This window comes from Pinus tabuliformis, chromosome 3_2 (genome assembly GCF_031772625.1).
Source record: "Pinus tabuliformis cultivar Carrire ecotype Pingquan chromosome 3_2, CPIR1, whole genome shotgun sequence".
NCBI classification, from domain to species: Eukaryota; Viridiplantae; Streptophyta; class Pinopsida; order Pinales; family Pinaceae; genus Pinus; species Pinus tabuliformis.
Window position 1 is genome coordinate 165596123 of NC_142302.1, and position 288358 is coordinate 165884480.

The window sequence follows — 288358 nt, forward strand, 5'->3', positions numbered from 1 at the left end:
TTTGTTTTGGGGTTACCTAGAACTCAAAGAGGGAATGATTCCATTTATGTTGTGGTAGATAGATTTTCCAAGATGGCACATTTCATTGCATGTAAAAAGACTAGTGATGCAACACATATTGCTAATCTTTTTTTCAGAAGTTGTAAGGTTACATGGATTGCCTATAAGTATTGTGTCTAATAGGGATACAAAGTTTGTTGGGTATTTGTGGAGAACTCTTTGGAAGAGACTAGGTGCTAACCTTAGTTTCAGTTCAGCATACCATCCTGAAATAGATGGACAGACCGAAGTGGTAAACAGAATCTTGGAAAACATATTGAGAAGTTTAGTGTATAACAATTCTAAGCAGTGGGATTTAGCACTTGCTCAAGCTGAGTTTGCTTATAATGACACTCCAAACCAAAGCACTGGGATGAGTCCATTTCAGATTTTTTTTGGAATGAATCCAAGAGGTGTATATGAACTCAGAAATTTGGGTAAACATGAGACAAGAAGTGCAAAAGTTGAAGAGTTTGCAGAGACTACAAGAAGATATCAAAGACAAATTGTAGGAAAGCAATGGAAAATACAAACAGAGAGCTTATATGAAGCGAAGAGAAAAAGAATTCGAAGTGGGAGATCTAGTGATGGTATACTTGAGAAAAGAAAGATTTTCTGTTAGGACTTACAATAAACTAAAGATGAAAAAGATAGTTAGGACTTACAATAAACTAAAGATGAAAAAGATAGGGCTGTGTAGAATTGTGAGGAAGTTTTCAACTAATGCTTATGAAATTGAGTTGTCGGAAGGAATTGAAATATCACTTATCTTCAATGTTGCAGATTTGTATCCATACAAAGAGACAGAGACAGAGCTACTGAAGGAACCCGCAGGAGATGAAGAACATACCGTACTTTGGGAAGAACAAATGCCAAAGACAATTAAGAAAGAGGTGGACGTTGTTTTAGAGAAAAGACTATCCAAAAAAAATAGAGGACAGTTTTATTTTCAGTATCTAGTCAAATGGAAGGGACAACCAGTGGAGGATGCTAGTTGGTTGACAACAATAGAGTTATAGAAGTATGGAGTAAATCCTGAAAGTTTGATGAAGAATTCTTTTCTTCCCGGGAGTCTGATGCAGAGCATCTGGACTTAGCCAGCAATGTGATTGTATGTTCACATGTTTTGGCTAACATGAGATGAATTTCATTGACCTGAGTGGTCAAAATCAATTTTAGTAAAGGTTGGATCTCTCGAAAATGATCTTTACTTAATTATTGTAATAATTAGAATATTGTATGTGATATTCCTAATTAGCGATGGCTAATTGGAATTTGGAATATTCGATTTTGTTCAATTTTTGCCTTCTATAGTTACTTGTAAATAAAAAAAGTGAGGAAGGGGGACATAACTCACTTTAGAATAAAAAGTCACTTCCTAGGTAGCACAACGTTGTGACTTAAAGGGGAGCCAAGGGGGCCAAGGGGGGATGCAAAAATGGAGCCCATGCAGACATATGGAGAGACTGCGTAGGAGGGAAGAACACGTGGCAAGAGGAGAAGCACGTAGGAGGAGGTGAGCTTAGGGATTGTGAGAGGCAGAGGCTATAAAATAGAGAGGAGCCCCTCATTTTAGATCATTCAGTTATGTGCATTTTGAGCTAGTCGTTTCGACTTCTGAGCACGCTGGCTGTTTAGCTGGTCTGCAACACTGTTTAGTGCATTGAGTGTCTCCGTTCGGAGATCTCACCCTTAGCCCTGGGGGACTTCGAGTGCCTACTCGGGCAAGGTATTTCCATCGGTATTTCAGCAGTAGTTTTATCAGCATTTCAGCAGCAGTTTCATCAGCATTTTGGAGGACTGCGCAACACTTGGAGAGGGACGCAGTTCTTTTTGGTTGTAGTGCTGGATTGGGGTTTTGCAGGTGGATTTATGCTGGGAGATTGAGCAGGGGTCCAACTCTTGTCTCATTGGAGGATTTTTGGCAGGGTTTCAGGCAGAGTTTAGAGGGGTTTTCTTCAGTGGCAGCGCAGGGCATTGAGGAACTGCGCAGAACCCCAAGAGGGTGTTTTTCGGGGGTCGGCCATTCCAGGAAAGCTTCCTGGGCTTTTCTGGGTTTCTTGAGTAGAGCCCGAATCCATAGTCTCAACTTTTTTCAAGGAGGGGAGCAGCCCCAAATCATCATTTGTTTCCTAGCAGCAGCAGCAGCATGCACGCAGAGAGGCCATTCTTGTCATTCTGAGAGTATTTCTTCACTTGCCTTGTGCAAGTCGAGGTGCCAACTATCTAATCACCTCTTGTACTCATTTTATTGCTCAGTATAATAAAATGGCTTAGTATTTCTCGCTGCATTTCTTGTGTATCTGCTTATATTTCCGGTTTACATTATTATATGTTGTTCCACTGTTATTTTATCACTTCTGGGTTATTATATCATTTGTATATATTTGGTTGGAGTTTTTGCTGGGGTTTGAGGAATATTCTGGGTTAGGAATATTACAGTGGTATAAAAGCATAGATCTGGCTCAGCCTGTGGAGCTAGCAATCTATGACACCAGGGGAAAAACCCTACATTTGTTACAGAGTTAGGAGGTACAGAGACACTGGATGTAGGTTGGAGAATACCTACGGCGAGGGAGACTGTATTCTTGTGGTGGACGCAGAACAAGTGGAGCCTGTGTTAGATGCAGAACAGAGAGAGCCAGTAGTGGACACAGAACAGATGGCCGACAAGGACGGGAAGAGATTTGCAGATATGCTCCTCAAATCAGTGCAGGATCTGTCGAGGCAGATTGAGGTGATGGGGCAGAGATTCACCGCAGTAGAGGCCAGACAGCGTGAGAGCCCACAAGTTTTTCAGATTGGTGAGGGATCAAGTGCATCCCATCACTTGCCAGAGCAGCGTGATATTGCGCAGCAGGTGGCCTCACAGGCCCTTACACACTCTACCATGCCCACTTTCTTAGGACCAAACATGGGGGTCGTAGCCCAGCAGGAGGCAGAGCCCGGACATATGGGAGATTATTTTGCAGAGTACCAGGCCTATGGGCAGGAGTTCAGGGAAGCCCTCTCATTCAGAGATTTTGTTAAGCTCCTGCGGGATAGCAGACCCCGCGACCATCATAGAGGGTACCAGCATTACCATGATGGCAACACCCACCGTGCAGCGAGTAGATTCCACTTGCCTATGTTTGATGGCTCATCAAACAGTTCGGTAAAGTCTTGGGTGGAGAAGCTGGACATTTATTTCTAGCTTAACCAAATGTCGGAGGCAGAGGCCATCAAGGTGGCAACATTGCATTTGGATGGCGAGGCCCGGGATTGGTGGTTTCATGGGATGGTTACACTGGGGCACTCCACAGTGACGACATATGCTAAGTTTACTAGGAGACTGATGGAGCGATTTGATCGGAGGGATCCAGAGCAGCATTTTGTTGAGCTGACGAGGCTCAAACAGATGGGAGCCCAGAGACCTACATTGTAGATTTCTTGAGGGTCTCCGTGATGGTGCCAAACCTATCCACGGCACGAAGGGTCTATATGTATGTTGAGGGGTTAGCAGAGCCACTTCGGGGTCTAGTCCAATCCACTTGACCAGCCACACTCCAGGACACTATCAACAGGACCCGGGACTTACAGGATGTCTTACCCAGGACCCGGACACCTTACCCCCAGAGACAGAGTTTCCAGTCTAAGGGGAAGGATGTGAGGATTCCACCTCCAAAGGGGAATCCAGGACGAGTACAGCTTGATGATGATGCCAGGAGGGAGCTGAAGAAGAAGCGGTTGTGCTTCACATTTCAGGAGCTGTGGGCACTAGGACATAGATGTGCTACTGGTAAAGCACATTTTATTGAGGTCTTCTCCAAGAGCAGTGGAGAAGAGGATGACGAGGATGATGGGGAGGCAGGAGATAGCCATGCCATCCAGGGACCTTTACCACCTCCACCACCACCAGCAGGAGGTGCATCATTTGCACCTACCGGAGGAGCCCTTGCAGCATTGCGAGGAGTACCCAAATATTTGACGCTACACGTACGGGGGACAGTACGTGGCCAGCGAGTATCAGTTTTGGTGGACAGTGGGGCGACCCACAACTTCATCGATGCCCAGATGGTTGAGCGGAGAGGTATACCGACAGAGAGCTTCGATGGGTTTTCAGTCTTGGTCCCAGGAGATCAGACCATGACGTGTGCTCGATATGTTCCAGAGCTTTCAGTGATGATGGGCACCTACACGTTGACTGACCACTTTTTCATGGTCGATATTCCGGACACCAACATGATATTGGGTGTTTAGTGGCTTATCACTCTAGGGAAGGTCACGACAGATTGGAAAACCCTAGAGATGGAGTGGGATGATGAGAAGACAGGGAGGCATGAGAAGATATGGGGATAGCACACATATCCGCCTCAGACTGTTTCGGCTCATCGGATGGAGGTAGTCTTCTGAAAGGGGGACATAGAGAGGGCAGTGGAGTTGTGTCCATCAGAGGCAGAGACTTCAGGGCAAACGGTACATCCAAAGATACAGTCTATCCTTGATTGGTATGCTATAGTGTTTGGGGAGATTCCACCAGGACAGCCGCCGGATCGGGGGTTTGAGCACACCATCAAGCTTGCGCAGGGCATATAGGCCGTGATCACCACCCCCTATAGGCACCCCAAGGCCTATCGGGATGAGATTGAGCAGACTATCCAGGAGTTGCCTGCTCTTGGGCATATCCGACCAAGCACGAGTCCTTTTGCTTCTTCTATGGTGTTGGTGAAGAAGAAGGACAGTACATTGAGGATGTGCATTGACTACAGGGCCTTGAACAAGAAGACCCTAAAGAACAGATACCCCATACCCAGGATCGATGAGTTGATGGACGAGCTGAGAGGGGCAAGTTTCTTCTCAAAGATTGATTTGAGATCTGGGTACCATCAGATTTGCGTGAGGGAGCAGGACATTCCCAAGACCGCCTTCAGGTGTCATTATGGGCACTTTGAGTTCTTGGTGATGCCTTTTGGGCTAACCAATGCTACAGCTACATTTCAGTCCTGCATGAATCACATCTTCCGTAGTCACTTGAGGAATTTTGTGTTGGTATTCTTTGATGACATTCTCATTTACAGCAGGACTTGGGAGGAGCATCTCCAGCACATTGAGACAGTATTGCATATCTTACAGGAGCAGCAATTCTATGCCAAACTCTCCAAGTGTGAGTTTAGGTTGACAGAGATGTTGTATCTGGGACACATCATAGGGGTGGATGGAGTGAGGGTCCACGAGGAGAAGATCAGGGCCATTAGAGAATGGCCGGAGCCGAGAAATGTGACGGAACTTCAAGGATTCCTTGGCATTTGTACTTACTACCAGAAGTTCGTCAAAGGTTTCTCGCAGCTTGCTGCACCCCTGACATATTTGACGAGGAAGGGGGCATTCAGTTGGTCAGATACAGTGCAGCGAGCCTTTGACAAGCTCAAGGAGGTTATGAGCAGCTGCCCAGTGCTTGCGTTGCCAGATTTTACGCAACCTTTTGTTTTGCAGTGTGATGCATCGGGAGAGGGGATCAATGCAGTATTGATGCAAGGAGGTCACCCTATAGCCTTCGAGAGCCGGAAACTCCTTCCGCACGAGAGGTTGTATTCTATATACAACAAGCAGATGCTGGCCATCATGCATGCATTGGCTAAGTACTAGCAGTATCTGGTGGGTAACAGATTCAGGGTGAGCACTGATCACAACAACCTCAAGTTCTTTTTGGAGCAGAAGCAGCTACAGGAGAGGCAACAGAAGTGGATCAGCAAGATCCAAGCATATGACTTTGACATTGAGTATGTCAAGGGTAAGAACAACGTGGTAGCAGATGCCCTTTCACGTAGACCAGCCACGTTGTCTCTTATGAGCTTGGATACAGACTGGAGGGCTCGACTCTTAATAGAGTACTCCAAGGACAGGTTTGCATGTGAGATTCTGGACGGATAGGTGGCAAATGACAAGTACAGGGTGATCGATGAGATCATCTATTACATGGATCGGATCTTCTTGACTGAGGGTTCTTAGCTCAAGAAGAAGATACTCCAGGCATCACATGAATCACCATTGGCAGCCCATCAGGGGTTTACCAAAACTTATAGGGCCATTAGAGAGAGGTTCTCATGGAAGGGCCTCAAGGAGGACGTACTCCAGCATGTCAGGGAGTGCGATGTTTGCCAGAGGAACAAGGGGGAGATGAGCCATCCCGTAGGATTATTGCAGCCTCTTCCCATTTCGAAGGGGAAATGGGAGAGTATTTCGATGGACTTCATCACAGGGTTGCCCATGGTACAGGGCAAGGATTGTATCTTTGTCGTCGTTGATCAGTTGACGAAGTACGCACATTTCTTTGCCATATCTACACATTATACAGCAGCACAGGTGGCCGAGCTATTCTTTAGAGAGATCTTCAGGCTACATGGTCTTCCTAAGACCATCGTCGGTGATAGGGACAGCCGTTTCATGGGTGGGTTTTGGCAGGAGCTTTTTCGGTTGGTGGGGATGGAGTTGACACTGAGTACCAGTTATCACCCACAGACGGATGGGCAGACAGAGATAGTTAACGAGTGGCTAGAGGGCTACTTGCATAACTATGTTAGTGGGCAGCAGCGAGCATGGTTGAGGTGGCTACATCTAGGGGATTACTACTACAATACTTCACATCACATGTCCATTGGTATGTCACCATTCTATGCCTTATATGGGTATCATCCTTTATCTTTTGCTGACGTGATGTTTGGTGATAGCAAGGCTCCCAGGGCCAAGATTTGGATCCAGGAGAGTCAGGATATTCTCTAAGCTCTCAAGGATAACATGGCTACAGCACAGAATCAGCAGAAGTTGTATGTCGACAGGGGTCGGGTGGAGAGACAGTTTGAGGTAGGGGACATGGTCTATCTACGGTTACAGCCATACTGACAGTCGTCACTAAAGCAGAAGGGGGCTAAGAAGCTCAAGCCCCGCTTTTATGGGCCGTACAGGGTGATACACAGGGTTGGACAGGTCGCATATGAGTTGGAGCTGCCCCAGGCCCCCAAGGCAACAAGATTCATAATGTTTTTCATGTATCATGTCTGAAAAAGGCATTGGGGTAGTAGGTGACAGTGACAGATGAGCTACCATCCATGGATGACAAGGGGCATTTGGTATTGCAGCCGGAGGCTATCATTGATACCAGGGAGAGGTAGCTGCGGAGCAGGACGGTCCGGGAATTCTTGGTGAGGTGGAAGAATTTGCCAGATGAGGATGCCACTTGGGAGAATGAGAGGATCTTGTAGCATCCATCACTTCAGTTGCTTGAGGACAAGCAACATTTTGCCGGGGGAGACTATGATATTCCTAATTAGCTATGGCTAATTGGAATATTCAATTTTGTTCAATTTTTGCCTTCTATAATTATTTGTAAATAAAAAAAGTGAGGAAGGGGGGCATAGCTCACTTTAGAATAAAAATTCACTTCCTAGGTAGCACAACGTTGCGACTTAAAGGGGAGTCAAGGGGGCCAAAGGGGGACGCAGAAATGGAGCCCACGCAGACACATGGAGAGACTGCACAAGAGGGAAGAACACGTGACAAGAGGAGAAGCACGCAGGAGGAGGTGAGCCTAGGGATTGTGAGAGGCAGAGGCTATAAAATAGAGAGGAGCCCCTCATTTTGGATCATTCAATTATGTGCATTTTGAGCTAGTCATTTCGACTTGTGAGCACACTCGCTGTTTAGCTGGTCTGCAACACTGTTTAGTGCATTGAGTGTCTCCGTTCGGAGATCTCACCCTTAGCCCCGAGGGACTTCGAGTGCCTGCTCGGGCAAGGTATTTCCATCGGTATTTCAGTAGTAGTTTTATCAGCGTTTCAGCAACAATTTCATCAGCATTTTGGAGGATTGCACAGCGCTTGGAAAGGGACGCAGTTCTTTTTGGTTATAGTGCTGGATTGGGGTTTTGTAGGTGGATTTATCCTGGGAGATTGAGCAGGGGTCCAACGCTTGTCTCATTGGAGGATTTTTGGCAAGGTTTCAGGCAGAGTTTAGAGGGGTTTTCTTCAGTGGCAGCGCAGGGCATTGAGGAACTGTGCAGAATCCCAAGAGAGTGTTCTACAAGGGTCGGCCATTCTAGGAAAGCTTCCTGGGTTTTTCTGGGTTTCTTGAGTAGAGCTCGAATTAGAGTTTCAACTTTTTCCGAGGACGGGAGCAGCCCCAAATCATCATTTGTTTCCTACCAGCAACAGTAGCATAGCAGCAACATCCATGCAGAGAAGCCATTCTTGTCATTTTGAGAGTATTTCTTCACTTGCCTTATGCAAGTCGAGGGGCCAACTGTCTAATCACCTCTTGTACTCGTTTTATTGCTCAGTATAATAAAATGGCTTAGCATTTCTCGCGGCATTTCTTGTGTATCTGCTTATATTTCCGGTTTACATTATTATATGCTGTTCCACTGTTATTTTATCACTTCTAGGTTATTATGTCATTTGCATATATTTGGTTGCTGTTTTTGTTGGGGTTTGAGGAATATTCTGGGTTAGGAATATTACATTGTATTATTTTTAGTATAGGAAGTAAGTTGTTAGTATAGGTGTGTAACAAAGCTTAAGAATAGAGATTTAATTGTTAGATTGATTAAAATAGAGATCGAGTTGTCAATGCAGTTAGGATAGGATTTGATTCATAAAAGAGGAAAGAATGTAATGACTAGGAGATTAGATTGGATGATCGAGAATTGAGTGAGTAAGCGAGTGGTGTGACAAAAGATAGTTTGAGGTTGAAACAAAGGTCAGACAAACTGTTGTAATCGAGCCGAGAGGGCCAAGACTTTGTAATTTCTATATTATTGGATAATTGATTGAATGTGGTGTTGTGTGTTAATCCTAGTGCGAAATTTCATTGTATCTGTGCATCGGCTTTCTGGACTCTAATCAGGTATTTTCTTTGTTTATAACACTTTATTTATAAATTACAGTCGAATATTGTTAAAGGTTAATATTGTGGTTAAGCGCTAAACCTTTCCCTTAAGTGCCTTTATTAAAGTTATGCATTAAGCATGTTGGTTGTATTTGATAAATGGTAAACAATATCTCATGCGCTTAAGAAGAGGTAAATGGTATTGTTCCAAGTTCATGCAATTACCCTTAGCAACCGACACATAGCAGAGGAAAACCACTTTTCTCGCGCGCTCTCGATTTGATATCGATCGTGCAAGAATTCGCGCGAGATTGCGCGACAGCTATTCGATTGGATGGGTCACATCAATGGTGGAGATCGCTTGTGCTAGTTGGTGAGCGGACAATGTGACATTCGTTGGATCTCGAGAAGTGAGATCAATGGTGTAGATTGAAGCGCTTGGTCTTAGGAAAAGTCAAAGTGGGACCGGCGGTGATTGGTCAGGTTAGCGGGACCCTCAGGGGGAAAATCCACCTACAGAACCGTGTTTAAGCGCAACTGATTGGTTATAAAGTTAACCTGTAGTCTAATTCCAAACTACCACCTCATTTCGTCAACCTCCTGCATCATTTATTTATTTATTTTATTATATATATATATATATATATATTTTTGAATAGTTTTATTTTCTAACCCTTGTTTTTTGCTGGGGTTTTGGGTTCTTTTTTGATTTTTTGTATATATTGGGGTTTTGGGCACTTGTAAATTTATTTGTGCAGGTGATTTCTCAAGAAGATTTGTTGGATTAGAGCTAGATCTAGGCCCTTGAGGGTAAGATCTAGTTTCCAAACATTTTGCAGGGCCAACAACTGAAGAAATTTGCAGTAACATTGAATATTCGAAGCAAAATAATTTTCTGGCGAGGGTTTCGAAATATTTTAGGGCCTTGAGGCCCAATGTTCTCCTCTAGCCAAGTCGTCCGACCTCCAGGGCCCAGCGTCAGCCTTTTCTAGCCTCCAAGGCCTAGCTGCAGGCCTGTAGAGGCCTCAGCTTGCCCTTTTTCCCTTAGTTGTGGTCATTTAAGGCCTTTCTAGGCTGGTCGTAAGCCTCTAAGGATTCAGCCTCCCCTCCTACACCTAGACAACAACCATTAAGGCTTGTTGTGGGCCAGTCTAGGCCTCTAAGGCCTGGCCACAGGCCTTTCCAAGCCTTCTCCTTGCCTCAGCCTCCCCTCCTCCTCGTCGACTCTACTTTAGGCTTGTCACTGCCCTAACCAAACCTCGATCTCCTCTCCTCCCCTCTTCATCCTCCTCTCTTGGCCTTTCTGCCCCTGCTTCCTTCCCTTCAGCCTTCCTTTCCTCAACGCTAGCCCTCTAGGGCCTAGCGTTCCCTCATCTTGACCCTCATTTGCCCTCTTTCCATCTCTGTTTGGTCATTCAATTTCTGAAGCTAATTCATTGGTGCGTTTTGCAGAGAAATTGGAAAAAATCTTGTGTTTTCGGGTGGCACATCCATTGGGAAAATTTGGGAGAAGTTGGGCTAATTTCTTCTAGGCCTAAAGGCCAAGGGTTTGATCTCTAAACCGTATCTTGTCTCACAGTTTTCTTCAGCTCTTTGAATACATTCATAACAGTGGTAAAAACACACATAAGTGGCATAAAAATCATATCTAAGATATCTAACATATTGTCAAGTCATTTAAGCAGTTTGGGCACTAATCTCTTGGCATAAATCTAATTGTTTAATGACTGCTATCTCTGCATAAATAGGTGTAATCAGATCTGATATAACACTGAAAAATACAACATAAGAAGGTTGGTTAGCTTATATTTTCATTTGGCAAGTGATTGGATGTCTCATTGCTCATATTTGGTTCATACATGCTTTTCATTTTGGAGCAAAAGTCATTTTATTTACTATTGTCCTAAATCTATCTTAACATTGGACTACAAGGTACATAAGTGGTTTTCATTGTTTCATGCTCTAATAAGTTCATCGTGGAGATGATTTATTTCATTGTGCTATTGTGAAGAGGATTATTGGAAGGGATAAGAGCACTAACTAACTTGTTTGCTGTGAGTTGCCTAAAGTGTCAAGTTTTGCACATAAAATCACTGTCTAAAATCACTTGACATGCTTGATATCATAATCCAATAATCTTGTTCTCTATCTTGAGTAATTAATATCTTGTGTTGGCTAATTGGATTAACATTGGACTTATAGATCATATTTCAAGTGGGTATCATTGTGAAGAGCATCTATTTCATTCTTGAGGAATTGTATCTTAGGATTTCTCTTGTTTCTTGTTGGCATTTTGTCTTGTTTAAGATTGTCTTTTAATTCCTTAATAAGTACTTTTTGTCATAACTCAAGATCAAATCTTAATTAAGTACTTAAATTATCAAACAATCTTAATTCAAGAGCCACTCAATCTATCTCGCATTGCATTTTAAGTTTAGTTGCACTAATAATTTACCTCCAAACATAAGCTTGGCTGATTGATATTTAGGGCCACCCTTTCTCAATTTAGCTTGAGGAACTTAGACCCTCTTTAGTTGTTAACACAGTGACCTTGCAGTTGTCAGAGCCACGGTCTTTGCAGCGCCGGAGGCATCGGATGATTGGAACATGGGGGGGTATCGTTAATCAAGCCTTTTCTTGCTTCCTGTTGGTTTCCATCTCACAACCTACTCTAGAGACTAGTTCCAAAATAGTTAAGAGGAAGGTTACACCTAGAATAGGCATATAACTTAAAATTAACCAAGATTTTGCATTTTCACGGAGTTGGTTGGATTTGCATTTCATTTAGGTTAGTGAAGCATTTAAGTAATGATTGTCCATCCGACTACTTGAAATATAATTGATAATAAGCAAGAAGTTGACTCCATAAGACACTAGTCTCACAATTCAATCTAATCTAATATTTTAATCGTGCTAAATTCAACCAAGTAGCTAGGCCACTCAATCGTGTCTCCCGGACTTGTTGATTGCCAACTTGTTTTTCACCTTCACATTCCCATAGGGACTACTCCCCATAGCCTGTTGTTGGGAGATAGCTAGAATGGAGAGGTCGGGGATCAGAGTGACAACCCCCAACCTGAGCCATTGTCGCAGTGACTATACAATCTGAGCGACAACAAGTTCAAGGCATAGAAGTGGTCCAAAGTGACTGAACATCTATCTTAAAACCTCCCCACCTCCATGATCTTGGATCTCAAATTTTTTGAGTACTTTTGGGTGACCTATAAAGGGGATTTCGTTGTTGTTTTTTGCAATTTTTTGCAGATTTTGTAAATTTCTATAATCTAACAACAAGCTAAACTACACAACCCCTCTAGCCAAGGTACTAATCATAGAATATTTTGATATGGGGTTAGCATATTATTTGTACCCTCTTTTGACTACTCGTGTGATCTATATTTATACTATATAGACTTGGGTGTCTTTTCTTGTTGGTTTAGTATACTTTTCTATAGATTTTACACATTGAACCAGCAGGGAAGCAATATAACTCCTTCACTTCAGCCATTTGACTCAATACAATGCACTAATCTTGTGTTGGTTGGTTGAAGTCGTTCAAGGAAAGCCTCCCATAGCCATTCTGGAGGTAGTTGGGTTAAAAGAGTGGGGACCTGGGTTGTGGTGATAGTGGGTCCTTGTCCTGTGTGTTAGTTTTAGCAAGTTGCAAGAATTTTCAACTACATGCTTATAGGAGTGGTAACAAATTGCATATGTTCTTGTTGGTATTAGGTAGTTACCTATTAGATGTAAGCAAATCCTAGCTACTAGATGTGAGTGAGGATAGATATATGTTGACTCATAAACATTTTAGAAAGATACACTATTAGTGTGTGAAACATACAAATTTATTACTGGAAATCATTAATGTCCTAAAATGACAAGAAATCGGATCTCGTATCCAAAGAATAAATGCTATGATCCATCTTAGGTTTCAAGATATTAACTAGCATGACTAAACTTCAAGAGATCATGGTTATTGAAATACGTGTGGAGGAGCAAGCACTCAATTGATGACATCCTAATACCTAGATGACGATCTCTGCAAACAAAAAAGTTATCAATGAATGGCATGATTTTTATTCAAAAGAGGCTCTGTTACTCACCACTAGTGGGTGACACCCATAGGAGAAATTTTTTCTCCTAGATTGTCTTCGGCTGACAACCAACAACCCCTTGCAACCACTAGATAGCTTGATGTGCCACCATCTCTGCCACCTGAGCTAATCATTATGTGCCCTCGCCCATCTGTTATGAATGTATTTTTGAAGGTGGGCCTTCCAACCCTGAAGGTATGACATTCATTATATAATTGTGTATTTTTGCTTACTTATTATGGACACATCTAGACATGAATTAGTGGAGGGATACGACGGAAAATGGGCTTGGTCTTGTTGTCGCCCAAACTATATAGGCACTACGTGAGAATGCTTAGGACAGGGGTTGTCATTTTGATCCCTACCCTCTCCATTCTAGCTACCTCCTACAACAGGCTATGGGGGCTAGTCCCTATGAAATGTGAAGATGAGAGAGACTTGTTGGCAACCAACAAGTCCGAGAGACACAACTGAGTGGATTAGCAACTTGGTTGAATTGGCAAGTTAAATGATTTGATTTGATTATCGTGGGAGATTAGTGCCTTAAATGGAGTCAATTACTTGTTTAAAAAAAATTATTTACGAAGTTACCAGATGAACAATTGTTTCTTAAGGATGCTTCACTATCCTACATGAGATGCAAACCTTATAATCTAGGTGAGATGCAAAATCTTGGTTTATTTTAAGTTATATGTCTGTCTACGTATATCCTTCATTTTAATTGTTTTGAAGCTAGTCTGTAGAGTAGGTTGTGAGAAATAAGCCAAGGGGAAGCAAGCTAGGGCTTGATTAATGATCCCTCCTCTTGGGTTCTAACCACCCAATGCTTACGACATTGTAGAGATTGTGGCTCTGACCACTGCAAGGTCACCGTGTTAACCACTAAATAGGTTCTAGACTCCTCAAGCTAGATGAGAAAGGTGGGCCTATCTCTCTATCAACCAAGCTTATGCTTGGAAGTTAATTAATTAATGCAAAAGGCTAGTCCTAAAATGAAAATGCAAGATGCAAGTGCTCTTAAGGTGAGATTATTTAAGTTTCTTAAGTACTTAATTACAATGATCTTCAATTATGAACAATGAAGTACTTAAACAATAGATGAATGACAATCTCCACCACAAGAGAAAGTGCTCAAATTAAACGGTGCCAGAAAATGCTGCCGATAATACCAATAGACAACTGCTCAAAAGACAGGATTGATGCTACTTGACACAATTAGCAGGCCTCAAGATTATAACAATGAATCACCAATATGCCAACTGGATACACAAGAGAGAAAATTTAGATCTCTTATCACAACTATGATTAAACTTGATTATAAAATCCTCAAGAGATACCCAATTCAACAATGAGCAATGTATAGCAATAAGAAACAAGATCTTTAATCACAATGTCACTTAGAGCAGTTAGCCAATCTCATTAAACACTTGTCAACTTGATTAGAGCACTTATGTGTGTTAATGCAAGAGTGCAAATAGATGCCAATGGTGCAGAAAAGAAATATGGATCAGCCAATAAACATATGATTGCAGCAATAAGAAAATCACCCAATTACTTAATTAAACACTTATCCACGATCCACAAGATGTGAGAGACAAGAGAGAAGTGTGATTAGATGACTTTTAACACTTTATCCAACCACTGTAGTTTTTATATTAAACTTTATGCAATAAATTTCAGACCTTAAATTATTATTTCAACCTGCAAAAATGATCAAGTATGCCAAGAAATATAAGCCCAATGAGTGCAAGTGACAATATAATGATGAAATATGATTACCAATGAGTTATTATGCCATTGTTATGAAATTAAGCACTGCTGGAAGTGTTTTTTATGTGGCTGTAGCAAACATATCATATCTGAAATAAACCAAATAGTCCACAAGAAACTCACTTATATGCACTTAAATTGATTTGGGCTCACTTCTTAATGTATTAGGTGAATTATTAATGAATTTAGGCTTATTAAAAATATGTTAGGCCCTTAAATATACTACTGTCATAAAATGCTTCAGAATTTAAATTTAGGACAATGATGAAACTAGAAGGTTAAACAGAAAACTGAGAGGCCTTGTGGCATCATAGGTGTCTAGGGAAGCTTACAATGGACTTGAGAACCTGCAACCACCAAGTTAGCTCAAAAATCACTGCAAAACCAAATGTTAGAGATAAAAAATAAAACCAATGACTGAATGAGGGGCTAGGGTTTAGGAAAAATCCCCAAACCAAGGCAAGAGATAGCAAGCAAAGGCAGCAAAGCAGGGGAGGAGGCCTAAGGAGGCCACGACAGGGAAGAGGAAGCCCCTTAGGGCTGACATCAAGCTTAGAAAGGCTGACATAGGGCAAGGGAAGGCCATAGAGGGCCTGCGATTAAGCAAAAAGGGGGGCCGAGGACCTCTAGAGGGAGCCCAAGGTTGCGGCCAAGTAAGGAGGAGGGGATCGAGGCCCCTAGAAGGCTAGACGTTTTCCTTAGAGGGGGTCTGAGGCCCCTGGAAGGCTAGACAACTGCCTTAGAAAGGGGGCCGAGGGCCTTAAGTGGCCACAAACAACCCTAAAATGGTTGTGTCCAAGAGAAAAGTTAGGGGTGAGGGCCCTAGGAGGCCACTAGGCCTCACATCTAGGCCAAAGTGGAGGATAGCTAGGCCCAAAGGCCTTAAAAAAAAATTCAATCCCCTGCAATCACAAAAAATTGCCACAAATCATTGCAAAATGTTGGACGACTTCCCTTCTTAGGCTGGACGTTGAGCTTCGAGGATGATTGGAAGCTAGATCTTGCCTTCCTAGGACTAGATCTCCCTGAAAAAGCCCAACGAATTTTTTTGAGCAATTTTGAGATCCACCTGCACAAATGAATCAAAGAATGCCAAACCCCAAATATATATACAAAAATATAAAACCCCCAAAAATAAAACCCCAAGCGCTGCAAAACAAATGGGTTAGAAATAATTTACAAAATTATTTACAAATGTACAATATTTACAAAATAATAATTTTTTGGAGAAACTTTTTTTTTAAATAAGTAACAATGGATGAATTAATTTCAAAAAATAGATATTGGCCAAAACCCTCTTGCAAAATTTATTACCAAAATGAAATCTCAGAGCCCAAGCATAGTCGACTCTTCCCCATAGTTTGTGAACTTGGAGTCCAAGGGCTAGCGTACCTGTAAATCTCTATATTTTTTCTCAAAGTAAAACTATTAGATCATAAAGTGAATCAGATCACCTAGCATAGCATGTATGAATAGAATGTTTTTATCGCTGACAAATGCAATTATAATTATTTAAAATATTCAGCACAATATAGGATTACACATAACTAACAAATACCATAGACCAACAGAAGAAGAATACCATGAAGTGAACCCCCAAAATCTTTCTATTATGATAAAAAATGTTCCTAGAAGAGCAATAACTCAATACCAACGTTCAAGAATTACATCATCCAAAGATAGAAAATAGAAGCTCAATAGCTTCTTTATATAGAAAAACCCCTCCAAATGGAAAATAAGAACTAGTTGGCTTGATTCTCGTCAAAAGTATCTCAACCGTTGAAAATAATTTGATCATCTTTTAATCTCCACCGTCGAGTTTTTAATTTTGAGCATAAATTTGATTTTTTCTTAAAAGTTAAAACTCACTTTTAATTAATCCAAAAATTAATAATTTGGATTAATTTCCTCAAAATATGACTTTGACATAACAACAAAGGTCCAATGGCTAAAAATTTCGTAAAATATCCATTTTTCCTTTGGTGGGGGGCCTCAAAAAATTGACTTCTCTTTGACCCATGATTTTTTTATTATTTTCCACCTGGAGAGAAGTTAATTTCTCTATAATTATTTTTTGACTCCAAATTAATTAATTTTCTAGCTTAGGATTTTTATTTAATTTAGCCAAAAAAATTAATTAATTAACACCAGAGAGGATTTAATGACTTTTCCACCCTCAAATATTTTAACCATGGTGTCTACGTATGAGGGACCATGCACCAAAATATTTTTTTACATCAAATTATTACAATATCAACCCTTGAAACGAATACATTTAGACTCATACCTTCAATAATTTACCCAATTCTGCGACACAATATGATTTAGTATAGACTGAGTGTGTTTGTAATAAAATAATTAAGCCAAATGTGCTTAAATTATTCTCAAACACACTTTTACAAAGACTCGATATAACACTAGGACTCAGCTAAGACCTTGTCAATGAATTCCACACTAGCATTGGGGTTTAAGCTGGAAGAAAAGCTTTGCCGATTATCCGTATTTAGAAACACATATAATTCAGTGAGGTTAAAAAACTTCAAAGGATGAAATGCTTTGCCAAAATTAGAGGCTTACCTAGGTGTTGTTAAATATTTTAAACGGTCATACTAACATCATTTACATTACAACTTGCAGAAATTGGGTTTACAATGATACAATAGTGTTGGTTGATGACTTTGAACTTTGAAAAAAAATTCTTCACGTCTTTGCATCCTACTTCCTTAAATTGTTGACAAAGTGTGGCCAACAGGGTTGTACTCTTGTCCAACTTGGTGGTTAGTCTTGTATCCTAGTTCCGTGGGATCTCCTTTATTGGCTACTAGCTTAAGGAGTGGCACTACATGGGAAACCCCGATTTTGGCTACGTGGTTTGCTTCTCAACACCACATACATCACTTCTCTCTGCTCATTATAATCCCTTTTCACAAAATTCCCATCTGGGTCCACATTTGCCCATTGGGTCCACAATGAGTTAGTCTTCCCTCCTCTTGTCCTCAGTTTGGGTCGGGCATGGAATGATGCCTCGAAGGTCGATGCAGCCAAAAGGAAAGTTAAAAGCATAATTTGGCCACTTACAATAGGAAATCTACCATAAAATGCAAAAGATGGTCGGGACATAAAATCTAGCACGTGGGCAAAATCCAAACATGAGCTCTACCCCTATCATTATGGCCATCATCCTAGTTCTTAGGGCCCCTTATGTGAGCCCCTTGCATCATTAAGGAACCCATGATTGTTCCAACCCTTGGTGGGCGATGAACTGCCCTACCGTATGGGGGTATCTACTGCTATATCATTCACATCATGTTATCATTCCTTGGAGCCCCATGTATTTAAAAGAAAGAAAATTCAATAAAAAGAAAAAGGCATATGAAGAAGGGTGGAAAAACAAAAGTTGGGGTAACTCATGTACTATGATTGCTCCCTCCTACATCTATACACCCATGTGTGGGTTTCCTTCATAATAGCTACCCTTGTACCATGGCACATGGCTTGGAGCCCTCCCTATTGCCCCACCTCGTTCCATCATTATTTCACATGACACCTCCCATTTGATGGATGTACCATGGACCTGTCATTCCCTTAGAAGTTGAAACCACGTAATCGGGTCCTTGATTAACCTCCTCTTGAGTCTGGGGACACCTGTACATTCTAAATCCCATTATGAAAAGGCATGCCACTATGAAGTGTGCACTTGTGCCCTTGATTTGTAAGCTCATTTACACAATTGCACTAATGAATTGTTGTACTGGAAGGTGAGGAGACACATTGGATCTTATACAGGATTGTAGGTGGGTCTTTATCTTGGGATTTGGCTTCCCTATATGGGATCCAAGCCCTCCAGAGTGTCATTATGGCACTTTTAGAGTGGGCGTTGAGAACCATGGGCCTCCACTGTAGCAGAGGGCGTTGAGAGCCATGGGCCTCCACCATGGGATCCTTCAGCACCACATATTGCTTGCTCATGTCCCAATTATTTGATGATGATGATGCACTTGGACCACCTTGCCCAGTCGGCTACACACTTGCACCACACACTTGGCAGTTGATGCACGGCCCAAATGGGGTTTGTCTCACCTAGGGAGACAAGGGAGGGCTTGCATCATCATTCCAGCCCTTATAGATGGAGCACAGGGAAATTCCATTCCTATAAAAGGATATTGATAAAAGTAATTGATTTCATGGAAGCTATACTCTGTTAATAATATGACACTTCTACCACAGGTCCTGCAATTATTCTTCCATAAACATATCAAGGTATCCTTCATGATGGAAGAAGATGAAGGCAGCTGAACCACTGTAAAGTCCAGCATCAAATAAAGTGAGGCTAATAACTAGGAGAAAAAATTATTGTTTTGTGCAGGATGTGTCAAATTAATTGAAGTGATTGCAGGTTTTCCTAACCATATAAGGGATGCTTGATGACATCTTTTTTCAGGAAACCCACAAATAGAGACTTCTGTAAGCATTCCTATTAAACATGTGATCCATGACTGGTGCCTCCTTTTCAGGATTTTGCCTATGCTTGTGTATTTTGCTCAATTTAATTTGGATTAACCCATCATGATTTACTACTGAAGTTGTTGAATTTTTATATCTAAGGAAATGAAACACTTGATGTACTACTGATGGGCCTCTCCATCGTATTCTATGGCCTCTAAATAGAGAGGAATTTTCTGGTAAAAGTTGAGTGCTCCTAAAATTTATTTTGTCCCATCAAGATGAAAGAAATGGATGCTAAAACCAGGCATTCAGATCAATAATTTCAAATATAATGTTGACCTAAGTCTTTCCAACGTTATCTGTTTCTCCTCTATTTCTTTCTCAGATTGCTTGGTTGCCTTCTGTCATGTTCAAAGAACAACAAAATTTACAGCTAGTAGTTTAAGTCTCAGTTCAATATTGTCAACTTTACATGTTTTTCATCTTTTTTCAGGCAGCTTGTATTGCATGCACCAACTTAATAATATCTATTTAAAGAATTTTCTTCTTATATATTTTACATTGGAAACATGATTTCCGTTCCAATCATATTTGCTGTCATTTTGAGTTAGTGAAACAGTGTGATCTATCATTTTCTATGCAGCATGGTTTTGTAACTTTATAGCATGGCAGTTTTACCTGAAGAGATTCTATAAAAGTATTTGTCACAAAAGGTGGCTATAATTTATTACAGATCAATAAACATAATTTTTTTATTTTTATTTTTAAAGCTAGCTGAGCAATCATTATAAAGTGGAAGGAATAAAATATATCCTTCTGATTTATGATTTTTCATATTAACTTATATATGGCTCTTAGTACTGTTCAGGAGCTTGTTCTACCATTTGCAGTCATTGCTATCAATTTCAGAAAGCTTATATGTTGGGAGAAACCGCTGTTAACAATTTCATTTCTTGGAGTTGCATATACACTCATTTACAAGTAATTCTCTTTATCCTTACCAGCTTTTTTAATGTTCTTTTTGATGGCACAGATCAACAAATTCCTTAGCAAATATTTTGCTCTGACTACTGGGGCTTCTTTAGTATCCTTAACACATTATTTAGGGAGCATGCTTCTTAAATTCCCATCCTTGGTATGACCACTTGTTATTGGACCAGCTGGATTGTCTAACATGAGCACCTTTCAATCTTCTCTGGTTTAATCTGGACTAAATATGTAGTTTTAAATTTGGTTGAAGATTGTCCAGGTAGAAGCAGAACTTTCTGAGACAAAAGTATCTGTTTTATATCATCTCTCTGATTACAGTTTAGTGTCATGCAGTTTTGTGTGGTTTTTCTCTCACAAGAATGTGGAAACCTCAAATTATTCTCATGGAAATTAAGTGTATCATCTTAAGTATTAAGGTTCCATTTAAAAAGTTATTGGTAAGAGTGAAAAAAGGGCAGATATTATATGAAAATTTTGATGAAAATACATAAATGAATCCCATTAAAGATAATAGAAGTTTCCTGTTGACCCTGCCACCTACACCTACCTACAAGTCAGTGAGAAAAGCCTTCAAATGAATCCCATTAAAGATAATAGAAGGTTCTTGTTGACCCTGCCGCCTACACCTACCTACAAGTCAGTGAGAAAAGCCTTCAACCCCACAAGGTGTCGTTGGTGGCAGGGAACTCAGAGAAGGGGCTGTCGCACTAAATACCTCTCTGTTTAAGCTATCTCCTACGTTAGCTAAGGGGGGGTGGTCCCTAATGAAAAGTTAAGTTAAAAAGAAATGTGAGTTTCTAGGAGAATTGTTAGAGTTAAATAAATTATTTCTTTAAGATTTATAAGCAAAAAACTGATTTGAGCAATAACCATCATAAGATAAGCATGAAATACATAAACAACCAGTGCATTCCAAGTATTTGCTCTTTAAGAAATGAAATTGTATTTTGCTTAAAATGAATTGAAATGCTTTCAAATGGAATGCCAAAATAACCTTGGACTTGAGTTTTCAAATGGAGAAGGGTTACTTAGCTTATGCTTTAGCTCCCTTTCTTCAAACTTGAATTGCCTCCAAGAACACATATAGGAAAGCAAGCAAAAGAGTTAGCATGCAAAAGAAATAGTGCTGAAATATGTGAGATGAAATCACATGCATGAGAAGGAAAGAGTTAGAAACCCAATGCAAGTATAAAATACACTTTATATTACAAATTCTCTCATTAAGATTAGCTTAAAAGAGCTGATTTTAGTGAGTGAGAGTTAGGATTTAAATCCAACAACTTAGCCTCAAATGCTAGATAAAATCAATATGCACACAAATGAGAGAAGAAAATATATGATATTTTTCAAGATGGAAAAGAAGCAAAGGGCTCATAAAACCCCCTTTTAAATAAATCTCTTGATGTCTTATGAGATTGTTGGCTTAAACAACTTGTGGTATCTTTGATATCCTTGGAGGTGACTATTCTAACCGAAGAAGCCCTCACACTCCAATAGACTTGGCAACCTATCCTTTGAACACACAAGTGCCTGCAAACCAATTGTTAGTGCAAAAGAGACTTGGCATATAGAGGCCAAGTTTAGTTTGCCATTCAACCGAAAATAACAAGCTACAACAAGAACACAAAATATACCAAGCCGAAAGGAGATTTGAGATAGCTGCAAGTCTCTCCTCCCTAGACAATAGTGCCCTCAGGCAATTGCACAAAAAAAAAAACTAGATAGCAATGTAAAATCAAATGAATAATAGCATCAAATGAAATAGGTATACCTCATCAACCAAAGAATGCACCACAAGATAAACTAATAACCCCAAAGTCTTTCACTTTATTTAGCTCAATAACAATTTCAGTATAGTAACAATAAGTTCAAGCTTCACAAACTCTTTTACAATGAGAGCTGTGTTACATTTATAAGAACCTGGGAGAAAATCCCAATGAAGAACCAAATGCCAAGTGGTGAGAGAGAGGAGATCACAAGGAAAATTCGAATTTGCTTAGTGGCTGTGATATTTGACCAAGTGTCCAATGAATCTCTGAGTGTAGTAGTGAAAATATCGTCTCTGGCTGAGCATAGATCCCTGTGGAGCAGCTGTGTAACAAGTGTGAAGAAACTAAAGTAAATTGGAGACAAATCATCCACCAAGTCTGGAAATAACAGCCACTTCAAATTTGTGAGTAAACTGTTGTGCATGTTCCTTCCTCCTTGCTGTATGTATCTCTTTAACTGCTGGTGACTGTGTGTAGGCTGATCTAATTGTGTGTTGACTGTTGTAGACGCTGGCTGCTTGGTACGTGTCAAGTTTGGTGGCTGATTTTTTCTTGCTGCGTGGAGCTTTGAGTGACTGTGCAGTTTGTTATGCGTAGAGGCTGATATAACACGCTGAGTGGACAAGTCTGATTTGGCAGCCAATCACGTGGAAAAATTCCCTCAAACTAGAATGCTCACACCCAAATCGATCTTCAATTCTCTGCTGGCAGTTTCGTTGACCATTGAGGGGCCTACGTGGAGTTACAATTGGTCATGTGCGTAGAGTTCTTTTAATGAGCATGTGCATAATTGTTGTTTAGATTGCCTCATACGTAGACCATGGAGAGTGAGGTGGGGTCCAGTCCCCACTCACTAAACTTATCATATTTAATTTCTCAACATTTGAATTAAATCAAAGTTATAACTTCAAAAATTCCATTGCCTCATGAACTCAACGTGGTGTTTGTTGACTGCCTTTTGACTTGCTTTGACTTGAATTTTTGACTTGAGCCTATTGTAGTCCACTGTTTTAAAAAACGACCGAATCGAATCCGAAACGGCCGAGTTGATCCGAGGCATTGGGGTTTTTTGTGACCTAGCAGAAAAAATGGAACGGGAGCCTGAGTCATGACTAACACGGCCGAGTTATTGCATGACTCGGCCGAGTCAGTCATGACTCGGTCAACACGACCGGTTCTGCAATAACTCGGCCGAGTCAATGAATGCGGCCTGTAACCCAAAAAAATGCGATTTTTCATATATTTTTTTTAACTTTTTAAATATTAGCTGAGTGTTAGGGACTCCAAGGTGTTTTCTAAATTAGTTAAATGCTATTTGGGGTCCATTTCTCTCTCCTAGTATTGATATGCTATTCAAATTTCATGGTAATGTTAAATTCTTAAAGTAAAAGTGACATTCTCCTTAATGTTCATTTTCATCCTTTTACTTAAATTTTTAACATTACCATGAAATGACTCAAGATGTTTGAGAGTGGTTCCGACCTCATTGGATTTCATATGAAGAAAGTAGAATTTTAGATTTCATTCAAAATCTAGCAGACTTATCTGTTTTTCAAGATTCCAGGATTGGAGGATTGCAATGTTTCCATTGAATTTTGCCATGTATTAGGGTATGGAACTCTTATTTAATCAAGAGCACCAATCCCTCTATGTACCTTGATGTTAGTGACATTGGTTGTCAAACTCCTCTGGGATTCGCTCCCAAACCAGGAGCTTCTGAAAATGTCACTCCCGCTCCCTTTTTCACTTTCGCCCCCACTCCCAAGTAACACTGAGCCAGATGATGTTGGAAACTCTAGCAGTAGCCAGTAGTACTGGTCATTGACTTTTGTTGTAGAGGCCATTTATAGCCTTCTTGGTTATGTGTTTTTGTTTTGATCTCAATATTATCATCGTGTATGTATTGGACAGTGCACTGGGTGCCATTTTGATATAATGGATATATTCATAAGACTACTTTGATCATATGTTGTCTTCTATCTATATTCTAACGCTGTGTGTTTGGAAACATGAATGAAAATGTTTAAAATTATGTGCTTTTATAAAAAATAAATATTTAATGTATTTTTTACAACGACCAAGTCATTGAAATCGAGTCGGCAGAGTTAATATCGAGTCGGAGTCGGAGTCGGAGTCAACCCTCGGCAGAGTCGAAGTCGGAGTCAGAGTTTTAAAACATTGTTTTGTACTTTATGAGGTGGGCCCCACATGCTTGCCACATCACCATTGACTCCACATAATTTCCATGTCAAAATTTGACTTATTTTGACTTTGGAAAAAATTATAAATTTTTCCAATTATTCATATTTTTTGAATTTTTTCCTCATTTTTGCTACTGTCATTTCAAAAATCTGTGTCGTTTTCCTCCCTCGCAGCTGCTCCTGGCATTTCCCTCTGTCATTGCCTTTCATCTACTCTCTCTTCCCTGCGTTCCCTTTCTTCCCTTCGTTGCTCACTTTTTCTTTTGTCCGAGCCCCCTTCTCTGTGTCATTTTTGTTTCTTGTGGTCTCCTCTTCTTCGTTCTCTCTTGCTGCCTTTCCTTACTCGTGCAGCTTTCTTTGCTTTTTGTCTCTTCCTCCTTCCGCATCCCTTGTCTGAGCAACTTTCCCCTCGTTTCCTCCTCAGCCAGTATCCTCCCTCGACTTGCAAGCTCCACCATCGACCTGCTCTCCCTCTCCATTAATCTGCAAACATTCAATTTCCCTTTCTTTAATTTTTTTAATGTTTTAATAATTCGTTAGGGTTAGTTTTTGTTTTTTATAACATCAAATTCGATTTTTTTTAGTTGCTTTCATTTTATTTTTGTTTTGATTTTTTTTGGTTTAAAATCAAATAAAAGAAAACTTTAAATTTTTTTATTTTGTAAAATGTGACTTTGATTTTTCCTTTTATTAGAAATTGAATTTTTTTATTTTTTGCTTTGCTTTTCTTTTTGGTTTTGATTTTGATTTTTTTTAATGATATTTTAATTTTGTTTGAAACAAAAAAAAAAAATTAAAAAATTCTCGATTTCCATTTTTTTTTTAATGTGGCTTTGATGTTTCTAAAGAATTAAATTAAAAGAGAACTTTGTGCTTTCAAATTTAAATTTTAAATTTTTATGTGGCCTTTGGCCCATTAAAAATTTAATTCATTAAGCCTTTTGATTTTACATTTGTCACATTAAAAACTTAATTAATCATTTGCCACATTAAATTTGTTTCATAAAACTTAGTACAATAAATTTGCCTAAGGAATAATTAAATTTTTAAAGTTCCTTCTTGGGGTTTTTAATTCTAGAATTGTTTGAATTGTGTAGCATTTGAATTTCATGGTTCTTCATGGTATTTAAATTTTCAAAATTTAATTGCTTAAGTATTTTGCATGTTAAGGTTTTGAACATTTTATGCTCGACATTTATTGAAATTGCTTGTCGTTAATTAACTTTAAACGTGGTGTTAATTGCTTGAATTATTGGATATTTCTTAGCGAATTTTTCAAGTAATTGTTAAGTACTCTTTCATGGAATTGTGATAAATTGCATATCCTTTGTTTCCTAGATTGAGTAGTTTAGCATCTATCTGTTGGCATTGATATTAAATTGTGAAGAATGTTTTGTTCTCTTTGTGATATAATTGTATTAAAAAAAATTGAAGTAAGCTTGTGGTTTAATTGTGATACTGCTAAGAAGTTTATCTTTCAATCTTTGTCTAGTCAAGTGAACATTTCATTTTGGTGATTGAGAGCTTTGATAGATCATGACATAAGCACTTTTCATCCTCAAATCTAATCTTCTTATCATAGTGTGCATTTTCATATTAAGTTAGTTCTGAATAAATAAATTTACTTCCAAGCATAAGCTTGGTCGATAGAGAGATGGGTACCCATCCATCTTTGCTTGAGAAGCCTGCTTTTAATAGTAATTAAAACAATGACCTTTCAATCATCAAAGCCACAACTCTCTGTAGTGCCCGAGGCACCGGGTATGTTAGATTTTCAGGAGAGGTATCGTTAATCTCACCTTAGTGTGTTTCACCTTATCTTCTCTCTGTCAATTACTATGGAATCAGGCTCAATATAGAAAGGATCGAAGGGTTAAAACTTAGATAGGAATTTAACTAAAATTAACCAAGTTTCCTGCTTCTCACATTAGTTTTAAGATCTTCATTTCATATAAGATAGTTATTCGTCCAAGCAGCAGTTGCTAATCAATTACTTGACCCTAAATTTGCTAGCAAGATTGTTGACTCCATAAGGCACCGGTATCAATCATTTAAATCTAATCAAATCCTATAAATCTTGCTAAATCTTAATCAAGTACATAGTCACTTCAGTGTGTCTCCCGAACTGGTTGGTTCCCAACTAGTTCTCCTTCATTCCATTTTCGTAGGGTCTACCCCCCTTAACTTGCTGTAGGGAGACAACTTAAACAAAGAGATTGGGGATCAGGGTGACAACCCCCGATCTGAGCCGTTGTCGTGGTACCTAGACATTCTGTGCAACAACATTTTTTGGCGTCGTTGTTGGGGACCAATTTATTGGACCTTGGATTTACGACAGTCATCTTCATCTTTTCAGTCTTTTATCATTTCTTATCCCATCAACGCCACATTTTCTGGTGTCATTATATTTCTTCATCTTTTCATCACCTTATCTTTTTGCCACCTCACTAATCCTTTCCTCTTCTCTATCCGCACATTTAGCACCTGGACATTTCGGTTAATTTCCTATTTGGATGGTGACTCCACTAATTCATCCATTAATCCTCACACAAAAAACTCTCCCTGGTATCCATTTGCTTTCTCCTTGACTAACCTTTCGGTTTGCCTTTTGGATCTTAGAGCCAGATTCATGCTCAAGTGGCGAATCCATTTCTTTCATTTCTTTCAAGAATTTCTGCTAGAAGCTTGCTTCTTGGGGATCTCTTGATTTTCTTGAGCAAGGGTCTCTTTCTAGCTTCCATTTGGTCCTTCCTTTTCCCTTTAAACAAGTCATCCATGATGACTTGTTTGCCCCATGTCATTTTATTAACTTTCTTCAGGATAGGCTGGAAGAGGCCATTCATAAATTGCCTTTGTTCTTGGGAGGTGATTTAGCCACTACTAGAAATCATCTCTCTGTGGTTGCTCATATAATAACCAGATATTGTCTTCTTTCACAATATAATCATGAAGATGTTAAGATGCGTCTCTTTTCCTTCTCTTTAGAAGGTGATGCTTTGGATTGGTTTCGTAATTGTCTTGAGGATTCTTTCACTTCTTTACAATACATCATCAATGCTTTTAAAGATAGATATGGAGATCAAGATGGCTCGCCTTGTGCCCCTAGTACTATGCAAAAAGATGAAAGTGATCTTGTAAAGAACCCACCTACCAACGAAATATTTCGAGACAATTCTCCATATCAAAATATGCCATGTTGCAGGCATTGTGAATGTTCTCACGATGAATCCAATTGTACTGTTGGAAGACAAATCCATGATAGTGGAAAAGCAGGAACAAGTTGTCAAATTAGTATCAACAATGAAAGGGAAAATGATAAGCGTCTTATTAAAGCACTAAAGCAGTTGGTAAAAAACATGGAGCCCAATCAAGAAAAATTGATAGCTGATTATGCCAAGGATATGAGAACATTGTACACCCAACTAGAAAAACATGATGAGGAGAAAAAAATCATGAAAATTAAACACTTCGATCACATAGCCACCATAGTAGAAAAATGTGCTCAGAAAATGGAGGCTATGAGTACTGACATGCAGAGCCATCATGAGAAAGAAATGAGTACTATTCAAGTAAATCATAACACAATGATGAAGAACATGGAAGCTGGACAATTTTCTCTTCAGAACAAATTGTTAGCCATGGAGGAAAGCCATGCCAAGGAAATCAATGCTATGAAGGTTGAACATTCTAACCAGATTGATGCCATTAGAATCGAAAAGACCACTCTTCAGGATAAGCTGCAAATGATGAGAAATGCACAAGTTTCGAGACTTCAGGTTAGATCAAAGCACAAATGGTTTGTCACGACTCACAGATCTCCCAGTCCACCGAAGCATTTCCCATCTCATCGCAAGGAGGTTATTTTTCCCATTAAGGACAAGTCGACTTTGGTTAAGGAAGACTGAGCTTATGTATCACCATTAACAGAGTATATTCAGAATAGGATTGGGCATACTTCAGATTCTTCAGATCTTTCGTCCAAACATCTTCAAGATCAAGACAGGAAATCTATAGTGGTCTCATTGTTGACATCACAACCTACCCAAAAGAAGAGCAAAAAGCAGAAAAGCAAAAGGAAGCAATTTGATGCATCTAATGGCCGAGAGCAACTCGATTTTCGGATAAGACAATGTCCTACGATATGCAAGATTGGGCATGGCACATCTGAAAAACAAACCACAAATTTGCCAGAAAGTAGGCAAATGCTCAATATGCACTATATTGAACACATCTAATGCCACATGGCATCCTTTGTATTGTATCTCTAACCGTACACTCTATTAATTCAACATTTCATATTCTAGTTAGATTAGATTTACATTTCATGTTAGTAGAATAGTTGATAAATGAAGAGCTTCTATTTTCATGTGCTAAATATTATATGATGAATTTTGGATGGACGCTACTTATATGATCTTGCGTATTGCTTGGATGCAGATTCTGGATTCTCACATTCCTATAATGAAACAACGTGTCCCCAAGTAGAGCTAGATTTTGACCATTCTGTGTCAACGACCCCATAGCTGTACACCCATTTTTTCGCAAAAGGGAATTATCATGTTCGAGCATTCGCACCTTTCAGATTTCATCATCAGTCGATAATTTTGTAAAGATGTAAACCCACTCTGCATGGTTATAATGTAAATGATCTTAGTAAGATCATCATTATGTAACAGCCTAGGTAAGCATACTATTTTGATGATGATTTCTACCTTAGGAGGTTTTTTGTCTTACTGATTCATCTGTGTTCCTAGATACAAATGATTTGCAGAGTTTTTCCCTCCAACTTTACCCCAAAGCTAGGGTGGATTTTTTCATCAAGATATTAAGTAAGTCCTAGTGTTTTTTATCAAGTCTTTATAAAAGTAATTTGGGAATAATCCTAAATAATTGGCTAGATTATTTTATTACAGATTACTTGGTCTAGTAGATCATATTTTGTGTCGCAGATGTGGGTAAATGTCGAGGGTCTATAACGAATGGATATTCCCCCTTCATGTATTAAATTGTAAAATCTTCATGTAAAAAACTATTTAGTGCATCGTCCCTCATAATTAGACACCATGGTTAAGTATTACATGGTTGGAAAATTAACTAATCCCCTCATAAGTCAATTAATTAAATTTTCTGGCAAAATTAAATTAAAATCCTAAACCAGAAATTTAATTAATTTTGTGTCTTAGGTAAAATTAAATTTTCTAATAGTGAAATTTGTGGGTTTTAAAGAAGTTAACTTTTTGGAGGTCCTTAGCCAAGGGAATATTGAGGAAATCAAGAAATCTTGGACCATAGGGCCTTGGTGGTTAAGTCAAAGTCAAATTTTTGAGGAAATTAACTCAAAAATAATTAATTTTGAATTAATTAAAAATCAATTAAATAATAAATTCGATTTTCCTCAAAAATTAAATAATTTTGATGGTGATGATTGAAGATTAATTAAATCTTTATGAATGGTCGAGATTAATTTGACAGGGATCAAGCCAACTAGCCGTTAGGGATTTTTACCTATAAAATAGAGGTCAATGTCAGTCTGTCTTTTCATCCGATCTTTGAATCGTGACTAAGCTCTCAAGCTCTCTTGCATATTTTTTGAACTTAATGCAAAAGCTTTTGGGGTTTCAACGTGTGGTGGTGTTCCTCTTCATGAATTTATGGTAACATTGTTTTAATTCTTGCTTAATGTTATGTGAAAACTATCAATCAATAGCTCTCTTAGAATAATCTAAATACAAGTATCTTATTCAGTTTGTTGGATCTAGGATAACATTTTTAATTTTAATCGAAGTAGCAGGTATCTCTATTTGTTCATAAATTCATTGTTGTTCTATTTATCTACTTGGTCTGATGGTTGATCTAGTGTTTGCATGAGATCTCTATGGTGTTTTTGTTGAGTGTTTGGGGATAGTCATTAGTTGAACCAGCCAACTCTCAACATATATTTGTTGAAGAGCCTACCTCATATAGGCTCTAGGATTTATCTAATAGTAAATTATTTTTCTATAGTGTGTTTTTGGGCTTGTACCTCTCTAAAATTTCAAAATCTTTTAAATATTTCTGGAAAAATTATAGATCTTGTTGTTGAGAGAAGGATTATCGGATCTGGGAGCGAAGTTGGATTCATACTCCTCAGATTTGATAGATCTACAACCTTTGTGTATAAATCTATAAAAATTTTATATAGATATGGAATTTTTCAATTTTTCTAATTTGGGTTTTTGGGGTTTTATTTATTTTTGTATATTTGGGTTCTAGGTATTTTGTTTTCGTTTTTGCAAGTGCAGATCTGAAAGAGAAGTTTAATTTGAACCCAGATCTAAACCCTGGAGGGCAAGATCTAGCCTCAATATCATTATGCAGGGACATTATTTAAAATTACTTTCAGTCTGAGGGTTTCAAAATTTAGATCTGGGGATTTCATGAGTTTTCCTGACAGGAAATTTGGAGCACGAATATATCATTTTAAAATATAAATTTCTGGAAAATTTTTTAAGGGATTTTGGGCTACCATTCATTATTAAGCCCTTTGCTTTTTTTCTCTTTTCTGCTTGAAATCGCTTTTTTTATTTGCTGCATTTTCTCTAATTTCATTTCTCCCTTTATGTCAAATCACAGTCTTCTTCTTGACTGCGTTTTTCCTCCCAGCTCTCAAATCTGCTTCGTTTTCCTCCCTCACAGCTACTCCTCACATTTCCCTCTGTTGTTGCATTTCATCTGCTCTCTCTTCCCTGCGTTCCCTTTCTTCCCTTCATTGCTCACATTTTCTTCTATCTAAGCCCCCTTCTCTACATTGTTTTCCTTTCCCGCACCGTCCTCTTCTTTGTTCTCTCCTGCTGCCTTTCCTTACCCATTCGGCTTTCTCTCCTTTCTGTCTCTTCCTCCTCCTTCTGCATCCCTTGTCCGAGCTCCTTTCCCCTCATTGCCTCCTCAGCCAATATCCTCCCTCCACCTGCAAGCTCCGTCGTCGACTTGCTCTACCGCTCCATTTACCTGCAAACATTTGATTTCCCTCTCTTTACTTTTTTTTTTTAATGTTTTTATAATTCGTTAGGGTTATAATTTTTTTTATAACATCAAATTATATTTTTTTAAGTTTCTTTTCATTTTTTTTTGTTGTTTAAAATTAAAAAAAGAAAACTTAAATTTTTTTTAATTTGTAAAGTGTGACTTTGATTTTATTTTTTTTAGAAATCGATTTTTTTTTTACTTGCTTTTCTTTTTGGTTTTGATTTTGAATTTTTTTAATGATATTTTGATTTTGTTTGAGATAAAAAATAAAAATTTAAAAAATTCTCATTTCCATTTTTGTAATATGACTTTGATGTTTCTAAATAATTAAATCAAAAGAGAACTTTGTGCTTGCACATTAAAATTTTGAAATTTTATGTGGCCTTTGGCCCATTAAAAATTTAATTCATTAAGGCTTTTGGATTTTACACTTGTCAGATTAAAAACTTAATTAATCATTTACCACATTAAATTTGCCTAAGGAATAATTAAATTTTTAAAGTTCATTCTTGGGGTTTTTTGTGTTAGGGGTTTGAGACATTAAAAATTGAAGGGAAAAATTTTGTGGTATTAAAATTTTTAATTTCTCTATAGTCAAACATGATTAAATAATTTTTAAATCGTTTCTAAAGATTGTCTATAGAAAAGCAAGAATTTTTTTTGGATTGGGTCACTTAAGAAAAATCATTTTAATTCTGGAATTGTTTGAATTGTGTAGCACTTGAATTTCATGGTTCTTCATGGTATTTAAATTTTTGAAATTTAATTGCTTAAGTATTTGGCATGTTAAGGTTTTGAACATTTTATGCTTGACATTTATTGAAATTGCTCGTCATTAATTAACTTTAAACACGGTGTTAATTGCTTGAGTTGTTGGTTATTTCTTGGCAAATTTTTCAAGTAACTATTAAGTCGTCTTTCATGGAATTGTGATAAATTGCATATCTTTTGTTTCCTAGATTGATTAGTTTAGCATCTATCTATTGGCATTGATATTAAATTGTGAAGAAGCTTTTCTTCTCTTTGAGCTATAATTGTATTAAAAAGATTTGAAATAAGCTTGTGGTTTAATTTTGATACTACTAAGAAGTTTATCTTTCAATCTTTGTCTAGCGAAGTGAACATTTCATTTCGGTGATTGAGAGTTTTGATATATCACGACATAAGTGCTTTCCATCCTCAAATCTAATCTTCTAATCATATCACACATTTGTATATTAAGTTAGTTCTGCATAATTAAAATTTACTTCCAAGCATAAGCTTGGTCGATAGAGAGATATGTACCCATCCATCTTTGCTTGAGAAGTCTGCTTTTAATAGTACTTAAAATGGTGACCTTGCAGTCGTTAGAGCCACAGCGCCTGAGGCACCAAGTATGTTAGATTTTAAGGAGAGGTATCGTTAATCACACCTTAGTTTGCTTCACCTTATCTTCTCTTTGCTAATTACTACGAAATCAAGCTCAATATAGAAAGGATTGAAGGGTTAAAAATTAGATAGGCATTTAACTAAAATTAACTAAGTTTTCTGCATCTCACGTTAGTTTTAGGATCTGCATTTCATATAGGATAGTTATTCATCCAAGCAACGGTTGCTAATCAATTACTTGGTCCTAAATTTCCTAGCAAGATGGTTGACTTCATAAGGCACTGGTATCAATCATTTAATTCTAATCAAATCCTATAAATCTTGCTAAATCTTAATCAAGTACTTAGTAGCTTCAATGTGTCTCCCGAATTGGTTGGTTCCCATCTAGTTCTCCTTCATTCAATTTTTGTAGGGTCTACCCCCTTAGCATGTTGTAGGGAGACAACTTAAACAGAGAGATTGAGGATCAGGGTGATAGGCCCCAATCTGAATCTTTGTCGCGGTGCCTAGACATTTTGTGCGACCCCAAGATCCTAAAGACGTTACCCAATTTTGCAACACAATATGATCTAGTATGAAACCAATTATGTTTGTAATAAAATAATTTAGCCATGGTGTCTGACTGCAAGGGACCAGGCTCTAAAATTATTACCAAACACACTTTTATAATAGACTCGATAAACACTAGGACTAACCTAAGACCTTGTCAACGAATTCCACCCTAGCTTTGGGGTTATAACTGGAAGAAAAACTCTATTGATTAGGCGTGTTTACAAACACACATAATTCGGGGAGGTTAAAAGACTTCCTAGGATGAAATCCTTTGCCAAAATTAGAGGCTTAGTTAGGTGTTATTACATAATTAAATGGTCATACTAGCATCATTTACAATAGACATCACAAAAATTGGGTTTACAATGATAAATTTATGCTAGCAGATGACTTTGATCGCTGAAAATTTCTCTCCACTTCTTTGTACTTTGCTTTCTTGGATTGTTGACGAAGTGTGGTCAACAGGGTGTTATCTTCAAGTTCTTCTAGGGTTTGCATGTGGACTATTGGACTTTCTTTTGTGCAGATTCAAGAGGTAACAATACCATTTTATTTATACATCTGATCCCTCATATTGGCTAGAGGGACCACACTAGGTTCTAGTACGGTGCAAAAGTGAATACTTCTATTAATGATATTTAGCAAGAAGAAGAGGCTTGTAGTCAAACTAGTGATGCGGTTTGGATTTGTATGCTTAAAAGCTATTCTCCTAGATGCAAGCTCTTGACAAAGAGACTTTAGAAGGTGTTTATCAATATGCAACTCTTTCTAGGTTATTTATACTTTCAATATTAGGGTGATAACAACTTGATGGAGCACCAATGGTTGGTTCCAGATCTATTGGAAGATAAATGATGTGAATGGAGTTTTTTTCGTTGTACGATAAATGTTGAAGATAAAACATCTATTCATGTGGCTTTCCTAGAGAACTAGTGAGCATCGCCATTGCTTAACTATATGCCTTAAAGGATGGAGGCATGCCAATATGCCATGTTCATATAGTTGAGACGTGAATGGTATTTTGTTCATTGTACGATAAACACTGATGATATGACATCTATTCATGTGGCTTTCCTATAGAACTAGTGAGCATTGCCATTGCTTAACTATATGCCTTAATGGGAGGCATGCATGTTCATATAGTTGTAGTCATCTCGTCATTTTTATAGTTTTTAGTTGTAAAATATAAGTTTCATATCACAGGGGGGATGGGATTTAGAATAAGTATTATTTATGTGTTGATGGGTGGGAGTGTTGGACTATTAACACTCTAAAATATTAAATGTAATAATGTTTCATAAAAGTTAGTATTGACTGATATTTAATTTAATTGTTAGTAGTTAGAAGAGTTTGGTAGACCAATTATAAAAGATAGAAATACAAGTGTATCAAATGTAATGTGTCTATGACTCCAATTAATAAAAGTTTATCTTTTGGATCTTTCACATCGTTTGTGTTCATCATCAAGTTTTTACATTAACTTGATAGCAGATTTATTGTGTTTTTGTTTTTCATTTTTTTTCACTTAATGATTTGCTTGATCAACAACTGAAACAAATATTCTAACGCTAACATTATTTCTATGATTATAATTTTGTTGGTGTCTGGTTTCAAAGTGGGATTTGTAGCCTAGATTTTGAATTTTTCATTTTGGCTCATAGTCATATTATTTTCTTAGTATTGAATCTTGACCTGAACTATTCGTTCAACAAGATTAATGCATCTTCATTTATCTGTTCTTGCACAGTAGTTTGATTTGCTTATGTTGTAAGAAAGAATTGAGCTTTTTGTACGTTGTGGTTAATTTGTTACTTACATTGAGTTTAATAATCTGTGACAGGAATTGGCTTCGATATATCTTTCCTTTCCTTTTGATTGTTGTGGCAGTGACCATGCTTGTAATGAAAGCACTTAAAGCACAGGGACGATTAGGAAGGAACTTTGGTAGAGTAACAATACAAGAAAAACCACCTGCAAACACCATTCAAAAGATTATTGCATTAAAGGAGGCAATGAATGAGATGGAAGATCACCTTCAAAAGTTAAATGTTGCACTGTTGAAACTTCGGACAATTTTTGTATCTGGTCAAACCCAGGTTTGTTTATTTCCCTCTGGAAAGAAACCAATATTAATGATGGTGTCGTTTTATTGTCATGGTAAATATAGCTCTATTAATTCTTCTTTGCAACTTGCCCACGTCCTCATCTGTTAATATTCTATGAAATTTACACAGACAGGGAAGCATGTGAAATTACAGAGGCGTGTTTTGTGTATTGATATTCCAATAATGAGAAGATTTGCATATGTCATCAAAAGTCTCATGGAAGAGACGACCCACTAAGAGAACTACCACATTAGGTTGAGACACTAATGATGTCTTTTATTACATAATATCTATTCTTTTTTATTACTATAAATAACTTGTTTATTACTAACACTAAAGATATGAAATTTAGATAATCAAGTAGAAATTGTAATCTGACTATTAAACTAATATTTACAGTCCGTTACCCTCCCTTACTGATCATTTAAGAAGGCATACCGACTTTGTGCCTAAACTTTACAAACATATCTAGACCAAGAGAATAGTTGAAGTTTTTTGTGGTCTACAGTCTGTAACTGGTTTGTACCGTATTACAGCTTGATTTCAATTTCACTATTATCTACTAGCTATCAAACGCAATGTTATCATGTTTGAGACTGAATCAGAATCACTTTGCCCCAAAATTATGAATTGGCTTGGAACCAAATTGCAATCGGCCATTAAATCGGTAAACAACTTGGTTGATGTAATATCCCGGAATTAATTTTGCCTTTAATTTTGGGATAATTTCTTAAAAAATTATGCCATAAATTTCTTCAATTGAAAGTCGTTCAATTTGCAGAATTTACGCCACAAAATTAAATAAATTTTACGACATAATAAACCCAGAAAATACTACAACTCAAAATAGACAAGAAACACATGCAGGAAATCACAGCGTTATTGATAATAAAAACTGATTTTACAAATAACTGAAGGATAGCTGAGATGGGATCCTCCAAACCGAATCTAGCCTCAAGATATATCTGTTGCAACATTGGATCTGGCCTCCCAAAATGGAACTACAACCAATAAGCACTCCTTTGAATTCTGAATGAATTCAACAAGGGATGAGACAGGTATTTGTCCAATCTCACCGAATAACCTGTCACTGCTCAAACTAGTAGGGGTCCCAGAGGAGCACTTACTAGGTCAAGGGCAACAATGAAGCTAAAGCCCACTATCACCACAGCTAAAGCTTCCTACTCTTTATGGACTTTCACCGATGGGAGGAGACCCGATATATAGAGAATCACTTATGAAGGATAGATCAACTAAGATGGATGTGAAGTGATTTCGATGACCCTTTCCTAGGAGAGACTCAAGAGTGAGACTTGCTTGCTTCTTAAGCAAGGTGTAAGGCTCTCTAGGATAGGGGAATAGGGATTTGAGGTCTTGACTTAGGGAATGTAACTTATAAAGGAGCTTCCTAAACCCTAAAATATTTATGGAACTTGGTTTTCCAAGTGGTTTTTGAAGAGTTGACTTTGATAAGATATGGGACCACACAAGACCAAGTCGACCCAAGTTTCAAGAGGGAATTTAGCAACCAATGATGAGCTTGACCTAAACAAGGGAAAGAAGGGGATGAAAGAAAGGATATTCACTTCGATGTGCTAAATGATCCCTATGAGGTACTAGCCTTGGGAAACCTAGAGCAAAAATTGGTCTAAAGGATAGGGCTTGGGATATCTCACAATCCCACTGTCGGAATCTCCTCAAATTTGGAGGGGACCTAGGAGACACACCGATGTAGAGGAGGCCAAGAGATCGACATTTTTCTATGGGTGGTTTGTCGGGAAAGTGATGTCCTAGGAGGCCTAATGTGGCTAGACCTAGAATAAAGAAGTAAAGGTGAAGAAAAATGGTTCTTAAAGTGATCACCTTATGGTAGACCAATGCCTAATCCTTTGGGAGGTTGGAGTAAAGAAGAATAATGAGAATGGACTTCGTTCCTAGGTCAAGGATGCTTCCAGGACTACTTCGCTTAGCATTAGGGCAAAAGAGAGTGACCTTAAAGCTTTATACTTTGTTTTGCAAGATGAGATGGCTTATCAATATGAATTCAATCATAGAATTATCCCTAGGAAAATTCATTCAACATACATGGCCCATACATAGAGAGATGCTATCTAGAAACAATAATCCCACTATTTCGCAATAATGCATGCAACAATTAGCCCTAGTATAGCGAAAATCCCATTATCAATGCATGTGACAAAGTAAAAGAAAGAATAGCATTAAATTTTGTACTTACATGTAAGAGAATATATCCAGCCATCAAAAAATTGCCAATCAAGAAGCTCCAAGACAAGAAGAGATGATTCAAACATCAAAATTCATTCCATGCTCCAAAATTTCGTCCACCAATAAGGAATAGCGAAAATCTCCAGAGAGATACAAGTCAAAATCAAGTGATGATTCAAAATGAATTCATATCACTTGTATTTATACACTTCAAATGAGTTTGATTTAGCTAATTAGGCCTACATTAGCCCCTAAAATAGAATGTGCAAAATAACTAACTTTTGGTGACAAGCCCACCAAACTAGCTCATAAACAAACGAATAAGACTCTCAAGAGGTCGAATGATCAATAGTAGATGTCGTTGGGCCTTCTAAGGGGCCTGATGAAGTCCATAAGTGCCATATTGATGAATAGGACACCCAAAAGTAGTGGACAAGGGGTTGGCCCCTTGTTCTCCAAATAATAAACATGTGGTGCTCCCAATGGGTGCGAGGGCACACAATTGACCTCATGGGTCTCCAAGTAGGTCAAAGATGCTTGTAGACCATCTACAAGGGCTCAGATGATGGTGTAAGTGATGCCACATCAACATACAAGTCTTGGGTCATCTGCCAAGTGCAAGGTACAACTGTGGGGCTGGCTGGGCATGGTGAACCAGGTTCATCTTCCTCGTCCAATATGTGAATCTCGAGCAATCTCTGAATTTCTCTTGGGATCCATGGAGTGTTGTCTACTGCTTTGGAGGGCCATGGCTCTCAACGCACACCTTACATGTGCCAATGTAGCCCTCTGGAGGGTTCAGACCTTGTATAGGGAGACCAAACCCAAAACGAAGACCACCTGTAATCTTTCATAAGATCCAATGCGTCCCCTAGCCTTCCAGTCAATGTTTTAAAACTCCGACACCGACTCGGAAACAGCTGAGGGTCTACTCCAACTCCGACTCAGTATCGACTCGGCCGATTTGATTTCAATGACTTGGTCGTTGTAAAAAATACATTAAATATTTATTTTTTTATAAAAAACATATTTTTAAAGATTTTCATTCATTTTTCCAAACACAAAGCTTTAGAAGATAGAGAGAAAACAACATATGATCAAAGTGGGCTCATGAATATATGCATTATATCAAAATGGCACCTAGTGCACTGTCCAATACAAAGTTCATCCTTAGCCACCAATGCCAGGATTCTTTTCTGCCTCAACCTAAGGACAATCACTAGACTACAACAACAATAATACCAATTCTCTGCCCCTAATGAAGTCTCAAAACCCTTGATTTAATTCTAGTCAATCTCCAGAACAATTAGAGGTAAATATGTATTTATTAGTCCATCGCCAGAATGTTTGCCTTTTTAAAAACATTGTATGGCTCAATGCATTGTTTCATTTTTCTAATTCATGCCACTAGGATAACCATACTTCGGCCTTGTAATTTTCAAAACTTTTTCACAGTGATAGATTACTTTAGGGCTATAAATATGCAATAAATAACAACCCAACCATTGATATGTAGGAGGCGGAACAACTTTTGACAAATGTGCTTCAGGATTTTTGTCAAAGAGCAGAGTTGGCCGAGTTATTACCGACCTGGCTGAGACATTACCAAGTCGGCTGAGTTGTTATCGAGTCGATCGAGTCAATGACTGGCTCAGTAACAACCCGGCCAGTCACTCTGTTTCGGCCACCGAGCCGACCCGGCCAGGCATTGGCTCGGTCTGACTCGACCGATTCGGAGTCAACTCGGCCATTTTTTAAAACAACGCTTCCAGTACAACAAGTCATCAAAGGAAATCAAGTAAAAGAGCTTACAAACCATGGACATTAGGTGGGAACTTCATAATGGCATGCCCTTCCATAGTGGGCTTTGGAATGTGCTAATGTCTCTAAGCTCCAAATGGGGTTAACCAAGTATCCCATTAGGTGGTTTCTACTTTTAAAGGGGATAGTATGTCCAAGGTACATCCTTTAAAGGGTTGTGGCATGTGATAAAGAGATGAATGGAGTAGGGAATGAAAGGGTGTAATGTTCCTTTTTCTGGTATTCCTTATGGTATGGATAGGATGGACTTTCAGAGTTGGGGGCAGACAGGCCATAGGTGCAGGTTGGCATTCTCAGCGGGCTCATGGGATTTTGGAGGGGTTTTGAGGTTTTTTTATGAGGTCTGATGGCATTCACTTGGTATATTCCATCATCCGCGCAATTTGCATTTCGTTCCATGGAATTCCGACAACTTGCAAAAAACAAAGTTATTAATGGGCCCGACTCAATTAATTGTGCTTAAGATGGCATTTCAGGAGGAATAATTGGCAGAACACCTTAGTGTAATAGCTCATTGGAACCAGAACGAGAAGATCTACAGGACGGGATAGTTAAAAGTGATTTTGAGCCACCTAAGGAGGCTTGGTGGCGAATTTACCCTTTTTCCCACATTAAAAAGAATATTTTAATTGAAATAAAAGAGGGAAAAGTTCTCCATGATTAAAATAATAATAAAATAGGAGGTTCTAGAGGGGTCCATCAGATTTATAAAAGAGGAGGAGGAGGCCATTAGAGGACATCTTGGATTTGGTATTTCTTCTTGTATGAGAGGTTGAAAACCCGGTTCTCCACTTCAATAGTAGCCCCAGGACGGAAACCCTCAGGTGATTCAACGAGATTGGGCGAGTACCTATTTCCCCTTGGTGAATTCATCCAGAATTTACAGGAGAGCTTAGCAGTGGAAGTTAAGTTCAGTTTTATCTCAGTTATTTTGTCATTTCAGCATGTAAAACCCCAGTTTATGTAGTAATCAAAAACTTGAAAATAGGAACTGTAAAAAAATTTGATTTGTACTTACCTGAACTGCTATCTGATCCCGTGAAGCTGATGACGCTGGCGCTGTTTTGCTCCAATTACCTAGGGAGACCAATTCCACCCAGCCTGACTGAGCAGAGACTGGCTGCTCAATCTAGTAAGCTTCTCACAGAAGCTCACTATCCCTCGTGCCCAAAACCTCAGATGGATTAAAGCTCTTCCAATGGCAGACCTCTCTCACTGCTGAATTTCCTCCTCCTGGTTTCTAACTCCATTGTTACAGCCCCCTCTCCCGGTTCAGACCTCCGGTTTTTATCTGCGGGCCTGGCGGTGGCCGCCCTCCTACTTGCAACCACCGCCTTCCCTCCTCCCGACACGCCTTCCATGTTGTTGCGGCTCTCAGATATTTTCCCTGCTGTCATATGCGCTTTGTTATAAATATCCTGCTGGTTTATGCGTCCCCTTTTACATAAGGGTGCTTCTTTTGATTTTATTTTTATTATATAGTTTAGTTTTATAAAGTTTAATTTATATATTTTATAAAGTTTAAAATTTATATTTATAAAACTTAATCATATTTATTTTAAAGTTCATCATATCTGTTTTAATATAAAGATTAAAATTTATATTTATAAAGCTTCATCATATTTATTTTAAAGTTCATCATATCTGTTTTATTATAAAGTTTAAAACTTTATATAGTGGATTAGTTTAGATGGGTCGTTACATACACTCCCCCTTCTGAAAACTTCGTCCCGAAGTTAGAGTTTTAGGTTTAAGGTTTTAATGGACATGACTTTTTCTATCCAGGTTCCCAAGCTATTCTAAAATCATCGTATCCTTCCTAATCTCTTCTGCTCCCATCCTATCCGTCCTCTACCGGAGTATGCCATGGCGTCAGTTTTACTGACCTGACCATTCATAAACTCTAAGGTGACAGCGTCGGCTATACCGACCTGATCCCCAGTAGGCATCCTGCAGTCATCATCACACGTCTAGGTGAGCGTGATCCGCACAGTCCTCCCATGACTCCAGGGTTCGAAAGATAAACGGTGGGCAACACCTCCACCCCTCCCAGTAGAATTTAGGGTTAATACCCTATCATAGAATCACTTGGAGCTTTAATTGTTCTGAGGTTCTGTCATCACGTGGTCATCCCGGTAACTGTCTATTACCTGCAATCATACACTTATCCATGCATCCGTAAAATTTGCATTAGCATATTCAAAATAACTCACATATTATTCCATTATCAATTCATCTATGATACTACAGTACAACATATTTTGCCATATTCCATGCATGTCCTTTGACTTTCATCTAGAATGTATTCACTTCCTGATTTCTATCCCATTGATCATATTGACATGTATAAATAAATCAGATCTATAATATCTTAATTTCTATCAGAAGAAAAATTATTCAACTGTCTTAACTTTACTTCGACAACTATAATTTAGTAAAATGAACCACATATATTGTTTTGGTATCCATGTACCAGCAGGAATTAAACATATATTATGCCACAAAATTTCATGTTTATCCATAATCATTCAAAATGTTTCTGAGTCTCTGATTGTAGTGAAGTAAATATATACAAAACATAGTGTAAAGTTCTTCAAAATGGACATAAATTAGGGTATCTCTGACATATGTCCTCTGTATTTTCCCAAGTTGCTGATCCAGGACTATACTTGTCCCATTGGACCTTAACTTGGTCCACCAGGCGGTTCCTCAGCTGTCGAACTCTATGTTCCAGTATACGTAACGGTTCGACCATTATGACTCCCTCGTCCGATACCTGCAATTCTTTCCACTGGAGGTTATGAGATAGATCAGCTATATAATGTTTTAATATAGAAACATGAAATACATTATGAATTCTATGCAGGTGAGGTGGCAGGGCAAGACGATAGGCAACATGTCCCACTCTTTCCACGACTTTAAATGGCCCAATAAATCGGGGTGATAACTTTGTCCCTTTTCCAAATCGAATAGTACTTTTATTTGGCTTGATGCGGATGAAAACCTGATCCCCTACTTCATACCTCCTATCAGTTCTATGAGCATCAGCATAACTCTTCTGTCTATCCTGGGCTTCCTTTAATCGTTGTCTAATTTGTCTTACCTGCGCTTCCATTTCATGGATTAATTCTGGTCCTATTATCACTCGATCTTCTAACCTGTCCCAACTTAACGGTGTTCTACAAGGTCTGCCATATAAAGCTTCAAATGGAGGCATCCCAATCGAACCGTGGTAACTGTTGTTGTATGTGAATTCGACTAAGGGTAAATACTTTTCCCAGTGCGATTGTTGATCCATCACATACATTCGCAACATGTCTTCAAGTACTTGATTTACTCTTTCAGTCTGCCCATCAGTCTCAGGATGGTAAGCAGTGCTTAAATTTAGCTGAGTACCTAAGGCTATTTGCATGCAAGTCCAAAATCTAGAAGTGAATCGCGAATCTCTATCGGATATAATCTTTTTAGGTACTCCATGAAATCTGATAATTTCATTTATGAATACTCGAGCTATGTCAGCAACATCGAAAGTATCTCTTACGGGAATGAAATGGGCACTTTTTGTTAATTTATCCACCACTACCAAAATGGCATTGTGTCTTTGAGAAGTAAGAGGGAGTCCAGTGATAAAATCCATAGAAATGGTCTCCCATTTAGACATAGGAATGTCGTGGGGTTGTAAGAGGCCCGCTGGGTGACAATGATCTGCCTTTACTTGCTGACATTCCAAACATTTTGCAACAAATTGAGTGATATCCCGTTTCATACCTGACCAAAAGAAGAGTTTCTTGGTGTCCGCATACATTTTCCCTACTCCAGGGTGAGCACAATATACTGCTCTGTGGGCTTCCCCAAGGATGGTATCTCGAAGATTTTTATCATCAGGAATATACATCCTTCCATGGAATCGTAAGATTCCATCGTTTGCTAATTCATATCCCTCAAATTTAGATTCTTTTGCCCTTTTACCCTCAAGACTTGCTCTCACTTTTAAATACCAGCTGTCTTTTATAAGATGATCTAGTACTCATTGTCTTAAGTCCACTTTAATGGGTATGAGAGAAAATATCCGAGGTCTCTTGCTTAAGGCATCGGCTACTACATTTTCTTTTCCCTTAATGTATGATATTCTGAAGTCATATTCACTTAGGAATTCACTCCATCACCTTTGCCTGGCATTTAAGTCTCTTTGGGTGAACAAATATTGTAGACTTTGATGGTCACTTTTAAGTGTAAAACTTCGTCCCATTAGATAGTGTCTCCAAATCTTTAAAGCTAGCACTACAGCGGCTAATTCTAAATCGTGAATAGCGTAGAGTTCTTCATGAGGTTTTAACTTTCTGGAAGCATATGCTATCACTCCCCTATCCTGCATCAACATTGCACCCAACCCTTGCTTGGATGCATCAGTACATACCGTAAAGTCTTTGCCCATATCAGGGACTCTTAGGATTGGTGCACTAGTGAGTAGTCTTTTGAGTTCAGAAAATGCTTTATTACATTCCTCGGTCCATTCATACTTAACACCTTTACGCTGAAGGGTTGTGATTGGCTTTGCGATTTTGGAGAATCCCTCCACAATCTCCGGTAATAACCGGCTAAACCCATAAAGCTTCATATCTCATGTGCATTTTTCGGTATTGGCCATTCCATGATCGCTTTTACCTTCTCAGGATCTACTGAAATCCCTTCACCTGATATGATGTGACCCAAATAATGAATCTTTTCCTGAAAGAAGGAACACTTGGATAGTTTTCCATATAACTGACGTTCTCTAAGGCAGGACAATACTATCCGCAAATGATCTTCATGCTCTTTCTCATTCTTGGAATAGATGAGAATATCATCTAAAAAGACTTGCACAAATTGATCAAGATATTCACGGAAAACACTATTCATAAGATTCATGAACACGGCTGGCGCATTTGTTAATCCAAATGGTACCACAGTAAATTCATAATGTCCAAAATGTGTTCGGAATGCAGTCTTAGAAATATCAATTTCAGAAATCCTTAGCTGATGATATCCTGATCGAAGATCAATTTTTAAAAAGACAGCAACTCCTTTCATTTGATCGAAAAGATCATCGATTCGAGGCGTAGGGTATTGATTCTTTACTGTAGCTCGATTCAAGTCTCGATAATCTATGCATAATCTTAAGGATCCATCTTTCTTCTTCACAAAAATTACAGGAGCGCCCCAAGGTGATGTACTGGGCCGAATATGCCCTATATCGAGTAGTTCCTTCAATTGGATTTGCAATTCCTGAAGTCCTGGAGCTGTCATTCTATAAGGCGTTTTAGAGATCGGTTGGGTACCTGGTTTTAATTCAATAGTGAGATCCAGTTCTCTTACCGGGGGTAATCCCGGTAGTTCCTTTGGAAACACATCTGGGAATTCGGCTAACATCGGATATTGTTCTAAGGAGGGCCCTTTTTCTTGGCTTACTTCTTGAATTGCATAAGCCTGACAACCTTTTCTTAAACAACGCTTCACCTGCATTGCTGAAATGTAGCGTAAAGAAACTTCCCTCTTGATTCCTTGAATTTGGATTACTTCTCCCTCATCATTTATGCCCAGAATCCTTTTCCCATAACAGTCCACCCAAGCTTGGTGAGCTTCTAGCCAATCCATACCTATGATAAGATCATACGTTCCTAAGGCTGTGACATAAACTTTCAGTTTAGTCGAACAGACCCCTAGGTCAATTTTGCATTGATCCACACTTAAGCCCACGGTTTGGAGTTCTCCTGAGGCCATTTCCACTTGGTGGAAATCATTTTGTCTACGAGCTGCCAACCCACATTTGTTTAATGCATATGACGAAATGAAACTATCTGTGGCACCTGTATCAAATAAAATTTTGAGTTTTATACCGTTGATAATACCTGAAGATTCCACTACAGTGGATTGATGGGCTGCTTGGTCATGGTTGACTACTGCATGAATTCTATGATTACCTCGATTGGTTGATATCGGCTCCTTTCCAGTCCTATGCAATATATTCGATGAAGCTTCTGGGCAGTCGCGCTGAAAATGCGGTCCCCCACATCCCCAACAATTGAGCTGCGTTGATCCTCTTGAATCAAGGTGTGAATTTCTAGAGAACGAGCTTTGTCCTCTCATGTTGATTCCTCTCGCACTTCTTCCTCTACCGGCAGTCCCTCGCGATGCCCATGGTCTGGTGTTTGATGATTCCACGGCTATAGTGTTTACTGCCATGGGAGCTCTTGTCCCCACATTCGGGGTAAACCTGTTACCGTAAGGTGGCCTCAAGCTACCTCCTCTGTTAAAATTGGCAACCAGGGCAAAACTTCATGTGGGTCATCTTATTCATGGCTAATAATATTTTTATTAGATTCCTCTCGTTGAGAGGTGTAGGATTGATATAAAGATCATCCAATTCCGATAAGTATTCATGGAGATATGAATTTATTTTGATTATGGAATTATTATCAAGCCGACCTACAACTCATGTAGGCTCATAAGCCCAACAGTCGCATCTATTCACCCACCAACGTTGTGTATAAATATAAGAGGACTTTTCTTCATTTGGACTCACTCATCTCATCACATCTCTCTCTCTCTACTGCGCAGATATGAGTCTCTTCTCTACTGTGCTAAAATGGGTCTCTCTCTCTCACACATGTGAAGCCGGAAGCTGTTGAATTTGAAGCTGCAACTGCAGAAGTAAAGATTGACTTGCGTGACCTAGAAGCAGTGTTTTTAAAATCGCGATTTTATCGGAAAATCGCGATTTTTTCCCTTTCCCGCTTAAATCGCGATTTTTATACCAAAAAATCGCGGCTTTTTTTTATACCGATTTTTTCGGAAAAAATCGCGTTTTTTTGAAAAAATCGCGATTTTTTCGAAAAAATCGCGATTTTTAAGGTAAAAATCGCAGATGGTCGGGGCAGCGGGCTTTTAATAGGCAAAAAACGATTTTTTTTATGTCATTTTGCTGTCTGCGCGCGGAGGAGGAGGAGAAGAGGTGAGGGAGAGGAGCTGAAGGGTTTCCGTCGAATTTGGGAGCGAATCCAAGTGGTTTTAGGAGAAATCCAAGACAAGATCACCAATTTGTCCATAAAAAAGGTATGTAGATTAATTTTTTTTTGTTTTGCTTCTATAAAAACTTTGTTTTTCATTGTTTTTAAAGAATTTTTTGTAATTTTTCATTGATTTGGGATGGGTAATTTGTTATGACTATGAGAACCAATTTTTTATTTTTATTTTCTCATTTTTTTTAAACATTGTTTATTTTTTTTGAATTTTCATTGTTTTTTGGCATTTGCCATTGGCATTTGGTTGGGTAACTTGGGTTTGGAAATTGGGATTTTGGAAATAATTAACTTGTAATTTTGTAAATGCTAAATTGTAATTTGTAATTTTGTATTATGTAATCCTAAATTCCTATTTCCTAATCCTTATTTTTCCATAGGTTTGCAAATTCAAAATTCAAAAACAAACATGCCAAGGAAATTGGATCCTTTCTGGGAATATGGTGAACCTAAAACTCCGAATGATAGACAAAACTTGTATTGCAAGTTGTGTGGAAAGGAGATATTCGGGGGGGTGTACAGGTTGAAGTTCCACCTTGCACAAATCCCTGGACGTGATGTGGGGCCCTGTCTAAATACAAATGCTGAAATTATCCAAAGAGCCATGAGAGCATTGGGAGAATTAGAGCACACTAGAGAGACCAAAGAAGAACTCAAAAGGCAACTAAAAAGGTCAGCTGAAGGAAGTGGGCCAAGTGGCACTGGTTCTACTGCAGCGTCAATCAATCCGGTAGCTGCATCATCATATTTTGTTCCTCGAACCACACCTGGTTCACAACCAACTATCGGTTCAATGCTAAAAAGAATTGAAAAAGAACAAGCTGACAAGTTGATGACAAAATTTCTCCTCTGGAGTGATATTCCTTTCAGCATTATAAGGAATAATCCATTTTTCCAACCTACTGTTGATGCTATTGCCAGTGTTGGCCCGGGGTACAAAATCCCTTCTCTTCATGATTTCAGAGGCCGGCTTCTTCAAGATGAAAAGCGTGACTGCACCCAAAGATTGGAGGATTTTAGGGCATCATGGGCACAAACAGGATGCACTGTTATGTCAGATGGTTGGACTGACCAAAAGGGGAGAACCCTTATAAACTTCTTGGTTAGTTGTCCCAAGGGGACTATGTTTATCAAATCTGTTGATGCAACTCATCAAATCAAAGATGCAAGAACTTTATGTGATTTGCTGGATGTGTTTATTTTGGAGGTGGGTGCAGAAAATGTTGTCCAAGTCATAACGGACAATGCTGCAAATTATGTTGCTGCTGGTAGAATGCTTATGGACAGGCATCCTACTTTATTTTGGACACCTTGTGCTGCCCATTGTATTGATTTGATGTTAGAGGACATAGGGAAAATTCCCTTTGTCAAAGAGACTGTTGACTCATCAAAAAGCATCACAAAATTTATTTACAATCACACATCTGTGCTTAGCTTGATGAGAAAATGCACCAACAACAAAGAGTTGGTGCGCCCCGCCATTACACGGTTTGCGACGAGTTTCATATCTCTTCAATCCCTCTTGAATTTTATGTGGGATTTGAAGAGAATGTTTCTTTCAGAGGAGTGGCGTGCTTCGCCAATGAGCCGCAAACCAGAAGGAGAGGCCGTGTGCAGACTAGTTTCATACCAGGAAGACTTCTGGGCAGGAGTGCAGGAGGTGTGCGCTGTTACTGAACCTTTGGTAAAGGTTCTTCGGTTGGTTGATGGTGAGAAGCCCGCAATGGGCTATTTGTATGAAGCCATGGACAGGGCCAAAGAAGCCATTCGGTCCTACTATGATGATAAGGGAGATGATGGGTTTCAGAGACAACTCCTTCTATGGGAAGTCATTGATGAGCGATGGAACAACACACTCCATCGTCCCATTCACGCTGCTGGGCTTTTCCTGAACCCTGCATTTTCTTATGCATGTGGGTTTCATTTTGATGGTGAGGTCGTGGAAGGATTATTAACCTGTGTCCAGAAGCTGGTGAGATCTCCAGAAGAACGTATAGAGATCTCTAGACAAATTGAGACATATAAGATGTCAGGTGGCACATTTGGCTTTGAGATGGCTATCACTGATAGGACGATTAAAATGCCAGGTATTTTTTAGTTTGTACTTTGTAACTTTGTTTCAAATTTCATTGTCTCTTCAAATTCCATTTTTTTCTTATGTTTATTTAAAATTTTATTTGTAATTTTGTTGTAGACGCATGGTGGAAGATGTATGGTGTCAGAGTACCCCTTTTGCAAAAGCTTGCCGTACGCATCCTCAGCCAAACATGCAGCTCCTCGGGATGTGAGCGCAATTGGAGTGTATTTGAAAAAATACACAACAAGAAGCGCAATAGGTTAACACTTAAACATTTAAAATATTGCAAATTTCCAAATAAATTTTTGAATTCATTAAAGTTTTAAACAATATTTTTTTTATAATATTAATTATTAATTATTAATTTATTATTTCATGAACTTTGTACAGGTTGGAGTCCCATAGACTTAATGACATGGTCTATGTCTACTACAATCTTCGATTGTGGGTGAGACAACTAGAGAAGACACCTGATACGGAAGCCATCTCATTGGATGGGATTGACACCACTGCTGAATGGAGGGTTGAGACCGAGAGGCCTCTCATGGATCCCACTGATGATTGGTTACTGCAGGATGAGGGGGGGGAGGAGGGGGAGGAGGAGGAGGAGCAGGAGCAGGAGCAGGTGGAGGAGGAGGAGCAGGAGGAGGAGGTGACACCGCCTACCCGGGCTACCCGGGCTACCACTACCACCAGTAGAGGACGTGGTCTCCGTCCACCTCAGCCTCCTGTAGCTGCTACTACTAGTTCTTCAGCTTCTAGAGCACGTCAGACTCCACTGCCATTTCCACCAGCACAGGCACCAGCTTCTACATCTAGAGGGAAAGAGAAAGCTGTGCCATTTTCTCGCAAGAGGGGCAGAGGAAATCAATAGGATTAGACTTTCATTTTATTGTATATGACATTATGACATGATGAGATACATTATCATATTTTTTGTTGATATTTTGAGGCTGAGTTGGGACTCAGGACTTACTATTCAGGACATGATTCAATGTTATGTGTGATTTTAGCGCTAGAAATGATATTAAACATCTTATATATTAGTTTTTTTATCATATTTATGTGTCAATGTATTTATTTTATGTTGTAGATGGTTTAGATATTAAAAAAATTGAAAAAAAATGAATATTTTTGTGCCAAACGCTTTTTTCCCGCTTTTTTCCCGCTTTTGTCGATTTTTTCCGCTTTTTTCCCGGCGCCGATTAAATCCCGATCGCGCTTTGTGCAACATTGCCTAGAAGATCTCCTCTTTGGAACTGCGTTGTAGGTTCATCTAAACCTCCTTTGAAAGCCGCAACTTTTGGTGGTGGAATGAAGTCAATCCGACAAACGGTTTGCAAGATATCGACTACCCTAGTTTGAAGCCGGAAACTGCTGAAACTGAAGCTGCAACTGTAGAAGTAAAGATTGACTTGCGTGGCCTAGAAGATCTCCTCTTTGGAACTGCGCTGTAGGTTCATCTGAACCTCCTTTGAAAGCCGCAACTTTTGGTGGTGGAATGAAGTCAATCCGACGAACGGTTTGCAAGATATCGACTGCCCTAGTTTGAAGCCAGAAACTGCTGAAACTGAAGCTGCAACTGCAGAAGTAAAGATTGACTTGCGTGGCCTAGAAAATCTCCTCATCTGAACTGCGTTGTAGGTTCATTTGAACCTCCTCTGGAAGCCGAAACTTTTGGTGGTGGAATGAAGTCAATCCGACTGTCGGTTTGTGAGATATCGTCTGCCCTAGTTTGATAATGAAGCTGCTAATGCGGATGCTACTGATCTAGGGTTTGCTACTGCTGATATGAATCAGATTTATTGTACTATTTCTCTCTGCTGAATTATTGAAGATAAAAGAAGATTTGATCAAAGGGTTTCCCCACACATTGTGGGGTTTGTCCCTGGCTAGCCGCCACATCTTGTGTCTCTTGTCTTGGCTTGTTTTCTGTCGATCGTTTAATGTTCTATCTGCACTTTACTTTATGTACATGTGATTGCTAATCGGTGGAATATAATAAGAAAAAGAAGTAAACTGTTATAAGCATAGAACATACCATAACTTAACATGGTATTAGCGCTGAGGTGAAGACAAAGCCCGAGCAAGAGCAAGAGCAATCATTGAAGAGAAGATTGGCAAGGCTATCCTAAAAGAACTATGGGGTCCTCAACACTCTTTCCTGCCGAAGACAAGCTCCGTGAGAAAGCTGACTATCACGGATGGAAGATGTCTATCGATCTAACCCTTGAAGATCAAGGAGTGCTGGACCATGTAAGAGGCAATATTGTTGAGCCTTCATCAAATGCATCTGCTGCTGCCTGGAACAAATGGAAGATCGGAGAAATGAAAGCGAAAAAGATCATCTGGGACTCTATCGACAAGCACTTGGTGGCCTACATCTCTGATCTAGACACCTCCGAGGAAATCTACGATAGACTGAGAAATGGCACTCACAACTCTCGGAGGATTATATTTGCGATAAAGCAAGTCACTATGTATGAGATCATGAGCATCATGATGAATGAGATCATGGACATAAAGGGCAACATGAGATCATGGACATATAGGATAGCATGATGATGATGCACACTAGTTTGAGCAGCATTATGATGGATAAAATCATGGACATAGGCAGCATGATGATAATCATGATTAGAGAAGCATGGTACAGTATGCAGTGGTGCAACTCGAAATCCCTCTGATGGCAATCAAAGGTGTTGTCACGCGGATTGACACGACAACCCTCAGACCGGGGGCTGTCACTCTGATCCCCGATCCCTCCGTTTAAGCCTGTCTCCCACGGCTAAGGGGGGTAGACCCTGTGAAATGATGAAGGCCAACTGCCAAACAGTTGGGCTGGGAGACGAGATGCACTAAAATGATTTTATTAATTTGATAGACCAGTGCCTTAAAAGATGATTACTTGTTAAATGATATAAAAATATAGACCATGAACAGTAATCATTTGTCATCAGCTAAATCACAATGCTCTTAAAATGACCAAAACGATATCCAAACTGAAAATTTCGAAAAGATGAATACTTTAAAACCACCACAAGAATCATAAATCATTAACTAGATATCGTATTCGTATCTCGACTTGAAAATTCAGCATGAAAGATATAACATGATAAACAATTGAAACTGGCAAAAATAATTTTCCACAAATTTTTTTATACTTTTTCAATTTTTTTTTATTTTTTTATTTTTATATTAAAGATTAATTGAAAATTAAACTAAAACAAATTAAAACCCTAAAAGAAAAATGAAATTTAAATTACATATGAAAAATTCTAAATTAAAATGAAACCCCTTTTTTTTTTTTTTGTTATTTTTTTTTTGGATTTATATATATATCATAAAACCAAAATCAAAGGGTTATGAAACAAATCTAATTAAAACAAAACAAAATTAAATTCTAACTAAAACTACGCTCAACCCTTCTCTGATTTTACAATCAAAGATAAAGGAAAAACTATAGTCGTGACCCTAGCCTAAAACGTAACTGCACAAAAATGGCTACCAGAAGTCGACAAGACCGAGCCGTTAAAACAAATACGCAACGTTTAGTTTTGCCCTACGTTTAATATACCCTGCCATACACATTTCTATCAATTTTGAATGCAGAACTCAAGTCAGAAGGAAAAACGACGAGCTGAGAAATGATTAACGCTGACATTCAAGCTAAAGACGTGAGTTGGTTTTCAAGCGTTAGGGAAAGTGAAAGCGTACCTGGCTATTGGAGATTTAGACGCACTGCAACCACTGATGAATTTACGAATGCCAAAGTCCCAAAGTCGTATCCCGTTTGTAAATCGATGGATTTTATGCTGAGCGTTTTGAACACGATTTGGAACGGGCTCCTCACCTTCCGCTTGATGCGAATCACCTGTTGGCGGTTTAGGTGAATCGTAACATTGCAAAGTTTCAATGCCTGATAGCGTAGACACGATGAAACTGACTGTGGCTCTTTCTGCGGCAACGTTTAAGATGGAAAGCTTATACCGGGTTTATAACTGTGTTGAATGCTTTTAAAACCGTAGATTAACTATATTATTGCTGCCGCTGCAGAGTACACGGTGATCTGAAGGAGTTGAAGCGGGCTTCTATTGTATGGAAACTGAAGGTGCTGGGCAATTTGATCTTCGCTCAGTCCCAAAGGATCAATCGATTTTGGCCTAACGCGCGAGGATACTGAGACTGCAGGCGTTGAGTTTTGTTGCCAGAGATGGATACAATGCACTGAGATATTTTTTTTCTCTGATGCCTGCAACCTGAAATGATGAAATCACCCAAAAGGATAATATGTACATAAAACCAAAAACCAAACCCTAATGAAAAATTTGTGTAAAGAAAGATTTGAAATTTGAAACCCTAGAACAGCTGATTAACATACAGATTTGGCCCCTTAACAGCCAGATTTAGCAATGAGCATAGGAATATTTTAAAGAAATAAAGATTTCAGATTTTCACTGTGAAGAACTTCAGAAAATCTCATGCAAATTAGAAAAATAAACCGAATGATAGACCCAGGATCAAATCCAACTGGGCTCAGCAAAAAATGCTTGCGGGAGTTGGCTGGTTCAGCCGAGAACTTCCCTGAACGCCCACAAAATTTCTTCAGAAAATGTTTTCTGCACAGCTCAAAACAACCGTCAATAAAGAGGGCAAAAATGCTGCTAGATCTCAAACAGTAATGGAGATACCGGCCATTACTTCAGAAACCCTAACAGCACTCAAACCCTAGCAAGTGGACAAGATACCTGTGCCCACAATACTCTACAAAAAAGCTATTATTAATGGCTGAAAAGAAAATATGCAGAAAATTAAACAATCTCACAGCATTTCAAAAGAGTAACACCAGCAAGATATGGACCCCAAAGTCTTCTTTTATTAACCAGAAACTGATTTACAAGAGAGCTTCTTCAGTCTTAGACTCACAGATCCGATGATCTGAAAATGACCCCTAGCACCCTATTTAAAGGAAATGATCCCAACGGCTAGTTCGAGTGATCCATGTAGAAATGATCTCGATCGTTGATGAGGATCAAGACATCTCTTGATCTCATCCGTCGATTTATTCACTTAAAATATTATTATTTTATTAGTTAGGGTTTTTGCTTTATTTTTTTAATTTTTTTATTATTTTTTATTTATTTCATTTTTTAATTTTTATTTATTTTATTTTATTATTTTTATTCATTTTTTAATTTCTTAATTCATTTTAAAATGGATCATCGAACTAAGCCTTCGGAAACATCACCTAGGACCTAGGACTTAGGACTCGTGAGGGGATTTAAAACATTTTTCGACCCTCAAGACACATTACATCATGACTTTTACAATTTACATCTTAAGGGAGAAAACCCCTTTAACATAGACCCTCACAAATCACCCAGTTCTGCGATACAACTATAATCTAGCAGATCAACACACTAGGATTCTCCTAAATTCCAATGACAAAATCCATCCCGGCTTTGGGGTCAGGTTTGAAGGAAAACTCTGTCGATCCATGGATCGGTGAGACGAAAAACCTTCCGGGACGTAGATTACCACTAGAAAGTTAGGTCCACCTAGGCAATTCCCATACACGACTCATATCTGCTAAGATTATTTACAATTAATACATGCAGACTAGGTTTACAATTAGATTGATCAAGCTGCTGGATGGCACGGACACGATGATCAGGTGCTGCCCCTTTCTTGCAAAGAAAAAGGGGGTGTACTGCATGGGTAGTTGACCGGTAGAGGTCAACATCTGGCTCTACTTGGGGACACGTTGCTGCTTGCAGGAATGTGAGAATCCAGAATCTGCATCCATACAACACAAAAATAAGTAGCGTCCATCCAAAAATCAGCATATACATTAAGCACAGGAAAGAAAAAAGCTCTTCATTTATTAACTATCTAAAGCAGAAATGAAAATGCGAAAAAACAAAGAGTAGGGTTAGAAATACGATACAAAAGATGCCCCATGGCATCAGATGTGTTCAATAAAGTGCATACTGAGCATTTGCCTGCTTTCAGGCAAATCTGTTGGCTGCTTGTCGGATGTGCCATGTCCAATTTTGCATATGGTAGGACTTTTTCCTATCCGAAAATCAAGCTGCTCGCGGCCGTCTGATGAGTCAAATCTTCTTCTTATTTTCTTTCTCTTGCGCTTTTTCTTTCTGGCAAGTCGAATTACTGATGACCTGGAACTTTCTGTTTCGAAACTATCAGATGAAATGTGTAAGATATGCATGCTAAGTCTTTTTGTGTCTTGCATCTGATTTTTATCGTTTTTAAGCTTATCTGGATCACCTTCAATTAACCACCTAATGACCTCCTCATAATAAGATGGAACTTGTTGCGGCAAATGAGAAGGCTCCTGGTTTCTCTTATCATCTGACCATTGTTGAATCTTTTGAACTTGTATTCTAATGGCATCCACCTGACTAGAGCATTCATCCCTTATAGTACTGATTTGTATGGCATGGTGTTCTTGCGTGTGTTTTATTACTTTATCATTCTTTTCCTTTATGTCCATCAAGCAATGTTGCATGAAATTTATTTCTTCTTTATGATTCGCTTGCATGTCAACCAACTGATTGTTATGATTGAACGTCATAGAGTCAAGTTCCCTATCATGATCAGCTTTCATGGTCACCATATTTTCCTCTAAGACTGACATCTTGCTTTGCATGCTTCTAATTTCTGTTTCATATTTAATTTTCATGGCCTCAATTTCCTTAGCATGCTGATTTTGCGTGACCTCCAACTCCCTATTACGTTTTTCCAGGTGGGTGCATAAAGTTTTAACATCATTGATAAGACTAGTTTGATTGCTTTCCATATTTCTTACCAGCATCATTAGATCTTGTATAATTTGCTTTTGTTCTTCCCTTTCACTATTATTTGTCCCTGATTTTTCACTATCATGAACTTGGTCTGCGATATTTCCGTTGGATGACACATTCTGATCTTGAAAACTTTCTTCAACAGCTGGATTTTTTATAAGATTACTTTCTTTCTTTTGCACATTTTTAGAGGTAGAAGGCAAGCTGTTTGGACTATCATATCTATCTTTAAAAGCATTGAGAATGTCTTGTAAAGAAGTGAAAAAATCATTAGGAAAATTATTAAACCAATTCAAGGCATCACCCTCTAAAGAATGGACAAATAGACGCATCTTGAAATCTTCATGATTATATTGAGGAAATCTACAATATAAGATCATTACACAAGTAAACATGTTTAAATGCTTTCCAACAGCGACCGAATCACCACCCGAGAACTTAAATAATTTAGAAATGGCCTCTTTCGGAAGATCATGGAGATTATCAGTAAAATGACATGGTTTAAATGAATAATCCATGATGAACAATAAGGGATCAAATGGATGATAGAAAGAGATTTCCGCTCAAGAAAATTAAGAGATGAAAGAAGTGGAGTCGCCACTTGAACAATGAATCTGATTCTAGGATCCAAAAAGTAACCACAAGCAGATATGAGGAAAGCTTCTTGTCTGGGAAAAATGAGAAAGTGGAGTCGCCACCCAAACAAGAAACAAACCGAAGAGATGCTACTGATATGGCGAAAAATAAAGCAATAAAAGATCCAAATGATAACCCAAAAGGTTGAATTTGCCAGCTCAAAATGAGAGATGAGAAAGATGAGAAGGTGAATGTCGATGAAACCTCCAGGAACAGAAAAACTCTATCCCCGGCAACGGCGCCAAAAAATGTTGGCGTTGCCGGCTCAAACGAATGATAGAAAGATGCACGATGAATGATAAAAAGTCGTTGAAACACCAAGGACAGAAAAACTCTATCCCTGGAAACAGCGCCAAAAAATGTTGTCGCGCGGTTTGACACGACAACCCTCAGACTGGGGGCTGTCACTCTGATCCCCGATCCCTCCGTTTAAGCCTGTCTCCCACGGCTAAGGGGGGTAGACCCTGTGAAATGATGAAGGCCAACTGCCAAACAGTTGGGCTGGGAGACGAGATGCACTAAAATGATTTTATTAATTTGATAGACCAGTGCCTTAAAAGATGATTACTTGTTAAATGATATAAAAATATAGACCATGAACAGCGATCATTTGTCATCAGCTAAATCACAATGCTCTTAAAATGACCAAAACGATATCCAAACTGAAAATTTCGAAAAGATGAATACTTTAAAACCACCACAAGAATCATAAATCATTAACTAGATATCGTATTCATATCTCGACTTGAAAATTCAGCATAAAAGATATAACATGATAAACAACTGAAACTGGCAAAAATAATTTTCCACAAAATTTTTTATATTTTTTCAATTTTTTTTTTTTTTTTTTTTTTTTTTTTTTTTTTTTTTTTTTTTTTATATTAAAGATTAATTGAAAATTAAACTAAAACAAATTAAAACCCTAAAAAGAAAAATGAAATTTAAATTACATATGAAAAATTCTAAATTAAAATGAAACCCCTTTTTCTTCTTTTTTTTTGTTATTTTTTTTTTGGATTTATATATATATATCATAAAACCAAAATCAAAGGGTTATGAAACAAATCTAATTAAAACAAAACAAAATTAAATTCTAACTAAAACTACGCTCAACCCTTCTCTGATTTTACAATCAAAGATAAAGGAAAAACTATAGTCGTGACCCTAGCCTAAAACGTAACTGCGCAAAAATGGCTACCAGAAGTCGACAAGACCGAGCCGTTAAAACAAATACGCAGCGTTTAGTTTTGCCCTACGTTTAATATACCCTGCCATACACATTTCTATCAATTTTGAATGCAGAACTCAAGTCAGAAGGAAAAACGACGGGCTGAGAAATGATTAACGCTGACATTCAAGCTAAAGACGTGAGTTGGTTTTCAAGCGTTAGGGAAAGTGAAAGCGTACCTGGCTATTGGAGATTTAGACGCACTGCAACCACTGATGAATTTACAAATGCCAAAGTCCCAAAGTCGTATCCCGTTTGTAAATCGATGGATTTTATGCTGAGCGTTTTGAACACGATTTGGAACGGGCTCCTCACCTTTCGCTTGATGCGAATCACCTGTTGGCGGTTTAGGTGAATCGTAACATTGCAAAGTTTCAATCCCTGATAGCGTAGACACGATGAAACTGACTGTGGATCTTTCTGCGGCAACGTTTAAGATGGAAAGCTTATACCGGGTTTATAACTGTGTTGAATGCTTTTAAAACCGTAGATTAACTATATTATTGCTGTCGCTGCAGAGTACACGGTGATCTGAAGGAGTTGAAGCGGGCTTCTATTGTATGGAAACTGAAGGTGCTGGGCAATTTGATCTTCGCTCAGTCCCAAAGGATCAATCGATTTTGGCCTAACGCGTGAAGATACTGAGACTGCAGGCGTTGAGTTTTGTTGCCAGAGATGGATACAATGCACTGAGATATTTTTTTTTCTCTGATGCCTGCAACCTGAAATGATGAAATCACCCAAAAGGATAATATGTACATAAAACCAAAAACCAAACCCTAATGAAAAATTTGTGTAAAGAAAGATTTGAAATTTGAAACCCTAGAACAGCTAATTAACATACAGATTTGGCCCCTTAACAGCCAGATTTAGCAATGAGCACAGGAATATTTTAAAGAAATAAAGATTTCAGATTTTCACTGTGAAGAACTTCAAAAAATCTCATGCAAATTAGAAAAATAAATCGAATGATAGACCCAGGATCAAATCCAACTGGGCTCAGCAAAAAATGCTTGCGGGAGTTGGCTGGTTCAGCCGAGAACTTCCCCGAACGCCCACAAAATTTCTTCAGAAAATGTTTTCTGCACAGCTCAAAACAACCGTCAATAAAGAGGGCAAAAATGCTGCTAGATCTCAAACAGTAATGGAGATACCTGCCATTACTTCAGAAACCCTAACAGCACTCAAACCCTAGCAAGTGGACAAGATACCTGTGCCCACAATACTCTACAAAAAAGCTATTATTAATGGCTGAAAAGAAAATATGCAGAAAATTAAACAATCTCACAGCATTTCAAGAGAGTAACACCAGCAAGATATGGACCCCAAAGTCTTCTTTTATTAACCAGAAACAGATTTACAAGAGAGCTTCTTCAGTCTTAGACTCACAGATCCGATGATCTGAAAATGACCCCTAGCACCCTATTTAAAGGAAATGATCCCAACGGCTAGTTCGAGTGATCCATGTAGAAATGATCTCGACCGTTGATGAGGATCAAGACATCTCTTGATCTCATCCATCGATTTATTCACTTAAAATATTATTATTTTATTAGTTAGGGTTTTTGCTTTATTTTTTTAATTTTTTTATTATTTTTTATTTATTTCATTTTTTAATTTTTATTTATTTTATTATTTTATTATTTTTATTCATTTTTTAATTTCTTAATTCATTTTAAAATGGATCATCGAACTAAGCCTTCGGAAACATCACCTAGGACCTAGGACTTAGGACTCATGAGGGGATTTAAAACATTTTTCGACCCTCAGGACACATTAAATCATGACTTTTACAATTTACATCTTAAGGGAGAAAACCCCTTTAACATAGACCCTCACAAATCACCCAGTTCTGCGACACAACTATAATCTAGCAGATCAACACTAGGATTCTCCTAAAATTCCAATGACAAAATCCATCCCGGCTTTGAGGTCAGGTTTGAAGGAAAACTCTGCCGATCCATGGATCGGTGAGACGAAAAACCTTCCGGGACGTAGATTACCACTAGAAAGTTAGGTCCACCTAGGCAATTCACATACACGACTCATATCTGCTAAGATTATTTACAATTAATACATGCAGACTGGGTTTACAATTAGATTGATCAAGCTGCTGATGACTGCTGGATGGCATGGACACGCTGATCAGGTGCTGCCCCTTTCTTGCAAAGAAAAAGGGGGTGTACTGCATGGGTAGTTGACCGGTAGAGGTCAACAAAAGGAATGGCAAATTCAACAGCAAAGGTAAGAGGAGAGCTGGGAATCAAGGAAGAGGGCAAGCATTCAAGAAGGCTAGAAATTCTAGGATGTATTAAATGCACCTGACCTCAAAAGGAACCTAGTGTCCATCTTGGCAATGGAAGGCAGAGGCTACAAGGTAACCTTCAGCAATGGCAAGGTATGTATATGGAAAAATAACGTTAAAGATGCCTTTACTCTTGGGTTTAGTGTTGATTCACTATATCAGGTCGATGGAAGTCCTCTAGGTGTCATGTCTTGTGACACAACTCTTTAGTCCGAACTTTGGCATTGGAGGTTTGCCCACCTTCATTACAAAGCTCTACCCGATGTAAGACAGATGGTAACAGGGATGCCCGAATTCCAAGTAGAGAAAGAAGGTGTATGTCCAGGATGTGCCAAAGGAAAGCTCAAAAGGGGACCATTCCCCTCAAGCCAAAGCAAGACCTCTGATATATTACAATTGGTTTACTCAGGCATACCTGAGGTTGGCATTAAGAGGGAGACTACTACACCACATACTCCTGAGCAGAATGGTGTGGTGGGAAGGAAGAACCACACGATGATGGAAGTTGTCCGGGCCATGCTACATGATCAAAGACTTCCAAAGTTTCTATGGGCTGAAACTACAATCACCGCCGTATATGTACAAAATCGATGCCCTCATCAAGCATTGAGTTCCTAAACTCCTGAAGAAATGTTCACCACCGGTCAAAAGGGAAGTCGTGATTAGTCATGATGTCACCTTTGACAAAGATATGGCTCTCAGCAAGGTGGACAATCTGTTGACTTTGAGTAGCTCTCAAGAAGCCGACACCAGGGAACCGAAAGAAAAGGATGATGAATCATTGCCTGATGTAGAAGAACCCATGGATCCGATTGATCCTCATCTACATGAGCCTTCCTCTTCTAGGAAGAGGCCTTCATGGCTTAGGGGGATACTTGATGATGCTGAAGGACATGCTGCACCCTGAGGAACCTTCCATCAAAGTAAGAAACTTAACAGGTATCAGGGATACCTGACCATCATGAGCACAATCATACAAAATGAACCTTCATCATTCTCAGATGTCATCAAGCATTAACTATGGAAGGATGTTATGACCATAGAATATGAGTCTATTATGGAGAATGATGTCTGGGAAGTAGTTCCCAGACCCTGGAAAAGACAATTGTTACTTCAAAATGGCTTTACAAGATAAAGCATGCAACAAATGGAAGTATGGAAAAGTATAAGGTTCATTTTGTTGCTCGTGGTTTATCTCAGAAGGGAGGTATAGACTATGATATTTGCACCTGTTGCCAGATATACGACCATCCGCTTGATCATAGCCCTTGTGGCTTCACAAGGATGGAACCTACATCAGATGGATGTCAAGACTGCGTTCTTGCACGGCTCGATCAAAGAAGAGGTCTATGTGGAGCAACCCAAAGGATTTGAGATTTATGATCGAAAATCTCATGTATGCAGGTTGAAGAAAGCTCTCTATGGGCTGAAGCAAGCACCCCAGGCATGGTATGAGAGGATCGATTGCTACTTGATGAAGCTGGGATTCACTAGGAGTGAAGCTGATCCTAACCTTTACTTTAAGGTTGAAGATGACAAGCCTCTCATACTGGTGTTGTATGTGGATGACCTCTTTCTAACAGATGCAAACCCTCTCATTCACAAATGTAAGAGGGAGATGGCTTCTGAATTTGAAATGAAGGACCAAGGACTTGAAGTGTGGCAAAAGCCAAGGGAAATTTTCCTATCTCAAGGAAAATATGTGGTAAATATATTGGAAAAATTCGGTATGATGGACTGCAAGCCTGTGACTACCTCGAGGATCTCAACTTTTAGAAGTTATATGGTAGTGATGTCGGACCAGACTTGGGAAATGCCTCTGAGTTTCAAAAACTCATTCGCATTGATGTTCTTGGTGAACCTCCGTCCGAACATATGTTTTGCAGTTAGCATTGTGAGCTCATATTTGGTTGAGCCTCACTGGATTGATGCCAGGAATCTTCTAAGATGTCTTCAGGACACAATCTCTCGTGGATTAAGATACACTGCCGGAGATGTGAGACTACTTGGATATACTGATGTTGATTGGGCAGGCAGTGTGGTGGATTGTAAGAGCACTTCCGGGTACTGTTTCACCTTGGGATCTGCTTCGATATCCTGGATAAGCAGGAAGCAGAAGTCGGTGGCTTTGAGCACCGCCGGAGCAGGATATATTGTTGCTAGCATAACCTCGTGTGAGGCAATATGGTTGTGAAAGCTCTTCAGTGAGCTGTTTGGATTTACATTAGATACCACTGTGATTCTCTGTAACAACCAGAGGTGGGATTCGATTATTAAGGAATCCCATATTCGTCAATTGCTCCAGCAGATAGACATCATCTGAGATATGGTAAGTCGATGAGCAAGGAAGCTCCATCACATTAAGATGATGTACAGGTTGATACACCTTGTCAAAGCCCCGAGGAAAGATCTAATCTGTGATTTTCCCAAATGACTTGGAGTCGGCAAGAAACCCCTGTACAAGGGTCTTGCATGTTGCATACATTGAGCTCTGGGAGCTTTGAGGGCTTGCGGTTCCTACTGGAGCAACATATGACCACAGGGTGACTCACCCTCCCCTGGTGGTGCACACTGGAACAAGATGATTCGCTCTCTTGTGGGACAAGATGATTCGCTCTCTTGTGGAACAGGATGATTCGCTCTCCTGTGTAGCAGGATGATTAGTTCTCCTGTGAGGCCTGGATTGATGTGTTCTCCATGGCAGCGTGGATTGATGTGTTCTCCATGGCAATTGTAGTAGGATTGATGTGTTCTCCTGTGAGGCCTGGATTGATGTGTTCTCCATGGCAATTGTAGCAGGATTGATGTGTTCTCTTGTGAGGCCTGGATTGATGTGTTCTCCATGGCAATTGTAGCAGGATTGATGTGTTCTCCTGTGAGGCCTGGATTGATGTGTTCTCCATGGCAATTGTAGTAGGCTTGATGTGTTCTCCTGTGAGGACAGGATTGATTAGTTCTCCTGTCGAGGCATCCTACCCATGCAGTCTGGGACTCATGGGAAGTACCTCTCATCTGATCAATGAGCAGGGAAATGAAGTTAGGGACCATAGTAGTACCGATGGACGCATCGTTGTAACTACCGTACTCCCTACGCTAGGATGACCTCCATTGATCTGGGATCAATAATACTGGTCTGGGACCAGTGGTAGGAGTTGTACCATACTATGACGCTGACTTCGGGTCGGTTGAGACTGGTCTGGGATCAGTGGTACATACTCTGAGACTGACTTTGCGTCAGTGAAGGATGATATTGGTCTGGGACCATTGGAGTTGTACTCACTATGACGCTGACTTTGGGTTGGTTGAGACTGGTCTGGGACCAGTGGTACATACTCTGAGACTGACTTTGAGTCAGTATGATACATCCTCGATCATTTCTTCTTCTTCATAATTCAGACAAAAGCAGAGCAGAACAGAACAATGCAAGAGCAGAGCAGAACAGAGCAAAACAGTACAGATCAGTGCAGGGCAGAACAGGACAAAGCAGAACAGGCAGAATAGAGCAGAGCAGGGCAAGGGTCAGGCTGTACAAGGCAGTGCATTTGATGGATGAATAGTAACGACCGATAGACAGATTGCAGATGAAGTTCTCCATGGTTGAGAGGGAGTGTTAAAATTGGCAACCAGGGCAAAACTTCATGTGGGTCATCTTATTCATGGCTAATAATATTTTTATTAGATTCCTCTCGTCGAGAGGTGTAGGATTGATATAAAGATCATCCAATTCCGATAAGTATTCATGGAGATATGAATTTATTTTGATTATGGAATTATTATCAAGCCGACCTACAACTCATGTAGGCTCAGAAGCCCAACAGTCGCATCTATTCACCCACCAACGTTGTGTATAAATATAAGAGGACTTTTCCTCATTTGGACTCACTCATCTCATCACATCTCTTTCTCTCTACTGCGCAGATATGAGTCTCTTCTCTACTGCGCTGAAATGGGTCTCTCTCTCTCACACATGTGAAGCCGGAAGCTGTTGAATTTGAAGCTGCAACTGCAGAAGTAAAGATTGACTTGCGTGACCTAGAAGATCTCCTCTTTGGAACTGCGTTGTAGGTTCATCTGAACCTCCTTTAAAAGCCGCAACTTTTGGTGGTGGAATGAAGTCAATCCGACAAACGGTTTGCAAGATATCGATTGCCCTAGTTTGAAGCCGGAAACTGCTGAAACTGAAGCTGCAACTGTAGAAGTAAAGATTGACTTGCGTGGCCTAGAAGATCTCCTCTTTGGAACTGCGCTGTAGGTTCATCTGAACCTCCTTTGAAAGCCGCAACTTTTGGTGGTGGAATGAAGTCAATCCGACGAACGGTTTGCAAGATATCGGCTGCCCTAGTTTGAAGCCGGAAACTGCTGAAACTGAAGCTGCAACTGCAGAAGTAAAGATTGACTTGCGTGGCCTAGAAGATCTCCTCATCTGAACTGTGCTGTAGGTTCATCTGAACCTCCTCTGGAAGCCGAAACTTTTGGTGGTGGAATGAAGTCAATCCGACTGTCGATTTGTGAGATATGGTCTGCCCTAGTTTGATAATGAAGCCGCTAATGCTGATGCTACTGATCTAGGGTTTGCTACTGCTGATATGAATCAGATTTATTGTACTATTTCTCTCTGCTGAATTATTGAAGATAAAAGAAGATTTGATCAAAGGGTTTCCCCACACATTGTGGGGTTTGTCCCTAGCTAGCCGCCACATCTTGTGTCTCTTGTCTTGGCTTGTTTTCTGTCGATCGTTTAATGTTCTATCTGCACTTTACTTTATGTACATGTGATTGCTAATCGGTGGAATATAATAAGAAAAAAAAGTAAACTGTTATAAGCATAGAACATACCATAACTTAACATCCTCTGAAGAAGTTCCGGGGAGCCTTCCCTAGAAATCCTGATTGTAAAGGCCTTGCTGGCCCCATATCTTTTTTGATTCCAAGGTGCTCTTCTGCATAACGACCACATTCGACTGCCTCGGCTACTGATGATGGTTTCCACATGCTTACCAAGGCTCTGATGCGAGGATTTAACCCAAATATGAAGCGTTCAGCTTGACGTTCATCAGAATCTAAGTAGTGAATGTATTTTACAATCTCCATAAACCTTATCTCGTACTCTTCCACCGTTTTATTTCCCTGAATTAATGTATGAAAGGCTCTGGCTTGTTGTTGTTGAAAGTATGGAGGTAAATACTTTGCGCGGAACCTTGCCTCAAATAGTTCCCAAGGGACATTATCTAATGTAAGGTGCAGTTTCTTTTCCAGATTTCCCCACCAAATCAAGGCACTTTCCTTTAGTTGAAACATGACAATTTTTGTTTTTGCTGAAGACGAATATTCTCTTAACCTAAAGCATCGGTTCATTCCTTCCAACCATGCTTCAGCGCGTTCACCTGCTCGACCTCCTGAGAATTCTGGGAGTCTAATTTTCTGAAGCTCCCTAGAAATGTCTTCTCTCGATCTTCTGGGATCAAAATTATTTGGTTCCGCTGAACTGGTGGCTACATGTTGAAATTCCCCTTTGGTTTTGGCCTTAATTGATTCTTTTAATGTTTCCAATAAGGCTTCCAAAGAATTCATTATCACAGTCAACTCTGGCGCTGGGGCGATTAATGTTGATGATGGTCTTGGCGGTGATGATGGTGATGGGGATGATGATGGCGACGGTGGCAGCATTAATGGTGGTGATGCTGCCTGATCACGTCGTCGTCGCTCATACGTCCTTACCATTGTAATGGTTCCTGAACACATAATAAAATTCCGTAAAAATTTTGAGGTGGACAACCGAATTTAACACACAATTTTCTTTTGCAACTTCACATTCATAAACGGGTATAGTTTTGCTATTTTTACCCGCTAGGCGGATGTTATTGGTACCGAGGTCAAGGAGGGTGGTCTCGCGACCTCCTTGTCCTAATGTAGGGCATTCTATCCTAATATGAATAATGCAGAAGTGTATGGTTATTAGCTCCTAAGGTAAGACATCTAAAGTTTATTTACCTAATAACATCCACAAAATGAAAATGTTAGATGTCTCGTTACAATGTACATCGGTAACATACCTGTCATACCTCAATCTGACTATTACATTTAAAGAAGGTCATACATAATTATTTTATTAAATAACCCTGAGTATGTTGACAACGATGGTAAAAATGAGAATCCAACAAAGAAATCATGTTTTAATTTATTATTTCTAGTCGTGGTAAATTATCTGATGCGAATGATTGAGTAGATTCTTTTATCTTCACCAATTAAGAGGTCTACTGTCTATGTGACTAAATAATGTATGGGTACTTTTGTAATTTTCTTAATATCATATATATTTTACTTATTAATTCCTTCTATGACATGGTTTAGTATTTAGTATTTACTAAGTCCTCCAAAGGAAGGATGGGGAGGTGTTCTTGTACTCCAGGAGATGAATTAATAATACCCGGGTACTTTATGCATGGTTCTTCAAAAGTTGCAGACTGAGAGAAACACCAAAGGAAGAAACTGTAAAATAGGTGTTTTGGGAACTGTATTGCTTCTTGAACCTATTGGGTATGGGTCTCTCAAATTACACCCCTCTTAGCTGTTCCTTTCAACTGGAAACTGGCAATTCTAGGAGACTATGAATGATCAAACAACATAACAGGGAACCTATCAAGTTAGATTTGTTTATTGTTAAGAAACATAAAAGGAACTTGTTAGAAGGGTTCACTTTCCCTTGGGAGAGGTGTACAACAACTTGCAATGATAACTAGTCTAATGCTTGTCTTGGACAGTTGACTGTATTTAAAATTGGTTTGGCAGAACAGATAACAACCATAATATATGCGCATAGAAAGATGTAGACTCTGTCCAGACTGGTGCTAAGATGAATGCATTGGCTCTGCTCACGAAAGTTGGGAGGGAGAGTTAATTGCAGTATTATACAAGGCAACTGATGGTCTTGCAGTTTGCTGATGTAATCATTCTTTTTACTATAATATAAGATAGCTTTCCAGACAGAAGTTGTATAGCTAAGGCAGACACACTTGCTCTCCTCCCCTATGATAGTAGAGGGAACAATAGCAATATTGTCTATTTATCGGATGGCTTGCTGATGTAATGCTATTTTTACCTGTAATATAAGTGGTTCATAAAGGCTGCATGCTAGATTATTTCAAGGGCTTATTAATTTACTTTAACTAATTGTAATGTTAGGCTTAGTGAAAACAATATACTCCCGAGTCCTTGCATGCATATATTGTTGAACCAGGATAACACTATGTTCATGTGGTTGGATAGATAAATACCACAGTGGATGGAGGTTTTTATCTCTAACCGGGAAATTGCCATTATAGCTCTTTCCATTGTTCCTCTATTCAAACAGAACTCAGTTTACAGACTTGCAAGAATCTTTTAGTAGCAATTCCTAGATTCAGTGGACAGATTTACATCACTGTTGAGAGATTTCATTGCAAGCACAATGAATTTGTCTTCACTTGGTTAAGAACTTGATGTCACACATGCTGAGATGACAATCAGTGCAATCATAACTGTGAGCAATCATGCTATATTGCTGTTATAATAATGCCGAGACATGTGAATACTAATTTCATACATGGCATAGTGATGTGATCAATATAAGAGATCCCCCTAGGAATATCTCAGTTTTCCTACTAAAATTTCTGCGTTTGCTTAGTTTTGTCAAACAGTTTGCATGCACATGACTGAAGGTGCATTTTTGTATATTTTTCAAATAAAATATACACAGTACAAAATAAACAGACTGAAAATACTTCAAAACAGCAGTAACCTCGGCGCTGTCTAATGGTAACTATCGATGGAGTTAGGATTTGTTTCTAGCGGAGACGCATGGTTAAGTCCATCCTGTGCCATGTCAAAATAGAACGATCACGAGCAGCACGGATGATAAATAGGCGTTATCACCGGCATAGGCAACTTCTACACAAAGAGGACATTGATTTAGGCCATTCAATCTCTAAGGTGCCCACAGCTTGTCCAAACTGGCCGGATGTATAGAATTAGGAACGATATTTGCCTTGACAGGGTTGATGGCAAGGTGATAAGCGATAGGTGATCGCATTTAAGCCAAAGATACGGGAAAACTAAGGAAAATAGCAGTTCTATCCATTAATTTGACAGCTGATTGCTTGCCCTTTTAATGTTTCGGGCCACTAATTATTTTGCGGTAACAAATTTGTTCACTAAATGTGAAGCCGGCAGCCTTACTGTTCTGAATAACTTACTGAGAAGACACCTCGAATATGTCGCGTATTCTGTTTCTCTACCCCATCCCCGACATTGGGGTCAAATCTAACACAGTAAAGAATGCTGAGGCAAGCTTGGTAAAATGGTGATATTATATGGTTATTGTTACGCGTATTCATCCCATCCGCGGTTCAAAACCCATGGCGAACAATTTTAACACGAGAAATAACTTCGGACACTGTATCTTCGAATTTTCTTATAATAACCCGCACTTTACATGCAGATCGCCAACCATTGATGTCGTAACCCGTTGCTTCTTGACAGATTGATCCGTCTTCTAACAACCAATCGAAAAGCCCCCGTTCATGAGAGTGTTGAATCGTATTTGGCAGCGTCTGGCGATGAATTTCACTACAGGTGTCCCTCAAAATGAAATTTGCCGGTGAATCTGCAAACTGCTAGGGTTTATACTATTAATATTGGTAGAAGTTGAAACCGAATCGGTAAATCGGTCTGAATTTACTAATTTAGGCTGGCCAATCTTCTCTGATGTGAATAGCTGGGTAGGGTTTTACATCATCTTACACACAAAATAACCGTGGGTCGGATTTTGTTTAAAGAACACTCGGCTTGATGTGAGGAGTCTCAGAGTGATGATGCAGCCATGATGGATGCAAATCCCGCACTGGTGGTATGCAAAACCCTCGGTACAAGATGCTTAACCTGTACCAACAGTGTTGCGGAAGCTTTTAAAAATGCCAAAGCGAAATGGGTAAGGCAGCAACACAGCCTTGTTATGATGAAGTGAAGCTTACACAGACCACAACGCAGGCCCTATGAGGTCGAAAGGGTTTGAACCAACGCTCTGATACCATGTGTAGTAATCAAAAACTTGAAAACAGGAACCATAAAAAAATTTGATTTGTACTTACCTGAACTGCTATCTGATCCCGTGAAGTTGATGACGCTATTGCTGTTTTGCTCCAATTACCCAGGGAGACCAATTCCACCCAGCCTGACTGAGCAGAGATTGGCTGCTCAATCCAGTAAGCTTCTCACAGAAGCTCACTGTCCCCCGTGCCCAGAACCTCAGACGGATTAAAGCTCTTCCAATGGCAGACCTCTCTCACTGCTGAATTTCCTCCTCCTGGTTTCTAACTCCGTTGTTACAGCCCCCTCTCTCGGTTCAGACCTCCGGTTTTTATCTGCGGGCCTGGCGGTGGCCGCCCTCCTACCTGCAGCCACCGCCTTCCCTCCTCCCGACACGCCTTCCATGCAATTGCGGCTCTCAGATATTTTCCCTGCTGTCATATGCGCTTTGTTATAAATATCCTGCTGGTTTATGCGTCCCCTTTTACGTAAGGGTGCTTCTTTTGATTTTATTTTTATTATAGAGTTTAGTTTTATAAAGTTTAATTTATATATTTTATAAAGTTTAAAATTTATATTTATAAAACTTAATAATATTTATTTTAAAGTTCATCATATCTGTTTTAATATAAAGATTAAAATTTATATTTATAAAGCTTCATCATATTTATTTTAAAGTTCATCATATCTGTTTTATTATATAGTTTAAAACTTTATATAGTGGATTAGTTTAGATGGGTCGTTACAGTTTATATATTATAATAAAAACTGAGATTATTTCTGCTCGTATGATCGGATTGCATGCATTCCCTTGTTCTATTTTACATGGCATTCCTCTATAAATTGAATGGTAATTTTATGAGAAATTTTGGTTGAATTAGTTTTCTGCAAAATCTGCAAAATATCCCATTTGGGACATTATAGTGGTATCAGAGCTAGTGTTCCTGCCAGCTTGAGGGTTTTAATTAGAGATTGCTCGAGGGTTTATATTGGAGGTGCCGAAAGAAAATTATTGTCGAAGAAGCCGAAACCCAATTCATGCTACAGAATGAAGATTTAGTAAAAAGGGCTCAACAATTTTTTTTATTAAGTGTGCAACAAAATCTTTGACAAATTGTTACAAGCATAATGAAAATTTGGCAAATTGGCTGAATTCTATAAAGTCCGTGAGCGAATATTGATTAAAGGCCAAATATTTATTTTGTGCAAAATCATGGTGCCAATTTCTTTTTTCTTTTTTTTTGGGCTAGATGAATTAAGTGGCCATTCTTATTTTGGTGGATATCGTGATGAAGAGTTGAATTTGTAATTTTAGTGAGGAAAAACGCCAACCCAGACTCCCTATAGCCACTTCATTGGAGGGCCACATGTATTGAGGGGCCGACTCAACGCTTGTTTAAAGCCGACTAGGAGTGATTAGCAACTGAGAGCAGAGTTAAATTGCTAGATTGAGTTTCACGCCAGGACTACCCAAGGTAGAATTCGTTGTTGATCGAATTATTCAGCAACAGAGCCCACGTCAAACATTGTCAATAGAGAACCGCGTTCGTCTAAGACCGATATGATCATGTTTTTTCACACAGAGCTAGTCTCAGTGGAGTGAAGCAGCAAACAAGATCCAGGTGATCATTATTTCCGGAGGGCCCGTCCACAATCGTACGAGTGCAATGTGGAATTGACAGTGTTCAACAAGGGGTTAATCCACAAGTCACTCCGAGCGTTGTCTAAGATTGCTACAATGTGCAAGAAGAAAAAAAATGACACGCCAAGGCTACCTGTGCATAGACTAATCCTACTATCCATTGTGCCAGAGACATTTATTTTACATTTTGTGAGAGCCGCCATTTTCAAATCCAAGTGTGTTTGTTGAGCGAGTGCCAAAGTTCGGTGCGATTGGCAAGCATTGCTTCTTCTGAACGAATTCTGGGTAGAGTCAAATCAAGGGGCGTGCATTCTTTTCAATATGCTAGGGTAGTCGTGTTAAACGAGAGCAAGGTGTTTTGTGGCTACATTGGAATATGATTTCAGTAATGTCTAGTAGCAGAGATCAAATTGCAGCATGCATAAGCTTTTTCTTGTAAGCTGCCAAGCCACTAAGATGTGATCATGAAACCCCCAAATCCGAGCCAAGTCACGGAGATTGTACTACTCATCCACATAAGAGAATGCGTAGTTATCATGTTGTCGGACGAGGAACTTCTACGGAGCATAGCAGTGTAGGAACTCATGAAAATTTGATATATCACTGAATGAACATGAGTTGAGCTATGAATATAGCCAATGGCTCGCTGAGTTAAAGATCTAAAGTTGTATGTTGTTGCAGATCGAGTCAAGTGGAATCCACTTAGATTCTAGATTTGGTCAGCAAATTTGTATTCACTCTGTGCTTCAATATCAGTGATGGCAATTACATGCGTCCTATGTAGTGAATTATGGGCAGTTGAACCAACTTACACTGACGAAGAGATACCTTATGCATTAATCAGCTCAAATTTTGTCTGATGAATTGACCTCTGGAATAGAAGTATAGTGTGACAAATTTTCTGGGTGCAAATGTTCCAGAGTGTGCAAGCTTGCCAAGAAAACAGTGTTGTCAGAGGGTTTGTTTTTAGCCTTGTTTATGTCTGCAGGGGTTGAATGTGTAACCAAATCTCTATTCTTTAAGAATTTCTTTTGTGGCTGGTGAAGAGAAGAAATTTGTTGCATATGTTTGGGATCGATTCCTTGCAGTTTGTTGACCACTACGTGTCAACGACCCATAGCAGTACACCCCCTTTTTTCGCAAAAGGGATAGCGCCTGATCGATGTGTCCATGTCGTCTAGCTATCATCCTTTTTTTGTGTAAATCAGCTTGTTATATTAGAAATGTACATAGATTACAAAAACTCTGCTCGTGCAAACACCGGGCTACCAAACCGCATTGCAAGACCCCACAATATTACCAAAAGAGTCCACCATACGACCTATTGCACACCACGCAGGGTGGCAGAGCAAAAAGGGGTTTGACTCAGACCATTTAACTAAACAAACACCTAACTGAAGCAGCAGACAGAGATCACTATCGACATACCAACTAAACCAGGTAGAGAGCACCAATGACCACCCAAAAAACCAACCAAGGCAGAAGCCAAGCCAATTACTTCTTGAGCACAGTATGTTTCTTGGAAGCTTCCGGAGCTGATTCAGTCATCGAATTGCCTGCCTGCTCAGGCGTGGGATGATTGCTCTGAAAGTTGCCTGCGTGATCGTCCCTTCTGTTCTCAGCCAGCCTAGCATCCTGCTCAATGGTTTGCCTTAAGAGCTTAATTAGAACCGTGAGCTTCTTCGTGATGGTTTCAACCTCTTGTTCCAGGGCACTTATCTTGAAATCCAGGCTCTCTAGGATAGCCATGTGTTCCTTAGACATCGCCTCAATATTATGCTGGATTTGACGCAGTTGGTCCTCATAGCTTCCCTGCATATTTAGGGCTTTGGCTAACAGAGTTTTCATCCTCCAACTTTCAGCTTGCGTTCTTACAAATTGGGTGGCGCGTGTGGTTACAGAGCCTGGATCCTGGATCCAGTCCACCTCCTTCTCCAGTTCTTGCTCTTTCAGTTTCCTTTCCTCTTCAGTGACCTTAGCCTCCAGGTCTTCAATCTTCCGCTTGTCCTTCCGCGAAGTGCAGGACTCATATGCCTCCCTGGCTTTCTTTAGGTCCCTATTGGCAGAGGCATTTCGGCTTCCTTCCCCTGCCATGATCTTACTAACACACACAAGATTGCTCTGAGTTTTGCCGGTGAAAGAGACGGGTTCAAGCTTACAACACGATAAAACAATACTTTTTCCCCTGCCTGTTGCTGTGACTATATAGATGTCGAAGGAGGAGTTACCGGCAGAAGACCGTTCCTTCCCCTTTAGCTTGCACGTCTTGTCATCATTACTTCTGTGCGGTGACAATTTGTTTTGGTTATGTCTCGAATTCTTTCCCTTGCTATCACCTCCTCTCTCCTCCTCCGGATCATGCCAAGTGTCCCATTGCTTGACGGGGCATCGACGGCGCAAATCCTTTGTAATCATATCTGGGATGAGCCTCCCTTCCTCCTGCTTGAGCATTGAATGCTCCTGATCTACTTGTCCTTCCTTAATAGTGCCTGCGGTACGCACAAATCTTTTCATGGAATGACAAGGTTTTAGATTACCAACCCAACAGCCTCATATTTTGTTGGCCAAATCCTGCCTTGAGAGCAAGGTACACTTTTCTTTCAATTCGGGGCATGCGACGTCCTGCCAACAGCTGTCCCACATGCTAGTTGGGTGCTCAATTCCATAATTCGCCAGATGGTCCGCAAACATATTGGCTTTACGTCGCACAGCCTGAAAAATCAAGCCTTTCAGCTCCCCCAGATGTTCTACTATGTTTTCATTCACCTTGGCAAGTCTCCAGTGTTTTGTTACCTTGCTTGCTTTTGTTCCCGCATATAACTTTCTTTCCGCTGTTATCGCCAGTTGAGAATCTCCCTCAACCACTGCTGCACCACCCTGAATCTTTCTGAGAATTCTGAGACCTTGCTCCATGGCAGCGAACTCCATCTCGTTGTTTGTTCCTTCTCCTAAGGCTCTGCTGTAGATATGTTGAATCTCGCCTGCACTGTTCCTAATGATGCCCCCGATACCTGCTAGACCTGGATTGCCTCTTGACGCTCCATCGAAGTTTAGCTTGAGAAAGCCTGCAGGAGGTCGTTTCCAGAAAGTTGACGTGGTGTTCGGCTCCTGTTGACAGTTCGTTGTGACCATGCTTCTTCCATCATCCAGTTTGAAAGCTTTTAAAATACGTAAGTCTCTAACCGAAACTTGGTTATCTTTGTCTGCTTTGCATCTGACCAGAATTAATTGTCTCACATTTTGGGTTATTGTTTCTAGCGAATGATTTATGTCTCTATGTTCGCTTAGAAAAATTCTTCTATTCCGTTCCTTCCAAATTGTCCAGGTAATAAATCCTGGCAGTGTTCTCCATATACTGTTGATTCTCGAATTGCTGGAATAAATGCTTCGCCAATTCATAATGGAGTCCTGGATAGAGTCTTCGGTTATGTCTGTCTGTTGCATTATGTTTTCCGCCCAGTTCCATAGGTGACAAGCCCAAGCGCATGTGTTGAAGAGATGATTCATCGATTCTTCAGCCAAGTTGCACATGGGGCACCTAGATGGGCCGTGAAACCCTTTCTTACGGAGATTTTCCCAGGTGAGTGTTTTTCTACGCATCAGGAGCCAGAGGAAAGTTTTAATCTTGGGCCAAAACAAAGAATCCCAGACTTTGCTGCTCCATTGAACCTCCTCAATTTGCTCTGAGTTTTCGAGATTATCTCTGGCTTCTTTGAGCGTGAAGTTGCCACTTCCTTTCTTGCCCCATCTTAGTTGGTCTTTGTCCTCAGCTTTCCTGATTTTCCTTTTGTTTAGAAGGTTAAGCAGGTCCCTGACATTGTTGTTCACCTCAGTTGTGTTTTCTGTTTCGTTAATCATCCATTCTCTCCATTCCTGGTCCCTGCTACTGTGGTTCCAGTATTGATTTACTTTGGTTTTCCCCATCCCCTGACATTGTCTTTGAAGGTTTGCAAACTCGGGTCCTCCCAGCTTCGGGAATTGTTGCCAGGCATCCTCCCAGAATAAAGTTGTCTCCCCATTGCAAATTTCCCAGAAGCTCTGTTCCTAAACAATTCCTCGATTTCTTCTGGCAAGGTTCCAAATTGGAGAACCATCTGGACTTTCCTGCATTCTGATTAAATCTTGATTGCTGTACCTTGGAACATACTTTTCCTTCCAGTGTTTTGCCCACGGAAGATTGGGTTCCTTCAGCCATCTCCACCAAAGCTTGGCACCACGAGCTCTGTTGATCGTAGACGGGTCTAACAAATTTAAGCCTCCCTGCAAAATTGAGAGCTTTGTGGGTCCAATGTTGACATCTCTTCTCCATATTAGCTAGAATTTTCTCCCAATGCTTTTTTTGCCAGGGTTTATCTGTAAGTGAAGAACCTAGGTACTTTGAGGGGAGATTTCCCCTGCGAAAGCCTAAAATTCTAGACATATTTTTTTGAACAGCTAAATGCGTATTGAAGAAAAATATGGTAGATTTAGAAAGATTAATTTCCATACCTGAGGCTTCACTGAACAGATTGAGAATCTTCTTAAAACCCAGGGCTTCTTTAACAGTAGGCGACTCGTGCAGCATTGTATCATCAACAAACTACTGGTGAGTAGTCGCTGGAATTGATGGTAAAGGCTGTAATCCATTGATCTTTCCTTCTTCCTTAGCTCTGCAAATGAGTCTGCTCAGACCTTCCATCAGGATGACAAAGAGGAAAGGAGACAGTGGATCTTCTTGTCTAATGCCTCAGGAGGGGGAGAAGGGATTGACAGGGGAGCCGTTGACAAGGATAGAAAACTTAATGGATTTAATCAGTGCCAAGATCCATTTAATCCATTGATTGTCAAAACCTAAAGCTTTCAAGATGGCTTCAAGGTAGTTCCAGTTGACCTTATCATAAGCCTTAGATAAGTCCAATTGCATCATCATCCCTGCTGTTTTCCTGGTTTGAAGAGTATGAATCATCTCCTAGGCCAGTAATATATTGTCCATAATCTGTCTTCCTTCAACATACCCAGATTGCTATTCAGAGATTAGGCCAAGAAGAATGGGTTTCAATCTATTGGCAATAACTTTAGAGATGATTTTATAGATTACATTACATAGAGCGATAGGCCTAAATTTCGCTGGGGTGTTGGCTTCTGCTTCTTTGGGAATCAGGGCGAGGAAGGTAGAATTTAACGATTTGAGAATCGAGCTAGATCGCCAAGAGTCTTCCACCACTTCCCAGACATCCGTTTTAAAAACTTCCCAGCATGCTTTATAAAAGTTGATGGTGAAGCCATCAGGCCCAGGTGCCTTGTCATTGGGCATGCTCTTAACAGCTTCTTCCACTTCCTCCAACGAGATTTCCCTAGTTAGAGCCAGGTTTTGCTCATTGGTGATTGTTTTAGGAATGGACTTGGTAAGCTCATCAATTGCTTTTGTTCTATCTACTTCAGGCTCCTGAGCTATATTATTGAAATGATTTGTGAGCAGAGTAGCCACTTCTTGATGATTTTGAAGAGTTTCTCCTCTTTCTTTGTTGAGACTGAGGATTTTGTTGGCCCCTCTATAATCCAGAGCAGACCTATGAAAGAACTTGGTGTTCTGTTCCCCTTCCTTGAGCCATTGTATCCGGGACTTTTGTTTCCATAGTGTTTCTTCATGTTGACAGCGGAGTTGCCATTGTTGCATTAGGATTTTTTCTTGGTCTGTTGAGTCTTGGTCACTGTCCCCATTCGTCCAACCTTTGTGAATTTGTTCTAATTTCTCCTCAATTATGGCTTTCTCCTTCAATATGTTCCCAAAGACTGTAATATTCCACTCCTTGATTCTGTTTTTGATGTATCTTAATCTGCTTTGTAGTTTGTACATTTTGGTTCCTCTTAAGTCCGTCGATTCCTGCCACCACTTCTCCACAAGTTGAATGAAATTTGGGTGATTAAGCCAAAATTTCTCGAATCTAAATGGCTTGTTTCTAGGAGTCCCCTGAATAGCAGCCACAAGAGAGATGGGCCAATGATCTGACCCCCCAGTTAGAAGAATCTCTGATTCCACCGTTACTCCCTCCAACAGTATGCTTTCAGAAACAAGAAACCTGTCAAGTCGAGAGGCTATATGTTTCTCACCTCCTCTCCTATTATTCCAGGTGAAGGCTCCACTTTTTGGTAGGATGTCCACTAGTTTGGCTGAACCAATGAAATCATTGAAAACTTCCGAGTCCTTGTAGAGTTTTCTAATCCCTCCTTTCTTTTCCAAAAGCAAAGTTATCATATTTAAATCTCCACCCATGATTGTCTTCGTACTGGGATATCTGAGCTTTAAATTTTTAAGAGAACGTAGGAATATGAATTTTTCTTCTAGGTTTTGAGGTCCATAAACGTTGGTGCATAGAAATGTCTCAGAATTGCCAATCGGTTGAGTTTCTATAGCTATAAAGGATCTGGTCGCTTCTGCTGAGAGAATGTTGATCACCCGGGTGTCCCATAGGGTAACTAGACCTCCCTCCCAGCCATGACTGGCTATTTCCATATATTTTATATGTTTACCAAGCCTTTTGCTGATAGTCTCCAGGTGTTGCTTGCACATTTGGTTTCTTGTACAAACATGATATCCGGTTTCTCTTTTTGGATCTTCCTTTTCAGGAGTCTTTGTTTCGCTTGGCTATTGGGCCCTCTAGCATTCCACGAGATGACCTTTATTTAAAACTAAAAAGATTATTGGTAAGGAGGGAAAGCTTCTAGAGCTTTCATCTTACCAGATTTTATCATTAATACTCCCAGGTCCTGCAGTGTCTCACTGTTTGTTCTGCGACCTCTCCTTTTCCTTTGTATCGAGCTGGTTGATGAATAAAGTGGGCTTTTTGTGTGGATTCCCAGTCCTTTCGCTATACCCAATTTCTTATTCTGCCTATCCAGCTCTGCCTTCTGCCTTGCAATAAATATATTATTGATTTTTCTAATCTCCTCTTCCGGGACGTTTTCCATTCCTTGCGTTTTCCAGTTTTCTGCCATTACTGGTAGGTTAACACCTTCCTATTCCAAAACCTCATTCAGCTCCATTTCCTCACTTCCAACATCACTAATCATCATTTCTGCATCTTCATTTGGCCCTTCTGTTATTCCTTGCATATGAACTTCTGCGCTGTTAAGATGCTCCTCCACTCTTTTGGTTGTATGATCTGTTGTTTCTTTATTTCCTTCATCAGTGATTGGTTCCTTATTTTGCTCTTCTGATTCTATTTCCGTATCTAATATTTCAAAGGCATTATAGGTGTTGCCTTGTGCTGTTCCTGTTCTATTTGGTCTTTTTCTGTTTGCTCTTTGTCTTGCTTTGGGTCTTATGAAGGTATTCCTGTTCTTTCCTACTTGCTCTCCTCTAGATTCTTCCTCTTTCTTGTTTAATGGACATTCTCTTATTAAATGTCCATGTTCATGACATTTTCTACAGCGAAAAGGGATCTGCTCATAGTCAATAGCTTGGAAATAGTCCTCATCCCTGTATTCCAACCACAGTCCCTCATGTAAAGTTCCTGAAACATTCATCTCCACACATATTCTAGCACAGGAAGTGTACCTTCTCTGCAGCGTGGCTTCCGAAGCTTTTATGAAAGTTCCTAGCTGATCTCCTATCTGCTTTAGAGCTGCATAGCCCCAATAGTCTATTGGTAGGGAGAAAAGGCGTATCCAGACTGGGACCTGAGTGAAGGTTTCTCTCTCTGGCACAAAGTTGGGTTTCCAAGGTCTCATATAGAGACCTGTCGAAGCAAAGAAGAAAAGTCCCCTATCAAATATTCTATCCTTATCTTCTAGATTCGAAAAAACAACAGTAAAAAAACCTTTAGCTCCTAGGTGTAATCTAACATCACCTTTGGATTTCCATTGCTGTTTGATCCATTGACATAGTGCTCTTTCTGTTGGCCAGAGTCCCATGAACTTGAAAATCACCGCATATTCAGCCATATGTTCTCTGTAGGCTTGAATTTCCGGATCTGTAATCACCACCCTCAGGGCCTCTGCTTTTTTGGGTTTGCATGTTCCCCGCATTGTTTTATCATTGCTGGTGTTTGGTTCATTCCTTTCCTCCTCTCCTTATTTTGTCCAATTTTCCTCCTCTCCCTTCTTCTCCTTCTCTATTTGTTTAGTCTCATGGATAGTATGATCCTGCCCTGCTTTTCCTTCCTTCCTGTTGTTCGCCTTTTCGGTGCTCTCTTTTCCTTTCATCTTTGAGTTGCTGGTTTCCTCCTTGTTCTCTTTTTGTTTCCTCTCCTTGCCTGTGCCATCTTCTTTCTGTTGTTTTCCATTCCCTATTATCTTCACACCTTCCTGCGCTGCGTGTTTCTGCATGACTATTTGTCTGAAAGTTGGGGTCCCTATGGACCCCTCGTTTACCATCTGTCGGGTCAATCCCTGTCCCCTCCTATGAAGTTCCGCTATTCTGATCATATGCGCCGCCAGTTCTGCTCCTGGTTCAGTAAGCTCTGAAAACTGAAACCCTAAGCTTCGACCCAGCTCCCCGCCTCTTCTCTCCTCTCCTAACTCTGTAACCGAATTCGTTATCCTTTTTTATATAAATTAAGAAATAGTCGAATCTATCTATTTCTCTCGTCTAGCTATCATCATCAGCCTAATTGTCATATTATAATGTAAACCCATTATGCATGTATACGATGTAAATAATCTCAGCAAATCTGTGTCATGTATGTAATTGCATAGGTAAACCTATTTTTCTGGTAACGATCTACATTCCGGGAGGTTTTGTCTCACCGATCTATTCTCTGATGGTCGACAGAGTTTTCCTTCAATCTTACCCCAAAGCCGGAATGAATTTTGTCACCGGGATCTTAGGCGAGTCTTAGTGTTATAGATCAAGTCTATGTAAAAGTGATTTGGGAATAATCTTAACTATTTGATTAGGTTATTTTATTACAATTTTCTTAGTCTATTGGATTATATTTGTGTTGCAGAAATGGGTAGTCTATGAGGGTCTATTTCATATGGGTTTTCCCGCTTGTGATGTAAAAGATATGAAAATAATGATGTAAAGTGTCTTGAGGGGTGGAAAAAAAATTTATCCCCTAATAGGTTAATTAAATTTTCTGGCCAAAAATTAATTAAAATCCTAAGCCAAAAATTTAATTAATTATAGGTCCTAGGTAAATTTAAATTTTCCAAAAGAAAAATTCGTGGGTCCTTAAAATTCAAATTTTAAAAGGTCCCAGGACTATGGTAAATTAATTATTTTGCTAAATTTAAAGCCTTTGGTCCCTGGGGTCTAAGTCAAAGTCAAATTTTTGAGGAAATTAACTCAAAAAATTTATTTTTGAGTTAATTAAAATGCATTTAATTAAAAAATTCGAATTTCCTCAAGAATTTAATATTTCGACAGATGAGATTAAAAGAAATTTTAATTCTCATCGACAGTCGAGATTTCTTTGACAAGGATCACTCAAACTAGCCGTTGGAATATTTATTTTTAAATAAGAGGTCATTTTTTAGTTGAGATCATCCGATCTCTAAGTCGTGTGCTAAGTGAAAGCTCTCTTGTAATCTTTTTATGAGCAATAAAGAAAGACTTTGGGGTTAATTTTTGCTGGTGTTACTCTTCGTGGAAAACCTGTGAAATGTGTCATTTTCATGCATAGATTTCCTTTTAGCCATTGATAATAGCTTTCTGAAGAGTGATTTGAGCACAGGTATCTTGTTCAGTCGCTGGGGTTTGAATGGTATTTTAAGTTTTGAATATAATAGCAGGTATCTCTATTAAATCTGAATTTTATTATCGTTTTCTCGCTCTATGTTGATGGCTGAATTGAGTTTTGCAGGAAATTATTGATTTTTAGATCATCAGGCATTCGAGAAAGTTTTCAGTTGGACCAAACAACTCCTGATTCATTTTTTCTAGAAGAGCCGAGCTTGATTGGATCCTGGCCTAATCATCAAAAACTTTATTGGTGATGCATGAAGGGCTTTGGGCAAAGCACCTCTATTTAAAAATAAATTTTCCAAATTTTCCTTGCTAAATTGATAAATCTCGCTTTTAAGAGCCTTAGATTATCATATTTGGGAGCGGAGTTGGACTCACACTCGCCAGATCTGATAAATTTGTTGTTCCTGTTCATAGATCTGTAATTTTTTTAAATTTTTCTGACTTGGGTTTTCAAGGTTTCATTTATTTTTGCATATCCAAGTTCTAGATGTTTGTGTTTTTAGGTACAGCTTGCAAATATGAAGGTTAAGTTTGATTTTGAAGCAAGATCTAGGCCCTGGAGGGTAAGATCTGGCCTCAAAACCAGCTTTTGCAGGGGCATTAATTTTGCAGTCCAAGGGTTTTCAAATATCTTAAATCTGGAAATAATGTTACGAGGGTTTCATTGATAAACCTGAAGTACAAGTCTGAAATTCATTTTTTCTGGGTTATTTGGAGTTTGGGCTGCTTTCCTGAGATTCTTGAAATCATTTTGCAGGGATACTGTCCAAATTTGTTGCAGTCTAAGGGTTTAATTTTTTTTATTTCAAATCTGGAAAAAATCTAATAAGGGTTTCATATTTTTCTCAAAGAAGAATTCTTCAGATCTGGAAAGAAAATTTCAAGCATAATTTTTTTTTGGAAATTTCTGGGTATTTTGTTGTTGCTCGCGGTTTAGGTTTCGCATCTTGCTAAAGAAGTTTCAAGTATTTGTGGGAGAAAAAGCTGCTATAGATCCACTGCCCTCTGCTCTCCCATCGCTGCCCATCTGCATATCCAAAATCCGTCCATCCTCCTGCAGTCCTCTTACTGCCTGTCCACAAACCTTTGCTGCCCTCTCCTTAATCCTCACGCAGCTCCATCTTCCCTTCTCATTTTTGCAGTCTCCTTCAACGCTGCTCTTTTCCTTCTGCATCCTCGAAAATCCTTTTTCCGTTGCCCATCGCTACCTTCAAACTGCAAACAATTTGTAACTTTCTCCATACCCTTGCTTTGTCCATGCCTTCAAACCCTCACCTGCGTGCTTCCAAAAGCATTTCTCCACCATCCATCTACCCATCGTTGCATGCTCTCCTTTGTTGCGTATCCATTCCTTGTTGCAGCCCTTCTTCGATCTGCAATTCCTTCTCTATTCCGCCGCAACCCCCTTTCCTTCTCTGCCACCCCATTCCTTCATTTTCTGCGTCCATTCCAGCTCCCTCCATCTAACCCTCAGCTGCTCCGTCCAGTCTTCCGTTAGCTCCTTGTTGCCATCGAGTTCCTCAAACCTGCAAACAAAACAACAAGCTCATATTCGTTTAGCTTATATGCATATAGTGTTTAGTTCAGGGTTTTATATAGGTTTAGTATTTTCGATTTATTAAGTTAGGTTTGATATATTTTAGTCTATGATTTTGGTTTGTTCATAAACCTTTTTTTAACTTTGTTTGTTAATCTAAAAATAAATTGGAAAAAAGGGGAATTAGATTTGGGTCTTGTTTTATTTTTGTTTCTTTTATTTTGTTTTATTTTTATTTTAATTAAAAAATCTAAAAACTATAAAATCTAAAATCTAAAAATTTTAAAAACTCTAAAAAATCCTAAAAATAAAAAAAAGGGCTTCACTTTTTCATGTGACTTTGAGACAATCAATTTTATTTTTTTTAATCAAAGGTAAAATTTTCACATTTAAAGGTTTTAGATTTTTTATGTGGCCTCTGGCCCATCAAAAAATTTAAAAATTATTAAATCTTATTTTATTTCTTTTGGTACATTTTTTCTATTTTACCACATTAAGTCTAGCATCATAAAACTTAGCACCTCGAGAAATTCACCTAAGGAAAAATTAAGTTATCAATTTAAAATTTCTTCTTGGTGTCCTTTTGTGCTAAGACTAAGATCTAAAAGAAAAACTTGTGTGGTATCAAAATTTTTCCTTAGTTAAATGTGCTTAAATTTTTATATCTAAAGGTTAACTATAGGAAATTTTTTCTAGATTTGGGTCACTAAGCATAAATCTTTCAATTCTAGGATCTAAATTGGTTAGCGTTTAAATTTCGTGGTTGTTTAAAGTATTTGTATCTCTTGAAATTTAATTGCTAGAACATTGTGCATCTGTTGAATATCTTGCATCATTACTTGAATTATTTGATGTGTACTACATGTTAGATATATTGTGAATATTTTCAAGTAATTGTTAAAGTGCTATGTCGTGGAATTACAATAGATTGTGTATCTTTATTTCCTAAGCTAAGCATACTTTGAGCATTTGTTGACATTGATATCGAATTGCAAAGTAGTTTTTGTTCTCTTTGAGCTAAATTGTATCAAGAAGATTTGAAATAAGCTGGTGTTTTAATTATAATATCTTCAAGAGTTTATCTTCTAAGTCTTCATCTAATAAAGCGAGCATTTCATTTGGGTAATTGAGGGCTTTTGCGACATAAGTGTTTTCCCATCCTCGAGTCTAACTCACCTCATCTTCTAGTGCATTTACATATAAATTAACTTTGCATAGATAAAATTTACTTCCAAGCATAAGCTTGGTTGATAGACAGATAGATCTCCATCTGTCTTTTCTTGAGAAGCTTGTTTTAATAGTACTTTAAATGGTGACCTTGCAGCCGTCAGAGCCACAGCTCTCTGTAGCGCTGGAGGCACTGGATATGTTAGAAGTTCAGGAGGGGTATTATTAATCACACCTTAGTGTGCTTCTCCTGACCTTCTCTCTGCCAATTACAACGAAATCAGGCTCAACATAGAAAGGATTGAAGGATTCACAATCTAAGTAGGCCTTTAACTAAAATCAACCAAGATTCCTGCATCTCACATTAATTTTTAGGATCTGCATTTCATATAAGATAATCATTCACCTAAGCAGTAATTGCTAATCGATTACTTGGACTTCATTTCCCTAGCAAGATCGTTGACTTCATAAGGCACTAGTAGTAATTGTTTAAAATCTAATCAAATCCTAAGTCTTGCTAAATCTTAATCAAGTACTTGATCGCTTCGATGTGTCTCCCAAACTGGTTGATTCCCAACTAGTTCTTCTTCATTCCATTTTTCCATAGGGTTTACCCCCCTTCACCTGTTGTAGGGAGACAACTTAAATGGAGAAATTGGGGATCAGGGTGAATCCCCAATCTGAGCGTTGTCGCGGTGCCTAGACATTATGTGCGACAACACAGTGTATAGTCACATATTGGAAGCCATGTAGCTTTGCTGAGATCTTGGTACATTACAGAGACCGTGGGGATCCTCAAGGTGATAGACATGTTGATCAAAGAGCCATCTCTGCTAGCACTCATTATAAACCAGGTTCATAAATCTCAGTGTATTATATTCTAGATTTAGTGTTGATGTTTAACATGTGTTATGGCAGTTTGGCATAATGAATACTTAGGTAATTGTTTCAAGTTCGATACTGTCATGTGTCTCTTATACATAAATTCTAAGTAAATAAATTCTGAGTAAATGACATATCAGTTGGGACTCTTTAGAGGTCTAGTGTCTACTGTATTTGTTGAAGTTATAACTATAGGAACACACCTACATCTGCATGCAACCAAACTGTCCACAATAGCCTCATTAGTATCACAGTAAAGGAGTTTTGCAAGGGAGAGTAGCATATTGCTAGTCTCACTAAGCCATACATTGTTGAGTAGAGTATTGTGATTGATGTAAGGAGGTGTGTGCATTGAGTGAAGTATTATTGAACTACTGTCAGAGCCAATCTTCAGTGAAAATATGGATCAACCCCTCATAAATTCCTTTAATAAACTAGCAGCTACAACCAACAGAACCTTCTCCAAAGAAATACTCACTTTGCCATAGCAACAACAGTCACAAAAGGAGCATGAGTTGGGACACAAAATCTTTAAACTAGGGATAGATTTGATGTGAAAATTCCTGAATCTAACACATCAAAATGCCTACTACATTTTCTAGTTTACTATCTCCTACTTGTTCTTTGCATTAACAAGTTATTTAAATGCATAAATATTGAAGTAAACACAAATGCAGCCTCAACAAATATACAGATCAACAACTGAAATAAACTGAGACAACACAAGGGACACCGTTATTTTTGGACAATCGTCCCCGGAAAATACCAATGCGGGAAAGTCAGTGCAGCATATAGAGGGTTTTATTATTAAGCAGATTTTGAATACAACTAGGGTGCCAAAAATGGCTCACCCTTCAGAGAATTTCCTCGGAAGTAGTACCTCTTTCTGGAGATAGATATTCCGGAAAATCAGCAACCGGATGAACAAATCCACAGTGACTCTGACTGTTCCTTGTGCTAGACAACAAAAGCTTCTCCAAGCACTCCTTTGGAACTACGTCACCCTTCAATCTGCCCCAAAGACTTTCCTAGTGCAGCCTATTCAACCCAGCTTCAGCCTCTACAGCCTTCTGCACTGTTTGCGTCAGCCTCTGCAGCTTTCTACGTCTGCCTCTGCGTTCCTAGGCTCTGCGCTGCCTCTTTCAGCTCTTTGTTGCCTCTCTGATATGTATTCTTCGGCCTCTTGCCAAAATGCCCCTCATTGCAACTGATCACTTGTTCGATTTCCTCAACAAACCTCGCCCAAGAAAATCGAACTGACTGATCTCTCTTGGTGTGTCTCCAACTGACCCTCAAGCCTCCTCTTATACTTTTCCTGTTGATGATTCAACGGCCAAGATTAAGTCCCTAATCAATGGCTAAGATTAGATCTGGCTTGATCCTCGTTATTTAGAACTTTCTCACCCATTTTATATTAATACACATTAATATTTTAATTTTCCTAAGTTTAGACTTAGGAACCCCATTAAATATTAATTATTTTAATCTCTCCATCCTAGTGGAATTTCCCCGAATGATTTATGGGTCTTGGAGATCTCATGTGCCTTAGCCTCTCCACCAATTTTCATGGCTAGAGCACATCCGATGCTACCAAAAATCAACACTCCCTCTTAGCGAGGAATGTGCTCTAGTAATGCCTCACCATAGAAGCATCACACTGATCCTCCACATCGGTACCTGTGTTGATGCTTGGCCTGCTGCCTCACATCCCCTGCACTGCTGCTTCCTGTACTGCTGCCCATGAAACTGCCACATCTGTACTATAGCTCCCTCTCAACATGTTGCATCATGCTGCCCATAGCACTGCCACTACTAACTGCTGCACTTTGACTCAGTTACCGAGAAGTAAGTAACTGACTTCACCCAAATACTAACATCCCGGTCAGTGTGGAAGCCTCGTGATGCTGAAGCTACCTTAGCTGCTACCCTGTGCTCCTTCTGTTGCCACTGCACTGCTACAAACACCTATGTGCCTCTCACACTGTTGCAACCTCTATTGCGCTGCTACAGACCTTTTCACTCTAGCCTTGCTTTGGCGCTCCATCACACTTTGCTCCACCCGAAACCTGTCATCATGCTACTGTCATTAAGGCCTCCCACAACCGGATGTGATCCAAGAGTTTGGGCACCTCAAGAATCACACCCCTGCATGTAGTCCTCTCAACTACAACTCTTATCTCCCCACCTCTTCTCTAAAAGCGCATGAGCACTCATGGCACAATTTTCATCAGTGTCGACATCCTTCTCCGCCTTTGCTAGAGCTGCCTTTGAATCAGAAGCTTCTCCCTTGCCTTTCTTCCTGGGGCACTGAGATGCATAATGTCCCAGCTCCCCACAGTTGAAGCACTTGACCTTGGAGATGTCCTTCTTCTTCCTCTTCCCTTGTTGTCCCGCAGATGCTAGAGCCACATCCTCCTCCTCTTTCTTGACTCGAACTCCCTTACCACTACTCCCCGCCTTGGTCAACCTCTTGATCTCTTCCTGTCGAAGAGCTTCCCACATCTCTTCCCAACTGGGAAGAGTTGCTCTGCCCAAAATGCTTTGGACAAATGTCTCCCAGTCCTCGGAGACTACATTCAAAGCTGTCCTGACCATAAATTCTGGATCTAGTGTAGACCCCACAGAAGTAAGTTGGTCGTGAATTCCTTGCAACCTGAGGAGGAAGTGATCTATCTCCTCTTCTTTCTGCATCTAATATGACCTCAATTGACTCTTCAGTAACATCTTTCGCTGCACAGAAGAGCCCTGGTATAAGGTGGTCAACATCTGCGACATCTCACTTGTGTTCTTCTCAACAATATGTGGTATGACATGATCTTTGATCCTGTCTAGTATCATGCATTTCGCCTTCGCCATGGCCTCGTACTTCTCATTTGCATCAGTGTCAACTAGGACAGCTACGATTTTCAAGGTATAGTCCCTGATTTGATGTTTATCCAGGATTGCCAGGATCCTGGCCTTCCAGATGACAAAATTGGAAGCCTCATCCAATCTGTCCTGATCCCTCAATCCATTCACTGCCATCTCTGCTCCTCTTCTACAATCCCTCTGAATCTCGACTTCCCTCCTGGAAATCCTCTTGCCAACTGTCAAATCACTCCTCTCCAATCCCCCTTTGCTGCTCCAACTCAGATCTAGATTTCTTGTCTAGAAATCCATCAAGGTAGTGCTTCCCTCTACCTTGGTTCTGTCTCCTTAGACACTGTTTTGCACAGACAGAAACAATGTCCCACCAGCTCATCAAATCACAATCTGCACAACTCCCTTAGCCCCGACAACTGAAGAATCAGAGCCCTTCTGGCTCTACGCAATCACAAAGTGAGCTAGATTAGCTCCTCCTGGCCACAGCGTCAACCCTTCTTAGCTGAGAAAGATGATTGGGCACTGTGTAGGCCTAATATGCCCCCTTCTTCCTCTACGTTGCCCTGGGCTGTTGACGCAGCTACTGCATCTTCCCTTCCTGGCTCAGAATGCAGATGCAGGCACTATGTGAGCCTTGGCGTCACTTTCTTTGCACTACATCTCTCTTCCTTCTACATCTCTGGCTCTAGAACAACACTGTCTCTCGGGACATCTGCTTCTCTATTGCAAATCCTCAGATTTCTTCTGTTGGTGTCTTTAGTCCTCCTTGATCTGCAATCGCTCTGCTACCATGTGAAAATTCCTAAATCTAACACATAAGAAACCCTACTGCATTTTCTGGTTTATTATCTCCTACTTGTTCTTTGCATTAACAAGTTATTTAAATGCATAATCTTGAAGTAAACACAAATGCAGCATTCACAAATATATGGATCAACAACTGAAATAAACTGAGACAACAAAAGGGGCACCGTTATTTTTGGACAATCGTCCCCAGAAAAATCCAATGCGAGAAAGTCGGTGCAACATATAGAGGGTTTTATTATTAAGCAGATTCTGAATACAACTAGGGTGCCAGAAATGGCTCACCCTTCAGAGAATTTCCTTGGCAGTAATACCTCTCTTCGGAGACAGGTATTCCGACAAATTAGCAACCGGATGAACAACCCCATAGTGACTCTGACTGTTCCTTGTGCTAGATAGCAAAAGCTGCTCCAAGCACTCCTCTGGAACTGCGTCACCCTCTCCTGGCTAATCTGCTCTCAGTCTGCCCCACAGACTTCCTCAGTGCAGCATCTTCAGCCCAGCGTCAGCCTCTACAGCCTTCTGTGTTGTTTGCGTCAGTCTCTGCGTCTACCTCTGCGGCTTCTGCGTCCTCTGCGTTGGCCTCCTTAGCCTCTGCGTCAGCCCTCCTAGGCTCTGCGCTGCCTCTTCCAGCTCTTTGATGCCTCTCTGATATGTATTCTTCGGCCTCCTACTAAACTGCCCCTCACTGCAATTGATCACTTGTTTGATTTCCTCAACAAACCTCGCCCCAGAAAATCAACCTGACTGACCTCTCTTGTTGTGTCTCCAACTGACCCTCAAGCCTCATTTTATACTTTTCCTGTTGATGATTCAACGACCGAGATTAAGTCCCTAATCAATGGCTAAGATTAGATCTGGCTTGATCCTAATTATTTAAAACTTTCTCACCCATTTTATATTAATACACATTAATATTTTAATTTTCCTAATTTTAGACTTAGGAATCCCATTAAAATATTAATTATTTTAATATCTTTTCATCCGGGTGGAATTTCCCCAAACAACTTATGGGTCTTGGAGATCTCATGTGCCTTAGCCTCTCCACCAACTTTCATGACTAGAGCACATTCAATGCTACCAAAAATCAACATTTGAAACACATGAAGGTCACATGGAAAGTCCTTTTCAAATTAGATGAACTGGATGCACTCATTTCGAAAGTGAGCCAGTTAGAAGGGAAGAAACTAATCTGGGCTCTAAAACGAGCTAGGCTTTCTCTCATACAACCCAAGTTCTTGGAGGAACTTTGTGAAGGGGTTAGATCTTAGTTGCATCTTGTCTTAGTAACATCATGAGACTAATCGCTCCTATAGTTCCCTACAATGATGATGTTATGAGGAGATTCTTCACGTTAATGGCAGACACCTTATGAGACTTAGATAATTCCATGCATTCTACATTTGAGAGGAGGCTTCAGGTTTTAGAAATTATGGCCATGACTAGGACTTGTGAAGTCATATTGATGATCTTATCCTACAAGTGTTCCAATGCTTCTTCAACATTAGGAAACGTCATCCTGACATAGGCATAGCACACATGCAGTCCATCTTGTCATCATGTATGAGAAGTCGTGATGCCATTTGTCAGGAGTTACAATCTCAATTGTTGTTCGTTTGGAGAAGAGAACAGTTGGTGTCACCTGCTTCTTATGAACTAGCCGAGAGGTTGGTTGAGCAGAACATTGGGTTGTTCAGGAGATAGTTGACCAGGGAGGTGCTGCTCAGGTTTGGGGGATCTGCATCAAGAATGAGCTGAGGAGGAAGGGACTTTTCTTTGTCTACAAGGGACCTTAGGGACTTGGCCACTCATGCTTGAGTGACACTGAGGAGATGACAGAGGTAGAGCATGAGAAGATTCCTTCTAACTTTCAGGGTGAGGATTCTTCTTTGGACGAGTCCATGGGTTCATACAATGATACCTCTGAGGAGCTTGAGTCATGTGGATTTGTTGACATTAGGCGAGATTTATATTCGGGTGTGTATGGTGAGGAGTGAGTGGACCCTATGGGAGACATTCAAGATGATGAGTCATTAGTGATGATTCAGCATGAGCAGCATTTCGTGGAGCATGAGTCCACTAAGGAGGTGGATGTGCACAGTATGCATGATGAGCCTTTTGGGGAGAGCTAGTTGGAGGTTCATATTAAGCCCCTGATGGAGGAGGATGAGCAGCCACCCCTGGGGCCAACCATTAATGAGGAGTAGACAAATGTACAGAAACCTAGTAGGGTGGCAGTATTTGCAGACACTTGTCCTCAGGAGTTGTTGGAGATAGTGGTGCTTCCATCTTTAAGCCTACCCATTGATGCAATGCAGATAGGTGCAGTGGCAGCCAACAGAGTCGCAGTGTTTCCAGGCAACATACCTCTCCAGGAGTACATAGACAGGACGTGCAACACAGTTTTGCCACTCGTACCCATTGTATGGAGAGAGGCAGGGTTCTCTTAGTGGATGTTTTCGATTGACTAGATAGAGCAGGATGAGTTGAGCATGGACCAACATCAGCATAGCAGATTTGTTTTATACACAAGTGTCCATTCTTCTCACGAGCTAGATCGGTGGGAGATCATGAGTTGGTACCCTCCTGATGGGGTGATAGTTCTAATCATGGACATAGTGCAGCAGGAACCCGTAGATGTGAGGGATACCGCATGTTTTAGTTGGCAGTGGGATGCAAGCCAACAACTCTTCAACATTCCAACCCAACATTAACAGAGTAGGATTGGCATTGGTTTGTGTCAGGGGTGGATTGGAGAGAAGTGATGAGTTGGTATTCCACTGATGGAGCAAACACTACAACCAGAGATAGGGCTCAGTTGCAGCCATGGGATACGAGTGTTGATGATGGCCATGCTGGCACTAGGTTCCAGGGGGATCTGTTGATGGTAGGACGAGTCAGAGTTTATCCTGGGATCTAGGGATTAAGGTATCCATTCATGGTTGGGTGTCATGGAGGCATGGTATCACGCAGTGGTTTGTATGGGATCTAGGTATTGGTTCTCAACTGCACAGGACCACCAGGTTGGTCTACAGATATGGATTGCTTGAGGGCAAGCAATCTTGGGGCGAGAGGATTTGTAATGTTCCTTTTTCTGGTATTCCTTATGGCATGGATAGGATGGACTTTCAGAGTTGGGGGCAGATAGGTCATAGGTGCAAGTTGGCGTCCTCAACGAGCCCAGGGGCTTTTGGACGGATTTTGAGGAGTTTTTATGAGGTTTGATGGCATTCACTTGCTATATTCCATCATCCGCACAGTTTGCCTTCCATTACGTGGCATTCCAACAACTTTCAAAAAACAGAGATTAATCGGCCGAACTCAATTAATTACGCTTAAGATGGCATTTCAAGAGGAATAATTAGCAGAACACCTTAATGTAATAGCTCGTTGGAATCGAAATAAGAAAATCTACAGGACAGGATGGTTAAAAGTTATTTTCAGCAACCTGAGGAGGCATGGAGGCGAATTTACCCTTTTCCAACATTAAAAAGAATATTTTAATTGAAATAAAAGAGAGAAAAGCGCTCCATGATTAAAATAATAATAAAATAGGAGGTTCTAGAGGGGTCCATCAAATTTATAAAAGAGGAGGCCATTAGAGGATATCTTGGATTTTGTATTTATTCTTGTATGAGAGGTTGAGAACCTGGTCTCCACTTCAGCAGTAGCCTCAGGACGAAAACCCTTGGGTGATTCAGCGAGATTGGGCGAGTACCCATCTCCCCTTGGTGAATTCATCCAGAATTCACAGGAGAGGTTAGCAGTGGTAGTTCAGTGCAATTTTTGTGGATGGCCAGTGTAACATTAAACCCCAGTTTATATATTATAATAAAAGTTGAGATTATTTCTGCTCATTGTATGATCAAATTGCATGCATTCCCTTGTTCCATTTTACATGGCAATCTTCTGTAAATTGAATGTTAATTTTACGATTAATTTTGGTTGAATTAGTTTTATGCAAAATCTGCAAAATATCCCATTTAGGACATTACAAAGGGGGATCCCTGGGCCACATGTTGGTATACAAGGGTAGTTAATAAAAGGGAAGCCCATACTTGCGTATATAATGTATTGGATGGGTGCAATCGTGGTACATGAGGTGCCCGACCTTGATTTTTCCACCATTCTTTATATTCCTTTTGCCTTTTATGATTTGTTTCTTTAGTTGACTACTCGGGGCTCAAGGAATAAGAGCATGATGTGTAAGATATAGCCGTGGATACCCCTTTTAAGGTAGGGCGTTTTATTGCCTACCAAGGGTTGGGACAATCATGGGTTCCTGAATGATAAAGGAGGCTCATCTAGGGCTTGTAGGAAACAAGGGTGATGGCCATGATGATGGGGTAGATCTCATGTATTGGCTTTTGCCCACGTGCTAAATGTGTTTATCTCGACCATCTTTGCATTTTGTGGTACATTTTCCTGTTGAATGCGGCCAATTATGCTTTTGCTTTTCTTTTTAGCTGCATCAACCTTCGGGGCATTATTCCAGGCTTAGCCCAAGGTGTGGGTAAGGGAAGGGGAAGGCTAACCCTATGTGGACCCAAATGGAGGAATGTGGACCCAAGTGGGAGAAATGATGAATGGGGTTATAATGAGTGGAAGAGGAGTGATATATGTTGATGAGGAAGCAGGACCACGCAACTAAAATCAAAGTTTCCCATGTAGTACCATCCCTAAAGCCTAAAGGTCAGTAAAAGATATCTCATGGGACTAGGGTCCAAGATTAACATCCAAAGTGGTCAAAGGAAGAAGAGCACAAACCTAGCGCATTGTTTCTTCCGAATCCCTCCATTAATCAATGCCCAGAAGTATCCATGATAATCAGACTACAATACCCAATTACCAAATGACGGGACATACCTTTTAGTTCAGGAGACCCACCTTCAAACATACGATCATGCCAAATGGGTGAGGGACCACATGTCTGGCTCAGGTGGGGAAGAAATGGTACAATGAGCTAGTTGGTGGCTGCAAGGGGCTGCTGGCTGAGGACCATCTTGGAGAAAAAAATTCTTCTAATGATATCACCCATAAAATGGTGGGTAACATAACCCAAGGGTTTCCTTCATGGGGCTAAATGAAGCTGAGAACTAGGTTCTCAAAACCTCTCACAGACAAATACACAAATTCAAGATGTCCAAAATGATTTGCTTTCCTTCCTTTTAAAGACTTGATGGATGGCTCTCCAACCTTCTAGAAGTATTTATTTTATTATTTTATTTCAATTCTAAAAGATTCTCCCCTTTATTTAAGTGACTTTCAATTTATTTTTATTTAAGTCACTTTCCCCCCTCTAGCCTTTTTCCCTAATTAGACACTTTTCCCCTTTTTTAATTAATTGACTAATTAAAGTCACTTTTTAATCCTGGGAAATGATTAATTGGCCACCATACTTTCTCTGGCCACTGGTAACTGCTTCTCACCATCTTATCTTGTAGATCTCTTCGTTCAAGTTCTAACGAGCTATTACACTAAGGTGTTTCTCCAAATAATCCCCTCCACACAACACCTTTATTGTTCTTTAATTAAATTACGCTGATAATAACCCTGTTTTACTACATTCATCAGAATGCAACGGAACGAAGAACGAACTGTGCAGAACTGCACACGATGGTGAAATACAAGCGAAGTCCATCGGACCCATAAAATCTCCTCCAAAACCCTATGGGCCCTTTGATGACGTAATCTCACTCCTATAAACTGGTTGCCACCAACTGTGGAAGTCCATCCTAACTGCATCATAAGAGAAACTGAAAATGGGGACATTACAAATCCTCCCACCGCAAGATTGTTTGCCCTAAATCAACCTGTATATGTCGATTGTAAAGGCATCTATACATTGATTCGAAGGTCCCATACAAACCATTGTACTACATCATGTCTGCGTGCCATCCAATCATGAGCGGACCCCTCGATACTTAGATCCCAAACTCACCTCTAACTAAACCCACCATCAATAGATCCGTCTGGATCCCAATGCCACCTTGGCCATCCATCGATGCTCATGCTCCATCGCTCCAACTACGCTATGCCCCTGGCTAAGAATATCCTCTCAAGAATCATCTGTCAATAGAATACCTACTCATAATCTCTCGCTAATCCATCCCATGGGAAGGATCGAATGCATGAACATGTCTACACATGGCACAAGTCTACTATGCTGATGTTACTCCATGCTCAACTCATCTTGATCTGCCCAGTCAACCAACATGATCCACATAGAAAACTCTACCCTTCTCACTCCAATATACAAAGGTGGGTTGATAGTGTTGCAAGCCCTATCAATGTACTCCTAAATAGTGCTGCTCTGAAACTCCCAAGTATACTCGTGCTGCCTCGCTAGGAACCTCAGTCGTCCCTCAACGCTAAACAAATTTTCACTGACTCGACCCACTTCATTCTAAGCTCAATTTCACTGTTCTGCTAGAAGATGGTGCCTCAGACTATTTGGATTTTCTGCTTCAACGCCATAAGATCTGCCCTGACATGCTTAATCTTCTCCTAGCAACTACTATCTAAAAGTGCTACAGCCCTGTTTGTTGCCTCTACATCTATCTCATCGATGGGTGGACCCAAAGATGGATGCTCAACCACTTTGTAATATTCCTAGGGAAAATTTACAATAAATATACAAAGCAAACATAGACAAAAACACCATAAAATAGTGAACACGCAATCAGACCGTGAACTGCACCAAAACCTATGTTGCTGATCTCTTTTATTGATAAATAAAGGATGTACAATATGGTGCTGGAAGGAATGCACATGGGCTTGCTCAAGGCAAGCTAGCAAGGCCCCAAATGATAGATAAGTCACCCTTCTCTGATCTGTTGTTGTGTTGCTCTAGCTTTGTGCTGAAGATGCCCAGAAATATGTTGTTGGATGAATGGAACTGCGGCTAGGGCCCTCTCTAGTGCTCAGAAAATTCTGGGAAATTAATCTCGGCCTCTCCACCAAATACCCAAAGTAACCCACGAAGGATTGGCCCAATGATTGACTTCGGAAATTCGGCCCTATTTTCCCTCAATGGCCCAACTGGTGGGTGATTCATCCCGCCTATAAATCCTGCTGCAAATGGCTTCCAAAATAGTTGCAATCCTCACCAAAATACTTCCCCAAACTTCTCTCCAAGTTCATCCTCAACCACACCTCACTCCTCAACCTCCCGAGTGCCTCCACCATGAACTGCACAATTCCTGCGCTGTTGTAGCTGACTCTCTCCTTGGAATCGGACCTCTTGTTGCTGGTATGAAATGAAAAAGTTAGAACTCCCTCGTTGGGCTAGCACTCGAAGTCCACTGAAGCAAGGGTTGACATCTCCGCTCGGAGACACTCGTGTGCTAAAAAACACTTACAGACTTGGCTTCAGCTCAAGCGTGCTCTTGTCAAAAGACAATTTTGCAAATGATGAATGAATGAGCAATTGAGTGTCTCTTCCTCCTTTTGTCAAAATGCCTCCAAAATTCCCATGTGGATCCAACTCAAACTTCCCATACCAAATCTGCTCCAATGAGAGCGTACTCCTCATGTGGGCCAAAATTCTCATGAGGTGGCCCCCATGCTCCACTAAGGCTGCAGCATTTCCTCCAGCTCTAAGGTTTGGGAGTGCTCTAAGCCAAAAATCATGTGTGGGACCTTTAAACCCACATTTCCTAAGTGCAGTCGTGCAATATAACAAAAATTATCAAAATTGATATTTCACATAGCAAATTGCTAAGTGGGAATATCACACACCTCCACAACATCTCCAACTTGAGCCTTCAATTGGCTTTCCAAAGATGTCTCATCATTCACATTATGCATATCATCCTCCTCATGCTCTTGCACCTCTAAGTGCTCTCCATGTTGGTGTTGATTTTGGGTAGCATCGGATGTGCTCTAGCCATGAAATTTGGTGGAGAGGCTAAGGCACATGAGATCTCCAAGGCCCAAAAATCGTTTGGAGAAATTCCACCTAGATGAAGAGATATTAAAATAACTAATATTTTTAATGAGTTCCTAGGTCTAAACTTAGGAAAGAATAAATATTAATGTGTATTGATATAAAATGGGTGAGAAAGTTCTAAGTGGCGAGGATCAAGCTAGTTCTAATCTTTTAGCCGTTGATTAGGGATCGACCGTTGAAGACTCAACAGAAAAAGTATAAGAGGAGGCTTGAGGGTCAGTTGGAGACACACCAAGAGAGCAAGAATTCGATTTCCTGGGGCGAGGTTTCCTGAGGAAATCGAGTTAGTGATTAGAGTTGCAATGAGGGGCAATTCAACAAGGGATTTTCATCTAAGGCTGAAGAATACATAGCAGAGAGGCAGCGCAGTACCGAGAGAGACAACACAGGCCCTAGAAGGGCTGATGCAGAGGCCGAAGCGCTGACACATAGGATGCAGAAGGCTGACGCAGGTGACGCAAAGGCTGAAGCGCTGACACGTAGGATGCAGAAGGCTGACGCAGGTGACATAGAGGCTGTAGATGCTGACGCTGGGCCTTAGAGACAGCGCTGGGGAGATTTTGTGGGGTAGACTGGGAGCAAATCAGCAGATCCTGAGCCGGGAGAGGATGACGCAGCTCCTGGAGGAGTGACATAGTTCTAGAGTAGTGCTTGGAGTAGCTTTCACTATCAAGAATAAGGAACAACCAGAGTCGTTGTGGGGTTTGATCATCTGGTTGCTGATTTGCCAGAATATCTGTCTCCGGATAGAAGTACTACTGCCGAGGATATTCTCTGTTGGGTGAGCCATTTCTGGCACCCTAGTTGTATTCACGAAATCTGCTTAATAATACAAACCCTCTATATGCTTCACCGGTTTTTCCAAGGACGATTGTCCAAAAAAAAGGTGTCCCTTGTGTTATTGTATCAATTTATTTCAGTGCATGATCTATATATTTGTGAAGGTTGCAATAGTGTTTACTTCGATGTTTATGAAATTAAATAACTTGTTAATGTAAAGAACAAGCAGGAGATTGTAAACCAATATTTGTAGTTGGGGTTTTTGATGTGCTAGATTTAGGAATGGTATCAAAGGGATTGCAAATCATAAGCGACTGAAGGCACCAGCGAAGAAATACGGAGAATTTGCAGCAGAAAGCAGTTGTCTCGGGTGACAACGTTGTTCCAAAGCCAGAGACGCAGAAGAGAAGTGACACAGTGCAGAGAAGGTGACGTAGAGGCTCACGCAGTGCCTGCGTTAGCACTCTGATCCAGGTAAAGGTGACGCAATAGCGGGGAGGAGGCCACACAATACTTGCGTCCGCTGTCCAGGCCAACGCAAAGGCAGAGGGGAGCATATCAGGGTTACGCAGTGCCAAGTCATCTTTCTGAGCCAGGAAGGATTGACGCAGTGGCCAGGAGGAGTTGATCCAATTCTCACTGTGATTGCGCAAAGCCAGAAGGGCTCAGATTCTTCAGTTGCTGGGGCTAAGGGAGCTTAGTAGAATTCGATTTGAGGAGCTAGTGGGACACTGTGCCTGTCAGTGCATAATAATGTCTAAGGAGACTGAACCAAGGTGGAGGGAAGCACTGCCTCGATAGATTTCCAGCCAAGAAATCTAGATCCAGATTGCAGTGACAAGGGAGGATTGGAGAGTAGTGATTCGATAGTTGGCTGGAGGATTTCCGAGAGGGAAATCAGGACTCAGAGGGAGTCTAGAGAAGAGGAGCAGAGATGGCAATGAACGGATTGAGGGATCAAGATAGATTGGACAGGGCTTCAAATTTTGTCATCTAGAAGGACAGGATCTTGGAATCCTAGATAAACATCGCATCAAGGACTATGCCTTGGAAACAGTAGCTGTCCTAATTGACCCTAATGCAAATGAGAAGTATGAGGAGGCCGAGGCGAAGGCGAAATGCATGATCCTAGACGGGGTCAAGGATCATGTCATACCACATATTGCTGAAAAGAACACATCAAGGGAGATGTGGCAGACGCTGACCATCTTATATGAGGGCTCTTTAGTGCAGCAGAAGATGTTATTGGAGAATCAGCTGAGGTCACACCAGATGCAGAAAGGGGAGGATATAGATCCCTTCCTTCTCAAGTTGCAAGCGATTCACAACCAGCTTACTTCCGTGGGGTCTACACCAGATCTAGAGTTTATGGTCAGGACTGCCCTGAATGCAGTCTCTAAAGAGTGGGAGACATTTGTCCAAAGCATTTTGGGTAGAGCAACTCTCCCCAGTTGGGAGGAGATGTAGGCAACTCTTTGACAGGAAGAGCTCAGGAGATTGACCAAGGTAGGGAGTAGTAATAAGGGAGTTCGAATCAAGGAGGAGGAGGCATCAACAGGACAACAGGGGCTACAAAAGAGGAAGAAGAAAGACATCTCCAAGGTCAAGTGATTCAACTGTGGGGAGCTGGGACATTATGCTTCTCAGTGCCCTAGGAAGAAAAGCAAGGGAGAAACTTCTGACTAAAAGGTTGCTCTAGCAAAGGTGAAGAATGATGTCGAAACTGATGACGATTGTGCCATGAGTGCTCATGCGCCTCTAGAGAAGAGGTGGGGAGACATGGAGCTGTAGTCGAGAGGACTACAGAAGCAGAGGCAGGATCGTTGAGGTGCCCAAACTCTTGGATCACATCCGACTACAAAAGCCCTTAACGACAGTAGCATGATGGCAGGTGTTGAGTGGAGCAAGGTGTGATGGAGCAGTAAGGCAGTGCTAGAGTGCAAAAGTCTGTAGTAGCGCAGTGGAGGTTGCAGCAGTGCGATAGGCACAGAAGAGGTTGCAGCAACGCAGTGGCAGCAGAGGGAGCATAGGATAGCAGCAGAGGTGGCTTCAGCATCACAAGGCTTCCAGTTTGACCAGGATGTCAGTGTTTGGGTGAAGTCACTTACTTCTCAGTAACTGAGTTGCAATGCAGCGGGTAGCAGCGGCAGTGCTATGGGCAACATGATGCAACATGTTGAGAGGGAGTTGCAGTACAGATGTAGCGGTGGCAATGGAAATGACATAGGCAACAGTACAGGAAGCAGCAGTGCAGTGGATGTGGGACAACAGGCCAAACATCTGCACAGAGGACTAATGTGAAGGATCAATGTGATGCTTCTATGGTGAAGCATTGCAAGAGCACATTCCTCGCTAAGAGGAAGTGTTGATTTTGGGTAGCATTGGATGTGCTCTAGCCATGAAATTTGGTGGAGAGGCTAAGGCACATGAGATCTCCAAGACCCAGAAATTGTTTGGAGAAATTCCACCTAGATGAAGAGATATTAAAATAATTAATATTTTTAATGGGTTCCTAAGTCTAAACTTAGGAAAATAAAAATATTAATGTGTATTAATATAAAATGGGTGAGAAAGTTCTAAGTGGCGAGGATCAAGCTAGTTCTAATCCTTAGCCTTTGATTAGGGACTTAATCTTAGCCGTTGAAGACTCAACAGGAAAAGTATAAGAGGAGGCTTGAGGGTCAGTTGGAGATACACCAAGAGAGATCAAGAATTCGATTTTCTGGGGCGAGGTTTGCTGAGGAAATCGAGTTAGTGATCAGAGTTGCAATGAGGGGTAGTTCAGCAAGGGATTTTCATTCGAGGTTGAAGAATACATAGCAGAGAGCCAACGCAGTACCGAGAGAGACAGCGCAGGCCCTAAAAGGGCTGACGCAGAGGCCGAAGAGCTGACACAAGGACACAAAGGCCATAGAGGCTGACGCTGGGCCTTAGAGACAGCGTTGGGGAGATTTTGTGGGGCAGACTGGGAACAGATCAGCAGATCTTGAGTCGGGAGAGGGTGACGCAACTCCTGGAGGAGTGATGCAGTTCTAGAGCAGTGTTTGGAGCAGCTTACGCTATCCAGCATAAGGAACAGTTAGAGTCGTTGTGGGGTTTGATCATCCGGTTGCTGATTTGTCGGAATATCTGTCTCCGGATAGAGGTACTACTGTTGAGGATATTCTCTGTTGGGTGAGCCATTTCTGGCACCCTAGTTGTATTCACGAAATCTGCTTAATAATACAAACCCTCTATATGCTGCACCGACTTTCCCGAATTGGGTTTTTCGGGGACAATTGTCAAAAAATAACGGTGTCCCTTGTGTTATTGTCTCAGTTAATTTCAGTGCATGATTTGTATATTTGTAAAGGCTGCAGTAGTGTTTACTTCGATGTTTATGAAATTAAGTAACCTGTTAATGTAAAGAACAAGTAGGAGATTGTCAACCAGTATTTGTAGTAGGGGTTTCTGATGTGTTAGATTTAGGAATTTTCACAGTTGGACCATCAATAGTGACTCATTCCTCAAGTTCTCTTGAGTGCCTTTTTCTTGGCCCTCATCGCTCATGGAATCGATCTGCTGCTCATCATTTCCTGCCATCAAATATGAATGCGCAGGTAAAGATTGCTCATGCTCCCCAGAGGAATCCTCATGAAAGTCAAAGGACTCAACTATAGAAGAAGAATCCTCATCAAAATTGTCAGAAGGAATCTCCTCCGTCATCTCCTCCTTATCACTTAAGCATGAGTGATTAGGCCCTCGAGGTCCTTTGCAGATAAAGTAAAGACCTTTCCTCCTTAGCTTATTCTTGTTGTCAGTTTGAATCTTTGCATCCTTGTTGTCTTCACTACAAACTCACATCCTCCTTAGCTCCTCCTTGGTCAATTTCCCTTTGAATAGTTTCATATTTCGCTCAACTAACCTTTTTATTAATTCATGAGCAAAAAGTGAGATGGTTTGCTCCTTCCTCCCAATGGCCAACAACCTGAATTGCAACGGGTTGTAGATGGCCACATAATCGCCCCAAACTCCAATCATGATCTCTAAAATCTTGAGTCTCTTTCCAAATGTAGGGCTCACAATATCATGCAATCCCTGAAACTTTCTTCTATCAGCTAGAAAACATCCCTCATAATGTCATCATTGTAAGGGAGCAATGGTGAAGTTATTCTGATACTCTCGTTGAGACAAGAGGTAACTGTAAGTCTAACCCTTTTGCAAGTGTTATCCAAGAATCTCTACTAGATCAAGGCAAGCATTGTTGGTTTGAGTTCCCAATTTAGAACCCTCAAATCCAACTGGCTCACCTTAGAAAGATGTGAATCCAATTTCTCCAAATGAAATTGGGTTTTCACAGTCATCTTCATGTTCTTCAAATTTACCCCAAGTGCATAGAGCCAATTTCCTAGCTCCAGTTCTTTCTACAAATCCCTTATTTGTTCCCAATGTAGGATAACATGTACCCCTTTTGAAAAGGGTTTGTTGTTTTGCTTTTTCCCTTCAGCCAAGGAAGTACTGCGGCCCAAAAATCCAACTGCTGCTAAGTTGTTAAGGGAATTTGTGAAGGCTTTGTCCCAATCATCCATAGTGACCAAACTCTACTTATGACAAATATATCAAGTTGGCAATGGGCTAAGACTGATAACCCCTCATGACTATGATAAATACATGCTCAGCCATGACCCTTGACCTCACAAATTTACAAGGCTTCATATGTGATACAAGGCAATTTTTATTATTTTTAACTTCATTCTCAACCTTTCAAACAACTCAGTCAGCGCACCCTTTGACTATTAATTTCACCAACAGTATAACATTCAACTCAATAAACCTTTGTTGACTCATGACATGGACCAAACACACTCAGCAATAATTACATAGCCCAACAACATAAATCATGTATTCTAACCCCACATACAAGATTCAATCCAAAAATTTCAGACTAGCAACTTGCATTCAATTTCAATAACAGTTGAACATTATCCAAACCTCACATCAGCGTACAAACCCTATCCTCACACTTTAAGCTACTGCAAGGCATAAGTTATTAGTCCATAGCAGCCCCTGCGTCAAAATTATGTCAGCATACACATAGCCCTGCAACAAATTTAGTTATTTAAACTCTGATATATGCCAACTCTAGCTTTGCAGCCTCCAATTAATCGCAAGAGGCTCGGCCTCCTATTGGTGAAAACAATCATGAACTGTTAAATTATGGTATGTTTTATGCTTAGAGCAGTTTACTTATTTTTCTTCTTATTAGCCACAGATTAGCAATCACATATACATTAAGTAAAGTGCAGATAGAACATTAAATGATCAACAGAAAACAAGCCAAGACAAGAGACACAAGATGTGGCGGATAGCCAGGGACAAACCCAATGTAGGGAAACCCTTTGATCAAATCTTCTTTTATCTTCAATAGTTCAGCAGAGAGAAATAGTACAAAATTTGAATTGTGTAATTTTATATCAGCAGCAGCAAACCCTAGATCAGTAAAGTCAAACTTGGTCAAACTCGCTGAAATTGACCTCTAAAATGCTTAGTCAATTTCCGGTCAACTTGTCCTTGAACAGCCTGAAGAAACAGCCCTTGAACAACCCCAAAAGTACAGTCAATTTGCAGATTTCTGAAGTCAACTGCAGCCGTAAACTAGGGCAATCAATATCGGTCAAACTAGAGGTTAAATCACCTCGATTTTCGTGCCAAAATTTGTGGCCTGCCTAGGAGAGGCAGCGACACCCAATCCGCACCCCTAGATGGTCAACACTAGCGAAAGAGATGACCTGCTGCCCTAGCGTCCTTCTTTCTGCGTCTTCCTTGCCCTAGAACATCTTCCTTTCAGCCACATGTGTGAGAGAGAGAGAGAGGCTCCTTTTATGCGTAGGGGAGAGAGAGAGAAGATGAGTGAATGAATCAGTTCCAAATGACTCAACCTCTCTTCTATTTATATGAAACATTGGGCATGTGTGCCACACACTTAGCTGTTGGCCGACCTTGACAATTTGTTAAGTAATTATAAATAAATTCATATCTCCACAAATACTTGTCGGAATCGGATGATCTTTAGATCAATCCTACGCTTCTCGATGAGAGGAATCTAGGAAAAATATCAGCAGCGATAAATAAGGTGACCCACATGGATTTTGGCCCTAGTTGCCAATTTTAACACTCCCTCTCAACTAGGGAGAACTCCATTTGTAATCCGTCAGATCGTTGCTGCTATCCATCCATCAAATGCACTGTCTTGTACAGCTACACCCCACTCTGCTCTGCTCTGCTCGAACTATGAAGAAGAAGAAATGATCGAGGATGTATCATACCATCCTCCACTGACCCGAAGTCAGTCTCAGAGTGTGAACCACTCTCATTGATCCCAGATCAGTATCATTGATCCCAGATCAATGGAGGTCATCCTAGCATAGGGAGTATGGTAGATACAACGATGCGTCCATCGATAGTACTACTAAGGTCCCTATCCTCATTTCTCTGCTCATTGATCAAATGAGAGGTACTTCCCATGAGTCTTAGACTACATGGGTAGGATGCCTCGGTAGGAGAACTAATCATCCTGTCCACAGGAGAACGAATCATCCTGTCCAGTGGACGCCACAGAGAACTAATCATCCTGGTCTACAAGAGAACTAATCATCCTCTTCCACAGTTGCCACGGAGAACAAATCATCCTGGCCCACAGGAGAACTAATCATCTTGTTCCACAGTTGCCACGGGGTGTCACAGGGGAAGGTTGAACCTTTTACCCTATACATAGTGCACCACCAAGGGACAGTGAGTCACCCTGTGGTCACATGTCGCTCCAAGAAGTACCCCGCACCCCCCTGGAGCTCCCAGAGCTCAATACATCATACTCGACCCTCATAAGGGGGCCTCTAGATGACACCAAGTCGTTCTCGGAAATTCAGGAATTTGACCTTTCCCAGGGGCTTTGTCAAAATGTCGGCGACCTGTTCATCTGTACCGATATGTTGGAGCCTTATTGCTCTCCGCTGCACCATATCTCGAATATAGTGGTACTTGATATCGATATGCTTGGACCGATCATGAAATATGGGATTCTCTGATAAACGGATCCCGCTCTGGTTGTCACACAGAATCACGGTGGTATCCAATGTAAATCCAAATAGCTCACTAAAGAGCTTTCGCAACCAGACTGCCTCACAGGAGGCCATGCTAGTAGCAATGTACTCTGCCTTAGCGGTGCTCAAAGCCACCGACTTCTGCTTCCTACTCATCTAGGATATTGAGGCAGATCCCAAAGAGAAACAACACCCGGAAATGCTCTTTCGATCCACCACACTGCCTGCCCAATCAGCATCAGTATACCCAAGTAGTCTCACATCTCTAGTAGTGTATCTCAACCCATGAGTGATTTTGCCACGAAGATATCTCAATAGATTCTTGGCACCAATCCAATGTGAGTGGTGAGGCTTAACCATATGTTGACTCAATGTGTTGACTGCAAAGCATATATCCAGACGGGAGTTCACCAAGAATATTAATGCTCCGACAAGTTGACGATACTCGGTAGAATTTTGTAAAACAGGTCCGGTAGCACTACTGCTTAACTTCTTGAAGTCAAGCTCCATCAGGGTAGTTACGGGCTTGTAGTCCACCATGCTGAATCCCTCCAATATCTTCACCACATATTTTCCTTGAGATAGGAAAATCTCCCCTGGTTTCTGCCAGACTTCCAGTCCTAGGAAATAGTGCATAAGTCCTAGGTCTTTCATCTCAAACTCAAAAGCCAGCTCCCTCTTACATTCATGAATGAGAGGGTCTGCACCTGTTAGAAAGACGTCGTCAACATATAGCACCAATATGAGAGGCTTGTCATCTATAACCTTAAAGTAAAGGTTAGGGTCGGCTTCACTCCTAGTGAATCCCAGCTTCATCAAGTAGCTATTGATCCTCTCATACCATGCTCGAGGTGCTTGCTTTAGCCCATAGAGGGCCTTCTTCAACCTGCACACATGATATTCTTGATCATAAATCTCAAATCCTTCGGGTTGCTCCACTTAGACCTCCTCTTTGATTGAACCATGTAAGAACGCAATCTTGACATCCATCTGATGTAGGTTCCATCCTTGCGAAGCAACAAGGGCTATGATCGAGCGGATGGTGGTATATTGGGAAACAGGTGCAAATATCTCGTCATAGTCTATACCTTCCTTCTGAGAGAAGCCACGAGTGACAAAAAAAGCCTTATACTTTTCAATACTTCCATCAAATGCATGCTTTATCTTGAAAATCCATTTTGAAGTGACAACGGCTTTTTCCTGGGGTCTGGGGACCACATCCCAAACATCGTTTTTCATGATGGACTCATATTCCTCAGTCATAGCATCCTTCCATACTTGATGCTTGACAGCTTCTGTGAATGACGAAGGCTCATTTTGGATGATCGTGCTCATGATGATCAGGTATCCCTAATACCTATTCGGCCTCTTACTTTCACGGAAGGTTCCTCAAGGTGCAATGTGTCCTTCAGCATCATCAAGTGTCCCCCTAAGCCATGAAGGTCTTTTCCTAGAAGAGGAAGGCTCTTGCGGAGGAGGATCAATATGATCCATAGGTTCTTCCACATCGGGCATCGTCTCATCTTCCTTTTCCTTCAGTTCCCCGGTGTCAGCTTCTTTAGATCCCCTTAAAGTAGGAAGATTGTCTACTTTGCTAAGAGCCATATCTTCGTCAAAGGTGACATCATGACTAATCTCGACTTCCCTTTGACCAGCTACATAGATTCTATAGCCCTTAGTATTTTCGCTATAGCCCACGAAGATTCCTTTCTTTCCAGATGCACCCAATTTATTCCTTTTCTCTTTAGGCACATGAAAATATACAGGGCTTCCAAAAATTCTAAAATGAGATACGTCAGGTTTCTTACCGGTGAACATTTCTTCGGGAGTCTTGGAACCCAATGCTTGATGAGGGCATCAATTTTGTACATATACGGCGGTATTTGCAGCTTTAGCCCATAGAAACTTTGGAAGTCTTTGATCATGGAGCATAGCACAGACAACTTCCACAATTGTACGATTCTTCCTTTCCGCCACACCATTCTGCGCAGGAGTATATGGTGTAGTAGTCTCCCTTTTAATGCCAGCCTCTTTGCAAAAGTCATGAAACTCATTGGATTCATATTTAGTTCCATTATCAATCCTTAAGGTCTTGATCTTATTTTCGGTTTGATTCTCGATCAAGGCTTTGAAGTGTCGAAACCAGGAGAACACTCCATCCTTCTTTTTCAAGAAGTATATCCAAGTCATGCAAGAATAATCATCTGTAAAAGTGAGGTAATATAAATATCCTCCCAAGGAGTTCACAGGCATCATACCGAATATGTCTGAGTGAACCAATTGCAATATATCGGAGGTCTTGCTTTGGCTTGAGGGGAATGGTCCCCTTTTGAGCTTTCCTTCAGCACATCCTGGACATACACCTTCTTGCTCTAATCTGAACTCGGGCATCCTAGTCACCATTTTTCTTACATCGGGTAGAGCTTTATAATGAAGGTGAGCAAACCTTCGATGCCATAGTTCGGACTAAAGAGATGTGTCACAAGACATGACACCTAGCAGACTTTCTCCGACCTGATATAATGGATCAACTCAAAACCCAAAAGTAAAAGTATCTTTAAAGTTCTTTTTCCATACACATACCTGCCATTGCTGAAAGCCACCTTTAGCCTTTGTCTTCCATTGCCGAAATGGACACCAAGTTCTTTTTGAGATCAGGTACATATAATACATCTTGTAAGTGGATGGTATTACCCTAATTCAATTGAAGAGTGACATTTCCTACACCTTTCATAGGATATTTTGAATTATCTCCAAGAACAATTTCTAGGTTGGTTTCCTTCTCTATCAATTTATAGAGAGCTTCTTTGTAACCAGTGAAGTGCCTTGATGCACCACTATCAATAAGCCAATTTCCCAGCGAGTCTAGGGGAGCAGTGGTAGATAGAGCAGCTGGTAGATAATATTCATCTTGCTTATTGTTAATAGTGTTAGATTCATACCTAGAATTTCTTGCCTTCTTGAATGATTGTCCTCTTCCTTGATTTTCAGCACTTCTTTTAACTTTGCCATTTGACCTGCTATTCTTTTGATTGCCTTGAGAGTGATTTTGATCATCGTCCCTGTGTGAGTCCCTTTTATCAAGGCATTCCCTTGCATAGTGGCCTGTTTTATTGTAATTGTAACATCGTCCTTTTCTTCCACCCTTTGGTCCAGCCTTTCCTTTGGATTTAGCCCCGGAATTGTTTCTTCTTTTAGCATGAGAAGAAAAAGTAGAGGGATGGCCTTTAAGTGGGGGCATTTCTTGTTCTTCCATCCTTATTTCTTCTTGAATGCATCTAGCCATCAATTCCTCAAATCCAAGAATTATGTTATTGTTGAGAAGAGTAGTCCTGAATATATACCATTCAAATGGCAGTCTTCTAAGAGTTGTGAGTGTCATTTCCTTGTCAAGGATTACTTCCCCAATAGATAGGAGATCGTTCTTGATCTCGGTGATCCTTAAGAAATATGCTTGCATACTCTCATCTTTGCCCTTCTTAATTTCCTTCAACTTATTTCTAAGGAACAAAAATTGATTTGCATCATTAACTTTAAATAAACTCACCAGTCTATCGTAGATTTCCTTAGAGGTGTTCAACTCGGAAACATAGGCCACCAAGCGCTTGTCGATAGAGTCCCGGATGATCTTCCTTGCTTTGACTTCTCCCTTGGTCCATTTGTTCCTAGCAGCAGCGGATGCATTTGATGGAGGCTCAACAATCCCGCCTCTCACATGGTCCAACACTTCCTGCTCTTCTAATGTTAGATCGAGAGACATCTTCCATCCGTGATAGTCAGACTTCTCAGGGTGTTTGTATTTAGCAGGGAAGTGTGTTGAGGACCCCATGATTTCTTTAAGATAGCCTTGCCAACCTTCTCTTCGGTGATTGCTCTTGCTCTTGCTCTTGCTTGGGCTTTGTTTTCACCTCAGCTCTGATACCATGTTAAATTATGGTATGTTCTATGCTTAGAGCAATTTACTTATTTTTCTTCTTATTAGCCACAGATTAGCAATCACATATACATTAAGTAAAGCGCAGATAGAACATTAAATGATCAACAAAAAACAAGCCAAGACAAGAGACACAAGATGTGGCAGATAGCTAGGGACAAACCCCAATGCGGGGAAACCCTTTGATCAAATCTTCTTTTATCTTCAATAGTTCAGCAGAGAGAAATAGTACAAAATTTGAATTATGTAATTTTATATCAGCAGCAGCAAACCCTAGATCAGTAAAGTCAAACTTGGTCAAACTCACTAAAATTGACCTCTAAAATGCTTGGTCAATTTCCAGTCAACTTGCCCTTGAACAACTTGAAGAAACAACCCTTGAAAAGCCCCAAAAGTATAGTCAATTTGCAGATTTCTGAAGTCAACTATAGCCCTAAACTAGGGCAGTCAATATCGGTCAAACCAAAGGTTAGATCAACTTGGTTTTCGTGCCAAAATTTGCGGCCTACCTAGGAGAGGCAGCCACACCCAATCCGAACCCCTAGATAGTCAACGCTTTGTCAACGCCTGTCAAAGAGATGACATGCTGCCCTAGCATCCTTCTTTCTGCGTCTTCGTTGCCCTAGAACGTCTTCCTTTCAGCCACACGTGTGAGAGAAAGAGAGGCTCCTTTTATGCGTAGGAGGGAGAGAGAAAAGATGAGTGAATGAATGAGTTCCAAATGACTCAACCTCTCTTCTATTTATATGAAACATTGGGCATGTGTGCCACACACTTCGCTGCCGGCGGACCTTGACAATTTGTTAAGTAATTATAAATAAATTCATATCTCCATAAATACTTGTCAGAATCGGATGATCTTTAGATCAATCCTACACCTCTCGATGAGAGGAATCTAGGAAAAATATCAGCAGCCACATGGAGTTTGGCCCTAGTTTCCAATTTTAACATGAACACAGTGGATATCCTTGGCCTAAAGATGACAGACTTAAGCTCCTAGAAGTGAGTAACTCCAGATTCCAATGGCCTCCTGAAATATGAAATACTGGCCACTTGTGACAACAGTAATTCTGGGCAATAATAGTCTTCGAATTCACGCAAAACAACTTCCAAATAATGCACAGTACTTGACTTCTGAATGAATTATCAATTCAGGCTCCTGGAAAGGCAATAGAACTTGACTCCTCTAAGGTAATAATAATACACAACTCTTTAGTAGGAAATGACCTTTGTCTCTTTCAACAAAGTGCACCTGCAGAGGGAGGATACTCTCGGCTTTAATCAATTGTCTTATCTCACTGAGAAGGGCGCTTGATCCACTGCCATGTATATTGAGAACAAAATCAGGTGGCTGATCTCCTTTCAAAACAAGGGTGCAATGTTCCATCAGGGAAGATCCTCTACTCAGTTTTTGAAAATGGAACTCTCTACAGCTCTGGAGGTATTCATTTCTAATGGTCTGCCTTTGTCCATCTATAGTATTATTTATCAGGTCCCTTTTTTTGTTTTAGTTGTAATAGTCATGTATAACAATTGTTTGAGGAAGGTTTTGCATCCACTAGCAGAATCTGAAATACACAAGCCAGAATCAATGAATTGCTTACAAAAAGATGTTTTAGTATTTCAGAAAGAACCGACGAAACAATTTGCTCTCTAAATTTACAGTTTATCACTTTTTTTGAGTCATGATGAATCTCTCTACGAGACACAATGATGTAAAGACAATGTATCTACTTTTTCCATAAATGAAAGTGTGACTTTTTTTTTTTCTTTTTGAAAAAAAAAGGCTCTTTTGTAATGTTCCAAATTGAATTTTACAACTAATAATAGACACATGAACTAGGCTATAGCAAATAGAATCACAAATATGCATGCACCATCAAAAACACCAAGAAACTGGGCAAATAAGCTGAGCCATTTTATTATATTATGAACTATAAGGAGTACATATAGCGCGGAACAAGTGAACCTGCGATTGCATAACCAAGCTGGGGAAACCCAGGTGGAAGAGATGAACCCCAAGAGCTAGTAAACTTCGACCCAATATCATTCTGCACAGACCCAAAGATTGGCAACTACTGTTGCACTGGAAATGCTGAGAATGACCCTTTGTGGTTGCCCGAAATCGCCTGAAAATGCAATTGTAGCTTCTCCCAAAAATACTCAACCAAACCCAGAAAGGAACCTGCCCCAGACCAATCACTCGGAAAACCCACAAAATGGTGCAGTTATTGGCTGAGTAATAAAACGCACTGCTGAACAAAAAGGGGATTTCTGGCCTGAATACTACCCGGAAAATTCTACAAATTTAATCGGGACCTCTTGTTGGAAATACTAAGAGGGGGGGTGAATCAATATTCCTTTTCAATTGCTATTTTTACCAGTTAAATCATTTATATTTAGAACACAAAATGAACAATAGGAATAAATGCTTTTATTAATATAATCTTTACAATAAATCAGGTACAATATATATAGGGCTCCAACCCTTGATGAAGACACCGATCTTCAATCTCCCAGGCTCCAACCTGTTGCCAAGCACCAACTTGGTCTTTTGTGAGGCTCCAACCTCTAGGGCACCAACCCTATCTTCTCAAGGCACCAACCTTATGCTTAGGAGCACCAACTCCAAGGACACTAATCCTTCCAATTCTGAGGCACCAACCCCAAGGGCTCTGACCCTATAGTTTTGCTTTGTCAAGAAATGTTTTGATTGTATTACACTGCTCTCAAAATCTTCTTCACTATGTTCTATTAATCTAAAGCTTCACTGTAGTCTCCATGCTACATCATCAATGACAACCTGTCTTCATACGAAGGAGTCTTCACAACTCTTCATATTGCCCAAACAGAGTCTACAAAGTTACCTCTTGATGATTTCAAATAGCCATCATGATCTCCAATAATTTCTCCAAGATCTGTTGATGCTTTTCAACGGGATATCTTTGATAAGTTGCATTAAGCCCTCAATGTCTACACAAAAACAATTCTTTGTTTTCAACCTTCTGTTCTTACGGTTGTGGTAGTTGTTTCAAGAGTGACTGCTTCTCACTGCTCTTACTATCGCAATATCTTACTTCCAAGAAACAAAATGACAAACACTTCAATGTTGGTGATGTCTACTACTCCCTTCAAACAATGACAGATGAAACTTTATTTCCTTTCATGAAACTATTCTTCAGGTTGCGTTTTGTACTTCTTCCATAGATTAATTTATCACAGGTCTAAGCCTTTCAAAGATTAACCCAATCAACAGAATTGCTTCATCCTTCGGCTTCCTTCTGTCTTGTTGGACCTTCGGCTTCCTTCCTTCTCGCTCGATCTTCGGCTTCCTCTGTTCCTTCAAGTTCACGAGTTGTGAACTGTTACTTCTTCTCTCTATAATCGATACCCGAGATCCACACCTTGAAGTGAAGCGTTTTAACTTGTTTTTATACGAGTTTCACCAATGACCAAAGGACACGTCTATTGGAGGGAGGCCGACTTGTATATTAAAAATATATATCGGAGAGTCTTTTATCCATAGACTTGATTATTCACGGAAACCATATAAGAGCTGCTATACCCACATGGAGGTCCCACATGCCACATCATCACCTTTAATCCCGCAATCGCAATTTCATGAGAATCGAAGTCATTCCTTTAATCCCGCAATTGCAACTTCATAAAAATCGGAGGTTTTACAAGTGTGCACATGCTCTGTCTTCCGATGGAGTGGATGCGATATTCAATGAATTGTTTTTAATGAATCCATCGGGTCCACAATATTATCGCAATCAGCGGTCCGGGGTCCACCACTCTATCGCAATCGGTGGTCCATAATACTATCGCAATCGGCGTTTTACCGTGACATCCCGTTAAGACTTGTGATATGAAAGTTCCGATACGCGGATGTGATATTACATTGAGTCATATTATAGTGGTGCAGTCGGGTCTGCAATAATATCGCAATCAGTGTTTTAACGTGACATCCTTTAAGACTTTGCGATATGACAATTCTAATAGGTGGATGCAATGTTTCTTTAAGGTGAATTGTAATGGTCCCGCAGGTCCATATATATACCGCAATCGCATATTTTGAGTGTGACATTCCTTTGCGTTACATAACTTCTGATGCGGCAGTTCTGGTATGGCGGATGTGATATAACAATAGAGCATATTGTTATGGAACCATTGGGTCCGTAATACATATCGTATTCGAGGGATTCAATGTGACACATAATAAAGCGATAAAGCCGCCGATATTGATTTCTTCGATGCGCTATGATATTTAAAGAGTTCTTACAATTTATTACTGTTAACTCCTCTGTTATGGCTCTTGCTCTTGGGTATATGCGATAACCTGCTTCTCTTGCTTCGATAACCTACTTCTTTGATGGCTTCCATTGAACTCTTCCTCTTACTCTTTGACTTCACGATGGCTTCTCCTCTTTGGCTTCTTGCTCCTGTTTCTTCACAGATCTACTGCTTCTATTATATATATATATATATTCAATCGACTTGGATCCTCCATCTCATCATATCATCATATATCAAACTTTCATCACTATGAGCATTATGATCAATCGGAAACCATGTATCAAAGAATTTTCCATCACAAACACTTCCATATTGACATCAATGACAACCTAGATTAACAATCTCCCCCTTTGTCATTGATGGCAATATTCTTTCCCTTTCAATAGTCTCTCCCCCTTTGACATCAATGGCAAACGGGGTGCTCAGGGACTCCCCTTGTCGAACTGCTCCCCCTATCAAACTGCTTCTGTTCTTTATGAATAGTAGATCTTCATGGGTATGTTACTCCCCCTGTCGTGGTGCTCTTCTTTTTACTCAAGATAGAAGGATTGTTGTCTCATAACTTACTGAGCTATATTCAATTGTGCAACATTCTTCTTTCTATAGTCCTTTTGATGAGCCATTTTTCCTTGTGTTCTAGTAAAAGTTTCTGGAAGTTATCTCTACTGATTGACAACTTTTTGCAAAGCTTCAATTATGTTTGATGTTGCCAACTGCTCTTGCTTCAAGCTTCATTCCCATATGTATCTGTTTGTTTGAAGGTTGCCTCTATTTGTGTCCATAATTTACCTGTTCTCACATTAAATCCCTGAGTCGAGACATAAACTTCTGTAATAACAACAACATAGTTATTTGCCCTATTTCTCTAGTATTAGATGACCTTCTCTGCTGCTCCAATTTCTACTTAGTGATCAAGTGGAAAACATCTTCAACAATAGTCCAAAGAATAGTTAAGAGATCATGTTCTTCAATGGAGTGCTCCTGAGAAATGATCTTTATCAAAGAATGATTGTTAATATAGCTCATCAAGGATTTCATAAGGACCTTTCCAAGGATAGATTCTGCAATAATGATCAAGAATAACAAGCTCCTCCTAACTGTATGTATGGTCTCCTTTTGGCAAAATCCCATCATCAAATACTCGGAATATCAAGGATATCTTCATCAAGTCAACAACATCTGTTGTTGGTTGGAGAGTTCAGGAGATTTTCGGATTGTATTTGCTTCCTTCTCCATACTTGTGTAACTTTCTTCTTTTTCATGGTTCTAGCTTGTGTAGGAACCCAAGTCAAGTTACACTCACGTGCCATATGACCAATGTTATGACATTTGAAGCATTCTATGTTGTTCATGAATAAGAATTCATGATTTCTTGTAGAATTGCTTCTCAAAGATTGACGGGGACCATTATAATTATCTTTGTGATATGCCCTACAATCTTTTGCCATGTACCCAAAGTTTGTACAAGAATAGAAATAACCAAGAAATATACTTTGGTACCTGGGAGATGGATATTTCCTTGATGTACTTCTAAAGTCTTTCTGCCTTGAGATCCTTTGATGATAACCATTGCTTCTTGCATCCTTGATACCATCTGCATTTCTTCTTGGAGTAGGACTTTCTTCATTGTTGCCTTGACTCTTATCCTTGCCTTTGCTGGAACTGGGAGCATCAATATTTATTTCTGTCTTTCTCACATCCTTCTTGTTTGAAGCATTATCATTCTTGCTTGAGGATTCTCCTTCATAGCCAAGACTTGATTTATCAAATGGGGACCTTTGATGGTTGAGCATGTCATCCAAGGCTTGGGAGCTCTGCAAAAATTTGTTCATCCCTTCTACCTTTTTCTTGAGGGAGACAATCTCTTCTTCCAATCTTTCGCAATCATTATTCTTCTTAGCAAGTTGTTTCTCAATCTCTTCCTTGATACAAGTTGCTTCATTTGCTTCTATTTTAAGGGAGATGATATCTGACTTCATTTTGAATATTTCTTCATTTTCTTTTGCTAGACTGCTCTCCATTTCTTCCTTAATTCTTGTATCTTTACATGTTTCAGCCTTGAGAAGGTTGAGGTCGGATTTTAGTTTGAATATCTCTTCGTCCTTTGCTTTTAGTTGGCATATCATGGTGTTTCTTTCCTTTTCTGCTTCATCAACCTATCCTTCTATGTTTATCAATGCTTCCATTGTCTTCTCTGCTCCTTGTCCTAGCTTTCTTGCTTCTTCTAGTTGAGATTTAAGAGAGGAGACCTCTTCCTTGTATTGACCAATCTTTGCTTCAAGTTTGTTCAAGCTTTTATGCCTTTGTTCAAGGTGGCTTGACAATGTATCTTCCTGTTTCTTTGCCTTATCCAATTGATTTGTCATGGATATGACTTCTTCATGATGCTTTCTTTTGTTTTGATGAAATTCCTCCTTAAGCTTGGCAAGCTCTTCATCTCTTTCTTGCACTTGAAGCTTGACAAGGTCAACTTCCTTCCTTGTTTGGTCTTGGTCACCAGCTAGTGCTTTCTTCTTAAGTTCTTCGTTTTCCTTTTTCAAACTGATAATTTCTTCCATGGTAGCCATAAGTTTAGTGAGGAGATCTTCTTCGAAATCTTTTTCATTCTCTTCATCTTCTAGATCTTCTTTGTCCTTGATGTCATCATTCTTATTTTCAGCTTCCATGATGGGTTCTGGATTTCCTTCTTGCTTTCCATCATCTTCTTGATTAGTGGTCATGGTCAATGCTCCTTTTGAGTGAAGATCATGAAGTTTATCCCATATGCCTTTTGTTGACGAACAATTCTCAAAATTGGCCTTCATAGAATCAGGTAGCCCATTCAAGATTGCCTTCATTTCTTTTGAATTGTACTCCTTGGATACTCCATTCAAGATTGCCTTCATTTCTTTTGAATTGTACTCCTTGGATACTCCATTCATCATGCTATCAGTAATCACCGATTTCCAAACTTCAATGCCTTCAGTCTTTAAGAAATTCCTCATTCTTGCTTCCCATATATCAAAGTTTCCATTGAAAATGGAGCCTTCACAAATTGATCGATTTCAATTTCGGTGGTTGAGGGAGACACATCTTGAGGATTGGAGACTTTCTTCCTTGGCTTTGCCATTTGTGTTCTAATGATCAACCTTCATGCTGTTAGGCTTTGAGTGAACGTACTAGCTCCGATACCAATTGTTGGAAATACTGAAGGGGGGGTGAATCAGTATTCCTTTTCAATTGTTATTTTTACTAGTTAAATCATTTATATTTAGAACACAAAATGAACAATAGGAATAAATGATTTCATTAATATAATCTTTACAATAAATAAGGTACAATATATATAGGGCTCCAACCCTTGATGAAGACACCGATCTTCAATCTCCTAGGCTGCAACCTGTTGCTAAGCACCAACTTGGTATTTTGTGAGGCTCCAACCTCTAGGGCACCAACCCTATCTTCTCAAGGCACCAACCTTGTGTTTAGGAGCACCAACTCCAAGGACACCAATCCTTCCAATTCTGAGGCACCAACCCCAAGGGCTCTGACCCTATAGTTTTGCTTTGTCAAAAAATGTTTTGATTGTATTACACTGCTCTCAAAATCTTCTTCACTATGTTTTGTTAATCTAAAGCTTCATTGTAGTCTCCATGCTACATCATCAATGACAACTTGTCTTCATATGAAGGAGTCTTCACAACTCTTCATATTGCCCAAACAGAGTTTGCAAAGTTACCTCATGATGATTTCAAATAGCCATCATGATCTCCAATAATGTCTCCAAGATCTGTTGATGCTTTTCAACAGGATATCTTTGATAAGTTGTGCTAAGCCCTCAATGTCTACAGAAAAACAATTCTCTGTTTTCAACCTTCTGTTCTTACGGTTATGGTAGTTGTTTCAAGAGTGACTGCTTCTCACTGCTCTTACTGTCGCGATATCTTACTTCCAAGAAACAAACTCACAAACACTTCAATGTTGGTGCTGTCTACTACTCCCTTCAAACAATGACAGATGAAACTTTATTTCCTTTCACATAATTGTTCTTCAGGTTGCGTTTTGCACTTCTTCCATAGATTAATTTATCACAAGTCTGAGCCTTTCAAAGATTAACCCAATCAATAGAATTGCTTCGTCCTTCGGCTTCCTTCTATCCTGTTGGACCTTCGGCTTCCTTCCTTCTCGCTCGATCTTCAGCTTCCTTTGTTCCTTCAAGTTCACAAGTTGTGAATTGTTACTTCTTCTCTCTATAATCGATACCCGAGATCCACACCTTGAAGTGAAGCTTTTTAACTTGTTTTTATGAGTTTCACCAATGACCAAAGGACACGTCTATTGGAAGCAGGCCGACTTGTATATTAAAAATATATATCGGAGAGTCTTTTATCCACAGACTTAATTATTCATGGAAACCATATAAGAGTTGCTATACCCACATGGAGGTCCCACATGCCACGTCATCACCTTTAATCCTACAATCACAATTTCATGAGAATCAGAGCCATTCTTTTAATCCCGCAATCGCAACTTCATAAAAATCAGAGGTTTTACAAGTGTGCACATGCTTTGTCTTCCGATGGAGCAGATGCGATATTCAATGAATTGTTTTTAATGAATCCATCGAGTCCACAATATTATCGTAATCAACGGTCTAGGGTCCACCTCTCTATCGCAATCGACGTTTTATCGTGACATCCCATTAAGACTTGTGATATGAAAGTTCTGATACGCAGATGCGATATTACATTGAGTCATATTATAGTGGTGCTGTCAGGTCCGCAGTAATATCGCAATCGGTGTTTTAACGTGACATCCTTTAAGACTTTGCGATATGACAATTTCGATAAGCGGATGCAATGTTTCTTTAAAGTGAATTGTAATGGTCCTGCAAGTCCGTATATATACCACAATCGCATATTTTGAGTGTGACATTCCTTTGCGTTACATAACTTCTGATGCGGCAGTTCCGATATGGTGGATGCAATATATCAATAGAGCATATTGTTATGGAACCATTGGGTCTGTAATACATATCGCAGTCAAGGGATTGAATGTGATAATAAAGCGATAAAGCCGCCGATATTGATTTCTCTGATGCGCTATGATCTTTAAAGAGTTTTCACGGTTTATTACTATTAACTCCTCTATTATGGCTCTTACTCTTGGGTATATGCGATAATCTGCTTCTCTTGCTTCGATAACCTGCTTCTTTGATGGCTTCCAATGAACTCTTCCTCTTACTCTTTGACTTCACGATGGCTTCTCCTCTTTGGCTTCTTGCTCCTGTTGCTTCACAGATCTACTGCTTCTATTTTGTCTGTATATATATATATATTCAATCCACTTGGGTCCTCCATCTCATCATATCGTCATATATCAAACTTTCATTACTATGAGCATTATGATCAATGGGCAATCATGTATCAAAGAATTTTCCATCACAAACACTTCCATATTGACATCAATGAAAACATAGATTAACACCTCTCCTCCAAATACCCATAAAAACCTAGGAAAGAATTTGGCTAATTTCGACCTCCCAGAATTTCTCTATTTTGGCACTATGCCCTCCAAAACAAGAACTGCATCCCCCATTGTTGGAATCTGCTGAAATCGTTCTTATTTCTCCTCAATCTACTAATGAAGGGCTTTAGGAAATTCCTTCTGAGGTAAGAGAGATGGTCTACCATAAGTCCTGGCACCAAAGAGCTAAGGCAAACTCTACAAACGTTGTCTAGTGTCCCCTCTAAGTAGGCTCAGGAAAGAGTGATTCGTGCCTCTCAAAGGTAGCAGTCTCCAAGCCCGAAATTCTCCACGAAGCTTAGTCTTCCCCTGGATCAGCGTCTCTAAATTTCTCCCGACCAAAACCCCCTGGGAAGTAGCTGAAACAAGTGGCACCAGATCCTCTACCGCGTCCGCCTTGGAGAGCGAATTAGTTGAGGGGAGTGGCTGAAAGATGCTCCCAAAATTCCACAAGCCTCCCTTCAAATGTAGCAGTGAATTTACCTCACTAAGGTGGCACTCGAAGTTCACCGAAAGAAGGGTGAGTTCTCCCCTTGGAAAACTTTGTGCTAAACAACACTTGTGACTGAACTGAACAGATCGAGCAACAATGTGTAAATAACGAATTATCAAAAGGTGCCAATTGTTGCCCCCAACCTTCTATTTATAATTGTTACCTTACTTTTCCTTGTGGGTCCCTCCAAATATTTCGACCTCCCTTTACAAAATCGATTTTTCTCCCAAGAGGTGCATATTCCTTAAGGGGTGGCCCCCACATTCCACCAACTTTAATATTTGAACCACTTTCCCTAAGTTGGTACCCCAAAAATGTGTTAGCTCCAAAATGGAAAAAATGGTAGATCTCTTCTAGCAGAAATTTATTGAGAAGGGACATTACAGTCCTCCCCACCAAAAATTGCTTGTCCTCAAGCAATGTTCGAACAAGCTCTCTCCTAGCTGACCCAACTATCAGTGCAAGCAATACCGAGGTCCCAATTGTGCCACTGAGCCACTCTCGATCCATGCGTTGACCTGTCATAAAGGAGTCCCCAGATACTATGGACCCAAGCCATCACGCTCAACGTGAAGCACCCCTCGCTCCATGCGCAGTCCCAAGGTGTAGGAGCGTGAGAGTCCTCCCACCTCCTGTCGATAAGCAGAGCACCTCGATGCTTGTAAACTCCTTGGAAGGTTGTCCCACCGAAAAATCAATCCTGGGTACCTCAAGAGGGAACTCCCAAAGATACAACCCAAGTCCCCTAAAGTAGATCCCTCGTCTCGGTGTGTCAATCACGACCACCTCCTACGGGTCATATAGCCACCCAAGTGAGGCTCTATCCCGTCTCAACTGGTCCTTGGGAAGTGAAGTGCCTGCTATCAAACAGGGTCCCAATGGCATAGTCAGGTGACCTCCCCCTGTGAGAACCCACTCTCCCCAATTTGTAACACAACTGCTCAGCCTTGTAGCTCCCGGGTCCCAAACTAATCTCAAAGTGAGTCCACCAAGTGGATGTTGCATCAACCTAACCATAACTGGGAACCTCTCATGCTCCTGCAGGGTCATCCACTCTGGTGAATCTCCGCCACAAATCCAATAAAGGGAAACTCCACTGCGCGCAGGTCTATCCTGCCAGGGCACCCTGCCAAGGTCTCCATCTACCAATCCACGCCCAATCTCTTGTCGAAACAATAGGGAGAAGGGCCTTCCTCGACCCGTAGTGATCATCGTAATGGTCTCCGACCTATCATTTGAAAGAGGTGACAATCCTGTCTTTGTCATCCCCATCCCCATGATCCCCCCAAAACAAAGTAGTCCTCTAACCCAATGGATCCCTGGATCCCACAGCCAGATTAGAGGTCCATTGCTCCCAATTCCTGCTGCCTGCCAGTGAGTAGTGCCAATGACCGCCAAGAACTTCACATACCAATCATCCTGCCATACTAGCACAGTGCCCCAAGTCATTAGCGAATTTCTACGGTGCGAACTGCTCTTCATGCAACTGAAACCCAATGGAAGATCTATATGATCTTCCCTTGCAAAAACTAACGCATCCCTGAATGTGGTTGAACTGCTGAGCCTTGAGATGCCGAGATCTCGTGCTAATCACAAAAAGAAGCTACCATGCTGACGCTGTGTCTCTCTAGTCATAACCGGTTGTCCAACATGATCATGTTGGGCCCTCCTCTCCTATAATTCTCGGCCACCATACAGGTAATGATCGAAGCTATGCCAAACCGACAAGGACAACTCAGCAATGCCTGAACCTCCCACCCCATCGCTAGCCCCGATCTTGGGTAACAGTAGTGAATACCTGCCCCACCACATGGTGAAAGGTTTAGTGATCCCCCATGTATTAATCTAGGAATGAGCTAGATCACTCTTTATCAGGATCCTACTCATCTCGAAGTAGAGTGATCCACTCATCAACCGAACCCCTAGCTCCCAAGTTTGTGGTCACATAATGCTGACAACTATTGGAATCCATCCACGCCTCACCTCTGATCCTGACGGGTATAGGCTCCATATATCAAGGGACAATCTGGTATATACCCCATGGCCCTACTCCTACCTAGTCACACGGCAAACTCTACGATCCTGTCTTTGGATAGTGTACCCAAAAACTGGCAAAAGCCTACACGCCCTCCTGTAGAAAAGATCTATCATCCCCTGTGCTGCATGCCCCTACAATGCTTGGTAATGCCTTGCCGAAGGTTTTCCATACAAATCCCCACAGAAGGATACCCTCAAGTTGGGACTCGGGAGCAAAGCATATGCTACCTCTGCAACAGAGCATGTTACCCCTGCGCCTCCATGTGTCAACACGCACATAGTTTGTTTCCCCCCACGGAAAAGCTCCTCTCCTATCCATGATGCTTTGGGTCACATCCAACCGCCTCAGGTGAGTCTCTGGTGCCCACCTACACATGGTGAGGGCATGAAGGGGCAACAACCAGTGCCTCTGTGACTGTGTGCAAGTCCCTATGGATATACTCAAGAGGTGCTCATCGCTACATATCTCTATACACCACAGAATGCCACGGTCGAGGACTGAGTCAGTGTGCAGCAACCTGCATCCTGTCAGAATCGCCATCTCTACTACCACACCTCCATGTCCTCGGATGAGTGGACCTCCCCTCCTGATCCTCTCGGAGAGATCTGACAAGAAAACCTCCCTACGTGCCAGTGGCGGTGTCACTAAGGTGTTGTTGCCTAGTGTCCCTTGCACCCTACATATCCGTGAAAACTCCTCATCCTTGTACAGTGCTCTGTCTGGTGGTCTGTTGAAAATTCGAGAATCCCCGAATCACTACTGCAGCAACTAATTATATTTCTTCTACTTAATCAATTTATTTACAGTATTATACGGTAAACATCAAAATAAATACAACTGTAACCTTCACAACTTAAATAATATCCGAAAACAAGAATCTGAGCAAGAAAGAAATAACACACACAAGTGACATTGTTGTTTTTGGACCAATGTCCCCGGAAAAACCCAATGTGGGAAAATCGATGTAGCAGCTAAGGGTTTGTATTATTAAGCAATAATTTTTTAATACAATCTTTGGATGCCTTGCTGGCTATCCAATATAGGGAATCTGACTGACAGAGAGATGAGTGAGATATACCTCACACTATCACTGGCAAGCCAACACTGATCCAACCATTGAATGGCTAGCCCCTAGCTACCTCTGCGCAATAACTACGCTGCTCTGTGTCACAGCTTTTGGTTCATGCGTCACTCCTTTGGCTGATCGATTTGCCTTTGTAACTTCGACTTTCTACCCTCCCAGTCTCACACCCCGGCTTTTGGCTTTGGAACTCGATTATCCAACAAATTTTGGATCTCCTCTCAGGCTCTATGCTGCCTCTGTGTGGCCTTGCGCTATCTAGCGTGGCTCTGCACTACCTCTTCTAGATCTCTCTCTGCCTTCTCTGTGATGTATCGCCGGATTAGGAAACTCTCCAAGCGGAAACTATCTTTGCCCCTCACTACAAGAAATCATTTCGATCACTTCTCCGACAACTGTTGTGTTGCACTCTTCAGAAATCGATCTCTTGATCTCTTATTCGATTGGTTTCCCAAATGCCCATCAAGCCTCTTCCTATAATCTTCTCATTGAGAACCAACGGCCCAGATTAGATTCTAGTCAATGGCTCAGATCATTTTGGTTTGATTCTCGTCTTCTTCTAGAAGTTTCACTCCTAGTTTAATTAATACCCTTTAGTTATTTTAATTTCCTAAGTTTGGACTTAGGCATCCATTAAAAATAACTTATTATTTTAATAAAACCTTCTCCGGTTGGAATTTCCCAAAACGATTTATGGGTTTTCTGGAATACATGTGTCCTAGCCTCCCTGCAAATTTTGAGGCTTAGAGCACATCTAATGCTACCATCAATCAACACTCCCTCTTAGCGAGGAATGTGCTCTAGTAATATAACCTGCTGAAGCATTACCCTTCTCTATAACATCTCCCTCTGCGCTACTAATGTCTGACATCACTGCCCACCAACGACTGTGCAAATGTTGCATCCATGCTGTTGCTGGCCTAGCCACTGCCAACACTGCGTCTACAATGCAACCCTCGCAAATGCTACATCTGTGCTACTACTGGCCCTGCCACTACCAATGCTGCATCTGCACTGCAACCCTCTCCAACTGTTGCTGTTAATACAATAGCGACAGAAAAACATCCAAAATACTGAACAGGTGTTCAGCATGATGCATCTACTGCTGGAGTTCTTACTGCCGCTAGTCTCTACACTGTCACTGAAGCTACTATGTTATTTTTGACTCTACTCTGTGCCAACTGCACTGCTGCCAACACTAGCTCTGCGTTGTTCAGACTCTATCCCTCCTAGCCACTACAACTGTCACTCCGACATTACGCTGCGTCAACTAACCCGGTCCATCTTGCTACTTCAGATATGGGCTCCTGTAGCAAGGTATTGATCCATGAGGTGGACTCCTCAATGGATCCTGCCCATCTACAGTTCTTTCAAACTATAGTTTTAGATCACCCCACCTCTCCCTAGGAGGTATTTGGGCAATCATGGCAAACTTCTCTTCTTCGATCTTTGTGATTGCAACCTGTGGAACTTGTTTCTTGTCCTTGTCCTTCTTCTTGAGAGGACACTGCGTAGTGTAGTGACCAAATTCACCACACCAAAAACATTTGATCTTTGAAGCATCTTTCTTCTTCTTTCGCTGCTCTTGCTGCCCCTTAGATGCAAGCATTGCATTCTCTTCCTCCTCCTTGGGCTTCATCCCACTGTTGTTGCTACCATCAAGTTTGCACTTGACTAAGTCTTGCCTCATTTCTTTTTGTTGAAGAGTGACCCACATTCCTTCCCAATCAAGCAATTTCTCTCTGCCCAGGATACTCTGGACAAACACTCGCCATTCTTCTGGAACTGAATTCAGGGCCAACCTCACCATATATGTAGGTTGAGGTGTTGATCCTACAACTGCCAACTGATCTCAGACTCCCTGAAGCTTTGATAGAAATGTATCAATGTTTTCCCCTTTCTCCATCATAGTTGATCTTAGCTTCTCCTCCAAGGTGCATCTTCCGCTGCTCGGAAGATCCTTGATATAGGATAGCCAAAGCATCCCACATCTCTTTGGTTGTCCCTTTGCGAGCAATGTGACATACAACGTGATCCGTCACTGCATCGAGGATCAACCGCTTGGCCTTCGCCATCTCGGCCTTGTACTTTTTGAGTGGATCTGCATCCCCAGGTACAGCTACCACACTATCGACGTACATTTTGAGATCAGGCTCATCCAGAAGACATGAGATCCTAGCCTTCCAAATCACATAGTTGAATTCTCCATCCAACCGATCTTGATCTCTCAGCGCGTTGGCTACTATCTCTACCAACAAAATGTCGAACTGCCTCCTCTCTCCTCTGCTGCTGCTGGGCTGGCCTACACGCTCCCTGCTAGAGCTAGTATATCTGCTCCTCTCTACTGCTGCTCAACAAATGAGAATTCAGACTTCTAGGTTGGAAGTCTTCTGAGGAAGAATTTCCTCAAAATAGTGTCTCCTCTCTTCTGATGTTTTTTCTGCCCCAACAACTGCTGCAGAAAACTGCGTGTCACCAGAAACTGCTTTACGCTAAAGCTTTTGTTGCGCTGCTCCCTCTATCGCTGACAAATGTCAATCTGAAAATCTTACCTCTTTGTCGACTCACTCAGAGAGAGATCTTCCATGAAAATCTTACCCTCTTGGCTTGGATTGCGCAATCCCTCTGGGGATTCAATTTGCTGCCTATGCAACACTTCAATCTCCCTCCTCTTCAACACTGGCTTTTCCAGTTTGCTCCCTTGCTTCACCTATGCTCTGTGACCATGTGAAAATTCGAGAATCCTCGAATCACTATTGCAGTAACTGATTATATTTCTCCTACTTAATCAAGTTATTTACAGTATTATACGGTAAACATCGAAATAAACACAACTGCAACTTTCACGAATAATATGTGGAAACAAGAATCTGAGCAAGAAAGAAATAACATACACAAGTGACATCGTTGTTTTTGGACCAATGTCCCCGAAAAACTCAATGTGGGAACACCGATGCAGCAGCTGAAGGTTTGTATTATTAAGCAGTAATTTCTTAATACAATCTTAGGATGCCTTGTTGGCTATCCAATATAGAGAATCTGACTGACAGAGAGATGAGTGAGATATACCTCACACTATCACTAGCGATCCAGCACTGATCCAGCCATTGAATCGCTAGCCCCTAACTACCTCTGTGCAATCACTTCACTGCTCTGCGTCACAGCTTCTAGGGACTGCGTCACTCCTTTGGTTGATCGATTTGCCTCTGGAACTTCGACTTTCTGCCCTCCCAGTCTCATACCCCAGCTTCTGGCTCTGGAACTCGGTTCTCCAACAAATTTTGGATCTCTTCTCAGGCTCTGCGTAGCCCTGCGCTACCCAGCGTGGCTCTGCGATGTCTCTTTTGGACCTCTCTCTACCTTCTCTGCGATGTATCTCCGGATCAGGAAACTCTCCAACCAGAAACGATCTCTACCCCTCACTACTAGAAATGACTTTGATCACTTCTCCAACAACTGTTGCGTTGCTCTCTTCAGAAATCGATCTCTTGATCTCTTACTCGATGTGTTTTCCAAATGCCATCAAACCTCTTCTTACAATCTTCTCCTTGAGAACCAATGGCCCAGATTAGATTGTAATCAATGGCTCAGATCATTTTGGCTTGATCATGTTGAAGAATCAAGGGTAATTAGGTGTAGTGTGATTCTTCTTGACTTGATAACAATTTGTGAAATCTTTTACTTTTCTTGTTGGCTTAATCTTCTTCTTCTTATTATTAATGCACGTGTGTGTACTTCATCAAACTGCTACCAAAAACATAAGAACAAGAACACAAGATGTTGTCTCTCTGCGAGGGCCAAAACCTCTCTTCTCTTGAGAGGAAAACCCTTTAGTAAGTTTCTCTTATTGAAGCTTCTTATTGACCAATGCCAAATGCTAGACCCTTGACAAGAATATCCTCCAAGCACAAGTCAAGCCCTTTCAAGATTACTTCGTCCTCCTCCTTCCAGCACTTTGTCTTTCTTCCTTCGGCACTTCTTCCGGCAACTGTAGAGACCTTCGATTGTATACTTTAGAGTGACCCTTGATCTTTTCTTCCTTTGCTTGTGATGGAGCCTTTCAAATTTAAGGAGATGATCTTGTTGCCTCCCAACCGAGCCTTCTTCTCTTTCACAAATATTGCAGACTTAGAGTAGCAGTAATGCAGCCCTAGTTCTTCGCACGTGTGAGGGAATACCCTCACAAGAATTATGTTAGACTTCTCCTTCTCCCTTCGCTTGTATAGCCTTCTTCCATGCTTGAGAGAGAGGCCTTATAGGCCTAATGATCTAGCCCAACCAACGAGATTATATGACTGTTATAGTGGTGTTGTTCTGACCGCAAGTAGGGCTTCCTTTCTTCACACGTGTGATTGTAATAGCCCTTTAACACTTCGGTTTTTCTTCTTCCTTTCTTCGTTTCCTTGGAGACCCTTTACTTGCATTCCACCTTCGCTGGGTTCAAAGGTTATAGCTTGACATTATAGTGGAGTGGACAGCCTCTATATATAGAGGAATGTCCCTCCTTTTAGGCTGACTAGAAGGTCGACGTGAAGACTGTTTGTAGGTCGACTTATTATCTTAGCTTCGATGGCTTCTTTTGATGGTGTCTTTGCATTGGAGGAGACTCTTTGATGGTGCCTTTGCTTTGAGGAGTATTCTTTGACTCTTATACAAGCATCTACATGTTGCAACATGCCCTTAAGGTCTTCAACATTTTCTTTTGACCATTTGACTCACCTATAGCACTTTAACATGTGCTAGACCTATTTCAGGGAGAAAGAAACTCATTGACATAAATTATAAGAATAATATTTCTTTTCTTGAATAAATACAAATATCAAAAGTACATTTATGAAGATCAAACCTAATTATGTTTCCTTCAGCCTAAGTTGCACGAAACGGGGAAACGAGTACGAGTTTCTGTAAAGGGCACAGGTACGAAATGTGACCCCCCCAAATCTTGGAAACGGAGAAATGCGATATACATATATATATATATATATATAGAGAGAGAGAGAGAGAGAGAGAGAGAGAGATTTGAATTTAAGACATTTAAGAAATGTTATGTGCAATCATAAAGCATACATGATACATTATAATTTATTACATTTAAAGTTAAAACATTATGATTAAATTTACATCACATTTACTCATGAATGATCACATAATGAAAATAGCAATATCGGAATATCCAAAATCAACCTTTATTAGATAGCCAAATCTCAAAATTAACCTTTATTATATATATAAGGCTGCAAGTACAATAAAGACAAAAGACCACTGCTCTCTTCCTCTTTTCTCTTTTTCTAAAATCATCCGTCTCCAAGAGAAACGACTTGCTCAATTGTGTGATGAGGGAATGAGGCATCTAGAAGCATCCACAAGATATTTTATTCGCCCAATAAAAAATTACAACTAAAAAAAAAAAATATAAATAAATAAATATAATAATAATAATAAAATAAAAATAAAAATAAAATTAAAAATAAAAAAAAAAATTTAAAAAAATAAATAAAATTAAAAAATTAAAAATTAAATAAATAAAAAAATAAAAATTAAAAAATTAAAAATTAAAAAAATTAAAAAAATAAATAAAAAATTAAAAAAAAAAAATATACATATATATATAGATATATATATAAATAAATAAATAAAAGAAAAATCTTAATATGAAGTGGAAACTCCGTCGTACGGCCTGGAAACTCGTTTCCGACCATACTGGCCACGTTTCCCAAGCCGGAAACTCGTTTCCAGGCCGTACGGTATGCGTTTCCATTTTGTTTTCTAGTTGAAACAGACCTGGGGGCAACATTTCCTGCAACATAGCCTTCAATACTCCCTCTTAACTAGGGAGGTGTTGTCGCGCGGATTGACACGACAACGCTCAGACCGAGGGCTGTCACCCTGATCCCCGGTCTCTCCGTTTAAGCCTGTCTCCCACGGCTAAGGGGGGTAGACCCTGCGAGATGGTGAATGCCAACTGTCAAACAGTTGGACTGGGAGACGAGATGCACGATTGAGATAAGCACTAAGATGATTTGATTTGGCGGACCAGTGCCTTTAAAACGATTACTTGTTAGATGATATAGAATGTAAAACCATGAACAACAATCACTTACCATCAAATAGCCTGAACAACGCTTAAATATTCAGTAAAACCACAAAGATCAAGGAAATCAATAACGATATCAGGTAATTAGGAGAAAGATAACTCAGTTATAAACCATCAATTGTTAACCAGATACCACGTCAAGATAATCATTCATGTAAAGCATTCATTCCACATCAAAAATAACTTAAAATCTCAGCATAAAAATTTCTTCAAATGACTGAATTTTGACCAAAAGACATTTCCACAATATTTTCAGGCAAAAAGATTTAAGGCCAAATTTTCCAGCTAAAAGCCAATCCTAAATTTTTTTATTTTTTTATTTTATTTTTTATTTTTTTTATATTTGAAAACTGAGAAAAGAATTCTAAATCTAAACTAAACCTAATATTAAAAAAAAAAATCTAAACAAACCAAAATTTTTGGATTATTATTAAATTTATAATCTAACAAAATGAAACTATTTTAAAGGGGATTAAAATCCTAAAAAAATAAAAAAAGAACGTAACTAAAATAAAGCTCTAAACTAACAGAACTTAAATCTAATTAAAATCTACGAAAAATACTAAAGCTAAGAACCAGAACGCACTACATAAGTAACAACAGGCCGGATAAATGTAAGTCGAAAGGGGCTGAGCTATGGCAGACGTAACCCTACGTTTGCTGAAAAATAAATCGAAATCCAACTGCGTTAAAGGGAATCTGGAGGGTGAACCTCCTGGTTACCGGGTGCAAAAGCCCCGAAGTGCTGATTGATGCTATGGATGCATTTCCACATTTCACTAGTTTCAATCCCACTTCTCACCCCTAGCATCCCCGATGCAATGAGTGCTAAGTGAACTATTCAAAAATCATGAGAAATTCGTCGTTACGATTAGTTTATCCTGGAATGGTCTTACTTAAATGCTTACGCGCAGTTAATTAAAAATATCAATATAATGCACTGAAATTTCAATACTTAATTCAAAAAAAAGGATCTCTACTTGAATGGTTCATGAGGCACAATACTTGCTAAGGTTTTGCAAATGGGGTAGCAAGTTAAGTGGGCTTGATTGTGGAAAAACTCCACAGTTAAGCGCTTGAGCCAGAGTTCTGGGATGGGTAACCTCCTGGGAAGTCCTGGTTACCGGGTGCAAGCAAAAGTGATGATTGATGCTATGTGATTCGTTCTCCACATTTCACTAGTTTCAATCCCACTTCTTCACCCCTGTGAGCATCACCCGATGCAATGAGTGCTAAGTGAACTATTCAAAAACCCCAGAAAACCCCAGAAGACTATCGAAATATGCGTTCTTTTGGAAATCAAGCACCGACACTAAAACCCTTTTTTGAGAATACAGGATGCGTTTGCTTTTTTTTTTTTTTTTTTTTAAATTATCAGGGAAATGCACAGAGTCGAATCACTTCAATTGAATGAGACTTTCGTACCTGGCGTCTGAGAGACGGATTTGCTGAAATTTTACCTGAGCGTTTTATGCTACTGAGACCAAATCTGAAGAATCCCTCAGAGAATGATTTCGTTTTGCCTGATTGAAGCATGAAGTCAATGCATTTCTGCTGTGAACAGGGAAAATGGCGGATAGAGCAGCGTAATGATAACCCTGGAAAACAGAAAGCAAGAGCCCGACAGATAATATGCAAAACTTCAAAGTGAAACTCTTCAAAATTTACCAAAAGTTACAGAAATTTATAGCTCTGGCACAGCCAAATTTAGCAATAATTGCAGTAATATTTTTTCGAATTTTATCAGAAATTTGAACTTTACTGCGAACATAAAGAAAATCTCTCAATGTAAAACACGCAATAATATTTAAAAGTTTAACCCAGGGCACAATCGGCTGGGCTCTGCACAGAAAAGCCTGTGGGAGTCGGCTGGTTCAGCCCAGAACTTCCCCAAACGCCCACAAATACCCTTCACCTAAAGATTTCCTGCACACCTCCAGCAAACATCAGTAAAGAGGGCAAGAAATGCTGCTAGATTTCAAGAAATAATGGAGATACCTGCCATTATTCCAGAAACCCTACAACATTCAAACCCTAGCACGTGAGCAAGATACCTGTACTCACAATACTCTGAAAACCAGCTATTATTAACTGCTGAAAACTGAAATATGCAGAAAAATGAAAATCTCACAGCAATTCCAGAGAGTAACACCAGCCAGTTTTGAACCCCAAAGTCTTTTTTATTAATCAGAAAATCAGATTACAAGAGAGCTTTCTCAGTACAGACTCAGATCAGATAAACCTCTAAAATGACCCCCTAAGACCCTATATAAAGGAAATGATCCCAACGGCTAGTTTTGGGTGATCCATGTTGAAGCAATCTCGACCGTCGATGAGGGTTAAGGCATCCCTTAATCTCATCCGTCGATTTTATTTAAAAAAAGCTATTTTTGCATGCATTCACAAAAATATTATTATTTTATTGCTTAGGGTTTTTGCTTTATGTTTTTTTAATTTTTTTATTTTTTTTTATTTTTTTAATTTTTTATTTATTTTTTAATTTTATTATTTTTATTCATTTTTTTAAATTTTTAATTCATTTTAAGATGGATCATCAAACTAAGCCGTTGGAAACATCACCTAGGACCTAGGACCTAGGACTCATGAGGGGATTTACAACATTTTCAACCCTCAAGACACATTTCATCATGATTTTTACAATTTACATCTCAAAGGGATGAACCCACTTAATACAGACCCTCATAAAACACCCAGTTCTGCGACACAACTATAATCTAGCAGATTAACATATAAGATTCTCCTAAAGTTCTGATGACGAAATCCATCCCGGCTTTGGAGTCAGGTTTGAAGGAAAACTCTGCCGATCGTAGATCGGTGAGACGAAAAACCTCCCGGGACGCAGATCATCATTAGAAAGTTAGGTCCACCTAGGCAACTTTACATACATGACTCTGATCTGCTTAGATTATTTACAACTTATACATGCAGACTGGGTTTACAACAAAAATGATCAAGCTGCTGATGATGGCAGGATGGCACGGACATGCTGATCAGGTGCTGCTTCTTTCTGTCAAGAAAAACGGGGTGCACTGCATGGGTAGTTGACCAATAGAGGTCAACAGGAGGTATTCATACAACATTACAAGGTGTTTGACTATGTTTCAATCTTGAAGAATTCACATAAGAGAGACTGGATTTGCAATCCATTTGTTATAGCATCATAATAATCAACATTGTTTCCACAGCAAGGCCTTGACTGACAACTCTATCTCTCAATAGATCAGGGCACAATGTTGGCAAGACCAATGACTTATAAACACCTTAGTCATTGTCTCTCAAGGTACATACCCACCCTGGTGTTCATTAAGTATGATCTTCTAGGACTATTCTTAATTTGGGTTCCCAGCCCTCAAAGAATATCGGTCCTCTTGTCTTAGATGCCCTACACATCCTCAAAGAGTATCGGATGCCAGATGATTACCCAATCCTCCTATTCATTCTTCCCAAGTGAAGACAAGAATGTTGTGTCTATCACTTCCCCTCAATTGAGGAAGACATGCCCAAGTATCCTCTGACAAGGTACTTGTCCAAGTTCCTTTGTAATTGGGAACATGTTATAACTCCCTCTTAGCTAGGGACTTGTCCATTCATAAGCAACTTCTTCTTCGTGGGTCTTTCAGCTGCTTGATCTCCTTCTTTCCTTTGATGTCATGAAGTCTTTGCTCGAACTTCTTCCTAGTAGGGCACCATCCATCGATCACTTTCCTTCCTGGTTAGTCATGCCATTGCTTCCTTCGTGCAAAGTGGCCTTCTTGTCATATATCAGGTTCTCTTGTCATCTAGTCAATCTTTGTCATCTTGTCTATGCTTCGGACCAATGTTGCACGAAGCGGGGACGTTTTTTGGAAGCAGGGATGCGGAAGTGTCATTTTCCAAAAATATAGGAAGTGAAGTGTCTGCTATATATATATATATATATATATATATATATATATATATATATATATATATATGCATTTATATTCAAAATAAACATCCCAAATACCAAATTAGTTGTAGAAGACATGAAAACATGCATATTTGTGCATAAATCAAGATAGATATGGCACCCATGATTCCATTGTAGTTACTAGTATGTACATCAATGATTAATTATTCAAGCATCAACCATCTATATTCTAGCAATTACAAACATACATCAAATTTTTAAGCATATTATAAAACATAAAACATTTAAGCATATTATGAAACATAAGACATAGAGCATATTATGATTTATCTAGCAAGTGAGCAACTGTCAACATTTGTCATGTCCAAAATTCAAATAATAATGTTTACAAAATAGGTCACTTGGTCACTGCCAAGACAAAAGGGTTCAAATTCACAAGCCTACAAGTCTAATGATTAATCTATGACAAAAGTAGTAAATTGTGAATATATCTACTAATCTCTCCTCCTTCCACCACGAAGAGAACGTGGTGGCGGGCCTCCATGTGGTGGCAATGAAGAAGATGGTGCCTGTGGAAGTTGTGGCACTGAAACTGATGAAGACAAACCCCCTACTGTTGGTGTTGAACCATGGAACCTAGGAACCAAGGGACCAGATGGGCGTGGCATCTCAACTCGATCATCATCATCCTGGAATCGCTAATTGCATGCATGCTCCCAAATGGACTAGTGCTAAGCATATAGTTGCTCAATTATCTCCGTATGAAACGTGTTTTGGAAAAAACCGAAACGCGTTTCCAAAAAACCAAAACACGGATCCAAAAAACCGAAACGCGGATCAGGAAACACCAAAACGCGTTTCGGAAAAAACCGAAACATGGATTGCGCTGTAAGGTTCCAAAATGGCAGGAACCGCATTTTCAGCCCGATCCGCGTTTCGGTTTTTCTGAAACAAGTTTCAAAGGGCGGATCCGTACGGATCGCAGATCGGGCTTTTGATCCATGGGGGGGACGTTTCCTGCAACACTGCTTCGGACTACTCTTTACATGGATGCTTCTTTGTACTTGCTTGTTCCCATGCTTTGATCTAGTATCCCTTCATGACTTCATCCTGATATTGCTTTAGCATTAAATGGTGCTTTTGTTGGATGGCTTCTTCATCATGACATCTTCGTAGAGTGGAATCAGTTATCTGCACCTTTCATATCTCCAAGGCCTTCATAGGTGTCAAGGGTCCTTTAATCTTTTCCTTTCTTAGTCAGAGTCGTCCTACCTTCTTTCCGGAGATGTCTTCAATGGATCTTTGTCAGATAGTGATTCTTTGTGATCTTGGTGTTCTTCACATGCTTGATCTCTTCCTTCATTTGCTTCTTCTTGGATAGATAGGTCAACCACCTTTTGCTCCTTGTGAGAGCACTTCTTTATTGCTCGCTTCGAGGACTAGTCAGCGTTTCTTCTTGCTTCTTAGTCAGCGATCTTATACTCCTAATGTGAGTATTTTCTTTTGTTGACCTTCATTCCATTGTAGTACATGCCTTCGAGCATGTCATTGGTGAAAGAGATTCTTTCCTACTTGATCATGTTATAGAACTATTCCCATGACTCAACAATATACAAATGATAACATGACTAAACTTTGATGCATACATACCTCATATTGATTCTCCTTTGATCATCTTAGCTTCATTTGTTTGTCCTTGGTGTGGCCCTTCTTGCTCCATCTTAGCTGGCCTGCATATCATCCTTTTCTTGAACCGTATGAATGGGATTCCCAATGAGACATCTTCTTTTGTTTATGAATCTTCTTTTGAAGATTCCATCATAGGATCTTAAAGATCCTTACCCTGCAAATGTTTCTTTCCTTTTGATGATGGAGGTCTTCTAAGATTCTTAATCATGATCAATTTTCATTGTGGATGAGGTCCTACTCTAGGTATGCTTCTTCTACATGAATATCTTGAACTATATCTACCATGCTCCTATATTCTAGAAGATATTTCTAGCCATGCATTTTGTTCTATTTATATATGCTCTTTCTACATGAGTATCTAGAACTCTATGTACTTCATGCTTCTAGATTCTAGAAGATGTTTCTAGCCATGCAATTTTATTCTATTCTTACATGACCCTTTGTGGTGCCCAAAATCCCCTGAAAATACAGTTGTAGCTTCTCCCAAAAATACTCAACCAAACCCAAAAAGGACCCTGCCTCAGACCAATCACCTGGAAAACCCACAAAATGGTGCAATTACCGGTTGAGTAATAAAACACACTGTTGAACAAAAAGGGGATTTTTGGCTTGAATACTACCCAGAAAATTCTGCAAATTTAACGGGGACCTCTCCTCTAAATACCCATAAAAAACCAAGAAGGAATTTGGCTAATTCTGGCCTCCTAGAATTGCCCTATTTTGGCACTATGCCCTCCTGAACAGGAATTGCATCCCCCAGTGCTGGAATCTGCTGAAATCCTTCTTATTCCTCCTCAATCTGCTAATGAAGGGCTTTAGGAAATTCCTTCTGAGGTAAGAGACATGATCTATGGTGAGTCCCGGCACTAAAGCACCAAGCCTATCTCTACAAACGTTGTCCAGTGTCCCCTAATAGGAGGGCCTCAAACTCAGCTATGTTATTGGTGCAAGTAAATTGGAGCCTTAAAGAGAATAACAAGTACTCCTCAGAAGGGGATATGATGACAATGTCAGCCCCTGATCCAGCCTTAGAGTGAGCCCCATCAAAATACAATAGCCCAAGGAGAGGGGAAGTCTTGATATGCTCACTTTGGAAAAATCTCCATTCCCCAAGTTTATTATCTTCTTCTTCTAAGTCATTATCAGAGTCTTGAGAGGTGGCAATCATTGGGGCAAAGAACTCTTGCTAAGGATGGACACATAGGAGTTTTATTTCCAAGGGAGGTATATAGTGGAGCTATCCTTACTGATGGATAAGTTAAGGTCTTCAATGAATTGATTTGATAGAATCATACCCCATTTTGGATTATTTTTTATAATGATAATGTTTATGGAGAACTCTTTCTTGGGGTATGTATGGAAAAAGACCTTTCTACCTTCTACTAGCCCACACACCTTGAATTCTTCACAATTTAGAATCACCTTGCCCCGACATTTCTTTGATAAAGTAATCCCAAGCTTTTTCATAATACTCAAGGGCATGATATGGATAGGGCTCCCAGAGTTTAGGATGCAATTTTTCAAAGTATGCCTGTTTATTCCCAGAGTTACATAGAAAGGGTCAGTCATGCTTAAAATTAATCTTAGGGAATTCTTGTAGTGGGGTCAGGAGGTTCCTTTGCCTTGTTGCTGATTTCTTGCAACATAATTTCTTCATGATGGGGTATACTTTCACTTGAGAGGGGAGGCTCATCTTTGATTTGTAGCATGTTGATGGAATTATGCCTCATGGCTTCATCAAGGTCAATCATCATGTTTTGAGCTTGGAAGAGACTAGAGGGGTTTTTGTTTCAGACATCGAAGACCAACTTCCCTTTGAAGGCATTGAGGTAAGCAACCATGGCTACATCCTTTGGGGGAGACATTTCTTGAGGGATAGAATGGATAACCATATTGAATCGTTGGTTGAACTCGGCAATGGTCTCATCCTCTCTTCTTTCACTAGACAAGAGCCCTTTGTATATTTGGACCACGTCCTTTTTGGGGAACCACCTTCTTCTAAAAGTTTGGACAAATCCTTCCCATGTAGAGATGGAAGATGATGGAAGGTTAAAATACCAATCTTGGGTGTTTCCTATCATGGTTGTAGCAAAGGAAATCATTCGGCTATACTCACTATATAGTTTATCACATGTCCGGTATTCAAATTTTAGGAGATGTTCTTGGGGGTCTTCTTCCCCTGTGAACATAGGCCTTTTGGGGTCTTCAGGTACTGCACAAAAGAGGGCCCTGATCATGGAGGAAAGGTCTAAAGGTCTAAAGCTCTTGTGTTTCCTTCTCAATTGATTGACCTTTTTGTTAAAGAAAGGAATATGGGGTTCATCATCTCTCCTTCGATGATAAGTCATAACCTCATGATTATCCATCTAGGAAAGAGAATGTGGAGTCGCCAGAGGAATGCTTTATAGATATTGTTAATGAATCAATTCCTCAGTTATTCACTAGGGAGGTAGACCTTCTTCCTCCCCGGCAACGACGCCAAATGTTACTGCTCAAACTAGCAGAGGACCTAAAGGGGATCCCTAAAGGGAAAATGCTAGACCAAGGGCAACAAATGGAGACTTAGCCCACTATCACCTCAGCTAAGGCTCCCTACTATTTACAAACTTTCACCGATGGGAGGAGACCTGGTATATTATGGAGTCACCAATGAAGGATAAATCAATGAGTGGATGTGGAGTGACCCAAATGATCCCTTTCTAGAAGAGGTTGAAGGATAGAGCTTGCTTGCTTTCTAAGCAAGGTACAATGTCTTCTAGGAGAAGGATGGGAGGATTTGAGGGTTAGGTTTAGGGAATATGACTTGTGAAAGAGTTTCCCAATCCCTAAAATCCTTATTGAAATTGGTATCTTGGATGGTTCTTGAAGAATTGTCTTTTCAAAGGAATGGGACCACATAGGACCAAGTGGACCCAACCTAGGTTAGGAGGTAAGAGTTTAGCAACCAATGATGTTCTTAACCCAGACAAGGAGGGGGAAAGGATCAAAGAAAGAATATTCACTTAAAGGTGTTGAATTGATCATATGAGGCACTAACCTTGGAGATACCACAGCAAAGTTTGATCTCAGAGCTAGGGCTTCGCTTTTCTCACAACTCCACCGTCGGAATGGCTTCAAAATTGGAGGAGGCCTTGGGGAGACACCGGTGCAAGAGAGGTTAGGAGATTGAACCTTTTAGAGGGATATCTTGTCGAGAAAATGATGCCCTAGGTGAACCAACTTGGCTAGACCTAAGAAAAGGTGAAAAGGAAGTGGTTTTTAGGTGACCACCTCTTGGTAGATCAGTGCCTTAGTCTTGGGAGAATGGATTCTATGATAAATATGAATGAGGACCTTTGGTTCTTAGTCAAGGAGGCCTCAAGACTACTTCGCTAGCCTTCTAGGTCAAAGAGAAGCAATCTTGCAGCTTTTATACTTCGATGTGCAAAAGGTGATGGCTTATCAAGATGAATTCGTTGATAGAATTACCCCTAGGAGATTTCATTCAAATTACATGGCCCATACATTGAGAGATGCTATATAGAGACAAAATTCCACAATTTAAGCAGTAAATGCATGCAACAATTAGCCCTAAAAATAGCGAAAATCCCAATCCAATGTATATGACAAAGTAAAACAAGAATAGAATTAAAAGCATGTACTTACATGTAATAGAACATATCCAACCATCCACAATTTGACAATAGAGAAGCTCCAAGATAAGATAAACCAAATCCACACATCAAAATTCATCCATAAAGCTCCAATTCATCCTCCAAGAAAAAGTGTGAAATTCTCAAGAGAGAGAAGAGATCCAATCCAAAGTGATGATGAGAAAATGAACTCATCTCACTTGTATTTATACACTAATGAGGAGTTCGAATTAGTCTCCTTGGCCTACATAAGCCCCAAAAATAAAATAATGTGCTAATATTCTAACTTTTGGTGACAAACCCACCAAACTAGCTCACAAATGAAAGAATATGCCTCTTAAGAGGTCAAATGATGAATAATACATGTCATAGAGCCCTCTAAGAGGCTTGATGAGGTCCATGGGTGCCATAATGAAGAGTAGGACCCTCAAAAGTGATGGACAAGGGTTGGCCCCTTGTTCTCCAAACAATAAACCTGTGGTGCTCCCAATGGGTGTGGGGGCACAATAATAACCTCATGGGTCTCCAAATGGGTCGCAAATGCCTATAGATCGTCTGCAAAGGATCTGATGATGGTGCAGGGGATGCCATATCATCCTACAAGTCTTGGGTCAGCTGCCAAGTGCATGGTACATTTGTGGGGCCAGCTGGGCAAAGGTGAACCAGGTGCATCTTCCTCGTCCAATGGGAGTATCTCGAGCATCTCTGACCATCCTCATGGATCTATGGAGTGTTTTTTACTGTTGTGGAGGCCCATGGCTCTCAACACATACCCTACATGTGCCAATCTAGCCCTCTAGAGGATTAGGACCCCGTATAGAGAGACCAAACCCAAGACAGAGACCATCTGCAATCCTTCATAAGATTCAATGTGTCCCCTAGCCTTCCAGTACAACAAGTCATTAGAGAAATCGAGTAAATGAGCTTACCAACCATGGACCACAGATGAGGACTTCATAAGGACCTGCCCTTCCATAATGGGCTTTGGGATGTGCCAATGTCTCCTAACTCCAAATGGGGTTAACCAAGTATCCTATTAGGTGGTTTCTACTTCTAAAGGGGATAATATGTTCAAGGTATGTCCTTCAAAAGGTTGTGGCATGTGACAGATATGTGAATGAAATAGGGGATGAGAAGGGGCTTCCTTGAGACACATGCTAGGGTACAAGGGTAGCTAATAAAAGGGAAGCCCACACTCGGGTTTATAATGTATAGGAGAGAGCAATCGTGGTAGATGAGGTGTCTCGGCCTTGATTTTTCCACCCTTCTTTATATGTCTTTTGCCTTTCTATGATTTTCTTTGATTAATTGCTCGAGGCTCAAGGGGTAAGAGCATGATGCATAAGAAATAGTAGTGAAAACCCCCTTTTAAGGTAGGGCGGTTCATTGCCCACCAAGGGTTGGGACAATCATGGGGTCCTATATGATGAAGGAGACTCATAGAACATGTAGGAACTAGGGTGATGGCCATGATGATGGGGTAGAGCTCAAGTATTGGCTTTTGCCCATGTGCTAAATGTGTTTGTCCTAGCCATCTTTTGCATTTTGTGGTACATTTTCCTCTTGAATGTGGCCAAATATGCTCTTATCTTCCTTTTTAGCTGCATAAACCTTCGGGCATCATTCTAGGTCTGACCCAAGGTGTGGGCAATGGGAAGGGGTGAGCTAACCCTATGTGGACCCAGTGGGGGAATGTGAACCCAAGTGGGAGAAATGATGAATGGGGTATAATGCCTGGAAAGGGGGTAATATAAGCGGATAAGGGAGTGGGACCACGCAACCAAAATCGAGGTTTACCGTGAAATACCATCCCTAAAGCCAAATGGTCAGTAAAAGATATCCGACGAGACTAAAATCCAAAGTTAATATCCAAAAGGGGTCTAGGGGACAAGAGCATAGACCTAATCCATTTTTTCTGCTGAACACCCCCGTTAATCCATACCCAAAAGTGTCCATGATAAGCAAACTACAATACTCAATTACCAAACAAGGCATGCCTTTAGGTTCGAGAGGCCCACCTTCAAACATACAATCATGGCAGATGGGCGAGGGACCACATGGCTAGCTCAGGTGGCGGAGAAATGGCACAGTGAGCTAGCTAGTGGCTACAAGAGGTTGATGGCTGCCGGCTGAGGACCATCTTGGATAAAAAATTTCTCCTAGGGATATCACCCAAAAAATGGTGGGTAACAAGCTTGAAGGATGGAGCAGCTAATGAGCATGAAGACCCTATGTGTTGGTTCTAGATGAACTTATGATTAGTTAGAGGGCAGATTGGAAAGTTGAGTTTAGTGGCCTAAAGGAATTGGTGCATTGATAGAGGTAGGCGTTGCAGAATGGAAGCGAAGGACCCATAGTGTACAGGATACGACAAAGAAGTTGTGATTGCATGCTACATCAGCTAGACCATTAGTGTATCTTGTATCTTGTATCTTGTATTCTTGTACTAATGGATGTATGAGGGCCATTATCCTGCTATAGGAGCCCTAGACTGTTGTATTATCAATTTGATTAATATAATGAAGTTGGGGTGTTACATAAATTTGTAAAAAGTTGTATATATTTTGTGCACTAGTAGATTTACTGTGGTATATTATTCCATTGTGCAAAGTAGTCTTGTTGTGATACTTGGACTGCTAGTGTTAATGATTTAAGATTTTATCCTAGACTCCAGTATCATGGAAAAATAATATTTCACCCTCGCTGTGAGCTTTTGAGAGGGCTGCATACCTTCTGATCTGAAGCATATCTATTTAGAAGGGTTTTTTCACATAAATTTGAAGAGTTTGAAGGCTTGAAATCACATATAATTCATCATATAAATTTTATAATTTTTCTAGCCTTTTCTCTTGGTAAGTCATGGGATTTTGTGGATTGATTCATCAAGGCCGTGGGGTCTCTTGAGGTCTGGTGCAAATCATTCATCATTGAAGTCTGTCATCTATTTGCTTGCGATCTCATCTTTGACATTTGGTGACTTGAGGAGTGGTTATTTGTTGTAGAAGTGCTCATCATCTTTGTAATCTCCTCAAGGTTTTGGAAGATCCTTTCTCATTGTCTAAAGGGCTTCTTCTTCATTGTGAAGTTAATAATAAAATTGATCATCTTGCTTGAAGGGAGCTTGGGATTCAATCCCATGGTATCCCCCTCTTTATTTAAAAGGGAGGAGCCTATATCTTCTTAGTTAGTTTCTTTTGTTCTAGTTTTAGATTTGGATACTAACCTTTTCTATTGCTCTCATTGATTAAATAGGCTTTCATTGATATCATAAGTTAGATCTAATCTTTGAATTGCATCTTTTCATATCATCTTGTTAGCAATCTCATTTTCCATTATCTATTTGTTATTGCACCATTTAATTCTCACTTATCTCTATTGTTAAATCATACAAGTGAAGAACATCCTAATAAGCACTAAATAAAGGCATTTGATATTGTTGTTATTGTTTCATTGGGTTATCTTAAAAGTGCTTTATTGGTTTACTATTGGAAATCTTATAATCTTGTGTTTTAAGTGATATTCATAAGCTTGGTTTTACATTCCTTACATTGAAGCATTTTTCCATAATTATATCTCATTGAAACTATCTAATCTCATCTGCATTATCATTTGGAGTCTAGTTTTGCATTTCTAAAATTTTGCCTCCAAGCATAAGCTTGGTTGATAGAGAGTTAGGACCACCTTCTTTATATTCAATTTGGGAAGCTTGACCCTTATTGAACGGTTAAAACAGGTGACCTTGCATTTCTCTTGTGGGCAATCCCTTGAGCACTTGGCTCATTGGAACTCCTAGGTAGGTATCGTTAATGAGGCCTTAGCCTCCTTCCCCAACAATCCTCTCTACAATCTTGTTTAAGACTTGCTTCAAAACAATTGAGAAGAAGGCTTTCACCTTAGCATGGGAATTTAATTAAAATAAACCAAGATCTTGCATCTCACATTAGGTAGATCTTGCATTCATTCTTCATCCATCATTTGTTCATTGTAATTGGAATTGTCAACTCAGTCTCTAATTGCAAGTTTTACAGTGTTGTACTTGTCATTTCAATCTTATTGTTCTTTGAATATCATATTTACTTGGAAGAACAACTCTCTTTTCCTTGCAATTGTTCTCTAAGTTTATTGATCATATATTTGTGTAGTGTTCCAAAATAGGAAAAATAGTGATACGCAAGCAAATAGAAAATTTACACCACAGAAAATTTTAAAACAATTTGGTAAACACCCAAAACAATCAGAAATGTGGAAGCAGTTGAGCTATTTTATTATAATTAGTGCAAGAGTACATATATATGGAAGGAATACACCTGGGATTGCCTTTTTTGGCAAGTGGAGCAATGCCCAGGTGAAGCAATGATAACCCAGAAACTGTCCAACTAATGCTCCGCGCTGCCCCAGCAAATATGCACTGTCTGCTGCAAAGATATGGCTAGAAACCCCACTTCTGGTGCTCTTCAAATTTATTTTTGAGGTCCTTGTTAAAAACCCATAAATGGTTTGGCCAGGTTTTGACCTTCCAAAATCGACCCCCATAAAGGCACTGCGCAATCCCCAACAATTTTACACTGTCTGCTGCAAAGATATAGCTGAAAACTCCACCTTCGACCCTCAAAAAATTCTGCAAATTTATATCTGGGGTCCTTGTCAAAAACCCAGGAAAAACTACAAATGGCTTGGCCTAGTTTTGAACTTCCAAAATTCCAAAAGGCCCTATGCCCTCCAAATCTGCTGAAACGCACTGCCTGCCAATAGACTAGCAAAAGGGCACTGCACAGTCCCCAACAATTTTGCATTGTCTGCTGCAAAGATACAGCTAAAAACTCCACCTCCGACCCTCAGAAAATTTTGCAAATTTATTTCTGGGGTCCTTGTCAAAAACCCAGAAAAAGCTAGAAATGGTTTGGCCTGGTTTTGAACTTCCAAAATCCCAAAAGGCCCTATGCCCTCCAAATCTGCTGAAACGCACTGCCTGCCAATAGACCAACAAAATCCTCCCCATACACTCCTGAAATGTAGAAATCACCTCCACCAATACTTCCCTTATTTCTCCCGACAAGCAATCGCCCCAATGGTTGAAACTCTATCTCCCAAGTATGCCCAATTTCTCTCTTCTGCGCTGGCCACAAAGTCTGCAAAATCATTCCTGAATATTTCTACCACTTCCAACCCTCAAACTCACCCAATAGCCAAAAAATCTATTGAGCCTTCTTGTCCTAATTTCTCCCGGCAATAGCCCTCTAGAAGAATGTTGTAATGGCCACACTAGATCCACTACTGCGTCTTCTAGAAATATGCACTGATGGGGCAAACTGAATACAAATGCTGGAAATCTCTCTACAAATCTTCGCCGGATGATAATGGATGAACCTCTATAGGGTGGCCCTCGAAGTCCCCCGAAGAAAGGGTGAGTTCTTCGCTTGGAAAACTCTTGCTAAATAGCAAGTGACCCAGCTAAATAGCTTGATCAACAGAATCAAAGTCGATAAGCCAAAAATGCCAAATGAAGTTTGATGCCTTCCTTTTATAACTTTTGTGGAGCCTTTCTTCTCGCCTTTTCTTCCCTCTCATTTGGAATCATTGGCTTAGGGAGTGCGTATTTCTTATGTGGGTGCTCCCCACATATCATTAACAAAACAAAATAATATAAATTAACTTGCCTCTAACTCCTAAGTCTTCTATCAAAAATCAAATGGACCTCGTCTTCACCAAAATTGGCCCCCCAAAATGTAGAAATAAATCTTGTTCCAAAATAATTTAGGAAGGAACATTATAGTCCTCCCCGCCAAAAATTGCTTGTCCTCAAGCAATGCCTGAACAAGTGCCCTCTCTGACTGTTGATCACCACTGTAACCACCAATAATACCAGGGTCCCAAATGTACCATTGAGTCATCCTTAATCTCAGCACTGTCTCGACATGAAGGAATCCCTCGATACCAAGATCCCAAGCCATCCTAATCAATGTGAAGCACACCTTGCTCCACTCGCTATCCAACCAGATGCAAATACCAGAAGCGCTCTGCATATTAGCAATAAGTAGAGCATCATGATAATGTAGAACTCTGCCTCACTCCTCATGAAATTTCCCTGCTGAGTAGTCCATCTCATGCACTACAAGAGTAAACTTCTGAAGATGCAATCCAATCCTGGTGGAATTGAACCCTCATCTACTCGGACCTCCCCTTGTCTCCTCCTATCGATCACCTTGCCACACCGGTGAAGTTCCCCACACCATCAACAAATCACTAAAACCAAATGGAAGATCTGGACACCCTCCCCTGTAGAAACCAGCTCACCTCAATGGGTAGCTGAACTGCTCATCCCTGTTATGCCAAAATCCCCTGCCTGTCGCAAAAGGAACCTATCTTGCTCACATTGTGACATTCTCGTCATGACTGACTGCCTAGCATGCTCGTACTAGAGCCTCCTCTTCCATAACTCTTGGCCATAATCTATGCGATGATCGAGGCTATGCATATCTTTCCAAAGTGACTTGACAGTGCCAACGCCTATGACTCCATGGCTAGCTCCAATCCTGAGCAACAATCTGCCTCATCCTATGGTGAGGGCTTCGGTGATCCCCCATGTCATGTGCCTACCTGTGAATGAATCAGTCCGCCTGTTATCCTAACCATGCTTACTGAGGAATGGAGTATCCCACTAATCCACTAGATCCCTGGATCCCATAACTATAATAGAGGTCCACAACCCCCATTCGTCTCTGCCTACCATTGTGATATGCTGCTAGTTATTGGGACCCCTTTGTGCCCCATCTCTACCTCCTGTAGGTAGGCACCGAGCATCAAGAACTTGTATCGCGAATATCCAGCTGCTTTGTGCTTGCCAAATCACACAGCGATATCTGCTATCCTAGCTCCTGATGATGTGCCCGGGTACTGCCGAAAGCCTAGGCATCATCCTGCCAACAAGGACTACCATCCTCCGCACCTAATGCTCACCTAACGCCTCGAGTTGTCCAGCTGAAAAGGCACCATATAACTCCCTCGTGGTCACCTCCCCAAGTGTGAGCCTAGGGGTGGAACATATGCTACCTTGACAATCAACCATCCTGTCCCTAAGCCTATAACTATCAACTCGTGCACCTACCAAGTGTCTCAACTAGAGAGTCTCCTCTCAGCCCATGACACGTGATGTCTCATCCAACTGCCTAGGGTAAGCCTCCCATGCCCTGCTTCCTGAATGGAGAGTGTCAATGGGCAACAGTGAAACCCTCTACGACTGTAAGCAACACTGGAGGATGATGGGTGGGTATGACCCAAAGAGTATGATCAAGAGTCTATTGGAATGCTCAAGAGTAATCTTATGGAAGACCCTCTCTCCGCCTCAAATCTATTGATAACCTCCTCGAGGCCCTACCTCCACTAGACATGGTGTCACTAGATGCTCAACAATGTCCTCATTGATCTTAGGTGAATTGCGTCCAATGGTACACCTACTGTCCTTGTCCATAAGTCTCCCTGGAGGCAATGTTGCAAGAGCCCGTTGCACTACATCATGTGTCACTGCATAGCACCAAGTACCGCCACACTGCTCGACATGCCACTATACGCCGCAACCTATCCCTGTACACCACTGGATACCCCCTGCTACGACTATACCATCTTGTGTCACTACACTTGTTACTCCCCGCATGTCGTCAATGCGATGTGAGTCACTCCGCCTACCCCACAATGTAAATCGGCATGATGTGGTATACCACCATGCATCTCCATGCTCCTCTGCAAGCCACTGCTCCTCGCTACATAGCCTTGCACACCACTGGGTGCTATGTCCTAGAATTGGGTTTGTATGCATCAGGCCACATCCCTCTATATAACACTGGACGCTACAACTTGACTCTGTGGAGTATTGTGTACCATTGCCTACTGTCATACCACCTTGTAACATATGGTATCCGACATGCACCAAAGTGTCTGCCACTCTACTAGTGACCCCACCATGACACGCGTCATGTCCCCTCATCCATCTTGGTAGACCTAAGCACCCTAACTCCACTCCTACTAGAGGGGATATCTCTGTTGTGTCGATCCTCTGTGACCCTTGAGTCCTAAACCTCAATGGGAGAACATCGTCTCCATACAATATCTGGTCTGGTGGCCTACCCATGCCACCTCCTCCAACCAACTCTTGCCAGAGAACGCTAATCATATTTCGACCCCATGTGCAACCAACATGCCAATATAATCCTTGGAGCCTGCTCACAAACTGCTTGTTTGCTAATGTCGACTGGAATTCCCCTAAGGAATGTATGTGCTCAGTCACTAGGTCGAATACCTCAGCAATGCCATAGCCATCTTGTATGTCTAATATCAGATAGGGAGCTCCACCTGGATCCCAATGCCAACCTAGGCCTCCAATGCTCTCGGTGTCTAAGAGCTCCCACTGAGCCTTACTCCAGACTATGACTATCTCCATGAGTCCAGTCCACTCCACCCGATACCAACTCAGAATCTCTTGCCATCCAACCCCAAGAGAGGGATTGAATGCACGAACTCCCGCACATAGAACAACCTCGACATGCAGATGTTGCACCTTGTGCAACTCCAATCGTCTCATCCCGCAATCCAAGTCAACACATGAGATCTTACTAGGTAGCTTTGTCTCCTTCTCTCCAAAGGGAAAAGGTGACCTATTAGTGCTGCTAACTTGGTCATCACCTCTGGTATGTCTAGACAACTCTGCCTCCCTCAACCCAATGCATAAGGGTGGGCTAACAATGTTGTAGATCCCATCAGTGTGCCTCTTAAGCAAATTGTGTTGAAATCCCAATGTGTGGTCTCTATGCTGCCCCTCATCAATGGCTAGCCCAAAGGATGGTTGCACATCCTCATCCATCATGGACTCTACACGAGCCTCCAACTGCTCCTCTATAGACAACCCAACATGTAAGACATGCTCACCAGTCAGCTGTAGGTGACTGTCGTCCGACAACTCTGTCATAGATCTGGATGCCTCTGTACCTATTGGCTCCTCATCAACAGTGGGGATGTCTCTCGGCACCTCATCACCCTGTGGTGTGCTACTATCACCTGAGAACTCAATCACAACCCGGGATACCTCATCAATGGATACCTCAACAATGGATGACATCTCATCAACGAGTGTATGCTCAACTGTCTCCTTGCCAACCATGGCCCCTTGAACTACTCTCTCGTATTTTTTCTTAATCCTCTCCTTCATCCCAACATAATTCCACTAAATCCTCATTGGTTTGCGCTTGCCTCTTAGTTCACAGAACTCCCAAAAAGAGAGGGATGCTTTAATGTCATGACCCAACAATTGGTATGCCCTCCAATTTGCTTCCAATAACTCCACATCAATTGCAATCATGTCTTGCCATCTTGATGCATTACCCATAATTTTGGGCATATGAGATTTATTGTATAATTGAGAATGGCCTTGATTCCCAATTGTGGAATGTATCAACTTTTCGCCCACATCGATCATCATTTGTTGCATGCTAATCACCTCATTCAATGTTATTGGCATGTCGTTTGATTCTAATCTTTATTTGGATCCCATGATTTCTTAGCTTTTTATTTTGGTCTTGTCATAGAACGAAGGGTTTCCCACAGGCTGAGCCAAGATTATGGCTCTAATGCCATTGTAGTGTTCCAAAATAGGCAAAACAATGATATGCAAGCAAATAGCAAATTTACACCATAGAAAATTTTAAAACAATTTAGTAAACACTCAAAACAATCAGAAATATGGAAGCAACTGAGACATTTTATTATAACTGGTGCAAGAGTACAAATATATGGAAGGAATGCACCTGAGCTTGCCTTTTTTGGCAAGCAGAGCAATACCCAGGTGAAGCAATGATAACCCAAAAACTATCCAACTACTACTCTGTGCTGCCCTAGCAAATATGCATTGTCGGCTGCAAAGATATGGTTGGAAACCCCACCTCCGGTGCTCAGAAAAGCCTGCAAATTTATTTCGAAGGTCCTTATCAAAAACCCAAAAATGGTTTGGCTTGGTTTTGACCTAGTTTTGACCTTCCAAAATCACCCCCAAAAGGGCATTGTGCACCCAACTATTCTGCACTGTTTGCTGCAAAGATAAGACTGAAAACCCCACCTCCGATGCTTAGAATATTCTGCAAATTTATATCTTGGGTCCTTGCCAAAAACCCAAAAATGGTTTGGCCTGGTTTTGAACTTCCAAAATCGACGCCCAAAAGGCCCTACGCCTTCCAAATTTGCTGAAGCACACTACCTGCAAAATCCTCCCAGATGCCCCTAAAATGTAGCAATCAACTCCACCAATACTTCCCTTATTTCTCTCGGCAAGCAATAACTCCAATGGCTGAAACTCTATCTCCCACGTATGCCCAATTTCTCTCTTCTGCACTAGCCACAAAGTCTGCAAAATCATTTCTGAATATTGTTGCCACTTCCAGCCCTCAAACTCACCCAATAACCTACAAATCTATTGAGCCTTCTTCTCCTAATTTCCCCTTCAGAAGAATGCTACAATGGCCACACTAGATCCACTACTATGTCCTCCAGAAATACGTATTGTTGGGGCGAATTGAATACAAATGCTGGAAATCTCTCTACAAATCTCCTCTGAATGATAATGGATGAACCTCTCTAGGGTGACACTCGAAGTCCCCCAAAGAAAGGGTGAGTTCTCCGCTTGGAAAACTCTTGCTAAATAGCAAGTGACCTGGCTAAATAACTCGAGCAACATAATCAAATTCGATAAGCCAAGAATGCCAAATGAAGTGTGTTGCCTTCCATTTGTAACTTTTGTGGAGCCTTTCTTCCTGCCTTTTCTTCCCTATCATGCATTTCAAATCATTGGCTTAGAGAGTGTGTATTTCTTATGTGGGTGGTCCCCACATATCATTAACAAAACAAAATAATATAAAATTAACTTGCCTCTAACTCCTAAGTCTTATATCAAAAATCAAGTGGGCCCCCAAAATGTAGAAATAAATCCTGTTCCAAAATAATTTAGGAAGGAAAATTTCAATCTGGTTATCTTGATCTATTGATTTCTCATTCTAACATTTTCTTTGCAGCATTGTTGATCTTGTAGCTTGAAACATCATTTCTTATCATGCAAGTACTTGAATTTTGCTTGAGCATTATATTAAGGCATTGGTCTCTCACTACTTAATTTTAAGTGTCATATTGATCTAATTAAATCTATCTTCCTCAAATTGCTCAATTTAGCAATATAACTTGCCATCTAGTCCTTAATTCAAGTTACTAAGAGAGGTGATTGCCTTGCCTTTTGATCTCCTAGACTTGTTGTTTCAACAAGTTTTTCCTTAGTTTTCCATCTTTAAGGGACTACCCTCCTTAGCTTGCCTAGGAAAGAGCTTAAACAGAGTGAGTAGGGAATAGGTGGTAGTACCTACTCTAAGTGTTGCGCCATAAAGACTATACCTTGTGGGGTTGGAAACTTTTCCCACATTTAGGTGTACATCTTAGGCGACAACATGTTGGAATTTCTAAGTCTGACACGTTAGAAACCCTTCATGCACTTTACTGATTTATTCCTACCTACTTGTTTTGTTAATTAACAAGTTATTTACCATGTAAATACTGGAAATAAATACAAATGCATGCTCAACACATTACAGATCATCAACTGAAGGAAATAGAAACAAGCACACAAGTGACACCGTTCTTTTTAGACTAATGTCCTCAGAAAAACCCAATGCGGGAAAATTGGTGCAGCTATCTGAGGGTTTGATTTATTAAGCAGTTTCAGAATACAATCTAGGTGCCAAATCCGGCTCACCCAATAGAGAAAAATCTCGGCAGTGGTACCTCTCTACTCGGAAGCAGATATTCCAGCTGAAACCCCAGATAAACACTCCGGCAACTCCACAACTCTAATCTACCCCAGGAAACCCCAGCGTCAGCCTCTCTCTGGCCCAACGTTAGCCCGACGTCACTCCGTCTTGGCCTGCGTCAGCCTCTGGAGGCACTACGTCAACTCTCTGGCCCTCTACGTCACCCATGTTGGCCCTCTGAAGCATTGCGCAGCTCCTAGCTGGCTTTGCGTGAGCCCTGGCTGGCTCTGCATGAACCCTTGGCTGCTTCTGCGTCCCTCTCTCTGGCTACTGCGCTGATCCTCCCGATGCTATCTCTACCTCTCTTCTTCTATATTCATTGCCCCTCAGCTGCAACTCTGATCACTCTCTCAACTTTCTCAGCAAACCCAACCCCAGAAAGTCGAAATCTTGATCTCTTGGTGTGTTCTCCAAGTGACCCTCAAGCGTCCTCTTATACTTTTCTTGTTGACAAATCAACGGCCGAGATTAAGTTCCTAATCAACAACTAAGATTAGATCTGGATTGATCCATGACTTTTGGACCATTCTAACACAACTTTATATTAATTCACATTAATATTTTATTTTCCCTAAGTTTAGACTTGGGGGCTCCATTAAAAATATTAATTATTTTAATATCTCCCAAACTATTTAGAATCTGCCCAAACCCTGTCTAGGTATTGGAGATCTCATGTGCCTTAGCCTCTCCACCAATTTTTGTGATTAGAGCACATGCGATGCTACCCCAAATCAACACTCCCTCTTAGCGAGGACTATGCTCTAGTAATACTCCTCACTGAGCATCACTCTGATCATCCGGCATCGGTCCTTGTGCTGATGCTAGGCCTGTTGCCCAACATCCTCTGCACTGCTACCCATGGCCATGCCACTGCCACTGCTGCATCCGTACTGCAACTCCCCCTCATCATGCTGCATCGTGCTGCCCATAGCACTACCACTGCTAAGTGCTGCACTGCAACTCAGTTACTGAGAAGTAACTGATCTCCCAACTCTGACATCTCAGTCAGGCTAGAAACACTCCTGATGCTGAAGCTCCCTCTGTCACTGGCAAGTGCTCCCTCTCTGACCTCTGTGTTGTTGCAACAACTCCATGCATCTCGCACCGTTGCACACCTCTTTGTGCCATCTTGCACTGGTGCAACACTCCCGTGCCTCTCGCACTGTTGCAGCCTGTTAGCCTCGCGTTGTCCTGGGAATCCTACACTATAGCTCCCTCTGTCACTCCATCCGCATCTGTCTCTACTGACATCGCCAGTATTGCTACTCCTCTTTGGGGCTTCCGTAGCAAGGTCTAATCCAAGAGGTTGGGTACCTCGAGGATCGTGCCCCTCATCACCTGTAGTCTGCCTAACTACAACTCGATGTCTCCCCACTTCTTCTGAAGCGGCACATGAGCACTTATGGCACAATCATCGTCTATCTCCACTTCCTTCTCTGCCCTTGCTGGTGCTGCCTTGGTCTCAGAGGCCTCTCGCTTACTCTTCTCCTTGGACACTGGGTCACATAATGACCCAGCTCCCCACAATGGAAGCATTTGATCTTGGAGAGGTCCTTCTTCTTCCGTTTCTCCTGCTTTCCCTCAGATGTTAGGGCAACATCCTCTTCCTCCTCCTTCTTGGTTCTCATCCCCTTGCTGCTGCTTCCTGCCTTGCTCAGCCTTTTGATCTTTTCTTGGCGAAGAGTAGCCCACATTTCCTCCCAATCTGAAAGGGTCGCCCTGCCCAGTATGCTCTAGAAAAACACCTCCCAGTCTTTTGAGCCTGCATTCAGGGCTGTTCTCACCATCAATTCTGGATCCGGCGTTGCCCCTATGGAAGTCAGCTGATCGCGAATCTCCTTCAATCGACCGAGGAATGGGTCGATCTATTCTCCCTTATACATCTGGTATGATCGTATTTGATTTTCTAGTAGCATCTTCCTCTGCACAGAAGTATGCTAATACGACTTGGTCAGGGCCTCCCACATCTCCTGTGTCGTGCTCTTCTCAGCAATATGTGGTACTATATGATCCTTGACCCCGTCAAGGATGATACTCGTAGCCCTCGCGATTGCATCCTCGTACTTGTCGTTATCAGCCGGGTCAACTGGGATAGCTATCGTCCTCAAGGCGAAGTGCTTGACATGATTCTTGTCTAGTACGTAAAAGATTCTGGCCTTTTAGACTACGAAGTTTGAGGCTTCGTCTAGTCTGTCCTGGTCTCTTACTCCGTGTAGTGCCATTTTGCTGCTCCTCTACTTCCCTCCTGGAAGTTCTCAGTATGACTCCTCTAAGCCTCGATTTCCCTCCTGGAAACCCTTCTGCCAATGTCGAGATACCCCTCTCCAATCTTTTGTGCAACTGCAACACTAATCTGGATCCCTTGGCTAGAAATCCACCTCTACAGCAACTCCCTCTACCTTGGTCTTGCCCTGTTAGGTACTGTTCTGACTACAGTACCCCAACAGCTCCACTCTGCAACTTACCCATAGCCTCCTAAACCCCAGCAACCTAAAGGTTAGAGCTCCCAAGCTCTGCGCAATCCCGGCACCAGCAAATCAACCTCCTCAACCAACTGTGTTAGCCCTCCTGAGTCTTGACCTTTGTGTGGCTTTGCTTGAGCCTACCTTTGCCTTCCTCAGCCTCTGCGCTACCTCTTCCTGGCTCAATCTTGATGATGCAAGCACTGCGTCACCTATTCCTTGCTGCTAGGAACATCTTTTGTCACTCGAGACAGCTGTTTTATACTCCTACTGCTCTGTTCGTTTGATGTCCTCAGTTCTCCTGTGATCTGCAACCACGCTCTGATACCATGTTGGAATTTCTAAGTTTGACACGTTAGAAACCCTTCGTGCACTTTACTGATTTATTCCTACCTACTTGTTCTGTTAATTAACAAGTTATTTACCATGTAAATACTGGAAATAAATACAAATGCATGCTCAACACATTACAGATCATCAACTGAAGGAAATAGAAACAAGCACACAAGTGACACCGTTGTTTTTGGACTAATGTCCCCGGAAAAACCCAATGCGAGAAAACCGATGCAGCTATCTGAGGGTTTGATTTATTAAGCAGTTTCATAATACAATTTAGGTGCCAAATTCAGCTCACCCAACAGAGAAAAATCTTGGTAGTAGTACCTCTCTACTCGGAAGCAGATATTCTAGCTGAAACCCTGGATAAACACTCCGGCAGCTCCACAGCTCCAATTTGCCCCACGAAACCCCAGCGCCAGCCTCTAGGGACTGCGTCAACCTCTCTCTGGCCCAGCATGAGCCCAACGTCACTCTGGCTTGGCCTGCGTCAGCCTCTGGAGGCATTGCGTCAACCCTCTTGCCCTCTGTGTCACCCACGCTGGCCCTCTGAAGCACTACGTAGCTCCTGGCTGCCTCTGTGTGAGCCTAGGTTGGCTCTGCATGAACCCTTGGCTGCTTCTGTGTCCCTCTCTCCAGCTACTGCGCTGATCCTCCCCCGGCTACTACGCTAATCATTCCGGTGCTATCTCTGCCTCTCTGCTTCTGTATTCACTGCCCCTCAGCTGCAACTCTGATCACTGTCTCAACTTTCTCAGCGAACCTGGCCCTAGAAAGTCGAAATCTTGATCTCATGGTGTGTTCTCCAAGTGACCCTCAAGCCTCCTCTTATACTTTTCTCGTTGAAAAATCAACGACCGAGATTAAGTCCCTAATCAACGACTAAGATTAGATTTGGCTTGATCCATGACTTTTGGACCATTCTAACATAGATTTATATTAATTCACATTAATATTTTATTTTCCCTAAGTTTAGACTTAGGGACTCCATTAAAAATATTAATTATTTTAGTATCTCCCAAACTGTTTAGAATCTGCCCAAATCTTTTCTGGGTATTGGAGATCTCACGTGCCTTAGCCTTTTCACCAATTTTCATGGCTAAGGAACATCCAATGCTACCCCAAATCAACACAACAGGCCTCATTAGTCCAAGTCGGCCCTCCTAGTTCATGTCGGTTTGCCCAAGAGACACATCTTTTCGCATGGATGAGTAACTATAAATAGAGCCTATTTTCTCTCCTCCAAGAAATAATTCGAATCTCTTATCTAAGGCAAGAGAGCTCACTAATCTGAGGCAAGGAAACAAGAAAACTCGCAACCTGAGGCATTATTTCTCTGTGGATATACGCTGGTCTATGGCATTATTTCTCTATGGATATGCTCTGGTCTATGGCATTGTTTCTTTGTGTTATGTGTGAGTTCTGAGGCAATGCATCTCTGTAATATGTGTGCATTCTGAGGCATTATTTCTCTGTGTTACGTGTGAGTTCTGAGGCAATACATCTCTATAATATCTGTGAGTTCTGAGGCATTACATTTTTGTAACATGTGTGAGTTTTGTGGCATATATATTAGTGGAATGATGCAAGCTTTGAGGCTTATATCTCTGTTGTATGTGGCACTATCTTCTATGGCTTATGCAAAGGACTGAGGCATTATGTTTCTGTAGCGTCATCCTTATTCAGAGGCTGAGGGAAAGGCTGAAATTTGGCCCTCTTGGAAACCTATGACAGACCTCATTGTGGACATAATTGAAGGATCCTTGTATTGGATATTGGAGGGTTGGCATAGCACTTGTGGGAGGTTATCATGTTGGTCAGTTCTTGTCTATAGGTATTTCTAAAGATATGCTATTCTGATTGATGTACAAATTGGATTGAATTTGAACTCACTCTCATAAGGAAGGATTTATGTGTTTTCCCCTTGTGGGTTTTTCCCTGTCCATTGGTCTAAACTTTGGTGTCTCTTGTCTTATTGTTTACTGTGATTTCTATTGTTTCTCTATTGTTAATGGTTGAAATTTTTCATGTATAACTGCTTGATGATTGGAATGGTCTAAAGAAGTAATATTGTATCATTGGAAGTAGTTATCAGTTTGAAATATTGTACTAGTCTTGCTTGCACTAGTAAACTCAACATCTTTGAGGGTTTCGCGAGCCTTGGATTAGTTGATTATCATCATAAGAAACCATTACCCTCAAGAATTGACCTCGAGAACACGTATTATCATCGAAAACCTGAAAACCCTAGCTCTTGAGCCTTGTTTTCTAGGGCTTTTCTTTGAAGCCTTGAACCATTATTGTGCCTCTCTCTTGAATGAGCTCTAGCAAGGTCACTCTGCAACTTATCATTAGCATATCTACATTAAGTGATTCCTCCTTTACTGAGACTCCTCCCATCGGTGAAAATCCATAAAGAGCAGGGGGTTTTGGCTGAGGTGGCATTGGGCCTCGACCCCATTGTTGCCCCATTTCCTAGTTTACACCTTGTAGAGTTTCCCTCTCCAAGGCTTGCTAGATTTTGTGGCAACAAGGCCGTCCATTGGTAATGGGAGACGGTTCAAATTATCACTAGAAGTTAGTAACAAACCAGGTGAGTATTAGTCTTCTAAAGAACAGGAATTGGTCAAGTATTAAGAATGGCATAAAGGGCTTAGAAAGGGAAATGCAACAATTACTTGAATGCTCAGACATAAAGGAGAGACTTGAGCTAATTGATTCTTTGAGGAAAGTAATGGATTCATTACCAGAAGAATGTACACCAGCATGTATAGAAAATAGTTCAATATATGTGCCCAGGGAATGGTGCAATAATTGTTTTTTAAGCGTTAAGGGACTTTCCATGGCTTGGTCACCCAAACATGACCCAATTGTGGATATACAGCAGCAGATAGGTCAACAAGATTGTATCGTGGGTGACAGAAAGGGTAAATTTGTGGATTTGGATAATACTTTATGGATCAAAAGCCATTATAGAAGCCCTCTCCAAATCTGGATAGATGAAGTGTGTGATAGCCCGAGGCAACACTTAAGTCCTCTAAATGATATCCTTGCAAACATTTTGTTTTCACAGATGCTTAGATTTTCCTTTGACCCAACACTCGTGCAGAGACCAGCCTATGGATATTTAATTTTCAGTATTTCACTATTTTGTAGCATGATTAAGCACAAGGGTGTGTCTTAAAGATAAAAATCTTGAATATCAAAGAGTTTGACCTTCTATCAAGGGAGCTCAAAATTGTATCTAAGACTCTGGAGCATTCTTATGCTGATTCTATTCTAAAGAATGCTGTGCTTGGAATCTTTAATGACGAAGGGAATTTTGATTCTAATATGAATGGTTGGCAGCATACATTGACAATTGATTGTGTATGTTAAGTTATGTTCAATACAATTTCATTCAAGGAAAGTGTATGGTGCCTAAACTTCAGCTTCCATAAGACATTGGATTATTGCAATGTAAAGCTTTCGTTCCTGGCATAAAGAGCACTTTGTGCATATCAAGGTTGATATTCTTCCAAATCCATGCCTAGAGATTGTTAGTTTTCTAGAGCGACCTTTGGATGATGGAACAATTTGTCATGCTTACGATGAGAGCATAAGTCAATCACAAATAAATAATCAAATTATGGTGAATGAAGTAAAGCTGTACATTGAGACTATGAGTGAGACAACGAAATGGGAGGATGAATTGAAACAACTTGGAATCCTCCCTGAAGGATACATGAGGTATGTTGTAAATATGATAAAATTGGATCATGAGAGGTTATGCCCTGCAATTTCACTAGGGGTTTGTTGAATTTTGTAGCTATGGTCGGTCTTCATAAATATTATTTTAGCCCTCTGAATATATATGTGAAAATAAATACATGACATGTTTTTCATGTCAATTGCACAAGAAAGAACTTGAATTTTTAAAATTTGAATATTTTGGCTCCAAGCAGGTCAAGTCAGCCCTCCACATGATCAAGTCGGCCCAGCTTTTTGTGACACCCATTCGGCCTTACAAGAAGTCTATATATAGATGACATTCGACCTCCTCCTCTTGGCACCATTCGACCACACACACAAGACATGGTATCTTCTGATCTAAGCGAAGGAGAAAAGGCCAAGAAGGACGAAGACTAATCCAGCATCTTGACCTCGCACGTGTGGCCGTGTTTCTGGGCATATCTAAGCAACAGGTCCAAGTTTTACTAGGTATAGAAGGAGGCTGAAATCTGGCCCTAGCAGAGCAGATCAGGCCAAGTTGTTTGGGCATATGTGTGACTTGATAAGAGGGTAGTTTGACCAGGTTTTACCAGGGCTTTCTTGTCAGTTTGACTAGAAGCATAAGATGTATCTCTTGTTGAATTGAATAATTTCTCTAAGGAAAAGCTTGTTGGGTATTTCCCCCAAGTGGGTTTTCCCAGGATAAAATTCTTGTGTCTCTTGTTTGGCTATCTCTTTGTGATCCTACTGGCATTTTTGTTTCTATTGTTGAGATCTCTGTAATTGCTTTACGATAAATGTGAACTCAAGAAAGATTAACACAAAAAATCATAAGAATTAATTATCATATTAGAAGACCTTTGAAAAATCAACATGATATCAGAGGATGGTTTGAAAGAGCAATCCTAAAGAAGATCAAACTACTTAATAAGGAGAGTTAATTCTTCTACATCAGTAATCTGAATTACTCAGTGAGATTTCAAAGTTGAAAACAAATTTATCTCCTCAATAGGCCTACTCTGTTTAGAAGGTCGAGATCCATTAGGAGTTGACTACATCAATGATCGGGAGGTCAAGAAAACTTACTTGGAAATCAATGGCAACATTTTGGAAGGCACACTCTGAAGGTCGAAATCCTTTTATGAAGGACGAATCATTTCAGAAATGAAGTTAACATTGTAAAGGACAAATTGTTCATCTGTTACAATGATTTTGAGGAGGCTTGTCTGCTTGGTTTGGAAGCGTTAAAGCCCTAGATTAGAACCAAATGGCCTCATCCCTACTTCATGGGACCAAAAAGGCCTCAATTCCCAAATCAGGAAGGTCGAGGATGTCTGATGAAATTTTCTTATTGAAGATTGAGTCAGAGTTTTAAAACATTGATCCATCCTAGTTGATCAAGATTGGTTTCGGTGGTGACACACATCCACCCTAGCTATTCAAGGAGGAATCATCCGTATTCTTCACAGGTGCTCATATTTTTCCTGAGATCATGGGAGCTTGAAGAATAATTGGTTCATCTAGTTTGCAGCAGCTTTGGTTCCTTTGGAAGCCGAATTTTAGTGAGGAGGCCGAGATTATTCACAACAGCTCACATTTTTGTGGAGGCCGAATTTAATTGCAGTAGTCAAGTTCATGATTTGAAGGCTGAGTTTATCATTGAGCTACTCACAGGTTTTAGAAATTGATGTTTGCTTGTAATTTCATGATTAAATTTAATAAAAAATCGGCTAAGTTATTGCTGCTCATTTGGGAATATTATTAAGGGTTTCATATTTAATTGTAAAAATGTTTGAAGAAATGTCTCTACTTTAAAATTTAAATGCTTTATTTTATTCATGTACAAAGTGTTTGAAGAAATGTTGGCATGCAATGTCTTTGTCAAAATGCATGAAAGAGAATTTTAAAAATTTAGCAAGTTGATTTGGAATATTTGAGCAAAGGACATTACACATTGTGACCTCAATTGAGTGTAAGGGTTCTTACATGCTAGGAGGCACCACAACACCTTGAACTATGAGGAGTGCCTTGGAGGGAGTAGATGGTCTAGGTTTATTGTGAGGTTCCTCCCTGTTGCCTTTATAGGGCCACGATCAATGTAATAGTCCACATTCTCTTGGGTTTAATAGAGCTTTCCACAACCATCGAAATGACCTCCTCTTCAACCACACTAGAACCAAATTATAGGATCTGCTTGTATAGAGTGACAATCTCCATGGGTGCTTCCTATTGTACTTCTGCATCCACTGAAAAGAGCCAAGCATGATCTGCCAAAGCTCCCATTGAGAGAACAAACTGCAAATATCCTGGACTTTGAATCATCAAGTGGGATAAAATTCTAGATATGCTATGATCTTGGGATTTATCGTGCTTGGAGTACACTTACCACTCATATAGAGGGTTAACTAAGGATAACCCTCTTTCAAACTTGATACCCTCTACCCAAGGTGATTTGGGAGAGGGATCTCTCAAACCACTTTGGCTTACATTCATTTCAGGATCTCCTACAACAGAAATGGCTTCAACAGCAACCATACAGCTGCCATCTGCATGTATGCCATCCATACAGCCACTGTACACTAACTTTACTCCTCCAGCATGGCTGTGATCTCACTCCAAGGTTGCACGTGGCAATGTATTCTCCCCCTCTGGCCCTCTTCCTCCTTGGTGGGGTGCGGTATTCTCTATTGGCAGCTCTCTGCACATTCCCATCATTTCTCTGAAAATCATTTTATCCAGAATTTGTATAGTGGTTCTGTTTTTGTTTTCCACTGGTTGTAATTTACAGCAGTGTGTGTTTGTAGATTAATGTATTCAGAGATTGCTGTTTTGATTGAGTTTTTTGGTTTTTAAGCAACCTAGATGTAGGTTCTTTCTGATGCAGAATCCGCTTACCCTGGTCTGAAATTTAACACAAGATAGGATGCAAAGTGTACTTTTCAACTTTTTAAGTTAATGTTAGTTAACAGCTGCAATCTTGTAGCCTGCAAACTTCAATTGAAAGTTTCCAAAATAGCATGCACAATTCACAATAATGAATCACTGTTCCTCACATATTCTACAAGAAGTGCATTGCAAATCTTCGGTAGCATTTTATGTCCAAGCATAATTACAGCTACAAAATCAAATAAAAGAGTTATTTGTGATGGTTTTGGTAGAAACCTCTAATTTCAGTTGCAATTTTATATTTGAAGTAGTTGAAACTTGAAAGGTGTACATTCTTTCTCTCTCTCTCTCTTATATATATATATATATATATATATATATATATATGTTGGCGGGGTTAGGGGGGAACTTTTTTGCACAATGTTGAAACCACAGAACCTTTTGATTAAAGTCTAACTAGAGTTGTCTTTGCAGGTTACCAATGAAGTTGTATTGTCACTTTTGGGAATGGCGACAGTGCTGATAATATTCCCGTTCAGATATGTGTCTGCTTTCATTCTGCTGGATGTGTTCACACGGAAACTTAAGTTTCGTCAAAAGATGATTATCCAGTTCGAAACATTTCTGAAAGAGTGGTGGGCAACCATACCTGCTGCACCAGTGGTGGTGCTTCCTTTCCGTGCCAGCAGTGAGATGATAATGCAGTCACAGTCACATACACATACACTTGAGGAGGATGGTCGTGTAGATAATAAGACCTTACCTGCTCAAAGCAATGACGATGAGGGGGAGAGTTCCTGCATAGGTTCAAAGGCTGTGTGATATGTCTCAATTCTTCCACCACTTCTTAGTTGTCACATCCAACATTCCAAGAAATGTAATGGATATTAATGGTAAATATATTTTGTACATGATAAATCCTGTACAGAAAAATTGAAAAGTCAAGCATACTAAATACAGAATGTGCATTTGTCTCCTATTATAAATTTGTCTTTTGTAGCATAAGATTTGTTTGTTGCACATTCTCACATCTGTCAATCAGCTTTTTACATGATAAATCATGTACAGAAAAATTGAAAAGTCAAGCATACTAAATACAGAATGTGCATTTGTCTCCTATTATAAATTTGTCTTTTGTAGCATAAGATTTGTTTGTTGCACATTCTCACATCTGTCAATCAGCTTTTATTTCTAACTTTGTCTAATTTAGTCTGCTCATCCATTTCTTTTAGTAATTTTTATCAATTTGTTTTACTAGAACCATCTCATCATTTTCACTTTGAACTTTACTACATAAGCTCTAATTTTCCTAGTATAGGGAAGCCCCCTTTGAGCTGGAGGAGCACTGACCTGCAATGTGAAAAGGGTTGGTGAGGTGATATTGGCCTCCCTTTTAGTTTGCCCAAGGCCTCACTTGAGTTTTAGGAATTTATTTCAAAAAGTAAGGTTTTGAAAGGTAACATTTTTGGTACATTGTCGGGGATAAAGTCCATTTTCTAAATTAAGTAGATTTACTACATTGATGTTATGAGTACTTGATTTGAAACTCTCTTGATCATATGGCAACTTCATTGAAGGAACAAAGCCTTTGTTCCTGGAAGAATTTTGAAGACATTATTGTGTGTTTTGGTAAGCAGAATCAATGATCTTGACAGTAATGAAGGCTTACCTATGCAACTCCACATCCTTGGTACGAGGTATCATCTTGTATGCTCAAATTTCATATCACTGGTATGTTCAAGTAAAGATATATGGCACCATGTTCTTTTTATGTGTTGTATCATTCTTTTGATGAGAAAAATCCTAAATACCCAAATGAGCTCTCTCCAAAATGGGAGTACAGACCCAAATTTAATGGTGATATTCATTTTGATATTCAACATGTAACATCATTCTCGGATTTTGTTTCAAGGCTCAATCTAATGGATAAAGATGTTCCAACAATACTGTTTTCATATTCCTTTGGAAGGAGATCCAAGAACTTGGATCTAAAGTTGTTGTAAGCTAAATGAAACATCTCTTGTTTGTTTGATCCAAGTATATTTTAAGAATTGAGACCCTATTTAGGAAGAAGGTCAAGATGATGAGATTAAAGAAGATTTTGATAGAACAACTCAGTGCTCCATAGAAGACCATGCACATGAGGAACATGTTGATGAAGAAAACACTCAAGCCTCTGTGCCATCATTTTATGAAGACTAGGGTTTGGTTTCATAAGCCGTAATTCTCAGCAAATTTTTAAATTTGATGTACATGTTGCTGATTTGGAGAGGGATATTTTGAAGATGAACCTTTGAAGCATGATATATTTTTAAATGTATTTGTTTCCTTATGTAATGAGAAAGAGGATAGCCAAGGGGATGAGGATGTAGATGTTGATTTTTATATTAGTTGTCATAATTTAGATATCAAAAAAAAATGTACAAAGTAATAATCAAGTGTTGAGGTGGTATCTATATCTATAAGCAAAACTCCTCCTTAAATACTTGCAAATGTAAATGATGAAGATTCTTAGCTCTAGAAAACTAGTTGGACCAGTGAAAATACATTTTTCCTAAACACATATGACTTTGAGAATCAATACATGAGGTTCCCCTTCATTTTCTATAAGATATCCATCATTTTTACCTATCTCTAACATAGTGATCTAGGAAATACTTTTTGTCTAAGGAATTGTCATACGTAATAAAGGTAACGTTTCCCCATCATGCTAAACTTAGCCAAATTATATAATTAAGTTATGTTATGATCTTGTTAGAAGAGATTATAGGAAATACTTTTTGTCTTAGGAATTGTCATACGTAATAAAGGTAACGTTGCCCCCTCATGGTAAACTTAGCAAAATTACAAAATTAAGTTATGTTATGATATTGTTAGAAGAGATTATTTAATGTGTGTTGTTTAATGACTTGTGCCAAGACTTATATGGTTTCCCACATTGGAGTTTTTGCACTATGCCTTGGGATCCACGTACCCACATTGAAATTTTTGATATTGCCTTGGGACATTGGAATTTGTGCACTATGCCTCGGGTTCCATGTACCCATATTGAGATTTTTTATATTGCCCCTGGAATTGTGTGTCAACAAAAAGTAGATGTATATATATATATGGTATAAATGTCACTTCCTGGGGATCCTTGACCGTGCATTGACATCATGACAAAGGTATTGACATTAACTTGTTTTCATATGGAGCACACCTAAGTTAGTTTTGAGGGTGATTAATTTATATTTCTTGCACTCACAAGGAGTGCACCCCTTTTGGACCCCATTCTTTCACATGTGTGGATGATTTCTAAACACTTGGAGTGCATATTTGCTAAGCATATGTGTGAATGTAGAACCTTGATTGTGCAATTTAACCAAATAGTAAATTTGAGCTGGAATTTAAAAATTAAATGTAGAAGAATACTTAGAAATCAGTTTGGAGACGTTTCTTATTTTTTGTTGCTCCCACTCCTGCTATTAAATTCACTGTTTCCTCCCAGCCTATCTGGGATCAATTTGTCTGGTTCTCAGACCCAGAAGACTTCGAATTAGAGGTCTTATGGCCCTATGCCAAAACTTCAAGAACAATTGCTCAACTTTCTCTTTGTGTGAGACTCTATTGGTGTTTCCTCCTTCGATTGTGAGATTAGAAAATCAAAACTCTTGCTCCCAAAGAATTCCCCCCCCCCCCCCCCCCCCCCACCTTTGGGCTCCCTTCTGCCTCTCTATATTCACTCTTGTGGCCGTCACCACTTCTTTACCAATTGAATCTGCCGCTACCCTATATGGTGACACCTTAAATCCCTTTTGCTAACGTGTTATGACACTTGTTTAAGGGATTGGTAGGTTGACATGTGCGTTAGGTTTTTTTTTAGAATTAGTATTTATTAATATATAACCTTACTATGTATTACATGAATTGACATTATTTCAATTTATTTAATTATACATTAACTAAATTACTTCATTTAATAAGTTAAGTAAATAAATTTATTTATAAATTAAATAAAGTACCTTATTTATATATTAAATAAATTACTTTATTTATTTTATTTAAATTAAATTATAAATTTAATTCATAATTCATTGTATTTGTTATTTTATTTCGAATAATATGTTAATTATATAGTATCATGGTGGTATACATAGCAAGTAATCCACCACAATATGTTTATTATATTCTGGCGATTTTAGATATTTACTTAGTATGTCAATAATTCGTTCATTGGACTTTTCATAATTAGTTAGCACATATATTAGTGCAGTGCAGTGCATGTGATGCATGCATATGTAGTTATCATATGCATGTTTTGTATGCATGCTAATAATCATATTCTATGTGTAATTTGAAATGGGTCATTACATACATCTCTCCTTCAAAAAACTTCTTCCTAAAGTTAGGGTTTATATAGTATATTAGTAATTATTTAGCGATTAGTAAAATCAGTAAGGATTACGTATCGTGATTAAATTTTCATTTAATATGAGAACACTTTAAAATTTTGAGTTTTGAACATTTATAGGTTTACAACTTTAATAGACATGTTTTGCCCGAGTTATTCTAAAATCACCCTATCCTTCCTAATTTCTTCTGCTCCCATCCTATCTGTCCTCTACTGGGATATGTCATGGTGTCAACTATGTTGATCTAACCATTTATAAATCTCAAGGGTGACAACATCGACTATATTGACCTAATTTCTCAGTAGGCATCCAACGATTATTATCACACATCTAAGGGAGCGTGACTCACAAAGTCCTCCCATGACTCTAAGTTTTGAAGGATAAATGGTGGGCAACACATCCACTCCTTACTAGGACTAGGATCAACACCGTATCATGGTACCTCATTGAGCCTCAATTTTTCTTGGAGTTTTGTCATCATAAGGTCGGTTTGGTAACGATATTATTTGTAATGTAAACACTTGTTCACATATTATAACATATGCTTCAATATATTCAAAACAAATTGTATTTAAATAACAATTTGTGTGAGCCCACGGGGTTTTGGATTGACAGTGAATGGGTGCACTGTTAAGGCACTCCTTGTGATAGGTCACTGGTTCAAATTCCATGTGAGTACTTACCCACCAAAAAAAAATAACAATTTATGTGCATTCCAAATATATTGTTATCTACGATATTGATTTTTGTGTTCATATAACATACTTGGCCATGTCTAGCCCATATATCTGTAAGTTAGCTTTCATATTAAGTATTTAAATGTAATCATTATTTTATTTCCATCTCATCAATCATGTTGATATGAAAAAATAAAAATAAAAATTATAGATATCTCATCCATAACATAATTCATAATTCAGATTTCATAGCAATGTTAATCAAACACTAAAGTTCATATTGGTATCCATGTATTAGCAATGTTAAGCAAATAACATATTTTATATTGGTATCCATGTACCAATAGAGTTGAGAAAATAACATATTTCTTATTGGTATTCATGTAATAGAAATGTTAAGCAAATAATATACGTCATATAGGTATCCATGTACCAATAATTTTTAAGCAAATAATTTAAAATCATTCTTACAGGTAACAGTTCAAATGATAGTTTTAAGTATCTAGCGAAAATAAAGTAAAGATATATAAAGTAAGGTTTTAAGTTATTCAAAATCAACACATGTTGGGGTATTTCTAACATATGGTCTTTGTATTTTCCCAGGTAGCCGATCCAAGACTATACTTGTTCCACTGGACTTTAACTTGGTCTACCAAGTGTTTCTTGATTTGTGAAACCTTATATTCTAGTATACATATGGTTCGACCGAAATGGTCCCCTTGTTTGATACTTGCAGTTCCTTCCATTGAAGGTTATGTGGTGTGTCATCTATATAATTGTTGAAAATGGCAACAAGAAATGCTAAAAATAGAAGTGCTAAAAATAGCACTGCTATAAATAACAATTTGGGTACCAGTGTTGGACATAGCAACAAGGAATGAAAAATGGAAGTGCTAAAAATAACATTGCCATAAATAATATTTTGGGTTAGATTCCAATTTTAGTTAGTCCCTAAACTAAAATAGAGAAGTAAAAATTCGAATTTGATCTTAGCAGTTGTTTGTAAAATAATTAATCAATTCACCATGAGTTAATTAGTTGTAAAAAATCAAACATGAAGTCTATGTGGGGACATGCAACAGCGTCTCCATTAATTGAGGAATTTATCCATCATTTAAAGAGATAAAGATGAGCTGTAATATTGAGTTGTAATTAGTTGGCTCAGTTAACTGAGTCAAGTCCAGTGATATTAATTTAGACAGTTTGTTGAATTAATTGTGAGTTTAGTTAGTTAATGTTTTCATGCATGTAACTACTGCTCTCCAGATAACTGAATATTCCCTCATAAATAACTCATGCATACCAATTCAGTCAGAGACCCAGTTGTGATTAGAAGAAGGGACAGTGTACTATCAATTGGAGGATTTTTCCTATAAAGGAAACTCATCCATGCAGAAGGAATTATCTCCTTCAGGTTTGTGCAGTTAATTGTGAGCCAAGTGAGCAGTGTGAGGTGGGAATTCACACAGGTGGAAGCACTAGACCCCAGGAAAAACCGCGCAAGGAAATAGAAGGCTTGGAGAGCAGAGGAGAAGGTTTGTGAGAAGCCTTTGGCTGTCTATCAACAACATTGTTTGATTGCAAAGAGAGCAAGATAGCATGTGAGTTGATTCTTTTTGTAATATTGAACATATTTCCACTTGTATGATAATACAGAGATTGGGGTTTTAGGCTGAGGCTTTCCCCGTGTTATTTCTTCTGTGTTATGTGTGATTGATTTCTCATTCTCAGTTATATGTGTTCTGATTGATCTAGCTCAAATTGATTAAGCTTCTGCAAAGTTAGATTGTAGAAGTAGATCTAGTATTTTGCTTTAGTATATTGCATAATTTGTTGATCTATAGTGGGAATTTCTACATGGTATCAGAGCAAAGGTGATCAAAGGAGAGAACAGTATACAAGAAGGGAGAAGTTCGAAGTTTGAGGTTCCTGAATATAGAAATCGAGTTCTTATCACATCTCAATTTCACCAATGGCATTCAACAGTTTAAGACTCGAGTATGCCCTTGATGGCAGCTTGAATTATATAGCCTGGAAGGATTGCATGGAAGTAGTATTAGAGGATAACGGTCTAAAGGACTTCATTGATCAAGAAGTCCCCAAGCCGACTGATGCTACAGAATTGGTGGAATGGAAGAAATGTGTGGCTAGAGAAAGCAGAATCCTTCTGGAGGGAGTTCGAGACCACATAGTCTCAAGTCTCCATGGGAAGGAGACATTGTTTTCGATGTGGAAAACATTGAAAGATCTATATCAGAATAGCAGCGATCAGAGGAAGCTATCAGTCTCAGGATGATAAGTTGTACTTAAATTTAGTTAAGTTCCTAAAGATAACTGCATACAAATCCAGAACCTTGAAGTGAATCGTGGAATCCCTATCTGATATGATTTTCTTAGGAACTCCATGAAATCTAATAATTTCATTTATAAATATTTGAGCTACGTCAGCAACTTCATAGATATCTCTTACAGGAATAAAATGAGTGTTTTTCATTAATTTATCCACCACAACCAAAATGGCATTATGCCCTTATGGGGTAAGAGGTAGTATGGCGATAAAATCCATATAAATCACTTCCCATTTGGTCATAGAGATGTTGTGAGGTTGCAGGAGACCCGCTGGGTGACAATGATCAGTGTTCACTTATTGACATTCAAAAAATTTTGCAACGAATTTCACAATATTGCGCTTCATGTCTGCCCAACAAATGAGTTTCTTTGTATCAACATACATTTTTCTTACACTTGGATGCACACAATATAATACTTTGTGAGTTTTAAGGATGGTGTTTCGGAGGTCCCCACTATCATGGATGTACATCATTCCATGAAATCGCAAAATTCCATCATCATCTAGTTCATGCCCCTCAAACTTAGGTCCTTTTAGGTTTTTAGTATCAAGTTCGGATATCACTTTTAAATACCAACTGTCTTCCAAGAGATTTTTTAGCACTCGCTTTCTCAACTCTACATTGATATGTATGAGGGAAAAAAATCGTGGTCTTCTACTTAGATCATTTGCCACTACATTCTCTTTCCCTTTAATGTATGAAATTTCAAAGTCATACTCATTTAAGAATTCACTCCATCATCTTTGTCTCACATTCAAATCTCTTCAGGCAAATAAGTATTGCAAACTCTGGTGGTCGCCTTTGAGCATAAAACTTCTCCCTACAAGGTAGTGTCTCCATATCTTTAAAGTTAGTACTACAACAACTAACTCTAAATCGTGTTTGGCGTAGAGTTCTTCACGAGGCTTTAATTTCATTGAGGCATACGTTTTTACTCCTTTGTCTTGCATTAATATTGCACCTAATCATTGCTTTGATGCATCGTTACATATGGTAAATTCTTTGTCCATATCAGTTACTCACAAAATTGGTGCACTGGTCAACAATCTTTTAAGTTCATAGAATGCCATTTGACATTCATCAATACATTCATACCTAACTCCTTTATGTTGGATGGTTGTGATAGGCTTCGCAATTTTTGAGAACCCTTTTATAAACCTTCAATAGTATCTGGCTAAACCCATAAAACTTCGTACTTCTTGCACATTTTTCGATATCGGCCAATCCATGATTGCTTTTACCTTCTCGGGATCTACTGAGGTCCCTTCACCAAATATAATATGACCTAGATAATGAATCTTCATTTGAAATAAGGAACACTTGGATAACTTTCCATATAACTGGTGTTCCCTGAGACAAGATAATACTTGCTCCACAAATGTTCTTCGTGCTCCTTTTCATTTTGGAGTAGATGATAATATCATCTAAGAAGACCTATATAAAATGGTCAAGATACTTGCAGAAAACACTATTCATAATATTCATGAACACTGCTAGTGCATTGGTCAACCCAAATGGTACTACTGTGAACTCATAATGTTTGAAGTGTGTTCAAAATGCAGTCTTAGAAATATCATTGTTCTTAATTCTTAATTGATGATAACCTAACCGTAAATCAATTTTTGAAAAGATAGAAGCGTGTTCCATTTCGTCGAAGAGGTCATTAATTTGGAGCATTGGATACCTATTCTTCATTGTAGCTCGATTTAAGTCTCGATAATCTATGCATAGTCGCAAGGAACCATCCTTCTTCTTGACAAAAATTACAAGTGCACCCCAAGGCGAGGCACTAGGTTGGATGTGTCCTATATCTAGTAGCTCCTTTAGCTGGATTTGTAACTCTTGAAGTTCTGAAACCGTCATTCTATAGGGTTTTTCAAAGATTGGTTTTGTACCAAGTTTTAGTTCTATTGTGAGATCAAGCTCCCTTTTAGGAAGTAATCTTGGTAGTTATTTTAGAAATACATCTGGAACTTCATATAACCCCGGATATTTCTCTAGGGATGGTCCTTTTTCTTTTCTTACATCCTGAACTACATATAATCAACATCCTTTTTTTAAGCATTACTTCATTTGCATTGTTGAGATGAAGTGTAAAGATATCTTCCTCTTAATACCCCGGAATTGGGTTGTCTCTCCTTCGTTGTTTATACAAAGAATTATTTTTCCACAACAATCTACCCAAGCTCGATGAGCTTCTAACCAATTCATCCTTATGACCAGATCATAAGTTCATAGGGTTGTGACATATATTTTTAACTTAGTCGAACAGATCACTGGATCAACTTTACATTCCTCAACACTTAAGTCTACGGACTGAAATTCTCTTGAAGCCATTTCTACCTGTCTAAAATCGTTTTTCTTGTGCCCTGGCAAACCACATTTATTTAATGCATATGACGAAATGAAACTATCAGTAGCACAAGTATCAAATAATATTTTGAGTTTTATGTCTTTAACAATACCTGAAGACTCCACTACAGTGGATTGATATTCTACCTGGTTTTTTTTTCTACTACATGAATTCTATGATTGTTTTGGGTATTTGATTATGGCTCTTTTCATGTTCTATGCATTACAATTGACGAGAATTCTGAACAATCATGTTGAAAATGTGGTCCTCCACACCCCCAACAATTAACCTAGGGTGATCCCCTTATGTCAGATTGTGAGTTTCTAGAAAAGGAGCTCCATCCTCTTGTGTTTCAACCTCTATTAATAGTTCCCTAAGAGTTCCATTGACCTGTGTTAGATCTTGATGATTCTCTAGATATAGCATTAGCTGCCATGGGAGCCCTTGATCCTACTCCTCTTGGAGTAAATCTATTACCATAAGGAGGTGGTCTTGAACTACTACCCTTAAAGAAGTTTTGGGGAGTCTTCCCTAGAAATTCTAGTTGTGGGGGTCCTACTAGTTTGACATCCCTTTTAATCCCTAAATGCTCCTCTACATAGTGAGCACATTCAACAGCCTCTGCTACTGATAATGGCTTCCACATTCTAACCATGGCCCTGATTCGAAGATTTATTCCATACGCAAAATGTTCAACTTGATGTTCATCAGTATCTAGATAAGGAACGTATTTTACAAGTTCCATAAACCTCATTTCATATTCTTCTATTGTTTTGTTACCTCGGACTAACATGTGAAAAGTTCCAGCTTGTTTCTCTTGAAAGTAAGGTGATAAATACTTTGCACAAAATATTTCCTCGAACAACTCCCAGGGAACGTTGTTTGTTGTGAGATGCAATTGTTTTTCTAAATTTCCCCACCAAATCAAAGCACTTTCCCTTAGCTGAAATATGGAAATCTTTGTCTTCAAGGTAGAATAATATTCTCTTTGTGTGAAACACCTTTTCGTTCCTTCCAGCCATGCTTCAACATGCTCTTTGGCTTGCCCTCTTGAAAATTCTGGAAGCTTAATCTTTTGTAGCTCCCTAGAAATATCCTCCTACGGTTGTCTATCATCTAAACCTTTGGGCCCCTCTAGATTCCCTTCCTCAAGGTGAGGTCATTCTTCCTTGGCACTGGATGTCGACAACCCTTTTAGTGTTTCCAAGATGGCTTCCAACAAGCACATTATAATGGTTAGCCCAGGCGCCAAAGCCGTTGGTGTTGATGACAATATTGGTGGTGACAATGGCGATGGTGATGGTGATGGTGACGCTGCTAGACAATGTGGTCGTTGATATCTCTTTACCATTGCAGATTTTCCTAGACACAAAATATGGCTATAAGTATTTGACGTACGATTTAAATTAATAAATTCAATTTTGTAAGTCAAACTCATATGCGGGTATCGATTTTCTGCTATTATTACCTGCAAGCAAGTATTACTGATACTAAGGTCAAGGAGAGTGGTATTGCTATTTCCTTGTCCTAATGCATGGTAATTTATTTTGATGCATAATAATGCTTAAATAGATCTTCTTGCTTCATATTATCACTTTGTAAAACTACCTAGCATTTTCTAACTCTATTATGCCCATGAAAGGACCTGACTATTACAAATCCCTAACGCTGAGCTAGAAAACAATAGAACAAGATAGCATCTGAAAGGAAAAATCTACAACAATTGTTACAGAGACCTCCTGGACCATGAAGATCGATGATAATGTGAAAATGATATAGGATCATAGCTTGCATGCCATCTAAATCCATAAAGCTAGATAATTACCATTTCCCACTTAAAATAACATCCTTTTTTTTTTAAATAAAGATAATTATTTATTAATCACAGTGACTACCCAAAAAGATATGTACTATCAATAAAATGATAATCATGGAATAAAATTACCTTTAAGTAGAAATCCATAAAGTTATAGTTTCTTTTTAATGCCTCTCACAACCACAACATTCTACACATTAAGCAAGTTAAACTTCTATTTATAGAAGTATCTGCCAAATTAGGGAGAAAGAGCAAGTCATCTATGGTAAAAATGAATACATATTCTTTAGAAAAAAACTTATGAGTTTTTATTTTTTATTTTAATAATATAATAAGAATTCTGTTCCTAAATTATTTAGGGGATATATATATATATATAACAATACCTCTTCATAGGAAAAGTTACATTAGATATTTATTTAATTTTCACAGCATTAAATATTACTATGAATAATATAATATATTTTTTTAACTCTTCTATATATCTCTTTCTATATATATATATATATATATATATATTAAGACTATAACAAGGAATGTTACCCCTAAAAGTACTTTAGAGAATTGTTGCAGCTCCACTATATTCCGCTATCCATGCTCATATCCGCAGGACCCAAAATTAATTAATTACAAGGACGTGTTGGGTGAGACTGCTCGCTTTAGAAAGAAAGAAAGAAATTATTTTAACGTCCACGAGGCTAAAGATAACCTATGAAACAGATTGATTCTTCATCTGTTTGATGTATTTGGCCCTTTTAGCCACTACAAGTTTCTGACGATCGATCCAAGTCAACATAGCTATTCCGTTGTCTCATACGGAGAAAAACCTCCGCCTATAAACGCACCACTCCCTAATTTCATCCAATAGGAAAAGAAAAAATATATACATGCATTGACTCCACGTTGTGTGTTCAACGGTAAGGTGGACAATGGTATTCCTCGCGTCTTGTGGTTGGAATTATTTGTATGTAACCTGGAACATGGTCGACTCATGTTGTTGGCATTCGACTTCACATTTACTATATACGTAAGTTATTGACATACCAGTGTAAATTTTTATTGACATATTTGGATAATAATTATATAAGATATAATGCCCAAAATATATATTAATATATTATTAATTAATAGGCACACGTATATAGGTAACGATTATAGATAACAACCAATTGTGAGTATTACCTATGAATATTAGTATTGTTTATGATATATTTGATATAATTAAATTAACAAAATATAGTATAAGAAGGAAAGAAAGAAAATTATTTTAACATCCACAAGGCTAAAGATAATTTATGAGACAGATTTCTTCTTCATCTGGTTGATGTATTTTGGCCATTTTCCTGTGATGCCTCACAATAAGCGCTCCCATCTTTTCGACAAACCCCTCACTAAATAGATTATCCCAAGAGCTAGCTACCAGAATATCTGCATAACTTTCCCTGTTGTCTTTCAAGGCCTCACATTCTAAAATGAAATGTTTTTTTGTTTCCACTTTTCCAGAAGAACAAAAAATACATACTCTTTCCACCCACACTTCTTTTGGCCTTTTCCAGCGCACTGTTTCACAACGGAGTTTATGATAATTAGTCCTTAACTAAGCAATAAGAGTTTTGGCTCTCTAAGAAATATTGGTCTTTATGTATGCTTTTTGTTGATGACTGTGAGTGGGATTAAACACTTCAATATAGTACTTTTTCTTTCTCCCTAGCTCCTTATCCCAAGTACGCTTGTGGAACCTAGCCATAACAAAATCTTTTACCTCTTTATTGCTTATGGGACACGTGTTCAAGAAAATACCCCATATACTAAAGCATTTGTTATTTTGCTGCATCCAAGCCTTTTTTCTTTTGCACAATGTCATTAAAGACAACCTTAGGCCATCTGCCCTCTTCCATTTGCTCAATTTTTTTTAAATACCTTATGACTCGCACCATAGCAATCGCTTCAATAGGAGCAACCTTTGTTTCACTTAACAAGATAGCATAAGGAACTTCACTTTCAATTTTGAATTTGTTTGTAATCAAACACTTCTGAATCTTCTCAATTTGTTTCCACTGCATGTCGGATGTATTGCTAGCCCACAGTTCACAACCATAGAGAACCATTGGAATCACTAGAAGCCCAAAAAGAGTTTGAGTGGTTTTCCAATCCCATAACTCTGCCTCTCTACACCTATTTTGAAAAGCATAAAATGCTTTCCAACCCCCCAAAGTTCTTTTCTTTCTACAACCATCCCAGCTTAGATATTTTTGAAGTCAATTCCAAGGTATTTGTAATCCACAACTTCTTCCAGAATGTTGCCTTCAAAGTAGAACGTATGTTGGTTATTTTTTCTTTTTTAAGAGAAAACTACTACTTTCGTTTTGTTAATATTTACTTGCATCCCCACCCTTCTACAAAAATTCTCAGGGGATAGTAAGTTCTCTTGCAAACCAAGAGCATATTAGCAATCAGAATAAGGTCATCTCCATACGATAGAATCCTTACAACAAACTTGTCGAAACAGATACCATCACCCCCTTGAAAATTTAACCACTCCTCAAGCTTGTCGATATATAAACCAAAAAGAATAGGAGACAGTGGGCAACCTTGCTTAACCCTGATATCGCTTCTGAAACTTTCAAAAACGCTTGCTGAAGTTATAATTTTGACTTTCACCTCTTCATACAACCTATACACAGCTACTCTCAAATGTTTAGGAACCCTGAGTTCCTCCATTTTGTGTCAAATCTTATCCCTAGGAACCGTGTCAAACGCTTTTCTGAAATCAACAAAACAACAAAATCCTTCTTCCTTTTTCTCCCAACATTTTCAATAATGTGCCTTAAAGTTATACAATGATCAATTGTGGAATGTTTAGGTCTAAAACTTGCTTTCCCTTTAGCATGTTTCTCTCTTTCTTCTGCGCACTTGCTGATTTTATTTTCTAGAAAGCTTTGAAATAACTTTGCAAACAAAGGGTTTATCATTATGGTCCTATAATTGGAGGGATTATTGACGTCACTGCTCTTGAAAAGAGGTATTGCCAGACTAGTTCTCCAATCTGTGGGGAACCCCTTGTTGTATGATGTTGTTGAAAATTTTTGTAATATGGGGTGCAAGAATCTCTAAGCCCCACTTTAGATACTCTGCTTGGAGTTCAACTTAGTCTTTTGTTTTTCCAACACCCGACTTCTTGATACCTATCTCTACCTCTTGCACGGTGAAGAGTGTTGAATAATCTAGGGCATTTATTTCATGAGATTCTTCTTAGCATGATAACTATTAATGTTTAGTGTGTCTTCTTTAGCTCATTAAATAGTCATCATAACAAGGAGACAAGAACACAAAATGTTGGCTCCAAGCCAAGTTAAAACCTCTCCTCCTGAGAGTAAAACCCTTGAATCTCTTCTTATATATGTTTAGATGATGAATACCAAGACCTTGACAAAATAGACACAATATTACCTCCAAGATGTTTGTCACTATCCACTGCTCTGTTTGTTCCACAATTCACTGTACTCCTTCTCCTTATGTCTTCATTGTCCAGTCACTATTTTGAATTCCTTCTTTTCTCGAATGCCACAATTCTTTGTTTATGTTATTGTCCTAAGAGAATCCTTCATGCTCTTTGCTGGTTATGACACTGATAATACATGCCACCATCGAGAGTTGAACGTTGTCGTTGTATATATCTTATATGGTCCACCACCAAAAGCAGAATGTAGACACTGTGTATATATACACAATCCTTTGATGACTTTCGAGAGCTATCACAACGTATAGATACAGACTTTTGAGAGACTTTCGAGACCTTTACACGATATATGTATAGTAGGCAGACTTCCTGAGATATTACCCGAGCTTACTGTGTATGTGTATATTTTCTTCGCTGACTGTATGAAGAATGATCTGAAGACTTGTTTCATTTGACTCAACGTCACTCCTTTATATATATGGGTCAATGATGGTGCATTGAGCCGACGTGAGTGCCTTAAGGTTGGCCGACATATCATCAAGGATATCACTGTCTTTTTGTAGAGCCGACTTGCACAAGGATAGTGACATTGTTCTTGGAGCGTAAACCTTTGACCTTATGACTTTTATAATATTTATAATGAAACATAAATCCTAAAGACATCAAAAATAAGTTTTTGACCTATGGTAAATACATCTTGTTCATGAAACCCATGATGCAAGGAATAATAATTTGTTTTTCTTCTTTTACATAAAATTATAATTACAAGGCATAATGAAAACCGAACCTAGTTGCATTTTTTTCAACACACTCTCTTAACTAGGGAGGTATTCATTAAATGGTACAAGGTTATTCAACACTAAAGAGATCTCATAAAAAAAATCGGATTAGTAATCCATCTGTATAGCATCATTATAACCAACATTGTCACATAGCAAGGCCTTGACTAACAATTCTATGTCTTCATAGATTATAGCACAATGTTGGCGAGACCAATGATTTATAGACACCTTTATCATTATCTCTCAAGGTACATACCCACCCGCGTGTTCACTGAGTATGACCTTCTAGGACTATTCTTGTCTTGGGTTCCCAGCCATCAAAGAATATCGGTCCTCTTGCCTACTCTTGTCTTGGATGCCCTACACATCCTAAAAGAGTATCAGATTCCAGATGATTACCCAATCCTCCCATTCTTTCTTCCCAAGTGAGGACAAGAATGTTTTTTCTATCTCTTCCTCTTAATTTAGGAAGACCTGCCCAAGTTTCCTCTGACAAGAAACTTGTCCAAGCTCCTTTGTAATTGGGAACTTGTTATAACTCCCTCTTAGCTAGGGACTTGTCCATTCATCAAAAAATTCTTCTTCGTGGGTCCTTCAGTTGCTTGATCTCCTTCTTTCCTTTGATGTCATGATGTCTTTGTTTTAACTTCTTCTTGGTAGGGCACTGGTCATCGATCACTTTCCTTCCTGGCTTGTCATGTCATTGCTCCTTTGTGGAAAGTAGCCTTCTTGATGTATGCTAGGTTCTTTTGTCATCTAGCTACTCCTTTTTCTTTTTTCAATGCTTCATAATACTTATCACATAGATGCTTAGTTGTACTTGCTTGTTCCCATTCTTCGATTTAGTAGCCCTTGGCGACTTCATCCTTACATTTCTCCAACATTAAACAATGCTTTTGTTGGATGGCTTCTTCATCATGACATCTTTGTAAATTTGATTCAGTCATCTGCACCTTAATATCTCCAAGGCCTTCATAGGTGTCAAGGTTCCTTTGATCTTTTTCTTCCTTTGTCAGAGTTGTCATGCCTTCTTTCGGGAGATTTCTTTAATGGATCTTGTCAGATAGTGATTCTTTATGACCATGGTGTTCTTCACATGCTTCTTGGACTAGCCAACAACCTTATACTCCTTATGTGAGCTTTTCTTCTTGTTGATCTTTATTAGATGTAGTACATGCTCTTGAGTATGTCTTCGACAAAGAGATCCTTTTGTATTTGTGAGAGATTTTTCGGCGAAAATCACATGGAATACCATTTGTCGACGCGTTTCGAACCAACTAGTGTGGTTCATCGTCAGGACAAGTTGAAGAAACAGATCCAGCCTAGCAAGTTAAATAGTCTGAGCAGAGCCTCCAACGGCTAACTTGACCAACGGCTAGTTTGACTCTAGGACCGGGGTCAAAATTATTTTATTAATTTAATTAGTAATCTCTGGGATCAATATATAAATATATAAAATTTTAATGGGTATTTAGTTAAAAAATATTACAAAAATTATAAGTTAATTAGTATTTAAAGGAAATCTAGTTAAATAAAGGACTTTATAATATATGAATAAATTGAATAAATATAAAATAATTTTACTTAAAAGAATTATTAAAAATTATAAGTTAATTAGTTATATAAAGGGCATTATAATATCAGAATAAAATAAAGTAATATCAAAAGCATGCTAGGTTAGTTAGAAAAATATTTAAAAAGTAAAAGTTGATTAAAATTTAATTGGAAAATTAGTTATGTAAAGGACCTTATAATAAATTATATGCATAAATAAAATATATATATAAATAATTGAAAAGGGGGGGAATATTTATAAAATTAAAAGAAAGTTAGTACCAAAGGACCTTATAAGTTAAAACAAATGAGAAAATTAACACTCTAATAAAATAAAAAAATCAAAATAAATCAAAATCAAAATAAAAATAAAATAAAAGTAAAATAAACTAAATAAACAAATAAATAAATAATAATAATAATAAAATAAATAAATAAAGAAATAAATGAGTAAAATATATATATATATATATATAAATAATAATAATAATAATAATAATAATAAAATAAAAAACAACCAAGGAGGAGGGCGGAAAAACGACTACGAAGGGAGTGCTGGGACCCAACACCTACTGATTTTTCAGCCATCCTCTCTATTGAGATTGCTTGGCCTCTTTTCAATCTCAAACGCTTCCCTAAATTTACGATGATGGAAATGCGAAACCTTAGCAATAACACTAGCCTCCTCAATACAAACATGATGATTGGTTTTCTCAGCATGTTCAGCTAAAGCGGAAGACTTATCTCTCCTATGCTTAAGGTCCGCTGCATGCTCGCTAATCCTTTGATTAATGGAGCGACCAGTCTCCCCAATATAGGGGGTCCCACAGGAACAAGGGATCATATAAACACCTTTCATATCCTTAGGGTCGATAGGATCCTTCACCGATCTGAGGGACATACGAATGGTGTTCAGGGGCCTAAAAGTCACAGGGATACTATGCTTCCTGAGAATCCTTCCAATTCTATCAGTGACCCCCTGAACATACGGAATATGGACACCTGGAATTTGTTCCTTTGGTTCCCTTTTAGTCAAAGAATTCTTGGAAGCTTTAAGGAAAGCCTTCTCACCCATGTATCTACTATAACCATTCTCAACAAAGACATCAAGCAGATGGGATTTTTCTTTCTCAAAGCTCTTCTTGTCTGAGATCCTTAGGGCCCGAGTAGCAAGGGTATTGAGAACACCCATCTTTTGAGCCAGGAAATGGTGGGAACTGGCATGAAGATACTGCTCCGTTGAGTTTTCTTCCGAAAAAGTTGATGGGCGAGGGAACCATCACTATTCTTAGAAATAAGAATATCAAGGAATGGAAGGCATCCATCAACTTCCTGCTCCTTAGTGAACTTAATGGCTGAGGATTGATTGTTGAGATGATCAAAGAAGAGATCAAGCTCAACCTGGCCATGAGACCAGATGACATTGGTGTCATCCACATACCTTTTCCACAACTTTGGCAAAAGCCAGGAAGAGTTCAGAGCCTTGGACTCAAAATCCTCCATAAACAGATTAGCAACGACAGGGGAAAGGGGGGAGCCCATCGCAACCCCACAGGTTTTCTCGAAGAACTCTCCCTCAAAACTAAAGAAGGTGGAGGTGAGACAGATCTCAACCAACCTGGCCATGTCAGGATCTGTTAGGCGGTTGATCACCTCCATGGCCTCATTAATAGGGATGCAAGTGAACAGGGATACAACATCAAAACTAACAAGAATGTCCCCAGGTTCAAGCTTAATGTCCTTGAGTTCTTCAATAAAGGAAGCAGAGTCCTTTACGAAGGACTCCGTATGACCGACTAAGGGCTTAAGCTTTAACGCAAGGAACTTCGCCAGAAGGTAGGTAGGACCTCCAATGGTGTTGACGATGGGCCTTAAGGGGGCTCCTTCCTTGTGAATCTTGGGGAGACCATAGATTTTAGGAGTAATAGGGTTGCTTTCAATGAGTTTTTGGTGCAAGGAACTTATTGAGCCAATGGATTTAATGGCCAAAGCCACATTCCTAGCAACCTTCTTCAACAGATTTTTGGGGAGCTTTTTGTAGCTACCACTATTATGAAGGTGATCCAACATCTTGCTGCGGTAATCAACCTTATTAAGAATGACGGCAGCACCACCCTTGTCTGCTTTAAGAACAACGATATCCTTGTTCTGGTTTAAGGATCTGAGAGCTAAAGATTCCTCCTTGCTAAGGTTGCTCTTAGGCGGCCTAGCCTTTCTCAAGGCAAAAGCACAATCCTGCCTAATAGTATCCTTGATCCTATCAGGCAAACCTCTGATCCCAAACTCAATATCACAAATAATATCCTCCACGGGGATTTTTCTAGGGGCTAAGGCAAAATTTAATCTTTTGCCCAGAACATTAAAAACAGAAGGGGGAAAATCGAAACTGGAAAGATTTATAACCTTGTTACTAGAATGAGAAGAAAGGGAAAGATTATTAATACCAGAGGTCCTCCCATTCTTATTATTTTTCATGTTAGAGGCGTTGGTGTTAATCTTGTCCATACAGTTATTATTATAATTATTAATATTATTATTATTATTAATACCATAAATATTGTTATTACTATCATAATTAATAATGTCATTATTATTATTCATAATATTATTATTATTCTTATTCATGTTACTATTATTATCATTATTCATGTTATTAATGAATTTATTATTATTATAAGTAGTGTTATTATTATTATTAATAAAATTATTATTATAAATCATATTAATGTTATTATTACTGTTTATATTATTATTATAATCCTTATTAATAATGCTGATGCGATTATTCATAATACTATTATTAAAAATCATATCAACCGTATCAATACCAACCTGAGGCATTGCACAACCAGCGGGATCTCCAACACAGAACGAAGAACCGGGATCATGAACCAAACCCGCGCTAATCTCTCCAAACCGGCCAGCCACCTTACTACCGGGGATCACGGTCTTGCTCAGCACCGGGGACGAGGTGCTATCATTCAGCGACGGCGAATTCAGGAACTCCACGCTGTCTATATCACACCGGCTTGCCAGATCAACATTTAATATCCTGCCATACGCTGAGGAATCAGAGCCATCAGCAGGAGAACGCAGATTTAGAACCACGGGATCGGAACCCTCGATGCCCGGGGAGGCAGAGCATTCACTCGACGACAGCGCAGATGGATCAACACCTCGGCTGCTGTCAATTGAAGACCGTCTAACGCCTGGAGACAAAATACGATCAGGCTTACTGGCGATCGGATGGGAGCATTCGCTGACCTTAGAGTGATTTCCTACAACGCAGGAACCAGGACGAACGCTCCCCTGAGAAGCAGGCTCCATATTGCAGGAAGCAAGGGGCCCTTGGCCTTCCTCAGCGCAGAGATGACCCTGGTTACTACCTTCAGGTAAAACAGAACCCACTATAGATGAAAGCAGGTCTGAAGAGACAGAATCGGCTCCATCAGAGTGAGCTGAGTTATCCAGTGACGGGAAACCAGAGACCCCACCTGAGCAGCGAGATAACCAATCATTCAGCGCAGAGATTTGCTCAGATGAGACATGGCTGCGGGAAGCTGCTCCTAAGGTTCTATCAAGAAATGCTGAATTCCCAGCTAGCCTTAGAAACTTAGAAGCTTGATTCTGCTTCCGAATCTCCTCTAACCGAAGAGACTTCAGAGCAGAACAGGCATCTATTCTGGCCCAAAGGGAGGCCGAAAATAAGTTACCAAGAACTAGATGCAAATCTAAAAGAACCCGAGAAAGCTGATTCAAGGATTTTCTAACCTTACTGATTTCCGCCCTTATTAACGCCAAACTCGCCTTAAGGAAAACCTGATGGTTTTGGGGATTGTGAAGGCGGTGCTTAATCCGGGCAAAGACAGGAATGACGGAGGAGTCTCTGCATCGTTTAAGAAAAGCTAGATCTGTCTTCAACCTTGAAACCTGCAAGCGAGCCCGTTCAAAATGGTGAACCTTGGTTGCAATGGCTTTTCCGTGCAGGGATTCAATTATAGAGTTCAGGCTTCTGTGATCCATATCAAGTTTGTGAGAGATTTTTCGGCGAAAATCACATGGAATACCATTTGTCGACGCGTTTCGAACCAACTAGTGTGGTTCATCATTAGGACAAGTTGAAGAAACAGATCCAGCCTAGCAAGTTAAATTGTCTGAGCAGAGCCTCCAATGGCTAACTTGACCAATGGCTAGTTTGACTCTAGGACTGGGGTCATAGAAGCCTGAACTCTATAGATCCTTTTGTATTTGATCATGTTTTTCAAGATAGAAGTATTGATCTACAACCATACGACATGACATAATAAAACTTAAATCCAAGTATACATATCTCATTTTACCTTTAGGTTGTACAGACTTCATTCAATAGCTTCCTTGATTGAAAATAATTTTAACTCCTTGAACTGCTCTTACGTCATCATATTCATGAACTCCACAAGTTGGATTATCTCTTGAAACACTTGCTTCATCCCTGGGTCAGTGAATCTTCTAGTGAAGATTCCATCATAGAATCTTGAGGATCTTAAAGATCCCTATTCAACAGATGTTTCCCTTTTGCATGATGAGCCTTCTTCAAATGTTTGAGTTTTGCAAAGTTGTAATCTACAGCTTGCCTTCTTTCATAGAAACCGTAAGTTGTTGAGGTATTGTCTAGTCAATTTAACGTCTTAAATTGCTCTACATAAATTATCAATCTGGGTATCGTAAACTGATGAAGTGTGGTGCACCATATGTGCTTAGTTAACCTTTTTCTTACTTCGTTGTTTTATAGTTTATGTTGTTTTGGAGGTTTTGTTTTTGTTGGTTTCCTAAAGTGACTAATGCAAATGGAAATCCTATTTTAAGGTCTTAAGAATACTTTTAAAGGTATAGTATGGATAGAGATTTCAAGACAAGGCCTATGTCCCTAATGGTAACTTCCAAAACTTAGCACCTCAAAAGATCTCAAAACATGTTATTGATGGAATTAGTACTTAAACAAAAGTGTAAATATGCAGCTACTTCAATCAAAATAGAATGCAACAACCAATCAATGAGCTAGTGACTATGAAACCCAGTATCCTTGCTGTTGTATAAAAATAAAACTGAACTTAAAGCAATTCAAAAACTGTAAGCAAAGTAAGCTAAATCATATTACATCAACTCATATTCTGACCCATCACCATTTGACTCGCTCTGGCTATAGGAGGTAATCATAAAAAAATTGAGCAATCTGATATCTAATTTGCATAAAATGAAACTAATATTAAACTACACATCCATACTTCAATCCCTCACCATTCGACTCGCTCTGGTTGTAGGAGGTAACTGAAAATGACATGAGCAATTCAATAACTAACTTGCAGAAAAATAAACTAATATCAAACTACGCATTCATACTTCAATCTCTCACCATTTGAGTCACTCTGGCTATAGGAGATGAGCAATTCAATAACTAACTTGCAGAAAAATAAACTAATATCAAACTACGCATTCATACTTCAATCCCTCACCATTTGAGTCGCTCTGGCTATAGGAGTTAACTGAAAATGACATGAGCAGTATAATATCTATCTTGCAGAAAATTAAATGAACAAAACAAAAATGAAAGAAATAAACAATGCTGGAATTAGAACTCAGAAAATAAATCAGCAGAAGGACAAGATGATTCCATCATGTCATTAGTCATTAAAAAGCTATGTGCATTACTAATCTACAATCAACCGGTTGAACACACTTGCATGAATTAAAATTGCATGAATGAAAAATATAATCTATCAAACTTGAAAGCAATTAAATGACATAATGAAATCAAAGCAAAATTTACAAAATGAAATCTACTCTACTTTACATTCTAATATGCTCCATGAAATCTACTTCACATCTCCTTCCATGTTAAGAACATCAAAGCTTTATTCAAATTCTTCAAAATCACAAAGTACAACAAAGTTCTCAAAAGCTTTCAAAAGCCATCAAGGAAGAACTACAAACTCCAAGCTAAAGAACTCACAAACTAAAAGACTAACAAGCTTAAGAACTAACAAATGAAGGAGAGAGATCTCCTATTTATACAAAAATATGAGAGCCATCTCATTAATGAGAGTCCATGAATCTCTCCCTCTACCTCTAGAGTCCTAATCAAAATAGGAACTGATAAGACACATGTCTTCTTAGAGTTACAATAGAATTAGGAGATGTGACACATATTCTCATGATCCCATGATTCTTTCCACTCAAATTCGAATTTGGCCTTAGAGTGCCACATAAGGGTCTTTTAGAAGCCTCCTTTCAACCTACACATGTCAACAATCTCAACCCATTTGTTAGGTATAAGCATATGCACATTATTTTCTAATTTTTAACCACAAATTCACTTGAAAGGCTTAGAATTAATAAATATTGGAAAAACATAAATGTGGCCTAATGATAATGAAAGTGGCATGAATGTGGTGACATAGTAGTGAAATGGAGGTGATATAATGGACATAATAGTGAAAGTGTAATGGAAATGAATGACATTTTCAAGACTCAACATACCCCCCAACTGAAGTTATTGCATGTCTCATGCCATATATATTACATTAACTCTTTTGATCCTTGAGCTTTGGCTTAACTTTGCATGATATCATTTGATAACTTCATATTTCTGCAAAGTGTTCCACTTGAATTGCAACATGGTTGGTTCTTGTGTTACAACCATTTTTTCTTTGTTGCCTTCTATTTTGATCTTTGAACTTTGCATAATGATATTTTGATTATTATTTCAAAGTATATCTTTATTGGATTGCATGATGGTTGGTTCTTGTGTAACAACCATGATTTTGTTTGTATCCAATTTATCCTTTAAGCACTTTTTTAAAAGCCATTGTATGCTCATAATAGCAATGTAATAATTAATATATGTTGGAAGTATGTGGGCTCCTGAATATGATATGGACATGACAAGATATGAATATGAATGTATTCCCCCCCCCCCCAACTGATGGTATTGGCAATTTTACGAAATGAGGAAGAGAAATGTTTTTCCAACAATTATCATTCTAGCTTTTTATGGAATTCTATGGTCAAAAGTTAGAAAATGGCGTACCTTCACTTACCCTTTGGAATGGATGAGTTGTATGTGTAGTAGCTGAAAATTTCTGATTATATTCTTCTTCAAGTGGCTGAATAAGAGGAGTCATGGATAGAGAGATAAGATGACTTTGTATTGCTTCCATTAAAACTTGTTGAATCTGCTCCAAAATGCTGAAAATAATAGTCTTCATGTCTTCAAAACTCACAGGCACAATTCCTACTATGTGAAAAGATGTTCTGATGTTGAACATGGTAGGAAATTATTGGCTTAGTGGCCATTAATGGATGCCACTAGTCAACACGAGAACTCTCACCATTGATGACAATGAGAGTCAAGATGCCCAAACACATCTTGCTAGGTACGAATGAATTTTCGATGTCGAATCACCTAGAAGATCTAACGAACAAGGGACATTAATGTATTCCCATTGTTTGTCAGCATGAGGACTTTCCATTAAGGCATGCAAGCCTCAAGGTGTTTTTACAAAGAACTTTGACTCAATAATTTGCATTGAAGCATGGCTTATTTGTGGAATGAAAATGACAGGAAATGGAAGATGAAAATCGAAAATGGAAATGGAGAGTAGAAATGGCAATGGGCAATAAGCATGTGAATAAGCCTCTTGCTTTTATTTGTGGTTTATGAATGGACAAAAAGAGATGGAAAGTGTATGTGAATGTAAATGGAAAATATGGAGTGAATGGTTTATTATGAAGTATGGATGTGATGGAGACAATAGTATCTGAAAGTTTTTCAAGTGTTTGGATCTGATTTTGCATCAACATATTTCCTCTTTGTTGTTGATTATCCTTTTATGAAACAAATTAGTCTCTTAGAGAGACACCATTCTCTTGTAGTCATTTGTCCTTCTTCATGAAACCTGCAAAAAAACTAATACTTCTTCTGCAATGGAATGTAAGATTATCAAAGGAGAGAGGTGATCAATTTCTCTAGTTATGATATTTACACACAAAACAAAGAATTTGTATTAATGAAACAAGTTCTCAAAGGAAAAATCAAAAGAATTTATACCTGCTTTGGAATTGGTGCCCCAAGTTGAATGTTGCTTCTTTTCAGCAATTTATTTCATTATTTTCCATTTCAAACTCTAATGATAGATTTCTCATTGTGTAGATATTGTTGAGATATTTCCAACGATACTTAAATCATCAAAATCTGATTTTGTATGAGAAAGATAGGCTGATTTGAACAATGAGGTTTTTTTGGCTGCGGAATTGGACTTTAACTGCGGAATGTGCACAATTTCTGTAGCTAAAAATTTTGAATAAAAAGTTAGTCATTCATCTTTCATCATCAGTCCAAAATTAATCAATACCTTCAGAAAAGTGAGCAAATAACTTATTCATTTCATTGATTCAAATTTTTTTTTCTTGACATGCAGTGACTTAGTGTGGCGACTTATTGATAACACACAATTTGACTTCCTTTTGACTGGGGTCTTTTTCATCAAATTGGATCAAATGAATAGAACACCATCCATGTATTGACATTCCCCCAGCGACCCATGTGGCTTGTTTTTCTTGATGACACCTGCAACCTAGAGTTTAACAAAACAGTTGTGGAAATTGGCTTGTTTCCACAGCTAATGAAAACAGAGTGTAGAAAATACTGTGAAACGGAGTGGCTGTGTGCGTGGAAAAGAAAAAAAATGTGGAGGAGTGAAGGCTTATGTGAGCATAGTGGAAATGAAACCGTAGTCAAATTAACCACGATCCATAATCACAAATGGAGTGTGAGAATATTTCCAAACTTGAGTTAAACGTGGAGGAAAGAGGATCCATGCATTCCACCCAAAGCGATGCATGCATTCCACCCAAGTACAACACATGGAAAGTTGAATGCGATAATTACTCCGACTATGCCAAGAGAATTCCAAACCTCCATCATCATATGATTGGACCGTTCTGAAGGTATGATGGAGCCATTCAATTGTCGACTTAAGCCAACCGCATAATCACACATGTCAATAGATTCTTGAACCTCTCCTATAAGCTATCTTCGTATTCTTCAATAGAAGCTTCAACTACCGTTGCTATTGGCTGGTTATTAGAAGGATTTACTGATGTCACAGTATTGCCACTTCCTTTCCATATTCCGTTGCCGAAACATCCCAGGTTATGGGAATGTAAGCTAAGCCCCTTCAAAACTGATATTCATTCTTTACAAAGTCCACTCCCATGGTTCCAAGCTCAAACTTCAATGGATTAGACCAAAGTCTGCAGATTCTGCCTGTACACAGAAATAAGACTAAGACCTAGTTGAACACCTGAGATTTTCTAACTTGAATGCCCTTCTCAAAGTTCATCTTTGAGGCACGAGTATGCAGTGGTCCTAACAGCATATCTTTATCAACAGGGTCTCCCAATTTAACTTGCTTATATGCATCAATCAACTGCTCAATAATGTGTTGATATATCCGTCGGGTCTATAAGAGCCGTACCCAACCAGATCACATAATGGAGAGTTGTTTTGAATTGGAACTGTTGTTTAATAGGTGTTAATGATTTGCAAACGGGTGGCATAAGGGCAGAAGATGTGGTGGCAAAGGGTGGAAGACGTGGTAGAAGTAGAGTAGGTGCCAACATAGAACCAAATTAGAATTCCCCTTTCTCAGGCACGCCGAATTAAATCACTGTCTGCTCATTTAATTGAAAATTCCGTTTTTTTACACGCGGCAGGCAAAAATGGGCTCCAAAGAACCGAGGATTTCTCCCAGACCACCACAAATTTCTTCAAACGGTTTCTGGGTTATCTAACTGACCCAGCTGGCGAAAAAACCCATGTTTTCTTTTCTTCAAATTTGTCTCTGTTTGGGCAAATCGTGCATTTGAAGTTTGACATTTTTTCAGCTGTTTACGTTTTTCTGAGTTTTATCGTTCTGCATTCGGCCTGTAAAATTTTTGAATTAGTGGTTGGATGATATGACTTTGTGCATTCTCTGCATTTACCATACATGTTAAAAAGTCCTTGCTTCAATCCAATTTTTTTTTCAATGCAGCCATGGAGAGTTTTTCCTTCTCTGTCCTCTCTAGAGCCAAATCGATTTTTTTCATTCAACTACGAGTTCAAGTGAAATCAAAGTCAGTCAGGTTTGACTTGCATGTGTTAAGCATCAGACTCGCATGTAATTCTTTCTAGCTGGCTCGGCTCGAGAGATCAAGGTCTTGAGATTTTGATGCTTTACTTCAAGAAATACAGAGATTGTTTTATTGTATGAAACGTAATTTTTTTTTATTTTTTATTTTTTAACAAATGTTCTTGCAGGTTTGTTTCAGGCCAAAGCTTGAACAGTGAGGAAGATTTTCTTATTGAAGCCACAGTGAAAGCTAGGATTCAAGATAGCCATAGATTGTTTTTCTTTTTTTTTTCTTCTCTGAAATTGTATAATTTTATAAAAAGGATTAATGATTTTCAATTTCAGGTAGCAAAGACTTCAAGAAAAACATGCTAAAAACAGGACTTTGATTGAGGTCTTAGGCTGGTTTTTTTTATCGATTTGAGCTGAGTGAATAGGATAGGATCCATGTCGGGACAATCTGGAGATGCCCATGTGGTCGGTTTCTTCACTGGACGTCTGTAACCTGCTAAACCTTGAAACAGCTGCGGAATCAGGGCACTTTCCGCAGCTAAGTTGCAAAACCTTATTAAAACAGGATACAATGTTTTGAGGACCACTACAAACCATAACCAGTCAATTTTGGACAATTTGAACCTATCAAATCAGTTGAGTTTCATTTTTTTTTTTTGAATCAATTGAAATGATGAAGTTTATTCTATCTCCTTTTTTTCTTTTTCTTTTTTACATAACAATCCTTTTTCTGATCTTCCAATTCACACAAAGTGCAGGAGGAGAGCATACTCAAGTATTATTATTTTTTTAGATGTAAGAAATAAGGTCTTCTAATTACATTTCCCCGGCAACGATGCCAAAATGTCTAGTCAATTTAACGTCTTAAATTGCTCTACATAAATTATCAATCCGGGTATCGTAAACTGATGAAGTGTGGTGCACCATATGTGCTTAGTTAACCTTTTTTTACTTCGTTGTTTTATAGTTTATGTTGTTTTGGGGGTTTTGTTCTTGTTGGTTTCCTAAAGTGTCTAATGCAAATGGAAATCATATTCTAAGGTCTTAAGAATACTTTTAAATGACAAGTATGGATAGAGATTTCAAGACAAGGCTTATGTCCCTAATGGGAACTTCCAAAACTTAGCACTTCAAAAGATCTCAAAACATGTTATTGATGGAATTAGTACTTAAACAAAAGTGTAAATATGCAGCTACTTCAATCAAAATAGATTGCAACAACCAATCAATGAGCTAGTGACTATGAAACCCAGTATCCTTGCTACTGTATAAAAAGAAAATTGAACTTAAAGCAATGCAAAAACTGTAAGCAAAGTAAACTAAATCATATTACATCAACTCATATTCTAACCCCTCACCATTCGACTCGCTCTGGCTATAGGAGGTAATCATAAACAAATTGAGCAATCTGATATCTAATTTGCATAAAATGAAACTAATATTAAACTACACATCCATACTTCAATCTCTCACCATTCGACTCGCTCTGGCTGTAGGAGGTAACTGAAAATGACATGAGCAATTCAATAACTAACTTGCAGAAAAATAAACTAATATCAAACTACGCATTCATACTTCAATCCCTCACCATTTGAGTCGCTCTGGCTATAGAAGATGAGCAATTCAATAACTAACTTGCAGAAAAATAAATTAATATCAAACTACGCATTCATACTTCAATCCCTCACCATTTGAGTCGCTCTGGCTATAGGAGGTAACTGAAAATAACATGAGCAGTATAATATCTATTTTGCAGAAAAGTAAATGAACAAAACAAAACTGAAAGAAATAAACAATGTTGGAATTAGAAGTCAAAAAATAAATCAGCAGAAGGACAAGATGATTCCATCATGTCATTAGTCATTAAAAAGCTATGTGCATTACTAATCTACAATCAACCGGTTGAACACACTTGCATGAATGAAAAATCTAATCTATCAAACTTGAAAGCAATTAAATGACATAATGAAATCAAAGCAAAATTTACAAAATGAAATCTACTCTACCTTACATTCTAATATGCTTCATGACATCTACTTCACATTTCCTTCCATGTTGAGAACATCAAAGCTTTATTCAAATTCTTCAAAATCACAAAGTACAACAAAGTTCTCAAAAGCTTTCAAAAGCCATCAAGGAAGAACTACAAACTCCAAGCTAAAGAACTCACAAGCTAAAAGACTAACAAGCTTAAGAACTAACAAATGAAGGAGAGAGATCTCCTATTTATACAAAAAGATGAGAGCCATCTCATTAATGAGAGTCCATGAATCTCTCCCTCTACCTCTAGAGTCCTAATCAAAATAGGAACTGATAAGACACATGTCTTCTTAGAGTTACAATACAATTAGGAGATGTGACACATATCCTCATGATCCCATGATTCTTTCCACTCAAATTGGAATTTGGCCTTAGAGTGCCACATAAGGGTCTTCTAGAAGCCTCCTTTCAACATACACATGTCAACAATCTCAACCCATTTGTTAGGTATAAGCATATGCACATTATTTTCTAATTTTTAACCACAAATTCACTTGAAAGGCTTAGAATTAATAAATATTGGAAAAACATAAATGTGGCCCAATGATAATGAAAGTGGGATGAATGTGGTGACATAGTAGTGAAATGGAGGTGATATAGTGGACATAATAGTGAAAGTGTAATGGAAATGAATGACATTTTCAAGACTCAACAGGTATCTAACTTATCCTTCACGATGTTTCTAACACTTCCATGATGTTACACCACATCCTATAATATATTGTAGTCACATTCTATGTAGGATCTAGGAGCCCAAAAAGAGACTTATAGAGAGACTAATTCAATGAATTCTACTCCCTCTTACCATGGGCTTTCATCCTATCTGGTGACATGAATTTTTGTATAATGTTCGTAGTTTCTCTACCAGCTTTCCTAATGTCTACCTTTATGACTTCAAAGGAGACCTTGTTCAATGACTTCACTCATCTTTGAGGACCATAACTATCGTCCTTATTTCATGCAAGGACCTTTTCATGAGGATTATGACTATCCTCTAGCATTTCCATTACCTTGCAAACCGAAGACATTAAACCAAAAATTGATTAAACATGAGAGATACTTACTTGGCCTGTGAAGAGGAGATCTTCACCTTGATGTTTACTTTGATTGAGCTGCTAATCACGAACCATATCCTTTTACCAAAACTTCTTTGGAGACCTTCTAGCATCATGACATTTGTGATATTGTCATCATCGAAACTGCTTTGTGATCTTGATATCATCTTGGCTTCTAATTCATCTTCAAGGTGTTTTTGACTCCTATATTTGACATGCTAGTGATATTGCCATCCCACAAGTGGACCTTATTACACTCAACATCAACAAATTCATTCTTTGATCCGAACATCATGCTATTGAGATCATGTTTATAGACCAGCTTTGAAACTGTGACAAGTATATTGATACTGTACCGAGACAATGATGTACATGAGTGTTGCTCATTCGAATTGTGCATTGTGTTGTGAGCCCGAACTTATCACTAAATCCATCACTGTGTTTTAATTGAGATATGTATTGGAGACGTGCCTTTTGATCTATCGAGATCATGGTTGCCTCTTCATAGTTTTTATTGAGATCATAACTTATTCACCTTGACTGAGAATGTAAGTTATGTTTATCATGATTGCACAAAAATATTTACCGAGGATGTGACTATGATCACCGAACCTGCCTTCTTTTCCTGAGTTTTTGAGCACCAACAATACTTTGTTTACCTGAGATTATAATTTATATCGAGACAGAAATGTCTCCTTGTATCGAGGACTTGTATGGAATTACTCAAACGATTGCTTTTTACCCAAGATCCTTAATAATTAAGCATCATAAGTAGAATTGGGATCACCATGATTCTTTCCATCAAAACTAAGTGGTGTTGTAGGATGTTTGAGACCATCATTCTTATGCCAAGAGATTACCGAAACAGAGATGTGTTAAGACTTGTTAGTGTATCTCTCCATCATGAGCATGTAGTGACAACGTTTCATATGTTAAGGACAGTGATTATGAGACAATGATTGTATTGATGCCAAGATAGTACATAAATAATAAGAGTGGCAGGACAATGTATTCTCCTCTTTTACCGAAACATAGTATCCACCGAGTTCATATACTAAGGTATTATACTTTGTTTTTCTCATCAATACTGATGAGGAGTTTGAACATGTCATTGTTTTATGTCACCGAGACCCTGTACCATCCGATTAGAGTGATCTGAAGTTCTAGTTGTACATTTCTTGTTGTAGACTTGTTCTTTCAATGTCTCCTTTTTTCCCTTCCTTAGACTATAACCATACCTTTGGTACCATGTTGAAGAATCTAGGGCATTGATTTCATAGGATTATTCTTAGCATGATAACTATTAATTTTTAGTTTATTAGCATATACTTTAACGCTAGTGTGTCTTCTTTAGCTCATTAAATAGTTATCATAACAAAGAGACAAGAACACAAGATGTTGGCTCCAACCCAAGGGAAAACCTCTCCTCCTAACATTAAAACCCTTGAATCTCTTCTTATAGATGTTTAGATGATGAATAACAAGAACTTGACCAAATAAACAAAATATTACCTCCAAGATGTTTGTCAATATCCTCTGCTATATTTGGTCCACAATTCACTATACTCCTCCTTATGTCTTCATTGTCGAGTCAATATTTTCGATTCTTTCTTTTCTTTAATGCCATAGTTATTCGTTTATGTTGTTTTCCTGAGACAATCCTTCATGCTCTTTGTTGGTTATGACACTAATAAGACATGCCACCACCGAGAGTTGAACGTTGTCATTGTATATATATTATATGGTCCACCACCGAAAGCATAACGTAGACACTGTGTATATATACACAATCCTTTGATGACTTCCAAGAGCTATCACATCGTATAGATACAGACTTCTGATACCTTTACACGATATATGTATAGTAGGCAGACTTCCTGAGATATTACCTGAGCTTACAGTGTATGTGTATCTTTTCTTCATTGACTGCATGAGGAATTATCCGAAGACTTGCTTCATTTGACTCAATGTCACTCCTTTATATATATGGGTCAATGATGGTGCATTGAGCCAACGTGAGTTCCTTAAAGCTGGGCCGATATATCATCAAGGATATCACTGTCTTTTTGTAGAGCCGACTTGCATGAGGATAGTGACACTATTCTTAGAGCGTAAACCTTTGACCTTATGACTTTTATAATACTTATAACGGAACATAAATCCTAAAGACATAAAAAAGAAGTCTTTGACCTATGGTAAACACATCTTTCTCATGAAACCCATGATGCAAGGAATAATAATTTGTTTTTCTTCTTTTACATAACATTATAATTACAAGTCAAAATGAAAACCAAACCTAGTTACATTTTCTTCAACAAAGAGTTCAGTACCAGTGTTGACCAAGGGGGGAGGGTCAACCTTGGGATCTTGCTCATAGAGTTGTCTTGCATAGTCAAACCATTTAGAAGTTGTAATACTATTTTCAGTTTGCATATTTCTCAGTTGGAGCTCCTTCCAAAATAATTTGGGATTATTTTTCCCAAGGAAGATTAGTTCTTCCCTCCTTGAAACCATGAAATCAACATTTTTCTTTCTTAATATATGCTTGTAAGCTTTGAGCATTATGTTATCCTTGTTTGACTCTTTCCACATTCTCCTTGCCTTTTTGCATTCCTCGTCAAAACAAGCATTTACCAGAAAGCAATTTGTTTCAGACTTCTTAATTTTTGCTCTTTTGCACTTTGCAAGAGCGAATTGAATTAAATGTGTTAATTCGTGACTATGAAGGTTGTGAATTGGGATTTTCTCTTTCTCGAAGAGCCTCTCTAGCGTCATTTTGAAGGTCTTAAAATTTTCTGGAGTCAAAATAATTCTACCCTTTGGGAGATTTTATTGAACACAATAAGATTTTTACTCTAATCGCTTCTTTCTAGTCTAAGAGAAACTTAAATAAATTGGCTTGTGATATGATTTTAAGTCCCAAATCTGATCTCCAATAAAAAATTCCTCCATTTGCTCACACAAACCATGTGAGAAAATTACATAATCTACTACACTTGCTCCATTGTGAATATTGCAAGTGAAATTACTAGACTTTTCCCATCTAGTCAAGACAATACAAATGAGTAAATCAAAGGCCCCACATAGAGTAAGCAATTGTTCACTAAAGAGATTGCATCCCTTGTCCTATGAAATTATTTCCCACTAATGATTACTCCCTTCTAAGCCAAATAGGGTCACAGTCTTCTTTACAACAAAGAATGCTAGCTTTCTCACTTGTAGTCCTAGCTTTGAAATCACCCTCTATAAGGATTTCACCTAGCTAAGAATATGTTACAATATCTGCTTTTAAGGCTGCAAAGGGATCTTTGTGGTTAAGCCCTCTACTTTTGTAGATTTTTGAAACTTTTGGCGCAAAGTAGCATGCTGCAATTCTGATGTATTTTCATTTCCTGATATTTTAAACCAAATGAATTGTTTATTTGATTCTTCTTTTTCTAACTGAATGAGACGACCTTCTTTTTCCCTCAATAATACCATGATACCCCCGTGTCCTTTGCCATTCCCTGTTGCCTTGTTCCACACTGCCATCTTCCAGTACCCTTCAAACAAATGTGTCTTGCACCCTTCATGCCGATGTGTTTCTATGAAGAAAATTATGTTTTTATCTTTTACAATAGGCCCTAACCCAGGTCCTCGTCTCCATGGGTAACCTCTATAGTTCCAACAAACTAATCTTAAGGAAAGCTAGGTATGACTTGATTGCTATTTATTTTGACATGCAAGACTCGCATTTGAGTCTTTGTCCCTGCTTTCTCATACTGACCTTGCTTCCTGATTTCCTGTTGAAGAATTTGATGTCTCTTCTTTATTACCATCTTGCTGCTCTGTTTTGAAAGGAAGTCCAAATAGCGCTATCATAGCTTTACCTTTATAAATCCATGCTCTCTTGCCTTCATCTCTTGTTGCCCTAACTTTTAACATTTCCTCCCTCCTTTCCTCCTATTGTCTTATAGTTAAATATTCTAGAAAAAAGTGAGCACCCCTCAAGAGATGCTTCTTTCTTATAATGATATATTTATCACGCAAGATAGGCATGATGAATTTTATGGGTCTGGATCTCTCGTTTAACTTACCCACTCTCCATGTTTGGCATATTTTACCTTGCCATAGCAACTTGTCTTTCAAGAAGTCACTTGCAAGGTCAAGATTACATTCATTTTTCCCATAGTCTTTCAGCCCTTTAATAATTATGTTTGCTACTCTATTTGGTCTTTCCTTGCTTTCTCTATCTTGCTTGTTGCCAACCGAATGTTTGTTTCTCCTTCCTTATTAGCAGAATTGTTAATAGCTTCAGCCCAAGTTTTGGAAACTTTTGTGGAATCTCCCTTCATTTCTTCTCTTGCTTTCTCTTCATGGTTGTCTATTTGGGGAACTACTGTCCCTTTATTCTGGGATGGTTTCACATTCACCACCTTTGTACTTTCCACTACAGATTTATTTATTTTTTGCACATCACCTTCATGCGTTGCCATTCTATCTTCCCTATCAAGAGAGCTTCTTGTAGCAATGCGACTTGTTCTTTCAAAACTTTATTGATTTCTACTAAAGCCTTGTTCTCAGCTGTTATTATATGAATTATTTGATATCTTTCCTTCTCTTTAGCTTCTAAAACCTCCAACCTCTATTTTGCATTTAACAATTCTTTCACATAAAGATCAGATGACCATGTGAGAGGAGTGGATGTGGGACTATAGAAGGTAGAATCATCAATGACTTTTCTTGTGGACTTCTTGTTGCCATATGCTTGTAGAGGGGACTTGTTCAAGTGCTTATTGCAAAGGGCTCGAGTACTTTCCGTTTGAGACTGTTTTTTCCTTGTCTGCTCCCATTTTAGACAGGTTAGTCTTCATTTTTAAATGCCCCAATACTATTTGGCAGTACCCAAACCCACTTCTCAGCTTTGGCGGAGGAGGCAATTTTCACTTGTCCTAAATTATTTGTTTCCACAGGTTCTAAAATTTCTTGTCTCGTTGTCATGTTTGAATACATTTCTTCAGTTCTCTTGTGCTTGAAGCAATGAGTTTTAAAATTTTCCCCAAAATCATAGTTACATGTAGTCTGAGATCCATGATTCCATATTTAAAAAATTCAGTCAATTAAATGTTTCAAAACCCCAAATAGAAAAATATGATGAATGCCAATCCTCAGCGTGTGATGTTCACACAAATCCAGTTGTGATTACACAATCTTCTGCCTCGAAATCAAACCCCATTCAACGAATTTAGAAGTCATGAAGGAGCGTTGATGCCGATCTGTTCGCTTCAAAGGTACCGAGTGGATTTCACAGGTTACATGTCAAAAGAGGAATGCATGGATACAATCCAGTTGGGTTTATCAGAGCATAAAACCATCCAAAGAAATGGCCCCACATCTTTGTTCACCACGACATCGCTTCTCAATTCGGACAGAAAAAAGGCTTGGCCAAATTTGTAATCATGCTTCTATAAAAATGCGTCTTTCCTCCAGATAAATAACTATTACCCTCTGGTATTTCCACACGCCACTTAGAAACGTTGAATTCTATTCTTCATTTGTTTCGCTACAATTGGAATTACAGTAGGGGAGGGGGAGGTAAAAAACCTATTTTGAATTTATCCAGTGATAATTTGAAACGTACATATTCCACTATTTGGCTCAAACTCGAGTCCAAATAACTTCGAAGCTGACTTTTAGTATCGTGGGAAGTTTCAATTTTAAATTGTGTTTGCCAGTTTTTTGAGGTCATGGTTCCCCAGTTAGCCTAATAGAACACCTGTCGGATTCTATAGATGCACAGTTATAGCGATTTCCACAACAATATCAGTAGGAGATGAATGAAATAATCTCACACTTAAAATCTTCCAAGGTTTGTTGGATGGCTATTAAATTTCTCTCAATTTGGCGATTCTACATTACACTGCGAATGTAAAAAAATAATACATTTGTTGACTCCATGACGTGGGCTCTATGGCCCAATGGATAAGGCACTGATCTGTGGAACCAAATTTCCTGGGTTCGATCCCTAGTGGAGTCTTGACGGGTTTGAAAGAATGGGCAGGCTCCTCAGTTGATGCTAAGGGCTTGTTGGATTGTGTAGTGTCACAATGTTGTGAAGTTGTGTCGCGGCACACTTTGGAATTTTAAAAGCATGGGGAAGGAAGCCTGATCAACAGAGTGGTCAATTTTCCAACTAAAAGAATCATATCCTACTATTACAGAGCTTCGAATTCAATGGTTTTCATTGCTAGAAATGGAATTGATAAATTGATGAGACAGATTCTCAATTATAGCTGAATTAATTATAGAAGAGTTACAACTTTATACGGTTGAAAATATGAAACAAATATATTTACTGGAAGACAAAGTCAATTCGGGAGTAGTAAAACTTCGAATTCAATGGTTTTCATTGCTAGAAATGGAATTGATAAATTGATGAGACAGATTCTCAATTATAGCTGAATTAATTATAGAAGAGTTACAACTTTATACGGTTGAAAATATGAAACAAATATATTTACTGGAAGACAAAGTCAATTCGGTAGTAAAATTTTAAGGTTACTTTCATGAGCGGTGGAGGCAATACAAGCCCAAATATATTTACTGGAAAACAAAGTCAATTAGGGAGTAGTAAAATTTTAAGGTTACTTTCATGAGCGGTGGAGGCAATACAAGCCCAAAAATCACATGATGATTAAAGAAAAACCCGTCAGGTCCAATAGAGTTTGAAGCTCTGATACCATAATGTAGAAGCTTAATTGTCCAATTTAACCAGACAGTAAATTTGAATTGGAATTTAAAAATTAAATGCGGAAGAATGCCTGTAAATCACTTTGGAGATGTTTCTTACATGTTTTCTCTCGCTCCTACTACCAAACTGATTGTTTTCTCTCAACCTATCTAAGATCAACCTCTTTAATTCCCAGACCTAGAAGACTTCAAACTATAGGCCTTCTAGCCCATGCCCAAAACCCAAGAACAATTTCTCAATCTCTCTGTGTAAGACTCTATCGCTGTTTCCTCCTTTGACTATGAGATTAGAAAATCAAAACTCCTCCCAAAGAATTTTTCTCCCCCCACCCCCTTCATGCTCCCTTCGCCTCTCTATATTCACTCATGTGGTGGTCACCGCTTCTTTACCAGTTGAATTTGTTGTTACCCTATACTGTGACACCTTAAATCCGTTTTGTTAACATGTTATGACATTTGTTCAAGATATTTTTAGGTTGACATGTGTGTTAGGTTTTTTTTCTAAAATTAATATTTATTATATATAACCTTACTATGTATTACATGAATTGACATTATTTCAATTTTTTTTAAATTATACTTTAACTAAATTACTTCATTTATAAGTTAATCACTTTATTTATAAATTAAATAAGATACATAAATAAAGTACCTTATTTGTATATTAAATAAATAACTTTATTTATTTTATTTAAATTAAATTATAAATTAAATAAATTTAATTCATAATTCATTGTATTTTTTATTTTTATTTTGATATAATATGTTAATTATATATTATCATGATGGTATAGATAGCAAGTAATCCACCTCAATATGTTTATTATATTCTGGTGATTTTAGGTATTTACTCCGTATGTCAATAATTCGTTCATTCGACTTTTCATAATTAGTTAGCACATATACTAGTGTAGTGTATGTGATGCATGCATATGTAGCGATCATATGCATGCTAATAATCATATTCTATGTGTAGTTCGAAATGGGTCATTACAGTGAACCACTTCGGTGCTCTTTCTCTCTCTTAACACGTGTGGATGTTTCTAGAAGCTACTAATGGGGAGCATTTACATTAGCCCCTGTTTTTTCACACTTGTGGTGGTTTAGAAGGAAGTCTTGGTTTTTCCAATGGTATGAAGAGGGTTCTTATGATTTTCATAGTGTGTAAGCCTACACATGGTTTTTGACCCACTGTTTTACGACTCATTTTGAAGTGTTTTTTACCCATGATATGAGGGTGCTTATGGTATTGAGCTCGTGGTTTCACTTGAGCACATAGCATGAGGACATTGTAATGTATTGGCTCATCATATGTGATGTATGGTTTAGAGAGTGTCTTATCATATGAGGGTGCCTTGCCCGTTTCCATTGGTTGGAAATTAATTGGAAGAGCTAGCTTGTTTTACAATGCTTTGTGTGAATCCTTTTTTTTATCTAAAGTATATATCGCAATGCTATAATGAGGATATCTTGAGATTGCAGGTTTTAGGAAGAAAAAAAGCTACTACAACTTAAGCAAATGCGTATTAGATAATGGAATTATTTTTATTCCATTTCTTTTTTCATATTATATGCTTAAATCATTGTTTGATTAAGTGATCCCATTGCCTAAGTGGGACAAGGCATTGATCTTCTTTCCTTTTTCTAGCCATCTCATTTGTTGTTCTATTTAATTTTTTGTTTATTAGCAATCTAGGGTTTATAATTGTTATGGACATACTATCTAAGTAATAATTAATAAATAATTAGCATATTGAAGATACATGTCCTAAAGGACATGAATATTCGTGAAGGGGAACCTTGCCCAATATATAATGTAATGTCCCCTTTTCTAAGAATTAGGAACGCAGACCTACTTGGTAGCCCAGTCATTCCCATACGTTACATATTAAAAATAATAATGAAATATTGGGGAATTAATTAATTAAAAAGTGACTAAGGAACAAGAATAATATATATCACTTTATTTAAAGAAGAAAAGGACCCATGGTATTCGGATAGCCATCTCAATAAAAGGGAAGGAGGAGGTCATTCAAGGGCATGATTGAGAGTTGATATTTTGATAATTTTTCCAAGAGATCTAGTAGGTTGTGGTGTCAGGGAGAAACCTTCAATATATTTCCCGGTTTCAGTGTTAATACACACCCTAACTAGTGGCAATCGGTTCTAGTGGTTGTAAAGCAACCCTAGTTGATAATTTCCTTTTGCTTGAGAGGTTGAATTGATTCTTCAAGGAGGCCAAATTTTAATATACTCAAAGGGATGAATTGGCTTATTCAGAAGGGCTAGAGCACATTGCCAATTTGCTAAAGACCAAATTACAGAAGTCCGAGAACCAAAAATCCAGTGTATCTTCCAAGTTTTTTATGTAATCTCCTCCTTTAAATTATTAATAAAAATAAAAATTGGGATTTCTTGCATTTATTATTATCTGTAATTTTGTGGTTATGTGTTGCGTTTTATTAATGTTTTTGGAAAAAAATTATGCTATAATTGTTTCCAGGTTTTTTTAGCCAAATAAATATAAAGGAATATTACATTGGTATCAGAGTTGGCTTTCCCACCAGCCTGAAGGGCTTTATTTGAGGAATATTGCAGTGATATCATGCCAAAGATTAATTCGGGCACATACACAAAGCTTTGCAGGGTTGAGTTTATTTGTAGAGGATGAATTTATTTTACTAGGATGAATTTATCTTATTGGATAGAATTTGTCTTGTTGGGCCGAATTTCTCTTGTTAAGCCAAATTTATTGTGTTGGGATGAATTTATCTTGTTAGGCCAAATTCATTTTACTGGGTTGAATTTATCTTGATGGGACAAATTTATTTTACTAAGCCAAATTTATCTTCCTAGGCCGAATTTATTTTACTGGCCTGAATTTATATTATTGGGCCAAATTTATTTTTTGGAGCATTTGGTTTCCATTGCATGAATTTACTAAGAAAAAATAATTATCAGTGGTTTCATAATTTTATTGTGCTAGACCTCTTTATTTGCATGATAGTTTCTTGCAAAAATGTTTGTTTGAATCCATGGAAGAAAATTTGAAAAAAAAATGTAAAGAAAAGAAGAGATCGTGTTAAGCTTCTTAGGGGCCAAGCTTGCTTGCTAGGACCAAACGAGATTTCCTTGGCCAAGCTTGATTGCTAGGACCAAATGGGATTTCCTTAGCCAACTCGCAGTAGGGTGACCGATTAATTAAGGAAGGCCAAATTATTTTGGGCGTCGAGTTCCCCTCAAAGGTTGAGTTAACCTTGTAGCTACAAAACCATTTCATGAAGGTCATGTCTTTCTTCTATGGGGCCAAGTTTATTTGGGTCAAATCAATCATTTGATTGAATGTCATCTATGGAACAAATCAGAGAGGGATTTAGTGTACTTAAAATCTCTTGAAATTTAATGTGGGGAAAAATGCTAGAAGATGAAGTTTTTAATTTAGGAGATAAGTTGGGTTATGGATCTCCATCAAAAGATATCCATCTTAGCTCTGTGGAGGAGGTGACATAATGTTTGCACAAGGTAGATCAAACACCTTCCCAACTGAAGCAAGTAACTATGGTCCCAATAGTGACTTACTTGGGTAAGTGCAGATTGTTAAAACATGAAGATGAGGAGGTAAGGATTGTTGTTGCACATTTTTTGAGTGAACTTCTTAGGGTTATAGCTCCTAAATTTCCTTATAAATATGATAAAATGGAGGATATATTGTAGCTAATCATGAGAAGTTTTTGTGGGTTAAATGACATCGGATGCCCTTCATTCAGTATAACTAAGACTCTGGAGTTGATGGCTAATGTAAAATCATATGTCATTATGCTTGATTTAGATTGTGATGATCTTATTCTGCAGATGTTTCATCACTTACTTGATGCTATCAGTCAAGACCATGACACAACCATCCAAGATCAGATAAAAGAAATCATGGTTACCATTGTTGATGAAAGTGACGAGATTTCCCAGCCCATTTTTTCTCTGTTAGTGTTTGTTATGAAACAACAACATATTATTTCTACATATGCTTACAACTCGATATGCATTGTTGCCAAACAATATGAAGGGAAGCTGAAAATTCACTTGTTTGACGAGGAGCTGGTGCGATCAGAGAAAATGGATGAGGAGCTTTGTATGATGCCATTGCAAAGAGGATGATAATATTGTTTCAAAAATCTCCTTTGTAGGTATCCAAGTAACAATCAAGCTCAGGAAAAAAATGAAAAGCTTACAAAAGGCCTTTTAGCAATGAAAAAGAAAACCAAGTTGCTAAAGGAGGCTATGTTACAACAAGACAATGAGCTTGAAACTTTGGGGGCCAGGTGTGCTAGTACAACTAGAAATATTTCCAGTATGAAGAACCAGTTAGAGTTTCTAATGGAGTGGCAAAAGAACTCCAATTTTGAGCCGTGGAGTAGTCCTCTTCGGCAGTACATAGACAAGGCTTGCAGTGCCAAATTCCCATATGAGCAATTTCCCAGCCCTCATGAGGATGAAGGGATGACAATTAATATCAAGACCAAAGAGGGAGAAAGAACTCATTCTTTCAGGTGGTTTCAAGAGGTGCGTCAATATACTTGGATGCAAGGATCAGGAGGTAGAACTTTTGCATAGTAGCATCCCACTTATAATCAGAGTAATGCAACATTAACATGGTGGTGTTCTTCAGAGATTGTTGATGGCTAGTGGAAGAGACATTCTTTAGGAAATCATGGACCTCAGAGGTGTTAGTTTTACAGTTGACATTTCCCATGACAGAGCTCCAGGGCAGTGAGATTGGTACCCTACCGAGTGGGGAATTTATGGGGGGGGAATTTCCAGCCAGGACTACAACGCAACAAGAACTTTTCAGTATTTGGGATGAAAAACTCACTATTTGGAAGTGGGATCCGAGTGTATCATCCCATCATATGGCAAGGAGTTACCAAGAAAGAAATCACAACTGGGAGGAAGAAGAAGGTGTCATGGCATAAACTCTTATCAAGGTACCAACATCATATAATTTTTTTGGGAGTATGTCCCACGTGTTAAGGAGATTCTCCAAATTCTATTTTATGGAATCATTAACATGAGAACTCAACTTCCTGATAACAAACTTCTAGTTGGCACCCATGTCATATTGAAGCTTCATGGAAGAACATTTATGGGATTGTTAGTAGGTCTACCAATAGTGCATGGCAGAAGAGAGGTTGACCAAGTGCCAAAGCTTATGCATTTCCTTACGATTCCTTGGGATTATAGGGCTACATCATACAACAACAAACATAATGACATTCTGATATAATCAGGTCGAGGGGGAAATAAGAAAATGAGCATGGGAAAATTTTCTCAATGTTGCTCCATCCTTGATAGAATAATAGTAGCAGCAATCTCACTAGAGGATATGTACTCCAGGAAATTGTGTGAAGCAAAACAAGGGAGCTACTTATAGTCCAAAGATAGGAGTAAGTAGCAGGCATGGGGTGAGCCAATAGGGGTAGAGCTTCCAACATGGGGTAATTCATGTAGATAATATTGGGTCGCAAATAGAACATGGAGTTTCCTTATTCGTCATCACATTATCAATTGGTGGGTGAGGCCTTTTCCTATGATTTCATCTCCTGAAAGTAACCTCATATCAGACATGCATCAACAATTAGATCAATAGTATTATCTCATACGAGGTAAAAGGGAGAAATTTGGAGCCTATATTGATGATTTTAGAGTCATGGTACATGATAGAAGTCCTCTCCAGATTGATATATATGGAGCATATGGTAGCACATAGCAACATGTACGTCCCTTGGATGATGATCTAGCTAGTGTATTGTGCCCATAGGAATTCTCATTGGTTAACAGTCCCTTATGAAGTAGCATGATATATTGTATCAAAGGAGGCCTTTTAGTTGCATCTAGGATATCAAAGCATCCTTTCTTAATTATGAGGGATGGTTTAGAGTATGTTGGACAGGGGGCTCATGAGTAGCTATACTCTCTAATTTTAGCAATATTTTTTTACGAGCATGGCCTACAACTTTATGTGGCAGAGTGTGGCAGGATTGAGATGATACAACAATTGCATAAGGAAACATTATGCAAACTTGTGCCAAATCATGGTACTAATGTTGGAATTTCTTGGGGTCAAGCAATTTCGAGAAGGGAGAATTGTAATGTCCCTTTTTTTGGGCATTGGGAATGGAGTAGACCTACTCAGTAACCTAGTCATTTCCAAGTTCAACCCTTCAATGGTGGCATTTCCAATGTCAACCCTTCAATCCATAGGTATTAGTGTAAGTAGGTGGCAATGGGGGGAAAGGACTTCATGGCTAAGTGCCATGGCCAGGGGACCCACTAATGGGAGTCCACATCTCGAGTGTATAGATGTAACGGAGGGAGAAATCGTGGAGGCATGATTTACCCTTCTTGGCCTAGTTTTTCCACCACTCTGATGCATATTTTACTTCTTTTTTATAATTATTTTGATTTTGGTGCATAGCTCAAGGATCAAATATTACTCTTTATGATGTAGCATTATTTTAACCCATTAACATGAGACAATTTCTCACTCATCAAGGTCGGTACTTGTAAGGGTTCCTTTTGATGAAATGGAGTACCAAGTGCTAAAGAACCGAGTGATGGCTAATGAGGAGGGTAGAGCTCATGCTAGGCTTTTTCCCATTTTCTAACTTATGTCCTCGCCATCTTTGGAATTTTAACTCTTATTTTTCTTTCATTATGGCCATCTTATGTGTTTTCATTCTTTTAGTTAAATGAACCTCCAGGGAAATGTTTTTTGGCCCAACTGGATGATGTCGATAAGAGTATCAAATCCCAATATACCAATGATAGTTTACCCGAAGAATGGAGATGATATCAAAGGAGATACTGTGACATGGAAAATATTAAGTATGATAAAGGAGAATGAACATGCTATTTCAATCCAAGTTTTCCAAGTAGCATCCCTCCTATAACCCTGAGGCCTTAAGGGAGGTCCAAATGGACTGGGGATCAATATTAATCCCCTAATAAGGTGATAGAATAGGTTTACAGTCAATATTAGTCACTCATGCAAATCACCCCTTTATCCGTACTAAATACCTAAAACATTAACTAAAAGCACCCGATTTCAAAATGGCCATAGTACCTGTTGACGTAGCCCACCTTTGTCCAAGAGGAATGTCTGATGGTCAGAGGTGTACGACTAATGTAGATGGCGGAGGAACTATCATACCATCATTAATGAGAACATGTGTAGGGTTGCTAATTGATTGGATATCCAAGATAGGAAAAAAGTTTTCTCCTATTGGATTATCCATTTTGGTTGGTAACATATGTTTTACATATTGCCTTATTATGTGTTTGTTTATTGTTCCTTAATATTTTACTATGCAAATCCCGGAAAATGTGAAATTGTTTAAATGCATCTAATTAGTATTTTTTTTAAGCACTAATTACATATCAATTTGGTATCAATGCTTAAGACCAAGGACCAAATTTGAAAATAATAAATGCTCAAACACTATATTTGTTATTTTCAATGGGTCAATGCAAATATATTCTTAATCACAAGGGAAATTATTAAAGCAATGCTATGTGAACCTCTTAGTGAGACAACACAACTTGCTATTTTTAGGAAATGTTGTGCCAAGTAGTGACCTTGTGACATAGAGTGTTTGAATTGTTTGGGAATCTCACAAAAAGTATAAGAGAAATTGATCAATGTTGTCTATTTTCTATCCATTAATGTTGTCAAGAAGGAAATTTCAGGTGCCTTGAGTTTCCAAGGGTTGTGCCCTATTGTCGCCTAAGATGTACACCTAAGTGCGGGAAAAGTTTCTAACCCCACAAGATATCATATTTAAGGCACAACCCTCAGAGTAGGGGTTGTCACATAATCCCTACTCACTCTGTTTAAGCTCTCTCCTAGATAAGCTAAGGGGGGTAGTCCCTAAAGATGGTTAGAAAGGGAAAAATTGGTGCAACAAGAAGTCTAGGAGACTAAGGGTAAGGCAATTACTTATTTAAGCAACTTAATAAAAACAAAAATTACCAAGTTTGATTACCAAAAGAGAAATGTAAATATATAAGAGACAATCTCAATAAGATCAATAAGACAATTACTAGATTAACAATGATAAATCAGAGCCTTATAAAAACGCTCAATAGAGATTCAACACTTGCAAAATATCATAATATTTCACGTCACAAGATAAATAATGCTGCAATACAATGTATTAGTACAAGAAATGACACAATATTAAAAGATGAGTAGAGAATATAAGTTGCGAGAATGAAAGAAACTTGTACTTTTCTTTTAAAGAGATGATAAACTAAATATGACAGTATTAATGGACAATGAGCAAGGAAATTAAATGACAATATAAGAGCAGTAATATAGTATTTCGAGTAAAGATAGAGTGCTCACAAAATAACAATATGCCAAGTTAGAGAAAGCCATATAGATGAATGCGAACTAAGCTAGGTGGACTGAAATATCTTGGTTAATTTTAGTTAAAATGCCTAATCTATATGAGATCCCTTTCCCTCAGCTATTTTGAGGCTAGTCTCTAGAGTAGGTTGTGGAGAGAAAGCAAGGGGAAGAAAGCTATGGCTTGTCCAACGATCCCTCCTCCTGGGATCTAACCACCCAATGCCTTCGGCGCTGCAGAGATTGTGGCTCTGACGGTTGCAAGGTCATTGTGTTAACTACTGAGAGGGTATATCCTTCGCAAGCTACAAAGAAAGGTGGTCCTAACTTTCTTTCAACCAAGATTAGGCTTGGAGATAAATTTTAAGGATGCAATCTAACTAGAATGCAAATGATGATAATGAGATACAAAGATATCAATATTGCTTCAAGGAAGGTAAAATGTCAATATAGTTGTAACCACAAAGTAGATAAATACTTCAAAGCACAAGATTACTCGTTAATGACAATGATCAATGAAACAACATAGACAATGTTGATCAGAATGTATTAGAACAAATCTCATAATGTTTTTAAGATGTGTTAGTTAAAGATGTTCTTCACTTAGCTTAGACAATGGAACAAGTGAAAAATTATATGATGCAAACACAAGTAAATGATGGCATATGAGATTGCTAACAATAAATTAAATAAATTACTACTTATATCTACAATTGCAACTAAAATAGAGATAGGAAATATTCCAAACACTTAGATCAAGTAGACAAAAATAAAATGCAAATAGTGTAGTTAGACCTAGAATGAAAAAGAGATGAGATGTAGGAGCAAATTAATTGATTACAAAACCAACCACAAGATCTCCCTTTTAAATAAAGAGAAACAGGATGCCAAGGGATCAAAGTCCCAAGCTCCCAAAAGAAAGATTATATTTTTATTAATAGAGGCTATAAGAGAGACCCTTTGTCAAAGAGAAGGGCTCTAAAAATTTCAAGGTATTACAAGGGTGATTAGATATTTACAATATAAATTTCTCCTTAAGGAAATATGACTAATCCACTTATAGTTGCAAACAAAAACACTTTATAATAGTCATATTAAGATCATTATAGCTCACTGTCTTCAATCATAAATGAGTTGATAGTCAAATATGTTCATTATGTAAAAGACAATAACCTTTGAAAATATGTCCTTCAAACTTAGAAAATGGATGTTGAATCCCTCCAAAGAACCCTAGGCCAGATCTGAAAATTTCTCTGAAAATGCTTACAGCTTAAGCCTGAAATAATACCTCAAAACCCTCACGACATGAGAGAAAATTTGTTTAAAATCTAGATTTAAATTTGTAATTTTTTTGGGGGTAAATTCTTTAAGTTTCAAAGGGTTATTTTCTTTCAAATTCTTGAAAAAAAATAATCTGAACAGTCCCCTTTTAAGAGTTCTTTTCACCGGGCAAAATAAAGGCTCTCTAGGAGCTTTCAGTCTTGACAAAAATGCTCAAACGATAGTGTGATTTCCTCCAAATCTTGTAGTGAAGGACCACCTTCAAAACTTGAAAATTTTTGCTTCAAAAAAATATGTGATATAACCCTTAAAATTTTTGAATAACCTTTGCAAATCATTCATATGAGTGACAAAAATTAAAGGTTTTGAGAAATCAAATTTGATGCCAAAAAATTATGAAGAAACCTTCCAAGACAATTTGTTGGAGCACCTGTAATGACAAGGGTTTGCAAACAAAATATGGCAGTGAATTAATACTCTAAGGACCTATATCTTAGGGAAATATGACTTAGGAAACCTGTTAGGGTCCTATAATAATAGGATTCATAATTTTGAATTCGCTATGATCAGTCTTGTAATATTGTACATACTTTTTCTTTCTGCAAAATGTTTTCCCATATTAAAAATAAAAATGTAAAGAGGGTAAGTCATAAAAGAAAAATCAAAGGACTATATATATATATATATATGAACCCCACCCAAAAAGAGATAAAAAATAGATTTTGAAAGTGATGCAAATTCAAATGCCACTACTTTTCACTTTGCCTTGCAAAATAAGATTGTGTGTAGCTTGTCAAAAAAATCACAATCCATGATGGTCAAATAGTTTAATCTTGACTCATTCATGCTTTAAATTTCATGCTGATAGATAGAGAATAAAGATCTAGCCACACTGTTTAATCTTGGCAGATCAGTAGTTAGGTAGAGAATAAATAATGAGCTCAACAGTTTAATTTGAGCCATTAGAAGTTATAAGATTAGAATTAGATAGTTTTCTTATCAAAGAAAAAGAAATAAAGAGTCAGCAAGCTCAAATGCACCCAATAAATGAAGAGAAAATCCTAGGGTAAATAAAGGGTAGGTAGAAGAGGTTTTAGAATTCACAAGGTTGATAGCTCAAATGCACCTTCATCATGCTTAATCCTATGTTTCATGTGCAGGAGGAATTACCAAATAAAGAGGACATTCACAAAAGTTATATATTACTTTGGGTATTTACCCTAAAAAGTTATATATAATTTTGGGCCTAAATACTAAAGCTTATTCACTAATTTCCCCTCATTTCATTAAATCCATACATGTCTAGTTTATTAATTTCCCTTCATTACCCCTTTATTACTTTTCATTCCCTAATGTTTTTCCCCTTCTTGATTTCTAAGGACCCTTCCCTTTTCATTTCCCTTATTCTAACACATTTCAATTGTAAAAAACCCTTTCCCTTCATTTTAGCCCTTTCTCCCTTTACTTCGCACTTTTCCCTAGACATTACCCTTTAAAAATAATTCTCCCCTTATTAATTTCCCTTTTCCATTTAAACCCGCTAAAACCCCCTTATCCTAAGTTTAAAAAGTTAAATGTATTGGGGCCCATTGAAAAACCCTCCCCAATAGCCTTTTAACTCAACCCTTACATTATTCTAACCTATAGTCCCGCTTTATATGTAGAAATTTTGAATAATATGACACATATTCACAGAGATTATCCAGATTATACACTTATAAGCGGAACATGCATAATACATAACCTCCTCTACATTGATCATCAATGTACAAAAGCAAAAACATTCACAGACGTACATAGAAGCATCAATCACACATATCAACACAGTATTTTCCCGGGGAAAGCATCTCGCTAAAAACCCCAACTATCTGTATATTATAGTGATTGAATCATGTAATAATACATAGTACAATACTCCTCACAAGTACTCAGTACTATCTCCACATGCTACTCACAATACAGCTAAGATCTGATCTCCAAATCTATTCCACTGCTTGCCTGCCTCTCCAGCTCAATACTTGCTCAAGAACTGATGAGAATGGTTTACCAAACTCGTATTTCACCTGCAAAGAATCACTCACACTGTGTTGGACGTGAGCACAGGCTACAATTATTGGTATTGGCCAATTCATTGGCATACTCAATCCCTCTGATTGTGCAAATCATCATGCACAGCTATAGTCACAACTGATAGCAATCTGATCCTCTAACACCTATCCCTGCTGAACTGAACATGCACTGACATGCAACTAAGTTAACTGATGTATTCTATAGTTGCATTATGAGTTAATAACTTGTGAATTAATTAATAACTAATTCACCTAACTCATCTCTAGTCTATTTGCCAGTTAGACTAAATACAACCAGTTTAACAAAGCTAAACTGAGCACAACTCCATCAACTGCACCTCCAGTCCACTAAACTCAACTCACTTGAGTTCTAACTGAAGTCCTACATGCAAATATTAGTCATCCCATAGGTAACCACGTATTTCCTTCTGGGATCTGCATGTACCACATCCATAGCTCATCCTGAAGTGCTTCAAGAGAATAAGATCAAGTTTATAGTCCAAATATTATTATGAGACAATAATATTTGACTTTTCTATTTTTGACAGCCAGTCTAAAAATAGACTTTGATCACTCATACTGTGATCACTCATACTGTGGTCACCCATACTGTGGTCACCCATACTGTGGTCACCCATACTGTGATCACTCATACTGTGATCATCCCTGTTGGGATCAAAAATAGAACTTGCGCAATAATTTGTCTGCGGGCCCACTTAGTGAAGGCGACTCTTTTCACTAAGCTCCATCATCTTGTTGCATTCTCAACAAGCATTTCTTGTTGCACACTTTTCAACACTCCCTCTCAACAAGAAAGGCTTCCTCTCAAACCCGATCCTGTAACTCTGGAATGTTCTCCATGCAACACATCTGGCCGGTCCACTTGCTATGTCATCAAAGTCTTTGACTGCTATTGCCTCTGTCGACTGAAAACTCTGCATCTCTGTGCTCTTCAGTATCTGACTGCTCTAGCCTCTGTCACTTTGATCTCTGACTGCATCTGTGTTGCTGCTAGTTCTATCTCCCAGCATTGCATCTGCACTGCACCTCCCAACTGACCTCCCTGTTGGGCTAGAAACATCCTCTGATGCTGAAGCTCTACCTGCTGCTGACAAGTGCTCCCTCTCTGACATCTGCGCTACTGCAACATCTCCATGCATCTCGCACCATTGCACACCTCTCTGTGCCACCTAGCACTGTGCAAAACACTTGTGCCTCTCGCATTGCTGCAGCCTGCTAGCTATGCGCTGTCCTGGGATTCCCTGCACTGTCATTCTCTATGCCGCTCCATCCGCATCTGTCTCTACCTAATCAGTCAGTTCCTGCTACTACACATCGGGGCTCCCATAGCAAGGTCTCATCCAAGAGGTTGGGTACCTCAAGGATCTTGCCCCTCCTCCTTGGGACGATCAATCCACATCACCCCACCTCCTACCTGGAGGTATGGCTGCATGCGATCCCTCATCCCACCTGGCTCGAAGTTTCCCCCTACTGGAGGTCTCTGGATGAGTAGATGTCTCTACTCAATCTCCTCTCAGCTTCCCCTGTTGTGGCTCCTCCATAACCTCCTGAAGCTGCTGCACCAACCGTGGCTCCTCCACAATCGTCTGAGACTTATTCTGGCTCTGCATGTTGAAAGGTAACATACCTTCCCTCTCAACCACCAAGTCTCCATCAATTGCCTCGCTGCTCAAGGCTTTGCATGCATCTTGAACCTCAAGAGCATACAGGTTCTTGACCCGTGAACCCTCCTCATGATAACGAAAGCACCACACTTTTGATTTGTCAACCTTCTTCCCACCACTGGAAGAACTGGATTCGGAAAGAGAACCCTTCTCCTTCCCCTTCTTCACCTTACTCGCTAAGGCATAGTTCTCCTCATCCTGCATGGATGAAGAACCGTCTCTGGTGCTCCATCTAATCTCCTCCTACATCAAATCCAACCATAGTCGTTCCCAATTTGGCAGTTTCTCCCTTCCATTCACCGAGTCCTGGTAGCTATGCCAACTCTTAGGAAGGTCAAGGAGTGCTAGACTCACCATCCTCATCCGACAGTCACCCCCACACTTCCCAGCTCATCCCTGCATTGGGTGAACTTCGTGAGAGACTGGGGCATACTGTCTCCATTCTCACACTTAATGTTTCTGAGTTTTATCTCTTGCTTTGGAATTAAATTCGAATTCCACCAGCTCAAAAACTCAACCGCCTCTGATCTAGAATTCGTGAGAACACAATATTTCTTGTACAGAGATTGACTATCTGGGCATGCACCGGATATCTCACCTTCAAAAAGAAGGATGAATCCAGAGGCTACCTGACCCGATTACAGACTCTGCCTAAAGAAATAAAATGTAAACACTTTCTGAATAATAGATCCGATGATCAATCCTCGCTTGATATCCTGTAAAAATCTCTTCTACAAATCAAGCAGCTCTGATACCATGTAGAAATTTTGAATAATATGACACATATTCACAGAGATTATCCTGATTATACACTTATAAGCGGAACATGCATAATACATAACCTCCTCTACATTGATCATCAATGTACAGAAGCAGAAACATTCATAGGCGTACATAGAAGCATCAATCACACATATCAACACAGTATTTTCCCGGGGAAAGCATCTCGCTAAAAACCCCAACTATCTGTATATTATAGTGATTGAATCATGTAACAATACATAGTACAATACTCCTCACAAGTACTTAGTACTATCTCCACATGCTACACACAATACAACTAAGATCTGATCTCCAAATCTATTCCACTGCTTGCCTGCCTCTCCAGCTCAATACTTGCTCAAGAACTGATGAGAATGGTTTACAAAACTCGTATTTCACCTGCAAAGAATCACTCACACTGTGTTGGACGTGAGCACAGGCTACAATTCTTGGTATTGGCCAATTCATTGGCATACTCAATCCCTCTGATTGTGCAAATCATCATGCACAGCTATAGTCACAACTGATAGCAATCTGATCCTCTAACACCTGTCCTTGCTGAACTGAACATGCACTGACATGCAACTAAGTTAACTGATGTATTCTATAGTTTCATTATGAGTTAATAACTTGTGAATTAATTAATAACTAATTCACCCAACTCATCTCTAGTCTATTTGCCAGTTAGACTAAATACAACCAGTTTAACAAAGCTAAACTGAACACAACTCCATCAACTGCACCTCCAGTCCACTAAACTCAACTCACTTGAGTTCTAACTGAAGTCCTGCATGCAAATATTAGTCATCCCATAGGTAACCATGTATTTCCTTCTGGGATTTGCATGTACCACATCCGTAGCTCATCTGAAGTGCTCCAAGAGAATAAGATCAAGTTTATAGTCCAAATATTATTATGAGACAATAATATTTGACTTTTCTATTTTTGACAGCCAGTCTAAAAATAGACTTTGATCACTCATACTGTGGTCACCCATCCTGTGGTCACCCATACTGTGGTCACCCATACTGTGATCACTCATACTGTGATCACCCATACTATGATCATCCCTGCTGGGATCAAAAATAGAACTTGCGCCATAATTTGCCTGCGGGCCCACTTAATGAAGGCGACTCTTTTCACTAAGCTCCATCATCTTGTTTCATTCTCAACAAGCATTTCTTGTTGCACACTTTTCAACATTATATATTTCAAAGCCCCCACTTTATAATTCCCCGACCCTCACAAAACCTTTGTATATATTTAACCTGTCGCACCATTTATCCCTGGGCCCCACCAATCAATCCCTGACTTATCCCTCGCAACTTCACCAAGCAATAGCCCTCCGATCACCTACCTCCAGATTCAATGGCCCTTACCCATATCACATGCTCCCATCATCCGACTGTTAAGATCTCAAAAGCACACGAGATTCACGGTTTTGCCCGATCACCTTTTTGCTGCCTGTCAGCCCCACGTTATATCACGTGCTCTGAAAAAATACCACCCTACACTCAAAAGCAGTGTGATAAGCCATAATACCGCCTCCCCACATAAAAGGAAACCGCCTACTATTCAAACATTAATTCTGCTCCCAAATGTTAATCACTGTTGGTTAAAAACCAAAAAGCCACCCTTTTTACCCTTTTCACTGTTATTTTGTTACCAAGCAACCTCTGCCAACCAATTCTAAACCCCGAAGCTCTGCTCAACCGTTTTAACCCCACTTACAACCAGAAGACGTTGCAGACTTCAATTTGAAGTAACACAAAGACAATTGAAGCCTCTGCTGCTCCCACAGAACCCTGTCTGCACACCTAGTCATCGTTTTTCCGGGTATTCTTGGAAGAACCAGAACGACCCTATACTTAAGCTATGCATAGTGTTTATAAAAGGTTAATTAATTGAATTAATTATAAAAACCTTTCCAAACTAAAAGATCCCCACTATGCATCCAAAAGCCCTTTCCTGTAGACTGTATTCACCTTTTGCACTATTCCAGAAGTCTTGAGCATACTCCTTAAGCCAGATAAAGATTAATTCAATAAAATAAGCAAAATTATGGCTTCACAAAGCATTCTAAATGAAAAACCCATGCAAACCCCTCACCTAGATATCGGCCACCTCCCATTAGCTGACAGAGATTTTCAAATCAAAGACACAGTTTCCCCTAGCCATATATTGAAACTCCACTTCTGGAGTAAAGATAAATTCCTAAACCAAAATGATGACATTCATCTATGGGAATCAAATTTGCCCAAATACTTGTTCCCACAAGTATATCAGTTCCCTGAAATCATCCACCTATGTCAACTCTGCTATATCCCAAGCCAAAGAGCCATAGTCTCTCTTAACCAGTAGATTTTGTTTACAATCACTGTAGAGTAAATAAACCAAATGTTGTAGATCTGGACAAAGGCAAATGAAACCCCATTTTCCATTGAAAACCTACTTCAACTATATTTAAAGCTGGACCTACCTAAGAGGTCTCAAATATTTCAGACTTTCATCCTAGAAGAGGCTCATATTCGTATAGATAGACCTCCATACTCTACCACCATTTTCTCTAAGAGGGCCGGACAAATTGTAGCCATGCTCTCTTGTATTCTAGGATATAACACTTGTTGATTTTGGGTAGCATCAGATGTGCTCTAGCCAAAAAAATTGGTGGAGAGGTTGGGGCACATGAGATCTCCAATACCCAGAAAGGGTTTGCGTAGATTCTAAACAGATTAGGAGATATTAAAATAATTAATACTTTTAATGGAGTCCCTAAGTCTAAACTTAGGGAAAATAAAATATTAATGTGTATTAATATGAATCCGTGTTAGAGTGAAATACATGGATCAAGCCAGATCTAATCTTAGCCATTGATTAGGGACTTAATCTCGTATGTTGATATTTCAATAGGAAAAGTATAAGAGGAGGCTTGAGGGTCACTTGGAGAATGCACTAGAGTGATCAACCATTCTATTCTCTAAAGCGGGGTTTGCTAAGAGAGATAGAACCAATGATCGGGAGAGCAGCTGAGGGGCATTGATTACAGAGAGACAAACAGGTAGAGATAGTGCCAGGATAGCAACAAAACAGCCAGAGAGAGAGACGCAGGAGTAGCCAGTGCTCACACAGGGCCACGCAGAGGTAGCTAAGTGCTGCGAAGAGCACCAGAGGGGCCAGTGTAGCTAACGTAGAGGCTCAGAGAGCTGACACAGGGCCAAGATAAGCTGACGTAGTCCAAGATAGGCTAACGTAGTGCCAGCGCTGGGCTAGGAGAGGTTGACGCAATCCAGATTGGGCAGACGGTGGGGTTTCTGGGGCAGATTGGTCCTAAGTAGCTACCGAAAGGATTATCAGGGGTTTCAACTAGTAGATTTGTCAGAAACTGAGACGTATTACTGCTAAGGAAATTTTCTATTGGGTAGGCTAGTTTTGGCACCCAGATTGTACTCTGATATTACTTAATAAGAAAACCCTCAGATAGTTGCACCATTTTTCCCACATTAGGTTTTTCCGGGGACATTAGTCCAAAAATAAAGGTGTCATGTGGTGTGTTTGTTCTTGTTTCTTTTAGTTTTTGATCTGTAATATGTTGAGCATGCACTAGTGTTTATTTTCAGTATTTACATTGTAAATAACTTGTTAAGGAAAAATAACAAGTAGGTAGGAATAAATAAGATAAAGTGCATGGAGGGTTTCTAACTAAGTAAAATTAGAAACTTCCACATGGTATCAGAGCATGATTGCAGATAACAGACGGACTAAGAGATATCAGCTTAGTGGAGCAATAATAGTAGAAAACAACTGTCCCGAGGTGACAAAAGTTGTTAATAGCAGCATAGAAGCCAAGAAGTGTGACGCAGAGCTAGCCAGAGCCAAGCAGAGGAATCCAGGAGATGCGTAGAGCCTCATAGAGGCTAGCGTTGCTGACATAGAGGGCCAGAGGGCTTACGCAAGGCATCCGAGAGCTGACGCAGACCCATCTGGGGTGACGCAGACTGGCGTGAGGCAGAGAGGGGCTGACGCAATTCACAAAGAGGCAGTTGCTGGGGTCTAGAAGGCTGCAGAAATATTACAGAGTGGAGTTGGTGAGGTACTGTAGTCAGAACAGTACCTGAAAGAGTCGGGCAAGAGGAATTGTTACCGAGGGTTTCTAGCTGATGAACCTAGATCAGAAGTGCAGCTGCATAAGTCGATCGGAGTAAGGGGCATCTCGACAAGTGGCAAAAGGATTTCTAGGAGGGAAATTAGGACTCAGAGGGAGTCCAGAAGAGAACTTCCATACAGGAAGTAGAGACTCAGAGGAGTTGAACAGAGAACTCCCAGGAGGGAAGTAGAGGAGCATCATGGCACTATGTTATGTAAAAAATTATTTAGTATTTAATTTTAGGTTAATTAGACGAAAGGGCATGATCATAAGATCATGCCCTTTCCCCAAAAGGTGCCCATGGTGGTATATAAGCTAGGAGCCCCCATTGTAAAAAATCATCATCTATCAATTAATTATATATATATATATATATATATATATATATATATATATATATATATCTCTGCGCATCTAGAAGTTTTCACTTCATTGGTATCATAGCGGTCGAATCCTCTCGCCTGTGCTGGTTTCACGCATCCATCCACTGCTATCACTGTACTTACCTTCTGCTGCCATACTCACTACTGACACCCTGTCTACGCACTTCCCGCCTGGACTGCTCTCGCTGCAACTATCCAGCACCAACACAACTGCCTTCGCAATTGTTTCTTCTTTGGAAAACAGTCGCCATAACCTCTGCCGCTATTTCTCATCTTACTGTTGCTTGGCTGAAACAAAATTCGTCATCCAACAACACTATCACAACCTCTAGAATAGCCATTTGACAGCAATTGTAGCCGCCACAATCCGCATATCCATAAAAGTCATTGATTTATCCCTGCCTGTTCAGCGTTGCATCCGCTCCCGCCGTCTACCTCTGTTTCCGCTACCACCGTTTCACAACCATCTCCATCGAAGAATTGGTAATCTAGGTTGCAAAATTCATATAAGACAAGAATAGTTGTAAGTAGTCATAAGTTGTGACGTTTCTGGTCCAAGTATTAGATTTAAATGTTTTAATATCTTGAAGAACCTCAAGTCGTGGGATACAAATCAACCTTTGGTTATTACTAGAATTAATGAAAAAAAAATCATTAAATCAAATTTTCTTGAGTTATCAAAGGGTTCCATCAGTCAACGTGACGATTCGGGATAGTAATGTATAATATATATTTATATCATTAATTTTTTATATATATATATATATATATATATATATAATGTCAATTTAATTAATTAATTTTTTAATTAATTAATTAAAAAAATTAAAATTTTAAGCTGGCAGATAAATACACGCCCCCACAAACTCGCTCAATGTTGACAATGACAATGGCGGATTTCCAAAAAAAATTGGTTGACCCGGAGCATAAGATAAATAACAACAATGATGAGGTCAACAAAATATTAGATGATTTCCAGATCCATCTTAAGGGGCAGGCTGACAATATCAAAAATCTTCAAGATACGGCAAATCGAATAGAAATAAAGATGCAAAATCACCGTGTCCAAATAGAAGTAGATCTCAAAGAGACCTTAACATTGCTAAAACTTCTGTGTAAAAAGATGAATTATACAACCGCACAACTACAACAAGAAGATGAAGAAAATCAAGAGCACAACTCATCAAATTCGACTAAATCAACAGACTCTCATGAAAAAGCTGAATCCCCAAAAAAATCAGTGACACCCCACCAAGAAATGAGTAACGTGACTCTTACGAACAAACAACTATAGGATACCTTTACCAATCAACACCCCTTTTTCGCTCAACCATTAGCGACATACCAGGAAAGGGCAAAAGTCGAGATGCCTAAATTCGATGGAAATGAAAAAAACAATGTTGCATGGATAAATAAAGCAGAAGAATACTTTGAGATATATGACATCAATGATGATGACGAAAAGCTTAGGCACACATCCATGAAAATGGAATGGGAAGCATATAATTTGTATATGTGGTGGAAAAAGACAACACACGTCATTAGTTGGAAAAAATTTAAGGATGCATTCTTTAAAAGATTACAAGGTGTAAAGGAAGAAGAGTTCTTTTCAAAACTCATCAAATTACGACAAAAAGGAAGTGTGGACGAATACACTCAAGAATGGGAGACCTTAGTAACACGAGTACCTGGGTTATTAGAATCTCGTCTAATTCAATCATACGTCTCGGGACTCAAAACCCATTTACAAGTAGAACTTGAGATGCATGACATTACATCAATATAAGTAGCAAGACGAAAAGAAAAAACAGTGGAAAAGAAATTCGAACAAATATTTTGGTCAAAATCGAAAAAAACATATTCAAGACGAAGAATACCCTAGTATGCGGACTCAAACAATACAAGATATGTTCCACCACATTATCGTGAAGATGAAAAATATAATGTGGAAATGCAAAGGATAAAAGAGGGTAAATGCAAACACTGTGGTGAGAAGTGGGACCCCAAACATAGATGTGCTAAAGGAAAAGAACTAAAGAACATATATAATTGTGAAGCAGCCAATCATTGAAATAGTGAAGATTCTGACATAGAAGAAACAGAAGATGCCCCAGAATTCTCACCAAAATTAGATGACGAAAGTATTCCGCAAGTGTCCTTATCAGCTATGACAGGTATATCACAACCTCAGACCTTAAAGTTGAAAGGACGCATAAAGAAGAACAAAGTATTGGTTCTCATCGACTTTGGTAGCACACACAATTTTTTAGATGCAACCGTGGCAAAGAGACTCAATATTTTTTCATTTCCCTTACCAAACATGAAAGTGATGGTAGCTGATGGTAAGAAGATTGAAAAGGTGGGGAAATGCCATAAGGTCAATTTGCAGATTCAAGACTTTAATTTAGAGTCTCGGTTCTTCACGGTACCATTGGGAGGAGTAGATGTAGTCTTAGGTATCCAATTGCTACGAACTTTAGGTACTTATGCCACCAACCATCAAGTACAACTTATAAAATTCAAATGGGGAGGTCAAAAGTACAAATTACACGGATTCCAAGCACCAGAGAATCAAATTGTATCATCATCTCAGATGATGAACATGATTCGAAGAGGAGCACCCGCTTATGTAGTACAATGTCACCAATTAGAAATGTTATCTGCAAATATGACCAATGAAGAGTCACCAGAGATACAAGATCTAATTCAGAAGCATGAAAAAGTATTTAAAGACCTACCTATGAAGATGTCGCCTAATAGGAAAATTTAGCATACAATAGAAGTCAAGGCAGGGACCCCGTCAACATCAAGCCATACCGATATCCACATCACCAAAAAACAGAAATTGAGAGATTAATCCTAGACCTTTTAAAGTGTGGGATCATCTCGAAAAGTAAAATTCCTTACGCTGCTTCAGTGGTATTGGTAAGAAAGAAGGATGGTTCATTCAGGCTACGCATTGATTATAGAGGATTAAACAAAATAACAATCAAAAACAAGTTCCCAATTCCCTTTATCGACAAAATGTTGGATGAGCTACATGGTGCAAGGTACTTCTCAAAATTGGACTTAAGATCAGGCTACTATCAAATTAGAATCAGATTGGAAGACATACCAAAAACGACATTCCGAACACATGAAGGTCACTATGAATTTAAAGTAATGCCGTTTGGATTAACTAATGCACCATCAACATTTCAAGCAACTATGAACGAATTATTTCATCCACATCTTAGGAAGTTTGTATTAGTATTCTTTGATGATATTCTAATTTACAACAAAACTTGGAAAGAGCACTTGCAACATCTAGACAAAGTTCTTACACTACTTAAAGAACATCAATTTTATGCAAAAAAATCAAAATGCACCTTCAGAAAGGAAGAAGTAGAATACCTTGGACACATTATATCCCATGAAGGCATAAAGGTGGACCCTAATAAAATCAAAGATATAAAAGAATGGACCAAACCTGTCAATATATCCAAGCTAAGAGGGTTCTCAGGTTTGACTGGATATTACTGAAGGTTTATTAAAAACTATACACATATAACTACACCTCTGAAAAATCTTTTAAAGAAGAATTTGTTTCTATGGGATGAGGAAGCAGGAAGGTGTTTTGAAAAATTAAAGGAAATTATGTCTAATGCTCCCGTATTAGCAACACCATATTTTTCTAAACCATTTATCATTGAGTTTGATGCTTCCGAATTTGGTATAGGTGTAGTATTAATGCAACAAGGACATCCCATAGCTTTTGAAAGTAGGAAGCTCAACAAAAGAGAACGCCTCAAATCCACATACAACAAAGAAATGCTCACTATAATGCATGCACTAGCTAAGTGGAGGCAATATCTTTTGGGAAGTAAGTTTTCCGTTCGAACAGACCACAACAGTCTCCAGCATCTCCTTCAACAAAAAACACTTTCCGAAGAACAAAAAAAATGGATTGAAAAATTTTCCGCTTTTGACTTGGAAATACTACATAAAAGATGTAAAGACAATGTAGTAGCAGATGCCCTATCCAGGAAAGATGAAGAACCAACACTACTTGCAATTTCGGTTGTTGTTCCTGAGTGGCTTAACGAAATTTAGAGTGAGTATGCCAAGGATCCAGAAATAATGGCAATAATCAATAACCTTCGCAACAACTCAAAATTTGAGTGGAAGAATGATATCCTATGGTACAAGGGAAGAATCTATCTAAATAAAATTTCCAAGTTTAAATTTAAGATACTCAAGGAATCACATGACTCATCGTCAGCTGGACATGTAGGATTATTTAAGGCTTACTACAATTCACGTCAATCCTTCTTTTGGAAGGGAATGAATCGTGATATTCAAAAGTATGTAGTAGAACGTGACACATGTAAAGGGAATAAAGGTGAAAATATTACGACATAGGGATTACTTCACCCTTTAAACATTCCAAATCAGAAATGGGAAGAATTCTCGATGGACTTTATCGAAGGATTACCAGTATCTGAAGGCAAGGACAAGATTTTCGTAGTAGTCAACAGATTCACCAAATATGCTCACTTTATGGCAATAAAGAAACATACTCAGCAAAAGAAATCGCTGAAATATTTTGCAAAAATATATATAAGTTACACGGTTTTCCGAAAGTCATTGTGAGTGATAGAGATACCAAGTTCAAGGGTAATTTCTAGAAGGAATTGTTCAACCATATAGGAACCTACCTAAATATGAGTTCTGCTTATCACCCTCAAATAGATGGCCAAACAGAGGTTGTCAATAAATGTTTGGAGGCCTACCTACGTTGCTACACTACATAAAAAACAAAATAAGTGGGCTCAATGGTTACATCTTGCTGAGTGGTGGTATAATTCCACTTATCATACGTTAGCAAAAATGATGCCATTTCAAGCTTTATATGGGTAAGAACCCCCAAAATGGAAGGATCTAGTTGTTGTCCAAACAAATCTACATGTTGTTAAAGATCAACTAGAAGAAACCCTAAAAATCGTCCAAATATTAAAAGAAAACTTGAATAATGCAAGGAATCGTATGAAGCAACAAGCAAACCGAAACAGAACTGAAAGAGAGTTTGAAGTCCGAGAATAGGTGTTTGTCAAGCTCCAACCATGCAAACAATTATCCTTAAAACAGAAAGGAAAAAACAAGTTGGCACCAAAGTTCTATGGACCTTATCAGATCAATAAAAAGATTAGCCAAGTTGCGTATGGTTTAAGCCTTCTAGAGACAAGTCGTGTTCACAACGTCTTCCATGTATCCTGCCTTAAAAGGGCACTAGGCAACAATCAATCAGCGCAAACAACGCTTCCATCCATGGATGATGAGGGAAGGGTCATTCTAGAACCATAGGGTATTTTATCTACTAGAGAAAGAAAGCTTTGACATCGTACAATCAAGGAATATCTAATCAAGTGGAAGGACTTACCTGAAGAAGACGCTTCTTAGGAGAATGAATCATTTTGTCAACAACATCCATCGTTACGTATGCTTTAAGGACAAAGCATTCTTTCGAAAGGAAGGCAATGTTATGTAAAAAATTATTTAGTATTTAATTTTAGGTTAATTAGATGAAAGGGCACGATCATAAGATCATGCCCTTTCCCCAAAGGGTGCCCATGGTGGTATATAAGCCAGGAGCCCCCATTGTAAACAATCATCATCTGTCAATTAATTATTACTATATATATATATATATTTATTTCTCTACGCATCTAGAAGTTTTCACTTCACACTACACGGGGTAAGAGACCAGGATAGACTGGACTAAGCATCGATATTTGCAGTCTGGAAGGCCAGAATCTTATCATTGCTTGACAGGAATCATGTCAAGAACTTTTCCTTGAAGGTAATAGTTGTTCCAGTTGACCCCAATGATAATGACAGGTACGAAGAGGTGATGGCGAGGGCCAAGTGCATTATCCTTGATGGGGTAAAGGATCGTGTACTACCACATATAGCCGAGAAGGAAACAACATTTGAGATGTCGGAGGCTCTCACAAAGTTGTACCAGCATACTTCTATGCAGATAAGAATGCTGCTCGAGAACTAGATGAGGTCGTATCAAATGAAGAAGGGTCAATCGATTGACACCTTCCTCAGAGGACTGAATGAGATTCGAGATCAGTTGACTACTATAGGAGTGACACCGAATTAGGAGCTTATGATGAGGAAAACCTTGAATGTTGTCTAAGAAGATTGGAAAATATTTGTCCAGAGTATCCTGCGCAGAGGGACTCTCCCACCTTGGGATGAGATGTGGGCAGCTCTTCGCCAGGAAGAGATCAAAAGACAGTCGAAGACAGGCAGCAACAACAAAGGGATCAAGGTCAAGCAGCAGGAGGAGGATGTTGCCCTAGCATCTGAGGGAAAGCAAGAAAAATTAAAGAAGAAAGATCTCTCCAAGATCAAGTGCTTCCACTGTGGGGAGCTGGGTCATTATGCGACCCAGTTTCCAAGGAAGAAGAGTAAGGGAGAGTCTTCTAAGACTAAGGCACCACCAGCATGGGCAGAGAAGGAAGTTTTGACAGACAATGATTGTGCCATGAGTGCACATGCACCACTTGAGTGGAAGTGGGGAGACATCGATATGTATTCAGGTGGACTACAGGCGATGAGGGGCAAGATCCTTGAGGTACCCAGCCTCTTGGATTAGACCTTTGCTATGGGAGTCCCGATGAGGAGTAGCAAGACTGGTTGAGTCGGGTAGAGACAGATGCGGATGGAGCGGCATAGAGAGCTATAGTGCAGGAGTCCCGAGATAGCTCGAGGCTAGCAGGCTGTAGTAGTGCGAGAGGCACATGAGTGTTGCACTATTGTAGGATGACATAGAGAGGTGTGCAATGGTGCGAGATGCAGGGAGTTGTTGTAGCATCGCAAAGGTCAGAGAGGGAGCACTTGTCAGCGGTAGAGGGAGTTTCAGCATCAGTGGGTGTCTCTAGCCCAACATAGAGGTTAGTTGGGAGTTTAGTTACTTACTTCTCAATAACTGAGTTGCAGTACAATAATGGGTAGCACGATGCAGCTTGATGAGAAGAGGTGCAGTGCGGATTCAGTGTTGGGAGAAAGGACCAACAGTAGCACAGATGCAGAGGGAGTTGTCGTACAGATGCAACAGTGGAAGTGATAGAACCATGGGCAGTAGTACAGGAGGCAGTAGTGCAGAGAATGTTGGGTAGGAAGGCCTAGCATCAGCACAGGTGCCGATGCCGGATGATCAGAGTAGTACTCAGTGAGGAGTATTGCTAGAGCACAATCCTTGCTAAGAGGTAGTGTTGATTTTGGGTAGCAGCGGATGTGCTCTAGCCACGAAATTTGGTGGAGAGGTTGGGGCACATGAGATATCCAATACCCAGAAAGGTTTGGGAAGACTCTAAACAGATAAGGAGATATTAAAATAATTAATATTTTTTAAGGAGTCCCTAAGTCTGAACTTAGGGAAAATAAAATATTAATGTGTATTAATATGAATCTATGTTAGAGTGATCCAAAAGACATGGATCAAGCCAGATCTAATCTTAGCCATTGATTAGGGACTTAATCTCGACCATTGATATGTCAACAGGAAAAGTATAAGAGGAGGCTTGAGGGTCACTTGAGAATACACCAGAATGATCAGTCATTCTATTCTCTAGAGCAGGGTTTGCTAAGAGAGATAGAATCAGCGATCGGGAGAGTAGCTGAGGGGCATTGAGTACAGAGAGAGAGAGGCAAAGATAGTGCTGGGATAATACCAGAGCAGTCAAAGAGAGAGACACGGGAGCAGCCAGTGCTCACACACGGCCACGTAGAGGCAGCTAAGTGCTGCGCAAAGCACCAGAGGGGCCAACGTAGCTGATGCAGATTCTTAGAGAGCTGACGCAGGGCCAAGATAGGATGACGCAGGTCAAGATAGGCTGACACAATGCCAGTGCTAGGCTAGGAGAGGCTGACGCAGTCCAGATTGGGCAGACGGTGGGGTTTTTGGGGCAGATTGGTGCTGAGTAGCTACCGAAAGTATTATACGGGGTTTCAACTAGTAGATTTGTTAGAAACCGAGAGGTATTACTGCTAAGGAAATTCTTTGTTGGGTAGGCCAGTTTCAGCACCCAGATTATACTCTGATGTTGCTTAATAAGAAAACCCTCAGATAGCTGCATCGGTTTTCCCACATTGGGTTTTTCTAGGGACATTAGTGCAAAAATAATGGTCTCATGTGGTGTGTTTGTTCTTGTTTCTTTTAGTTGTTGATCTATAATATGTTGAGCATGCACTAGTGTTTATTTTTAGTATTTACATTGTAAATAACTTGTTAAGGAAAAATAACAAGTAGGTAGGAATAAATTAGATAAAGTGCATAGAGGGTTTATAACTAAGTAAACTTAGATACTTCAACACCACTGATGAGCATGTAGATGAGCCTATACCTGTTATCCTCTCTATTTTTTTCCCAGGCAAGCCTCCAACTGCAGTTTTCAATTTTTCCCAGTTCTTAGTAGGCGGAATCCATGATCAATTGATCATATTGCCAAATGAAAGAGTATGCAAATACTCTTCAATATTGTTCCACATGTTCCTATATTGCCAATCAGACAGGTTTCCAGTCAACATCCAAAAGTTGGACACTAAGGGCCATCCTAGATCTGTCATCTTTTGGACACCCTTAATCCAAAAATATTCCATTATTTTCAGCTACAAGGAGTTCAATGATTCCTTTGTTCATCTAGTTGTAAATATGCTAAGAAGTAGCAATCAAACCAGGATCAGTGATGAGATAAAGAGGGTTTTGCAGTTGTCTAAGAACAGTAGAATAGGACACTGGTATTTATACCATGACCACACTGAAATTAGGGTGTATGGATGCCAACTCACTCCCTATAAGCTGCCCAAATATCTCCCCATGAGAATATTTGCATTAGAGTATATTAGGTAGATTATAAATTTGGATGATCTAAATTTTCTATCAGCCAGGAAGAAAACACAGTTCAAAATAAAAAACCAGCTTGGTCCTTTTATCTGCAATAATAAGGAGGCTGGAGAAGAGGCAGAATTTTTTTTTACAGGAAATGAAGTTCAGTAGCAGTTTCAAATGGCAGTATGACCCTTTAGGAGTCATAAACAAACTAAGACTCAAGTTTAAATTGAGCCCTTTCATGCATGAGTTCGGGCTAGACATTGAAAAATATGCCAACTAGTCAGAGTGGTTGGAAAATACCTTAATAGATATGGAGAAATGGATGGATACTAGTTCCATTCTGCATACTCCAGCCCTGTAGGACAGAAATGCAAAAAGGATTGAGGAAGAAGGTTTTTGCTCACATATAGATACAACACGTGACAGATTTGAAATCATGTACAGGAAGAAGCCTAAGCTAAATCATGTAAATGAGCAAGAAGAGATAGTTGAGACACTTCAAATCATTGATACATGTACAATGCTTAGAGAGAACACAACTCCAGCAGTTTTAGAGGAAACTCATCAGCCATCAACCTCTAATACTCAGAGTATTCAGAAGTAGCTTAGTATTGAAGTCTCTTCATCCAGCAAACCAGTGGATAAAGACAAAGATATAAAGGAGAAGTATAAGGAAATCAAGTTGAGAAATGAGGTATTGAAAGCTGAAACCTATGCCCGGTATTTCAAAGAGACTCCTAGAAATCGGATAGGTTACTTTCATCTTTTGACATTAAAACAGGTAAAATGCAAATGATCTTTTTGCAGCCCACAGTACAGCAGGCTAAGTCATCAGCAGATTATAGAAAGGTAGAATTTGAAGTTTTGGCTAGGGATGTTCACCCTATAGATCAAATTGAATTTCATAAGCAGGCAGGAGAAATGATATAATCAACAATGACCAACAAAGCTATGAGTGTACAAAAGATTCAAAATTCTCTAGACAATATCACATCACAGTTTAAGCTAGAGAAAGCATCTTCACAAGCAAAGGATAATAGAATCAAATCACTAGAAGACTTGGTTATTGAGATTGGCTACAATCTAAATGACATCAAGGCAGCAGAAAAGCTCATAAAGAAGAAAAATGAAGACATTGCTGCTTTGAAGAATAAGCTAAAATTGCCTCCTTCTGAACATCCATAGATCAAGGAAGTCCTAGAGAATCAAAGCCAAAAGGATAAGATGATGGACCTCATTCTTCAGCTAAATACTCAATTGAAAGAAATGGAGAATGAAATGGATAAGTTAGTACAGGAAGAAGCTATTGCTACTTCTATTTCTACAATTACTACAACAGTTCCTTCTACTTTGGCAGCTTTATTGGCCCCAGTAGCTCCACTAGCTACAACACTTCCAACTACATCAGCAACAGGTTCAACAATAGCAATAGCTCATCCTAGTGATGAAGCAAGTAAACTGGTCAAAGCCATGGAGGATATGTCCATCCAAACCACTGAAATAAATAGACTTAAGGAACAAATAAAAAGTCTAGAGGATGGAAAGAAACTGGCTCAAATCATGCATAAGAATGAAGCTCAAAAGTCAAACAGATTGAATGAAACGATACAGAAATTAGAGAAAGAGTTGACATTAAAAGAGCCACTAGCCCAAGAAAAACAACTTTTATGGGACAATATCATTGACTGAGTCAATGATATTTAGCCATCTATGCAGGTGATATTTGAAAAAAATGATTTGGTCAAAGAGGCTGGTGAGGCAATTCAAAGGGTTAGAGTTGAACTTGGAAATATGCCAGAAGAAGCCTCAAGAATAATCCAGTTCCTTAACTCAAAGAAAAAGTATGAATTGAAGGAGCTTGGAATAGATGACAGAACTGACACCATACTAGAGGTGAAGAAGGTAATCACCAAGAGAAACCTAAGGATATAGCTTGAGGAGAAGTGCCAAACAATGGAGCTAGCAATAGCCAGGTTCATGGTCAAATTTGATGCTTTGAGGCAGAAAGGTCTACCTAACCCACTGGTGATTAATGACAGGTTGATGCCACATGAAGACTATGATCAGAGAATCAGGGAAGTGGCAAAGGAACAAGCCAATAGTTCCTCCATGAAAAGGATTCCTATAGAAAAATTCCTTTACCAAAATTTTGAGAACCTCTTTTACCTCCAGCATGAGGTAAAACATCTTTTTATAAACAAGTCCACCTTTGAAAAATATTGAGAAACTGATGAAGTCTACCGAAGAATGGTAAATATTAAATTACCAGATGTAGATGCTTGGGAAAATTTGAATGATTTATAGCAGATCAGCTAGGTCAAAGAGTATCAGTCAAAGGTAGGGTAAAAGGACAGCCAACGTAGAAAACAACCAAAGAGAGAAAGCAACAAAAGATCAAAACAACAAACAAAAGAAGAGGGAAAACTTGCATCAGTGACATATCTGTCTCTATATTCTTGCATGACGATATTTATTTTTCCTTGAATAATTCCTAAAACAGTTTAGGATATTTTGTAATAACTTTTTGTATAAATACTTCATAAATCGAAGTATAGAGGGTGGATTGTTCAACATTTCTATAGTTATATTGATCTGAAAACCTGAGGGTTTATTGTAACATTTTCAAGTCAGAAAACTGGACTGAGTAATAAAGGCATTGCATTATAGGATTCATGTGTTGGAACACTTCAGTGAAGTATCTTTCATTTGTTAAATTGTTATTTTCTTAAGTATTTCACATACATACATGTTTTCCAATTTGAATGAAATAACTGGAATTTACAAAATTTGTTTAAGTACACTTTGTCTTGAACAATTATTCATTTTTATGTTTTCTTTTGATATCTAGAGTAGGGAATTCTTCATTTCTCCATAGTTTTGATTGACCTCTTTCATTTACCTCATTATCCAGTTTGAGGAATCCTTAATTTCTCCTTGACCCCGATTGAAAAACCATTTCACCATCCAGCCTGTTAGTCCTTACAATCTCCAAGGCTGAAAAGGAAATCGAGAAGGGTAACCTCAAACCACTTCAGCTTAGTAGCTAGCCCTACTGAGCATGAGATGGATCTCTCTAAGTCTCTTATCAGTGATATGACTTTAAAGAAAATGAATTTTAGGCTAGATATGTGTATTTGTTTGTTTGTTTGTGAAAATTTGATTTTTAGGGTTTCCTGAACTTAGGGTTTGGAGCCACAAATAGGTCTAGGCTATAAAAGTGCAGGAGCAAATATGAGAAGGAGCTAGATATTAGAAGCCATGGTGTATTTTGAATGTTGTCAATGTAGTATAGAAGATATAGTGTGGAAGAAACTAATGAGCATAAGTAAACATGATTTCATTAGATTAGGAAGACATACACATAACTATGAAAACCAGATTACAGAGCTTGAAAAACAAGAATTTTGTGCATTTTATTGTAAGGCATCCATAGAAAGAAGAGATATAATGTAGATAAATATGTTTAGACCATTAGAAGACAGAAAGAATGAATTACAAGCACCATGAACTCACTGGGCTAGAGTTCCTTGAAAATACCTGCAACCTGTCTCTGTATTAGCTAAAAAGATGATTACATGCAAGCTTCCTTCACAAAAAGTTCAACCCTCTTTTCCTCAAGAGAAATGATACATATAGATTCTCTTAGATCACTTTCCCACCTTCAAAAGTCAAATTCCTTGGTGGAGGAACTGACTCCAAGATTCTCTCAACCAACAGGTGAGAGTGAGAAGGTGAAACTCAAACACTTCATGGAGAGTTTGTTTAGGAGTTTTCTTCATTTATGAGGCCTAATAAACATCAAAAAACAACCTATGATGTACATTTATTCATGCCTACATCACCTAGTCTCGAAAATAGTGCCATTACATAGAGAATCTTGACTTTGACTGAGTCAAACTAGAAACTTAGAAATTTACATAGTGAAATTTACAATTTAAAACACATAAAAGTGCAGAAGCGCAGTGCCGAATTTGAGCTGATTTTCAGGTTACTTCTATGGGTCAAAATGAAAAAATGAGAGAATGGTTGACTAACCCTTCAAGTCTAGTTTCTAAAACAGTTTGAATTTCTAAATTTGGATCATGGGAAGGCCTTCCAAAATCCATTCTCCCAAGGTCACTTCAGAAGCACAACGCCTGTCAAAAAACGGTCCAGAATGCTAGTTTTTTGCCACTTGTTTGCCTTTTTCTCCAAAACTGAGCCACCTCTGTAAAATTTGAGCAGATAGGTTTTTATAGGATGGCAAGAGCTTTCCAAAAATGTAGACCTTTCCTCAAATGGAGGCTTGAGGAAAACTGGAGAAACTGATTTTATGAATTTAGCCAAAAAATTCCAAAAAACTCAAAATGCTCAGAATTTGCTCAAAATTGGAGGGAAGGTGTAAACATATGTGTTTTAAACCTTCATAGATGCTTCAGCAAGCATCTCCAAGTTTCCCCCACCCTTTTGGTCCTTTTTGGCTTTCTTAAGCTTGTTTTCAAGCTGCTTAACCTTGGCATTGCATTCATGTTTTGAGCTTGGTAGTGGTGCGGCATATTTCCGAGCAACTGATTATCCATGTTTGCCTTCTCAAGTAGCTTCTCCAAGTGTTGATTCACCCTATTGAGCCAATACTCCTTGTCTTGATTGATCTTAAGAGCAATCCTATCCTTTAGGTCTAGGTCTTCATTTAAGAGAATGTGTTCTTTCCCTTCTTGTAATGCCTTCTTTAGGCCCATTGTTCTTGGCCTTTTCCTCTTTCCCTTCCCTTTTGATCCTTTAGGCTCACTTGGTTCTATGATCCCCTTGCCTTTGTGAACCTGCTGCAATAACTTGGCTTGTTCCTTTTCCATGATCAACTCCTTTTATTTGAGCTTACTATTCTCCAGTTCAAGGAATGATATGACATATTTTGCTCTTTCCAAATTGATTGTTAGCTCCTTGATTTGATAGTCCTTATCCTTAATTTTGTGTCGCATGTTTGAAGTCTAATCCTCCGCCTCTAAATCAATAATCTCAAACTCATGCTCAACTATGTCTTTATCCTTTGCTGCCGATCCTTGATTTGTGATGAAGAAGGCTTGGCCCCTTTCTCTCCATGAGAAGCAAACACAAGTCCTTTTCATCTCTGGTATGCTTTGGTCACCTTAGGTCTAGGTGCCTTGGGAACCTCCCCTAATTTTTTTTATAACCCTACTTCCATAGGCTGTGCTGATGTGTCTTGGTGATAGTTTGGTGAAGCAATCTCATTTCATTTTTGAAAGCCTAGATGATAGGAAAAGGGAAAAAATAGTGAGGTATGAGTGGAAAATGAAGTGATGTGAAGGTGGAGTTTGATAAAATGGTAAAGGAGGTTTTAAAGAGGTGGATATGGATTATGGAAAACTTATAAAAATGAGTGGAAGAGAAATTAAGGAACAATGTGCTTGTAAAAGGGAAAAAACAGAGCTTTTAGGGAAAGTGCCCAAAACCCTAGGAATGAACTAGGGTTTCAATCTTAGTGAGGTATATTTATGTTCTGAGGCTGATGGTCGTCATCAACCCTTTCATTTTTGCATGAGAAATTCACTGAAAGACCCTAATTGAAGAAAGCTTTGGCATGAATTGATTTTGCAAATTAAAAGGTAAGTAAGGTGGTGTACTTACTTGTATCTTAGCTTAGGATTGCAATAAAACAAGTGATCAAGCTTAAAAATTGAGTTTGGGTGAGTTTTAGGCAATTTTAGCTACTCTGGCCCAAGCGCAGCGCAGTGTTCCTGAGCGCAATGTCAGGCCTCCAAGCGCAGTGCAATCTTCCTCAGCGAAACACCGGTCTTCCAAACCGCTTTTAGAGGCCTTAACCTACTCCAAATTGAGATATTGATAGCTCATTGGAAAGATCTTGATGTCTGCTATACGCTAGACTCCTAAAGCATGAATTTTGGACACTCCATCAGGTAGAAAAATTTATTTTACCAAGGTCGCTCCAAAACCCAGGGTGTCTCTGACAAAAGAGAAGCGCCAACTTGTAGAGCACTTTTGGATGCCTTCCACTAATCCAAATCATGATCTTAAGGTATCATTGGAAATATTAGGATTTCTTATACACAATAAAGTCCTTAAGCACTTCCAATACTTGTTCCAAACCCCCAAAAAACTGTCTTGAAGTCAAGTTGTCCAGAAGTGCAACAACTCTCCCGTAGCAAGTGCATTTTGGGAATTTATTTTAAACCATAACACCTGTGCATATAATGAAGGAGGTTTTTGTTCCCTGGACTATAATGGACACAACCTTCTTTCATTTTTTAAAAATTATTCTCCATTTGTTCAGAAACATATTTTGAAGCAAACATGTCCCTATGAGAAATGATGAGGTGAGGCAGTGTACTGTAACATTGTCTTATTTGAAATAAAACATTACCTTTACCTTTATTTTGATTTCCCTAAGCTGCTAACTCCATTTACCCATTGGATTACATGATGGACATGCTTTTTTTTGGACCTATGGTATCATGATGACACATGGAGTGAGACCCTAGACCATGACCTAAAATGAGGAATTTAACCATTTCATTACCTAAGACACTTAAATGAAGATATGATACCTCGAAGAAGACAATGACCATGATGAGTGATGAAGACCATATTGACAATATTTCTTGGATTTGATGAACCTTGGATTTGAATTTTGGATCTCATCTCACTATATTTTCGGAGATATGATTCAAGTAAGTTAGGGTTTTTGCAGGACCCCAAATTACATCCCAAATCGATGAACTTTTGAAAATCGTCATAACGTTCTCTCTGAGCATCAAATTGAAATTTCATAAGAATTTACAGAAAGAGGATGAACTATAGTTTTATGTGTATTGTTTCCAGGTCCAAAGGTTGAAACAGTCACACGTGGCAGGTTGTACAAGTCCGCTCTACTGAACCAGTCTATAATTAGGTCATTGTGGGATATTTGGCATAACTCTTTCTTGAAGAATCCAATATTGATTACACTAGTGGGATTAGAAAGATGACTCATAGGGTTACCATAGGACGCACTTTCAGACCTTGGAGATCTGAAATTACAGAGATACAATAGATTCAATATCGAGCTCCTACTAAGCGAAAAAAGGTGCGTATTTTGTTTAAAATTTGCATAAGTTTCATTTGAAAAATTAAATTGAAGTGATTCAAAGGACATAGTGAAGCATAATTATCATTAACCGATGTCCCAAAGAAATAAAATGGAAACACCCAGTAAGAAACCTGAAATCTCTACCATGCCTCATGAAGAAGAGGAAGAAATGCAACATGATATGTCAAAATTACGAGACCAAGTGCAACAAGTTTCTCTCTCACAAAAAGTAATAGAAGCTAAGATGGATGGTTTAAAGAAAGGCATGGAAGATAATATGGATGGCATGAAAGCTAATATGGAAGCTAATATGGATGGTTTAGAAGCAAAACTGAAAGAAAACATTGAAGATTTGAAGAAAGACATGGAAGGTTTGAAAGGAGGTTTGGCAAAGTTTCTACACGAAATGCTTCCTAATGGTGAAAAGGTAGTAGAGGAAACTCATGATGAGAATAAAAGTAATGTTAATCATGATTTCATAGAATCTAACTTTGGATCAAAGACTCACCATATTCCAAATATCGATATGAGGAAGTTTTATGTCAAGGATCCTGTAACATGGATACTATAGATGGAGCAATATTCTGATCTCCATAATGTGGAAAACACGCAAAAGGTACGCATTGCAACTTTATATTTGGAACCCAATTAGTTTGTATGGTATTAATGGATTTTATCTTGTAAACAAATTGTCACTTGGTCAATTTTTATGGAGGAAATGATAACATATTATGAGGATACAAAAGAAACACCTTCTTTAGCCAATTGATAAATGTCAAACAAAAGGGTTCAATGGTGGAGCACATTGAGGAATTCCAAAAATTGAATATAAGGGTAAAAGATATTCCAGAGGAGCATAGGTTTGATGTGTTCATAGGGAATTTAAAGGATAACATCCAACATGAGGTTCGAATTTGGGAACCTGATTCATTGGAGAAGGCATTCAAGTTGTCAAGAAAAATTGAAAGCAAAACTATGGCAACAAGGAAACCTACCACTGACAACTATAAAGATGTAAGCATTATTACCCCTAGCCTTCCAAAAACTACAAGGTTGACACCACAACAATTGGAAGAAAAAAGAGCAAAAGGGCTTTGTTATAGTTGTGATAGAAAATACACTAAAGGTCATAAGTGTGTTGAGAATAAATTATTTTACATAGATTGTGAAGAGGAAGAAGAAAGGGAAAAATAAATGTCAAAAGAAGAGGATATACATGAGGAACCAAACCTAGAAAAAGAAGAAATGAATCCAACCATACCTTGTAATGCATTGGTAGGAATTACCACAACTCAAACCCTCAAGATAGAAGGACATATCAAGAATAAAAAGGTAATAGTGTTGATTTATTCGGGTAGCACCCATAATTTTATTCATTGTAAGATAGCCAAGGAATTGAATTGATCCAGCACCAGAGTGTCAAGTCATGGTTGCAAATGGAGGAACCATAAATTGCTCTGGAAAGTGCCATAATATAAAGCTATCCATGGGAGAATATGTATTGAATAGTTCAATGTTTTCCATTCCAATGGGTGGTGCTGATGTTGTACTAGGAATCCAATGGCTACAATCTTTGGGTATGATAGCTTTTAATTTTCAAGAACTTTTCTTGAATTTTTTTGGGAAGGAAAGGAAGTTGAATTAAGGGGTATCACGGGGAAAACAAGAAAAATAATAAGCTCTAATAGCATGACAAAGATTCTAAATAAAGAACAACAGGGTGTAATTGCACAATTATGTTCACTAGAGGTTCCCACATCAAAATCATTTATTTCTCCAGATCTCCAAAAAGTTTTGGACAATAATTACAAGATATTTGTGACTCTCAAAGCCCTCCCACCTATTCATGATCATGATCATGCTATTCATTTGATTCCAAGAAGTGTTCCTCTAAACATCAGACCTTATAGATATCCATGTGCCTAAAAGAGTGAAATTGAACGCATGGTTGCAGAAATGCTAGATGATGGTATAACTCAACCTAGTCAAAGTTCTTTCTTTGCTCTAATAGTATTGGTGCACAAGAAGGATGGATCATGGTGCATGTGTCCAGATTATAGGGAGCTCAACAAGCTCACTATTAAAGATAAATTTCCTATTCATGTCATTGATGAATTATTGGATGAATTACATGGAGAAATTTACTTCACCAAGCTGGATATTTTTTTAGGATATCATCAAATCAGAATGAAGACTGAAGACATTTTGAAAACAAAAATTAGAATTCATGAGGGTCATTATGAATTTTTGGTGATGCCTTTTGGCCTTACCAATGCACCTTCTACATTTCAAGGTTTGATGAATTCCATTTTCAAACCCTTCCTTAGAAAATTTGTGTTAGTATTTTTTGATGATATACTAATATACAGTAAGTCTTAGAAGGATCATGTTCAACATGTTGACAGGGTACTCAAACTATTGGAAGAGAAACAATTATATGTAAAAGCCTCCAAATGTTTCTTTGGAGTACAAGAGGTGGAATATCTGGGTAATATTGTATCTCATGAAGTTGTTAAGGTAGACCCTAGAAAAATTAAAGCCATTAAGGAATGGAAAATCCCCACATCCATAAAGCATCTGTGAGGATTTCTCAGGTTGACAAGGTATTATCGCAAGTTTTTTAAGAATTATGGGAGTATAGAAGCACCTCTAACAACATTAATGAAGAAATGTGCATTTTCTTGGACTCCAGAAGCAACAAAGACCTTTGAACATCTTAAAGAGGCAATGTGCCAAGCACCGGTCTTAGCTACGCCAGATTTCACAAAAACATTTATTGTGGAATGTGATGCCTCAGGAAATGGAATTGGTGTTGTTTTAATGCAAGAAGGAAGACCCATTGCTTTCGAAAGTCGTCCAATCAAAGGAAATTATTTACACAAAGCTATTTATGAGAAGGAAATGTTGGCAATACTACATGCACTTAATAAATGGTGACCTTACCTGATGGGAAGACACTTCAAGGTAAAAACAGATCATGATAGTCTTAAATACTTTTTAGAACAAATATTATCTTCATAAGAGAAATAAAAATGGGTCACAAATATGTTGGCTTATGACTTTGAAATCATCTACAAAAAGGGGAAGCAAAATGTTGTTGTAGATGCACTCTCAATAAAGGATGAGGATGTGGAAGAATTGTTTTGTGTCATTTCTACTATCCAACCAGATTGGATAAAAAAACCAAGGGCTGAATGGAAGAATGACGAAGAAGTGTGGGGACTCATTCAAAAGATGCAACAAGATCCCAGTACATCTGATACATTTAACTGGAAAAATGATTCATTATGGTAAAAAGATCACTTATACATTTGTAAGAATTCCCAACTCAAACAAAATATTCTTCTGGAATTGCACACCTCTCCCTTAAGAGGGCACTCAGGATTTTTAAAAATTTACCATAGGGTTAAGAAGGATTTTTTTGGGATGGCCTTAAATATGATATTCAAAAGTATGTGGTGGAATGTTTGGTTTTCCAACATAATAAAGTTGAGATAATTAAGACCTCGGGTTTGTTACAACCTTTATCCATTCCAAGTCAACGTTGGGAGGAAGTTTCAATGGATTTTGTCACAGGTTTACCAAAGTCCGAAGGAAAGAGTGTCATCATGGTGGTAGTTAATAGACTTAGCAAGTATGAACACTTATGTGAATTATCTCATCCATTTAAAGCTAGCACAGTTGCTACTACATTTATGGAAACAATTCAAAAGCTACATGGATACCCAAAGATTATTGTAAGTGACGGAGATCTCATTTTCATTGGAAATTTTTGGACAAAATTGTTTTCTTGTTTCGGTACTCAGTTAGCTCATAGCTCATCTTATCATACCCAATCTCATGGGAAAACAGAGATAGTGAACAAATGTTTGGAAGGATATCTTCATTGCTTTGTATCTGATAAACAAACACAATGGGTCAAGTGGTTGCCTCTGGCTGAATGGTAGTATAACACTTCCTTCTATACTATGGCAAAAATGACCTCACTTATGGCACTTTATGGATATCATCCACCGTCTGTCACATCATATTTAAGAGAAAATTCTAAGGTTCAAGCAGTGGAAGATCACATCGAGCATCAACAAGAAGTTCTCCAACTCTTAAAGGATAACCTCACTTTGGTGTATAATAGAATGAAACAAAAGGCATATTAACATCGCAGCAAAATAAGTTTTGATGTAGGCGACTCGGTATTTCTATGACTACAACCATACAAACAAATTTCCGTCAAGCAAGCTAAGAAGGATAATAAATTATCACCAAAGTATTCTGGTCCATACAAGGTGTTACAAAAGATTGGTACTATGGAATACAAATTGGAGCTTCTTGCATCTTCACGAGTGCACCCAGTTTTCCATGGGTCATGCTTAATGAAGGTTATAGGTGACAAGTTCCCAGTTCAAACAATATTTCTTGAACTTGACGAGGAAGGAAAAATCATATTGGAACTTGAAGTAATCACAAAAACAAGAAATCAATAACTACGAAATTGATCAATTTCAGAGTATCTCATCAAATGGAAGAACTTACCCACTGAAGATTCCACATGGGAGGATGAGAATTTTATACAGAGGCATCCAAAACTACTCAAGTGTTGAGGACAGCACTATTTTGAAGGAGAGGGGCATGTTAGGTCCCTATACTACTAGTGTAACCCCTTATTGTTATTAGTGTAACCCCCTTATTATATTGTTGTGCCCATGTAGTCCCCATATTGTTATTATTGTGCCCCATAGAAGCAAACTATTGTTATTGTTGTGCCCTTAGAATATTATTGTTATGTCAGCTCTGATTATATTTAGACCCCTTAGACTCCTATATATATAGGAGGTATTTTCATTTGTATCATCCAAGAATTGTTCATTTGTGTAATATAAAGGAGGTTTCCCCCTCGAAGAGGCTGATTTTGAAATCGTTGATCTATCTTTTCTTCTATTTTGTGATTCGGTTGCATAACAACTCAATTCATTGTCCAAACCCCTAGTTTTCTTGAAGGCAAAAACATTCCCCCTTTGACTAGGGATGTTGCAAAAAGAGGAGAGCAAACTCTGTCACTTGTTAGAACTAGCCTTCTTCCTGGATTTGAAAATGTTGGTGATCTCACCCCCAAGATGGAAACAAATTCTAGGACCAACCAAAATCAAGACCAACCCAAGACCCCACGAAGTAGGAGGCATTTGGCTTATTTCTTTGTGAATTTTAATTTGAGTGACAATCCTAAGCTTTTACTTGAAAATACAATAATTAGTTACCCAAGTTTAAGGGTGATGCTACCATAATTTCCCGTGGTTATGTTGAAGAATTTTACTGGGCAATTTATCCTAGGTTAGTATTCAAAGAAGACCGGATCATGATGTTATTTTCCATATCATTTGAAGGACAAGCTAGGGAATGGTATCTTAGTCTCCCTCTAGGATGCATAAAGAACTTTGACCAATTTGATTTTTTCATGAAGGGATGGTCATTTTATGCCCAAGGAAATTTCAACATTGAAAAGTTTTACCAAATAAGTAGGGTAAGGGAAGACATCAAAGAATTCATCCAAAATTTCGATAGGGTATTGAGGGATATCCTTGACCATTTGAGATCCCTTGATGCTAACATACTTGATCCAAGTGGATGTTGGTGGCCAACCACCTATGCCACTTGGACCCCCACAACTATCTCTTTCAGTTTTTCAGTTTTCGTAATTGTAGCACAATTCACTATTTTTAACAGTTTTTCGAGTCCTGAACTTCCGGAGCCGTTTTGAGGCCCTAAACGTAGTTTTTTGGGAAATTATGGCTGCAACATGGGTCCATGGGCCGATGTTTCTCTTCCCAAAGTTGTAGTGCTCAGATAGATATTTCTAACGAGCTATTGTACGTGTCAAACAGAGATCGTATGCCAAAGTTACGACCCTGGGAAATTGATGTACCAATTTACCCAAACGGGGCCCACAATTTGGCGTTTCATCTTCTAGGGTTAGGTTTTGAGATGTTAAGGGTTTTCCATTATTTCTAAACAATAAATAAGCCTTTGAGCCTCATTGTAACACAGTTCAAAGGCATGTAGCTGCCACATCTCTTCTCAGAGATAAGCTACCATCGCCCTAGCTGGTTTATTTCCATCACCGTTTGTAAGCATATTTCAGTATTTTACATTAATGAAATGAAGTTTTATTTCCACTGCATCCCTGTGTTTATGGTTATCTCTGTAATTTATTGCATTCCTGTTTAAATCCAGATCAGTGGTATCAAAGTGGTCTGCTTTTTCTCTATTTTTCTTTGCATGTCCCCAATGAGGTTGGGATATAAGGAGTTAGGGCTTGAACTGGTCGAGCCTTTGCAAGACCAGCCTCGCAAATCCCAACGACCTCCCATGGCGGATGAGAAAAAAGATGAGGGGGTAGGAGATCCTATCAAAATCTTTCTCGAAGAAGCCCTCAAGTGATAAAGGAATGCGATGATGGAAAGCTTTGTGCAAATCCTTCAGCGGCTACCCAAAGGTAATGCATCGGCTTCCAGCAGCTACTCTAGAAATGCCACACCCTTTAAGGTACAAGTTAATTTTGAAATCCCCATCTTCGAGGGTAAAATAGACGCAGATGTCGTAGATAAATGGTTAAATATGCTAGATGGGTATTTTTCTGTTCATGAATTTTCGAGTCGGGAAAAGATTGTTTTCGCTCTTCTCAAAGCAGCCCCCCACATCAAGGACTGGTGGGAAACCTACTGCGAGCAAAAAGATGAAAGTACAGGCTCATTATTTTCAGCCGCACCAACTTGAGATTCATTCAGGGATGCCATCAAGGATCAATACTACCTTGTCAAAAACTACGAGGACAGATACATAAAGTGGACCATGCTGTGGTAGGGAAGGGACCAAGATGTGCCAGAGTTCACAAACATTTTTCATACCCTTCGCACATAGTTGGGTATCAAGGACTCTAAGCTGCATTTGGTACTCAAATATCGTGGCTGCCTACACAGATACATCCAGGAAGAGATGGAGTTCCTCAACATCTCCTCGCTCGGCATGGCGTACCGATACACTATCAAAATCGAGCAGAAGTTGAAACAAAAGAAGGGAGACTTTGGATCTACAAATCCAAAGACCAAAGGACAAAGCCAAGGCGGGGTGACCCAAGGCAACTCGTCGAAGCCGCAAGAAAAGAACAACACCACGAAGTCGAAGAAGGACACGGGAAAGTGGTGTGAGTTCCACAAGAGTCCCACTCATAACACAAGTGAGTGTCGGACCAAGCAGTCGTTGGTGGCCGAGTTGAAGGCTTCAGAATCAGATGCATGTTCTAACCCTGAGATAGAACCCGACAAGGGGAATGACAAAGGGAAGCAGATCATTGATGCAGAGCCCAGCTTCATTGTTGCCACCACCAAGATCCAGAAGAATAAGCCCGAAGATCTAGAGGAGGGGGAACGTCTTTTCCACTCACAGATGTGGGTGAAGGGTTCGCTGCTGCAATTCATTGTCGATAGTGGCAGCCAAAATAACCTCATTTCAATGGAGGTCGTGAAGCAGTTGGGCCTACCGACTACACCACACCTAGAGTCGTACAGTATCGGGTGGCTTCACGAAGGACGAGATCTCAAAGTTCGCCAGCAGTGCTGCCTTCCCTACAGCATCAAGCCCTTCAAAGACGAGGTATTGTGTGATGTTACACCTCTTGAGGTTTGTGATGTATTATTAGGCCAACCATACTTATGGAGGAGACATGTTGTGTATGAGTCAAGGCCTCGTGCTATCATTATTTCTTTGTGTAATTCATTATACAAGATACCGGAGGTAGCCCCACCTACCACCACCTCTTTGATCACTGCTAAGAAAGGTAGCAAGCTCATCTCCCAGACTAGGAAATTCATCTGTTTGGTTTTCTCCCAAAGGAAGGGGAAGATTGTCACCACATCCATGACCCCCGTGAAGGGTTACTCCACGCAGCAACAATAGCAAAGGGATACGATCATGACAGAACATAGGAACAACTTCTCCTCATCCATAGGGGTACCACACAAGGTTTATGTGGGCAACAAATTCTGGTTGCATCTGCAGAAAGAACGCCTTACAAGAGTCCATCAGAAGCTCCGACCACGCCGACATGGTCCTTACACCATTACCAAGGTTGTGGGAAATAATGCTTTGGAGAACAACATTCCTCCATTCCTTTTCCTGCACCAAGTGTTCAATATGTACCACCCTTGACCATGCTTCCCACCTTTACTAGACACATTCGAGATTGTAGAACAACTCACCAGGGACCAAGTTCAGTAGATGGAGGAACTCAATGCAATGGGGACCATTGCTTCCTAAGGGGGGATGAATGATCTAGGTGGATGTTGGTGGCCACCCACCTATCCCACTTGGACCCCCACAACTATCTCTTTTAGTTTCCGTAATTGTAGCACAATTTACTATTTTTAGCAGTTTTTTCGGGTCTTGAACTTCCGGAGCCGTTTTGAGGCCCTAAATGAATTTTTTTGGGAAATCTGGGAGCAACGTGGGTCCATGGACTAATGTTTCTCTTCCCAAAGTTTTAGTTCTTGGATAGATCTTTCTAACGAGCTATTGTACATGTAAAACGGAGATCGTATGCCAAAGTTACGACCCTGGGAAATTGATGTACCAATTTACCCAAATGGGGCCCACAATTTGGCGTTTCATCTTCTAAGGTTAGGTTTTGGGATGTTAAGGGTTTTCCATTGTTTCTCAACAATAAATAGGCCTTCGAGCCTCATTGTAACACATTTCAGAGGCATGTAGCCGCCACATCTCTTCTCAGAGATAAGCTACCATCGCCCTAGCTGGTTTATTTCCATCACCATTTGTAAGCATATTTCAGAGATTTACATTAATGAAATGAAGTATTATTTCCACTGCATCTTTATGTTTATGGCTACCTCTGTAATTTATTATGTTCGTGTTTAAATCCGGATCAATAATTGATAAATTCATTAAGGTTGTGGGTGTTCATCTGACATATGCGCTAAGAGATAAGAAACCTAGGAGCCTAACTAAGGCCAAGGAAGTAGTTATGGAAGTTGAACAAAACTTGGGAATTTCCAAATTGGATGTAGATAAGAATCCTAAGGCTAAGGATGAGTTCAAGAAGAGTAAATCCAAAGATCAAAATTAGGAAATCCTTTTAGTTCTCCTTAAGAAGGTTGATAAGTTATACGAGGAAATTAACTCAAGGGACAGACTTTACATGAATAAGTTCACCACCTTAGAAAAGGCTCAAAAATCAAGCTTCATTCTAAAAAACAAGCCTTTCCATAGGAAGACAAATCATGAAGGCAAGCAAATCTCATCTCAAGTTCCTAACATATTGGCCCCAACTAATGTTGTGGAACAAGAGACATCCTCTGAAAGTGAGAAAATTGATGAAGATGAAAGTGAATATGAAGAGGGTGAGGAGAAAGCTACTATGGTGGATTCCCATGCCTTCAATATTTGTTAGGTGGCACATACACTCACCCTACCATTAGTGAAGTAACCATAAAATAAGAGAAGGATGAAACAATTCTTAATGATGATGATCATGGAAGATTTAAGGGAATTCAATATTCAAGAAAGAATGATAAATACCCTTCCGCAATCTCAAAGGAGCCCAAAAAGAAGAGTCTCCTCCCAAGAAACCCCTTCCTAAAGAACCTCCTAGAAAAGATCCCCCCTAAGAAAGAAAATCCTAAAAGGAATCCTCCAAAGGAAGAGCCCAAAAGTAAGTCCAAGAGTAACGAGGTCAAGCTTGATATTGATATAGGTATTTTTGTAGGAAAGATGGCTATGTAAGTTCCCTTAAAAGATATTGTGAGGCTCCCATGTCAACAATGGCGAGTTAAGAAATCCCTTGGGTTTGAAGAAGAAAATGACACACCAATAACACTACAAAACATTCACCTTTCCAATTCTAACCTAGGACATGAACCCTTCTTTCTCACCTTATCTATCAATGACCTCCTCTTACATAATTGTATGTTGGATTCAGGGGCTTCCACAAATATCATGTCATTAAAGGTCATGAAGCAACTAAATTTGAGCATTACCAGAAGGTATAAGGTGGTTTGCAGTTTCAACTCCCAGCCTATCGAAGTAGAAGGCCTCATAAAGGATATAAAGGTTTTCTTATTTATGAATCTCGATATATCACTGCTCATGGATGTCGTAGTCATAGATATTCCTAATGTATGGGGGATGTTATTTTCTAGGAAATGGGGTGCTACTATGGGTGGTCAACTCCAAATGGACTTATCTTATGTCACCATTACGCAGTCTAATGGAACTCCTTTACCCTCTATAGAGAAGATATGTACCCTACTCATGTGGTAAAACCAGGGCCCATCCCTTATTACAAGATCCTGAGACTGAGAAGCCATCTCTTATTCTCCCTTCTCAAGAGGTTTGTATCGTTAAAAGGCCTAATCACAAGAAAAACAAGAAATGGAAGCCCAAAAAGGAATACAAGGTTGGGGATATGGTGTTGGTAAATAAAAACCGTATACCTATCAAGATTCCCGAGAAGGTTGGTGAGGACTACTATTAAATTCCCAAACTTGACGACAAAATTTGGCCACAACTGGTCAAATTAAGTCGTATCACCCCATTCCTTGATACTTGTAGCATATGCATGTTAGGATAGAATTCATTGCATGCTGATTTTTCTCATTAGAACTAACATTATATGATATTATCATGCTAGAATAACTACATTTAGATTAAATTTCATTTAAATTAGAAGCTTATTTCTTGTTGATTTTATGGCCTAATATTAAGCATGGGTAATCATAATACGCCACAAAAACATGTTGCTTTGTGTGCTTGGTTTTTTATATGTGAAGGTAACAGGTTTGCAGTCCCAAGATATTGTTAGTGTTCTCAAGACCTCCCTGTTTGAGTACGTTCATGCACTCTTCTGAGAGATCGTGCCCTAGTGGAAGCCATATGTTACCCACCACCTGTGCATAGTATCCATAGGAGAAAAAAATCTCTTGTATGGCCCTTGGTTAGCAGTCAAAAACCCCTTACAACCACTAGATAGCTTGATATGCCACTATATCCACCACATGAGCTATCCATATGCTCCCTCACCCATTTGTTATGATCATATGTTTGAAGGTGGGCCTTCCACCCACAAAGGTATGGCTTTTCATTGTGTAGTTGGGAATTGTTGTTTACTTATCATGGACACTTTTTGGCATGAATTAGTGGGGGGATTTGGAGGAAAGAGTGGGCTTGGTTTCTACTCTTATCTCCTCTGTCCAATTTTATGGTTAGTCTGTATCCTAGTCCCATGAGATCTCCTTTATTGGCTACTAGCTTTAGGGGTGGCACTACATGGGAAACCCCATGTACATCACCCCCATCCACTCATTATAACACCATTCACTATATTTCCCATCTGGGTCCACATTTATCCATTGGGTACACAAGGAGCTAGCCTCCCCCTCCCCTTGTCCACACCTTGGGTCATGCCTAAAATGATGCCCCAGAGGTTGATGCAGCTAAAAAGAAAAGAAAAAACATTATTTGGAAAATCTCAATAGGAAATGTACCATAAAATGCAAAAGATGGCTAGGACATACACTTTTAGCGAGTGAGAAAAAATCAAACAAGAGCAGACCCCTATCATTATGGCCATCACCTGGTTCCTAGGGTCCCTCGTATTAACCCTATTCATCATTAAGAAACCCATGATTGCCTCAACCCCTGATGGGCGATGAACTACCTCACCTTAAAGGGGTATCCACTGTTATATCTTACACGTCATGCTCTCATCCCCTCAAGCCTCAAGAAGTTATATAAGAAAATTCAATAAAAGGCAAAAGTCATATGAAGAAGGGTGGAAAAATAAAGGTCCGGGAAACTCATGTACCATGATTGCCCCCTCCTACATTCATACACCCAATTGTAGGCTTCCCTTATTATGGCTACCCTTGTATTGTGGCATGTGGCTTGGAGCTTTCCCTTGATACCCCCTCCATGTTGGAAAATGTCACTATGTCCGGTCTTCAACAATGTACTTGAGTCATCATGTAATGTACTTGTCAAAAGAATAAATAGAATAATTATTATTATTATTATTATTGTGGCTTATTAAAGCATGGGTTTCATGCTTAGGTCACCATGTTTTAGGTCAAAGTCACCATTGAGGACTTCTAGGATTTATTCTGATTCTATAAAGTTAATGTACATTTAAAGAGACCCTTCTTGGGCTTTTGAATCATGTAAAAAGGCTAATTATTCAGTCAAATATGAAATTTGTAACCTCCACACCATGTCGACCTAAGATAAGATCAAGTCATCCTAAGGACCCTATTCAACCCCACAGGAAGCCTATAAAAGGAAGCTCATCAAATTCATTTGGAGCGTCATTCTCTCACAAGTTTGCATTCTTTTGTAGCTAGGAAAAAGTGTTAAAATCTCTTGTTGTTGGGCAAAAAAGCAAAGTTCTCTTGTAGATGGGAAATGGTGTGAAGTTTGTTGTCGGGAAGCTAAATTGAATGTGAGTTTGGTATTGGAAATAATACTGAGAAGGGGGGGGGGGGGTGAATCAGTATTATCAAATATATAATTTAATTTTCAAAACTGATTTGTATACGCTACTTCGGCTTAGTGAACTAGCGTGTATACGCGACTATACTTAATGCAAACAACGTATATGCAGAGATATTTTGATTTACCCAAATTATCATGCATTGAACTTTAACCAGTATATCAGGGATTCATTAGACAGTGCAGTAAAAACAGAATAAAGAATGACACATAAGCAACACACATGAACACCAAGATATAGGGTGGAAACCCAATGTGGGTGAAAACCACCTGCCGTTGTCGTCTTTGTCTTCTTTTAATAATAAGAAAATTATGTTTACAATTTTTGTATTGGTGTAGTCTTAGACTAGTACGCAGGCTTCTACCTGCAGAAGGCTACAACCTTCTATCGTTCTCCAGCGTCTACTGGAAGGGAGCTACAACCCCCTAGCTCTTGTACTAGCTGATATGTTTACTAGTACGTAGGTGCCGGCCTACAGAAGGTTACAACCTTCTCTTTTCTTCCAGGGACCACGTTTCATTAATTTTCAGACTGGATCCATCAACAACATTATTCAATCATCAAATATATTTGCATCAACCAATCTCCTTTTGAACCAACCACAACTGAATCAAGCAATCACTTTGACAACCTATCAATCTGATCATTTAGAATGCTGTCACCAGAATACAGTAACCAAAACCCAAGCCCGAACCCAAAACACGCAACAACAAACAAAAGCAACTAAAACATATTTTATAAGGTATACGCTACTTCCATGTGTCAAACCTGCGTGCATACGCCTCTTTTCTAAAGTGAACCTGCGTACAGATCTATAAATGATGATTTAAACATTACAACTATTCCAGACTTCAGTCATACCCAGATCATATCATTTACAGAATAATATATGTGTCAGTATTCAGATCTAGAATATTCATGAGAGAAAACACATAATGATAGTTCATTTTATGTCTTAAGATCCTGATCCATCATTAGATCTAGTTCCTCGTCATCTGCTAAGGTTCATCCTTGGTTTAGATCTAGCAATGCACCATAACCCAATAACCTGCATACTAGATCTCACACTTCATTAGATATTCAATACTTGCACACCTTGGCCTAATGATATTCTCCTCCTTTTATAGTTTGTAGGCCTTTCTCAATACCATGGACCAAAACCACTTAGGACTAATACCTTGGACCAAATACCTAGGGTCAATACCTAAGACCCGATACCTTGGACCAATACCATGGATCAAAATACCATGGACCAAAAACTTAGCTTTCCAAGGTATACACGCTTTTCCTTTTGTGAAACTGCATGTGTACGTATATGCGACTTGTATACAGTGAACCCGCGTGTATATGTGGCTTGGCCAATGATGAACCTGCGTATACCTTTCTTTCTTTATTCTGTGAAGTCCGATTTGTAACTCTATGCTGTTAACCTGCTGTACTGTGGTCTGTCATCTGAGTGAGTTGCCTTCTAAACTGATTCCTTGAAGCTGCCCTACATTTCATCACATCTATAAATACTACTGCCATGCATTCTGTCACATCGAATATCTCTTCTGTAGATTCATCTAGTAACCATGTACAAGTGAGTTGTTTTGCTACAAGTGGGTTGCCATCAAGTACAACACATGCATCATAATGCCAACAATCTCCCCCTTTGGACTTGATGGCAACAACAACAGCAAGTCACTCTCCCCCTTTGACATCAAGGGCAAAGGGTCATGCTCCCCTTGAGTACATGCTGAATTCTCTGATATGTTGAAGTGCGTTGATTGAGCTCCCATGATTGAGTCAATGCTCCCCCTAGGCACAAGCAAGGTCTGCAAAAAGATAACATGACCTTATACATACATCACCAATTACCTTCCTATCACTAATGACTCATACATACATCCATCTCCCAACCAAATGGGGATATACCAAGTTTGACTCATCCGCCCAACCAAGTGGGGATATACTAATTGTTTATACATGACAAAAACAAGAAACATTACATCATTCGTCCCATGCATAGTGGTGTTACAAATTAGGTCTTTTCATGACCTTTACATTAAATGATATACATGACATATATAATAGAGACCAAATGTCTTAAACAAGACCATGATAGTCAGCAACAACTATCATCAGTAGCATCTGTCAATCAGCATCCAGATCAGCAACCATGTTCTCCCCCTGAATCTGTTCCACCTGTTCACTGTCAAATCTGATCATTGCATATGTCAGTAATGTTAGTGTCAGTCTTTCCAGCCTTCCTCCAGTGATCAAATATGCTCTTACAAAGTGGTCTCAGAGTGTCAAGGTCAAATTTTGTCATTTCAGTGAGTCTTCAAGCAAAATTTGGTTACTAGGCATTAGGTCTAGGGTTTGCTTTCACTCCTAAAGTTGTCCAAATGTCAGTCCATGTCATCATTCTGCTGAGTTTATCATTATTCATAGGGTTTTCATTATCATGTCAGTGTCTAATGAGTCATTTTACACCTTGTTCATGCTTCAGTTGCACCTAGGCAAGGTCATTTCCCTCTCCTGGGGTTTTGAAAGCTAATTTCTCTTGAATGGTCAAATCATTAGCAAAACTTGTATCCAGATGTTCATACATCTTCCCCTATCCTTCATGTACCTTATCAAACACTTTCCATCACTGAGGTCCCCCAAATTCCCAATTTTTGCACAAACCCTAGTTTCTAGCTACAACCTGGCAATTTTCTAGGTTTGGCCTGTATTTTGCCCTTTTGGACCCCTTCCCCTTGCTCAATCTCTGAGATTCCACTTTCCACTGCTTCCTAACATCCCTCCTCACTCCCAAAAATTTCCCCAAGAATTTAGAAGCCCCCTATCCCCTTCATTTCGCTTCATTTCCACAAAATTCCTTGTTTCATAGATCGGGATCAGTTTCACTCAAAAGATATTTTAGAGCAATCAAAGATGAATTTGGGAAAACTGAGAGAGGTTTTTGTCCACAACAGGCCAAGGAAGAAAAACCTCCTTCACGTTTTTCACAACTGTCATGGTTTTAAAGAAATATTAAAAATACAATCGCCAGATCCAAGGAGGTTGGCCAAGGCACTAAAACGACGGAAAAGGCCCGATCCACTCCAAATTTTGGCCAAAGCCTCTTTTACTGAGCATGGTACTTGATTGGGGACTCCCAGCCCAAATTTCAAGAAATTTGGAGAAAATTTTGTCAATTGTGAATTTTTTGTGCTAAAAACAGGTTTTCTTCACCAACGCGTAGCGCGCCGCGCGCGAACCTTAAGATGGGCAACTCCATTTCAGGAAAACTCAGCATTTTCGGATTTTTCATGCAAAAATACACTTTCTCAGCAGTTGCCAAGAAATTTCATCAAGTTTTGAGCCTCCAGAAGGTCAAAAAACATGCAAAAAATGATTTTCTGCCACTTTTTTGACACACAGGAAGCAGTCTTGGGCGATTGCAATTTTGGAGGGGAAAATGGACACCAAATGCATAAATTCCACTTGGGTTGGAAAGTAGACATCCAGACCTTTCCAACAAGCCCACTTTTGCCTCATTTGGACACCTATAAGTGCCTCAATAGTTGCTCCAAAGGCGCGCTACGCGTTCAGAATCAGGGCGCTACGCGTTGGGCAATTTTCACAGAAATGCACCAACAGCTCAGCAAAACGCAGTTTTGACTGGATTTGACTTTTTGGAGTGGAATTTGATCCTCCTTGTTGTAAATGATGTAATTTTATGATATTTTGACACTCATTTATCTCTTCTAGAAGATTCATTCATGAGATAGGCAAAAATTTAATGAATGAATTGGTTTCCTAGCTTATAGAGGCAAGTTGTTTTGACTCCCTAGATTCTAGTGCTCAGTTTGGAATTGGTTGAAACAGCTCCTAGGATAGTGAGATCGACTCCTAGAGGCAAGGAAAGATGTTAGATTGCCTATATTATGTACTTTCTTGGTCATTTTCATGGTTGGACTCTTGAGGGAGAAGCTTCTATTGTATTACTCATTGTATCTCTGCAATTTTTGGCAAAGGAAGACCAGGGTTTTGCAGTCTTTTTTGGGATTCCTATGGTTACATGTATTGATGGTGTGTTTCTCTTTGTACTTGTAAGTTTGTTATGTGATTCATCTTCTTACTTTTCCTTCTGCAAATTAGGCAAATGAAGTGTTAAAGTAGAATTCATGATTGCCATGCTCTGCTTTTAAGTTTGCTTAATATCAATGTTTTCATCTGTTTAAGGAGAACTCAAGGTGCTTACTTGCTCTCCTTAGCTCCTCACCAGTCATTCTTGCCCATCTGACTCTTTCAAAGGCATAAATACAGTCTCCTACCTTGCCCCAAAGAACCCCTTGCAAAAACTGTGTCCAATCCCCGCACCCAAAATTGCCTTTCCCCGATTTTCCACCAAAATCCTAAAAATCTCAAATCAAACCTTTTATCAGTTTACTAGCCTAAAATCAGTGTTCTTTATTGGTTATCTCCGCCCTTTGAAGATCTTTGCCGAGATATACCGGAGAGAGCCCTCTCCTTTCCCGTAGGGCTAGCTACGAGGCTAAGTGGTTTGATGTTGCCTTGGAGTTTGCCTTTCTCAGTCTGAGGTGAAATTTCAAGCGCTAACATATTGGCGACCATACTGGGGAGAACAAACTTGTTTGTGGATTGATGTGTTTGTTTCATAAGTCTTAGACGGAGCCTGAAGTTATGCCAGGTAGCCTTCAAAACGCTTTTGCTTTGCATAAGCGGAAGTAGATAAACGTTGCTTCAGTCAATCTCCGTGAGCTTGTGAATACGGTCACTTCGATTGCATTTTACCCCAGTACATGTATCAAGTTTAGATCTGATTGTTGATGGTGGACAACGATCAGACACTTGAAAGGCTGAAATCATTCACCTGGCGACTCTAAATCATTTTCGAGATCAGATCCAAAGACTCCACTGGAGGATGATCCCGACCAGCAAAAACATGAAAGGACAACATGGACAGATCAGGTATTCAAGTTGGAATTTCATCCAAGACATTTTGTTCTTTGTCATAAATTATTTCTTCTCTTTTCCCAAGAATGTTAAGAAGGCCTTGCAAAGTATATTGTATTTGAGAAGAGATCCTCAGCCTACAGTTGATTCTTTCCCTCTGAAGATTGTGAATACCAAAGATTTGCATGCCTTTGAGCTTGATCAAGACCTTTCTTCTAAATTTTGTGATGACCATCTTCAAATTGATGAGTCTCAAGAGATCAAGACTAATTCTATACCTGTTGTACATACCCATACACCTTGTAAAATTCCAGATCGGTATAAACCTCTTGTTTTACCTTCTGTTCTCCATGCTTTCCCCAAAAACTATGATCTATACTTGCCGAGGTTTGATGGTGAAAGTAAGAATGTCAATGCTGAGCAACATGTGCAGAATGTTGAGAATTTTCTAGATCTTTTTGAAGTTGATGAAGAAGATGTCAGTATTAGGCTTTTTGCTCTTTCTTTGCAAGTTAAAGTGAAGAGTTGGTTCAAAGCCCTGCCTGATGCAAGCATTTCAGATTTCCAGCAGTTTGTCAAAGTTTTTCTCGACAGGTGGATGATCGGACAGAACCTTCTCTTGATTGTAGAAGAGTATAACCAGCTGAAAAGATTGCCAGGGGAGACAGTACAACAATTTTAAGCCAGATTTAACCAAGTTTATTATTCGATGCCAGTTGATATAAGGCCTACTCCTAGATCTGCTCTCTTGCACTATCCGGGTGCCTTTGATCTGGAGATGGAGTTTCAGCTGAGAGAAAGGGATATTGCAACGCTTCATGAGATGCAAAACAATGCAGTAAATGTAGAGGCGCATCTGCTGATCCGACGGGCAAGGTTGAAGGAAGAAGAGATGAAAAACATAGATCCGGAGGAATCAACATCTCTAGAGGTAAAGCTTGACATTTTGGTAAGTGCAGTAGAAAAGATGATGGACAAGATCACTGCAAGAAATGCTCATGATGTTCAAGCCCATGGCTCGCTGATTGAAGAAGAACAAGTTGCTGATTCAAATCATTTTCTTTCTGATGCCAATTGTTATAGATCTGATGATGATTGTCTTATTAATCATCTTGGAGAAGAGAGATCTGTTGATATGACATGTATGCTTGATGATGTGTTTTATACTGATGATTTGCCTCAGTTTGATCAGTATGATGATGATTATGTTCTCCAAACAGAAGCTAATCTTGCAATCGAACCAACAGCTCGTTTATGGGAGGAGGAAGTTCATTTACAGCAGCTTGAATACAATGTTCAGCCCTCACATACCAGCTATGACAGTGACGAGGAAAGTGCAGCAAATTTTGAAGTAAGTGAAGGATCTTTGCCTTTTTTTTTTTATTCGTTTCAGTTCATCAGAGATAAATACCATGCAATCAGAAATCAAATGTCAACAAGTCTTGATTTGAATCATCTTGAGAGCAATGAAAATTTTGTTCAAGACTTCTCATATTCAGATTTGCAACCCCCGAAATCCACTGATTGTCAAGTTGCAGCTGAAGACTTGGAAGTGGACACACATGATTTAATGATTCAAGGTGACTCCGTACCATTCTGTTTTGAATCATTTCAGTTTTTGAAGGGTAGATTGCATAGTAAATCTTCAATGAATAGCCTATAACAAATCAGCAATCTCTCAATGATAATGTTGAGGATGAGACAAATAACAAAATTCTTGAGCAGCCTGTAGCATCAGATTTTGCAGCCACCAAATGAAATTGAAGGGCAGATTACAGATGAAGCTGTGGAAGATGAAATACATGATTTGATGATGCAGGAAGATTCTATACCCTTTTGTTTCGAAGCATTTCAGTTTGTAAGGCAGAATCTTCGTAAAATCTCTCAAGAAAAAGATGAACAGCTAGAAGGATGTCATACATTTTCAATGGATACATTACAGCAGTCTTTTCAAGTTTTTCATGATCCAATAGCTGATGTTTTGGATGAGGTTTGCAGTCAAAGTCTTTCTCCATTGACTACATGTGAGCTTGAAACATGTGCTGATATGAATTTGATCCGGCAGCCGGTTTCTTTCTCATTTTCAACAGAGGTCTCGTCACAAGGCTCAGATCAAAGTTTGCATTCATGGTATGAGGAGAAGAAAAGTAATCCATTGGATGAGCTAAGTTCCAGTGTGCATGAACTTCAAGATCCTTATGCAGTGTTTTTGGAGGCGGATAGAGAATTCATATCATTCAACGAATCTGTTTCCAAGTTGTCATGGGAGTTGCCTTTCAGTAGTTCTCTCTTGTTGTTCATAAGTGAGCACTTGCGGAGACTTCGAACAGCAAACATGATACTTAATTGGTTGCATTGGTTGTTTCATTTCACTTGATCAGGTGATGAATGAAAGTGTTAGAGTAGGTTTTGATGAATAAGCTCCCCTTTGAGCATCATTTCTAGTTTGTCGGTTGTGTTTAAGTATTGAGTCAGTTTTTAGTTGAGTGAGAGTCAATTTGTGTTGTCAAGTCATCAGTTTTCAGTCATGCATTTCAGCTTGAGTTTTTGACTCCATTGCCCAATGGATGAAGGCACTGTCTAGCTCTTCCAGAGATCTGTCGTTCTTGGCACCTCCAAGGAGCTACCATCCCCATTGGAGCCAATGTTAGCGTCAGTCTTTCCAGCCTTCCTCCAGTGATCAAATATGCTCTTACAAAGTGGTCTCAGAGTGTCAAGGTCAAATTTTGTCATTTCAGTGAGTCTTTAAGCAAACTTTGGTCACTAGGCATTAGGTCTAGGGTTTGCTTTCACTTCTTCTAAAGTTGTCCAAATGTCGGTCCATGTCATCATTCTGCTGAGTTTATCATCATTCATAGGGTTTTCATTATCATGTCAGTGTCTAATGAGTCATTTTACACCTTGTTCATGCTTCAGTTGCACCTAGGCAAGGTCATTTCCCTCTCCTAGGGTTTTGAAAGCTAATTTCTCTTGAATGGTCAAATCATTAGCAAAACTTGTATCCAGATGTTCATACATATTCCCCTATCCTTCATGTACCTTATCAAACACTTTCCATCACTGAGATCCCCCAAATTCCTCATTTTTGCACAAACCCTAGTTTCTAGCTACAACCTGGCAATTTTCTAGGTTTGGCCTGTATTTTGCCCTTTTGGACCCCTTCCCCTCGCTCAATCTCTAAGATTCCACTTTCCCCTGCTTCCTAACATCCCTCCCCACTCCCAAAAATTTCCCCAAGAATTTAGAAGCCCCCTATCCCCTTCATTTCGCTTCATTTTTACGAAATTCCTTGTTTCACACATCGGGATCAAATTCACTCAAAAGATGTTTCAGAGAAATCAAAGATGAATTTGGGAAAACGGAGAGAGGTTTTTGTCCATAACAGGCCAAGGAAGAAAAACCTCCTTCACTTTTTGCACAACTGTCATGGTTTTAAAGAAATGTTAAAAATACAATCGCCAGATCCAAGGAGGTTGGCCAAGGCACTAAAACGACGGAAAAGGCCCGATCCACTCCAAATTTTGGCCAAAGCCTCTTTGACTGAGCATGGTACTTGATTGGGGACTCCCAGCCCAAATTTCAAGAAATTTGGAGAAAATTTTGTCAATTGTGAATTTTTTGTGCCAAAAACAGGTTTTCTTCACCAACGCGTAGCGCGCCGCGCGCGACCCTTAAGATGGGCAACTCTATTTCAGAAAAACTCAGCATTTTTGGATTTTTCATGCAAAAATACACTTGCTCAGCAGTTGCCAAGAAATTTCATCAAGTTTTGAGCCTCCAGAAGGTCAAAAAACATGCAAAAAATGATTTTCTGCCACTTTTTTGACACACAGGAAGCAGTCTTGGGATATGGCAATTTTGGAGGTGCAAATGGACACCAAATTCAGAAATTCCACTTGGGTTGGAAAGTAGACATCCAGACCCTTCCAACAAGCCCACGTTTGCCTCATTTGGACGCCTGTAAGTGCCTCAAAAGTTGCTCCAAAGGCGCGCTACGCGTTTAGAATCAGGGCGCTACGCATTGGGCAATTTTCACAGAAATGCACCTACAGCTCAGCAAAACGCAGTTTTGACTGGATTTGACTTTTTGGAGTGGATTTTGATCCTCCTTATTGTAAATGATGTAATTTTATGATATTTTGACACTCATTTATCTCTTCTAGAAGATTCATTCATGAGATAGGCAAAAATTTAATGAATGAATTGGTTTCCTAGCTTATAGAGGCAAGTTGTTTTGACTGCCTAGATTCTAGTGCTCAGTTTGGAATTGGTTGAAATAGCTCCTAGGATAGTGAGCTCGACTCCTAGAGGCAAGGAAAGATGTTAGATTGTTTATATTATGTACTTTCTTGGTCATTTTCATGGTTGGACTCTTGAGGGAGAAGCTTCTATTGTATTACTCATTGTATCTCTGCAATTTTTGGCAAAGGAAGACCAGGGTTTTGCAGTCCTTTTTGGGATTCCTGTGGTTACATGTATTGATGGTGTGTTTCTCTTTGTACTTGTAAGTTTGTTATGTGATTCATCTTCTTACTTTTCCTTCTGCAAATTAGGAAAATAAAGTGTTAAAGTAGAATTCATGATTGCCATGCTCTGCTTTTAAGTTTGCTTAATATCAATGTTTTCATCTGTTTAAGGAGAACTCAAGGTGTTTACTTGCTCTCCTTAGCTCCTCACCAGTCATTCTTGCCCATCTGACTCTTTCAAAGGCATCAATACAGTCTCCTACCTTGCCCCAAAGAACCCCTTGCAAAAACTGTGTCCAATCCTCGCACCCAAAATTGCCTTTCCCCGATTTTCCACCAAAATCCTAAAAATCTCAAATTAAACCTTTTATCAGTTTACTAGCCTAAAATCAGTGTTCTTTATTGGTTATCTCCGCCCTTTGAAGATCTTTGCCGAGATATACCGGAGAGAGCCCTCTCCTGCCCCGTAGGGCTAGCTACGAGGCTAAGTGGTTTGATGTTGCCTTGGAGTTTGCCTTTCTCAGCCTGAGGTGAAATTTCAAGCGCTAACAAGTAAGAGATATCAAAACATCATCATCAATCAGATATACATCAATTTATCAACAAATTTATGAGGATAAATATATTTCCATTTGTTATCAGTAGATTGTAACCATAATCAAACAAAGAAGATAATTGGCAGAACCATAACGGACCCCCTACTGAAACCAACCTACTACTTTTCTTCAAACCAACATAGATGCGACTGTGCCGACAGAAACTTGCATATGTACGCGACTTCGCTTCATGAAACTTGCGTATAACCACCTTTCTCTGAAAAATAGGATTTAACAGTAGGATGATGCAGCAACTACTCCCAGCTTTTGTCTGAGATATTCAAATGTCTCTCTGGGCAGTGGTTTAGTGAATATATCAGCAACCTGTTCTTTGGAGGGAACATACTCCAATTTGACCTTTTGTTCAAGCACTTGTTCACGTAGGAAATGATATTTGATGGGTATGTGCTTTGTCTTGGAGTGCATGACTGGATTCTTTGAAACACTGATGGCGCTTGTATTATCACATAGAATGGAGATGGGTGGAGTACATGTGATTTGAATATCTTGCAAGGTTTGCATCATCCAAAGTAGTTGTGTGTAGCAAGATGCAACAACCACGTATTCTGCTTCAGCTGTAGATAATGTAATTGAACTTTGTTTCTTGCTAAACCAAGACACTAATCTAGAACCCATATAGAATGCACCACCACTAGTGCTTTTTCTGTCATCAACACTTCCTGCCCAATCTGCATCTGTATATGCATGAAGTGTATGATCTGTATCCCTAAGATACCATAAACCAAAGTTCTATGTTCCTTGAAGATATTTGAAAATCCTTTTGACTGCCTGAAGTTGTGATTCCTTGGGATTTTCTTGGAATCTTCCAACTATTCCCACAATATGCATGATGTCTGGTCGGGTACCTGTTAGATAAAGCATACTTCCAATCATGGATCTGTAAGTTGGTTGATGTACTGTTGCTAATTCATCATTTGAGCTAAGATTGCATCCCGTTACCATTGTGGTACATACTGGTTTAGAATCTTCCATGCCATACTTTTTTAGGATCTGTTTGAGATATTTGGTTTGTCAGAGAAAAATACCATTTTTATTTTGTTGAACTTGTAGACCAAGAAAATAGGTAAGCTCACTAAGCAAGGACATTTCGAATTCTTGCTGCATAACTGAAACAAAATTCTGACTCATGGATTCTTCATTGCTACCAAAAATGATATCATCAACATAAACAACAATTATTAGAAATTTACCAGTGTCAATCTTTGTATATAGATTGCTATCTGCTGACCCCTTTGAAAAACCTTGTTGGTGGAGATATTTGTCAAGAAGATAGTACTAGGCCCTTGGAGCCTATTTTAAACCATAGAGAGCCTTTTTGAGTTTTCATACAAGTTTTGCATCATTTCCAAGAATGAATCCTTCTGGTTGTTCAATATAGACTTCTTCTTCTAAGTCTCCATTAAGAAAGGCATATTTTTTATCCATTTGATATACTTTGAATTTCTGAAAACTAGAAAGAGCTAGAAACATTCTTATGGCTTCAAGTCTAGAAACAGGTGCAAAAGTTTCTTCAAAATCTATACCTTCTTGTTGAGCATAGCCTTTGCAAACAAGTCTGGCCTTATTTCTAATAACTTCTCCATTTTCGTTCAGCTTGTTTTTGAATATCCATTTAGTTCCTATGATATTCTTATCATGAGGTCTAGGAACTAATTCCCAAGTATTATTCTTTTCAATTTGCTCAAGTTCTTCATTCACGGCCTTGACCCAACATTCATCTCTACATGCTTCATTTACATTTTGAGGTTCAGTGGAATATAGTAATGCTAGATAGCTTGAGGCTTCGGCAATAGTTCTTCTTGTCTACACACCTGCCCCTTTTTCCCCTAAAATTTGAGTTTCTAGATGATTTTTCTGAACATACCTGGACGTAGTTTTTCCTTCTATCATTATCTCTTCCTCTGGTGCTTCATTGGTTTTTTTTTCAGGATCAGTGTGATTTAATGTGGGAAAATGATCCTCATCTTCTTCATTGTCATAATCTTCGGTTTTTATTTGTTTTGGATTTTTGCATGCTTCATCAACTACAACATCAATACTTTCAATAATTTTCCCAAATATTTTATTATAACATTTATATCCTTTACTTTGGGAAAAGTAGCCAAGAAGAATACCTTCATCTGCTCTGGGTTCAAACTTACCAAGTTTTTCATCATCCCTTTTGATGTAACATTTGCTTCCAAAAACTTTGAAGTATTTTACAATAGGAGTCTTACCATACCAAAGTTCATGTGGAGTTTGAGTGCTGTTTACCCGAACATTTGCTTGGTTGAGAATAGTGATGACGGCGAATGCAGCTTCACTCTAGAAGGTTGCAGGAGTTCTAGATTCATCTAGCATAGCATGAGCCATTTGTTGAACAGTTTTGTTCATTCTTTCTACCACTCTAGTTTGCTGAGGAGTCCTTGCGGTGGAGAACTGCCTTTTTATTCTATGTTGTTCACAAAAGTCAAAGAATTCATCCGAGGTAAATTCCCCTCCTCGATCAAATCTAAGGCATTTGATTTTGCGATCTGATTCATTTTCAACCAAAGCTTTGAAGGCTTTGAACTTTTCAAATGCTTCATCTTTATGCTTTAGAAGACCTATCCAACACATTTTTAAAAAATCATCAATGGACAATATTAAGTATTCTTCTCCACGAGGTGACTTTTCCTTGATGGTCCACATAAATCAGTATGAACAAGTTCAAGAGGCTTACTAGCTGACCCTTCCTTTTTGATGAATTGAGATCTGGTTTGCATATAGTATTTTTAGGAATGTTAATATCTGGAAGATCACGAACAACCTGGAATCTGCATGCTTTTCTTATTTGAGAAACGCTTAGATGTCCCAATCTTTTGTGCCATAGCCACTTTTCATAATTTTTGCTTAGATAGCATTGTTGTTTTCCTCCCTTAAGTATGTATAGGTTGTTTGGAGTTCTTGTACCTTTAATCATGGTTTCTCCTGTATTAAGCTCACGAACAACACATCCATTTGATCAAAACACTACTTCATTTCCTTGATCACACTTTTGACTCACACTTAGCAGGTTATGCTTTAAGCCATCAACGTACATAACATTCCTTGATTTATATTTTTCTTTCAAGAAGATAGAACCTTTACCTTTTATCAAAATAGGAGTTTCGTTTCCAAATGAGACACTCTTTTCCTTTTCGAAGGCATTATATGAGTGTAGTTTTTCTTTGTCACCTGTCATGTGTTTTGAGCATCCACTGTCGATGTACCACTGATTTTCTTGTCCTTCTGCATACAAGGCTATACCACATCTTTTTGTTTATGGTTCTTTCTTTCTCCATATTTTTGGATTTAATGGAGTTTGCTCCTTTTGAGATATTTACTGAAATTTACCCCTGAATTCAGATTCTTCATGGCCAAAGTTGTTACAGATTAAGAATTCTATTTCATTTTCAAGAAGAAAAAAGTTATTATATGAAATTTTCTTAATCCCTATCATATTCCTTTGATTTCGTGCTTCTCTAGTCATGATGGTTTTGTAAGCAACATATTGAGCAGCTTTGTGTCCAAAATTATGACATGAAAAACATTGACTATTAAACTAGTTCCTGCTATTATCAAATCTACTGACCTGGTGATTGTAGTTTCTATTGATATTAATTTTTGAAGAAAATTGAGTATGATTTATCTGAGGTTGGTTGTGGCTTCTGTTCATCCTTGAAGTAAATTGAGCCTGATTTACCTGGTGGTCTGCTTTATGCCTTTGCTAATGATTGTCAAACTGTTCACTGCTCTTTGCTGCATCAAGATAGCTTTTAGTGGAGGTTGACGGCTTCTGTGCTTGAGATTCTTCTTCAGTATATCCAAGACCTGTCTTTATCAGAGGATAACGCTGCACTTTGATAATTTCATTTAAGGTTTCTGATCCTTTAGCAAATCTCATATTGAGAGCTTTTGTTTTCTCAAGATCCTTTCGTAGGCCCACGATTTCACATTCTAGTTTTTCATTGTGTTTTTTTCTTTCAGCAAGTTGGTTTGTCAAGGTATCTATAATTATATTCTTTTCTTCTAAACAGATTTTGAGTTTAGATATTTCTTCATAAAGGTCATCTTCATCTAAAGCATCCAAAAAATCATCATCTTCAAAAGCCATCAAAAGTCTATAGTCATTACTATTTTCATCTTCATCACTATTTGATAAACCATCACTATCTTCATGAGTATAGTATCTCTTTTTACTTACACTTTGTTTTCTATTCCATTTTGTAGATTCCTTCCCTTTATCATATTTATGTTTATGAGGAAATTTGGCAGCATAATGACTGTCTCTACCACAGGAAAAACATTTGAAAGGTAGTTTACCTTTGAATCTTCTGGAACCCCGTTGAAGCTTGTTGACAAAGTTTACTTCCTCTTCTTCTTCTGAAATATGTCCTGATTCATCAAGTTCTTCTTTTCCTTTTGCTGAATCTTTAAATGCGGCTTCTCTCATATTTGATGGGCCTCATTTTCTCATCTCAAAGGCAGTTAAGATTCCGTGCAGCTGTGTCATAGTAATAGTCTGTAGATCCTGCTTTTCTTCTATGGCAGATACTTTTGATTCAAACTTAGCAGACAGGGATCTTAAAACTTTTTCAACTAATGTAACTTCCTTTATCTCTTCACCCAGATTCTTCATGCAATTAACAACCTCATCTATACGTAAGAAGTAACTAGCTATACTTTCATCATTGTACATATTGAGAGTTTCATATTGAATTCTGAGAGTTTGTAGTTTAACACGTTTTACCTGAGAGTCTCCTTCGTAGCTCAGAACTATTTTGTCCCATATTTCTTTGGCATATTTGAGCTGCATAAATTTGAAAAACTCTGATTGTAACAGACTTCCCAACAATGTATTGACAGCCTTGGCATTGGTTTCATATTGCTTTTTACCTGCCGTATCTGTAGGAATTGCTGATGGAAATGTATATCCTCCTTCCACGATTTCCCAGACATCTGTTCCAAGAGATTGAAGATAGGTTGTGGTTCTTACCTTCCAATAAACAAAGTTGCTCCCATCAAAGATTGGCGGTCTAATAGATCCCCCGCTTTCTTGACTACTCATGATGATGGATCTTCCTTCAAGCGATCAAGCTTCTTCTGAAGGACCTGCTCTGATACCAATTGTTGGAAATAATACTGAGAAGGGGGGTGAATTAGTATTATCAGATCAATAATTTAATTTTCAAAACTGATTTGTATACGCTACTTTGGCTTAGTGAACTAGCGTGTATATGTGACTATACTTAATGCAAACAACATATATGCAGAGATATTTTTATTTACCCAAATTATCATGCATTAAACTTTAACCAATATATCAGGAATTCATTAGACAGTGTAGTAAAACCATAATAAAGCATCACACATAAGAAAAACACATGAACACCAAGATATAAGGTGGAAACGCAATGTGGGTGAAAACCACCTCCTGCTGTCGTCTTTGTCTTCTTTTAATAATAAGAAAATTTTGTTTACAATTTTTGTATTGGTGTGGTCTTATACCAGTATGCAGGCTTCTACCTGCAGAAGGCTACAACCTTCTCTCGTTCTCCAGCTTCTACTGGAAGGGAGCTACAACCCCCTAGCTCTTATACTAGCTGATATGTTTACTAGTACATAAGTGTTGGCCTACAGAAGTCTACAACCTTCTCTTTTCTTCCATGGACCACATTTCATTAATTTTCAGACTGGATCCATCAAAAACATTATTCAATCATCAAATATATCTGCATCAACCAATCTCCTTTTGAACCAACCACAATCGAATCAATCAATCACCTTGACAACCCATCAATTTGATCATTCAGAATGCTGTCACCAGAATACAATAACCAGAACCCAAGCCAGAACCCAAAACACTGCAACAGAAAACAGAAGCAACTAAAACATATTTTATAAGGTATACGCTACTTCCATGTGTCGAACCTGTGTGCATACGCCTCTTTTCTAAAGTGAACCTGCGTACAGATCTGTAAATGATGATTTAAACATTACAACTATTCCAGACTTTAGTCATACCCAGATCATATCATTTATAGAATAATATATGCGTCAATATTCAGATCTAGAATATTCATGAGCAAAAACACATAATGATAGTTCATTTTACGCCTTAAGATCCCGATCCATCATTAGATCTAGTTCCTCATCATCTGCTAAGGTTCATCCTTGGTTTAGATCTAGCAATGCACCATAACCCAATAACCTACATACTAGATCTCACACTTCATCAGATATTCGATACTTGCACACCTTGGCCTAATGATCTTCTCCTCCTTTTATAGTTTGTAGGCCTTTCTCAATACCATGGACCAAAACCACTTAGGACCAATACCTTGGACCAAATACCTAGGGTCAATACCTCAGACCTGATACCTTGGACCAATACCATGAATCAAAATACCATGGACCAAATACTTTGGACCAAAAACTTAATTTTCCAAGGTATACACACTTTTCCTTTTGTGAAAGTGTGTGTGTATGTATACGCGAATTGTATACAGTGAACCCACGTGTATACGTGGCTTGGCTAATGGTGAACCTGTGTATACCTTTCTTAGTTCATTCTATGAAGTCTGATCTGTAACTCTTTGCTGTTAACCTGCTGTACCGTGATCTGTCATCTGAGTGAGTTGCCTTCTGAGCTGATTCCTTGAAGCTGCCCTACATTTCATCACATTTATAAATACTACTGCCATGCATTCTGTCACATCGGATATCTCTTCTATAGATTCATCTAGTTACCATGTACAAGTGAGTTGTTCTACTACAAGTGGGTTGCCATCAAGTACAACACATGCATCATAATGCCAACATTTGGGGAAGTCTAACGAGACAAGGAAAATCGAAATTTTGGTGTCTCTATCTCTTTGTTTCGTGTCTTGGATTGGGAGATCGAAGTCTTCCAAGTTTCACTGTTTCTGAAAGTTATCAATTGTCGTAAGTTGTTGCATAGTCAAAGTTGCTAGAAATAGGTCAAAATTCTAGGAGGTTGACTTGGTGTGCAGGGAAGGTCTGGTCTTAGTCTAGGGCGAAAAGTCTTAAAGAATACTATTGAAGGAAGAATTATCTTGATTGAGTTTTCCCCTCGAAGGGGGTTTTGACCTGGAATGTGCCTACATCTGTTGTCTATTGTTTTATTTGTTGTTTCTTTTGGTAATTGCTTGATGAACTAAATAAATAAGATATAAATAATAGTAATAATAAGAAACATCACAAGTAATTATCAAGAACAAGAAAATCTTTACTCCCTTCTGATTTTATAACACTCCATTCCACCATTATATCACGTGCCACCTGCGATTTGATGGATGTACCATGGACATGCCACCCCCTTAAAGGCTGAAACCACCTAATAGGGTCCTTAGTTAACCTTCTTCTCGAACTTGGAGACACTTGTATTTTCTAAATCCCACTACGAAAGGGCATGCCACCATGAAGTGTCCACTTGGTTCCATGATTTGTAAGCTCATTTACTCAATTTCATTAATTTTTTGTAATGGAAGGTGAAGGGACACATTGGATCTTATACAAGATTGCAGGTGGGTCTTCATCTGGGGTTTTGTCTCCCTATATGGGGTCCAAGTCCTCTAGAGGGTGATATTGGCATTTGTAGGGTGAGCGTTGCCAGCCATGGATCTCCACCATAGTAGGGAGCAGATTTCAGATTTCCACTTCATGGGATCCTTTGTTCCACCTATTTCTTGCTTGTGTTCCACCTCTTGGATGATGATGATGCACTTGGACTACCTTTCCCATTCGGCTCCATTGTTGTACCACACACTTGGCAGTTGATCAAGGGACTAGATGAGGATATGTCTCACCATAGGAGACAATGGGAGGACTTTCATCATTCTTCTAGCCCTTACAAATGGGATACATGCTTCTTTGATCCATTTGGAGATCCATGAGGATGTTTTGTGCCCCCATAGCCACTTGGGGGCACCATAGGTCATTTTCTTGGATATCAAGGGGAAAACCCCTTTGTCACTATGTTTGGAGTTCATTTATTCATCTTGGCACATATTGGACTCCATTGGGCCTCTTCAATGGCCCTTCGACCTGTTGTATCTATCATTTTCCCTCTTGGGAGGCTTATTTTTTGTATTATGGAGCTATATTGGTGGACTTGTCACCAAGGAATGTTATTTTTTCACATTATTTTATTAGTTGGGGCATTATTAGGCCTTATCAGGAAAATCAAACCCCTTAGGGAGGATATATATTTATATGATGATCATTTCATTTGATCACCACTTGGATTTGGACTTCTATCTCTTCTTGAGAATTTCTCTAGCCTTGTTGATGGGTGAATTGGTTTCTTAATGCATTTCAATGTTTGGAAGAGCTTGTTTCTTGTCTTGGAGCTTCGATTTTCTTGCACATTGATGATTGGAATAATTTCTTTATACTTGTGAATATTTTTTCATGTTTTATCTTGCATTTTTATCTCATGTATGATCTATGAAATATTTTCTCTCATGAAGTTGGTGAAGTTTCCCTAATTGTAATGTGAAGTTGCTAATCTTGTCTTTGTGAGGGATTTTTCATATGATTCATGTGAAGTATAGTGAATGATTATTCTATTGGTATATCATTGTTCATAATTGCCTTGATAAGTCATCAATTGCAGCATCGAAGAAGTATAAATTCTCCTAGTGACCTAGTTCCTGCTTCTAGGGCCATGAAAAGTTGCTAGGAGAATCCTTGGTTGGGAATAAGCATCTCCAAACATTGATTTCATTAGAATCCATTCTCCCAATAGGCTAGCTAGGCATAGGTATACTCCTAGGCGATCACTAAAATGAAGATTTATTTCACCTTCTTCTTTTCTTTTCTAAGCCCTAACCTAGAAGGCAATCTAAGGCATCACACGAATTTTATTGTAGAAATAAAAAATGATAAAATTGGTCTAGAGATGTGTTATTGAATCCTCTATAGATCCTCCAAATTTAAGGCTATTCCAACGGTGGAATATTGAGGTATCCCAAGCCCTAGCACAAAAATAATTTACCTAGTTCGCCCGTGGTTAGTGGCTTCATTAAGGATCATTATATTGAACATTAAAGTTAAATACTACCTATTTGATCCTTTTCTCCTCCCTTACTTGGTCAATTCCACTTGTTTGAAGTTTTACCCTACACCCTTGACCTCGTTTGGGTCCATTAGGGTTCCTTTGTGGTCCTGCAACCTTGTCACTCTAATTTCACAAGGATTGCTTAGAGACCCTATTCTTCTAGGATCTCTTTGGTTTATGGCTTCTTATCAAGAAATATCCTCAACCATAGGTCTAGAATTCCTTCTAGCCTATCTTGGAGAGCCATTCATCTTGTTTCTAAAGCAATCAATCCCTATCATTAGAGACTCTCCTTTGAATAGGCTCTTGGAATCACTACCTTCACACTATTGATATACTTATCCTCATGATTTCCTTAATATTGGGACTCCTCCCATCGGTGAAAGTCCGTAAAGAGCAATGAAATTTATCTGAGGTGATAATGGGCTATTCCTCCATTATTTCCACTTACCTAGTAGTTTCTCTATATGAACCCCTCCTAGTGCCCTTGCTAGTTTGAGCAGTGACAAGGACATCACATTTTTGGTGGACCAAAAGTTTCCTTTTGTGAGGAGGTATGATCCAAGAGGATCGTCACAATTGAAAATTAAAATCATTCTCAATTTATACCAAAATATTTTGCACAATGAAGAGCTTGTAAGAAGTTTTTTGACCTAGTTTGAATGACATCAAGAGGAATTCATATGCAAAATATATGGCTCGTTGAATTTTTGGGAAAAATGGTGAAATGATCAAATGAAATGATTAATGCTTATTTTGAGCTTAGGTGCTTACGTATTATTTATCTCATTTTTATTTGTAATGTGAAAGTAATACAAATGTGAGAACTATGTAGCATTGGTGCAAAAGCTACATATTATTGTAGTTTCCTAGTCTCAAGGTAGAGTTGAGATATTAATGGATTATAGTTTCTTAGACTCAAGGTAGAATTAAGATATTTATGGAGAGTTGAGATTCTCATGGACATGGTTGAGATATTTCCTTTAACCAGTCCATTGATTGGTGCTAAATCCTAATTTGTGGGATCTTGAGAGTTATTCCCTCCTTGATCTAATAAGGTAGTTCTCAAACAAGTAATTATTTAAACTCCCTTTGGAGAGGGAAGAATATGGTATATCCATTAATCCCTTCAAATAGGTAAGGAAGTAAGTTTTAAGCTTTCTTGTGGATTCACTTTCCCCTTCTAAAGGAGACTCAGGAAGTTGTAGGCTTGCTTGGATTGTCAGTTCTTTGTAAAGGAGATAAAACAAATTGTAGGCTTGCTTGTGAATCTCTAGCCCCTTTTCTAAAAGGAAACATCCTCTTCTAAAGGAGAATCGATAAAGTTGGTTTGTGGTTTGAATTAGACCCGAAGACTTAACCCATGTGCGTGAACTTATTTATCAATTTGGTTTACATATTATCTTATGTTGTGCTTGTTTACTATTTTTGAATATTTTCTTATGTAAATCCAGGAAAATGTGAAATTATTTAAGTGTGTCTAAATTAGTAGATTTTTGTTGAAGCACTAATTTCGGATCATATACATCATCTTATATGACTTTTAGGATCAACACGTGAATTTTTCCTTCCCCTTCAATAAGTTATCTATCATATCACCTACCTTTAACTTAGTGATCTAGGAACTACCTCATTATCTTAGTATTGTTGAAGAAAAGTGTAACTAGGTTCGGTATGTTAGTTTCTAGGAGTCACCAGTGATCAAATGTACTCTTTCAATGTCAGTTGGTAGGGTCCTAGGTCAAATTGTTATGTTTCAAATAAATTTTCAAATAAAATTTGATCATTGGTTAGTTGGTCAATGTCTTAGTCGTTACTACTCCATTCATTCTCATGGTAAATAAATGCTATAATGGTCTTGTCATCACTCCTTGTGATAGATCATCCAAGAATGTGTTTGTCATTATTCTCATTATCATTCCATTTATTGTCATATTGCCACCTAGGTCACCATCATAGGGAGTAGTGATAGGAAAAGTGTTCTAAAAGTTTCCTAAAGTATATTTCACTCTTCATGAAGATGTAACTTTGCCTAATAAAGTTACAAATTTTCAATACACTAGCCTATCAATTCATTTTGCAAAAAGACAAAGTGATCTCACATCATCACTCAAGGGAAAAATCAACTTCTAGCCTATAAAAATACCAACAAAGAATACCATTTGTTCATTTCACTCTCACAAATCATCTCTCCACCATTGGAGTGCACTCCAGCCATCATAGCATTGAAAATTTGCCTCCAAGTCAGCCATTTCACCTCCTCACTGCGCTTTTGGTAGCCTTGTTGCGCTTCTGGAAAAAGTGTTGCGCTTTTGGAAAGGGAGCCAAAATAGCCATTTCACAAGTGTTATTCAACAAAAACAGGTTCAAACAAATCCTTTGCAAGTATGTGGACTTCATTTACTCCTCCTTCATCCTTCCTTTCATCAATTTTCTCACAAAAAGTCAGTGAATTACCTTCTACTAGGGTTTCGTTGTGCTTTTCATTTCTTGGTCAGTTTGCTTCTTTGATGTGGTAAAACCTCTAGATTTTATGCTCAAACACCCTCACGCATACTCCATTTTCCTCCCCTAACCTTTTCCCATGCCCATTCCCGTCATTTCCTTCACTTCCCCACAAACCCTAGCCTATACTACACTTTCCTAGGCTAGGACTGTGTTTTCAAGTTTTTTACCCCTTCCCCTCACTCATTTCCAAAATTTCCACCTCCCTACACTCCCTAACACCTATACCTATCCCCCAAAATTTCCCCAAGAATTTAGACAACCCCTAACCCCTTCATTCCCCTCCCTCTACAAGACAGTCCCAAATCCCTTGTTTTCCCAAAAGAAAACCCTAATTTTTCCTCCTAGTGAGCTAGGGTTTTACCATGGAGGGAGAGACCACAAACACTAAGAAGAAAAAGTACAAAAGAGGGAAAATTTCTAGGTATGAGCCCATTAAGGTCCAATAAATCATGGCATCAACCTTCATTAAGAAATCTTTCCAAGATTTGGGTTGCCTAGGTTTCCGTAAGAAGATCTAAGAAGTAGGTTCCAATGCCAAATTGACAAGCCTCTTTGCCACCAATTTTAGGAGGGATAAGGCCATCATAGCAAGGTTTGGCTTCACTATTTCAGCAGATGCCATTGCCATAGCCACTAGGATCCCTAACCATGGAGAAATCTGGTTCAAAGGGATGTACCTAGACATTGAGAACTACAAAGTATTTTTGAAGCCACCTAATAAAAATGCTCCTAAGCATATTTTTCCCTTTAGACATTTTCTTGACAAGTATGCTCCTCTAATGAAGATGATCATGAAGTAATTTACCTGTGAGGGTATGTTTTCAAGGCTATACTAGTATCATGTGAGACTACTCATGCATTTCACAACCAACAAACCTCTTAACCTACCTCATTACCTCTACAGAAGCCTTGTCAAGATGGAAGAAAAGGTACAAAGAAAATGGAAATATCACCAAGAAAGATTATTCATTCATAGCTTGGTCAAAGTTATTGTCTTTCATAAGTTGTCACAGGTCAACTTATCTTGGGAGGTATTCATGCAGTCAGCCTCTCTTTTTCCTGCTACAAGTCAACCTAGCAATCAAAGTACACCATTGACATCACTAAGACCTCAAGAAGTTGGCTCTACAAGAAAACCAGTGACAAAGACACCTAGGGATGAGGTGAAAAAAACATATAGTAGAGGAAAGAGGCTTTTTTTTCTCCATGCAGTGAGAAAAGAGATCAACCTATTATAGTTGGGCAAGAAACATCAGAACATCAACGTGAGGCACCTTTGCATGAGAAAGAACATGTACATTTTGGTGATGACATGGAAGACCTAGAAATACATAAGGAAGACAAGTCACCTGAGAAAATAATCAAGGAGAAAGAGGCACAAATCAGAGAGGTTAAGGATGACTTGACAAAGGCTAACTTTATGATTGCATTCTTACAGTAGGAAAACAAGCAACTTAAGGTAAATCAATTTTTTGCTTCTAAACCTACGATTGATGTGGTGGAAGAGGATGATAAAGGAAATGAAATGATAGATGTGGAACAAATTGAGGGTCAAGAGGTTTATATCAAGCATAAGAGGCCAAATAATATAGGGCTAAAGAGACAAAAAGGACTAGGGAGTGAGCCATCTCCTCCACTAGGTCAGCAACACATTGGTAAATCATTGGTAACTAAATTTGAAAACAACAAGAAATATGGGCTTGATGATGTCAATAAGCATCTAGAGAAACTTTTGAAGAAGGCCAACAAGGCCACTAAGCTTCAAGGACACATGGCTAGGCACTACTACACCAGGAATTGGATCAGTCAAATCAGGGTTAGGAATTTGAAGAAGAAATTGAAGAAAACCCTAATGAAGCTAAGGAAGAGGGAAAACTTTGACCTACTTGTTGATTCTAATTGATTACTCAACCTACCATTAAATAGATTAAAGAAGCAAGACAAAACAAATTTTGAAGAATTTTTTTATTTTGTTGATTTTTGGGAATTTTTGGCAATTTCACACTGTTAAAAGTGCAACGAACATTTGTTGTGATTTTTCCCTAGGGCACCAAATGATTTTTTTTTTTTACATATATGGATAGCTTATGACCTACACATGTCAGATATTCCATTGGTGTTCCATGTCATTCTTCAGTTTGAGAGAAAAATCCAAAATACATGCTAAAAAATGCGTTTCTGCCACTGTTTTGACCCTCTTGCTGCGCTTCTGGAGCAGTCTTGGGAAAACTCATTTTTCTCAGCCTTGGAGAGGTCATTTTTCATGCTTGAAGGTTCTACAGAAAACTAGACATCCCAATATTTCCAAATATACCTTCATATCAGAAAATGGATCAGGAAAAGTCACTCAAAAGTTCCCTCAAACCATTTGTTGCGCTTCTGTCAAATTCACTACGCTTCTAAAGAGATTCATTGTGTTTCTGTCAGCAAGTGAAATTTTTGAGTTTTGCTTGGTCAAAGTCAAGTTTTGTGATGTAATTACTCCTCTTGGGTATTCTTGTGATGTAATTAAATGTCATTGAGTTGGTAAATGTCAAATTCATGTAGATTCATGCTCATCAAAGCTTGTAAAGTCAAAGTGAATCAGTTAGGTCTAAATTGGGAGTTTGTTCTTAACCTCCCTAGTTTTAGGTTTGGTTGGAGAAATTCATGTAAACTGTTCCTATCATGAGGGATTCTACCCCTAAGAGATGGGAATGGGGTTTTTGGTCTATATGTAGCCTGATTTAAGTCATAAAGAGGGTTGGATGCTTGAGAATCATAGCTTGGAGTTAGTGTACACTCTTTTTTGCAGTAATACGACATACAATTGTAGCTATTATCTTGGTATTCTTGTGGTACTCTTTTGTGACAATGTTTTTCTCTATTTATCATCAAATTTAATATATATTTTTCCTTACTACCATATCTATGCTTTCTTGTGATCATCTCATAGGTGTTTAAGCATAATTCATAAGTTAAATGCTCTGTTTTGATAAGATTTTCATGCTAGTGTTATTTCTTATGATGAGTGAATTCATGGTTACATGCTCATTTTGATCCTCTACATTTTCATCTCTACACCACCATGACAACCTACTTCTATCACTGAACATACCTACATTGCCCCATTATATATCTACAATTTATCATTAGAAACCCTAGCTTGGTTCCTCTACCTTTGAGCTTCATCCAACAAACCCTAAATTCAAACACCAATGAGCTTAATATCTAGCCTAACATCTTATTTCCTCTCCAGTCACTTTATTGACTGTGAGATCCTTGGGAGAGCCCTCTCTAATTTGGTAGGGCTAGCTACCAGATCTAAAGATTGGTTTGAGGTTACCACTCTTGGTCTCATTTCTCAGCCTTGGGACACTTAGGAGTGCTAACACTGTATTTGTCAATGTAATTTTGATCTTTGTACTTGTCAAGAAAAAGAAATACTATTTTTATAAAATTATGTGAATGAGTTTCTTGCTCATTCCATAGGTCTATGAAAGTAAAAGGGTCAATATTATGTTAAAGATATATTTATGAGCATTTATGTAATGTACATGGGTCAACCTAGTGTCAAGAAGTCCTCCAAGACAAGCACCATTCTTCAACAAAGAAGAGTACAAGAAAAATGATGAAGAGAACATCATGTCAGCCTGCAAAAATGAATTAAACAACTAAAATATGACATGTCGGCTCATATAAATGACACGATGCTTTACTTGTTCAAGTCAGATAAAAAATGGAGGAATAACCACTATATATACCCAGTTAGGGTCACCGCAAAAATGAAGTACAAAACTCGCATTTCTTGAGATGATTCGGTGAAGAACAAGGACTATAATCTACATTATAGGAAGGTATCAATTCAGACTCATCTACAAGCTCGGATAAGGACAGAGACTTGAATTCACCATGACTGTTGGATGTTTACAAGATGGGATCCTCACAATTAGGATGACAAACAGTGAAGAAATTACAGATGTATACCACATAAGTATAAGTCTTGGCATGGGTGAAAGGAAGAAGGTCTCAGATCTCTATTTCAAAATACAATCATAATCTCGACATCCCTTATGAACAACTCTCACAAAGACGTACACTATCTCAGCATACAAATTGTCTCAATGCAATACTCTATCAAAATATTTTACATAGTCATGATCATAAACCCTCTGAATATAAGGTCATAATGAAGAACGATATGATGACCTTGTAGATACAATGAAGATTGCTATGGAAATACAACAGTGATGTTCTTAGTAAGTGCAACAGTGATCTAGATGAAGGAGCACTCATGGTGCAATAGTGATCTAGATGAAGAAGAAGTTTTGGTACAACTATGATGATAATCTTAGCAGTGACTTCAAAGAGGATTGGTGTCTTGGTCTTGGAGTGGCATAGTATGTCAAGGGTCAAGATCTTGGTATTCATTAATTTGAATACTTATAAGAAGAATTTTGTGTGTTTTTTCCTCTCCAAGAGGGAAAGGTTTTAACCCTGGGAGAAAGACAAACATCTTGTGTTCTTGTCTCTTTGTTAAGGTAGCAGTTTGATGAAGCAAAAACACACACTAATAATAAGAAGAAGATCAAGATAAGATAAACTGTAAAAGCACTTCACAAATTGTTATCAAGTCTAGAATAATCCTACTAATACTAATTGACCTAGATTCTTCAACATGGTATCAGAGCTAAGGTGACGAAGTCAAAGGAAGGGAAGTAAAAAGAGACATCAAAGCAAGGTTTAAGGGTTGAAGGATCAATTCTACAATAGAAAAGACTTTTTTCCTATGCATCCTTCAGCAGTATATACTACTCATAGTCTTGGTACTATAATTTTGAGATCTAGGTGCCACAATAGGATTAAGAAACCTTGGTCAAAGAATGAAATTTTGATCACAAGTACTTAAAACTTGAGTTCATGACAATAATTTTTGATGCCTTTCATAGTCTTAATCTATACCATAGGGATATCAATATAGAATGAAGGTGTTTGGTGATGGGTCTCCACTATAAAATGATCATCATGGCAAGAAACATCAAGACCCTATGGTTCTACACAATGCTTCAAGATTCCATAATCCACTTATGTGATAACAAGACAATGCCATATCAAGTTCATCAACAGTTTGCTAATCATAAGAATCAGATGTAGAAGGTGAAGAAATTTGAAGACAAGAAGGCAAGCTTCATACCATTTCATCAAGGATCTCATCCGAAGGAAGCATCAATGCATCTGCTTCAACCATCATTAAATCAATCAAGGTGAAGATTTCATCTTCACATGACAAGTAAGTATCTTTTCAATTTATATATTTGGTTAAATGACTTCATGATTGCAAGGACATCTATAGGTTGGATGGGTCAACAAGATTCCTTGCATGAGGAAGGAGGATAGACATAATCCTCTAAGTAGCTGAAGTCATTAAACATATCAATAGGTCTCCTCTAAATTTATGGAAAGGGATGCTCATGAAAGATCCCCTCACATAGAAATATTGGAGACATCAAAGTGATGTAGGTGATAAACTCATTCTCTAAAGATGCAATGAAGAAGGTCACATGGAATCTATTCTTCATGAAAGTAAAAAGGGTATCAAGGGATGTAGGATATCTTCATAAGATCCCATCTACAAGATCTAGGAAGGAAGATAATCATCATCGTTCTAACTGATAGGAAAGGTAACAAATGTCCATGAACAAGAAGGTTACCTCATTCAACAACTTGTGGTCTCTATACTAGATAGAGAATGACAAGTTGATGGAAAAAATATTGAAGGTTAAAAGAACTCAACCATGTGTAGAAAAAAGGCAAGGTTGGTTCTCAAGCAAGAGAAAAATAAGTATATTTAAGATTCAATACTATAGAAAGATTTTGGAAGCTCATATCACTGAAAGATGGAGGAAGCTGAAGAAAAGGGCCAAGGAAAGAGGGAGTAACAAATCTCTCTTATGAGTAAGATAGTATCCCTCAAAAAAGGGTCCTATCATAAGCTCCTAAATCTTGTGTTATAATATATGACAATGATAATAAGATACATCATGGCATCATGGAAGCATTAGAAACAAGAGATTGTAACATCTCCATAGGGATCATGAAGGACAAAAATCCATGGCAAACAACATGTAGGATATATAGCTCTTGGGAACCTCAGTGGACATTGAAGGAAAGAAAGGAGTCATCTAAGGCTCATCATACATCAAGTCAAAAAGGAAACATCTTCCAGTTGGGGATATACAAGATCCTCAAAATTCTCTAATGGAATCCTCATCGTAGGGTTCACTAATCAAGAGAGGAAGCAAGTGTTTCAAAAAGAACTCCAACGTATGGAACCCATGAGATGATGATATGACATGAAGCAGATCAAAGGATTGAAGATCTTTTCAATCAAGGAAGTTGTTGGAATAAGCCTCGATGACCTGAAGGTAAAATAAGGTATGTATGTTTGTGTTTAATATTATAATGTCATGTTGTATGGTGGTTGGTAATATGGATCTTTGCTTCTATCTTAATAAGCATGAACAAGATAAAAATAATCTCTTCCTTTGAAAAAATGCAGGAAGGCATAAGTCACACTAGATGAAATCAACATAATATGTCCTCATATGAAGTATGAGGTGATTGACTACAATAAAGAAACTCTGATTGAAAGCTATGGAATGTGTGAGGAGGGAAGATATTGTGAGATATGCAACCATGATGAAGGAAATCAACATCCAAAAGACCAAGAAGATTTGACTAGGAAATCTCCCAGAAAGATATGAAGACTCTGATGAAAGTTTGAAAAGAATGAAGACCCTTGATAATGGATATCTTTGGGAGATGTGACAATATGTGTGCAGGATGTTGATACCTACAATAAGATGTCATGATGAAGATCCATATCATAAGGTATGATTTAATTTAATATAATGTTTTAATTTCTTGAATAATATCTGGATGAGTTCATGCAGGGCTAATAGAACAAGACTGGTAAGTACAAGTGCAACCAACATTCATGTGATGGATGGAAACTCTTGAAAGAAGCATGGAGAGAAAATAAGTAGCCATATGAAGAAGGTTCCATATATGTACCAAGAAGGCCACTTTCCCTGAAGAAAGGAATGACACGACGGAATAAGAAGGATAATGATCGATGGTTGTTGCCTTACAAGGAAGAAGCTCAACTAAATTTCATGACATCAAGGAGAGAAGTTGATCAATCAGCTGAAGGACCCACAAAGAAAAAATTGTTGATACATAGAAGAATCCCTAGCTAAGAGGGAGCTCTGACAGGTCCTTGATCAAGAGGGAGTTTGAATTAAGATCACCCCTGATCACAAAGGAGTGACAATTATGTTTTCCATGTCATGTGTCATGCACTAGACCAGGACTAACAATCGTAAGTCTAGATGAAGGCCATGAATGGAAATGTAGACACATGATAGACACAACATTCTTGTCTTCACTTGGGAAGAAAGAATGGGAGGATTGGGTAATCATCTAGCATCCAATACTCTTTGAGGATGTGTAGGGCATCCAAGATAAGAGTAGGCAAGAGGATCAATATTATTTGAGGGTTGGGAACCTAAGATAAGAATAGTCCTAGAAGGTCATACTCAGTGAACACCCAGGTGGGTATGTACCTTGAGAGACAATGATGAAGGTGTCTATAAATCATTGGTCTCACCAGCATTGTAACTCATGGTCTCATGGAGAGATGGAGTTGTTAGTCAAGGCCTTGCACTATGACAATGTTGACTAATATGATGTTATATAGATGGAATTACCAATCTGATTCTTCTTATGCGAAATTCTTTAGATTGAGAACAACCAAGTACCATTGTAAATACCTCCATAGTTAAGAGGGAGTGTTGAAGAAAAGTGTAACTAGGTTCGGTATTTGTCAACACAATTTTGATCTTTGTACTTGTCAAGAAAAATAAATATTGTTTTTATAAAATTATATGAATGAGTTTCTTGCTCATTCCATAGGTCTAGGAAAGTCAAAGATTCAAGATTATGTTAAAGAGCTCTTTATGACCATTTATGTAATGTACATGGGTCAACCTAGTGTCAAGAATCCCTCCAGGACAAGAACCATTCTTCAACAAAGAAGACTACAAGCAAAATGATGAAGAGAACATCATGTCAGCTTGCAAAAACGAATTAAACAACTAAAAGATGACATGTCGGCTCATATAAATGACATAGCGCTTCACTTGTTCAAGTCAGCTCAAAAATGGAGGCATAACCACTATATATACCCAATTAGGGTCACTTCAAAAATGAAGTACATAACTCGCATTTTCTAAGATGATTTGGTGAAGAAAAAGGATTGTAATCCAAATTATAGGAACATATCGATTCAAACTCATCTACAAGCTCGGATAAGGACAGAGACTCGAATTCACCATGACTGTTGGACATTTACGGGATGGGATCCTCAAAGTTAGGATGACAAACAATGAAGAAATTACAGATGTACACCACAGAAGTATAAGTCCTGGCATTGGTGAAAGGAAGAAGGTCTTGGATCTCTTTTTCGATATACAATCATAATCCCGACATCGCTTATGAACAACTCTCCCAAAGATGTACACTATCTCATCATACAAATTGTCTTGGTGCAATACTCTTCAGCGTATTTTACATATTCATGATCATAAACCCTCCAAAGATAAGGTCATACTGAAGAACTATATTATGACCATGTAGATACAGTGAAGATCTCTATGGAAATGTAGCAGTGATGTTCTCAGTAAGTGCAACAGTGATCTAGATGAAGGAGCACTCGTGGTGCAGCAATGATCTAGATGAAGAAGAAGTTTTCGTACAACTATGATGATAATATTATCAGTGACTTAAAAGAGGATTGGTATCTTGGTCTTGGAGTGGCACAGTATGTCAAGGGTCAAGGTATTGGTATTCGTCAATTGGAATCTCTATAAGAATAATTTTGTGCGAGTTTTCCTCTCCAAGAGGGAGAGGTTTTGGCCCTGGCAGAAAGTCAACCATCTTGTGTTCTTGTCTCTTTTTTCTGGTAGTAGTTTGATGAAGCAAACACACACACTAATAATGAGAAGAAGATCAAGCTAAGATAAATTGTAAAATCCATTCACAAATTGTTATTAAGTCTAGAAGAATCCTATTAATACTAATTTCCCTAGATTCTTCAACAAGTATTTGTCACATTTATAAAGGCTAAGGTTTTCCTACCATGGTAAAACTTAGGAAAACATTAAAATTAACTTATGTTATGTTGTTGTTAGAATAAAACATGTGTGCATCACCTAATAACTTGTAACAGGGTTAAAATCACCATTATAAGTGGGTTCCTTACATTAGGATCTATATATCGTGCCTTAAGATTTGTGTACTCACCTTGGAACCTGTCATACTACATTACAATTAATGTTGTTGCATTAGGATCTATATACTTATATAGAGTCATCTCTATATTAATTGACATATATGCCATTTTATTGAGATTTGTGTACTTCATTGGCACATGTGTCATTACCTTGGGTAATGTTATAATGCATTAGCTAATGATAGGAACTACACATCATCATCATATGCAACATTGACCACTCTTGGATGAGATACTTGCTTTCTTGGGCCATTTCTTGAGGTGTTGAGGTTGTTATAGCACGTGTATTGATGGAGGCCAGCTTCAGGGGAAGAATGAATGAAATTCTACCAAATCAATGCCATTAGATGCAAAATGACCTCAGGATTTCCAAAATGTAGTCATAATGGAAAGTTATGAAAAATAGACATTTATATTATTTTTAAGTCTACCACAAGAAAAGTATCACTACATTTTAACCACTCAAATAATACATGTTTGGATTGTTAGAGCATCTTATGGAGTGCACATTTTATCTTTGATTAGTCCACTCACATGATGGATTTGTTTGAGGTGGTTATTTCATGATATATAATTTTATTGGCTTAAAATCCTTTTAGACCGGGTACTAGGGGCACCTTTTATATTTTTTTTATGGTTTGCTTGAGCAAATTGTATATCCACATGGTTTACTACTCATGGTTTTATGAGGTATCTCATATATATTAGTAGGGCTCCTATCTTATTTGTAATTGTTTGAAATTAATTGAAAGTGCTAGCTTGTCTCACCAAAGCTTTCTGCTAGTCTTGTTTCAATCATGAATATATATTTTAGTGCTATGAGGAGGATAAATTGGCATTCCATGTTTCTATTAAGAGAAGAGTTACTACAACAAATAAAATGGCAAGTGAGGTAATGGAAATTCCCTATTTCATTTCTTTTTTTATTTTCTAGGCTTAAATCATTATTTAGGGAATATAATTTTTAAGATTATATTCTTTTACTTTGTAATAGTTAGAATGTTTGTTGTAATATTTAAGCTAAATATATTTTCATATTAGTTTTCCCTAGAAACCTTTGTAGTGTATTGAGTATCTAAACTAGAAATCCATTAGAAATCCTTCATTGTGCTAATGATGTTATGTGCTTACAATAATGTTACTTTGATCAAGTGACCCCATTCCATAAATGGGATAAGGCATCGATCTTCCTTAAAACTTTTAGCCATCACATTCAATTATTCCCATTTAATTTTGTTTGCAAACAATATAATGTTTGTAGCTTTCAGTTTTTAGATTTAGGTTGCATATTTCTTAAGTTAGTTGGTCTAACATATTTTAGATATAGCAATTAATGTAGGTTTCTAGGTGCAAGTTGTTATTCAAATAGCTTTTTTCAAAGGTTAACTTGCATTTTATTTCCTATGTTTTAATTATTTACACATTTGAAGGAAATATGTCTTGGACCTTTGGTTTCTTTCACTTATTAAGTATAGATTCATGTTAATAACAAAATGCTCATGAAATTAACCATTGCAATAATGATTTAACATGCCATTTGTGAAATTTATTTTTAAAGAGTGATATATTTTTAAGCATTTTTCTTTTCCATAACAAATCAATAGCATGAGTTGATTTTGAATTTAGATGTGTTTAAATGCGATGAGTTTAAAGGTTGAATGTTATTTTTGAGGTGCCCATAATTACTTGATAGACGTTAAATTTGTGATTTCACACTATAGCACAATCATTGTGCAACACCCTAGTTTATTTCTAATTTAAAGCCTTGAATGTTGAAAATAGCAACAAGAAATGCTAAAATTAGCATTGCTATAGATAGCATTTCAGGATATATTCCAATTTTAATTTGTCCTTGAATTAAAATTGAGAATTAAAATTCGAATTTAATCTCACCAGTTGTTTGAAAAATAATTAATTAATTCATCTTGAGTTAATTAGTTGGAGAAATTCAAACATGAAGTCTTTGTGAAGTCATGCAACAATTATCCCTTTGATTGAGGAAGTTATCCCTTAATTAAGGAGATAAGGATGAGTTGTATTTGAGTTATAATCAGTTAGCTCAGTTAACTGAGTTAAGCCCAGTTAAATTAATTCCAAACAGTTTATGGAACTAATTGTGAGTTCAGTCAGTTAATGCATGCATGCATGCAACTAGTGTTCTCCAGATAACTGAATATTCTCTCATAAATAAATCATGCATGTCAGTTCAAACAAATACCTAGTTGAGATTAAAGGCAGGAACAATGTACTATCAGTTGCAAGAATATTCCTATGAGGAAATCTATTGCATGCAGGAGGAATTCATTCCTTGATTATTGTGCAGTTTCTACAAAGGTCAGAGCAGTGTGTGAGGTGAGAATTACACAGGTTGCAGTTGGATCACCAAGGAGAAACAATGCAAGGAAATAGGAGGTTTTGAGGACAGGGGGAAGGCATATGTGTTGTCTATTCTGTCTATGAGCAGCAGTGAGGGATTGTATTGAGAGCTGGATAGCTTGAGAGCTAAAGCTTTGTGTAATCTTGAGATATTTCCACTTGTATGATAATACAGATAGTGGGGTTTTTAGCTAAGGCTTTCCCCAGAGTATTCTTCAGTGTTTCTATGTGTTTTGTTTGATCTTGCTCAAATCGATTAAGCTTTCGTAAGTTTGATTGTAGAAGTAGATTAAGTATTTTTCTTTAGTACATTGCATAATCAGTTTAATCTACAGTGAGAATTTCTACATTGACAAGCAATGAATCAATGCCTAAAAACCTAGAATGGCTTGCAATAAATGGTTGAACGAATCAATTTTTTTAATCACTATTAAGGGGATAAATGTCCACTCATAATATAGTGCTTCAACATTTTTTATGTACATACCAAATTTGATTTCCAGATCATTATAATCAATTTTATGGCTTCCAACTTGAACCTCATAAAACTTTTTTGATGTTGTTTCTACTCATTAAGTTCAATATTCTTGTAGTTATGTGGTAAGGTTGAAATTTTCATGTTGAATGTTGCTTATATATTGCTAGTAACCATAATCAAATACAATTTAATCCTTAGTAAAAATCATAAACATTTGACAATTTTCTTGTGGTTGTATTTCAATTCTACAACATTGTAATCTATCACTTTTCATTGATAAAAAAACATACACATCATAAACCTAGGCAATATCCAGATATAAAACATAATAACACTATATGAATTTGTGATGTCTAAGTGGTGACTGGTTCTTGAAAGTGTGGAATGGATCTAGATAGTTTAATGTGGTGAATGGTTCACATAATTTTGTTATCATTTAAATGATTTATATTTCTTCATTAGTAATAAACTTGGGACTATAACCATAAATGAAGTTTCAACTTGGTGTTTAATGTTATAAACTTTTTGTAGCTAGTTTTCAATACTATTTCATTGTATGTCAATCGTAAATAATTTGAATATATTTGGATTAACATTTACAAGCATCTCTTGAGCATTCACTTTGAATGAGAAAATCTAATTTGATAAGACAATCTCACATAGATGAGCTTCATATTTTAACTTCATTGTTATTTCAACAAATAACTTGCACTTGGTAAATTAGCTAGAGACATTATTTAGCCAATTTAATGTTGTTAAATTGTCAACATAAATTATCGACCAGGGCAAGTATATTGATGAAGCACAAGTGCACTATATGTGCTAGAAGTTAATTGATGTCATTAAGATATCTATGTTCTTGTTAAAGTCTAAATTTAGAGTTAATATGAAGATGATATTACTGATTATATTAAAGAATTGTGCCTTAAAGTTGTTAGTTACTTATCTTAGAAATTAGTTTCTATTGAATCAGTTTATGGGTGGTTTAAGTGTGATTCTAAGCTTTATTCTTGTTAGATTGTTTTGGATTTTATCTTTGAATTTTATGCTGCAACCAAGCCTAAAGTACTATGTGCTAAAGAGATCTATTCTATCAGATTGTAAATGAATGATGTCTGGATTTAATTTTCAAGAAAATGATTGTGATTCTTTTACTCATTCAACTTCATCCAAACAAGTCATAAATCTAATAAACTGAAAATCAACTATGCTATGAAAATGAAATAGTTGATTACACTAGGTAGAAAGCAAGGAAAATGAATAAATTGTGTTGGCATTGTGGCTTAGAGCTATGGCACAGGTGTTGTCCTTGATGGCAAGCTATGGCACAGGTGTTGTCCTTGATGGCAACTCACTTTGGTGAGAGATCTCAGTACAGGCTCTCAGAATGAAGGAAAAAGATATATACGTAGGTTCACCTAGACGAAGGCGCGTATACACGCGAGTTAGACGTTACAAAGGCGTGTATGCGTATACACGCACTTTCACGCAAAGAAAAGCGCGTATATGTTGGAGAACTTACTTTTGGTTCGTGGTATTTAGTCCTTGGTATTTGAGCTTATGGTTTTGGACCATGGTATCTCGTCAGAAGTGTTGATCCCAAGTATTGGGTCCATGGTATTGTTTTATTATGGTTTTGGACTGTGGTATTGTGAAAGGTATAAGACTATAAAAGAGGAAGGAGATCATTTGGCAAAGTACTATTTGAATTAATTGAATATGCTAGATCTGAAATATTGGTGATTGGGGTTATGGTGCAGATCTGGATCTGAATGAAGGAGGAACCTTAGCACAAAGAGAAGGATAAGTTCTATTGTTGGGTCATAATCTTGAGGCTTGAATAATAGTATCTTTATATGATTTTGATCTGTTATATGTGACGCATGCTTGATCTATAAATCTGATAATCTGGGTTAATTAGTGTCTGAATATTTGAAAGAGCCAATTATCCTTTATAGATCTGTACGCAGGTGCAGTGAAGCGAAGGCATGTATACACGCTAGTTCAGTGAATAAAAACAGTGTATACGCAGGTTGGTCCAAACACAGAAGCGTATGCACGCAGGTTTCAGGTTATTGAAGTAGCGTACATCTCTTGAGTTGGGTTCTAGCTACTTTTGTTTATTGTTGCAGTGTTCTGGGTTCAGAATTTGGTGTGTCGTTACTGTTACTGTGCTTTGGGTACAACTGTTAGAGAAGTATCTACTTGATTCAGTTCTAATTGGTAAAAGGAGATTGTTTGATGCAGAAATTGTTGATGATTGATTGATGTTCATGGATCCAGTCTGAAAATCTATGAAACGTGGTCCCTAGAAGAAAGAGAAGGTTGTAGCTGTTATCGCTTGAAATTTCACCTCAGGCTGAGAAAGGTAAACTTCAAGGCAACATCAAACCACTTAGCCTCGTAGCTAGCCCTACGGGGCAGGAGAGGGCTCTCTCCGGTCTATCTCGGTAAATATCTTCAACGGGCGAGATAACCAATGAGGAAACAATGATTTTAGGCTAGTAAACTGATAAAAGGTTTGATTTGAGATTTTTTAGGATTTTGGTGGAAAATCGGGGAAAGGCAATTTTGGGTGCGGGGATTGGACACAGTTTTCGCAGGGGGCTCTTTGGGGCAAGATAGGAGACTGTATTGATGCCTTTGAAAGAGTTGGATGGATGAGAATGATTGGTGAGGAGCTAAGGAGAGCAAGCAATCACCTTGAATTCCCCTTAAACAGATGAAAACATTGATATTAAGCAAACTTAAAAGTAGAGCATGGCAATCATGAATTCTACTTTAACACTTCATTTGCCTAATTTGCAGAAGGAAAAGTAAGAAGATGATTCACATAAAAAACTTACAAGTACAAAGAGAAACACACCATCAATACATGTAACCACAGGAATCCCAAAAAAGGACTGCAAAACCCTGGTCTTTCTTCCTTTGCCAAAATTGTAGAGATACAATAAGTAATACAATAGAAGCTTCTCCCTCAAGAGTCCAACCATGAAAATGACCAAGAAAGTACATAATATAGGAAATCTAACATCTTTCCTTGCCTCTAGGGGTCGATCTCACTATCCTAGGAGCTGTTTCAACCAATTCTAAACTGAGCACTGAAAACTAGGCAGTCAAAACAACTTGCCTCTATAAACTAGGAAACCAATTCATTCATTAAATTTTTGCCTATCTCATGAATGAATCTTCTAGAAGAGATAAATGAGTGTCAAAATATCATAAAATTACATCATTTACAACAAGGAGGATCAAAATCCACTCCAAAAAGTCAAATCCAGTCAAAACTGCGTTTTGCTGAGCTGTAGGTGCATTTCTGTGAAAATTGCCCAACGCGTAGCGCCCTGATTCTGAACGCGTAGCGCGCCTTTGGAGAAACTTTTGAGGAACTTTCAGGTGTCCAAATGAGGCAAACGTAGGCTTGTTGGAAAGGTCTGGATGTCTAATTTCCAGCCCAAGTGGAATTTCTGAATTTGGTGTCCATTGGCCCCTCCAAAATTGCAATCTCCCAAGACTGCTTCCTGTGTGTCAAAAAAGTGGCAGAAAGTCATTTTTTGCTTGTTTTTTGACCTTCTGGAGGCTCAAAACTTGATGAAATCTCTTGGTAATTGCTGAGCAGGTGTATTTTTGCATGAAAAATCCAAAAATTCTGAGTTTTTCTGAAATGGAGTTGCCCATCTAAAGGGTCGCGCGCGGCGCGCTACGCGTTAGTGAAGAAAACCTGTTTTTAGCCCAAAAATTCACAAGTGACCAAAAATGCTCAATTTTTTTTGAAATTTGTGCTGGAGTTGAGTCATTTAGCACCATGCTCCTTCAAGGAAGCCTCAGCCAAGATGTGGAGGGGATCGGGCCCTTTTCTTCGTTTTAGTGCCTTGGCCAACCGTCTTTTGAGCACCTTCATTCTCGCCTTGCATACGTGCATATGGGCCCAATAGTGGTTCTTCATGTTACGGAGCAGGTCCTTATCTTTGTTGGCCTTGGCCAGCAGCCTCTCCAAATGAGAATTGACCTGGAGGAGCATAGCTTCTCGCTCAATGGGTACCAAATCACCGGGTCTCTTGCGCGCCAAGTTGCGGTCTTCATGGATCCTCCGCAACTCATCAAGAGTGTGCTCATCTTCCAATTGCTTGTTGCGCTGCTCTAAGTAGGTGATTGTCCAATTTGCCATTTCCAACCTTTTTTGCAATGAGTCATTTTCAGCCCTCAGTTGCTGGATGATCTCCTTTGGCTCTAAGCTAGGAGAACTGATATCGAGGTCAACAACATCTATGCCTGGATCACCTGATGGCCCCTCATCAATTTTGGGCTGCTTGCCTCTCTCTTGTACCTGTGCTGCTGTCGAAAATGAGGCCCCTTCCACCTGGTGTGAAGATAACACTCGCGCTGCTGATGAAGAAGGCGAGACCCCTTCCACCTGATGTGGAGAAAATACTCGCCGAGCTGATGCAAATAAGGCCCTGTGGCCTTTCTGATATGTGACCAATGGAGGGGAGCTGACATGTTTGGCCTCGGGGATATCATGTTGTTGTGAAGGTCCTCCCTCCTCATGAACAACCTCAAGAGGTGGTGGTGCTGTGAAAAAATCTCGAGAGATAAAATCCTCCCATGGGATACCCTGCTGAGCCAACTGATGCATGACCACAAGCTTGATCAAACCATAATGAAAGATGCTCCGGTGTTGCTGTGCTGGGCTCTTTCTCTGCACCAAGGGCACCATCCTCTCAATATTCCGGCACATGAAAAATGGTATGTTCATCATCCGTGTCCCTGTGAAATGCATCAACAAGCGGATATGGTACGAATACAAACGTGAAAATCTGCCCTCACAGGTGAAATAGCGAATGATGAGCCTCATCAAGGGAGCATACTCATCCCTCAAAAATCTGAAAGGAAATACACCAGTCATGTACCTCATGTACACAGGTTTAATGTAGGGCTCATACTGAAATCTGTCCAATAGTTTGCGCTTGTTCCACTCTTCTCCAACATTGGGTATCCCTGTTGCTTGAGCAACAATCTCAGGTGACAATGTAAAATCCACCCCTGCAAGATTTACATGCCCGTCATGCAAATGCAAAACAAACAAGCGGACCAATTCCCTATGGTGCTGAATTTGAGAAATCCTCTCGCAAAATTCATAACATGACTGATGGCAGAAACATGTGACTGCAAGTGGACAAGCCTGCAAATAGATCAAAGAGGTGGGCTCCTCTCTCACATGGTGACCACCCTTACCACCCCTGTGAGGCCTCCTTTGTACCTCAACCTCTGGTGTTGAATCACGTTCATCACTTTGCTCATTGTCGGTTTCGGTTTCTGACATGGTTTCAAGAGCAAAGTGGCTGAAATGTACTGCTGCTTCTGCTCAAATGACCTGCTGTTTTTACTGTTCAAATGCTGCTTCAAGGGGACAAATAACACAAGGGAGATGTTAGGGAAGGGAGACTTTTAAGGGGAATTAGGGAAAATATATGAAAAAGGGATTTAAGGGAAGGAATCATGACATATACAACATGATACAATTATAATTTGCTAGGGTTTTATGGGAAGTAGGGTTTAGGGTTATGTTATTGAATTTTAGGGATAGGGGTAGGGTTTTGGGCCTTTGATATTTTTGGTAGGGAGATTAGGTAAAAATGATAAGGGAGGTGGCTGGGATGTGGGGAAAAAATGGGAGTGAAAGAGATGACCTTGAGAGCAGCAAAACAAAACCCTAGCTTTACTTGCACTTTGACATTTTTAAGCAAATACACATGAACTTCTCATTTCAAATTGATGGCATTAAAACACATTTTCCATGCTCATTTTTCTTTATCAGGCAAAATAATTTGATGATTAGAGGCCTACCTGCAACCTTGAAGAAATTTGGGGTCGTTTGAAGCTTGTAGGCAAATTTTTTGTGTGTTATACCCCAACACGTAGCGCGCGGGTCCTGACGCGTAGCGCGCGCCCAATGCGTAGCACCCGTGTCTTTTTCCCACTGTGCTGACCGCCCCGACGCGTAGCGCGCATGTCTTGATGCGTAGCGCGCAGGCTCTGTCCACCAACTTGCACAGTTTTCACACTAAATCGCCTTTTGCTCTTGCTTTAGGAGTCTTGGAAGAAAATAATGATAAAATGAAGGGAGGGGAGCTTTTATAAACTTGATTTGAATTAATTTCCCCTCAAACCCACTTTCTAATGTTTATAAAATGACACTTTTCAAAATTTAAATGATGCTGACTTATGGTTTCCTTTTTGTCCTGAAATTGGTTGAAATGATGCTTTTTCTTGAAAAGTTTTGCAGAGGTAGCTTCTGAAGAGTCTTGGCAAAGGAGACCAGGGCTGCATGCCAACTTCTGGAGAGTTTGAATTTTTACAAATTTTTACAAAACATGAGAAAATGACCTTGCCTTCAAAAACAGGGTTTTTGAACTCAAGGTAGAAAAAATAGCTGTACAATATGAAATCCTTTGAAGTGATGCTTAGATAGACACCCCTCTGGCCTGCTGGGCATTTATTGACCTTTAAAGACATGACCTCAAAAACAAATTGGACCTAAACCCTAGACCTAGGACCTTGACTTAAAAACAAGACCAATGACCCTGTAAAGAATTTTATTGACTGAAACAACTTGAACCAGCAGTGCCAAGAGGGGAACATAAAGACACAAGCTCCTCCATCAGGGTTATGGCATGCCTAATAGAATGCAATAAGATGACACTGATGAGACACCTACTAATGAAATGCAAAGAGCTTTGATCGCTGATGGAGGGCTACTAGACCGACTCTAACAGTAGCCTTCAGTAGGCCAGCACCTACGTACTAGTATCTTGGCTAGTGCAAGAGCAAAGGGGGTTGTAGCTCCCTTCAGGAGAAGCTGGAGAATGAGAGAGGGTTGTAGCTCTCTGCAGGTTGCAGCCTGCATACTGGTAAAGGACTGAACCAATACATTTTAAGAAGAAGTTTCTAATTAAAAGAAGATAGAGACAAATTGGAGCAGGTGGTTTTCACCCACATTGGGTTTCCACCTTATATCTTGTGTTCTTGTGTGTGATTGTCTTCAGCTCTGTTTTACTGTTTTTGGTTACTGTTTATTTGATTCTGATACACAGATTAATGATCAACATCTGTAAGATAAATTAAATTATAAGTCTGCATTGTATATGCGGGTTTCCTTCTCTGTAGTTGCGTATATACGCGGTTTTATCTAACTGAAGTAGCGTATATGATCTGGGTTTAAAAAGAAAATAATTGACTTGATAATACTGATTCACCCCCCCTCTCAGTATTATTTCCAACAATTGGTATCAGAGCAGGTCCTTCAAAAGTAGCTTGATCGCTTGAAGGAAGATCTATCATCATGAGCAACTACGAGAGAGAAGCATCAATTAGGCCACCAATTTTTGATGGGACCAACTTCGTCTATTGGAAGGTAAGAGTTACAGCCTATCTTCAATCTCTTGGTACAGAAGTATAAGATATTATAGATACAGGGTACACTTTTCCTTCAGCAACTCCTACAGACCCGGCTGGTAAGAAGCAATATGAAACAAATGCAAAGGCTGTCAATACTCTATTAGGATGTCTATCTCAATAAGAATTCATCAAGGTTATGCAGTATAAATCCACAAAAGAAATATGGGACAAGATTATTCTAAGCTATGAAGGAGATGAACAGGTAAAACGAGCAAAACTTCAAACCCTTAAAATTCAGTATGAAAATCTCAGAATGCACAATGATGAAAGTGTGGCTAACTATTTCCTTCAGGTAGATGAGATTGTTAATTGTATGAAAAACTTGGGTGAAGAAATAAAAGAGGCTATTGTGGTTGAAAAAGTTTTAAGATCTTTGTCCCCTAAGTTTGAATCTAAAGTTTCTGCAATAGAAGAAAAAGAGAATCTATGAAACCTTACCATGTCACAGCTGCACGGAATTCTGACTGCTTATGAAATGAGGAAAGGAGGACCATCAGACAGGAGAGAAGTTGCTTTCAAGGCTTCAGGAAAAGAGATTACTATGAGTCGAGACACGTGTTAGAAGAAGAGGAAGAACCAAATTTTGTCAAGAACCTTCAACGGGGTGTAGGAAGATTCAGAGGTAAGTTACCTTTCAAATGCTTTGCTTGTGGAAGAGTCGGTCACTATGCTGCCAAATATCCTCATAAGGATAAGATTGACAAGGGTAAGGAACCTGTTAGATGGAACAAGAAACAGAATGTAAATAAGAAAAGCTATTACACTCATGAAGATAGTGATGGACTTTCAAATAGTGACGAAGATGAACAAGGTAATAAATATAAACTTTTAATGGCTTTTGAAGATGATGATTTTGTGGATGTTATAGATGAAGAAAGTCTTTATGAACAGATTTATAGACTCAAAATTTGTTTATAAGAGAAGAATGTGATCATAGATACTCTACAATTCCAACTTGCTGAAAAGGAAAAATATCATGAAAAGTTAGAATGTGAAATTGTGGGACTGAGAAAACAAAAGCTCTTAATCTTAGATTTGTTAAAGGATCTAACACGTTAGATGAGATTATCAAAGTGCAGTGCTCACCACTAATCAAGACAGGTCTGGGATATAATGAAGAAACAACTCAAGCGCAGAAACCATCTACTTCCAAGAGTTATCTTGATGCTGGAAGGAGAAGTGAACAAAGACCCAATGGAAATCACCTGGTAAATCAGGGACAATTTACCTCAAGAATGAACAAAGACTACCAGGTAAATCGGGGGCAATCTACTTTAAGGACAAACAGAAGCTACAACCAGCCACAGGTAAAACCTTCTCAATTTTCCTCAAGAATGGATGTTAATAGGAACTACAATCATTTGGCTGGTAGATTTGATAATCACAGGAGTTTCTTCAATGGACAATGTTTTTCTTGTCATAACTTTGGTCACAAAGCAGCTCAATGTGTTGTCTATAAGACAATCATGACTAGAGAAGCTCATAAACAGAGGAGTATGACTAGGATCATGAAAAGGACCTACAACAACTTCTCTACTCTTGAAAATGAAATAGAATGTTCTATTTGTAACAATTTTGGTCATGAAGATTTTGGATGCAGGAGCAAGTTTCGGCAGACAACTCAGAAGGAGAAAGCCTCAAGTGCCAAATCATGGAGAATAAAAGAACCCCAACCAGAAATATGTGGTATAGCCTTATATGTGGAAGGGCAGGAAAATCAATGGTACATCGACAATGGATGTTCGAAACATATGACAGGTGATAGAGAAAAACTTCAGTCATATAGTGCCTTAGAGAAGGAGAAGAAGGTTTCTTTTGGAAATGACACCCCTTCTCTCATAAAAGGTAAAGGTTTTGTTCAGTTGAAAGAAAGGGTCAAAGCTGGAAATGTCATGTATGTTGATGGCTTAAAGCATAATCTATTAAGTGTTAGCCAGATGTGTGATCAAGGAACTGAGGTAATATTTCGATCAAATGGATGTAGTGTTCGTGATCTTGATACAGGAAAAACAGTGATCAAAGGCATAAGGACTCCAAATAATTTATACATATTCAAAGAAGGACAACATCAATGCTATCTGAGCAAGAATGATGAACACTAGCTATGGCATAGAAGATTGGGGCATCTTAGTTTCTCATAGATAAGGAAAGCATGCAAATACCAGGCAGTTCGTGGTCTTCCAGACATTAGAATCCCAGACAATACAATATGCAAATCATGTCAGTTTGGTAAGCAAACCAGAACTAACTTCCCTAAGAAGGAAGGATCAGCCAGCAGGCCGCTTGAACTTGTCCATACTGATGTATGTGGTCCAACTAGGAAAAGGTCACCTCGAGGAGAAGAATACTTTATATTATTCATTGATGACTATTCCAGGATGTGTTGGATAGGACTTATGAAGCACAAAGACGAAGCCTTTGAAAATTTCAAATCATTCAAAGCCTTGGTGGAGAACGAATCAGATCACAAAATCAAATGCCTCAGGTCTGATCAAGGAGGAGAATTTACCTCGAATGAATTTTTCGATTTTTGTGAAGAACATGGAATAAGAAGGGAATTCTCTACAGCTAGGACTCCTTAGCAAAATGGAGTAGTGGAAAGGATGAACAGAACGGTTCAAAAAATGGCTCGTGCAATGCTTGATGAGTCTGGAACTCCCGCAACCTTCTGGGGTGAAGTCGCATTTGCTGCAGTTGTTATTCTCAACAAGACAAATGTCCGGGTGAACAACACTCAAACTCCTCATGAGCTCTGGTATGGTGAGACTCCTTCGGTAAAATATTTCAAAATTTTTGGAAGCAAATGCTATATTAAAAATGATGATGAAAATATTGGAAAGTTTGAACCTAGAGCAGATGAAGGCATTCTCCTTGGTTATTCTACACACAGCAAAGCATATAAGTGTTACAACAAAAGAATTGGAATAATTGTTGACAGCATTGATGTAGTGGTTGATGAAGAAGGAAACATTCCTAGGCAAGTGAATTCCGAAGATTTTGAAGATGATGAGGACTATCCTTCAACATCTAATCAGACTTATGATGAAGAAGAAGCTCAAGAGGCACCAGAAGAACAGACAAGGATAGAAGATAAAACTCCATCCAGGTACGTTCAGAAGAATCATCCAGAATCTCAAATTTTGGGGCAGAAAGAGGCAGGTATACAAACAAGAAGAACTATTGCAGAAGCCTCAAGCTATTTGGCATTACTCTCCTCCACTGAACCACAAAATGTAAAAGAGGCATGCAAAGATGAATGCTGGGTCAAGGCAATGGATGAAGAACTTGAACAGATCAAAAAGAATAACACTTGGGAGTTGGTTCCTAGACCAAAAGATAAGAATGTCATAGGGACAAAATGGATCTTTAAAAACAAGTTGAATGAAAATGGGGAAGTTATTAGAAACAAGGCCAGACTTGTTTGTAAAGGATATGCTCAACAAGAAGGAATAGACTTTGAAGAAACTTTTGCTCCCATTGCTAGACTTGAGGCCATTCGAATGTTCCTTGCTCTCTCAAGCTTTCAGAAGTTCAAAGTATTTCAAATGGACGTGAAATCAACTTTTCTGAATGGAGACTTAGAAGAAGAAGTGTATATTGAGCAACCAAATGGATTCATCCTTGGAAATGATCCAAAACTTGTATGCAGACTTAAGAAGGCCCTCTATGGTATTAAACAAGCTCCAAGGGCTTGGTACTATCATTTGGACAAATACCATCATCAACAAGGTTTTTCAAAAGGATCAGCAGATAGCAATATTTATATAAAAATTGAAAATGACAAATTGCTAATACTTGTTGTGTATGTAGATGATATTATCTTTGCCAGCAATGAAGAAACTATGAGTCAAAACTTTTCCTTGGTGATGCAGAAAGAATTCGAAATTTCATTGCTTGGAGAGCTGACATATTTTCTTGGTCTACAAATCCAACAAAATGAAGGCGGTATCTTTTTGTCTCAAACCAAGTATCTTAAGCAGATCTTGAAGAAATATGGCATGGAAGATTCGAAACCAGTATGTACCCCTATGGTTACAGGATGCAACCTCAGTGCAAATGATGAATCAGCAGCAGTGCATCAACCAACCTATAGATCCATGATTGGAAGTCTACTTTATCTAACAGGTACTCGACCAGACATCATGCATGCAGTGGGAATGGTTGGAATATTTTAGGAAAATCCAAAGGAAACTCATCTTCAGGCAGTGAAGAGAATTTCAAGTATCTTCAAGGAACTCAAAACTATGGCTTATGGTATCCTAGAGATACAGATCTCACTCTTCATGCTTATACAGATGAAAATTGGACTGGAAGCGTGGATGACAAAAAGAGCACAAGTGGTGGTGCATTCTTTATGGGTTCCAGATTAGTATCTTGGTTCAGCAAGAAACAGAGTTCGATTGCTTTATCTACAGCTGAAGCGGAATATGTGGTTTTTGCATCTTGCTGCACTCAACTCCTTTGGATGATGCAAACCTTGCAGGATTTTCAAATCACTTGTACACCACCTATCTCCATCTTATGTGATAATACAATTGCAATCAACATTTCAAAGAACCCAGTTATGCATTCAAAGACCAAGCACATACCTATCAAATATCATTTTCTCCGGGAACAAGTGTTGGAACAAAAGGTCAAGCTAGAGTATGTTCCCTCTAAGGAACAAGTTGCTGATATACTCACCAAACCACCACCCAAGGAAACTTTTGAATACCTCAGACAGAATCTGGGAGTAGTTGATGCATCATCTTGCTGTTAAAACTTGTCTGTTTCAGAGAAAAATGGTTGCACGCGAGTTTGCTGAAGAGGATCCGCGTACATACGCTGGTTTATACAGATATAGTCGCGTATATGGAGGCTTGATGGATATTAGTAGGGACAAGCTCTGGTTGAAGATAGTCAGATATGGGTCTGACAGAGACCATCTGGCACAGGTTCAGGGGGAGCAGATAAAATTCTAATAATGCATTGTTGGCATTAACGTAGAAGCTTTTGGTTCAAGTTCACAACTATTGTTGGTTTCAGGTGGAACAAATGCAGAGGGAGAATAGAAGGAAAACATGGTTGTTGATCTGAATAGTGATTGACAGATGCTGCTGATATTAGTTATTGGTGACTTTCATAAGTCTTGCTCTATATATTTCATCTCTATGTCATGTATCTCTTTTATGGTTTCAAGGTCATGTAATAGCCTATTTTGGTTTCCCCACTATGCTTGGGATGAATATGTACTGTACTTGGTTGACATATGTAAATTTATGATGTATCCCCACTTGGTTGGGTGATGGATGTATGTATTGAGTCTTTTGGTGATAGGAAGGTATTTTATGATGTATAAGTCATGATTCTTCTTGAAGAACATCTTTTTGCAGATCTTGCCTACAGTCAGGGGGAGCATGGTCAGCACAACAGGGCAGAGATTTCAGCATGTACTCAGGGGGAGCACAACCCTTTGCCCTCGATGACAAAGGGGGAGAATGACTTTGAGGATCTTGGGGTTGCCATCAAGTCCAAAGGGGTAGATTGTTGGCATTGTGGCATTGATTTAGAGCTATGGCACAAGTGTTGTTCTTGATGGCAAGATATGGCACAGGTGTTGTCCTTGATGGCAACTCACTTTGGTGACAGATCTCAATACAGGCTCTCAGAATGAAGTAAAAAGATATATACGCAGGTTCACCTAGACGAAGGCGTGTATACACGCGGGTTAGACGTTACATAGGCCCGTATGCGTATACATGCACTTTCACGCAAAGAAAAGCAT

The 288358-nt window shown here is 39.0% G+C and overlaps 1 protein-coding gene across 1 annotated transcript; it reads left to right on the top strand.

Annotated features, from left to right (window-relative positions):
* Positions 1-20055: 20055 nt before the first annotated feature.
* LOC149180319 (uncharacterized) lies at positions 20056-157833 on the top strand. The gene is made up of 3 exons (XM_089413845.1): positions 20056-20189; positions 34934-35189; positions 157189-157833. Exons 1-3 carry the CDS (start codon positions 20056-20058, stop codon positions 157534-157536), a joined length of 738 nt encoding a protein of 245 aa, XP_089269971.1. The 3' UTR covers positions 157537-157833.
* The last annotated feature ends 130525 nt before the right edge of the window (positions 157834-288358 follow it).

Bases quoted from the DNA above. Each gene is read 5' to 3' on its own strand.
- LOC149180319 (XM_089413845.1), top strand. From the start codon at position 20,056: ATGGCTCTTAGTACTGTTCAGGAGCTTGTTCTACCATTTGCAGTCATT. The intron at 20,190-34,933 runs GTAATTCTCTTT...AATCTGTGACAG, and splicing joins GCATATACACTCATTTACAA to GAATTGGCTTCGATATATCT. The intron at 35,190-157,188 runs GTTTGTTTATTT...TTGTCTTTGCAG, and splicing joins TTGTATCTGGTCAAACCCAG to GTTACCAATGAAGTTGTATT.